This window comes from Drosophila grimshawi, unplaced genomic scaffold (assembly GCF_018153295.1).
Source record: "Drosophila grimshawi isolate 15287-2541.00 unplaced genomic scaffold, ASM1815329v1 contig_44, whole genome shotgun sequence".
NCBI lineage: Eukaryota > Metazoa > Arthropoda > Insecta > Diptera > Drosophilidae > Drosophila > Drosophila grimshawi.
Genome location: NW_025063240.1, coordinates 8,417,246 through 8,665,464, shown reverse-complemented (window position 1 = coordinate 8,665,464; position 248,219 = coordinate 8,417,246). Strand labels below are relative to the sequence as shown.

At 39.0% G+C, this 248,219-nt stretch overlaps 16 protein-coding genes, 1 long non-coding RNA gene and 2 other non-coding genes across 24 annotated transcripts; 15 read left to right on the top strand and 4 right to left on the bottom strand.

Moving 5' to 3' along the window:
* Nucleotides 1-27,427: 27,427 nt before the first annotated feature.
* On the bottom strand, nt 27,428-28,319 carry LOC116806303. Its single transcript, XM_032742556.1, has one exon. It carries the CDS (start codon nt 28,027-28,029, stop codon nt 27,454-27,456), a length of 576 nt encoding a protein of 191 aa, XP_032598447.1. The 5' UTR covers nt 28,030-28,319; the 3' UTR covers nt 27,428-27,453.
* An 8,524-nt stretch (nt 28,320-36,843) lies between these two features.
* LOC122322572 (probable serine/threonine-protein kinase dyrk1) lies at nt 36,844-150,095 on the bottom strand. Its single transcript, XM_043215344.1, has 4 exons — nt 150,052-150,095; nt 128,273-128,311; nt 112,079-112,489; nt 36,844-36,872 (listed from the first exon to the last, which is right to left on the bottom strand). The coding sequence occupies exons 1-4, from the start codon at nt 150,068-150,070 to the stop codon at nt 36,844-36,846; spliced, it is 498 nt and encodes a 165-aa protein (XP_043071279.1). The 5' UTR covers nt 150,071-150,095.
* On the top strand, nt 62,079-66,060 carry LOC6558974 (adenylyl cyclase X E). 4 transcript variants are annotated; one of them, XM_032742578.1, is made up of 13 exons: nt 62,079-62,152; nt 62,219-62,359; nt 62,423-62,582; nt 62,641-63,400; nt 63,460-63,560; nt 63,619-63,940; nt 63,999-64,446; nt 64,497-64,604; nt 64,824-64,858; nt 64,922-65,016; nt 65,081-65,232; nt 65,304-65,442; nt 65,502-66,060. In XM_032742578.1, the coding sequence occupies exons 1-13, from the start codon at nt 62,096-62,098 to the stop codon at nt 66,035-66,037; spliced, it is 3,054 nt and encodes a 1,017-aa protein (XP_032598469.1). In that variant the 5' UTR covers nt 62,079-62,095; the 3' UTR covers nt 66,038-66,060. The 4 variants fall into 4 exon arrangements, with proteins under 4 accessions (XP_032598469.1, XP_032598464.1, XP_001984836.1 ...); XM_032742573.1 differs by having other exon boundaries at nt 64,497-64,655; XM_001984800.2 differs by having other exon boundaries at nt 64,497-64,858.
* LOC116806329 lies at nt 83,525-84,466 on the top strand. Of its 2 annotated transcripts, none has more exons than XM_032742591.1 (3): nt 83,525-83,572; nt 83,621-83,781; nt 83,843-84,466. In XM_032742591.1, the coding sequence occupies exons 1-3, from the start codon at nt 83,542-83,544 to the stop codon at nt 84,086-84,088; spliced, it is 438 nt and encodes a 145-aa protein (XP_032598482.1). In that variant the 5' UTR covers nt 83,525-83,541; the 3' UTR covers nt 84,089-84,466. The 2 variants fall into 2 exon arrangements, with proteins under 2 accessions (XP_032598482.1, XP_032598478.1); XM_032742587.1 differs by having other exon boundaries at nt 83,840-84,466.
* LOC6558948 (thioredoxin reductase 2, mitochondrial) lies at nt 85,657-87,284 on the top strand. The gene has a single exon (XM_001984801.3). The coding sequence runs from the start codon at nt 85,709-85,711 to the stop codon at nt 87,251-87,253; it is 1,545 nt and encodes a 514-aa protein (XP_001984837.1). The 5' UTR covers nt 85,657-85,708; the 3' UTR covers nt 87,254-87,284.
* Nucleotides 139,357-140,081, top strand: LOC6556485 (translation initiation factor IF-2). The gene has a single exon (XM_001984804.2). It carries the CDS (start codon nt 139,466-139,468, stop codon nt 139,961-139,963), a length of 498 nt encoding a protein of 165 aa, XP_001984840.1. The 5' UTR covers nt 139,357-139,465; the 3' UTR covers nt 139,964-140,081.
* Nucleotides 150,096-174,514: 24,419 nt separating the features above from the next.
* On the top strand, nt 174,515-175,125 carry LOC6558618. Its single transcript, XM_001984806.2, has 2 exons — nt 174,515-174,595; nt 174,652-175,125. The coding sequence occupies exons 1-2, from the start codon at nt 174,515-174,517 to the stop codon at nt 175,123-175,125; spliced, it is 555 nt and encodes a 184-aa protein (XP_001984842.2).
* Nucleotides 175,126-176,893: 1,768 nt separating this feature from the next.
* On the top strand, nt 176,894-178,010 carry LOC6556891. Its single transcript, XM_043215343.1, has 3 exons — nt 176,894-176,974; nt 177,030-177,418; nt 177,989-178,010. The coding sequence occupies exons 1-3, from the start codon at nt 176,894-176,896 to the stop codon at nt 178,008-178,010; spliced, it is 492 nt and encodes a 163-aa protein (XP_043071278.1).
* A 1,393-nt stretch (nt 178,011-179,403) lies between these two features.
* LOC122322571 lies at nt 179,404-180,060 on the top strand. The gene is made up of 2 exons (XM_043215342.1): nt 179,404-179,487; nt 179,542-180,060. Exons 1-2 carry the CDS (start codon nt 179,404-179,406, stop codon nt 180,013-180,015), a joined length of 558 nt encoding a protein of 185 aa, XP_043071277.1. The 3' UTR covers nt 180,016-180,060.
* A 2,089-nt stretch (nt 180,061-182,149) lies between these two features.
* Nucleotides 182,150-182,823, bottom strand: LOC6556936. Its single transcript, XM_001984809.2, has 3 exons — nt 182,749-182,823; nt 182,370-182,687; nt 182,150-182,315 (listed from the first exon to the last, which is right to left on the bottom strand). The coding sequence occupies exons 1-3, from the start codon at nt 182,821-182,823 to the stop codon at nt 182,157-182,159; spliced, it is 552 nt and encodes a 183-aa protein (XP_001984845.2). The 3' UTR covers nt 182,150-182,156.
* Nucleotides 182,824-204,343: 21,520 nt separating this feature from the next.
* On the top strand, nt 204,344-205,618 carry LOC116805878. 2 transcript variants are annotated; one of them, XR_004365436.1, is made up of 3 exons: nt 204,344-204,473; nt 204,565-204,605; nt 204,776-205,618. It is a non-coding gene; the product is annotated as an uncharacterized LOC116805878 (long non-coding RNA). The 2 variants fall into 2 exon arrangements; XR_004365437.2 differs by having other exon boundaries at nt 204,352-204,605; nt 204,776-204,980; nt 205,037-205,618.
* A 10,593-nt stretch (nt 205,619-216,211) lies between these two features.
* LOC6556890 (circadian clock-controlled protein daywake) lies at nt 216,212-218,051 on the top strand. The gene is made up of 5 exons (XM_001984810.2): nt 216,212-216,296; nt 217,094-217,186; nt 217,245-217,398; nt 217,464-217,747; nt 217,810-218,051. Exons 1-5 carry the CDS (start codon nt 216,212-216,214, stop codon nt 218,007-218,009), a joined length of 816 nt encoding a protein of 271 aa, XP_001984846.1. The 3' UTR covers nt 218,010-218,051.
* A 3,150-nt stretch (nt 218,052-221,201) lies between these two features.
* Nucleotides 221,202-221,273, top strand: Trnam-cau. Its single transcript has one exon. It is a non-coding gene; the product is annotated as a tRNA-Met (tRNA).
* Nucleotides 221,274-222,101: 828 nt separating this feature from the next.
* Trnam-cau lies at nt 222,102-222,173 on the top strand. The gene has a single exon. It is a non-coding gene; the product is annotated as a tRNA-Met (tRNA).
* Nucleotides 222,174-226,774: 4,601 nt separating this feature from the next.
* LOC6556667 lies at nt 226,775-227,392 on the bottom strand. The gene is made up of 2 exons (XM_001984811.1): nt 227,357-227,392; nt 226,775-227,278 (listed from the first exon to the last, which is right to left on the bottom strand). The coding sequence occupies exons 1-2, from the start codon at nt 227,390-227,392 to the stop codon at nt 226,775-226,777; spliced, it is 540 nt and encodes a 179-aa protein (XP_001984847.1).
* Nucleotides 227,393-227,699: 307 nt separating this feature from the next.
* On the top strand, nt 227,700-228,660 carry LOC6556768. Its single transcript, XM_001984812.2, has 3 exons — nt 227,700-227,807; nt 227,877-228,191; nt 228,301-228,660. The coding sequence occupies exons 1-3, from the start codon at nt 227,742-227,744 to the stop codon at nt 228,514-228,516; spliced, it is 597 nt and encodes a 198-aa protein (XP_001984848.1). The 5' UTR covers nt 227,700-227,741; the 3' UTR covers nt 228,517-228,660.
* Nucleotides 228,661-229,717: 1,057 nt separating this feature from the next.
* LOC116806522 lies at nt 229,718-230,226 on the top strand. The gene is made up of 2 exons (XM_032743310.1): nt 229,718-229,735; nt 229,801-230,226. Exons 1-2 carry the CDS (start codon nt 229,718-229,720, stop codon nt 230,224-230,226), a joined length of 444 nt encoding a protein of 147 aa, XP_032599201.1.
* A 313-nt stretch (nt 230,227-230,539) lies between these two features.
* On the top strand, nt 230,540-231,138 carry LOC6556673. Its single transcript, XM_001984813.2, has 2 exons — nt 230,540-230,605; nt 230,665-231,138. The coding sequence occupies exons 1-2, from the start codon at nt 230,540-230,542 to the stop codon at nt 231,136-231,138; spliced, it is 540 nt and encodes a 179-aa protein (XP_001984849.2).
* Nucleotides 231,139-235,140: 4,002 nt separating this feature from the next.
* On the top strand, nt 235,141-235,869 carry LOC6556693 (protein PFC0760c). Its single transcript, XM_001984814.3, has one exon. The coding sequence runs from the start codon at nt 235,141-235,143 to the stop codon at nt 235,867-235,869; it is 729 nt and encodes a 242-aa protein (XP_001984850.3).
* Nucleotides 235,870-248,219: the final 12,350 nt, after the last annotated feature.

Below are 248,219 nucleotides of genomic sequence, written 5' to 3'. Positions count from 1 at the left end.
TTAGAGGCGCCTCGTCAAAATTGGTTACGCGTTTGGGTCAACAACTGCCACCGTTTTAGATTACAGGGCAGGGTATGGGTGACCGGGTGACCGACCGGTCAGCAGTCACTCCTTTGCGCCAACATATTGAGCGCCAGCGATGATGAGGTGAACGACAGACAGCAGCGTGTGAAAATGAGTGAATGCGATTATCGTGTTGCAGTTCGACTTCGTTATGGCAGAGCAGTTAAGTTTCAGTTGACTGCCTAATTGCAGGCGAGATGTTTCACAGTCAAAATGAAATTGTGCTCGTTTACAGCATTGCAGGCAGCTTTATCCTCAGCTCAAATTAACTGAGGGACACTTAACCAAACTAGGTCTAACAGTAGTGCAATCTGTCGATTTTGTGATAATGCGAAGGAATCCTCTATTCACATTATAGCAGATTATGTTGCCAGCAGAAGTTGTGTATTCGAGGGAAACACGCTCAGAAGACATAGCGATCCTTAACCAGTCAAGCTAAGCTAGCTAGCAAAAACTTTAAGTTTTAAATTTAGTATTCGCTTAAAAAAAACATGAAGGGTTTACAGGACTTATGGACTTTCTCCTAACTGATAATCTCTTTAAAAAAAGATCTCAATAACAAACAAAATAAATATTATATTATTCTTATTTGTGTATAATGCGTTACGAATTAATTAAAATTAAAATAGATACATGCATAGATACAAATATAGACAAACTCATGTTGATCGTCTATAAGGCACTAACGAAATTGCAATGTGCACGTGCCAAAGAAATGATGAAACATTGCAATACTGGCATAAGGCATTCATCTTTTTGCACATCAAAAAACGAGCCCATATTCAAGATGCTAAACACACAGACACACAAACACACACACACACATATTCTATGTAGCACACACACTCACTGTCAAACTGCACAATCTCGCACACACTCGGAGGACACTCAAAGCTGTTAGTGAAGTGGTTGCCCAGGCAAAAACTCAGACGTGCAATCAACATCGCCAGCAGCCGCTGGAGCAGCACGCGCCTGGTCCACATAAAACAGGCAGACCAATAGCGGTTTAGTGAGCTTCTCTATCCTCTAACCTCTGCCCAGCCATCCAGCTATCCAGCCAGTCATCCAGCTGCTGCCCATCATCTGCAAAGGCAATAAAAATCGCCAAGGAGGCAACACTGACTCCGGCCAAAGGCCCGTTGGGCAACTGCATCGCATATAAAATATTTTGCCACAACCAAAAAAAAAAAAAAGAACAAAACAAAAAAGATACACAGAGAAGGATTGTGTGTGTGTGTGTGTGTGTGTGTGTGGAGGCAATGCGGCAGTCAGTTTAATACATACATTCGCCAAAGGCGCCAAGAATTATGCTGCGAAAGTGAAAAATTGGCAGACGAGCGAAGTTTTGAGCCAATTTAGAGTCTAAATTTAGATTCTCTGTCTGGTCCTTCAGAGATTGGCATAAAGTCCGATTCTCAGTTCGAAGTCAAAGTTAAGTATATATAGAATTTGTTGAACAGGATTGAGTGCATATCCAAATCAGTATTTAAAGCGTAACTAATTGAAATAATTTTAAGTGTTTCTTTATGTAACCAATTAATCACAAATAAAATTCACTTTAAATATGAAATATTAAAATTGTGTTGTTTAATCAGTCGATGAAATAATCAACTTATAATTTTGTTATAATTTCACTTCTCTTATTGTTGTTCTTTGCACAAAACTTCAAACATGACGTTAATACTTTAATGGAGCCAGACTTCAATCAAAACATAAACTTAACATTTATTTGTTATATTTGCATATACATTTGGCTAATGCACATTTGCACACAGGATATGTGAGTGCCGAGCACTCTCGACTCTGGCAAACTTGCATGCTTATTTTAAAGCTGCTCATCTGTTTGTGGGTCATAAAATGTTCTGGTTGCTATTCCGGGCTTGGCATAAGCTGCATATCAAATTCACATAAAATGAAGCACACATTCGCCAAAAAAAAAAGGAGATAGATAGAGTGAGTGAGAGAGAGAGGGAGAGAGAAAGGGAGAGAGAACTCATCCTCTGGTCGCTCGTTTTGTTAATTGTGCGAATTTTTGCTTTGCTGCGCTTGCAGTTTGGCTCTTGTGACTCGTTTGCCCATTGCCTTTTTTATGGCAATTCTCTCTCATCTCATCTCTTCTCTGGTTTTGGCCATTCCTGCTGCTCACTCTGTGTACAATCATACATGCTTACATATATGTAATTGTTAAAGGATTTCGTGCGGATTTATTGCTGCATGCTTTGTGCTTGGGGTTTGTTGTTTTAGCCCTTGAAAAGTTGTGTACATACATTGATAGGAATTTGATTTGTCAGTTGGTTAATTTATGACAGGGATTTGAAGAGATTTATGCTGGATTGCATCAGACGATTGTGGGCAAGCGGAATGGAAGCGAAAGAAATAAAAAGTAGCGACTTAAGCTGCAGCCAAAATACAAATAGCAAAAGGTTGAATGAAAAGTGTTTCACAAAGATCACCAATATTGAAATCCACTCAATCCATATATTGCGTACACTCAGTAGTCGGATCCCATGCCATTTTCGGCAATCGCAATGATTCTTCCAATCGAAAATGGACACATGGCCCAGAAAAATGGCATTCGCAGCAGTTGGCAAAGCTTCGTGCTGGTTAGTTTCTTGCCTTGGCCAAATAAACTGTTAAAAATGCGCTGAGTATGCGCAATTGTTGGACGAGGAGGGGAAGATGGGCGAGGAAAAGGAGTGGCAACTGTCATACAAATGCAACAACTGACGCCAAAACAATAAATGGCACTGAACACTCTACAGCAACAACAATCGATGAGCACAACAACAACAACTATAAAACATAAAAAACAACAGAAGCGCCAAATGGCTGTCCAAAATATAAAAAAAAAGTAACCAATCGAAAAAAAGAGGACGAAGCAGCGGCAATGTTTATATTCGTAGGAGAAAAGCGAACACATGTGGCTAAAGGGGAGAAGCACTCGAAAATCGACGAAAATCCTTTTGCATGTTGTTACAAGTGGCCCGGACGCAGCCACCTCCTCACCTTCTCTCACCTCCTCACTCTTCCATCGCACCCATTCCGACAAATTCAATCCGTGCGACCAAAACCAAAATAGTGGCACTCTTAGCTGCCTCTTCATCCGTTTGCCACACACTGACATCAGCTTGCCTGCTGATTCAGCAGCTCCCACGAAGGACTGATCCAAGTCTTTGTCTTGGACCTGCCCTCTTTCACATATATATGTATATATATATATATATATATTTTTTTTCGTTTCTGTTTCTGTTTGCGTATTGTTTGTTTTATTTTGGCGCATATCTGCAGATATTTTTGCAACACTTCATAAACCATAAAAGCACTGCCAGCGAATGTGGTGTAAAATGGAGCCAAATTTAATTTGCAGCTCATAATTTCCATTTAACGTCTTCCAGGCAACAGATGCAGAAATTGTTTTACTTTTTCATATTTTGTTTCGCCTGCCAGGATAAAGAACAGTTTTCTTTAAGGGCAGCAAGTAGGTGAGATTATAACTGAACTCTTAACGGCCTCGAAAAGAAGTAAGATATCTAATAAATAGACAAACAGCATGACGATATAAAAATCTACAGGGTATAAAAAGCTACAGCCACAAATAATAATGTAATTTGCTCTGTCGACTGCTTGGTAGAGTTTGGTTTATCTTATCATATATATCTTAACAAATGAATATGAATATAACAACATAAAAATATAATAAATATGAATATTATTATTAGCACAAAATTGAAATTGAAGAAAAACATTAAACAAGAAAAACTCTAATTTTTAGACAGATTAGAATTCAGGACGATTTTTTGTCGAAGTTTATGTTTTCCGCGATAAGCGAGAATCTTTAAGGCCAAAATCAAAGAAAGAAAGGTGCGTGCTGTTGCCAACAATTTGAAAATCTCAGCCAGAGTTTCTGTTAGGAATTGAATTCTCAGAATGGACGAGAGTGATTACAAAGTGGATTTCAGCCTGCACCACTTCAAATCTAATTAGCACTAATCAAGGCGCAGCCTCGGCCGGAAGTGGACTTGCTAGCTGAATGCGCTTCATTCTGTAGAACTTCCGGGGGAGCTGTTGTCACTGTCGCAACGTGCCACCGTGCAACCGTGCCACCGCGACTCCAATGTCCAAAACGAACGCGCGAATGTCACAAGTGTCGAGCAAACATTTCATTAGAGCCAAATTCGGTGTGTTTTCTTTTCACAGCAGCTGCTAATGAGAAATTTGTGTCTGGGCGAGAATCCTTTTCAAGGTGCCAAGCGCAAAGGCGGACGACGTCGCTCAATTGGTCCACAGAGAAATAGTGAGAGAAAGAGAGTGAGACAGAGACCAGTAGCGGAAATGGCACGAAATTTAATTAAATTTACAAAAAAAAAGAAAGAAAAAGAAAGTAAAATAAATGCTTGAAAAGAGGAAAGCAAAGCCAGGGCTAAATTTGAATGGATGGCGAACAAATTGCCGTCTAATGGTCACTGATTATGTTTGGCGTTGATTTTTGTCACATGAATAACAAAATGCTAGTGTAGAACCATTGTCTGTCTGCCCATCTGACTGTCTGTCTGAATGTCTGTGTGCCTGTCACACACCTATTAAAATGTGTATAAATCATAAACAGATGACGCATTTTTTTTGGGAACGCTTTTTATGCATTATGCTGCTGGCATTGCTACTTTGCGTATTATTTATTCATAATTTCTTTTTATTGTGTTTTATTATTGTCAGGGTGCTCGCATAGACTCTCTAGCCAACTTTTTCGTCATTTGTCGCGTCACACGCACAACGAGGCGGATACGTCACGTGCAGGTTCGCAGGGCTCCGGTTCCCGCTTCCCTCTTGCCCCTTGCCCCTTGCCTCTTCTCGTATTCTTTTTACGCCTGCCAGCTAGCTCAGCGCAATCAGTTGACACTTCCCTGAGCATGTCGCCATTTATCCAACAATGAATGCTTGCCGCCCTCTGCTTATTTTGCAAATTTGTATTTCTTGTACAACTGTCACTGAAACACAGACGGGGGCCAAATAGTCGCACACAGCTGCAACAACAACAACAACAACAATAGCAACAGCAACAATAATCATAGGGCTGGGACAATAAAAAGCAACATCCATGTCTCGTCTTGGCCTCCAACCACCCCGACTTCAGCTCATCCTGGCCATTGCCGTTGTCACACATGTTTGTGTCTCCGTCTCTCGCTTGGCTGGCTGGCTGGCTGGCTGGCTGGCTGTCTGGCTGACTGGCTGCCCCACCAAGGCAGTTGTCCTCAGCATCCATATCAGCAAGTCGAAGCAGCCACTGCTGATCGAAAGGAGAAGCAGGCATTAACATGGCCATCGTCCCCATCCCCTCTCTCCTAGTGCAATCATTGTCATTATCATATGCGTCATGATTTCTGGCTGTGTCTGTCAAAATCAGTCTGCAGTCGCCAGACAGACATGTTATCTGTGATGGCTCACAGTCGTTGATGACATTTGTCAAAGATTGCCAAAGGATGGCACTGTGACAAAAGTTTTCAGCTACCAGAAGAGTATAGGTTCAGAAAAAAATATAAAAAACAAAATAAACATATTCCTCGGAGTACATTAGAACTTTTGCTGATTATCGAGCACTTAATCAAAAGCTTGTGCATCTATTTAAAATTTTAAATAGTATTTTAAGCTGCTTTCATTTCAACATACACATATCAACGACTAATGCGAAACAAGTGCGAAATTCCCATTGAGCCAACACCAGTCGCCGGCACAGCCGAAGGGACAGCAGCAGGAGGGAAAGTAGACGCCGAGTGGGATTGGGCCTTAAGAGAGAACACAGGAAATGTGAATCAAAGGCGCATACAAACACTTCAATGTTAATTTTTCAATGGCATTACAAGAATTCCGAGAAGTGGCATCGAGTGCAGAGCACCATGTGGGGTGTTGAGGGATGTGGAAGCATTTCACGGCACTTAATCCATATGTCGCAGCGATGCTCAACATGCAGGGCGAAGGGGTCGCAGTGCTGCAGGACGGACTTGTCTGAAAGGACGAATGAATTATGTGCGACATGTACGAAAAATTACGCTCAAAAATTGCAATGATGAAAAATGAAATTTATTGTGTGAAAGAGCGGTGAGCGGAGAAGGAGCCGTGGATGGGATGAGTTGCACAGGTCTGAACCCCTTTTGGCTGGCGCATTTAACACGCTTTTGAAATTTATAATGACATTTTTTCCCAGTATGCAGAATCGAATAGGTAGGACGAGGAGTCCTTGGGGGCGGAGGGCGGTTCACGTTGAGCAGCCTAATTTTCAGTGAGTACCGTTCAAAGTTTTTGCGCATTTTAGCGTAGAAAATGCAATAAATTAAGCAAAATACTTGAGTCACCTTGAGCCTTCCGAGTCTTGATCCTTGAGCCGTGTTTCAACTTGTTGGTGAGGAGTATGGGTGGAGGGGGTTGGAGTGGATTGGACATGAACGGATGCCAGCAGCGTATTCTGTGCGACAGCAGGCGTCGCCTCGAAAGTTTATTTCTGCCCTTTTCTTCATCCTTATTATTTTACTTTTTTTATTTTATTTTTTTTTTTGTTTGACTGAGCGCGTGATTAAATGTAAAATTGGATTTTTATTATTTGTTTGCAAAATATCCTTCGTTGTTGTCCTCGTCCTGCCTTTTGGCAAGTTTTCAAATTGCGTGGCAGGCAACGGCAGTCCGCTCTCCTCAAGGGTGGCTGCTTGCAACAACAGCAACAGCAGCAACAACAACAACATTGAATCCTAGTGCGCATATTTTGCACAATTTTTCAAGGGGTTCGCCCCGTAAAAAACCTTTATAATGCGATTTCGCTACTCACTTTTGTGCTCGGTTTTTTTTTTTTTTTTTTAGTCTCGTCCCATTCCTAAGCGTATTCTTCTTCTGCAGTGCGTCAGCTGTTTAGCATGCGCTTGGCATTTATAATGAGTAAGTTTGCTTTGGGTTGCGAGCTAAGAGCATGTAAATTATAGATTTTTTTTCGCATAATATTCGTATGTGTATATTCCATAGTCCGCAAATGTCTAACATAAAAATGTTAGATATCTGGCACCACTAAAACGTAAAATGGTCTAACATTTGTTTTGGTATATCAGAAAACACGAAATTGCACATTGGTTTCTACATTGTGAAAAAATAAATTGACCTGAAATTGAAAACAAGAAAGTTGCCTAAATTATTGCAGCAGTCAAAACTAAATTATATCTGTCTTTCAAACATATCGATTGAATTCTTCTTCCTCAAGCTGGCAATCACATCATTAATTAATCGATTAATATCGATATGCTATCAGTAAACAGTCAATACAAGTTATGTTACAGATTTTATGTTACAAAATAAAAAGAGAGAAGAAACTCATAATCTCTGCTATAGATATATATGTACTTTCAATATAAAAGGTATGAACATTTTCTAAAATTCAGTGCATTTTTATTTTTTTTTGTTTTGCTGAGTGTATGCATCGAAATTGCATTGCTTAGTTTTCATACTTGTGCTCCCTACAATTAGCCAGAAATACATTTATTCTTTCAGTAGTTACTGCTGCTAATGTTTACCAAACTAAACACAAACGCACACAATGATATATGGCCGAAAGCCGCTAGCTAATTGACACTAATTGCAAATAGTGGGGCCAACAATTGGCAGTGGAGTTGCATGAGCTCTTCACTCTTTCTGTTGTTATTTCTGGTTTATGCTACTGCCTGATTATCAGACCAATAGCAATTTCGAAAACCAATGCAACAACAACAATTACAGAAGGCACACGCAAATGAATAGCTGAAAAATATTTGGTGCGAGTAATTGCAATAAAGTCGACAATAGAAGCAGAGCCAATGCCAGTATTAGTTCAGTCAGTCAGTCACTCAGTCAGACGGGCAGACAAACTGACTGACTAATGTTGCTAGCAGGCAGACACATCGATAAATCGAAATCCCAATGTGTAAATGCTGAATAGTGCAACATGAATAGCTGTAAGGCTAAATGGTGCTCGCCACAAGTGCCGCAGACAGCAGCCATGCAGCCGCAGAACTTACAAAAGTCGCTCAAAGTCGAACCTTGATTAAATATTTCAAAATTATCCATCAAAACCTTGCAGTTGGCTGTTATCATTGTTAATAGCGTCAATATAAATTAAAAACCAATAGATGATTGTATTTTTTCGTAATCCAATTTGAGCTTCTCCGATCTTTAGTAATCAAAATAGCAAAAGTAAAATTCAATTAAATATAGTCAAATTAATTGAATACCCAATTTAGTATATCTAATATGAGGTAAAACATAAGAAAACGATTGAAACCAAGCAAGAATCGCTCAATTGTTGTGAATAAATAAAAATAAGTAGGCGTGACATATATAGTTTAAATATCATCTATTTAAACTTTTATGAAACTGATTATACATGAAACATTAGAATGAAAAATGTTGCAAAAACAAACAGAATTGCGTTGGTTGGATGGTTGAGCATATTGTGGATATGCCAATTAACAATTTTGAGATTAAGCTGTTAAAGCCTCAAGCACAATTGCATTCAAATTGCTTAGATATTGAAGCGATTAAGCTAGAACAATGATAGCTTTGCGACTCGAGACGCTGATTTTGCTGTATGCGCATTAAATTGTCAGCCGTCTGAAAGTAATTTCCAGTGGCAGTCCCTAAACAATTGGCGTGGCAAATCTCTGGCAAAGCTCATGCATCTTACAATATACAAGATACAACAACATGCCTGTAATGTTCTCCATGTGTCTCAGCGGCGCCTAGCAATCAAAATGCCATTGCTGCCTGGCCATGAAGGCTATGTGTGTTTTTGTTCCCGGGATGCTGCTGACAACAACAGAAGCCATAATCAAATTCTGTCACATTTAAAGCACTTTTGACACATTTTAAAATCAAATTTTATGGCCAAAGAACGTTTGGCAATAAAAACCCAAACGGTATGTGTTAAGCATGAGAAATTCTTTGGTACGGCAATGTGATGATAATAGGCAAAAATTTGCCAAAAATTTGCGTTAAGGGACCGATGAAGACAATCACAGTGCCTGAGAAAAAACAACGGCATTAACAAGCACACATGTTTAGGGAAATCCGGATATAAGACTCTCACACACACACACCCACACACATTAGTATCATGCGGTCGTGTTGCTGTCGAGTGTACTTAAATCCAATTGACAATTTGAAATTAAAATGCCGAAAAGTACAACACACACACACACACACAAACGTGACCGCAAAAACAAAACGAGCCAACGAACAGATGCAGATGCAATTGCAGCTATACAGATGCAGATGCAGATGCAGATACAGATACAGACACAGATGCAGCTACGGATACAAATACAGACAAATGGAATGCAACGCTGCGCATTGCAAACGCAGCACATTTCACTGGACAAATATGTGTGTGTGTGTGTGTGTGTGTGTGTGTGTGTGTGGGTGGGTGGGTGGGTGTGTGCATTGGACTGTGTATGCCAGGAATAGAAATTGCAATGTCAGCAATTGGCAGCAAGGCAAAATCTAAATAAACATTGTCACAAAATGCAAGCAACATCCTGCCAACCATCCAATACCCCGCCAACCCCCCCACACGGGCAACTAGGGTTAGCGAATGCCGCCTCCACGAATGTGCTTGTCAATAAAATTGCCAACAGCTCCAAAAAGGAGTAAGGGGTGCTGTGTGAGTGTGTGTATGTGTGTACTTCCAATAGGTAGTTAGGCAACACACTAGAAAGTGGAAAGTAGACACTGGCAGGCAGATAGACAAGTGCAGTTTTTGCATTTTACTTCATGGCTGCCATGTAGCGATACGGATAAAGATACATTTACAGCTAGATGGAAAGATACAGATACAGATACAGATACATCCTGTTGCACGACACATCGAGTTGTACGCTTCACGTTTATGCCGGGCACTTGGGACTTTTGTCGTTTGCTTTATAAATAAATGCATTTTCATTTGCATGCCCCAGTCCAACACACACACATAGTCTAACTCCATTTGTTTTGTCTGGTTGACGCTCTTCGCACCGCAAAGTTCCCGTCCTTTTCTGTAAATTTCCATCAGAGCTGACAGCTTTTGTGTGCCTCGGCTTTGACTGCTTTTTGCCTCAAGGCTGGCATCCACAATTGTATTGTTAACTTGGACATTAGTCGGCGACACCTCCTGCTCTGTCGGCAAATATCTGCAGGACATCATTTTAATAAACTTACCAAGAATAGCAGCAGCAGCAGCAGCTCCCCCTTCGAGGGCGGGGCAACATGTGTGTTGATTAGAAAAGTTGCATTTTGTATTAGTTTCACAATTGTTTGAGTACTCAAGTGGGCATGAAGGTATGCTTATTATCATGACGAGATTACAACATCAAAGTACATAATATAATACAACATTCAAATGTTGGCTGGAACGATGAGTGCTACTTTGGATACAGTAAAGCACTGGATTAACTGGTGTATACACATTTGAATAAGTTCTTCATCAAGTGCTTATGCTGCAACATGCAACATGCATGTAACACTTGGCTACTTTCTCTCTCTCTCTCTCTCTCTCTCTCCCTCTCTCTGTCTCTTTCTCTAGTTGTTCATATTTATATATATATATAAATATAAATATGCACTACGAGTGCAATTCAATAACATTTTCACAGTTACCATTTATAGTTTTTTATATTTTATATCCTGCACAAATAAAATTTGGGTCATTGGGTATATTATGGGTATTTAATATACATACAATGTCCAATGGACTTAAATGCGTAGGTGATATATTATTTGTTTCATTACTCCACAGTTTCTGGAAAATGAGAAAGTATTCATAGCAACTCAATTTAATTCAGAGATCAACACCAAATTTATATATTTTTGCCCTTGTAGAGAGTATTTTAATTTTGATTTCAGATTTGCAAGGGAGACTTCTCTGACTTCATAAAGTATATGTATATATACTCATAATTAGCATCAACATCAGCCGAGTCTGTCTGTTCTTCTCACATTCTTCCCAAATTTTTAGTTATTTAATTTAAAGCAATTATAATGAAACTTCATTTATATTCGTCTTTTGACTGAAGGCAGTCCATAAATAATTTAATAACCGAGATGAATTTTAAGTGATATGTAAGAAAACGCCTATCTTGATCAAGAAACAGACATGTCTACTATCAATACTAACATAGCCTATTGGTAAGTAAGATTAATAATGTTATCTAACATTAATATTGTTAATTCTGTATATGCATGTGTGACCATATTATATTTAGTTATCTCAATCAACGCTGTTAATCGATATTATATACGATGTTTAGAAAAGTGCTGTACAACTCTGCTGATCGCATATTGATATACATCGATAAGAGAGGAATTAAAGAGATTGGATGTGATTTAATTAGAAGACTTTTAATAATACCTACTTAATACTAAATAAAGTATGTAAGGCTCTTATACTTAGACTCGAAGTTAACCGTTAAATCTCTATTTATTTAAATTTTTTGATGATGTACACAGGGTGTCAGCTAGCCGAACACTTGCCAATGAAGAACTTCATTTTCTGTTGTTTTTATTTTATTGCTGCTTGCAATAATTTGAGCAATTAAAGTGGAATTAAAAAAACGAAGCCATGACAAAGCAACGTCAGCGAAATGCAGTTCGACAAGGGAGGAGAGTGGGCTGGGTTGAGTTGGGTTGGGTTGGGGCAAGTACGCCTTTTAACCCTTCACTCAGTCATTTACATGCGCCGTTGTGTGTGTAAATGTGTGTTTGTGTGTGTGTGTAACAAACCAGCAACAATCACAACAGCAGCAGCAGCAATAACAACAACACAAAAGGCATTAAAAGTCACCTTTGCTGGCAGGGGATGTGCAGAACGTTGTCGTTTGTCCTTCCTGGTTGTCCTTTTCAAATTGTCATTCGCTTTGTTTTATGCCTGCAGTTTTAGCTGTTATTATTGTTGTTGTTCTATTGTAGCTGCCAAACTAATTGTACGCAACAAAAAGCACAACAAATATTTTGTATGTAAAACATTTGAAAAATTCACGTAAGGGGCAATTGCACTTGGTGACAACAACAAGAAGAACAACAATAATAACACAAACTGTGACTGCTTGGCTATTAAATGAATGTGAAATAAGCAGGACGCGTTGCGAAGGCTAAAGAACGACACCTCGCACAGTGGAGCCTTTTGGCTGTTTCTTCCATTAAAAACAACCAATTCAAGTACATTTTTGTTTAAATATTAATAACAAACCGTTGAATCAAAGGGAACTAATGCTAAACTGTGAAAATAGCTGCTAATCAAACGGGTCGAACAATGTCAACCTTGAAAGACAGTTACAACTGAATCCAATTCCTAAGCAAATTTATAAAATATTGATAATTGGCTTATCTGAAAATCTAACTTAAAGATGGAGTTTTCTTTCAAAGTGATCCAGTTTAAAGAATATATGAATCTATGAAATATTATCTTTCAGATGTATTTATTTAGTTTACAACATGCTTCCATCAACTGTGCCACTGTGCCACTGTGCGTCGCTACTGAGTTGGGCCCTAGTTTGATTATTTTTGTTGTTGTAGTTGTTCTGCACGCTCTACAAATTAAGCAGCATAAATAAAAATATATATGCACGAGTATTTTTTATTGTGTTTGCAGGCGATTTTGGTTGTGCCCCTTTCCCTTGTGCCACACCTCGATTCAAAGTTTAGCGCCCCTTGCCGAATTTTATTATTGCCGCGGCGGAAAATTTAAATTAGAATTCAGAAGCAACAGCAAAATGAAACGCTATAAATTATCGCATCCTTTTTGGTGGTTGCTGTTGTGTTGTTGTGCTGTGTTGTGTTGTGTTCTCGCTTCTCAGCTACCCCCCCAACCCAATCCCGCCAAGCATCTACCAACTGGGGCAGGTAAATTTAAATGCGATTTGTTACGGTTTTGGCTCTGTCGAAATTAAAGGACACTCCCAGTGAAAGGACAAGGAGACTCACAAGCTGTGTAGTTCGCGGTCAGATTCGTTCTACATTCTATTTATTCTTAAAGAGAGAATTATTGTGACAGGTTTTTCGTAATTTGTACTTTATAGATGCCTAAGTGTGAAGCGAAATGAGTTTAATGATTCCATAGAATACCTTTCGGTTATAATTCGATTGTTTGATTGAGATTTGGTTCTTTAAGGTATTTATAATGTGCGCAGATAAAGAACCCAAAGCACTTTCAATTTGCCTTGAAACAAAATTAGAAAGCAAAATTAAAATTGCTTATTTTTTTATTTATTTTTTTTTATGTGTGGGGACTGTGAAACCTTCGCTAATGACCCAAGCCCAACAATTTGCCTTTAATCGCTGACCAAGCAAAACCGCAATGTGACCCGGACCCGCTGCTCCCCAACCCGCCCCGCTGAGTAATGAAATCAACGCCTTGGCACAAAATGTGATAAATTTGGCGCATAAATGACACAAAGTCAAAAATCCTCGACAAAATGTGCTTTAATAAACTTCAGAGCGTTTCGGACTCGGAGGCCTCGATCCATAAAAAAAGGAAGGCCGCGACTCAAATTTGGCCTGCCTACGCGGCGAGAGATAATAAAAAATAAAATTATCATAAGAAGAAAATGAAAAAAATTAATTTACATGAAATTTGCTTTTTTTTTTGCTTAAAATAAATTATACACCAACTGCGAAATCACGTGGGGGTAGGAGAGGAGCTGGAATGGGGGAGGTCGCTTGCCGTAGTGGGTCCCGTTAGACGTTATTAGTGTTGGATTTCCTGCACGCGTTTGGTGTCAACAGTCACGCCCATTGCTCACCAACGCCCATTCTGGCTTTTGGTCGCGTTTGCTTAAACAATTTCTAACTACAAATTTTGCATTCATTTAGGTTGACATTTTGAGGGCTGCAGCGCGCCATTAATACTTTTAATATGAACAAAAATTTAATAATCAACTTACTCAAATATCTATTTGCAGATTTTGATTATATTGAAAACGTACCTGAAACGAAATATAAGAAATAATTAGTATTTTAAATATGTAGTGGAAAGAAAACAATTTAAATAGCTAAATTAGAGCTATTTAATTTGTGTTTATAAATTATTGCTTATCGATTACATAGTTAAGACTAAGTTTTGGCCTTCGAGTGCTCAAACCTCCTCCATCAACGTGGAAAACACGACTCTTGATTTAGCTCTTACTTTACAGCTGAATTACTTTCTGAGAATTTGACCTAATTGGCATTGAAGTACTTTAAAGTGCTTAACTTTAAACTTTTTGTGCTATTACTTTTTCACAAACTGATTCGATATTCATACTCAATGCCTTTTTAGGTTAACCTCTACGTAAATATAATTTTCGGTCAAAGTTCATGTTAAAATTGTTGACATTTTCAACATGTTCTTTCAACCTTTAATGGACCGTCAAGCAGGAGAATTTCAAGTCGAGTTTCGAGTGAGTAGCAAACCGTTCATAGACAATAAGTCAACGATTACAAATTACTAGTTGCAGCTTTGCTGACGTCTCACTCTCACTCTGCTGCTCCGGTTTATATTCGTGGTCCTGGCCAACTAATTAAAAGGCTACAATTGCGCCGGACGTTCATGCTTTGGTGTTTGGTTGGCAACAACAAGACCAACATCCGCAAAAGGCAGTTGACAACAGAAACAAAAACAAGGATAAAAACCAAAGGCAAAAGACAACAAACAAAACAACAAAGCAAAGCGAAGCGACTGCGGCGCAGTTTGCTGTGATTTAATTAATTTCAATGCATAACGTCAACTGTGAAACCGGATCCAGAAACTGAGGACAGAGAGACCGAGAGCCCAAGCCCGAGTCAGAGTCCTAGGCAAAGCCCGAACCGGTGCCCATTGCCAACGCAGTCAAAACTTGACACCGAAAACCGAACCCGACAGAGAGTCTCAACTATCCAGAGCAGGACGGCCGGTAAGGATGGGATGGAAGGGAGACCAGCAACTGGACTGGAAAATTAAATCGAGTATAATTTTTTGTGACTTTTTGCATTAAATTTAACGCCAAATACAAAAACCAGCAAGTCCAGGGATGACAATGCTTTGTACAAGAGCGAGATAGAAAGAGAGCAAAATCCTGACAGTTGGACCAGTAAAAATTCAAAAAAGCAACAACAATAACAACAACAACCACAAAGCATCATAAACTTTAAAGTTTTCGTTTTCCTCTTGGTTGCTGCAAACATTTTTACGCAACATTGCGTTTTGACTTTAATTAGCATTTTAGCATATTCAGGGTTGAGGCCCAAAAGGAAAGGGTGGCAGACACAGGGGTTGACAAAGGCAGCAATTTATATTTCTCAGTAGACAACTTGGACTGTTCCCGTATACACTGCTTCATTTTCTAAACATTCCAAAAACAAGTGTAATTTTTTGTATAGTAGAGAAAAACTAATACATTAGCTTGATTTACTAAGCAGGAAGGACGAAAACGAGAACAAAAATGTATTGCATCAAAAACGAATACGAATACAAAATGTTTTGCTGTTTAAAACTTTAGGATGCATTAGAAGTGAATTTAAATTTGTATTTGAATTTTTATCAGCTGTGCATTTAAAATGTAAAATGCGTAAACTTTATTGAAATGTTTTGTTGTTTAAACTGTTAAACAAATGGAAAGGCCTTCCCCAGTGCTATATATGTGCGTTGGCCAAACTATTTCTATTGCTATCTATAGAAATTATGCAGGCAAATTTATTGCAGCACAGAATTTAAATGAGTTGAAATCGTTGCCATTGTTTTATTTATAGAAAATGTGCACATTGTTGTTGTTTTTGTTGCTGCTGCAATAATGAAAGTTACTCAATTGGAATATTTCAACTTATGTGCTTAACACACACACCCAAACACACACACACAGAGAGACGTACACATATTCAATTGCACAGATACTGGAACAATGAAAGTGAACATTTGACAATGCAACTCCAACCCTGACAGATAGTAGTAGCTGCTGTACCCATGGGAATCGCCAATTTATGCGCCACTCATGTCGCCACCCTTGGACGCTTTGGCATGTCCTGGGATTGGCTGTCTGGCTGACTGGTTAACGGGGTCCCTCAGTCCATTAGTCAGTTGGCGGTCTTTTGTTGACTTCATTCAGTTTTGCGGTACATTTGATTTGTATTTTTGCTCTGCATCTCTTTTCTTTTGGCATTGGCATTGTTTTGCCGTTTGCCATTTTGTGCCCCACCAGACAGAATTCGAAGCCAAGCGAATCCTTTTTCGGTTTTTCGTTTTTTCATTGCCAATTGTCATCATTATAATGTCATTCGACTGAAGGTCCCATCGAACGAGTTTAACTCACACACTTTGACAGTTGACTTCGGAATTCGTCCTTGTCCTTGACTCGTGTTAGTCGCAAGACAAATGAAGTGGTCGTCGTATATTGGTTGAATCCACAATCCGGTGACCGGTGATTAGTAAACAGGCCAGACGAGTGTGAATTTCTAGTGGACATATTATTTATTATATTGCTAGAGTTCTTATGGCTCTTAAAGACTGTCAGGAAAGCGTTGGTGACTTCACTTCAGGTTTAATTTTCGCACAAGTTGCACACAAAGACAATCGAAAGTGTCTCTAAGAACTCTATTAAAAATCTTTTAGAGCTCTGAAGTAGAAAGCAGATGATGAAGTAGATGCAGTAGCAGCGGCAGTAGCGACAGGCGGCCCCAGCACAATAGTGCTTGGTCCCAAAGTTGTCGCCCTGGCTATAAAAACCTTGCGCCCAGGACTAACAAAAATAGCACTGGAGCAAATGCAGCAAAGGCGAAGACAACGACGCTGATGATGCTGCTGCTGCTGCTGTTTTTGCTGCTGCTGCTGTGGATGAAGATATTTGTTTTAGGGATAAAAGGAATTCAGTAGGGCTTAAAAGTGCGGATGAGTGCCACTTCACGAGCAGCACAAGGAGCAAACCGACTCAGGCGACAACGACACACACGCGACAATGGCGACGAGGACCAAGGAGAAGCACGATGATGAAAGTGAAGGCGGGAACGAGGACGAGGGCAAGCACGGCTCTGACAATGGATCTTAGAGGTAACCGTACTTATGTATAGGACTGGCGGCCCGGTGCAAAGACAAAGCGTGCGAAAAGCGCTCAAGAAAACACCGAAGAGTTGAAAATGACGTTAAAGTAAACAAGATGAAAATTAAAAGCAAGCAACTCTCGTCTGCCAAAGCGCAGTGCAAAGCTGCAGCTCAACAATATACAAACGAAAAAATGGCGCACAGCCTGTGCCAGGATTTGATTTAAAAATGGAGTGGTATTTAAATAAAAATCTTGTTGCATATTTACGCACGCTATATACATATGTATGTGTGTAAGCGCCAGGAGCAATTTTAGTTGCAGCTTAATTGTCACTGAAAGCGCAGGGAGCGGGGGGATGTCTGTTAGTTTGGGGCACTCTCTGTTTTTTTGTGGCACATTTGTATGCACTACCTGAATAATTTAAATCTGCCAAAAGGAATGCAAATGTGGTTCACTTTTTTCACTCTGACCATTTATAATATTTTTTTTAACCCTGTTTGGTTGCCAGGACCACCTGTGTAGCACTATGCAGTGAAAATGCCATTAAATATTTTGATTTTATTTTGTATTTTAATATTATGTATTTCTGGCAATATGCAGAGGTATGTATCTGTGGCATCTGTAATAAGTAAAGATTGTAAGTGCACTTCCTATATGAATATTTCAACATTTAAATAATAGCTGCAGTTAATGACCCACATTCCGTCAACTAAAGTCGTTGTATTATTGTAAATTGGACTCACTGTTTCAAGCTGCCTTCAATCAAACAAAAGAAATTGAAAGAAATGAAAAAAAAAATGGCATGCGAAACTTATTTGCCATGACACATTTGAATACAAATTTATGCAAAACGTGTCAATGTGCTAACAACAAAAACAAACGTGTGACTAAAACTATAGAAAACAAACAATATAATTCCAATCCGAGGCAGGGACAAGCGAACGTGCAAAGTCAGAAGGGGACCAAGAAAAAGTGTGCCAGGGCTCAGCACCACGGTTTGGTGGGCTTAGATCCTGGGCTGATTGACGCGGCCAGCAGTCGTCCCTCTAATCCGTTAATAGAAACATTAACGAGGCATTTTTCGAAAATTATTTCAAGCACGCGACACGAGGGCAGGCAACCAACCAAATCAGCCAGAACAGCCAACCAGTCAAATCAAACCTGGCATGTTTGAGTCAGCTGGCTCTTCAGCACGTCAGTCAAGTTCAAAGTGGTATCGTGTCTACAGTCTACAGTGCCTGTTGTTAGTTTGCGACTTGCTGTTGTTATTGCAAAGGGAGGCCGCATCACGTGTTATGGGCATCGTGGCAAAAACCAGTCTCATTTCGCTTTAATTTTTTGTCGATCGTTAACCCTTTGCCACTGACTTTTTGGGGTGGACTGCAACTTTGGCTGGCAATCAGAGCGCGTCCAGTTATTGTTCTTGTTGTTGTTGTTGTTGTTTGAGTTTGCCTGCTTTCTTGCCTGCCTGTAAAGTTCATGCAGCCCTAAATAATTGCATTGTAATGGGAAATAGCTACCACCCAGTGGAATACCCCTACCCAGGTCATACACCAGCTACATTTGTCCCGTCCACTTGGCTAACATGCTTGACTCCTGTTATTTTTGCACGTTCATATGCCATTGCCCCGGTGCTGCACTCTCTCCCCTACTCTCCTCTCCACTCATCCCCCGACTTGGTGCTCGTGTTTATGTGTCGGTAATTTCCAATCTCACTTTGCAATCGTTTTACAACATTTTGCTTTTATTTTATGCCAGAGCGTTGCTGGTAACTTTTTGATAGCCAACTGCTTGCCAGGACCCAACTCGCTGTGCCGCAGTGTGTTGCACATTCATATATATCTCTCGCTCTTCCTCTTCTGCTGCACCTTCTCCCATTTCGTAGCCTTGCCATTTTTACTTTTATTGCAACTAACTATTTATGTGTCTGCTGCAATTATAACGGAAACTAGTTGAGTGCCACAGTGGGACCACGGCAACACGATTAAGACTGGCATCCACATACGTAACTCAGTAAAGTATACTTGTGTGGGCAAATTAATTACCTGAATGGGTCGCTTGTTGAACTAAACTCTGCATTGTCTGCTTTGTAATTATCGTATTAAACTTGTGTTAACATCCTAGTGTCGGACAGTTATCAGTTGTTCTTGCCTGATCTGTGTTTTGCTAATCTTACTTTAAATATTATTAACTATTAGCATATGTCACAGTGTTTGTGCACACTTTTGCTGATTTTACTTCATAAGAAGGCATCCTTTTCAGTTTAATATATAGCACAGTAAGCCCACAGTGCAATGTGGGCTACCCATTATGTTACAACTTATTGCTAATTAGTTTTAAATCGAAGACCAGAAACGTGCAGACTTTTTATTGACTCTGTCCGTGCAAAGCACTTGAATATGATCAAGAGGCAGGGACGTGGACTGCACACAATAAGTACAGCTAAATGGGTAGTTGATCGTATTTGGGATGGTAGGGGAATCACAATATCCTTAACATCTTTTACCAGACACAAACACAATTGAGGCAGACTCAAAAACATTTTAATGACTTGAGCGCTAAACTTCATTTGTACAAAGTGATAAATATTAAAAGCGTTCAAATTTTGCGACAACATTTTTCGATAATAACTCTAGCAGTTTGTTTTTAAGTGGAAATCGATTATTTAATCAATTTCTGTTAAATATAATATTTTTAGAAGGGCGTCTGTCAGTTTTTTCAACTCTCAAAGAGAAGGAGAGTAAAAGTCCAACTGCGTAAAAGAAAGAGCCATCTAACTTAATGTGTACTAAATGTACTTAATATTATTATTAAATATTATTATTATTATTATTATATTTTATTATTAGGTGTAAACAATGTGAGTGCATGAATTAATGCTCTTCAGATCTGAATACTGGGTGTCTGCCAGCCGATTACTCTCGACCACTTGCAACTTTGCCACTCATTTACTGTCTGCTTAAAAACAGTGCAGGACGCCCACTAAAATGTAATAAAATAAAGTGTTGGGAATTTTGTACGGCTTCCGTTCGGTTCGGCTGATTGAGGAAAAGGAAGGCGGGACTGACTGAGTCGGATGGACGGGGATCGAGTCGCGGGATCGAAGGTTGAAAAGTGGCCGTGGGCCCGTCAATGGTGTGAAGAATGCAGGAGAATAAATAAACAGAAACAGCTTACAATAGCAACTCGTGAAAATCGATGGAAAAACTTTTGGAAAATCAAGCTCTTTGCGTGCAAATCAATGGGCTAGGCCCCGAGGGGCTCCTCTGACATACAGCTGCCCAACCCGCTGGTTTTAAAGATTCGCTTTTATTGTGCGGTATTTATTGCGGTATATTGTAGCCGTCGTTTTTCCATGTTGCCCCAAATCGCAGCAAGCCTTGCCAAGTGCCATTTTCGATGGTCTTAACAATGCTCGTTCAGCCCCACTTCTGGTCAGGCATTCGAATGGATGGGTAACTGGGAGGTTGGGTGGGTGGGTGGTTTGTTGAATGGCTCACACATAAGCCGCTTAAATTGGTTGGCCTTTTTTATTTTTGCTTCGTCTATGTTTTGGATTTTTATTTTTTTTTTTGTAGTCGTTGCGCAGTTTTCGTCGGAGTGGTTATAAAAATTATTAATTAAGTTAAGTTCGAAACGCTGTTTTATAGCTCGATTTAGTTCCAGAGCATATACCATCTGGGCTGGGTGTGGCAAGAGTTTCACATACTCAAGTCCAATGATAATAAAATTTTTATCCACTTAATTTTACGTTTTATAACTGTAGTCTTGGGATAACAAGCTAATCAAAACTATATCTGGCACCAATTTATTTTTTAAGACTTGGTTGGAAACTAAGCAGCTTTCTAAAAACTAAAATTGACCTTATAGATTTAAAGGGTATCCGAAAGAAACCGTTACCGGCACTTGCCGCTAAGATATCAAGCTCCCTGGGCAGCCCCGTTCCAGGCAACATATCTCAAGCCTAGCAAATCTAGGACCAAGCTAAATTACGACATTTATTAACGCATCCGGTTGGACTCCATTTTAATATACATGTCTTTAATTATTTTCGACTCTCGCAATAACTTGCACTATTGTATAAATATATATTTAAATAAATCCTTACATTTAAAAAGGCACAAAAAGTTCTCGAATCATTAAAAATTGTACAATTCAGAAAGAAAATGGCAAACACAGGAAACTCAGTGAAAGCCGCAAAGCAAGCAACACGATCGCTTTGGCTGCTGTATGCTGGTATAGCTATCATCATTAGAGGTAACCCCTTCATCCGAGTTGAGCTCTTGGCATTATATTCTATGTGCTTATTCTAAATATATATATAGATATATATATATGTGTGTGTGTGTGTGTACTCTTTTTGTGTATACCTTTCACGCAATATCTCTTTCACTCTTTCGCAACTTTTTTGCTCGTTTCTGGAACGTTTTGTTTGCCTGCTTGTTTTGTGCTCGACGCGTTATCCCATCGCAAATCCTCCATTGGTGCATTGTGTTGCTTATCTTTGCGGCATGTGGCCATGTTGCAACTGTGTGTGCGAGTGCGACTGCTTATGTACATTTGTGCAAATGCACCAGGCGAGAAAGACGTTGGCTCTGCTATTTAAATAAATCGTTGCATACTTTGCGGTTGGATGCGGCTATCAACGCTTCTTGCTTATGTTTGTATATATATATATATATATATGCAGCTTTGTGAATGTATGTGTGTGGGAGGCAACTCGAGACGCAAGTCCGATTTTAAATCTCATTTGAATTATTATGGCAAAATGCATGGCAGTCGCGATGTTGTCGCATTCTTCTGCATGTTTTATGACGTTTTAAGTGCTGAAAGTGCTCAAAATGGTTTGCAGGTGTCAGCCGTTGTTATTTTGTCTTATATATAAACACACTTCCCCACTCTTCTAAACGCTTAGCATATAATATTTGTTGTGTACAATTTGTGACCCAGTTTTCCAGCATCGCCTGCTGTTTAAGACTTTCAGTCAACTTGCTTAAATCCGTACAACTTCAAGTAGCTTTTACAAAGCTGTATTTGAATCATAGCTATCAGTGATGAGTTGAGATATATTTCAAATAGCTTCTAATCCTTAAAAACCTAGCTTTATGATATTATAACAATGATCATTAATTATCCTTCTAATGCATAGCAATAGCAGGGGATATATGATAATCCATGCAAGGGATGCTTTCATTTTATGTATTACATATTTTAAACATATATTTTACTTAAAGTGGTCTCTGGTTTCTGTACCTACTAGTAAGTTGTACAAGTATATTTACAAGTTTTTTAAAAGAATGTTTTGGATTGATCTGTTATGCAAACATGAATCCCAATTTAACTACCTTTGCTGCAAAAACCCACATTTGAGGGAATGGTCGTGATTTTTGGTTAGTTATATAAGTAAATAAGTGAGTACAAACGTTTTCTATTGCGATCCACAGTTGGGCATGCAGATTCTTCTAACTGAGAATAACAACTTAAAGTGCCAGCTCCCACAAAAACACCATGCAACCGAAGTAGGAAACTCTGTTCTGGAAGACTCTGCAACAGCAGAGTTCCCTATTCAACAGCTTGGAGCAATTGTGCGCGTAAATCAAATGCCACATTTTGCAGTGGCAGATTCGAGACTCGCTTTCCTTTGCTACCTAGCTCATCCACTTCCTACTTCTTCTACCCATTAAAAAAGTTCAAAGGGGTATAATACCGTTCAATACATCTATATGGAGCTATAGGTAAGTCAAAGGTTTGTATTTGTAAGAGTATCAACTATAGGTGCTGGATATATGCAATTTTGATTTCCATGGTTTCATGATTATTTTTGAGGTGTTTTTCGGAATTGGTTACATATCAACTCCTATTTCTGCCACTCTTAACTATAGCTTTTTTTTCTAATATATTTGGTGGGTGCCAAGGCAACCAGTGGTGCAGAGGATCGCACACATATTGTGCATCAGATGAGCAGAGATGCAGCAACGGCGTGTCGCAAGTGCGAACTGTAATAGTTGCCAACTGTTGGCTGCCGCAGTGGCGCTAACAACAATTACACCAATTGGAGTAACGACGACATCCACAATTTTGATTTATTATTTTGATTCCTGTTACTTCAGTAGCTGCCAGGATGCTGTCGGAGCACCCTTGCCAGCTCACTTTACCCACTGCAACATTGTCCTTGTGCTTTCCGCTTCGACTTCTTTATTTTTATTCATACAATTTTTTTTGTTGGTTTTATTGCTCCAATTACTTCATGTTGTATTCGCCATGTGTGGCACTCGAGCAGATTTAATATTTCTCTACCTGCTTCGCAGTTTTTCCTTTCTGTTTATACTCTGCTTGCAATTTTAAAACATATAATAATGTATATAAGATCTTTTATATAAAAAAAAATAGTATTTCTGATTTTTGGTAACTTTCTCAAAGTCGAGGTCCTTTCTTAGTCGGGCACTTTCGAGAAGATAATTATTATTTATTTTACTTACAAATTTAGTTATACTTTTCCCTTAAGATTGTTCTTATTAATATTATTTGGTTCATTTATCATTATTTTGTTGGATTATTGTCTCGCACATATTGAAAATATTTTATTTTTGATTACGTTCTTAAATAAAAAAATGATTTTACTTTGAGTTAAGAACTCAATTGAAAATGCATTAAAAACGATACTTTGATTGAGTTAACACTATTTATCAATATCAGCAGGTCATAGTTGAAAGGCTTGAAAGGTACATATCCATATCCAATTATTCCAACAAATTGAAGCACACAAATGTGAAATACATACATATTGATAGCTGTTGCATAGATGTCTGTATGCAAACACTTCACTGCACATTGAATGTACAGAACTAACTCACAAGTGGTTTTTCCCATTTATATGTGCATAGATACAAGAGCCACGCGTGTTTCTCCTTTCTGCACAAAGACAACAGCACGTGACAATTAAAACGGCAAAAACAAACCAATCTAACGAGCATCGCAGAGGTAACTATCATGATTGCCTCTTTGCGCTCTTCCCTTACCGTTTACCATTTGTATACCCTGTACCCTTGTATTTGTTAGGAAATATTTACGATTCAAAGACAAGTTGAGTCCATCCAGCCATCATCACCATTCGCTTTAAGGTACGAGTTAAGTCATTTTAATTTGAAAGTAACTTATGGTAAATCACATAGTTGAAAATCATATTTATCTCTTAGGCAATGAGTATCACTTAGTCGAGCACTCACATCGATAGCATTCTTTCTTGTTTAGAGTTGGCTTAACTGAAACATTGCTATAATACTGGCACTTGGATTCGCACTATGGATTCCAACAGCTTTTATATATACCCTCTCTCTCCCTATTTAATAAATACCTATTTGATAAATACTATCAAAACAGCTAAATAAAAATATATACATATTATTGTGTTTAGGTTGCTTACATTCTTAAATAACGAAATGTCTCTTAATATTTTGAATATTATAGTAAAATCATTATTTGTAAATGTTTTACAAGCTGAGTGTATATTAGCTTCGGTGAACTCACATCAGTTTTGCATATTTTTTCGAACCACTTTTTCTGATGCCAGCTGCTGAGTGGATGCAACAAACCGTGTGCTGTGGGAGGGAAGTGAGACTACGGTGGGTTATATGTATAAGAGTTCAAAGAGGGAAGCCGGCAACGACGACTCTGGCAACATGTTGTAATTGCGTATTTCATAGATACTCAACGCAAACAGGAAAACACACAACACACAAACACGGGGACACGGTCCCAGCGACAACGGAGGAGGAGAGGTGTAGTTATATTTGCTGCTGCCGCCGCTGGATGTTTGCATGTGTTTGGCGCGAAAATGGCAACTGGTGTGCAGTGAAATATGCTACAGCTAACAAAAGATACAACAGCAACGAAAACAACAGCAGCAGCATCAATAAGAACAACGAGAATACGCATACGCCATGTTGCGCCATTTGAAGTTGTTGGCGTATACGTAATTTTTATTTTGCAGGCAAAAAGCCAAAAGATTAGTCACTGAAAAATGCATTCAGCGACAGCAAAAAAAAAAGCAGACAACAACAAAATAAAGCGAACACAGCAGACACATTTTAATTGCTCAAAAGCGATCCCAAGGGAGGGACGGGGAGGGGTCTGGCAAAATAAATTGGCCTGCGCAGTGAGAGCAGCGCTGTCCAGCGTCCATTTATGAGTTTTTATTCAATCACAGTAAATTAAATCAAATAAAATATTTTACAATGCACTCGCATTGGAAATTTGTAGTTAAAATTTTAATTTCACTTTGACAATTTCGCTTTTTGAATTACGAATATGTCTAGAGTAGAGTAGAATATTAAAACACATCAACACAGTATAGAACATTTCACACACCAAAGATTTTACTAACGAGGATAACTTTAGTGTTTTGTAAAACGAAAAGAATACCTCGATGATCTTTTCAAATCTCATATCATAATCTAGACCCCGCCCACCTGTACCCACATATTATTTGCACCGCGATGTGAGTGTGGAGAGCACACCTCGGTTTATTTCTATACAGAGACGTCCTTGTGCAGTCCTTTGCCATTTCGTGCGTCCTTGTTGGCACATTTAGCACACGCTTGTGCACATTTTTATATTTGTTTTTTTTTCTCAGAAACGTATTTATGTTCGCTTATGTACGTATCAAAAGCGAAAGGCTCATTTTAAATAAAATTCACAAAAAGCCTCGCACAAATGCGCACTTTTGCTTTGGTGTATTTTCTATGCCTTTTCTGCATGCCAGTTTGAGTGTGTGTGTGTGTTTGTGTGTGTGCGTGTGTGCATTATCAGTCATGTGTAAAAATCAGGACATGCGCGTGAGAGGAAAAGCTATTGTTCGCATAAAGCATTTTGTATGCTGCTTGCTGAACTTATGTCGATTATCTTCGCGTGTTTTTCTGTGGCTGTCGTGCGTATTTCTAACCAAAAAAGAAAACTCGTCTTGGTACCCCATTTATATCAAAGGATAATCATCGTTTCTACACCAAACTACTATCGCACATTTTGTGCAACTCCATTTGAGTGTGAATACTGCGATAAGCACCACAAAATTTACATAAATGCAGAGACACAAACACAAACGGTTTCATGACCTGTCAAAATTTACAGTTCAAAACTTGAGATCATCAAAGCTGTCAAAGCAACTTTATCGTCTGAGCTATGCAATATTTGTCACTATTTCAAATTAAATACAACTTTTGTGAAAAATGCCGCTCTGTTCTGTGTTTGCTTTGCTGTATATTGTCAAAGAGTGCGATTTGGAAATGTGTAATGCTGAACAGCCGAAAATCTTAAGTCTATGCAGCTTTGGCAGCTGCGCTTGTCTTCAAATTCTGGGAAAGCGATTGTCGCAACAAATCTATCAAATTATTCTCAAAAAATTACACTGAAAATTGTTGTGTCCACTAAAAATAAATAAATTCATTGTGTAAGGAGTCCCTATTTAATTTAATTTGATGGTGTATCTTTGTTGTTCAACCCTGATCGATATTACTTTCGTTGAAAATAGGTGAAGTGGATGTTATGGCAAAAAGGAATATCTCCCGCCACATAAAGTATACATATTCTTGATCAGGATCAAGTGCCGAGTCGATATAGAAATGTCTTTGATCTCGCCAACGAAAGAACTAAAGACTCATTTACTCATTTACCCCGCTTCGATAAAGTTTATTTTATCATATCGATATCTTACCCCATTTAGCGAACATCGATACATATCGATTTCCGATATCAATTATAACCGCAATTTGGAATGCAGAGCCTTACAAATGAGAGCACTTTCAGGCAAGCTCACTTTGAGTGTGCAACTCTTTTAAAGGGAAATTTGCCAATACAACTAGAATATATTTCTGAACAGCTGGTAATCGAGCTTCCTCGACTGCAGTTTTCTGACTTCTTTGAAGTGCATCTGTCTTCGTTTATTAATTTAAGCAAAGTCTAGGAGTTGTGCAAGGTAACATTCATTAAATCTATTTCTTTTTTCTTGTAGGCCAGCACTTTATCGTTCTATGGCTGGGCAGTTAATTCTTATTATTGTTGTTCAGTTGATATTGGCAGGCATATTAATTATGCCGCCGCAAATGACAATTAAATGCGAATTGAGTGTGTGTATGTGTGTTAATTTGTTTATGACAGTTGAACATGAGCGTTGGTTGTGTCGATGCCTGCAGTTGTTTGCCATTGTGCGACATCAGACAAAGAAATTCCTTTTAGGTGAACAAACAAAACCCCAATGTACATTGACTGCTAGTTGGAAAACTAATATTTGGTTCAATCAAACCGAATGTGCAGTGATAAATTTTACATTAATAGTTAGATCGGTTTAGACGATTTTTTATTTCATCTTTAACTAAAATTGTAAGCGCAAAAATAAAAGTATCACAAGAAGAAGATTCGTACAAAAATGATTATTCGTAGATCTTGATTGCATTATCAAATTTGACTCCATGTAGACGATGACCGAGGAAATGGTTTCTGCCGAACGTCCCTTCTTAATCTTATGGCACTTTTTGTGCAGTTCATCTGAGTAGGTAAATTGAAAGGGTAAACAATTCACTCGAAAGGTACCTTGAAGATCCATCGGATAATTTCGACCATTACAGTAGAAGTCGCCTTCACTGTACACCAGATTGTAGCAGTTAGTTAACGGGCTCTCGTAAAAAACAATGAGCAGCATTGAGGAGCCAATGTAATCGGCCCGCTGCCAAATCGAGTATGGTGTGTTAAGGGCTGGATGACGATCTTTGTAAAGCAGATAGAGCTGGCGATCAAACCATCCGTGGCACACAAACTCCAGAATGTGTCCGTCGATGAATGTGCAGTTGTTCAATCCGCTTGAAACTTTCACGGGATAGAGGAGTAACAGCAGCCAGCAAGCAATCAAATTGATATTGTAACCTCCTGCGTATTGTTGGCTAATTAGCATGGCCTACAATAATGCAGAGAGTAATTCTGTAGTCATATTTGACAATTTGTTCAACAGTGAGTGACACGTTAGGCAATGTAAAAAAGTTTTTTGGTCAAATGTGTGTATGTTACTTGAAAAAACCACAAATTTGTTATGTGCTTATATGACAATCCGAAGTGTCCGATGTATCCCATTTAGTTTTTAGTCCAGACGAATGGCTGCATTGCTATATCGGATGTCGTTAATAGAAAAAAGACAACACAATTTATACAAACAGCTAATATATATGATTTCTAACTTATTCTTCACACTGTGACAACAATTTCCAAGCTGTCATCTGATCTAGACAAAATTGTTGAAAACAAATAAATACGCCAATAAGATGAAGATTTGAAAGCTTCTTCAAGATGTAATCGCAAAATCAGACTTTTATTCTCAATTATGAATTCTGATTTAAGCACTAATATTTATATATATACTTAATTATTGTTAAGTTCGTTACTGGACGCTTCAGACAGCCAACTTACAGATATTTATGCCGATTTTTGAATGGTTAAATTGAATATGCTGACACAGATTTTATTTGGCATAAGCATTACCAATTATGGTATTTGTCAGTGTATATTATGTGGGCTTAAGTGTTAAGTCTCAGACCGTTATATTTATTGGCAAAAAGATTACGTTGAGTTTACAGTCAGATCTAAATTTGTATACAGCATGTTTGTAGAGGCTTCCAAATTCCTCGCATTACTCTTATTTCTTGTAGGTAATCTGCTAGCCACTGTGTATTGCTCTGAGCGTTGCTCCAACTTGCTTGAAATACCCCTGACGAGGCGATGCACTGGCACACTCACGCATTCTATACGGCGCAAATATGCCGACAAATACGCTGCGATGGATGCACCCTATGCCTTATTTTCGGTCGACCCGCTAATGCTGAATGTTTTCATCACAATTTATGACTCGCCCGTGATAAGCTGTGAGAAGCTGATGGTGAACGACTCTAATCACTTTGTCTGCAATGAACAAGAGATTAAGATAATGTATTCAAGAATGGTGTGCTACGAGTATCCCATGCGTTATTTGGGTGCGCTGAGAGACAATTGCATGCGTACAAGGAATGTCGCCTATCACTCCATAGAGCAATCCATTCTACACTACGCAGATTTCTCAAGTATGGCTGAATCAAAGATTGCAAATTGTTGGCTATTGATCGTTTGTATTGTAATTGATTTCAAATTGATGGAGTAGTGAAACTATAGGCTGAAGGTATTAAATTGAATCGTGTATGTATCATATTGTCACTGCCAGCATAATGAGTACCGTCTGAAGCCCATATATTTTAGTGGAAGGACCATTCAAAGTAATGTAAAACTGCAGCAGGTACGTGCGATTCCAGAGATTAAGTGTGTTGAAAGAAAATTCGCTGTTAAATTGATTTACATATTCGTACATGTCTGAAAAGGACTGCAGCAAACAAAGCAAAAACACTGAGAAAGAGAGAGATATATATATATAGAGTGGGGGAGAGAGAAATGTAGAGTATGTAAATAAATAAAATTGAAGCGACGAATGTATGTGAATAAAAACGGAATATACTTTCCATTTTGCTTTAATGAAAGTTCTGTAATTTAACTCCTTTTTATACGAGTACACTTTCTGTGTTTGGCAACAGCCATATCCTTTATTATGTTACAATAATAAATTGTATTAAGTGTATTTGCGAAGTGGAGCGACAACCAGGTCGGCAACTGAATGCCAGGACACAGGTGTATTGACTGCCACATGAAAAGCAAAATTGAATTAAGTGACAAAAATGCAAACAAACAAAAAAAAAAAAGAAAAAAAGAAAAAGAGAAAATTGGAAATTTCATTCCGTTCAGTTACAATTCAATCTGAACCCTTCTGCAGCTATTCAAAGCCAAAATTACAATTCCCCAGTATATATAACAGTTTGAGCAGTATGCGTATTAGAGTATAAAAAGATCCTCCCCATATTGCCCATTGGCAATACGCATTTCAGTCGCTGTTGGCAACACTCGCTGTTAGCGCCGTCATTTTCATTGTGATTTTAATATGTGTCACATGATTCACAGCTGACGCTCCCTTTGTGCTCAGACTTGGCTGCTCTGCAATTGACAGATTTTCCACACAAAACACCAAAATCAGTTGGGTAACAAATGCTGTCATCTTTTCGCTGATGATGTATACAGAGTTAGTGCTCTGAATGCAATTAAAGTATAGGACTAGAAGCTAACCACACAAAAGTTGACTAATTATTTGTTGAACATGAATAATGTCGTTTAAGAATGCTTCAAGTTATCTGTAGTTTTTATCGATAATAAATCAAAATACTAGACTGGGCGAGAAGTTTTATTGATATACTCGCACTTTGCACCAACCGGCTAATAATTTAGTTTATCATTTCCATGACACGCCAACGAACAGAGGACGCACCCAATCTGCCCAACCAAAATCAAATCCCCGCCTCGAAGAGTCAATGTTTCGAACTCACGTGCGGCCAAAAAGCAAAGGAAAAAAAATCATTCTGGTGGGGCAACGGAAAATATAAACGACAGCAAATTATTTGCTGTCAGCTGGGGCGTATCAAAAGATTCGAGTGTGTCTGTGTGCGTGTGTAAAATTCCACAGGACAAAGGCGACAACCGACGAGGCGACGAAGAAGCAGCGAAAATGCATTGCGTGTCTCAAAACTAAAGCGAGCCCCACAACCAAAAAATTACAGAAAATTGATATTAAGAAATTGCATGAAATGAGTAAATGAAGCGTAGCAAAACACGCCCGTCTAATGGACTGCCTGATTGCCGTCAGAGCTAACAGGTTATAGCCACCAGGGCTGAGAGGGCCGTCAAACGTATCCGTATATTAAAAAATTCTTGGAAAACTAATCAATGTCAAATGTATTTTGATTGTGTCGCACGAACGACCAACGACCAACGACAGACAGTCAGACAGACAAAGAAAATCGGCGTTCGATCCTTAAGCTTGACTGCATCGATTCAAGCCGATGGGTTGGTCCGTCCAGTGAACAGACGAGCGCGTGATTAGCCGAAATTAGAAAATAATTTGCTTTCTAGCTGGAAATTTAGTAGCTGCCATAAATTTTTGCCGACACATGTACTGCTACTGCCTGAATGAGGGAGTGCCGCGATTGTAAACAAAGGTGACTTATCCACATTTCAATAAGAGTGCCACAGGCCAATTGGGTTATTGGCACAACAAATAGGCTACTGAATGCAGCTCAAGGCGGAGCTTTAGTGATATAAAAAATGTACGTATATCAATTTCATATTCCTTAGCTTACTTTAATATTCTTGAAGGAAAAAAATTGATCTGAATTTAAAAAAATTCGTTGTGAGCGATTTTCGAAAATGTTGTTTGATATTTTTTCAAACTTTACACACATCACCAAGTTTTAAGGGCTAAAGAGTATTGAAATATGATTGCTCGTTTGCATTCTCTATAAACTCTAATGGGTTGATTTGGAAAGGGCTCTGTAAGGCAAACGTTCCCACCAGGATTATGCTCTGTGTACAAACAAATTAGCGGCAAAGTCCGTTCAATGAATGGCATAAAATGAAATGTTGAAATATCATACACAATTTTGCTGACATTGAGTGGAAATTCATCAATCGTGAATGACACGATGCACTCCCTTCGCACCCCTATCCGTTGTTCCCATGCAACAAGCAGCACTGCAACAGCTGCTATCAAATTGACATTTCTACTTAACATGCGGCACAGAGGAGCTCAATTTTTAATCGGTTTTTTTCGAGCTGCATTTCGGTAGGCGCAGCAGCAGTAGCAGCAACTCATTATTTTTATTAATATGATTTTCACTGCACTTGAGCGAGCGAGCTGCAATTTCGCATTTTGTAATTTAAATTTTCATAAATTAAGCTGCGACGAGTGATAAAGATGATGAAGATGCCACTGTCAATGCATATCATTGTTTTCTCCAACGAGCAGCCATTTATTTGCAATTATTTGCTTTAAGTATTAAAAATACAAAAGCTGCGAGTCAGCCGCACGCTTCACACTCCCCCCTTCCTTCCAGCAACCCGATCAACCCTCATCTAAAGCGCTGCATTACTTCAGGGGAAAAGTGCTTCAGCACAAATGAACAACTGTGCATTGTCCTGGGACCTGGTACCGGTATCGGATCGATTGGAAATGCGCTTTTAATTGTTGTCAGAAGGATTCAGAATACTGCCTCCTCAATTCTGTCACACAAGTTGTCATTCTGTGGCCAAGGCGGCCACCCAGTCCGTTCGCGTTGACGTTGACACACTTTACTGATTTCATTGTAAGTACATTTAATTATATTCTGCAAAGAGGTGTAAAAAAAAATTAAACAAGTGTCGTTAACAGACAGCACAAACTTCAGTGCGTGTCGTGCGAAGCGATTATCAATAGTCCAGCAGACTGTCTTCTGTCCCCGAGCTTATCCTTATGTCCATTCTGTCCATTACAATGCCTCTAATTAAGTAATGAGTAATAAGATAAGCTCACCACTTAAAATGACCATTTATCACAATCACGCATTAAGAACCAAGTATGTTATTTTATTATTTCTGTAGAGACAGATATTATGCCTCTGCCTCTTAAGCGATCAATCCCAATGATTGATCTTAGAGCTCCTGTTTGAAAATTATTTATGGCGTAAGCCCCTAGCTGAGAGAGTCCTTATGTATGCTTATTGCTGCGTAATCTTTCAGAATGCATTCGGGATTCTTGTTTTTGTTCTTAGTTTGTGTAAGGATTTCCGCATCCGGCGATGTTCTGTCAACAAGTCTGTTTTTATCCGTGGCGAGTTTTTACTTATATTCAGCCAGTCAGTTGCATAGTTGCATAGTAATCTTTTGCAGTGTCTCTCACTAACTGCGTTTCCTTACGTGTGCTGTGGTGACTTGGTCATCGTCCACAAAATGGTTCAGGACTCCAGATAAGTGAACTGTCTTCCCTCCCTACCTATAGATTTATGACTCTTTCGAGTAAAACATAAATCCATTTAAATTACTTGTGACAAATTGATTAATTTTAATAGCCAATCAAGAGAAATATTTTAAAAAATGCGACTGCATTTCCAATTTGTAGGGTTGGTTTTAGGTTCATTAAATATGATTTGAGTTTTTACTTTGTCCTTCTAATGAAGCATAGTCCAGAAACCAGTAAACCATCCACTGCACAAATGTCCTTCGGGACTTGTTATTGCTTCGTTGCAAAATGATAAGCGTCCTCGGGGGGAGTGGCTGGGCGTTAATGGCAACTGTGCGGATGCCCGTGGCGTATTCATAATACAACTTGAAAGGGTTTGGTTTGATTGTGGCTGCTTGCTACTGCAGTTGCCATCGCTGCTGGTGCTGCGGTTGGATGCCTCACTTTGGACTGACCAGCACCCCAGCACCCGCCGTCCCTCAGCGCAGCTGTAGTGTGAGCGAGGCTTATATGGATTTTTATAAAAGTTAATTGCTTAGTTTCAATGTTTTGTTAACAGCTCTGCGTTGCTGTTGTTGCCGCTGCGCTTAATCGCCTGCACTTGCAACGGCCACCGAGAGACGGCAAACTTAGCCCCATTGGACTTGTTTGCATGTTATGTAATTATTCCAGTGCAACAGTCAAAGCGACGTTTAAATCTATGAGTAAAAGCTCAAAGAAAAGTTAAGAGCAAGCGCTTATTGCAAAATCCATAGAAAATAAGTTGCTCTCTAGCTACCGTTTAGAGGATTAATCTTTAAGTTTGCACTATTCACTTGGATATCCGTAATATTTATAGAATTTTAATTTAAGTTAGAGTTTACTAAAATAAATATTTGTATTTTTTGGGAAAATAAGTTTATCTGCGCCCAATAATAGAATTACTCGTAATAACGTAAGTAAATTTAAAGAACTTTTTACTCACACCCTATAAAATGTATAGAATATTACTATTATTATTAAACTAGATTCCTAGAATACTTATCGATTTATATTAATATTAAGTATACATAACTAAATAGACTTAAGCGAGGAAAATATCAGCAACGTTACTAAATAAATTCCATTACAAGTGAAGAAAACTTTTGTCGGATCGAATTGCAATTTCCATTTGATCGAATTCCCAAAGATCGAGTATAATAAAAATCAAGCAAACCCAAAACTTCATGCCTCTCAAGTCGAGCAACATATGTGTGGCAATATTTGAGGTGCACGCGCACTTAAGGGCCACCTGGATGCCTAGAGATGCAGGTTGGCTACAGTTCGTGCCACAAGCACGTTAATACAATTAAAAACAAACCAATTTACTTACGACAACACAGCTCTGGCGACATAGCCTCCAAATTGATGTTGTTGTGGGTGTGTTGTTGTTTGGTTGTGGCTGCTGCTGTTTGCTGCTGCTGTCAGCTACAGAACTCTCTGATGCCATTAGGCGTAAGTGGCATTTTCCTTTTGATTTTGGTGGCATTTGGCTTTATTAAGCAAAACATCCATCGCACTTGTCCAGGTAGAATGGCACTCCGTCCGTCCGTCCGTCTGTCTGTCTGTCTGTCTGTATGTCTGCCTGTCGTAGACTATGCCTGAGGGTTTCTTTGACGATGTTCAAATGGGTCAATATGCTGCCGCTGTCTGCTTTAGCTGGCGGTACGTGAAGTTGCTGAGATTCTCATGTAATATTCACCACGATACCACAGAGTGACATCTTTTGAGGCCTCACACGGTTTGATGGTGTAAGTGTGTGTGCGTGTGTGCATTTGGTTTATGCACGCAGCTTCGATATCTGGTAACCTATGTCATTTAGGTGTGCGTGTTGTAGTCATTTTTGGTGGAGGATATTTGGGTCGCGTGCTCGTGACAAAGAAATTAAAGTCTCCTTGAAGTCCGCTGCTCAATCATTCATTGCACTTTTGCTTATTTATTCAACTAATGGAATTATTTGGTGCCACCCTAACCCCCTTAGTTTGCTGTTCCAAATAGTTCATGGATTGCCCCTATGTCTATTTGTCTACGTGTGCACCGAGATTTGATTTGCTCCATAGAGCTCGTCAGTTTCAGGCCTCGTCTTGGTTTTGTCATCTTTTCATATTTATTCTACGTGTGCTCCAGTTGCCTCCTCTAGTGCTTCCTAAAGTGCCTGGGAACGTGTCTTTTGTTGTCTTTCGTCGACATCATCGATGCTCTTTCAGTTCTATTTATCTAATTGATTTCGATTGTTTTTCTCTTCGCTTGCTTACACAAGCCCTGATTAAAATTGTTCGCAATATACAAGAAAAGAACAATTCATTTGGCTATTTAGTAGGTCAGAAAGCCAAGTAAAAATATATACTAATAATCAAAGGCAGCGCCTTGGTTAAAGTGTTAAACTTTTAACTAGAGTTGACAGGTGTATCTCGGAGCTGTGCACAGCTGTCTAACACCTCAGCTGGCGAAGAAAGGCCCTGAAGGGCAGTGGGCAACTGCCTGGCAACTGGTAAATAGTCACTGAATAACTGACAGGCATTCAGGCAATGCAACCAACTGAACTGAAGCATGCAACCAACAAAGGTGCCAGCTGCAGCTCTTTCTTCTTCAACTGCTTTTGGCAAATTAAATACATTTTATTTCAGACAATTTACCTCTTAAGTGCTATAAACTTATGTGGTTTATCAATTTCGGTTCTAGCAACGTTGACAATGAATGGTTGCTATAATATTGATGTACTCTCTCGTTGCAATGAATAATAATTTTATGCATGGGGCCAACTAGAATTCCCTGAGCTGTAATCCTTGGTGTCTGGTGCTCGAAGCCGGTTTATTGAGCTGCAATCGAGACTCACTCGAAAGCACAGAAATTGAATAAAAATGCTAAAAAGGCATAGCACAAAAATATTGCATCAAAGGTTAACGTCGCCGTCTGGTCTGGGCCAGGACAACGATGACGTCGACAACACCGCCAGGAGTTGTAGAAAACATGGCAAAAGTTTTCTACAGTTTCCCTGGCCATGTCATTGGCCTGTCTGTAAATCTGCCATCTTTGCAGTTGCAGTTGCTGTTGTGGCTTGCAGTCAACGTACAAAATTGACTTGATAAAAAGTTCAGCTATTTTTTTCGACTTCATTTGCCGGACGTTGGATGTAGTTCGCAAGACGGGGGACGTCGGAGCTTCGAGTTGTCAGTTGTCAGACGCTTTTGTGTCTCATCCACACGTTTTATGAATTATAATAAAATTGCCGGAGTATGTTTTCTGTATCAGCGTTCCTGAGACTCCAAAGAAGCCAAAGAGCAAGCATTTCATGTCCTTCAAGTTATTCATTGTATTGAACATAATATATGGGCTCAGGCGAGCTCAAGATGCGATTTAAAAATCCGAGTTATAGTAGTAAATTGTGTTTTCATATTAAATTCACCAATAATCGACAACGTTGTCCCAGCATTATATTTTCTCTTTCACTACACGCATCCATTTAACAGACACCATAAAAATACAAATAAAATCTCGGGGACTGCATAAAATCATAAAAGCGTATAATAATATTTAAAATGGATTTTTATTGATTTATGGCATTTCACTTGATCCTTGTGCGGGTATTGTGTGCTATATTTTGTGTATATTTTTTTTGTCCCAGCACCAAATGCGCGTATTTATGAAATTTTCAATTCACTTTTCATTTCCAGTGTGAGCTCCAGTTACAAATTGATATTTATTTCCTTTCACGTGCGAAATGTGCTCAATTTGTAAGAGCCAACATGACAAAAGTCAACGCCCAATAATATCCACGGGGAAGTGTGGAAAATTTCCTTGAGGCCATACACAAATAGTTGCAAGAGACAAAAGCCGCACGAAAATTGAGCAGACTTAATTGAGCATCTGAAAGATTAAGCAGACTGAACTGAAATTTAAAGTAACGATTACGACCAAGGAAAATATAAATTTTATTATTTTGACTTTCTAATTGGTGATTACGCTTGACCAATTATTATTCCAAATCATTAACACCTCAGCCTCGAGGGCAACGATTTTACAATTGAATTTAACTGCAGTTGTGGAAAGCTTGAATTAAATTGAAGGCAGGCACACAAAATCATCAAGAATTTGTACACTCTATAGTGGAAGGAAGCAGAGTATATTCAGATGATTCATAAGATTAAGTATAGACATCGAACATCGTATCCTGAATAGTATAGTCTGTTAGGATCGTGAGTGTATTCAGACAGTTAGTTCACTAGATATTAAGAATTGAGTATTATTGGTATTTGGGGTGAGCTGCAGACTGTAACATAACATCTGAAAACTAACATGCAACTATGTACGCAACATACGATATCGATATATATCGATATCAATGACGTAATCACGCACTTCAAGTAGAAGAGCTGGATCGTTGTTAAAAAAGTAAAGTGAGCAGAAGTGCAACTTAGTTTTGAGTGCTGCAGATGGGATTTATTTTATCCATAACAGTTTATTCCTTAATATCGTATTCCGACCGAGTGCTTAAGAACAAATCAAAACTAGTTTATAACTTTCGATTCCTCATCGCGAGGATAATGAGTTTATTTAAAAAATTATGTTTTTCAGATTATCTTATTTGGAAGTTAGTTTTGCCGGCACCGATCCCGTTCTTGTCTGACATTTTGAGTTGCCTGCAAGTGCCGTTCTGCTGTCAGGCTGGCTTCTTGTTTTGTAGGCATTTCTGGCGTGTTGCAACTTCTTTGCTACACCTACGTAACACTTCATTTAGCTGCTTGCAACTTTACAGGTTTGCGTGTGTATGATATTGTTGTGTGTGTGTGTGTGTGCTTGTGTATGTTTGCGAAATAGTTGTGTACTCTCTGCTACTTGAACTTTTTGGCTTGCTTTCTTTAGCTTGGGGGTAAAAATGCTTCCTCAACTTTTTTGCCTGCATTGTTTTTGACTGCAGTCACTTGCTATGTATTTATGTATGTGTATGTGCAAGCTATTGCATACTGGCCTACAAGTTGCCTAGTTGCTACACCATCCCATACCGCTGCCAGCTCTACCCTGTCCTGTCCTGTCCTGTGCTGCTGTCTCTGCAGCTCTTACTTTACTTTTGCATTAGTTCGTTGTGCTGCTTGTGTCTGCCGCTCTCTGCTCGTGAAGCCTGTAATTTATTTCTTGTTTTGATTGAAATATTGCTTTACAAGCAAAAAGACACGCACACACACAGACGCTTGTCTGTGGCAAGAGTGCTGTTGTTGTTGTTGTTGGTTGGGGATGGAGGAGTTAGGGACAAGGCTTAGCAAATACGCAGCGTAGGCTCTCTCTGCTAACTGCCTGCGTTGCGTTCTGTTCCGTTCCGTTGGAGTGACGGCCTGCCTGCAATACGCACACCCTCCGAGGCACAGCTGCACTGAGAGAAATTCCAGCGGCGACAAATGTTGCCGAACACATTGTATTAATTCGCATATGAATTACACTTATTTTAAAGTATTGCTTGCAGTGCTTCTTCGAGTGCAAGGCAGAACTCGCAAAGTTATTCACTTCAAAGTGCAAGGCACTTGTTTCCCTGTCCCGCTCACAGCCAGTGGGCTGTGCTTGTGTTTTTGTTGTTGTTGGATACCGTAAACAGTCATATTTCAATCAAAATTACATATTGAATGTTGTACCGAACAATTTCCAATTGGGAAACGGGCGCAACATCAACATCAACTTCAAATTTTGGAGCTGTTGTTGTTATTATTTTTGCTTGCATTTCGTTTCTGTTTTTGTTTTTGTTGAGTCAAGAACTTTTTGTTCGCTGTTGGTATTGTTGGTGTGCTGTTTTCTGATTGCGAAATGTTTAGAATTTTTGCAATTAAGTACAGGAAATAAGTGCTTACAGTTTAATGTTGCAGTTTGATTCAGGGTAGTCAGCCCCAAGTTAAAAATCAGCAAACAGCAAACCAATTGCAAATGGTCGTCGAGTGCGTCGTCATAATTGCACACATATTGAATATAACTATTGTTATTCTCACAAGCTTGTTTCTGATAATAATAATAGTAATCATGCAAATATCCAGCAGCTTGGTTATCTCTCTCGTAACAATGCAAAATTAATTCCAAGTGCTTGTCAATGGAGGACTACTCAAAATAAACGACTTTTGAGCGGTTTTTGTGAGATCGCGTCAAATTGAATCAACAACATTAGCAACAAAGAGTACGCCCAATCGCTGTTCACCCTGCCACTCCACCATGCAGTATGGTGTTGAACCCTTGCCATTGCTGCACAGCTTCATCATCGTTATGATGCTCAATATCTCAAAGGCGGCTGCTGCTTTTGCGTCTCTCGTCTGCCATTTTACGTTATAAATTGCATTATAATTCAAATTTTGCAATAAATCTCAATTTCAGCACAAAGACGTAAGGACGACAATGGAGCAAAGGCGCAGGAGGCGGCAGTGGCAGAGACTGAGGCAAAGGCAATGGCAAAGGCAAAGGCATAAACTTTATAGCTCTCGACGCACCTTGAAAAGAAGTGCCCGGCAAATCAATCGATTACGCGACTTAACTTTCCAATAGCTTCTCGAGGCAAGGAGTGGGCAGGTGGGGAGGCAAAGAGGCTGGCAGCCAGCTAACATTCAGCCGGACGGGTAGCAATGCCTTTATGCTTATGGTAATAATGGGTAGACGGCAGACGGAGGGGGTGCTGAGATTGAACTGTCGGTTGTTAGTTGTCTGGCAAAATCAGTTGTACGCCTCCTTTATAGAATATACTTTGCCAAAGAGTCGAAGTTGCTGCCATTGTTGCATTCTTATAATTGTATCGCTAATAGCTGAGAGTAGAGAGCAGAGATAGTAAATGAGCAGGCAAGTAGTAGAAATTCAATGCTTACTTATCTTATAATTTAAATATGAACATTAGCTTACTTCAACCTGAAAGAATCTGCTACAAGGCAGGAAACTGCCAGTTTGGCATATTGAAACATATTAAATATTAACAACACACAGCTGTATGTATGTGGGTGGACATCGAATGTGATAAGTTGATGGGTGTGTGCCCAAAAAGGGTCACCAGACAAAGCAGAAATCCGCAAATGGGGTTAAAGAATTGAGTTAACGTGCGAGTTTCGCTTTTAGCATTTTTTCTTTCTTTCCGGGCAGGCCAACTTTGACCGTCACAGCTATTTCTCAATCAATTTTCTGTTCAGCATGCGAAGGTACATATTCAAGTGTAGTCAAGTATCAGATGATAATAGCTTCGTAATGCCATCATGCATAGCAAATAACATATCCTAAGTGTCTGAGATATATAGGTATGTAGGCTATTATGTGTGTATATGCATACATACTTACAGATATCAACATATATATTCATATATGTAGCACGCACTTGGTTGCTCTTGCAATTTTTCAATATTCCGGCAAAGGATTAACATAATTTAGCAATTTTCATAACCTCAAACTCAAGCAACGTTAACCCTTTGCAAGGTAATGGGCACTTGGCAATTTAATTTCTTGCACGCACAATCGACGAGCTAAGCTTCAGTGCCACACCCCCGCCCACACACACACACACAAGCACATACACACACACACACTTAGTGCGAGAATCGTCTTCGTACCCAACACAGCAATATTGCCAGTCATAAATCCTGCTTAAATTGTGCATGCAGAGGATTTTTGTTCCAGAACGCTGCCCCCCAACCACTCCCACAAACGCAACGCAACCCAACCAATCCAATCCCCCCCTTCTACACCTCTCCGCATTCTCTCACACTCTTTGGCACTTAGCCTCAATGCTCAACTCTCTTTCTCTCGCCATTTCCCAGCTCCCATTGAAACTACCCAAATAACGCACGTTGCTTGTCTCTCTCTCCTCGTGGCTCGTGTGCATATGTTAATAACCGAGAGCTTTGGCATCAGTGCGTGTTTATGCACGCATGCTATCTCTCTCACTCTCTATCTATCTCTGTCTCTGTCTCTCAATGTGCTGGTTGTTAGCTCTCCTTCGGTTCGTATAACAGTGCGCTGTTTTCGAATGCGCTCCTTTTTATTTGATATTATTACGATAATTTATTTGGGCAATAAATTTTGCAAGAGAAATGCATTAAATTTTTGCTGTTTTTTTTTTTTTTTTTGTACCCTTGTGCCATAATTTCAATCTCTTTTTGTAGATGGCGCTTACGATATTCTCTTTGTGTGTGTTGGTATTGGTTGCAGGCTGACATAGTTAAAGATTTGCGGTCAGTGGCAATTCACATTGAGTATTCTTTTATGCTATCCAAATATAACTCAATTCTATCTAAAAATACTCGCTGACTCATTTGTGCACAAGCAAAAACTCGAAATTGACTGTTCGCACATAAATCTCCAATGAGTTTCCACACAATTGCAGTTCAATGAGAATTCTCCTTATGCACATTAGCAAAAAAATAAATATAAAAAAAAAGTTAATGATTATGATTATTATGGGTATTCAACTGCTGAACATATCCGTGAATACATACTTATGTCTCAATATCTATGTGTATCAATCATTTTAGTTGCAAATCGAATAATAATGAATAATAGACAATCTTGATGAAATAACCAGAGTCAATATTTATATTTTTCACATATTATTTATAAGGATAAGTGTACAAGATAAACACTATTCGAACAGAACGCACACATGCAAAAGCTTTTGAATCTGGTCGAAAAAAAATGTATAAATGCAGCTGAAGAAAAACTATGACAAAATGCATATAAATTAAAGTAAATAGCTTGTAAAAAGCATAAATCATATTGTTAATGGTTTGTGCATTCGACATAGACCTTTTTTTATTTGCTTTTACGGATTTCTTTTTAGACACTTCCATTGTACGCCACAAATTTATCACTTTCCACAATACTCGAAACACTTTTCGATGTCACTTGTTTGTGTGTGTTATTTTTTATTTTTATTTATTTCATATTTGTATTTTGTGCATTGTTTGACACGTTAATTTAAATGGTAGTACACAAAGTAAATGGTCCTAACGTGAAATATTGTTAATAAATCATTAAAGCAAGCAAAGGCAATTTAATGATGAACTTAAAATTGAAAGCCTACTTGATTTTCATTTATTGAATTTAATAGTGCTATTGAAATTTAAAATATTAGTCTAAACTGTAAGTCAAACAATCGCGTTGTACATTTTTATTTAATTTGTAAGATATTTGGATGCTTTTACCACACAATTGGCCTCAGTTTTGGACGGTTTCAATCGGAACAAAACTCCCAAGCACACCAAAACACGTCTAAAACTAAGATCCATTGTGGGTATTCTTTACTTTTTCGTGTTATGTAACTATTATTACGATTTGCACATTTGAGACCACACTTTTTGTATAATATTGGACACTCGTCGGTGGCGATGAGAGATTTGACCTGTAGCCAGCGAAAGACATAATTAAATGATAGAATGAGATCACCAAACAATAAGCAAGGAAATCACATTAAATAATATATAGTTTGCATAATTCGACATGCTTCTTACCTATAACTTATATTAAAACCGCTATAATTGAGTATTTGCAGCTTCACTCACCTGAAAGTAGAGAAAGAATAAAGATTATGAGTAATTAAGTTGTATTTTTCTTAGTGTTAATGTGATTGCTAAATTTGTTAAATTCGAAAATAAAATAACATAAACAACGATAAATAAAAAATTAGCATTCGTTATACTCTGATTTAAATATTTTTGGGGTGCATTGCATTAATGTGATAAAAATGTATGTCATTATTAAAGCACGCCTAATGCATTCTGATCAAATTCACACTCAGCGAGCTTCACTGCACTCAACAAAAGCCACAAAACACTTGAAGCCTAGCAGACTAAACGGACTAAATTAATACACAAATTGAATTATACAAAGAGCCCGATGGCATTCAACTGAAATATGCACGAAAAAGCCAGAATAAAACCGCAGTTGAGGGCACTTCTCTGATAAGTTGACCGTATTTAAAAGGGCGGACGGGTGGGTCGAACGAGCGAACCACTCGACAGAGACACATGTGTGTGTGTGTGTGTGTGTGTTAGTACCTGTAAGTGGGAGTGTGTTATACGCTCCGATTTTAGGATTGAGATGTGGCACAACTCACTTGGCTGGTCATATTTCCAATGGCTTAAAATAACACTACCCTACATAATTATGAAGTTACCCTTTATGAATTCAGAAAAATAAATAAATCAATATGATTAGAACATATTTTTATAATATCCTTTGCTCTTTTATGAAGTAACCTTCAACAACTAATATACAAATTAATGCTGACTTAAGACAACTTTTAATTCAAAATTCGAATTGTAAATTACTATTTGAGTACGCCATGAAAATAAGGTCCCATTTCAAATATAGTAAATTCAGGGATTTAAAGCAAACATAACAATAAAAACCAACTAAAATATGCTCGATTGATCGGCAATATTTGTTGGCTAGTGTAATCACTTGAGGGTTGGAGGCACGCACAACTTCTAATTAAACAAACATTTTGTAATTTTCGTTTAACGGCAAAACGACGACACGTGGGTTGCCTCTCAGGGTCGGAGGCGTGGCACAAACCACTTAAGTGCCAAAGCAATTTAAAGCGAGGCCAAAACGCAAAAGCGAATTTGCTGCAGGTTAAACACTAACAGAGGCAGAGAGAGAGAGAGAGAGAGAATGGTGAGGAGGAAGGAGTGCTTTGTGAAAGAGTAAACGGGCCAAAGAAGGCCAAACCACCCAAGTTGGCTGTGTGTAAATGTTTGCCTGAGTCTATGTGTGTGTGTATTGATAAGTTTACACATGTATTTGTGTAAATATGTGCCCAACATATTTTGCAAAAATAAACATAGCCCCAAGCTGTATAAGCAGCCTCACCCTTGATTTTCTGCCCTGTTTCTATTTCTACTTTTTTTTTTATTTTTGGGTCAAATATTTTGATGCTGCATTTCGATATAATTCAGTGCCAGCAGATCCCATTTATGTATTTTAAATTTATTTGTTTATTTATTAACTGCATTTTGTTTATTTCGTCATTACAGCCGCAGGCTTTGGGCTTGCTTTTCCTTCTTACCTAAAAATGTTGAGACAGCAGTCTTAAATCTACTTCAAAGGTGAAACTAGGGCTTCTTTTTTGCTTCGTATCGAGATGAATACAAATCCTGTACTTGCCTTAAGTTTAAAGTATACACATAGTCGTCATATAACTGGCAAGTTTCTTATCGGGCAATTAGCACTTTATATCTTTGGGGCAAATTATCTGAGCATCCACAAAAATTATTTATAAAGCCATCCAAGTACTACAGTGCAAAACTTTTGGCTCCCTTCAGCTGATTTCCTATTTCTTGAAAACTTAACTCATAATTTGCTGTTATTTAAAACCATTCATTTCCGCTCATTTTACTACTTGTTCAACTGTACCCCCCTACCCCCACCCCCAGCACACAGGACCCACGAACCAACCAACACCCCATGCTCTAATGGTGTCTATTTTTTGACGCGCTTACTCTCTCGCCACTATCGAACCAAGTCCTGGGTCCTGTGAAATCCATTAAAAGTTTTACACGAAAATAGTTGCACACTAAAAAGCTATAACTGTTAAATTATAGTATCCACCAAAGTTTACCAAGTCAAGCAGAGCAGAGAGAGACAGAGACAGAGAGAGAGAGAGAGAGAGAGAAAGAAAGAGAGAGAGAGAGAGGGAGAGAGAGAGAAAGAGATGGAGTGACAGGAAATGGAGAAGGGTGGAGAGACAGCAACAGTAAATAGCAACTGCAATAAACTATAAAATGGAAGTAAGTCCAAGAGTTGCGCGCAGCCTTATTAATAATTTTTAATTTCCTTGATGACTTCCAAGTTATTAACAGCGGCACGATGAAGAAATAGAAGCATCGTTACTTTGTACACCATGCATACCACACTCAACCACTCCCACCCTCTCCCGTCATCTACCGTCTCATGCTGCTCGGGACATTTGAAAAGTTTTTTGACAACTTGAAGAAGAGTTTTATGCGCATTTTGCTTATTTTTCAAGACTTGTAATTATTGCATTGATGCAACAACTACAGCAACAAAAGTGGCAACTGATGGTTCCTTTTTTTTTTTTTTGGCAAATTATGCGTTAAAAATAAAAAATGTTCAGCTCATTTTATACATACTATGAACATGACACGATTGTTTTTACTCCACGACATTTTTATATGTGTCTCAACTAATTAGATATAATTATTATTATATATTTTTGTGGAAGGTACAAAACACGATATGTAGGAATGATACATATCATATCTCTAACGATAATATTTTCATATCCTTGAATTATTTTGATACTGCAAGTACTAGAAAAATGCATTGAAAGATCTCTAGAGAATACCAAAATCCTCATTTTTCCAATTAAATAAATATTTTTGTATAACGCTTCAATACTCTTCTTGTTGATTTTATTTGATTGCGAGTATAAAATGACAAACAAATGGACTGAATTCCCCTTTTCCACTTGCTGCTCGCAATATTTTAATTGTGCTTCACTACTTGGCCTGTTTATTTGTTTGTTTAATTTTATAGCTTGTCCTGTTTGTCCTGCGGACAACTGCTTCATTTAAATGACATCTGTCAACAATTACGCTGAAATTACCGCACTTTAATTGAGCGTATTTTGATTGATTGGCTCTGGTCTCAGTTAACTCAGTATATATAGCATATTACAGCAATTAAATATACTAGTGTAATAGTTGAACTCGCTTGAACTGTGTGGATATGTAGGACGGTATATTTATTTTAATTTCAGAGCCCGGCCTCAATCATGGAATTATTAATGACTACACGTGTCCGGTGTCAGAAGACGACAAATTACCAGGGCAAACATCAAGCAGGGCAGAAAAAACTTGGAAGCCAACTGCAATAACTCTGAAAATAATTTAGATTTCCTTTAGAAATTGCAGAAGGGAGAGCAAACAGCACAAAAACACAAAAATATATATATATATACACACACACACACACAAACACACACACTGAGAAAAAAGATGTCGCTGTGTCTGTGGCAAGTTTGCTGCGTTCCTTGGCAGTTGCACAATGCCAAAAATGTCATTTGTCAAATGCAAACAGCTAAGAATAAACATCAACGGAAGTAATGCAGCCACAAAATACATAAAACAAGCGACAGCAACAACAACGGTAAGAATCAGAGAAAACACTGAAAAGTGTTGGGGCAAAACCAACAGACAGTGCAGCTAATTATCAGCAACAAGAACTCTGCAACTTCTCAGCAAAACATGGCAACAACAATAACAACACAACTGCTGCAAGAGGTTTGCGGAGGGGAAGGGGTTGGGTGGCAGCAAAAACTAAGAGTATTAATGAATAGCAAACGACTTTGACTTTGCCAGTGAGTGGGCAACCAAACAGACCAGCTAAGACCCCAACTCAACAACTAACCCCGCTTTCTCTTCGCTCTGCGAGCGACGAAGGTGGCAGTTTTTACTGAACGCTAAGTAATTTGGCCAAAACTGCAACGATAATGAGAATGGTGACGATGATGGTGATGATTATGAGGATGATGATGGGGCTGCGTTGATGATAATACAAATGCATTGAGCGTTGCAGCCAGCGACATTGGCTATTAATCATCTTTAAACAAAAGACAGGCAGCAAGTAGCATCAGCAGGAGCAGTAACTACAACACCAACACCAACAATAACAACAACAACACCACCAACAACAAACTAAAACATAAACATCAGGTTAACCCTTTCCGGCATCAGTGTCGCCCTCGTTTAATTTTCGTTAGCTTAAAGATCTGACCCACGTACAGTGGAATCATATTCCACAAATTGATGAAAATCAGATAGAATGTCGTCAAATAGTAGCAATAACTCAGTGTAATCTTCGATGTCCTTGTGACTTTTAACGTAATTTGCCATCTCATCTAGAGATCTTTGGCAATTGCCCACTGTTTTTGAATTACGAAAAGTTAGGAGCTTGAGTTAGATTAAATTATGCAACACGATAAACAATTAATAAAATTAATTAATATGCGATTTATTTAATAAACATTTGTTTTTATTGTTTAGAATATTCATTTCAAACTATCTTTCTTATTTATTATACATCCTCACAAGAGCATCACTTACGAATCGAAGCTGTGCCACTGTGCGCTGAGTCTGTTGCACATCGAGTGCAGTCAACAATGACAGACGAGCAAATGCTCTGATGTACGATGGGCTGCTGGGGGGCTTGTTGATATATGTCGCTTGGCTTGCCTGTTTGTTTGTTTGCTTTCGGGGGGAGGACTGGAGTGGGGTGTCGGGGAGCGGGGAGCGGGGGGGGCTACTGTGTTGCTTGTCGTCGTCGTCATCGTTTGTCGCATTGTCAAGAAGATGCATGTTGCTTGTCTTGCCAACAGTGCAGGCAAGTGCCTTTCCCCTGCTCCACTATGCCACTACGTCTTGGCGGCCATTGCTGTGGCATGCCCCTAAGCCAGTAAGCAGTCGAAGGGGGGCAGCATTAAATCAGCAATTGAAACAACATCACTCATGACACGTTTCGCCTGGTCTACGACATTGGGAATGAGTATGAGTATGAGAATGAGAACGAGAACAAGGCTGGCATCCATTTTGTGTGCGTTCTCCAGTCGTGCTTAATTTGCGTTCAATACAAAACACCCAGACACACACACACACGCATACTTATGTGCATTTGTGTGCCCCTAAAGTGCATTTAGTTGCCGGCATTTATTGTTTGCGGTCAAATGTTCTAAAGAGGACGACAGGTCCATCTGACTTTCGGCCATTGTCTTTGCAGCTGCCCATTGTCGTATTTCAGCCAGTCCACAAATGTGTGTGCATGTGAATGTAAGCGTGTGTGTGTGTGTGTGCCAACATATTGAAACGACATAAATGCATAATTAATATGGCTTTGCGTGCATCAACCCAACCGTGTAAGGGTGTCCCATTGTCCACCGCTCGACTTCAACTTAATTCTCACATTGAACTATTTGGCCAGGTCGCTCGATTGTTGTTCGCCAGTTTCTTGCTAATTAGCCCTGAAACTGACTGCGTTATTCATAAACGACGACGTTAAATGAAAGACGAGGAACAATATCACCACAAACAGCCCAATTAAAAATTTCAAATTCAATGCCTGACAGGTAAATATACTAAATTAAATTTTATTGTGAAACTATTACAAATTTATTAGAATGGCTATATACGAGTATATTTGAAGTTGTAGTACTGAAAAATTCAACATGCAAAAAAATATCGCACTGAAAATAAAAATCTCCTTAAAAACTAGACAAATTTTCTGATTTTCAAAATAAAAAAAATGATAAAAAGGTCTTATAATTATAAAAAAAATTATGATAGTAACAAAAAAATTAAGGAAAAACTCTATTGTATTCTTCTACCCTGATTAATTAGCCATTAATTTTCTAAATGTTGTACAAGGGAACCCAAGTTAATAAAAGAAAACCAAGGAAAGACGTCACAGCCTGGCGTTCTAGAAAAATATACCTTCTGAGTAATTAACTGAGTTACCTTTGGCTTTTGGGGCCAAGGGTAATGATATGAATATTTACCAAAGCTTTGGCCCCCTTTTTCTGAGTGTAGTCGTTGAGTTCCATAAAAATACTTTCAAAATTTCTTATTTAAATCATTGCGATGCTAAATTCATAGAAATCACAGACGATGACGCCTCGAGACCAGCGCTGTCTCTCTGTTAACTAGCAGAAAATGGAATGCTTTATGTGCACAAACAGAGCTCATTAGTATCCATAATTTATGTCAAAGTTCTTTATGTGAAGTGCCAGCAGGCCGCAGGCATCCTGCCAGCAGCAACTGGAAGAGTGACTCCAACAGCCGCCCCACAAATAACATAAACTCCACACCAGCCCCATTTCCATTCCCATTGCCAGTGCCATTGCCATTACCAGTTTCAGTCACCGATGCATCGCCGTCGACTTAAATCATAAAATCATGAACACACTATAAATATATATATATATATTTTTCGATGTTGGCAGACTGCGTTGCAAATAAATTTCACTTATAAGTTGAAATCGCGTTGTAATCGTTTCATTTAATGGGAAGCACGTGTGAAAACTGCAATTTCTCAGAGGCATCGCTTACGTTTGAGTGAGAGGGCGAAGGATGGTGTGTTGATGTGGTTGATGCAACTAAAATTGTATGTAGAGAGGAGCATGTTGAGCAGGAGGAAGGATCGCAACAGCAGCTCATTAGTATTGGGACAGCCCCAAGTTAAATGTCCCATGGGGCGATGGGATTGGAAAATTCAAAGTGTCAGTTGTTCAGTTTCCCAGCCGAGGGCTGTTTAGCTACTACTTATTTATAGATTTGCTGCTATACGATTTCTGTCTCACACTTGCCACTTGTACAGAGATTTGCTGAGGCAACAGATTTGCCAATGATTTAGTTGCATTCAGGCGTCAAGTAAATCTTAAAACTGCTGAAGGGAGCCAAAGACCAAAGATGTTTTGCTCTGTCTGCGCGTACAAGTATAATTTATGCGTCTCTTTAAAATGTCACTTGTCGGAACGGGACTGCTTTTCAATTAAGGCAGCCAAATGCAAATTTATGCAAATCCTTGGCCAAAAACTAAGCAACATCCAAGCAGTCTGCGACCATCCACCAACTCACCAACTCATAGCCGAGTGGCCGGTACGAAAATACATCAGTACAGTTTTAGCCAGAGGCAATGCCATTTTGTGACATTGTTCTGCATAATTTGCACCTAGAGCTGCAGATCGGAGCTGCCAAACTACCGTTGGAGCTACTTTGCCACCGTTAAATTAATAAAACGTAAAATTTCCCATTTTAATATTTATGAGTTTTTCGCGCAAAGCGTCGTTCCAACGAAATTTTGCACACTTTAACGCCCATCTGGCCCTGGGAATGAAATCATAAGACTATACGCGACAAACAATATTTCGCTGCCAGGCGGAGGTTGCGGCAAGGAGCTATCTCTCTAGCTTTCACACCATTAACTACATTTCTCAGAAGCTGCACAACATCAACAACAACAACAACAATAACAAAGACACTTCTTGGAGAAGGCAATTTCAGTTTGCCTTGGTTGTTAATGTAAAACGTTTTGCAGCCAACTTAAATTGCTCTTAGCTATGCGGATACAAAATATCTATCAACAATTTGAAAATTTAAAATTCTTAAATGGAAATTTGAATTAAAAGCCTGAGAACAAAATGTATACTATTTCTTTGTCATATATTCATAATATTGATTTATTTTTTATGTGATTTATCTGATGCCATAACAATTATATATAATTGTAATTATTATTTTGTCTGAAATTAACTATAAACTTCTCTCGAATAAATCAAGAAATTTGTGGATAATATGGATAAATGTTCAATTAACACTTAATGACTTTGAAATAAGCCATTTCTATGCAATTATTATTTTAATACAAAGCTGATTTCATAGCTTTTTATGTTGTGAAATTCATCAGTTAATTAATTTCTTTTTAAATTTGAAATTCTTAAATTAATTATATTTATTATGTTATATTTTTTAAATTTTAAATAACACTTTTATATATTTGGTTTTTCTTTAACGTTTTTAAATATTATGGATACTATTTAGCCCACATTAAATAAATAAATAACGAGAGCGTAGGCAAAGTTGATGCAGCATTAAATTAATAGTTGTAGTCTTAATAGATGAAAGCACTCAGACTCGCAGACAAACGAAGTGTTGAGCCTCAAAACTAAAGCCAATTCATCAATAACTTTATACACAACTGCAACACTGACCTTTGACCATTTAAGACTGCCAATTCAAACAGACAGAGTGACAAAATCCCAGTATTTTCGGCAACACCTCCCCAGGCCAACCAACTGCCGTCACTCAGCCAGTGAAACTGACTTGCCAACAAATTTGATTGCCTACTCATCAAATTGTTCATTTTTTTTCCTGTTCTGTGTGTGTGACTCCAGTTTGCAAGTGGTGCAAGTTGTTCGTTGCACACATTGAAAGTAAACGTGCGAGAATAAAAGTCATTTTGTGTCTCGCATCGTTCATTTCCCTTAAATGTTTCATGGCTTGGCGCGAAATGTAAGAAATGCACGCAAGGCACAAAGAACAACAACAACAACACACAGATCAGACTGCGTGTGTGAGTGGGTGTGCTGTTGTTGTTGTCCTGGGCTTGAAGTCAGCCCCCAAGCTGGTCAGTCAAGCCGGACAAGTTCGTTCAGCGCACTTCTGGCTCATGCCTGATGGTGCCTTTCCCCTCAGCGTGCACACTCCTCCTCCTCCCACCGATGTTATGTTTAATTGAATGCGATTTCATTACGTCGCGACGTTCTGACCGTTAAGACCTTCACCTCCTTTGCTTCACGCTCCGCTCGCCCAGAGCATTGCCAGTCGCAGCCCCATCATCAGCCCACATCATTGAACGGGTTGCAGTTTGGGGAGTGCTGCTGAAGCTGGCCCTGCGGAAATTGAGGCATTATTGTGATTCACTGATTTTGCTCTTTTGCAGCCATACCGAGAGCTGATGTTGCCTTGTTGATTTTGGCTTTTCAATGGGTTTTTGTGTGTGCTGGCGATTCGATCAGGTTATTAAGTGCACACACACACACACACACTTACACACACACAGACGCACATACACAATGGCATTCCATGTCCATTCAATTGCTTTGTCAGTTCGCTGTGAGGTGCGAAACTAATTTGCGCTGAAATTAGTTTTCTTTCTCTGCCAAAATTGACGCTGCAAGCAACCACCCCCTAATTCCTGCATGTTGCATGTGTTGTGGAAAGCTCAACAACAGGCCTGCATTTGACCCGGTCAATTCACCAGCTTCGCACAATTTTTTCTTTTTTTATTCCACGTCCGGCAACATTTTAATGAGCCGCACATGTCCAGTCCAACGTTGAACGTTGACTGGGTTTGTTGGCCTCGTTAAGCATTTCGTTCGCTTGTGAATCTGGCCAGCGGGGCATTAACGAGGCGTGTGGCATCCTGACGTCAATGATTAGAGTGGCATGCGTTTGGGGATTTGACGGCTGGCAGCCAAAATGTATGGGTAGACAATCTGCACGGGATATCCGAATTTTAACTAGGAAAAGCCTGCCCGCTAGTAGACAAGCGAAAATAAAACTTTTGTAAAAGAGAGAAAAAATGGCAAATATTAATCTTTTGCAAGATAATAATAATAACATAAATGAAATATAATAATATAAAATATAAATATATATTTATACTGAGCTAAGATTGTGACTAAAAAAACTTGTGCAGACTTTTTTCAGAATATATATTTTTCAAAAGTATTCTGAAGAAACTCCAATTTTTAATTGTGATTTAAGAAAATTTGCGCAATAGATCTAATAGAAATATTGTCAAGTTAACTATATTTGCACAACACTTTAAGGTATACACATTTAAATTAAACATATACTCAAATGAAAGCTGATCAAATTATATATAAACATTAATAAGGACACAATTGTCATCGATTTTTCAGCTTCAAGCTTTCAGTTACCATCTTGAGGAATACATATGAAACTTGTCATTAATGAAGACATTCCTTATGCTGCCACTATGACTGCTGTAATCCACAAGCACCGAAGTAAAAGACAACAATGCACGAAACTGAACCCCATATCGCTTCCCTCCAGATTTCAGGCATCATCCAGGTCTTCCCCCGGTCGTCGAGTAAGAACAAAAGGAAACGGAAGCAACTGAGCACACTTAAGTGAAGCGCGTAATCCGAGCCACATAACAAATGCCCCAGAATATGGAGCAGGAACGAAAGGAAGGCCAAGTAGAAGGAGAAGCACAACGGATCAACGGCAGCTTTGCACGTTTTGCCAAAAAAAAAGGAAAGAAAAACAGGCAGAAACTAAAACGGGTTCAGGACATCCACTGACCGAAGACCAACTGAATGGTTCTCATCTCATGAGATGCTCGTTTATGTCACATATACAGCAGGACAGTTCTGAATGGATGGGGGTTGCAAACAACGCATGTGACAATGTTAAACTGGAAATCATTGCACGGTCACGTGTCAATCTTTAATGTCCCTCCACCCCAGACACAACACCCACATTAGAAGTCTGCGTCTTGGGGATGCTTGCCAAGTGAAGCTGTCAAAGCGCATTTGACTTTTGCATTGCTCGAAAAGAAGCTACTAATCTTTCTCTCTTTTATTTCCTTTTCTTAAAACTTTGTTTCCTGCATATAATGACAGGCAGTTGAATAAACTAATATAATGCTTAGCTCGGACTTAGTGTTAAGAATAGCGTAGCGGCCGCAGTGTTGTTGCGTATTAAATTACCGGCCCTAAGTGTTCGGCATTCTACTCAATGGGCCATCAGGTGGTTGGCTACCTTGCTTACTCTGAGTTTTACATTAACAGCTCCTTGGTTGGTTTAACCAGGAAATGGCTACAGTTCCAAGTGGCATTATGCTTATGCTCGAATAAGGTCGCTTGGAGAATCGGAAAAGTTTTAGAGTAGTTACGATGGAAGGGAGAAAGCAGCAAACACAGCTGCCTGTGAACTATTCAAATCTATTACTGCTCTCGAAACTATCAGAGAAGGTCAGTTGTGCCAATCTGGCCAAACAATATATGTTGCAGCCCGAAATGAGGTAATAAACGTTTGTGTCCCAACTAATAAAGCCTTAAAACGTATCAAAGCTCACATTTAAACCCCGGGACTCTGTAGAGACAACGAAAAGGGCAGCACTTAATTTCAATTGCTGCAATTAAGAGCAGCCCACATGAGAGGTCGAGAGCGGGAAAAGAGAGAGAGAGAGAGACAATCCCCCATTAATATGTGTTTAAAAAGTTGGTCACTCTAGCAAACCCAACAGGAGCAAAGCCCAAAAAGTTCCCAACTCACATGTCTAATTAACAAGCCAAGGGGAAGAGAGAGAGAGATAGAGAGAGAGGGAGAGTGATAGTAAACGAAGCAAAGGGTTACAAGAAGTTCCGCCTCCTTCCGTCTTGTCGCATTTTTCACATGTGATGTTCGCTAACGCAACTTGCTGGCTGACCTTTTTTTCTGAACCAACAGCCACAAGCCGTGGCTGAGCTCAGGGCCACTGCCACTGGCACAGCCACAGCCACTGTCAGGTCCAAAAGACCAGACGCCGCACCTAGTTAGAGAGGCGAATAGACGGTTCAGTGCTGCCAAACTGTCTGCTCGACTGACTGCCTGGCATGCCCAACCAGTTGGGCGAATCAGTCAACCCTTAAATTGGTACGCAATGTCAGCGATGAATTATCTGCAACCTGCTAAACAAGCAAGCCAAGCGGGTAGCCCAACAGGAGAGCAACCCGGCAGCCCAGCAAACCGAACATCCAAGCATCCACAGTAGTTAGCACAAAGGGGGGTGGGGCGGGGCTGGTATGGTGTGGTTTGGGTGTTTCAGGCCACTCACAGAGCTTTTGTCAAATGTCGGCCGATGTCAAAGCAGCGAACGTCGTGACCATAAATCACAGGCGGGCCAGTGAATGTCCAATGCAAAAACAGGGCAAGGGGTTAAGGGTCAGGCCATGCAGATTGAAGCAATAATTTTGGAGCACTTTAAAGTTGGCTTACGCAAGGCATACAACCCTCTTTAAGGTTCAATGAACTCCAAGCAATATCTTAAAATATGTTCAAGCATTTGGTGTATTTTAAACATTACATATGAGAGCTGCAGGCAGAACATTTGAAACTAAGAATGCACGAATCCTTTCAAATTAGGCATTTTTATTTGTAATCTGAAAAAGATTAGCTCTGAGATATATAGATAACTTAGTATGCTTTAAAAATAATCATTAATATATGAAAAGGTTGTTCAAGTACCTAAGCTCTAGCGTTGAATAGCCTATCTTCTGTTGAGATTCAATTGCTCCCACCTACATATTCGCCTCATTGTTGTTGCTTTTAGGGGAGGCTCGGACTCAACTCAAGTGTAAAATTAAAACTCGAGCAATGAAAAATCATCAACGTCAGCCCCATACACGCTCCTAGGGACGGAGACACACTCTGTCTCCCCCACCGAGGCCCACAGGGTGTTTTGAAAAAAAAATATATAACAGTAGCAAGAATTTTTGTTAGGGGGTTGCTGACAATGCGTCTGGGTATCGACTGCAAAAAATATGAGCTACAGAAACGCCCAGCGATCAAAGGCAACCAAGCTGCGGGTGTGGAGCACTCGAACAGGGATTGGGGAATGGGAAATGGATTGGGGGAGCTTCTCTGATGAATGAAGGCCTTGAGGGGCCGTGTGGAGACGATGACAATGTCAATGGCGACATTGAAACCGGAAAATTGCTGCGGGTCTTTGGCAATTTATAAGCGACCCCATCTGAATTCTCGTCGCCCGCAAAGCATTTATTGATAAATTTTCAAGAATATAAAAAAGAAAACTGCACAAAAATCCATACCTAATTGAGACGATTAGTGGGCAAAGCACACAAATACACACAGAGACACACACACACCCACACATACACGAAATATCTGCCGTGTCACCCAAAAAGGAGCGAGTGCGAAGCTTCAACCTTTGACATGAATGAACCGTGTAATTTATAAACTTTGAGTAAATTGTGTTCTATTCCAAGTGTTGGCCATTCGACTCGACGCCCCTCCCTCCCTCAGCTGCCTGTCATTGACATATTGCGCGTCATCACAAAAATATTAACTGTTCATTGACAAGCGCCTCAGTCGGGCCATCGTCGCTGACATCGCCTGTCAACAGTTTCCTCCTATGGAACAAGTATCCATCCAGATGGCAACAGCTTCAACTCAGCAATAGTTGAAATATTGTGCTTATTCAACTGCTGATGGAGCTGGTCAGAGTCAACTTGTCTGCTAATAGAAATTGTCTGGACAATTTAAGACAACGTTCCAAACTCAGATGTGGTTAGAAAAATTCGTATTATTGCCAGACATAGAATATACTGATATTAGCGACACTCCACTTCTTGTTTTCACTTCGATAAAAATCGAAGATCCAAATTGGAATTCAAACTGATTTCAAAATTAAATAGACTGGTATAGATTGAATTACGCTCTTATACAACTTAATTATTATTTTAGATCCTGTTTGCATATCACTGCAACCATTAATACTTAAGTATCGCTATATCGATTAATATCGAAGCTCTGGTCACACATGAATTGTATTTTTTGCATTGTATTATATTATATTATATCGCAGTCAAAACCAAATAAAACCTCTTTTCTAAACACGTCTGCTCACTTTACTAAATTCATAACGATTTTTCCTCTTTGAGCTGGTGACCACACCAATTATATCGATGGATATCGATATTTTACAGATGTTATCTTAGAGTATGTGTAAGTGTTACGTCACTAGCGGCCTGCTACACATTGGAATATTTTAAGCAACATAAAAATAATATTTTTTGATTTTAAATGCAATGAAAAAATACCCGCAGGAATGCTGAAAAGTTAACTGATCGTCGAGAGCTCGCCAACTACTTATTTGTAGTTTACTTAGCCTGTCAAGCACATGCAAATACTAAATGCAAATTAGTACACCCCGACCACATTTCGAAAAGGCAACTTAATTAATTCACCCACTTTGTGGAAAACCTCAGCCAAAAAATGTCAATAGCACAAAGCTCGCAACTTTCAACGCAAATGATATAAAAAAAAAAACAAAATACTCAACAAAAAAGAGAGGAAGAAATAAGAAAATGAAAGCTTTGCAAAGAAACGCAGAAGTTTTTGCCACTGCCATTGCCATTGCCGTAGCTGTTGCTGTTGCTGTTGCCATCGTTTTCGACATTGCCGTAGTCGAGGATATTACAAAATCCATTAAAATTCTATTTCCTGCCATCAAACTGCCCAAAGTTAAATAAAGCGCGGCAAGCACTCGCCGACCGTATAAATCGAGAGAGCTACCCGGCACTGAAACCGAAAAATACATAATAATAATAAACGACGACGGCAACTGAAATTAAAGGCAAAAACATACAGAAACTGCCACTGACAAATTCTGCGGTGGTTGTGAGCGGAGTGGGGGCGCTGTGGGTTCAGCAAGTATAGGGACAACTTCAGAGTCGTCGCTGCTCGAGAGGTGCAGTCGAACGTTGACTGCATTTCAAGGCGACTTAAATGCAACGAGAAACGGAAAGAATATGAAAAAAGAAACAAGTCAGAGCGTTACAGTCGGACGTAGACGACTGCAGAATACCCTGATGCTTAGTTGATACGGGTCTGCTGTGAGTGTGCGTGTCTCGACCATTGAAAAATCACGAAATGGATATCTTAAATTTGCTTTCTCCGATTTGTGAGGGCAGACTTAACCCACAGATTAATACTACATTCAAAAATGGTCCGCTACTCTAGCTCGGAAATCACTTCCCCATAAGTACTACATTCATAGTTGGAACACGATTATCGCTTGAAATACAAGTTAAAATTGTACACTCAAATAGTCAAACTGGTAGGTCGAATGTTTCCACTGCCATAAGTTTCTTAAGAACCCGATTTTTAAAAACAAGGCGATTTTTGATCAGGGTTTGACTTCTACATAAATACTGCATTCGAAGTAAAAATCGCTGTTGCAGCTCGACATTCATGCTCAAATTATAACGTCGTAAATTTGTTTTAGGGATGGGTCAAAACTTTGCACAGCCACAACTTTGGCAAAAGTGACCCCATTGCAGAAATATATGTGCCAATCTTTAAAGGAGCTCAAATCTACCTTTCACGTTTATTGACACTAGCTGACATATTTTGGAAGATATATGATTGCATCGATTTCTCAGCATGGCACCCTATTTTAACAATTTGTCTGACGTGACCCGAAAAGAGGGGCGTTCATAAGGACGGACAGACGGCAAGAACAAAACCAATATACTCCTCTACCTGCTGTATCAGAGTAAACAAAAAAAAAAAAGAAAACTAATAAGCCAACGCAGTGAACTGCAGTTGGCAGGCTCAAAGCAGAGCTCCCGTACCAACCATCCGACCAACCAGCCAACCAGGCAGTCTGCCCCGTCAGCCCAGTGGCATTAAAAAGGTATAAGCGTAGTTAATAAAGTTGCAAGTGGTCGTCAGCATCCTCAACTCAAGCGTCTGGCTGAGGTTTGACATTTGGGTTGCTCCCTCTTGCTAGGTCTCCTATTTTATTATAAAATGCAGCGTCGTCGTCGTCGTCATTGCTTATTAATCCCCATGTAAATCCCAGCTATGTGTATCGCCCATCACGACGCTGCTGTTGCTGCTGCTGCTCGTTGTTATTGTGCCTGTCCAAGCATCAATAAATGTTCTATAATACCAAACTGCGAGCCAACAACAACAACATGAACAGCAGGAAAAGCTACAGTAATCCCTCCTCCAACAACAAGAACATTTGCAATATTAACATTTCCGCCCAGTTTGCAGAACAACAGGAACAACAACAAGTTGCGCAAATAAAAAACATAGTTTAGATATAATGAATACAGCTTAACTTGGCTAAAATGAGTTGGCGTTCTTCAAACTCGCCCGCTAAGCAGCAAATTCTGTTGATGTTGGCGTTTTTTTTTTCTTCGTATTTTATTTCAATTCATCATGTTGTGCACAGTTTGCTCCACCATTTTATTAAGTATTTTTTCCATGGATTTATTTTGTAATTTTCGTGGATTTTATTGCATAATTAAAACAGTTTATAAACAGAGTTAGCAATGCATTAAGTGCGTGCGAGTGAGAAAGATATCTGCATATTTGATATATTTGAAACAGCAACTGCAGATTTTATGAAAATATACTGAATACAAATAAATCTATGCAGTGAACATTAATTTGCCACAAAAACTCTTAACGTGGAAAATGTTATACAAAACGAAACTTTATATTAAATAACCCTTCAGACATACTTATTGAAATTATCATTAACCAACATTATCTTTTGTATTAATCAAATTTATTGTATTTATATCTATGTTCCTAAGTTCCGACCTTAGTTAAAGAAAGCTTTATTTTGAAAGATAAACATGTTTACCTCGAATAATCTGATCCGTTATAATGTTTACTTATATACTCATGATCTGCAAGCGCAATAAAACAAAGCATGATTCACGGACTCTGACCGGCCAGCTGGAGTTGGCCATAAATTTGTAGTTGTCACTACAAAAGTTCATTATTTTAACTGTGGAGCTGCGTGCTTGGCACTTGCTCGGTATCAGACCATGGCAACTGCCACATGGCCAGCAGCTTGCAGCTTGGAGCCGGGCAACTTTTGCTGCAGAAAATAAACAGCAGCCGTTACCCGTTTGCCAACCAATGAAAAACAATTAAACGAGCTCCTCTTTCTTTCACACACACTCAAATGTATGACTACGCTCTGCCAGAGAACAATTGAAAATCTTTTTAAGTAATTTCCGCACGTAATCCAAGATTATTGCTGTTATTTATACGCTCACACAGAGGGTATGGATATTTCGTCATAGCATTTGTAATACATTTCCTGAACAGAACAAACATTACCACATTTATAAGTACATCAGCCACTTAAAAGATCCATCAAGAATGTGATATTTTTTGGCTGCAAACAAATACATATGGGTTATTATAAAGAGATCATTTTCAAATAAAATTCTATTGTCTTTGAGTCTTTGGTTATATTAGACCCATTTACATTTTGTTCGAGTATTTCGTCGTCGAGCAAACTCTCTTGTGGAACACTTTGGTTGCCTTGGCTTAAGCCAAGTGGGTAAAATACGAAAAAATATTGCAAGAAACTGCAATTGTATTGCGCCTCGTAACACATTGCAGATGGCGCATGTTTTTAATTCATTTCGGCAGTTACTCAGAGGCTTGTCCTTTATTATTTTTTATGCAGTAAAAACAATAATTGGTACAATAACATAAGTGAATGGAGAATCGCAACTTGGTTTTCAAGTCAATTGCGAGTTTTTGAAGAGAACTCTTTAAATAATGAATATTTATTGTAAGTAACAGAATTGTAAAGGCTTATCCATGCAATTAGAACATACGTAAATGCCTCATTTTATAGAAGTCAACTAGAAAATCTAGTTGCATAAATAAGTAAGTAAATGAAGTCTTCATCGACATTGAAAACAATTCGCACAGCAATTGCGAAAGTGAATTGCAATGTTTCTTCTACGAAAATGACTTTCGTGTGTCATTTTCACTAATCAATAATTCATACGAAGCAGTATAGACGAATACTGATTTGAGCACAGTGAAAATTTAATTTTTCCATATTTTTATAATTGTATTTATGAATATATGTTATGAATGCTTGGTATTATTTAATAAATACTGTTCTGAATATGGAGCAGCAATTAATTTTGGCCAGCTGCAATTAACTGTCTCCCGCAACTCTAATGACATTTTAATTATAATTTGCTAAAATGGTTTTTAGCAACCAGAATTTTCATATTTAATAAATATATAATACGGATTTTATGAAATTAAATATGGAGATAAAAATCCTTTTCATGTACATACAATTTTGTCTTATTCATTGCTGCACTTAAGCTTTACTTAAATTCTGTTATTGTTTATATTTAGTGTTTCAATCGTATTTATATGTTATATATTTATTACATTATGTCAGTTTAGGCATTTAGAATTTAGCTCTGATTATCACTGCCCAATTTGTACACCTTTCCTATGGATAATAAATAAACGTACAAATAATAATTAATGTCTGAGATCCAGAGATTCATCTACCCACTCAATGCCGCTATCTCGTTCAATTGCCACCTTGGTAATTACGCTTAACTATCTCATTGTCGATTGCAGTGGCGAGTGGCAGGGGTGGCAGGTGGTAAAACTGGGCCAGAAGTTGAATTAAACATGCGGCATCCACGGCAGTAGCAAGCCGATGAGCTCAGCCCCAGGCGCGAAGGAAAAATAACAACAACAAAATAAGCACAGCTGCCTAGAAGATGTCTAGGTAGCGTCTAGGCATGTTGGTGGGTGGGGGGAAAGGTGGAGGGATGGAGGGTGGACACGTTGAAAACAATGAACCCATGAGACAACCAAATGACACTTAATTTTTCAAAATAGAGGACGACTCTAACAACTCTGAGATGCGCTGGATGAACGCTAGTCGGATGGGTGACGACGAGTGGCTGAGTCCGACACCTGTTCATTGTTTTTAAGTGCAAAAATCTGTATAAGTGCCCCAGCTCTCCTTGAGTATGAATGTATGTGCGTGAGAGTGTTAATGTGTGTGTGTGTACGCTCCTAGCTGCTGTCTTGCTGCGTAATTTGTCGCCCAAGTAATTAGTGAGATTTAAATTGCTTCTCTCCGCCGTCGTTCTTTCTTGGCTTCCGCCACACTCAACGGTAAGGCAACACTTCGACTTATATTAAATGCATTAAGTGCTTGTCGCTCCCAACTTTCGCCTAAGCGTTTCAATTAGTTTTCATAGTCACGAGGTGGCCTATTCTCCCTCAATCTATACTTCTGCTGCGTCTTAATTAGTATATGCATACAGACATATATATATATTTATACATATACATACATATATACCTTGCTGGCTTGCAACAAAAAAGGTTCGCCTAGGACGACAATATCAGTCTTGTTGGTCTGTGGGCGTGGCAGGAGTGATGGGCGTTGTGCTCGTTGTGTAATGCGAGACAAACGCGTTAAATTAGCACAAATTAGATTTTAATTATACACAATGTATATCTCGCCATTCATCCAGACTCCCAGTTCGACATTCTGCCTTAAGGCTGGATACAATTTTCGTAAACCTCGCGACAAATGTTTCTGTAATTGCAGGTCAGGATGATAACTGTAGCTTAAGCAAATTACAGATACATTTTGTCTTGGCAAATCATTGAATATTCTTCTTTTTATGAACTCTTTCCGTATCGTCAGCTATATTTGCAGGTGTGATGTCTTGTAAGAGATGCGCCGATAATCGGGTCAGTAGTAGTATCACTAGAATATCGATATCTCAGCAGCATCGATACATTCGTTTACAGCCAGCGGTGGAAGACGGGCGCTTGAAGAGCAATTAAACACGAGTTGAACTTCACCAACCACCAACAACAACAATACAATAAATATCTACATATATTAGCTTATGCCGAAATGTAAACAACAAAATGTTTTGAGTAATAATAAACTATTTTTCATATCACACACTCCTTGATTGTATAGAGCACACTTATACATTTTTAGTTATAGTGAAATGGTTTGCATATTCGATTTTAGCAAAGAGATCGCCTGGGAGCGAGGCTACCTAAAGGTAAGGCTGCACTCCAAGACCATCCTAATGACTAATTTCCACTGCACCACATCACACATCTATTAGAAAAAATGCCTTCAGTTGGGTGTGGAACAAGAATATGGTTCGTACGAGAGACGGCTGCGCTGCAGCTCGACCGGTGTGTTTATCTTCCTGCACACTGCTTTGACTGCGCTTCACTGTATCCTGCTGTTATGGACATGTGACGTGGGCATTTATACGATATCGGTGTGGTAAACTAACTGGTCATTATTTTGTTTGCATTTACAGTATTGTGAAATAATTTATTTCGATGTTTTCTTGTATCTGGTCAATGCAACACTCACGATTCTGGTGCTGAGTACCAACTTTAACGATAAGTTTGTGGAGGCACATAGTTGGATAATGCTTGTCACATCACTGGCTGTCGTTTTTCTGATGGTTGTAGTGGGTTCGTATCCAACTAGATATTAAACTAAAATCGATTAATTGACTGAATACTGCCGCAGATCTAATACTTCACTTGTATCATTATTATTTTAACGACTGGAATATCGGCACGTTCTACGATACATACGTTCTTCTAATGATATATTTATTTCTCCCCGTTCCCTTTCTCAAATGGCCGATTATACTTGGATGTTCGGTATCTATAATCTACACCATTTATAGGTTTTGTTACACATCTACCAGGTATCCCATCGTGGAGTTCTTCGATGCTACGAATATGCTTCATCATTTGTGCCTCAATATTATGGGCATTTTTTATCGCGGGATAAGCGATATCGTTTTGCGCTCTTCGTTCCTCGATCGTTATCAGTATGTGATGGAGGATGTTTCGCTACGCAGTGCACGTAAGCGGGAGAAACTCCTGCTGGACAGCATTCTTCCACCTCAAATAGCACGACCCTTCCAAGCGGACATTCGCAATCGCATTGCCTTGGCGGGCAAACGAAATCGAAAATCTATCCAGAACATGAGCCAGCATATTATGGCTATTGAAAGTCATACCGATGTCACTATCCTGTACGCAGATGTTGTCAACTACACCCATCTAACCACAACTCTGACAGTAAATGAACTTGTCACTCTGCTGCATGATTTATATGGCAGATTTGATGTTGCAGCCGGACACTTCAATGTGCAACGCATCAAATTCTTAGGTGACTGCTACTATTGTGTGGCAGGTCTGACACGACCTAATCCGGATCATGCCAAGTGTTGTGTCGAACTGGGACATTGTATGATTGCAAACATTCGGGAAGTTCAGTTAGTACTTGACACAACTCTAAAGAGTCCGTTTTCTTACTCCTATCTGCTACTTTCAGACAGCACAGAAATCTGAACATTGATATGCGTATTGGTGTACACTCTGGCTCAATACTGGCCGGCGCTATAGGCATAGCAAAGTTGCAGTTTGACATTTGGGGTACTGTCCATATGGCATTAATTTTAACTTGAACTTATACCTGTGATTTGTATGATAGGAAATGATGTGGATATTGCGAATCTATTGGAATCGACAGGCTTGCCCGGACATATTCATATCAGTCAAAGGACACTTGACATGATGATCGACCACTCGTACGAGATTCTACCCGGCACCCAGGAGGCCCGCGATAATCCCTATTTGCAAAGTAACAGAATTCGAACGTATCTCATTGCTGGCATCGATATTTACATAGTTGACTATGAATTCTCAAGTAAGGAGTCCATTAGCTTCGATAGAAACTCCCTTAATGATTCGCACAATGGAATTGTCCTAGAGCTGCGTAAGGAGCTTGCGAATCTGCCAACTGGTGCTTTTCAGTGTGTCCCAATATAAATTGGCTTATCGTATGTTGACTTAACGTGTTCTCATCCACAGCATTAAGAATCTTCTTGGATTTTTCAAAAAGAAACAAACAAAGTATGATCGCCCATTGTTCGGATTTTTCTTACTGCACTTTTTCGATCCTCGTCTCGAGTATAAATATATGCGACAGCCAGATTATTTGTTAAGGTACAGCGTACTGCTATCATGGTGTGTTGGCATCAGTTTAATCTACATACAGATGATATCAAATAGTGGCCGTGAATCCAATCACTATTTTGTTGTCGCCAGTTTTATAATAATGATGACCCTGCAGCTCTTCATAACTTGGTACAAGAAAGTCTGCCATTGGCGATACAAAAAAGTGCCTACTCACAAGTTTTCCAGCTTTAGTTGTTTGATATTTCGCATTGCGGACTTCATTGAACGGAATCTCATTATACGAATGGTTATGTACATGCTCACTATAATATCATACTACTGTGTTATAGCTCTGGTGCTGGTAAGAGTATTAATTAAGAAGACGTGTGTATTTCAAATATCATTGCCTAGATGGACTGTGATATTAAGATGTTCGAGTTGGCGCATATTGAGAGCAAGCTGTATCATTATGAATCAGATCCATATCTCTGCTTTCAGCCCTGGGTACTCACAGACATGGTATGCTTAATATTGGGCATTAGTATGCTATTCGCACGTATACCCTGGATGGTAAAGATCATAGTTAGCACACTGGAAGTGGCAACGTATTTGCTTCTTATGCTTTTTCAATTTGAATACATTATTCATCATAGCAGCACAACGAATCCATACTTTCAATCAGAATATGCGCACAGCTTGATTCTTGTAATTACATTGATAAGCCTATATTTTATGCAGCGACAGGCGGAGTTTAACAACAGGGTCAACTTTAAGTGAGTAGCTGAGTAACTTCAATGGCCACCATCAAAATATATGTTGGCACTGCATCATCACAGCTGGAAAATGGAGCTGATAAGAAAACAGCAGGCTGCGAATATCACCAATAAATCGATAACTATTTTACTGAAAAACATATTGCCATCCCATGTCGGTATGATTGTGTTGAGTTATCTAATTTTCTCAAATTCCAATTGTAATTTAATTATTGTTTACAGTCAATGTCTATCTGACATCGCTGGCCAAAAACGAGCTTTACCATGAAGACTACAAAATGGTATCCGTTATGTTCGCCTCCCTTCAAAAGATTCAAATGGATTTGCCCAATTTGCGTATTCTCAACGAGATCATTTGCGAATTTGATCAAGTCGTAAGATCAATTTATATATTTATTTGTATGCCGTACATTTGTAATGAGTTTAAGCTTCACTTTTGCTGTAGTTGTCCCATTATAGGAAAGGCTTCTCAGTGGATAAGATCAAAATTGTGGGCAGTACTTATATGGCAGCCTGTGGACTGGACCCACGATTCTCCAGTTCTCTGTACGAGCGGAAAAGCTCATATGAATATTCTTATAATGGTAAGTGATTATCTTAGATAATAACATCGAAGTATATGCCAATTATTCAATTATTGTAGCTTATCGTAACCGACGCCTTACTCATTTCGCTAAAGAAAACAAGTCGAATGACGACATAAGTGTGCAGAATGAAGAAGTGGTCTTTGTACTAACTGCTTTTGCATTGGATCTAATGCGAACTGTGTGGGTGTGCAACAATGTCTATGACAGATTTCCCACCGATCGTCAATTGTCTGTTGGTGAACTGACCATTGGCATATCCAGTGGCGAGGTAATGGCCGGCGTTGTCGGTGCCTCCCAGGTGCACTATGATATCTGGGGAAACCCTGTGAATATGGCATCACGCATGAATTATACAGGAACTGCCGGCAAGATACATCTAACCAAGGAGAGTGCCTTAATACTGGACAAATACGGAATACAATGTGACTACCGTGGCATGACCTTTGTCAAGGGTCGTGGCGAGCTACCGACCTATTTTGTGGGCATCGACGAGAACTATGAGTTCAAGCACACTCCAGCGTACGCCGAGGGGAAAGTATCGATATTTGTACCAGAGGACAATAATCTTAATGATACCGATTCTAATGAATGATTTAGATATATATTTTGGCCACGAATAGCCATAAAAAACAAATTCTAAATAAAAATTATGGAATGATAGATCTGAACCTGATTTCTCGATTGTCAATACTTTTACCCAATCCAAGAACAGCTGCGTGCGGGCAAACACACGTGGCTGATTGTTAAGCTAATATGTATAACGCTGGGCAAATATAATCAGGAGAAAATATTTATTTTTTCCAGCTGCCCTTATGCATCACCCTTGCAACTTAGCTTGCCGCATTGTGTTACCAAGTCAAACAGTGACGTGTGCTGGTGAGTAAATATTTCTTTAGTAACTGGAAAGATTGCACAATTTGAGTACTGCAAAATTTTGGAAATCATCAAGGCAACATGACAGACAAAAGGAAGCACGTTGCATAAATGCTCTACTCAATTATTTATTTCAATTTGTGCTGTTAACCTTTGACAACGCGAGTTTCAATTAAAAACCATTGAAGGACCCAAAATCTCTGGGGCTGTTTGCCGTCAACTAATGGCCTACCAGCGAATCTCTCTTTGACACGTGTGAAAGACAAATATACACATATATGTGGCACAACCAACCATACACTTGGGAGTGATCCTCCCAATGGGGAACTCAACGTCCAACTGAACAGCCTGCCAATCAGTCGTAATTGAATTAGCGTTTAATTAGTACAACTACTTTGGTTAACTGCATGCTTTAGCACAAATTTTGCGATGATTTCGCAATTAATTTGCAATGTTTGAAATTTGCATTTATGAATTCACAACTTGGCAAACTTGTCGCCTTGTTGTGTGACCCCTGTCGAACCTGTCCTGACATGGCACTTATCAAAAATCCAATTAGGCGTCGCTTTCGGAATTTGCATTGACAAATTCGCGAGCACTAATGAGACGAGGGGCCACTGGTAGCAGGCCCAAGTCCCAAGTGAATTGTCCTCGATGCTAACGAGAGAAAGTGTTGTGAAATATTCCTAATCGCTGGCTATGGGATATCATATAGCTTATTTTTTTTAGTTAGTTAGTGAAAGAGTTTAAGGCGATATAAAATCAAGATTGCAAGAGACAATATTATTCCTAGAATATATATAAAATAGAGAGCTCGCACTAGCCTAATCTCATTTAATCGGATTATTTCACAGCAGTTTTCAATTGCGAAATAATGAAATGTTCGCAGATAATGCTCTTGGATTGTCCGCTAATTGCAGCGAGTCCGACAATAATTGGCGCAACATATTGACCCAATTTCTGGTGAATTGCTCAGCAATATTGAAGTTTACAAACTGCATGCATTTTTAACAGGCTGTCAGGCTGTTGAAAATGAGGAGGATGAATCAAAAAATGCACAGACGTGCTAAATGGGCAAAAGAAAGTTGCAATAAAATTGAAGAAACTGCAAGATGTGAGCACTATGTACTCTGAAACTTTGCAGCTGCAACAGCGTCGACTGTGTTGCCTGTCTATCATTTGGTCAATCAGTGGCATTGCCACGCCCCATCACTGCTGATGCCTGCCTGCCACCCCGACTGCAGTCATCCAGCCAGCTAAAAGTTAAACGCAGTCAAAGCGTGCAATTGCTTCAATGTTACGGCTGGCAACAGGGAACAGCTACGGGGACAGCTGGGTGGGGGAAGGGGGATGGGCTGGCTCTGCAGATGATTTGGTGGCATGGCGCGTGTCCAACGAGATGTTCCCACTGCTGTGCAACTGCTGGCGAAATCGTTGGCATCTCTGGTCGGTCGTTGCGTCTCTTTTTGCTTTTTGGTCATAAACTTTGCTTACGTGACAAGTTTAGTTTATTTCTTAAGTTGAACGGCGCGTTATGCGTTGCAGGACTCTGACGGGTGGGGACGGGAATACGGCAAGGCTGAAGCAACAAGACAGGACTTTTGCTTCAATACTTGGACTAGCTGGCTGGCTGGCTAGCTGGCTGGCAGCAGCCTGGCTCTTTTGGCGATGAAGTGTTGCTATTGTATTTTTCGCCTTTTGTGCAAACGAAAAAAATTATAATATATAAGAATGCTTGAGTGGAGAGTGCACAATTTGCAGATACCCTGCAACTATTTGTGAACATTGTGTGCATATGTATTTTATTGTATATGGTTCCAGTAATTATAAATAAAATTGTATTAATTATTTTTATCTGAATTTAAGATTAACATAAATTACAATATTCCCCACTCAAGCCGTACAGGGTATTATATAAAGAAAAGAAGTGACAATATCAACAGCAGCAGCAGCAGCCTGCAGGAAGCCAGCAAATTTAGCCAATGAAAATAACACGTGGCTTGCAACAAAATAGAAAAATGCAAATGCTACGGAACGCGGAACTTGTTAGAGTAATTAGATGCATTTTCCAGCTGAATTTCATATTTTTACAAGCTGGTAATTCTCTATAACGCCACTGATATTATACTGAAAGTTGTGATAGAACATTGCAGATACCCAGTATCCTTAGAAATGATCGAGTCAACTCTGCTTGTATAAGTCGAAATATCTCACTCTGTTTCTGGACATGTTTTCCCCTTTTTATTTGAAACGCAGCTGGGTGCCCAGCTGAAGGTAGGAGTGTCAGCGGGTGGGAGGGGTAAGTCTAGGTAGGTGAGGCAGCAGCGAAGGAAAAACGCTTATACGTACGAGTATAACCTAGATTTGTTATGACATAAAATTATTACGAAAAATGGTTATTACCCCGTTTACGTTTGAGTGAACGCATTTGTACGTGTTGACAATTTGTTAGCTTAGATAATGTTACAGCTGCAATAACAAAAACAAGAACAACAACAGCACGAATAGCAACAATGCCTTCAGGCAACTGGAAGAGCAAAAATATAAAAAGGGACAAGAAGAAAGCCATCATCATTGCTTTCCTTTAGCTTTGCTTTGTTTTGTGTTTCTTTTGGCTTGCTTTTGGTTTTGTGTATGCCATGACAATTTTATAAAATTCGCATTGCAAGGGTTAGCCACAATCACATACGCACATATTCACACACACACACACACATTTGCAGGGGAGGGTGTGACAGTTGGTCTGTGCGTGTCACAAGCCTGTCATTTTGGCTGCCACGCCCCCTTCAGCGCCCCCACACTTTGCCATTGACATGTCGGAATTTTAAAATTCTTTCATCGCATTTTGTTGGCATGGAAATTGCCAAAGTTTAAAGCTGACTGCCTGCCTGCCTGCCTGGCTGGCTGGCTGGCTGATTGCTAAAGCTAGCAGCTGTTGCCAGCGTTTATCTCCCATATATCCCCAGCTCAATCTCCAGCTCAAATCCCGAGCTCCGGTTCCCAATCCTCTGCAACTGTGCGCCAATTTTATTGTCACGCTGATTGTCACAATCAGCGGTATTTGCCTTTGACCAGAGTCATCTTCACTGCTTGAACTCCTGTCGTTTCGGTTGGGTTTGTTGCATTGGCTTTTTTATTGGGCCAAAATTGGCTAGAACTTGGTCAAGTTTCAAGTTTTTAAATAAATTTGACTATAGTTATGCCAGCTGAATGGTTCCCCAAAAAAAAAAACAACAAAATATAGATTTGCCATAAAAGTTAATTTGAAATGTGTAGGCAAACGAAACAAGTTTAATTGGTGGTTGGCTTTGTTTGTTTTGCTGACCTGCATAACAATGAGCTTAAAATAATATCGGATGACCTTTACTAAATTAAATTTCGAAATCCGTTTCAGTTGGGTAAAAATCACTTAAACACTTATTACTGTTACTACAAAGGATAGTTATTCTTTATTTTTGGACTCAGTCCAATGCAATTCAACTTAAGAAAATGAAAGCAATGCTGCTCTAGTGCAGAAAGCAATTATTTTTAAATGTGTGTACAAGAACTGTTTTATTACAACTTTTTAAACAGGGTACACAGTATAATAGCTACTGTAAAATATAAACTATGGGTAACGAAAACTTAAACATGCTGCCATATTCGCCTGAGAGAAAATAATCCTGCGAGTTAACCAACCACTTTGCTAGCACACACACACACACACACACACACACACACACACACACACACACACAGCACACGCACACACACACATATATATATACATATTTATACCCACATAGAGACTCTGGGAACCGCAGTGTAATGCGTACTATCCTGAGGGTATTGCATTAATGTCAAATTAGACTTCAAAATGCGTGTAAATTTCACGCGCGGTTACAAATAAGAATTATACATACCATATACGAGAGAATTTAAAGCAACAACATCAGCTACATCAACGGTCATGGCAATAGCAACAGCAACAGCAGCAACAGCAGCAACAGCAACAGCACAACACATATATTATAAGCCCAGAGGGATACAATAGAGATGGTTTGGAACACCCGTTTCTGGGTCTACCCTCATTATGCCACCATCCACCACCAACATTGGGTGGTAGCCGTGGGCAAACTTTTATGCGAAGAATTGTAGCCCACTTTTTAGTTAGTCCCCATGCGTGAAGAGAGCTTTTTTAAGTGTTACCTTTAGATTTTTCTCATTACTAGCATTCTCAAAACTGCCATCTAGGAGTTGGTATGCTTGGCTTGGTCGAAAGGGGAGAGCTCCAATCCCTGCTGCTGCCCCTGCCCCTTGCAGAGCGAAGTGAAGCGTAAATCTGAGCATCGTGTGTTTCAACTCCCGCTATTTTACATTCATGCCTCGCTGCTGTTGCGCTGCTGTTGCGCTGCTGTTGCGCTTCTGTTGCTGTTGCCGTCTGCTGAGCGTTGATTAAGCTCCCGGCATACTCTGTGGAGATCCCGAGTTGCCTTTGAGTGCCACTTTTGTTGAGGGATTTGTAAGCTGATTGTTAAGTTCTTGCTTAAGCGAGTGCCTATCTGTAGGCAAAGGGAATTTTGCTCTAGATCTATACAATTTTCCAATCTAAGCGGAATGTCAATAATAGGTTTGGCCTTGACAACATTCCGTCTGTACTTTAATCAATTTCATATATATAAATGTACACCATACAAGACAAACCAATATTAATCCTTTTATAAGTCGATATTATTGATATTATAGTTAATGAAAATAGCTTGCAAAAAGTCTAAACTAGATATAAATAAAAGCTACATTAATATTCTCAGTGCATAGCATAAATAACCGAATGGATTGTAGCAAATTAAGAGATTTAAAAACGTAGTTATTGAATTAGATTCTCAATACTTAAAAAAATATGCAACATTTATTTATTATTCAACGGATATTTATTATATTTATTGGTCAACAATTTGAATCGATTTAAGTCCCTATTGAAAAAGCTTGTTGTATGTGACAAGTTCTATTCATATAAGTGTAATTGTATTTAATGTACAGCATTTTGTGAAGTGCTGCTTCTGGTATGCTAATGCCCTTATGAAATATCCCATAATTAAAATTGCTTTATGTGTAAGTACTTGCTGTAATCAACTTTGAACTACACTCTCCATAATTTAGCTTAAGTCTTCTACAGTGAGTTGTGCAGATAAGAGGCAAAGGTAATGTTAAAATCAGAAGTGACACCGAAACAACCAATGTCTTGCAGAGCAAAACGAAGAGATATTAAATAGGCAGCCAAGAAGGCGACACTGGAAATGAGCAGCTAAAGCAAATGGTGGCAGCGTGAGGCGTGTGGCACGGGGCGGGTAAGCTGCAACAATCCGCAGTGGGTGGCACTGGGTTGAATGACAGTGTTGCCCCAAAACGACGACATTCGAGACTCAGCAGAAGCAAAGAGAATAAAAATGCAGGTCTCATGTGTGTATGTGTGTGTGTGTGTGTGTGTGAGAGAGAGTGTATTTGTATGTACATATGTATATAAATATGAATGTGTGTGTATCTGTGTGCAAGTGCCTTTGTGTATATGTGGCTAGGAAAGCTGCAAATGCGCTTTCAGTTGATTAAATTAAATCGCTAAAGCAGCCAGAGTTGCAGCTATGAAAAATGCAGTCAGTGCCCCAAGGGGCTGCCCAAGGGGGCGTGGCTGCGGCCAATCTACTCAGCGTAATGGCGACAAAGACGAAAAAAAAAACACGAAAAAGGAGAAAAGAAAACGGAGAAGTAGAAGCAGAAGCAGCAAGGCAACCGCAAAGTATTTACCCATTTTTTTTTTGGCTTGCCTGCCTGCCATATGAAGACGTCGTCAGCAGCATCCCCACCTGCATCCCACTTGTCACACACACACACACAAAGACGCATACAAACATGTGTATACATAAGTATGTATATTTGTAGAGTGCAAGCAACGCTTCTGCTGCACTTCCGTTTTCCTCGTGCCTTTGCTTTGCAAGCTTTGCGCTTCATTTCAAGTATGTTTCCCTCCACGACAATTTTCAAACAATAACTTATCGAGGAAGAGTCGATGCCTGGATGCGCTCCTCCAGAACGCTTTGGGGTGGTTTGCGAGTTTGTCGTCAGGTTTCGCTTCGTGGGATTAGAGATTTTTGTCAATGGAGGTAATTTGCGGAAGATTTTGTCTAGAATTTCAATTAGATTGACGTTTTACTCGAACAGTCTCCTTTGCTGTGCACCGTTACACGTATATTTAATTTTTCCCGAGAAAATCTTCGAATTGGGGTTGCCAACTGCTGGTTCGGCAAAAATCGCTTTATGGCATTAAGTTCTTTTTATTTTTTCCTTTTTCTTTTATATATATGTGTGTGTTTTCTGCTGTTCAAGTTGAGTAATTAATTTTTTTCGCTTTCCCTTGGTATTAATATTTGCACACAAAATATGAGCGTGCATTAGCCAAGTTATCTGTGTGACCCACATGCTGTAATCATGCCACATGCCACATGCCACATGTTCGTAAGCTAATTATAAAGGCTTATTCAGACTTTAATTTCCAGTCGGGGCAAGTCTTTGGCTTGCCACCGTGCAACACACAATTTGCCACACAGTTAACGAGAAAGCAACTGAGCCACTTAATGCAAGATGCAAATGACTTTATTAACTTTAGCCATAACGCAATCAACAACTTGCAAATGCCAAGCGATAAAGCCCAGCACCAATATAGCCAGCCAGTCCAGGCACCGTTTGTCGTCGCCCACATGGCCAACACGTGGAAATGGCAACAGAAAGGGCACTGCAAACAGAAGGAGAATCAACAAAACGGAGACCGGAGACTCATAATGCAATGGTAGCCATAAGCCACGGGGATTATCAGTTGGCAAAATTAATGCTAATTACTTGAAAAATATATGACCAACGTTTGCTGTGCTCGCTCTGTGGGTGGTTGTGGGTCTGCTTACTGCTCCGGCTGAGAAAATGAAAAAGAGAGAAAAAACCAAATGCGAGTGGCCTGCAAACGGTTTGTTGCATTTCCGCTTGGCCAAGGAAAAAATGCGTAAAATATGAAACAAATGCGGTGCAAGACATGACAGCATAAAACAAAAACAGTTAGAACAGTGGTCTTAACTTAAATAATGGAGGAGTAAAAAAGACAGGCTATATTTTTGATACCCTTGTATGGGGTATTAGAATTTTGTCCGGAAGAAATGTATATTTATGATCGAATGATGAGGTAGATGCAGATGCAGATCTGTTTTTTTAAAACTAAATTTTTTCATGAGAGCAAACCTAAATCACCAGAAATATATAATTTAGATTTGACATACTTTTTTCACTCAAATTAAGCTGGTGCACCCATGGTGCACCGAGGACGTATCCGCACTCATAATGAATAATCATAAAAATTGTATAAATTATGTGCCGACGCCGTCTTGCTTAACGCCTCCGGTGGCAAACGGCAGACACAACGCTAGCACCGTGCACCCATAGTAGATGAGGGGCGTGGGCGTGGTGGCCAAGTGGACGCACTGAGCAAATGAAATGCAGAAATGTAAATCTAAAATAATTTACGCTTCTTTGTTGACTGCAGTTGCCGTTGTTGCGTTGTTGCGACTTTACCATGGCCATAAAAACCTGCCGTTGTTTCGTCCCGCTTTCCGCACTCCTCGATTCATTTTTTCTTTTCTTTTCTTAACTGTTTCCACTGTTGCAACAAAATGGCGTCGTCGCATTGCCGTAGCTAGACTGCCTGCTTTAGTTAGTTGTCTGGCTGGGTGTTTTGTAAGGGGACGACGACGGTATACGAAGGTATATGAGTCCTGGTCCGCATTTACATTTATGACTTGGAATAATCCATTATCAGGCATTTTGCAGGTTGCCTAGGCGAATAATGCACACCGACAGACACAAATTTCCGCAAGTCGCTCACATATACCATCGGCAAAGAGCAGTTAAGCTTTTGGCTTTAGTTTAAAAGTGGTTTGGATTAATTTGACCCAGCTACACTACCAAATGATTAAGATATCTTAACTTGGTTACTTTTTCTTGTGTGCATTTTTAAACTTGCAGATCAGGAAAGAAAAAACATGGTTAACCCCAGACACATAAGAGTTTTTAACGTTTTTTTTTTTTATTTTATTTGAAAATGAGGTAAACTAAACTCAATATTATCTAGTAAATTAACTTTTTAAAAGCAGATGCAATTTTAAAATAAAGCAATTTCCTTTAAATGGTTTTTAAAACAATATTTCTCCTTTCGCAGTTGAACATTATTATTATTGCTTATGGGTCCCATCAAAAATCACTTAATTAAAATATATAATATGAGGTGATTATAATTATTAGCAAAGAACATCAAAATTAAATTCATCTAATAATTTTCATTGATATTCTAAATGATGTCTAAATTGTGAATATTGTCATCAATAATTGTATAATTCATTTTCAAACGTGCTTTGGCAATGATCAAAAATTGAGCGCTGATAAAATATCTATCAGCCAATGTGAAAGATAGAAAGAGAGAGAGAGAGAGAGAGATTGAGTGAGAGAGAGACGGAGAGAGAGAGAGAGAGAGAGAGTGGAGCATGCCAGAAAGCGATATGCTGTGTGAAAATGACCCAACAAATCGCTTGTCAATTAAAAGTTTAATTAATTTGCCGCACACACGCGCGCGTGCACAACCAAAGCTAGATACACACACACACACACACACACACACAGACACACACACACATACACACTCACACACAAATAGAGAAATATGCAGACAGTCAGGCAATCAAACAATACACTTGTTGAAAGCGAGAAAAAGAGAAGGCTGCATAAATGCTTCAACTAGCAATCCTTAACAAATACCCTTTAATAATGTCTTCATAATGTTTGTAATCTATTATTATTATTATTATAATTATAATCTTATTTATATTTCGTATTTGAATACAAAGAAGAGCATAAGAGCAATGAATAATGATTGCCCTATTTTGGTAGACTACTTAAATGATATGTGATATGTGCCCCAATTGGATAACATCATTCAAACCATTCGGCATCTATAGTGTGTATTCAGTAAAGTGAACAAGCTCACGCCAAAGTGTGACAAATCCTATGAGAGATTTGCGTAATTATTTTAATTGTTTAATGTCATGCGGTCAGGTCTGGTAACAGTGTGAGCATGTGTATGTCTGCGGGTGTGTGTGTGTGAATGTGTATATGTCTCGAAATCTGTGCCGGGCGCATTATGAGAGACGGGGGGTAGTTGGACTGACGATAAAACAAATTGCGTTCCACTTGCGTTTGTTTGCTCGTTTTTAATGATTAATGAGCCAAGTGGCTGCCACACCTCGCTTTCATCTTGCCATGTAAGTTGACACTTGCGGTTTTTATTGCACATGTGTAACTATATATGTGTATACGTATGTGTGTCCAGCGACCAGCATAAATATGTAGTTGGAAAACTTTCAGACAAAACAGAACCATAACGAGTTGTCATTAGGGAAATGCTACCAGCGGATTCGCAGGTGAGAAATATGTAGGATAATCAGTTGCAGAGTTGCCTTAAGGACCTGGTAGCCTGATTTGCCTTGTTTGATTGTCGGTCTGGCCTAATGTGTTCAACTAATTGGTGGAAAAAGATATTGTTGAATAATCTCAGATGCAGAGACTATACTTCTTGTTTCATTTTTTTACATTCGTAGAAATATTTATAGCGTACATAAAAAATATGGAAAATCTAGCATTCAATCTAATTTTCAATCTATCGTTCAACTTGTATAATTATATTTTTATTATTTGTATAACTATATGTAGCAGGACACTAGTGACGGAGTACTAAGCTGTAACAATACATCTGTAAAATAACATGCAATTATGTACTTAACATGCGATATCGATAACTATCGATAGAATCTTGAAGAGGAAGAGCTGAATCGTTGCGAATATAGAAATATTAGCAAGATTATTGCACAAATGTTTATTTAGAACTGAAGCGCTGTTTATTGACTCGATTATACTAAACATAATATTAAATCGATTTCGCTACAAATTTGATTGATATTAAATTAAAATAAAATAAAAAATGAAAAATGTGGAACTGAAGACCAAAGCATTGCTTAAGCCTCTTAGCCACCCATATGCTTCACCGGCTTCATAATTATAAAAATACAAGTGCACAGTTCTAATTACATTTTAGAAGAGCAATTTTGGCAGCGAAAATAATTATCAAAAGCTCGTTGGGTGAAAAATATAAACATTTTGCGCATAAAATGAATTTAGAGAGCCGGAGAAAACTGTCGAACGAAAATGGCTCACACATGCCCAAATAAATTCACAAAAGGCATATGCGTTGGCATGTCCTTGACTAGCTTTTTATTGTGGGCAACGTCGCGGCAGAGGCATATGGGAGCAGGAGTAGGTGCGGACGCAGGACGACGAGTTCCCTCGTGACTTGGTACGGGCTGTTACGTTGTCAATCATGCAAAAACTGCAACCGCCGCGTAACTGCTGGTTTGTAATAGCTTGTCGGCCAGGACTAGCAAACAGTCATATAAAGGATGAGGTGCTCGAGTTGGGGGGGAGGGTTGTAGGGTCTAGGTAGCTACTCTAAGCTAGCTGTTGCCTGGTTTCGGCAAAAGCTTTTCAAACTTTTTAATTATGCAGCAAACAGAAAACTTTGTGGTAATTTCGTTGCAACAGTTGGCCCGGACGTCAGCAATGAAGGACCGATGGCAACGTAAACGTCAGCAGCAGCAGCAGCAGCAACAGAAAATTGCAGCCTGCCCAGGTTGACTAATTGAGTTAAGTGTGGGGTAGCAGGCGGTCTCCTTTTGCGTTTGGAAATAATAATTTGCCAACAATTTTAAAGTGCATCAATCATAATTAGTGACCGGCGTGTTTTGCATGTGGTTGTGTCCGTGTATTTATTTGCATGGGGGCATGCAGCAGCAGGCAGCACACAAAAATGAGATTGAAATTGTGTCAAATTGCAGCAATGTATGAAATACTCACATTACGTGTTTCGACTAAAATATGTATGAATAAATGTCAATTATCCGTGAAAAACTGGCATAAAACAATAATTACAGGAATTATGGCAAAAATTAGATATTATTTCATTTAATAAAATTCTATAAAATTATCTTTCTAATCTTTAACACAGTTGAGCGCTGTTTTGGTGTTTGGGAATGTATTTGAATAAATGTATTTATTTTTATATTTGTATGTATTTATATACATTTCTTTTGCAGTAAAACAAGACTGTGGCTCTATTTATGAACCGCCTGTATTCATTTCTGACGCAAAATATAATACTTTGTTCATTTTCAATATTTCTTGGAAGTAGTAACTTTTATATCTAATTTTTTATTTTTTTTGCCCAGGCAATGCTCATCGATTATATCGAATAAATAGAGTATCATCTAGTCGATCATTGAATTTTGAGCATTTCAACTTGTGGTTGCTCGTAACTCAGCTAATTATATTACGCGAGCTCTGATGCTGCTTGAGACGCAATCGTCACAGAGAACGAGCCGATGCGTTCTGTGTTGCGTCTGTGGCTGCTGATGTTGCTGGCAAGTTTTGCTCAATTGACGTCGCACTTCGCCACTTAATTGAGTTCTTAAGCATTCTGCATGTGCCGCGCATTAGCGCAGCCAAGCGAACATCCCGCACATCCACATACCACTGACAGCGCCGGGAGCTGCAACAGCATAAGCAACTATTGCAGCAGCAGCAGCAGCACCAGCACCAGCAACGGCAAAAGTATCTCAATTATGAGCTGCTGAGCTGTGTCAGTGAGAGACAAACTGATGGAGATCGAGATGCAGATGCATCTGCCACATTGACATGCTCGTTGGCATTGCCAGTGTTGCATAACGGCAGTCGGGCACAGTCGGCGACAGACAGTCGACAGCATTTTGCAATCAAACGTATTTCCGTTACTTCCTCTCTTGTTCACTGCTTTCCCTCTACTCAACGCAAACCAATCCAGCCACCCGTCCCCTCTCACAACGCTGGTGCTCAGATGAGCGAGAAATCGCTTCATTTAGACGACAGACAGCGTTTGCCAACGCCCCCCAAAATATATGAAATAATCGCCTCATATCTCATGGCTATACCCATATTATCTGTGTTGTCCGGCTTGTCCAGTTGAACTTAAGTACAATTTGGGTCCCTTACCATTCATGCATATTGATAATCTGAAACGCTTGAATAGTCATTTACTCAACTTGAAAGGTAGCCCGAACTGGCCGCGCTGGCGAACCCCAACTCCAATTCGGACCCAACTCGGGCTTTTTAATCATGCGTGAACGGTCAGTTCGAGCCTTGTCTTCGTTTTCATTTTCCTGTTTGATGTAGGGACGTGTGGCTTCAGTTTATCCTCTTGGCCCATTCAAGGAGTGTATAGCTGTTCATTTTGGGGCTCTATCGCTTATAGGCTTCCATCTGGCCTCTTTTGTAGTCGGTCGCAGGCACTTTTCCAATCAACTTGAGTATGTGTCCTTTGCTAGACTGCTGCTGGCCTTTTTCCTGCTGACTTCCTGCCGATTTTATATTTTTCATTTGAAAAATAGATATTTTTTAATGCCTTTTATTAAATCGGCTTAGATTTATTGTACATGTATTTCATATTTCTATATAGGGATGTGTGCGTGTGTGTGTCTCTCATATGTGCCCATCGATGACACTGTGTGTGTGTGTGTGTGTGTGTGTGTGTGTGTGTGTGTGTGTGTGTGTGTATGCCAACTAAGCCCTTTTCTTTGGGACTTTGCTGCGATGGTAAAACTCGTCTATGTGGATCTTAAAGCAAATTTTGTGCATCTAATAAGATTTATTATTTTGTGGGCCGCATCAGCTAAATGGCAAAGTCCAAGTGAAGCTCTTAGGCAACATTAAATTGCTTCTGCACAAGACTCGCCACCGAGTATGAGTTTTAATCTAATGAATAGGATGAGCTTATTGGAAAGGAACAGGATCGTCCACTGATTGCAGTCAACAGCTTACATTTTGAGCTTGGCAAGCTGACGTACTTATTCGGTTGATACCCAAGAAACGCTCAACTTTGCCACTTTATCTTTTAGCTCAACTGTATTTTTGTCGCCCAGCCATCTGCGTTCTTGCCGCTCCTCAACAAGTATGTATTTCCTCGCATCAGCAATTCGAAAGCCGCAGGTACATGCAAAAAGCATTTGAGCAGCTGGTAGTAGGCTAAGCATAGGTAGCTATTTACCAAAATCTGTATTCCCTGTAACTCCCCCGGGAGTGTGTACCTGGAAAACTTTTACAGGTTGTTGATGAAAACATGCAAAATCATTTTCACTCTACACATTTTTGCAATGAAACTTTGCAAGTAATGTTAGAATGCTCTACACAATGCGACAACTTTTTTTAAAGGCTCTTCACTTGCACCCAAAAATATGTTTAAGTAGTGCAGCTTGTAAAGTAATATTAAAGACTATATGCCTATCTCTATAAATTTTGGTACTGCATAAATTTGATTCAACTCTCCAACAGTTTAAGTCTGAATCAATTTAACCAACAACTAGATATATGTTTCTTCAGAATTTATTAGAATTATAAACTTTAATCGACATTTGTTCATTAAAATTAACAGAGAAATTATACGAATATATATAACCAAAACATGCCATTTGACGAGAGCACTAAAAATAATGGAAAACATTTTGCTTATTGGCCAAAATACTGAATACTGTTGACTCGGTCAAGTGAATACAAGTGTGATTGCTTTTGTGTCGCATCAATCCGTCTGCAAGAACAGCAATAAATCGATAATAAGTGCATTACAAAGTCTTTACCGAAGTTTGTCCAGGCGTGGGAACGTCTATACTCTGATAGCCAAGGTATCATAGCATATTTGTTTTTTATGATGTCAGTCGTGCTAACAAGCTGCTCCAAAGATCGTTATTTCTTGGATACGCCAACCCTATTCTGTTCTGTTCTGTGGCATCTATTATCAGATGGTATTATTTATGGTATCAGAGTATTTCGCAGTCGGGTGTGCCCTATTGTAACGTTCTCTCATGTTTGAGTTTGGCTTGTGCACATGATTCGATAGCCGCAGACGGTTGAGGCACTCAGAAATTATTTGACCCAATATCTTAGAAGTTTTTGGCCAGTTGCGAGCAATTAAATGCATTGTACGGCTTTCGACTTGATTAGATTTGAATTGTTCGCTTTGCATATGCACTAAAACTTTACGGAAAATTCGGTTTGGCTTTTCTCTTTATGCAGTAAATTTATGAAGAGATAAGGGACTGTTGGGCAAATTCTAGCAGCTCTATCCAATATGTTGGATAGAAAACTAAGCCAAGCCCCGCAGGAAGTGTTGTAATTCGCACTTCAGCACACATATTCACACATAGACATAGACACATACACATATACATATATACATACATATATACATACATATATACATACAACCACATACCGTTTAACATGTCGTATGCATGATTACGGAATATTAAACGCCGGCCATGTTTCTGTCTAGCTATTTTCGGGGTTATCGGGGGCGGATTTGTCTGTTTCGTTGGTTATGCACAAATTTCTGGTTGGTTGCTTAGGTTTTAATTATGGTTATCACTGTTGGCTCATAACTGAAAAATATCCAGGCTACGAACGGTTTTTACAGCACTATTGGAGCATAGTCGAGCACATTGCTGTTGCTGTTGCCGTTGCCATTGCCATTGCCATTGGCTCAGCTCATATTCCCGTACAAGTCATGTAATCTGGCAGAATTTTCATCAACAATTAAAAGCATTTTCGAGCCGCTTATATTCGCATCGATTCGAATTGTGGCATCCCAGACTCATAAAACGTTACCCCTGGCCCATTGCCATCCAATTTTGTGGTTTCAGATTCAAGTTATTGGCATTTTTATAGCCTGCTCTGCTCTGCTCTTAAGGGCTGACTGGGTCATGAATTGTGGTGCGGGAACCAGTAAATTGGTTGATGAGTTTTAAGAGCTATTTAATGGGCAGTAAAACTTTTTAGTTATGGTTTCAGTTTTAACTCGTAGCTTATCCACTAACAAAAACGTTTATACCCTCTAAAAAGAAAAAATTGCCCCGGCAGGTTATCAATAAGTTTCTGATGTTTGCTAACAATTATTTACTTATGATTTGATGTGCCATGTTTTACCAAACTAATACATACGATTCCAATTTACACAACATAACCAAGAGTTGTTTTTAATGGAAATCTTTGTGTGTAATGCACACACATTTGTCTTCAATAAGCACGGCCTGTATCAATAGCCAAATTCAATCCGTTTGAGCCCAGTTTTAATAATGGAATCGATTAGGTAACCAAACATTTGTAGACATGCGTCTGAGAATCAACTCATATTTGACCAATAGTTGTTCTAGTGCTTCCCAAAAAATAATTGCATTTTTATAGGAGCCAAACTGATATCCCTTAATGGATTTGTTTGAAGACAGCAGCCCTGTGCCTACAAATATGGAATTAATTAATAAAATTTGCAGTCAAGGGGCAGAATACAAATACTTGTAAGCAAAAGATATGCCTCGGCAAACAAACAAACCTGAGCCAACCCTCTAAGGAGACTTTTTACAATTTGTTCAAGAAGTTGCCGGTACACTTGACGTGTATGTGTGTGTGTGTGTGTGGTTGAAGCCGTTGCCCAGCCACAGAAGCCACACACACACCTTCAAACATAAACTAATGGCCAACTGGCACAGGACGAAAACCAAACAAGCCAAACAAAAAATACTTCAATAAAGTAAATTAAATATTTGTGCATGTAATGAATATTACAAGGGGGTAACCAAATAAAAAACTAGCTTTTATATTAAATGATTTCTGCGATCAAGTTTGTGCTCATACAATAAACTTATTTCGTCTATATTTGTAGAAATAATGTTTATTGAAAATCAAACCATGAAGTTTAATGTGTGAGTGTGAAAATGCTGCTTTGCTACAGACATTTTTCGATTTAAGACTTGGACCCTATGCCTGAGGTCCTTGAACTCTTGAAGACAAAGTTCTTGGAGAAGACTGACGCCGTCGCTGTTTGGCGTTAATTAAGCATTTGTGGCACTTGACCTTTGTTTAACTTTTGGTAAGCATTGCCGCGGGCAAAGAGCCAACACCTTTTTGATGTTGCCTCGCTTGCTGCTGGGAATCGAGTGATTTAAGCTAATTAGGCGAAAATTAAATTAATATTTGATGAATTATTTGATCATTTTGTGAGCTACGGCAAAATATCTTGAAGCAATACTTTACCCAACAACAAAATATCGTATGACTATAGCGACAATGAAGAAAATTAAACTTGGCCATAATGAAAACCCATTGCCAGACAAATTGAACATTATTTGTTTTTCGCAGAAAAGAACTGTAGAAAGTAGAAGAAAAGTTGCTGTAAAACATTTGATAAGCTTGTCGCTAGGCAGGCTGGGCACAATATGAAAAAATGAAGCACTTTTCTTATGCCTATGCCAGGTAGTGTGGGAATGGCAGTTGGTAAGGGAATACTATAAAAATATAAGGTGAGTCGCGAAAAGATTTGCTAAGAAAGTTATGCCTAATGTTTATTGGACAAACTTTTGCATTTTTACTGCTTTTTCAAAGTTGTGGTCGTAATTCTGGTGGCTGGGGCTCGGCCAGACTTTGCCCGGCTCCTCCGTTTGGTCATTTCAAATCTTAAATTATCCAGATAGCCCAAGTTTCATTTTGCACGAGGAGAAATACGGAGAGAGAGAGAGAGAGAGAGAGAGAGAGAGCGAGAGAGAGAGGGAGAGCCTGCAATCCAAAGATTGTCAGCACATTACACCCATAGAAGCTGTGCTTTGAGTGGGTGTGGAGGCAAATTGAAACTTTTGAGCCCTGTTGCTATTGGCAATAATCATTGTTGTAAAATTTTTGCTATTAATTTGTTTATTTAAATTTACCTGAGACTGTCTGATGCTTTCTTTGTTTTGCTTACGATTATGCAAATATGTTTCAGTAATAATCTGTTTGTGAGTCAACTGATGCGTTTTACTTACGAGTTCTCAAGTTTGTTTAGAGTATAGGTTGCCACTTACCTGAAAATAAATATGCAAAAAATGTAAATTAAATGGAGAGCTTGATTTAGTTAAAGTACACTACGTTACTTCATTCAAAGTCGAATAAATAATCATTCTACTTTCTGACAGATTGCTACAAGTTCAAAAAATGTTTTCTTTAAATGCATTTCTCTTATTTCTTTACAATGCATTCTTCATCTTTTTGACAATGGGCTTAACATATGTACCCTATAGAGATGGTAAGCATGCCAATGGTTTCCTAAAGCTAATAACCAAACCATTGTTAGTGAACCAATTCTTCTGGCGTCACGTACCGATTGTTGGCAAATACATGGCCACAGGGGACTTAAAGACTGATCAACTCTATGGATACAGCTTGTTTTCCCAAAGCTTTTTGAATGTGAATTTCATCATTAATGGCTTTGTGCTAATGCCAGCCTTTGTGCAGGTGATTTGAGCATTAATTTTCATCATTAATCATTAATTGATCTTGGTTTTCCCTATAGCAGCGTCGACTTGGATTTTTACTAACCATATGGAATTTCTTGTTGTTTCATGTTATAATGGCTATGCAGGCTATTGGTCTATGGTCACTCAAAGAAAAGATCGGTCTATACTATATTATTTTAATCACGTGTGGACTTGTGTCTTTGAACGCATTTCACTTGCGGCTCATCACAAAACATAAACTCGGCTTTTCACACTCTACGCAAAAGGCAGCTGTGGAAGAAGTGATGACTGAACCCATTGATTAGAGGGGCGATGGGGTTTTGCCGTGAATTATTGTGTGTCCACTTAACTGGGTCGTTCTGCCCACACACACACACACACACACACACACACACACACAGACACACAAATCACTCAAAGGCTTAGTCTGTAACCTTCGGCACCACACAGTTACACTACACTACACTCCAAACACTACGCACCAAACTACAACTACAAATTCTAGGTCGTTTGGTTCAACTAATAAATATGCCAAAAATACGAATCTTACTCGAACACCAACCACACACACACACACACACACACAATGGCATACGGACATATATAAATGAATCGCAGCTGAGGGCAACGAAAACTCTGGAATAAAACCATTAAATATTTGCGGTTAAACGCACCAAAAACAAACCGCAAAAGTAAATCATATCCAAAGTAGACACCGGACATGGAAAGGAATTTCTCTGAGCTCGTTTTATTTTATTTTATTTTTTTTTTTGCTTCCTCGTACGCAAAAATATTAGATTAGAAATTAGGATAACCATGGACAGCCAAGGGGCCAAGTCAGTCAGGGCCGGATAGCCGGCAGGCCGGCAGGCAACAGACCATAGCGCCATTTACTTGATTGGGGAATGGGTGGCGACCTCTCAGAAGTAAAGGATGGGAGCCAGGAGCCAGGGGGTGGGTTGGGACTGGGGGCAGGCGGCTGCTAACCAACGGCCTGCCAAAAATTCCAAATGGTCCATGGTGAAACATAAATCATTGAAACTGACATTTCGCCATTTTACTGGATTTGTATACAGCAAAGGTTTCGCCTATATATACACATGTACACACATATAAACATGTGAATGTGTAAGTTCTCTTGGCAATGTGGTATTTCTCAAAGATGCTTGAAATGAAAAAATGACCGATATTCACCAATTTCCGATATTTATGCAACAAGCCCAAGCAAGCAGCGTACCCATTAAACAGTTAAATCAACGACTCTTCACTTGGCCACAATATATATTTGATGGTGGCCCATATCACAAAAGCCAGCTACGGTTTCGAAAAAAGAAAACTAAGCCATATAAATCATTTTGCAATTGAATGCGGACATCGCTGACTGACGGCCACACACATTGTCCAAGGGTCTGCGAATACTGAAGGTCGACTTCTGCACAATTGATGGCTGCATTTTGGTTGGAGTTTTTGGTCTTCCATTGGGTCACTGGCACGCCTGGCTGCCTATCGAGACTAATTTTGACTAGAAGCTTCTGATTTGCAGCCACTCTTGATAGAGGTGTGGTAAATGTGTATTTTTAATTGTATTATTTGATCTTTAAAAAAAATCTTAAATTATCTTGCTTGACTTATAATAATTAATAATATAAAATAAGGAAACATTGTAAGCAATGGATATTAATACAGATTTACGTTGTTTATATGCTGTACTGTGCACATTGATTGTTTAATAGATTTAACGATATATATCGAAAGGGCACTGGCATTCGCCTCAAGCTGGCAGCGCCGACTGTCTCTTGAGCAAATCTGCTTTCTGGCAGTCAAGTTGGCAGCTCTCACAAGTTTTGCTGTCACCAAATTCTACAGTTTACATATTACATACATTGATATATATATAAATATACATATTACAAGCGAATAAGGCGATGTTGATGTTCAGGGCCATGAGATATTCGGGACTGCCACGTTCTGTGCTCCTGCTCCGCTTTGCCAGTTCGATTGTCAGTCGAAAGCACGACTACGATTTGGTGGTGCTGGGCGGTGGCTCTGGTGGTTTGGCCTGTGCCAAGGAGGCGGTGGAGTATGGTGCTCGTGTGCTATGCTTTGACTATGTGAAACCAACGCCAGCGGGCACCAAGTGGGGCGTGGGTGGCACTTGTGTGAATGTTGGCTGCATACCCAAGAAACTGATGCATCAGGCGTCTCTGCTCGGTGAGGCTGTGCACGAGGCAGTCGCCTATGGCTGGAATGTCAACGATCGGGACATAAAACCCAACTGGAAGAAACTGATCCAGTCTGTCCAGAATCACATCAAGTCGGTCAATTGGGTGACGCGTGTCGATCTGCGTGACAAGCAGGTGGAATACGTCAACTCGATGGGCGCCTTTGTGGATGCCCATACCATTGAGTATAGAACAAAGCAGGGGGAACGAAAGCAGCTGAGCGCTGAGAACGTGGTAATTGCTGTGGGTGGACGTCCGCGTTATCCCCTTATACCCGGAGCCATCGAGTTTGGCATCACCAGTGATGATATCTTTAGCTATGAGACGGAGCCGGGACGCACCTTAGTTGTTGGTGCGGGCTATGTGGGCCTGGAGTGCGCCTGCTTCCTCAAGGGACTCGGTTATGAGCCCACAGTTATGGTGCGTTCGATTGTGCTGCGTGGATTCGATCGCCAGATGTCCGAGCTACTAGCTGCAATGATGACAGACCGTGGCATTCCATTTCTCAACACCTGCATTCCCACAGCCGTGCAGCGACAGGCGAATGGCAGTCTGCTTGTGAAGTATCTGAATACAACCACTCAAAAGGAGGAAAGTGGCGTCTTCGACACAGTTCTGTGGGCCATTGGACGCAAAGGACTCACCGAGGATCTCAATCTAGTTGCGGCTGGCGTCAAGACGGTGAACGATAAGATCGCTGTTGATCACACGGAGGCGACCAATGTGCCACATATTTATGCCGTCGGAGACATTATCTATGGCCGGCCAGAGCTGACACCTGTAGCCATTCTGTCGGGTCGTTTGCTAGCGCGGCGCCTATTCGCTGGCTCTAAGCAGCTCATGGATTATACTGATGTGGCCACCACAGTCTTTACACCGCTGGAATACTCTTGTGTTGGCATGTCCGAGGAGATGGCCATTGAAAAACTTGGTGCCGAGAATATCGAAGTATTTCACGGCTATTACAAGCCGACGGAGTTCTTTATACCGCAGAAGAGTGTGCGTTACTGTTATCTCAAGGCTGTAGCTGAGGTTTCCGGTGATCAGAAGATCTTGGGATTACATTATATGGGCCCCGTGGCTGGAGAGGTCATTCAGGGATTTGCTGCTGCCTTGAAGTCGGGCCTAACCGTTAAGACCTTGCTGAACACGGTCGGCATTCATCCCACAACTGCGGAGGAGTTTACCAGGCTATCGATAACGAAGCGTTCGGGTCGAGATCCGACGCCAGCATCGTGTTGTAGTTAAATAAATTAGCTTCCAGCTGATAACTATTCGATTTTGAATTGCTTTAAATATGAGATAAATAAGATATAAAAAAATAAAAATAAGAAATAAAGCTCGCTATCGAAGGAAAATTGAACTCACTGGACTCTAAATAGAAATATGATAATCACCGCTGAAATGAATTTTCCCATAGGCTTCCCTTATATATAAATAACTTGATATCAATCGATATCAATGGTGTGAAACTTGAAGAAGAAGATATAATTTAGTTTTGACTGCCAGAAAAGAAAGAAAATATATTTTGCTCAATTATTACGCATGCTGGTCAGCTCTATGAACGTCACCCAACGGTATCCAGACTCATTTCCCCATCATTATCTAAGCTCTTTACTTATTTGCATGTTTCTGTGAATGATTTTACCACAACTGTCTATGGGGAGGCATACAAAAAGATATGACAATATACTCAACTCTGACAATTTAGCAGAAAAGAAAGACTAATTGTTTGGCACAGTCTTGGAGAAAACACTTTGCCCATAGCACAAATGCCAAGTTGCGTATTAGGAGCAAGTTGCAACACACTTATTCTTATGCGAAGCATTCCCTGCAAGAAGCGAACTCACACGTTTTCTTGATTTGACATTTCAATATAAATGACGAGAGCGAGAGGGAGAGGGAGTCCGCAGTGTGACCATTTTTGACATATGAAGTTGTAATTTATGAAGTTCACGCTAAACAAAAAAGCAAATAGAAAAAGAAACCAAACAACCAGTTGGGAGGGCTTTCGATTTTCGTATTCGCACAAAGTTTTCTTTGCCGCCTCGGTTGTCGTTTCCGTTTGTGTTGCACGAGTATCTCTGACCCACAATCATATGCGTGCAATCTGACTGATGGCGTCGCAAAGTATGCCATGTTTTTGCTACGCCTGCCAGTCGCATGCCACAATAACAGCAGTTCTTTGGGGCAGGCAGCAGCAAAAAAAAAGAAAGCAAAAATGTTGATTAATGTTTACTTCCGATTTGCATAAATCTTGCTTTAGCATTTTTTGGGCAATTTTAGTAGCACGTTTTTGCTCGTCTTCTGCTCTCATTTTTTTTTTGTTTTTTTGGCCGCATTGTTATAAATTATTTTTTTTTATTGGTCCGGTTTGGTTGGTTGCCGGTTCGGTCCGTGTGCCAGAGTCTGCTCGTTGGTTAAATCGTCTGCCCGAATTTCCAATTTTATTTATACGTTTGTTTGCATGGCCACGAATTGGCAAACAAAGCGCAGCAGAAGCTGCGAATCAGGTGAACGGGGTAAACTTATAAACTTGGTTGCAGGTCAAGGCGGTTCGTGGGTGCTACACAGAGGCATCACAATTGCTTCCTCCAATTCGCCATTTTGCCATTTGGCCAAAGCATCCCGGTCCATAACTCTTCGATTAGCTTTGCCAACTCATTTAACAAATGGTCTGGCTGACAGTAAGAAAATATAACAAATTTACCCGAGAAAACGAGAAACTGCTTTTAGTTTCCATTGCAACACCTTACAATCATAAATTGTGACCGCACCACCACCCCCCGTGCCACATCGCCCACCGTCAGAGGTCGTGCAATGAGTGCGCTGCAAAACTTTTGCTACCCGAAAAGTTAAAGCACCCGCGGGTAATTCGATAAAGCGTAAAATTTTGCACTTAAACTATTTTCTTGCTGGCATTTGAAAATTGCATTGTAGTTGCATTCGTTATTATGTTCCTCTTGCCGTTGCTGTGGCAGTGGCAGTGGCAGCTCCTCTTCTTGGAAGTTGGATGCCAACTGTTGTCAGTTGACCTGTGTAAGAGGATCTGAATTACAATATAATGCTGTTGAAAATTCGTGGCAGACATTCTGAAAACCTGAACTGATTTCGTGGCAAGTGGCTGTGAATATTAAGTAATTTTCTGCACTAGAATCGAGCGTAAAAAATTGTATTTTACATATTGAAGGGATATATTTGAAATTCGAAATTGAAATAATTACATTTTACTTTTATTAAGACTTATTTACTGACAAAAATAAAAAGCTTAAATGCAATGACTAAAAACATAATTAATTGAAATTAAATAACATATTCTTGTTGAGTGTTTATAGACAAGTCAAACATCATGATTCAAAATCATAATTACAATGCACTTAGTGTTCGTCATTCCATAAATACAAAACAAAAATATAACTATTTGACCCTAATTGCTCACATAAAATATATTCTTATATATAAATATATATTTTTATAATTGTTAATTTAATATAATATATTGTTCTGAGCCATTAATTCAACAATTTGTTAAATTCAATTAAAATTTTTGTCAATTTATTTATGTCAAAGCTAGTTATGCCAACAATCTTGAACCAGTTGTCTGCTAAATTTGATTATCTCTCTGGCTTTTGCTGTCTCGTCACTAAATTCATTGGCCACATACTAAGACAAATTGTCTTCAATTTGCCGTGTTGAACAAAAGAGTAGAATGCCCGAATGCAAAACTAACAGCACAGCTGTAAATGTAATTTAATAATTACCATTAGCAATCATTCAGAACGTTGTCCCGCACAATCATTTTGAATTGAAAACAAGTTTGGAAATTAACATTGGAAATTAACATTGGAAATTAACAAACAAATATTCACACATTATCAACTTTTGTTTAATTACACATGCCTTAGAGATCCAGATGTAGTTGCAGATACAATGGCAGATTTAGATACAGATGCAGATGTAGATGCTGATGCAGATACAGATACAGCCACAGACTCAATGGGAGTAAAAGCAAATACGTCTGCTGAATTCAAGAGTAGAACAAGCACAGCTTTCACACACAAATACAATGTTATAGATGAAGGGCAAGTAGGATTTGTGGTGTAATTTCGCAAATGGAAATTGATATATTTAATAACTAAACTAAATAGAAAGCATGCCTTGCTGTTGGGTTGTCTGCTTGCAGAGTGTTTGTTTATTTGAATGGATATTTAAAAAGAAACTATTGAATCATTGAATGCCTATTGTTTGGACAGCGTGGCCACAGAACACAGGCAAATTTCAAAACCAAGTCCTTGGCAAACAAATCAAACGCTGATTGCAAATTTAATGGGATTTAAAATTTCAAATTGCTAAACAAGTCTTAAGCTCATACACAGCCTGGCCAGGCTGCTAGGTGAGTGTGTGTCTATGTATATATATATATATGTGTGTGTGTGTGTGTGTGTGTGTGGATGTCACGCACAACGTCCAGTTCTCACAAGCTCGTTATGTGCGCCAGCCGTGTAACCACAAGCTGCTGTGGCTGCGTGCCTAAAGTGGAATTGTTTGTAATGCGCTGATGACGATGACAACGACGACAGCCTCGATAGATACATTATCAAAGAGCAAGAGCGCAATAGAAAGAGAGAGAGAGAGAGAGAGAGAGAGAGAGAGAGAGAGATTGAGAGAGATACAGCGAGAGAGAGTCATGTAGTGGGGTTTAATTGAAATGAGAATTTTTATTTCATTTTAGCCAAGTTGCCAATTGACTTGCACGAAATGGGTGTTTTTACCTTAATTTCAACTGTGATTGCTATATTTAAGAAATGTGCCATTAGTTGTAATTAAGACTGAGAGAAAATAAATACAAATAACATCTAATAATATATGAAAGTCCACAGCTGACTAGACGCAAGCTGTGAATGAAATATCTATTGACCTGCCGCCAGTTAATTGGCATAACTAGAAAAGGCGATAAAAATAATGCAGTCAATTATATATATTTTATTTATATTATATTTATATTTGTTGTGTATTGTAAATTTCTGTCTTTCTTTGAATATATATATGAACATATGAAAGCTGGAAAAATTGTTGTTTTGGTGGAGAAGCAATTACATTTCCGATTTTGAAGAGATACTTTTTAATCAACATTAACGCATTAAAGCAGCTCTCGTCAACAGTTGCCAGAAACTTCTACAAGCCTCTCATTTTGAAGGGCCTGCCGTCAAGTGTGCAGTTTTATTGTTGACTGCAGTGGATTTTCTTTCACTCCTCCCTCTCTCCGCCTCTCTGTCCCTCTCTCTCTCTCTCTCTCTTTCCCAGTTGTGCTCTGTCTTTGTTGTACTCACCCTCTGGGAGTGTTTAAATATGTGTGTCGTAATTTAATTTCATAAAAGCAATTGTATTCCTGCCATGTGGCGACTAAGTTCGCCGGGGACTGCCACAAGCCGAAAGCCTCGACAAACTTCGCTCACATTTGCCGGAATGACAAAATGACGTTGCCAGCAACTCAGAGCTGGAGTGGATTGGAGTCGAGTCGAGTGAAGTGGAGTGGCATGGAGTGGAGTAGCGCTGGCTGCCAGTGAGAGTGTGCGGCGTATTTATTTTATTTTTTAATGCCGACACCGAGAGCAACGCATACGACAAGTATTTTTATTGTCTTGTTTGCCAACAGCGACGTCGACGTCGGCGTCGAGAGTCGCATATTTGACATTGGACTTGTGTGTCTGATAGCGTGCCAGCCAAAACATCACAATGGCTGGCAACACTGACAAGCCGGCGGCCGGCACACACACACACGCACACGCACACACACACACACATACACACACATACAACACATATAATTGTGCCTGTTTACTCTGTGTGTGCGTTGATTTTTTTTTGTAGTTGTGACTCCGACAACGCGACGTATGCGCAACGTGTGGCAAATACAATGGAAGCAGCTGCCTCACACTCACACGAACGCACTCCAGTCATATCATTTATGCACAAACGTTGCCAACTCTGCTTACAAATGCAACAAAGTCGCCGACTGCCTTTTTATTTGTCTGCTCCTCTCTCATTTTTTTTGTTTTTTTTTGCTGTTGCAAACTGCTACAGGGATGGCTAAAGGGAAGCTGCTCCTGTTAGCGAGCTCAGCCTAACCACAAAGAGGAATTTACACACTCATACACACACACACACACATAGCATATGCGATGGTATTCTAAAAACAAAGGAAAGGCGCTTTTTAAGCACTTTCATATTAAATTAAAATTGCAGCCAACAGTTGAAAACGGCAGCTGTAACTCCAAAGATAGCGCCCCAAACTGCCAAAAAAGAATGAAAAATGCTGAAACCGCAATGCGCTTAAATTGTGTACGAAGAAGGGGTCAGGGGAAGGGGTAAGGGGGAAGGGGGGGCCTTTGATACTGCCAGTTTCTTGGGCACTGTAAGTTGATTGAAATAAACTTCCTGGTTTAGCTGCTTGCTGTCTGTTGAGTTGCAAGTTGCAAGTTGCCAGTTGAGTTGAGTTGCTCTGCTTGTGCCATAAATAGCTGATAAAAAACTTTACATTTCAATAGTTTCGCAAATAAAAAAACAAAAATCTATCAACATAGGCTGAAACTTATTCTATACAAAGCAAATAAAATAAATTCCAAACTTTGACAAGTAAATGTGTATAATATTATTACTTTAATTCATCAAAGATGTTCTGGAGGAGATTGATGTTTTGCTATCTGATGCAAAAGATATTCCAGATACTGAACATTTTAAATCTAATTCGCTTTCCCAGATATTAAAATATTTAACACTCAAACTGTGATATACTTGAAATTCTTAATTGTAATATGTTCCCGTTTCCCAAATGAAGTTATCCCAGATACTAAGGTGCCAGATACTTCCGGTTAAAATTTGAGTCTGAACAATTACATTTAATCTGGAGTAATCTAGTTGAAAGTGCTTATGTCCAAAAATTATATAGAATTTTCTTCTTTTGCCTGCACGGCTTTATTATGCCTCATTTGCTTGGGTGTCAAGCAAAATTGCCGTTTCAATGCACTTCTCATATATCCAAATGCAAGGACGAGTGAGACGTTAAAAAAGAGAAAAGCAGGGAGAGCAATCACATTGTTGTTTAGCAACAACAATAATAACAAAAAACGCACACGTGTGCCACAGTAAAAAATCATAATCAGCGCCAACAAAAGCTTGCAACAGCTGTCGGGGAAAGGCTAAAGGAGTATTTGGGAGGGGATTGTGGATCTCTGTGTGTGTGTGTGTGTGTGGGTTAGATGCTGTCAGACATTCGTCTCACTTTAGCGCATCTAAATGTGCACAAAGCCAACATCAAATGGGTGAAAAGAAACTTGACAGACAGCCAGACAGACAGACATGTGTAATGCGTTGGTGGACAGGTGGTGCTACAGGCATAATTATGTTGATCTGTGTAAAAAATTATGCGTACAGCATCAAATCACATCAGCGAGACCCGCATTATTGCGAGGCAGCATTTGCTGATCATTATCAAATCGAATAACAGCACATTTCTTTGTTGTTACTCCATTTTGGTCAGGTTTGCGCCTTTGTGTTGCAGCTGCGGCGTTTGTTGCTGCTGCTGTTGTTGTAAAGTCAACGTTTTGTGTGTATTCCATGCGGAAAATTGTCATTGTTGGTTTCGTTATTAATTAATTTGCTGCGGCTGCCTATCTTCCACTCTGTTTGTGTCTCTGCCTCTGTGTGTGGGTGCAATGGGCATTTCCATGGGTGTGTGTTTTGTGTGTGTGTCCATGTGTGTGTGTGTGTGTGTGTGTGTGTGTTTGTGCTTTATGTGTGGTGCTTTGGCCCGAGTCCAGGTAATAAAATATTCGCACATGAGTGAAATTGAATAGTTTGCTGCAGTTTTGCACAATCCGCAGTTGCCATGGAATCATTCACTCAATTATGCATAGATATCGGAAAGGGAATCAACCAGCCAACACGAGTCGTGGCATTGTGGCAAGAATCTTGGCTTTAATTCGCATATGAATCTGTTTTTTAGAAAGTCGTTCAGCAGAAGAATATTAGGTAATTTTAAGCAACTTTCACATGTACTTCATATAGTTAAAACTGTGGCAAGCAGGACTTGACATGAAACCAAATAGAGATGCTGAAAACCAGATATTTACATATCGAGAGCAAGTACAATTATTGGAATTGGAATTCCAATTCATGGAAAAAAAAAAAACTCAAATGCTGCTCGAAACTTTTTAGATACTTGTCATTAATAAGTCTAAAGCAGTAGTTGTTTTAATATAAAATATATAAGACTTTGTTAAAATGCTTTGGCATTATTTTTGAGTGGCAAATGCAAATATATATATTATATATTTCTTTTATTCAGAGAATTGGCTAACTTGTTAAAAGTCTATAATAAATACAGATCTGTTAAATTTTATTTCTCATAGCAGGCCTCTAGTGACGTAGTACTAAGCCTGTAACATAACATGCAACTATGTATGTAACTGTGATATCGATATTAATCGATATTAATCGTTGCGACTGCTACACAATGTTATTTTCTTCGAGTAAGCTCTATCGGGTACATAATTTATCTTAGAAGCAATTTGATGTATATTTGATTAGAAATAAAACGTGTTTCATGCTTGTCAGCTGTCTGTGACAAATAATTGCACAATTGTACTACATAATATATGCTTGTGGGGTTAAAGGCTTAATACATTTGGTATCTGAACAGAAATTAAAAGAAAATTGATAAGCTGTCAGTTACAATTTAGCCGGCTTGTTTTATGCGCTCATCAAAGTCAACAACCTATTAAGTTGCATGCAGCCAGCGTAGACAACGATGACTCCTGTCATGTCATCAAACAAGGTCTACACACACACACACACACACACACACACAATGCAACTTAATGGGTGTAGCAGTGGGTGTTTGGCTTGTTGTTGGCAGTGGATTCGAGTTGCTTTGGTGAAAGCCACAAAAATATCCGAGCAGTGTAAAAGTTTAGCTCGGCACCCACTAATTCCAATATGTACAGTATCCTAAAAGCGTCTTATCAGGATGTGTATGTATACATGTGTGTGTTAGTGTGTGTGTGTGTGGGTGTGTGTGTGTGTGTGTGTGTGTGTGTTGTGCGTGTGCTATGCTTGTTTTTCTAACAAGCCTTTTGTTAAACGAGACCCGAACGAGGCACAGGCCCAGACAGATGGTAAACATGTCAAATTGACAGTGTGTAGAGTGAAAGCGACGTCGGCCAAATGACAAAAGGCACCGACAGCTACGCCTGCTGTCTGCTGCCTGCTGTCTGCTGTCTCCTTACTGCTGACTGCTGTCTACTGTCTGCCAGCGATCTAGTAGAGCCACGCCCCAACCCTCCCATCCCCCTCCCCCCTCACCAACACACCAACGATATCCGCCCATCAAGCATTTTAGCATGCTTTCCATTTTTAACCCATTTTTTCAACGCCTCGTTTGGCTGTAGGGTGTGAATTATTAAAAGCTACATCAGCAGGAGTAGCAGCGGGTGCCGGGAAGCAGGCAAAGTCTAAATTAGCAGAAGCCCAGCACCAAAGGACAATCAGGATGACAGTCAGGGCCGAGCGACAGCTTTTGCATTGTTTCACTTTCAGCGAATGTAATCATTATCATCATCATCATCATCAGCATCATTGTTATTATTGTGAATCATGATTATCATTATCATGAGCATTGTGATAGGCCCCACTGCATCCATTCCAACCTTGTCCTTCTCCTTCTCCTAGACGCTGTGTGATCCTGCGCTTTGGCACATCGCCATTTGCCGTTTCCAAGTCCTTTCGCTTGTCACTCATTCGCATAAACAGTTAATTATGCATAATATGCATTTTGCTGTCACGCTGTGCAACTTTTTTCTCCACCCACTGCCACCCCTGCTTCCTGCCTCCTCTGCTGCCCCTAACCCCCTGCATACCCTGCATTTTTTATTACTGCTGCCCTTCACATGTCGTCTACTCTGCTGCTGTCTTTGTTGCTGGCGTCGTGTTAATGTTTTTAAATGCGCTCATTTGTTTTGAGCATCTGTGTGTGTTTTTTTGTGCGTGTGTGTGTGCGTGTCTGTGTGTGTGTGTGTTTTTGGTTGTGTGCTTTACCATGTGTGTGAGTACTCAAGTGTGGTGTGTGGTGTGTCGGGTGCGTCGGGTAATTGGCAGTCGGTAATTCGATGTTCGACCCAGAGGAGACGCCGCTGCATATTTGTGATTTAATTGGGATACACAAACAGCAATAATAAGTATAATTTAGTTGACCATGAGATACCCTGTACACGAAATCAGTACAGAGGATTGATTTTATATCTCATGAAATGAATTACCTGGTAAATATTGAACTCTTGTAAGAGCAACTTCATTTTCTGAGTGTGTAAATATATTTGCTCGAATAATTATATACATAATAACTTAAGATGACTTATGCGCCGTCTTCGATTTATTTTATTATGTACCTTTGGTTTATTTAATGAGAAATGAAGCTAAAGCAGGGTAGATTTTGTTATTTTTTTTTTGTTATGGGATTAGCGATACATTAAGTATACCATATTGAATAAAATGAACTCATACCATAATCGGTATTCATTTTGTATGAATGTGCTTAAAATCAGAAGCGTAAGCATGCCTCAACCAAATCGTATGAATATAATAAAATATAAATGTTGCAGCATTTAGTTATTAAATATATATGCACTGAGAATGCAGTTGTATTTTATTTTGTTACCAGAAAATGTGGGAATATATACATGCATACTATACGTATATACCTATGCACTGTAGCCTTATCCACATCTTCTTATATTTTGAGGAATGAAGCAACAAATAGTCAATAATTGATGGCCAATTACATTTCATATGCCAATACGCCGCAAACTCTGCAACACTTTGCAGTAAAAAGCATCAAAAAACACTTAAAATTCAATTGGGCAACGATTTACATATGGTTCACACGAACAGCAGGAATGGCCAAAAGCGAACTGAGAGAGGAAGGGCGAGTTTTGTGCTGCTGTTAGCATAAAATTCACTTTAGCATTTCCTGCTAGCTGACTATTTTTGCGTGGGCTACGCTTAAACTACGCAAAGTGCTGCTGACAATTATTACATCCGCACTACATTCACACAGACACAGACACCGACACACACACACACACACTAACTCATATATTTGTGTATGTGTGTGTGTATGCCATGCGACTGAAACGGAAGTCAAAGTAGAGAAAAAATAATATGTTAGTCATACATGAGAATACCGATAACGAAATGAACACAGCAATGCCAAAAAAAGACACACAGCGTGAGAGGGAGAGAGTGAGAGACAGAGAGAGAGAGAGAGAGAGAGGGAGAGAGAGAGCAAGTGAACGAAATTAAAAAGGAAAAGGAAACGCATAAAAAATGCGACGATTGAATTTAAATGCCCAGCCACTTCAGCATTGACGACGCCTCCGACTTCGATTCTCAGTTTCGACCCGAAGTCAGAGTCCATGGCCAAAATGTCAGCTGCGAGTGTGACGACGACGACGACGACGACGACGAGGACGAGGACGAGGAGAGCACAGCCCATTTCCTTTTTGGAACTGCCTTCGACAGCGCCTGCCAATGTGCATTTGAGTAAGTCATTGAGAGCCAGTTGCTAAGATTTCACTGCCCACCCAGCACCCATACACCCACTCCTTTGGAGCCAAGGACCCAGCCCAGGCATGCTAATGGGCGCTGGGCATTTGCAAAGCCGTTCTGGTCAGTTAGACGGTTAGGACAGAAGGGGTGGGAAAGTTGAAATGCCGTCTGGCATTATAAAAATAGGTTGTTAATATGCATGACCATATGCCAAGTGGGACGTACAGAACGGAACGGAACTGAAAGGAACGAATGCCAAGTTCGTCTCCTTATGCTAAGCTGCTTGGCAACTCGAATGCCGCTTTGTCTTTTATTGCCCCATACAGGACCGACTTAAGACATTCTGTTAGTTTCCCATCGAAAGGATGAGGATGTATGTGAAGTTGATTGCCAACCAGTTGGGTTGGTCTAACTTTTGGCTTCTGAGGCGATGAGCTTACTTGCGAGTGGCACGAAAATGCAACATTTGCATGATTATATTGAAAATCGGAGGAATCAATTATTTAAAGGGATCTTTTGATGTATGTAAAAAATTGAACTGAATGCGTACAAAGTAATACTTGCGTCTTCAAAATAAATTAGAGACTATATCTGCAACAACCAATAATATATTACTTCCAAAGCTATACATAAAACATCAAATTTCCTATGCCGCACAAGGTTTAACTGTCGCGTCAAGTTTTCGGCCATCAACCAAGCGCAATTAGAAGAGTATGTCAAAGTAAACATGTGTTTGCATATTAAACATAAACAAGCAGTTCCACTTTCTAGCATCCAATCAAACAATCGCAGATTCCAGGACCGTTGGTTCCTTGCTGTGCTCTTTGCAATTCATTAAGTGTCAAAAGTTTGGCTTTTGGTCATTTCTTTGGCGCCAACGATTTGCATACATCGAGGAGTTGTGGGCGTGGCAGGCGTCTTTCACTATTTTTGCAGGCATTGAAAGCACCGAAAACGAGATTTGAAAAGCCAAACTCAGAGCCTGACGCTTGAATGGGTCGCATAGAAAGTTCCACCTTGCAGCCATCGAAATGCAGGACAATGGCAGAGCAACGTGTGCCGTTGTCCATTGTACGAATGACTGAAAGGACATTGAATTTAATTTATTTGAAAACGCAGTGCACAGTCTGAAACTAAAGTTTTCATACCGTACTCTCTCTCGTATCTGTGTGTGTATAATTGTATACTTGCATGTGTATTTGTGTGTGTGCCTGTGTGTCTATTCTAAAAGGAGCAGTGGAAAATCACACAGCTTTGGCTTTTTGCTGGGGCTCTTGTTGTGTGGATGAATATTTAGATATTTTACGCTTTTTTTTTAACTTGTTGTTGTTATTGCAGCTGCAAATATTTTTTGTTTGTTGTGCAAGTAAAATTAACTTTGGCTATTTTAATTAAATTTTTGGACATTTTGGTTTTGAGCTACATAATAGAACAATTTTAGCCGGACGTTGTAAGAGTATAAGTATAATGGAACTTTGGAATTTGAGATATTCATTTTAAAGTTGAGCTGAGCAGTTCATAAAAAGCGACGCAACCGAATTGAAATGAATAAATAATCCAGATCAACAATTTCACATCAACTCTATGCTTAAAAATATGCTAGTGGAAAAGTTAAATTTAAATTACTAAACAATTTAAATAAAATATAAGTTTATATTTGTGGCTCTCTGGTTTGGGTTATTGCTTTTCTTTTTCTACTATGATGAGTAAAAGGTTAAGGGATGAGACTAACTCAAATAACATATCCATATTTAGAAAAACTACTTTTCATAAATGGAAATGAAATGAATGCACGTAAAAGTATAGGTACAAGTGGCATTTGAATGAAATCGCTTTGTGTTTCCATAATCAGTTCAATTCCATCTCAAAAGAAAAATACCTAATTTAATTATGTGCGCTGGTGAGGCAGACCTCAAGGCAAATGCCCCAGCGCATCAACTTTTCCGTTAATACGTAATAAATATGTAAAAATAAGAGAGGAAAGTGCTGGGCGAGGATGGAGACAAGAAAGCAGCTCTGAAAACGGAAATAAAATAAAAGAAATATGTTGCATAATTTTGAGCTTTGTTCCGACTTAGTACCTTTCCACAAATACACACGCACATGTACACACACACACTCACACACACACGCGCAAATGCAGGCAGATCCTCAGCTCCTTTTGCGTCAACTTAACAGCGTAGAAAATATCCAAGGCAACAATAAGAACAATAGTTCCCCGGGGAGAGTCGCCGATTGCCGCGCACCGTCCTGGCAAAAAGGCAAATGGCGTGCACACACACTCACACACACTCACACACTCATACAAATACCCTCACCCACACGCACATGTACAGATACACGCATGCAAATCCTTTTGCTGGCGGCAGCTGCTGCCTTGGCTGCTTTTTATTTTAACATTTTTATTTTATTTCCACAGCGCCTTTTGTAAGCATCTTTGGCCTCTGCAACGCCTTGTCGGCTCTGCCGCCAGCTTTTCAATTTTTATTTCTCGTTTTCCTCACACACACACACGCACACACAAACAAACGGCGCAATGTGCGAAAGGATAAATTTTTACACATTTTTCCTACCTTTAAAAATAATTTCCAAGCAGGCTGCCATCGTCACCGCTCTCAGCATTTTCTTGGCTTATTTTGTTGCGCAGTTGCCGCTAACTTGAAACGGAATTCAAATGTATATTTAACTGTGTGTGCCCCTGTATATGTGTTCAACTTACTCACACACAAAGCACATTTGCGTTGGCTTTCAATCGGTTGAAAATGCCGTAGGATAGTTCGTAAGATAGTTAGGAACAGCTCCGATCCGTCGCATATCTATATACCTTTGATCAGTACAACCAATCAAGCTGTGTAATACTAATTTGGGTTCTTGCATTTTTACATATGTTCATTAGTGTTGTATTTACAGGGTATGCCGCAGTCGAGCAATTCCGTCCATATTATTCGGTTTCTGCGTTGGGCAACCATTCAGATGGCAGAGTGCAAGCAGCAAACAAAGGAATTGCGAATCGAGCAGCAAGAAGAGACAATCACTAACCGAACATCTCATTCACACACACACACACACACCCACACACACACACACACTGTCACACATACGTACAACCATTTCCGCATACACACACACATAGATACCAAGACGAACTAACCGCCAGCGACTTGATGATATTTTTCCTTATGCAAATCATATGTGGTTCCTGCTCGAGTTCCTGCCCCGTTATCCTAACTGCCACTAGGCGTGCGTATGAATACATCTTCATGTAAAAGCGTATGTGTGTGTGTGGGTGCATATAAATGCCTAGATACATATAAGTGTAAGCTATGTAAAGCGAATAAACTAGAAGCAAAGCAGAAGCACAACAAATGGCTTGCATCTCCACATACACGCACATATCTATTTCCATATATACATCTATGAAAATGAAAAATTCCATGAGACACCGGCCTGCAAGCATGCAACGTTTATTATTGAATTCATAGCATTTACATTAAGCGTCCGGCGCATAACGACGAACACTTCAAACTCAATAAAGAAGCTCTAGTGCTCTAAGCAGAAAAGAATAAAAGATATTGATAGGATATATATTCGAAAATTCGATTGTAAGAAGTAAAATTAACTCATGTTAAGCATTTCGAACAGAGGTCCCTATGTAGTAGATACTGAACCTTAGTAGAATGGTCCCCAGTTAATACATAAAATGAATAAATAAGGACAAATAAAGATAATTTGCATTTATCCTTTGCTATGTCAGTACAGCAAGTGGAGCATAAGTCAGCACTGTCAGCTTTATCAGGCTGGGATTTTCAGTAATGAACACAGTTTCAATTCACAAGTCAATTTTCGTGTTATTAATAACAATCTATTCATTTTAGGTGCAGTCTTCTATTTATAATTTGATCACAAAGGGAGAAGAATATTTCCTGCTTCTGCCACGTTCATGAAACCCTTTGTATACTATCAGCTGTAATCTCGACAAGATCAGACTTTTCATACTAATTGTTAAAGTAAAATATTTGAATTTAGTGTATTCTTTGAGCTGATGTAAATCGCATCAGCCAACGTAATCATTAACAGAAGTAAGTAAGTTTTTTAAAAGAGGATTCAATTTTTTTTAATGGCTGCAACTTATATTTTCCAGATATAGCTCTCGTTTAGGTAACCAATATGAGCTAAAAACAATTCCATTACATTCTCATAATTGAATTCACACATTCCATTAATCAGAATGCAATAATGTGTCACCAGGCATGTCAAATTAAGGTTCATAGTGTTAACACCCTTTGAGTGCAGAGGCTTAGAGGCAAATACCCTCGACTCGCCTGGTGGACAAACTCATTGATAAATTATGTGCGGCATGAGGCTTTTCAAAACAATAGATGCAGATATGTAAATAGCATACAAAATAGAAACCGACTTGGGCGTAGTTTAAGAACAAGCTGCCTGTCTGCTTATATGTACGTACAATTCTGTAAATGTATATTTGCTTATACATATGTATATATATATATATAGTATATATGTATTACAATGGCAAAGTTGTTTCGTATATATAATGTGATTATCATATGTGAGGTTCCTGCAGTCGTTTGCTGCATGTCCTTACGAATTTATTGTATAAGCATTTGCAGCACACAAAAAGAAGCCTTTCGCTTGCACTCAGCTCGTGGCAAAAGAAGATGGGGAAAATTCTTTGCTCTGTCTTGGTTTTCACAATTTTTATTTGTCTGCATTATTGATGAAATATTTGCCGCAGCATTTTCTTGTATTTGTTTCATTCAATAAGCAGCCAGCGCAGCTGCATTCAGCTTGTGGTCGGCGAAATGTGCTAAAAGCCTTTATCCAATTTCTTAACAAGTGTCTGTCGAGCTTGGCTCATAAAAAGGACTCATTTGCAGTGGCCTTTCATAAATGTACATATGTATTTATGTGCTTATGCAACAAGTGTGGACTTATTGAAATATATAAGTTCTTAAATGATGGTCTTCACTCTTATATTTAATCATTCCAGTAAGTCTTTTATTACTTTTCACTTACCTTTTGGACAATCAATTTCATTGTACATTTATTTAAAGCATCCGACGAGAAACCGCAATCCGAACACCAGCAAATATTATAATTTATTTTTCGGTTATAAAATCATTTCTCATAGTTGGACGTGAAATTAATTCAAAACATGTTCTATATTTTATAGTTAAGAGTTTTCATAAACGTTGCGTTTGCGGTTGTTTTTATTAAAGTTGATCTATTTGGTGGCTGTCACAGTTGATTAGTTTTTGGCATTGGAGCTGCATCCAAATTGACTTTCGATAATTATCCTTTGAATATTAATCCGAACTATGCAGTCTATTTCAGCTTTAACACTCTAGTATGCCCTTGGCTGTGTTTGTTTAGTCGGTTATATGTTTATTTGCGTGTTTATCTGTTTGCTTGTTAATTTAAATTTTGAATATGCTCACGCATGCAGTAAAAGCCGCTGCGGGCTATTTAAGAAAGTTTCGCTATTGTATTTCGCTATTTGCAAGCGTTTGCCATATTTACCCGCGAATTATTAGGGAGTCAGCTATCGGTGCCCCTCAGGCTGCTTTATTATTTATATTACTGAATGTGGTGCATATATTAAGCGCATACATGTATTTGTAGTGATAACAGATACATTTTCGTCTCTACAGTTAGTGGTATACACAATATAATGACCATATAAATTATTTCTAGTTAAGTTGAGTGACAAGCGAACCACGTATCTGAGAATAAATCAATATTTTCCCATCAAATTTGAAATTTTATTTGAGTTTATTTATTTGAAATGAAAACAATTTTATTGCAATGATACTGGCAAGCATGCCAATTAGTTGCTCGTAAAATTAATTTTTGGATATAACGCATACGCCCAGTTGACGGCAAACAGAAATTTTTAACAGCCGCAATGGCAGCGTGGCAGGCTGAAAAGCTTTATTGCCAAAAATTGTCGCACAGACTCCCACACAGCAACGGAAAGGCCTAAAAATCTAGTTGCGTTGTGGCGCCTGTGAAAATTGGGTTTGCTCTCAGAGCGTTATGATTGCCAACTTGTTACTGTTACACAAGCACAAATACGCACACACACACGCACACACACACACACACACACACGCACACACTCAAAAAGACACGCACAGGTTACTGAGCTGAGAGGGGCACTTGAAAACATTGCACACTTTTTGGCGCCAAATGACGTCCTGATTAGCCTACTCTCTGTAGCTGGGATAGCGCAAACAGTTCGCTCGACAGATGCGGCGTATACATGATATTCACAGCACTTGCAATTGGCAATTTTGGACGGCACATTTCGAAGCACGTCGTTTGAAAATGTACGCTAAACTGCAGTTAAGTTTTGGCCGCAGCAACAAAAATTAATGCAAAATTGTATACACACGACACGAGAATGACGACTACGACAACGGCAACGACGACGTTGGCGCTGACGCTGACGCTGACTACGACGATGACGACGACGGCGACGACGACGACGGCGATGACGACGACGATGATGTTGTCGATGGTGACGACGAAACAGAAGAGCAGCAGCAGCAGAAGCTGAAACAGCAGCAGCTCATTGTTGCGCTTGCCACATTGAATGCGATGCGTTATGGCGGCGTTAGCCTGATGCGACGATGCGACTACCGGCCGCATTTCACCATCAGCTTCGTCGTCTCAGTTGTCGTCGTACCCGCAAGCACACACACACACACATACACACATGCAGAACACACACACACACAATCGCACACACATACGCTCGGAGATGAGCAACAGTCGTCGCTGGCAGCGGCAGAGATGAGATTTCACTTCCGCAATTCTCTCGTTGTTGCTCTCAACAAACCGAAATTCGCCAGCTGTGTTTGGCTGCCTGCTGCCTGCTTCCGCACACAATAAAAGTTATGCAAAAGCCAAAACAGCAGCGGCAAGCACCTAAAAGTATGCAGCCCAAAAGGCAGCACACTATGTGTGTGTGCCTGTGTATGTGTGTGTGTGTCTGTGCTCCATCGCTGCTAAGGGCAACGTCGACGCTGACTTGGGCTCTGTTGACAGCAGCCTTTAATGAGCAACAGCATTTGTAAATCCCTTCGGCTTGTAACACTCAGTTTACGGTTAGGGGTCCAACTATCAGCGGAGAGCTTTCGGTAAGCTTTCTGTTAGAATATAGGGGCTATTTCCCCTACGCAGTTTATGGCATTAACAGCACCGAGCTTAGGAAGCTTTAAGCTACTCTTGAAAGCTCATAACAGAGCACTGTTAAGTTACACTAGTGTGTACAATAAGTTAAACTAATAATTTGATCATTTAATAAAGAAAATGGATATGTAAGAATTTTATGATTTTAAGCAATATATACAAAATACTTTGTATATATAGTTATTTAAGCCAAGCCTCAGCGGAGCTTTCGAATTATCTAACAGTCTGCAGTAACATTTATGTTATGTAGCAGCGACATATCCTTAACATTAAAACCAGTTTTTAATGTAATTTAACATTATCTAACCACCCCTGATGCAGTAGGGGTAATCAGAAACTTGACGAAACTTCTGCAAAGAGTCAAAATTGAGAGTACAGGAGGGGTAGTAAATGAGAGAGAGAGAGAGCACTTACTGCCAGGTTTGGGGTAGCAAACTTGGGGTAGCGACTTTCAATAACATGAAGCATGTTAAGAACTTCTGAATTTTAACGACAAAGAGAACTGTAAGCCGACCGTTGGAATTTCAATCAGTTACAAAAACCCAATTGGCAGCCATCTTTATATTTGCCTATCAACAATTGCAATAAAAATACCAATTTTGTATGACTTCTGATTTCTCAGTTCGAAAAACCAAAAAGCAAAATATTTATAGACTTTTGCTACTTTTTTGGCGTGCTCTATTTGAAACAGTTTATGGCATTAAATGCTTTCAGCCATTTACAGCTCAGCTTTCCCTCAGCACAGTGCAAAGTGTAAAGCTTTGGTGTGAGTTGAGTGCAACTATCATAAAATTAAGTTTATAACAACATTCTCTGCTATAAACTTGCTACTTATGGCGACTGCAGGAGCGAATTGACCGGTAAAAAGTGTACTATTAATAATATAGTACTTTTACTCGCACATTGTTGGATACCAGCCAATTTGCTCATCATTAGGTCAAATTTGAGTCGTTTTCCCTAACCCCCCCCAATGATAATTTTCTGCATGCTTAGCACTTTGTTTTTTGCTCGACTTGTTCAATTGTTGCCTTAATTTTGCAGCACTGCTCGCCATTTTTATGATATTCATGAGACTTCAGCTTCCTCAACGACTGTGTGTGTGTGTGTGTGTGCATCACGTATAAATATTTTACGACGTCCTTCAGTCATTTACTTTTATTGCAATATTTGCTCACTCAACGTTTATGATGATCATTTTAAGCCATTTTTATGGCCAGCTGCTGTGCGAATTGCATGAATCACAGACCAGCTCTACTCGCAACAGCAGCAGCATTCAGCATTCAGCATGTGAGTACCCGAGTACCCCGAGTACCCCGAGTACCCCAAGTGCCCTTAGGTGCTTGTCTGTCTGTCTGACGTACACTCTCTCCCCCTCTTTCCCCCTCGCTATCCCTCTCTGTCAGTCTGACGCTCGCTGTCTCTGTCTGCGACTGTTTAGCCCCACAATGTTGCTAAATATTTGGCTACCTTTTGGCCACTTGGCTGCTTTTTATATAAATGGCAACTCATTAAATTTCTGGACACCGTTGCCCGACTCTTAGTCGAAGGGGTCTCGTAAATTGGTCAGGTGTCCTTCTCGTTTGTAGTCACCCCGTCCTCACACTAATGCCCACCATTTATTGCATACTTTTGTGCACATTTTTCGGAGTGAAATTCTAATTTGGTCAACAACTTGTCACATCATTTAAGCTGCCGGCCACGTAATGAGCTCGACAAAGCTCAGTCAGAGCCAAAATTTAACCGGGCCAAAACATGCCCCCAAAAACTTTAACACTAACACTAACTACAACTGGCATTTGCACGTGCCACTGGAGCCGGACTGGACTGAACTGGAAACTATGTCAACTGCAACTTAGATGTGAATGTGGGCGTAACTATGCCGCACAAAACTATGCTAAAGTTGATGCCACTTTTTGGCTGCAGCACTTAAAGGATATGCTCGATTGCTTTCCGGCCTCAACTCTGCTGAAACTCTGGCTCTGAGCACTGTGCTCTGTGTGCTGTTGGCTGTTGGCTGTTTGCTGTTGGCTGTGCTCTCAATATTTTAGCAGATTTCGAGCTCAGTCGGGCCGAACAAAAAGTGCACTTCATTTGATTTAAATTGATACGATGTCAGTTTGAATTTCATTTGCAAAATGGCATAGCTAAAAATGTTGCCCTAACCGCCACTTGAACGACAAGCGGACAGACAAGCGGACAGACAGGCAGACAGACAGACAGAAATGGACATACAAGTGGGTCTGGGCCGAGTTATAAGTTATAATGGCCTGACCACAATTTCCCACTTGACAGCGGCCAAAAGGCATGCTCAAGTGCCTGGATGCTTAAGAGCTGAATGTATTCATGTGAATTCGAGATGAGATTGCGACTTGAAATGAATTCGTCGCCTTTGTGAGTCCAAATACATACTCTACTTCACTTTACAGTTGCATAACCGAAACTAGTGTATAAAATTTAAGGCAGACACTTAGGCGCACTTTGTACGAGAAACTTAAATACAAGTTTGTCTTATCAATAAGCATCTCTGGCTTATTGGATCGCATCGAACTTGTTTTTGTGGGCGCGAATAAAGTTTTACCAGCCAGTGCAGCCTTTTTGGCGGCACTCTCGGCGACGGCAAGGCGGCTATTACTTTTTAGACCATTGCACGTTTTTAAGTGCATCTAACTGTCATTGTGATTGTGCCAATACGTGAGTTTCTAGAGTAGGCGTTTTTCGTTTGTGCTCCAGTGAACTTTGTTGACTTGCCAAGACACACACGATTGGCCAAAGTTCGCTAAAGTGGACAGAACAATAATTCAATTAAAGTTCTTCACAACTGCTGCAATAAACCCCAACGAGTTTGGCTTGAATCGTCTAACCAACTAAAAGTCATGCACTTTTCATCGCTTATGTAGAAATCGATGGTACTCAATGAAGCGTCCCAATGCTATTCAATTGAACATTTGCAAAAAATTAAACACACACACACACACACACACACAAGTCTGTTGTAGCAAACAAATGAAAAACGCGCCCTCTCGCAACTGCATTGTATCCTCCAACCCCCCTTCTCCTCCTCGCCGCAGTCTCCACCCTTCGAACCATAACAGAAACAAGAGCAATTGCAATTGCAGGTTTCACTCTTCCCCCAATGGAGAGCACAGTCCATTGCACAAACATATCGACATCGACAATGACAAGTACATGGGCATAATAAAGTCTTGGAATTTATTTTTATGTGCATATAATAGAGGGCAGCTAAACCACCCACCCGCCCATACACACACACGCCCCCCTTCGCAGAGAAGTCGCCCAATCATCCAGGCCAGCCAGTTCCCCCCAAGAGACGCATTTCATCTGACAATGCCGAGCATTTTATTTGCCTGCAAAAACTCGAAACTGAGAAGCGGGCCTCTGCAAATACGAGCAACAACAATAACAGTTACAAGACAAAATAAACAGTTGTCGTGGATGGGGTGAGTGGACGTGGAGTTGGCGTTGGAGTTGGAGTTGGAGTTGAAGACCCAGGGCAGAATCAGGACCATGCAATGCAGTGACTTTCTTCTTCGTGTCCAATGCATTGGCCGAATCAGTCTGGCGAAAATGTCCGCAACGAATTTTCGAATTTTGCCCAATATTTGCGTAGTCATTCGAAGATTATCCTAATTGAGAATCTCGGCGTATAATTTTTTGGGGGGAACTTTCCCTTAGGGTTGCATCAAGGCTGATGTCATGACGGGGCTGATAGCCGTGTCGATAAGACTTCAGGTCAAATAGATAGATAGATGTGAATTGGACGGATGTGAATGTGTCTAATGGCGGAAGCATTAAATTGTTGCAGGTTGCAAGTTGAGCTGCATAATAAATAATGAAGTTTATTAAAGAATTTCGAGCTAAGATTATTGATAAAGAAAACAAATTTAAAGCCTATTTGGAAAGAACTTTCTTGCAAGCTGCGAAAATCTCCAGGTTTGTGTTCTGACAACAACTAAATACGCATCTTTGATTCATTTCCTGTCGGTCAGGCAAAAAAATGAAGGACAAACAAAAGACGCCTTGACCACTTTGCTACTCTTCTCTCTCCTGTTCCCCCTGTAAAAGGGATGCTTCTGTCACAATTCATTACGAGCACAAGCTCCGAAGGAAAACATAAATAAACTTTTTGTTTTAGATTTCGTGACAAATGTACAAAATGTACAAGAATAAAGGCAAAGCCATCAACTTACCCCCGACAACGATATTATCACGAGAAGCAAAATATTTACACAGGTCCCGGGCCCAAATGGACAAGTGGAGCTGGCCTGGACTGTCGAAGCCAAAAAGGATTACTTATCGCATATTTTGACATAAGCTAAGTTCATCACTGAAATACGAGAGTCAATTGTCCAATGTCAGAATCGGTTTGGGGGGGTTAAAACCATCAAGCAGGCACACAGTCTGTCAGGCAGACAGACAGACAGATGGACTGATGGACAGAGAGACGACCACTCGCTCGTGTGATGGGTGAATTGTGATAAGCCGAACGTCCGGCACAAAATGGGGTTGAGGGTCCACCACCGATTGCTCCTTTGTTTATAGGCCTTCTACGCCTTGTTTATTTGCATTCGCTTGTTTGTATTTGCACTGAAATCGAGGCAGGACGAACGGGACGATTGCTTCGGTTTTGTTTTGTAGAATTGGCAAAACTCTGTAGCACAATTGACAGCTTAGGTCTTGCAAAACAATTGATGGACATTTTGGACATATGCACGAAACTTGGCTTTGATTTCTTGTACATCTTTAAAATGCGAGTGCTAATAATGCCATATTATATACAAAAAAGAAAAAGGGACACTGGAAACGGATTTAATTCCACTTTATTTGTAGTTTTATTTTTAGGCTTCTTTCCGCCTGCCATTCCTAAATATATGTATGTAGTCAATGGAACATAAAAGGGTTCCAAATCGCTTGGAATCCGTAGAAAAACTTTGCCCAACTTTTCCTGTTTTTGATTGCGTACAAAGTGGAATAGACAGGGTTAAAAGACAAATCAGAAATAAATCCAAATTTTAACAATTCCCAGCGACAGTAAAGTATAACTTAAAGTAATGGCGCTGTTGAAAGCAGTATTTAAAATCAAGATCTTTTGGATTAACGCTGTATGAGGAATGCTTATTTTTAACTCAATATGCAAGTTCTACAAATCATTCTTTGCGGTTTCATGATATTCTACTTATCTATTTTTAATAAATACTATAAAAAACCTGTCTACAAACCTCTTTAATTTTAAACCCCAGCTCGTGAGTTCTGGCAGAGGCTTCGATATGTACGAGTATATGCATAAATGTATATATATATATATATATGTATATATATATATGTATGGCTCATAGTTGGCTGTTGATTCCTCGACATGTTGTGTGGGGTGCGTGCACACACGCTGACACTCTTGGAGCACCGCTGTGTTCCCGGGCCAAACACAAGCCAAAGCAAAACAAAACAAAACAGAACAGAACAGAACAGCAGAGAACAGAACAACAAAAGGCGACAGCGAGAGGCTAGCCGAGGACTCATGATGCAGAGTCTGGCTGGAGGTGGTATTGAGACTACTCTGACTACTCATGCAGAGCAGCGGCTGGTTGTAAAGATATAAAATCAGACAACTGCAACAACAAACAAGCTACAAGAGCAGCCAGGACGATGTTGCGCCCAGTCTAAGGACCATCGCATCGTCTGGCTCTGCCTCTGTGGCTCTGTCAGCTGCAGCGGCGATTTGTAGCGCCACAAGGATAATCACACTTTTAATCGTGATTTAAGTTTATGGCGCTGGGCGCTCGTTTAGTTTCTTGTTACCCGACGCTTTGCCCGGAAAGATTTTCAATTTTTTCCATGGCTTCATCAGCATTGAAGGCAGTCAGGCAGTCAGGCAGGACAACGAGGACCAAGCGCCTTGTTAACTTGCCGCTTTCATTTTTATATTTTTTAATGATTTTTATTGCATAACTGGCGGCGTGTTTGCCCCCATCTGCATCATTGTCCTATGCGGCAATTGCACTTTGCCACATTTTATAGTTGCCAGAGCAGCAGGAGCTGAAACAGCAGCCGCCAATGATTTGTTGATAGTGCGGCAAACTAAGAGAATTACACAGGGAGAAATGCAACTCAACTCTGGTTTTTTCATCTAAATTACTGCCTTGAACATGAGTTATCCAAGTTGAGTTGAGTGGTGCAAGTGGTGCAAGTATCTGTTACATTCTCTTGAAGTTAAATCAAATAAAGCATTTATCTTAGCCGTTATCTTAGCTGTAGCACTGTGACCCATTATTGCACTCAGCCGTAAACCGTTGAAGTTGCCACATGAACCCATCTCAAGCCATAGTTAACCACACCTTTACCAAATCATTTGGCCTGTTATTTGTACCAACTTTCGTTTACCATAAACATACTCCTCTCTGCCTTCCCTGCGCTTGCTCTTACAAATTATGAACACTCACATAAATTTCACTTACTGGCGCAGCGTTGGGTGCCAAGTTTGCCAACCTGGAACTGGGGCTGAGACTGGGGCTGCGACTGAGCTGTAAGCACCTTTTTGTACTGTAATTAGAAGGCAGCAGTAAGTTAAGTTAAAGGCTAGTGGCCAACTTGAGCATTGAGAGCAGCTTCCTGCCAGATCCGGGAATGGGAATCGGAACACTGGGGGGTGGGGGGATTGGCCACTTGAAATGCAAATTGCGTGCAAATTATGGCAAGCTGCCAGCCAAGCAAGCAGGTGAGCAAGTTTTTTGATTTGTTGTGCCAGCACCGGTAAAAATTATGCTAGAGTGGAAATATTACTTAAGACTCGGATGTTGTGTTTTTAATTGCTTGAGTTTCAATTCAATTTGCGTCTAGAGAACGAACAATTAAGATGCACAGTAAAAGAGACTTTGTAGCTCAGCTTAAATGTATGTTTATTATTTTCAAGTTTTATATCTTTCAGTAAAGATAGAAGTATATATTAGTAAAATATAAGTATTATATTAGTAAAAATTCAACCTAAAAACTGAAAAACTAGACACTTGCACAACTAATAATTAATAGAAGCCTATTGGCATAATTCTCATATAATTCTCTCTTCTGAAATCAAATTTTTACATAACATATTTAATAACAATTTGCACAGCTGTAGAGGAAGTCATCAGCGTAGTGCGCCTCTGTACATACTAATAATATCTTTGTTTTAATATAGTTTTAAACTGATTCCATCCTCAACAAAAATTGATCTTAAAACAGTTAAATATTGTGTTGACTCACCGTTATTATGAGTTAGAAAAGCGTTCTCTGCTTCCGATGATGATGATCCTTGTTGCTCATTGTTTGCATTCGATGATGATGATGAGGTGGAAAAGTCATACGGATGATTCAACGTGTTGTTGCCACCAACAGCAGCAGTGGCAGCCAGCGCTTTAAGCAAGTGTGCTGTGCGTTGTTGTAATGGCTGTTGTTGTTGTTGTAATGGCTGTTGTTGTAGTGTCTGCTGTTGTTGTTGCTGTTGCAGCAGTTGCTGCTGTTGCTGTTGTGGGTTATAGGGATTGTTGTAGATGTTGCGTGTGTCTGTCGCTGGCTGCAGCTGCTGCTGCTGCTGCTGCTGTTGCAGGTTATATTGTTGCTGCTGAAGCGTGTTATTAGCGCTCAGACCGTTCACCGTAAAATGGCGTGATTTTGCTGTAATGCAAAAGAGAGCGAAAGAGACAGATATTTAGGAAGTGGACAACTTATCGTGTTTCCCTTAAAACAGCCAGTCAACTAAAAACTTTAACGTTATATTTAACTGCAAAAAAAAAATGGGGCGAGATGTCGCAAAGTTTGAACAAAAAATTAAACTTTTCGCCATGTCATGACGGTTGCGGCGGCGCCAACCTTCCCCCTTAACCCGAGATGTCCCCTCCACCCATTGAACGCTTAATTGCATGCATTGAAATATGCAAATGCGTCGAGAGGGCTGAGAGATTGAGTATGTATTTTAGGGAATGAGAGAGTGAGAGTGAGAGTGAGAGAGAGAGAGAGAGAGAGGGGGAACAGGAGAGATTGAGAGGTTTGTGTGAGCCTCAATTAAACCATTTTCAGTGGCATTCACGAGGTTTGAGGTTATGTTTTTGCTTCGTTTGCTTTGCCACCTATTGTTGCGTTTCACATATGAATTATGCATGGCAATAATAACAACAATAAGAACAACAACAGCAAACGTTGAAAAAGACAACTGTGCTTGTGTGCTTATGTGTAGTTGTTGCTGTTGTCGTTGCCGTTGCTGTTGCTGTTGCTGTTGCTGTTTGCGGAAATGATGTTGACGCGGAAGCTGTAATAATGAAGCAGCAGCCGAGCTCCAACAAAATGTCGTCTAACGAATTCTCGCCTCGTCCCGAAAAGTATGCTAACCCTTTCAATTTTCCAGCTCGTCCAAAAAGTTTGTGCCCTTCAGCTGCTGCTCGTGTTGTTGTTGCTGTTTTTGTTGCTGTTTTTGTTTCTTTTGCATATTAATTATGCATGTTTTGTTGGTGTGAAAGCATCAACACATTGTTTGAATTTTAAGCAACAAGCAGCAACAGTCTGCGCCCACCTTTTACCCAAAAAACCCCCACCAATCCCACACCCAGTATAAATTCTATCACTTCATTGTGGACGCTTTTGTTGGCTTGGCTTTTGCTGGTTAGCAGCTGATGTTGTACCGCGATTCAGCCACCAACTGTGTAAATATTAAGTGTGAAAGATAACGAGCTAATAACTCAGTTAATTTTTGTCAGCTAATGTGTTTGCCGGTGTGTGTGTGACTGTGTGTGTGTGTGACTGTGTGTGTGTGGGTTGGACTATGTATGTATGTCAGCTGGTACAATGTATGTTAAACTTAGATTTAAATGCTATTTTTTATTCGAAGGGAAGATATAAGAACTTATCGTGTTTTATGCTCAGCAATTAGTTGGCTAAGTGCATAATCACATTTAATTGCATCAATTTAAATATCAGTTTTAAACGGAATTCAATCTCAACACTCAATATACAATCAAGTGTGTGTAATTAGCTTAGCATTTTCGTGGGCAACATTTTAATTGTGGGTTGGTGCGTGTGAAATTAAAATATTTTATCGCATTATTTTAATGACTAATGGAATAACTGTGGTCATCCATCGATTGAGTGGCCTCGATTTGTCAATTGCGTGTTCAACCAAAAATACCACGCATAATTTAAATATTTACATTTATAAATTACTAACCAGAGTTCTTAAATACATATATGTACATCTTCCTGCAGGTGAGCTTATAAGGAAGTAAACATGCGCCCAACATTTGTTGGCTGTCTGTTTTGGGGGCTGGTCGCATGTAAATTGTTAATTGGCAGCATTTTAAGCATCGATTGTTAATTGCTGCTTTTCAGGGAAAAGTTTGAAGCGCTTTCGTCTGGCAAAAGTTTTGGAATGAAGACAATAGAACAATTGGAATTGGAATTGGGCTGAGCGAGTGGAGCTAGTGGACTATAATTAGCTGGCATTTATATTGGTATACGACGATTTGCCTGCCATCTTGCCAAAGTATTTCATTTTATCAAGCAATCTGTGGAGACGCCCAAAATCCATTTACGTTCATAAAATAAGCGCCATTTGCCTTTCAAAATGTACCATTGATAATTCAAAACGAGAAAAATGTCTGCCCATTTGCCGTCATTACTTTGTGTATGCCCGGGGGCTATTTTTATATATTTTGCTTTTAACAAAATTTGCCAAATTTACACTTCACTAACACCCACACACACACACACACACACACAAACTAACAACAAGAATTGCAAAAGCATAACAATGGGCAAAGTGTGATTCAGTTTTGGTTCCGTTTCTGGGGCGGGGTGAGGCTAGAAAGTCAAAATATATAAATAAGGCAACATTCAATGCAAATTGGACTATTTACGCAAATTTTATTGCCCAACGTTTTTATATTTATTTCGTTGTTGTTGCTGTTGCTAGTTGGCCCTGACGCCACATGTGGGGAAGTGCTATGTGTCCGCATCCTTGGAGCATACTTTATGCCTTTTATTCTGAATGGGGAAATCGTTGGGCCCCAAGCGACTAGTAAATCAGGCAATTTGAAAGGCGCTTCCTTGACTTTCATTTCAATGTTGTTGTCGTCGTTGTTGTTGTTGTTGCTGCTGTTGTTGATGTTGCTTTTGTTGGTGTTGGAGCTAACCCTAAGCTAACCTTTTGGGGTTACTCCTGACTCGTCTGTCGCACAAATTATGCGATTTCATGTCATTATTTTGTCGCCAAACGACGCGCGCCTCACTTAGCAATTGGCCCAGAGTTTCATGGGCCCGATTTTGGTTGACTGTGGCCTGTGACTGGCCTGGACTTAAAAAGCGTTTGGCAGCAAAATGTGTTCTTTATTGACATTTGGAAGCGTCGCCGATTTACGCGACATCAACGAGTTGAATTTCGGCATGGGCCTTCTGTCATAAAGCTGGCTTCTGTTTTTTTTTTTTTTGTCTTCTTCTGGGGGGATTTACCAATAAATTCGTTCTAGTGAAAATTTATTGACATTGGTTTTTAAACCGCGACGCGTGTTGCCAAACGATTTTATGGCCTCTGATGTTCCGGAAATTGACATTGAGCGTGGGCATAACTGACCTTTAAAATGTCTAAAATATCACAACAAAAGTCGATAGGGAAATTGGGCATATTAAAGTGGCATCAATGAGTGGCATCAAACCAAAGATACAAATGTTATTAAGAGACTTTATTGCTTAATATTTGCTCGAAGCTTTGCTTATTCTCGATAATTATTCCAGGCATAACTTAAAAGTAACAAATTTGTATTAGATAAATAGAAAAGAGAGACTTGTGCAAGTTATGAACTCAAGAATCAAAATATATTACAGAATATATTACATGTTCAATATTAAAGTAAAATTCCCACAATTGTCCGCGCGTAAGAAATAACTCATGCAGGGTGAAGTTTCACTCAGAAATTTTTGTCTGGATACCCAATCCGAAGAAAGTTATTCAAAGAACTTAACAAATCTTTTAACTCTTATCGATTACATCTCATAGTTTTTCAGATCATCTTGTAAATTCAAACAGACGGAAGAAACATGACTAAGTCGACTCGTCTATTGATCAACAGAAAATACAATACAAACTATGCCCATATTCAGTCCAACAGATTGTCATTGTCACCGTTCTCGTTTTGAAGTTTTATAACATATGTTGAAGAGTGAAGCGAGAGGTAATATGCAAAAAAAAATACCAAAAACAATATGCCCCGCAGAGCTCGACACCCACAGAAGCCACCGCGGATTCACCAATAATCAGGACAAGATGACATAAGGCTGAAAAGCCGCTGGCAGTTACCCAGCGACCAAATGAGTTACTTATCACACAAAGAGACCGCCGATGAGTTACAGAGCGGATGAGTTGCGACAAGGACACTGTCATTGTTTATCGGCGCGTTATCTACAGCTTCTCCTGCCACCGATGTTGCCGCTGCTGCTGCTGCTGTTGCTGTTGCTGTTGCATGTGCTCAGCAAACCGCGAAATGGAATCCATAGATCAAGCGGGCAGCGAGAAAAAAGGAATAACGTTGACTGAATCAACTTGCATTGATAAATTAAAAGCAGCCCAAATGTTTGCTATTGCTTTGACATGTTTGACAACAATGGCACTGTGGCACAGCGGCACCGGCATTGAGGGATGGGGTTGTCAAGCGCGGATTTAAGCCGCTGACAAATGCGATTGCCTATAGAAATTGAAAAACCAGAACGAAGCAACACAACACAAAACAACTGAACGGAATACAACCCTTGAGGGTTGTGGGCTAGCTTGGCCTAAAGCATTTGCATTGATTTCAATTAATTTGCTTGTTTTTCTGTATGCTGGCCGCTGCTGCTGCCGCTGAGCCAAAGTGGTCTCTCCGTGTTGTGTTGCGTTGGTTTGCGTGATTGTAATTGATATTTGGCCGGGTACGTTGCTAGATTGGATTTGGCTTGGGTGGGTTTTGCGTCTAATTTAGATTTCAGTTCTGGGTGCTTGCTTCGAGTCAAGTGTTTCTTCTGTGTCTGGGGAATTATGTAAATGCCAACATGCATTAGAGACGCGACAGACAAAATCTTCTTCCTCGGCTTACCTCGGCTCGTAAGCATTGTCGAACTTTGCATTCGTGACATTCTATGGAATTATTCAGCCCACTAACAGCGCTCAGCTGTGCGAATTTCTCGTCTCGTCCAGAGGGTGACGACAACAACCAACAACCAACTGTCATTGACAGCCAGTCCGCTCAGATACCCGGATACAAGGCAAGGTGTTTGGCCAATCCGGGAATCCTCTTTGTCTTGCCAAGTTTTGGCCCCCTTGCAGATTTGTTTGGTTGCGTCAGCAGCGACTCGCTTTTAGTTTTGTGAATTTCAAATGCGGGGACATCTGTTCAAGTATCCCAATGCTAATGCGTTTTATGCGAATTTCTAGCTAAGCATTGCCCTCCCCAGCAGCTTTTCGCATGACTTTATCACACTTAGATACTGGGCTTAGATAGCACTTTAAATGGTAAGTATCATTATGAGATGATTAGAGCCATGAGCTATGTAAATCTACTCAACAAAAGTTGTAACACTGTACAAAATTTCAGTTTTAAATAAATTACTGGCAATGACATGTTGTAATTGATTTTCAATACTTTCTTTTTATGAAACAACAATTTATTAAGTTGTATACAGGCATTTTTACGCTAATAACTATGTAATGATTTCAATCTCTTGGCTTAGCATATATATTTTTATTTAGCATCAATTTTGGTTTTCAGTTTGTAGCACTCAAAACTAAATTACATTTCCAATTTTTTTTATTCGGATGTAGCTCTTCAAGCACGATCAATATCGATCAGTATCGATATCAATGTTAAGTACAGATGTTATTTTACAGTACTATTGCTACGTCACTAGTAACTCGTGCTGTTATCAACATTACCAGGAGCTGTTATTTATGGTGCTATAAATGTGTACTGCAAAAGTAATTAAATTTACCTAAGCATTAAGTTCATACCATTTTTACCCAAAAGTGCGTACACTTAATGTGAAATGTTCTCGCTTTCCTGTTCAAATATTTTGCGTCATTTCCAATGCTAATGACTACATTTGCCTGCCCCTGTCAGATGCTGAGAGGAGAAAGACGCCACAATGAGCAATGAGCACAGCAAATGCCTTGCGCACAGGAGGGCGACATTTGACATATTCGACTCATTAAACCAACATTGAGAAAAGTCCAACAATGGTGGGCAAAAAAAAAAAGAATCTAAAGGCAGTTAGAGATCGCCGGCTGCGAGTGCGGATGTGTTTGCCAGGCTAATAATAAGCAGCCGACAAAAAAGTGAATTCAAAGGCAAATGATGTATGCGAGAGTGCGAGAACAATGGCCACAATGGCAACAGGATCAAAAATCAGTAACAAGCAGCGGCGAAAGAAACGTTGAGGGTTCATTAAAACTGCAACGCGACCGGGGTGCAAAAACTACCCCGTCGCTGACGAGATCAAAGCAACTGCAACTGCCATTAACAAAAATGTTATTTCGTGTTTTCTTTTTTGGTTGCTGCTTTTTATGTGAGTAGTATGCGAAAGCAAAACTTATTACAAAGTTGACATTGTGTCAAACACGAAATAACGAGCGAGAAAAGGCGAGACGAGGCACACGCGTCCTGGCCGAGGGACAGGCACACCTTTTCTGAATCCCGTCGAGCGTCGTGCGGTTCGCAGTCGCAATTATTGCGTTTGAATTGTCAACACCCCGATGAGCTGGCACTGCTCGCTGGCTGTGGTCAAAACCGAATAACGCTACGGGCTATGGCAAACCCTCTCCACACTCCACCCTTCGTCCTGCCCGGGCAATCATTTCGTATGTGTTTAACGCGTTGGGTGTTGATTGTTACAATAACGTCGCCCACAGCGCAGATTTACGCCTCTAACGAGTCTGATGATGATGAAGTCGTCGTGTTACTGCCCACTGGACAACGACCCCCCAATCTCTACCAATCCCAACCCCATCCCAACTCCAAAAACCCGTATCGAACTCGAGCCCATCCTTCACATTTACGAGCCGTTTGCGCTGATGACCCAACGGAGTTGTGTGGGAAATGTGTCATTATTTTTAACAATTTTTGTGTGGCGTTTTGTGTGGTTTTTAGCACCTTCTGTAATTTATGACTTTTGCTTTTGGCCAATTGCTGATGGACTTTGAGGATAATTGGGGATAGCACAAGCTGCAGGCAGTTGTTGCTATCTGTAGTGGTTGGGGCCTAATGGTCTTTGCCAAAAGCTTAGATATGCTTGGCTGATAATTAGCAAATAGACATGAAATGCAAGGCATGTTGGCATTAAAAGTCTTGCAAAGATGAGCCGAATAAAGTAATAAAGTGTGGAGTCTGACCCGATAATGAATAGAACATAAGTATAGTACTTGTAATGCCCAATCATTGAACACCCAGCCCCCAGTTATGATCCACTCATCCAACGCAATATTCGACAAAAACTGACAAACTAACAAAGACTCGCGATTCACAGCCAGAGACAGACAGATGTGCAGAGATGGGTCGAGTTGATAACTGGCAGTCAGCCAATAAATCAGATTTATTGGTTTTCAAAACAGATTTTCAGAGCTAAATACCAAAACCACAATGCGAGTAAAACGAAATGAATGCAATTTCATTTCATTTTTTTGCTCTTTTGCCATAGGCAACACATTGCCATGGCTTTCGAGCACTACTTGGACCATATGGCCTGATTCGACGATTCCAACTATTCGCTGCTGGAGAGTTGGCTGGGAAATCCATCAGAAGTGCCGGCTCGACTACGTCGCATTGATGACACAAAGCGTGAAAGGATTAAGCGCGGACAGGAACAATAAAAGTTCATCATCGTTCAGGACGAACATTCTCTCCCTGTCTCTATCAAACTCTCTCTCTCTCTCTCTCACTCGACAGCCACAGGCTCTGGCAATTTGTCGCTCGTTTAGTTGAGTTGTGCGACAAAAATAGAATAAATCGCACAGATAATGAAAAAAACTGAAGAAAAAAAATGGACAGCTGGAGTGTAGTAGCTGTATAGCATAAACCGCTGTCGAGGACCACATCCACATCCACGTCTGCATCCGCATCCGCGTTGAGGCCATTGGGCAGCTCCTGGTAATCCGACGATTAATTAAAAACGCTGTCTTTGCTGTAAAGGGCTTAAAATTGAAATTGATTGCCGCAGTGCACAGATCGCCGAGCTTATGCAAAGTTTGTGAAATTTAAGCAAAGTTGTTGTTTATGCTAAATAACATAAATATATATATATATATATATATATATATATGTTTTTTTTCTTCAATAATGTTGGCTGAGTGCGGTGCGCCTTTGGCGAAAACAATCACATTTATTACTGACAAAATACTCCAGGGAGCTGAAGTCATCAGCAGTACAAGCAGCAGCAGCAGTGGAGAGAACAAACTCATCATCATCATCATCATCGCCAACACCTGAAAGAAAGTCGCTTAACAAGCTCTTAACTCCCCAGGGCCATATGCCAAAAAATGTGCTACAAAAATAAAAATAAAGCGCCCCAAATGTAAAGAGGGAAAAAGCAGAAAATCGTGAAAATTCATTTAGGCAAAGTTTACGCGAGTAAAAAGTTTAAAGACAATTGCCATGAAAATGTCAGAAGCGCTAAGCAAATTTGTATTTTTTATTTCTAATGAAGTTTTTCTTCCCATTTTCCACCCTCACAATGAATCACTCCTTTTCCCCTTCCACTCCGGCCCTTCTGTGCTAACCCATGAATACTCTTTGATTGGATTGGATTTGGGCAAGTTGTTCTTTCCAATTTGTGAGTCGACTTTTGGTCTAATTCTGCGTGCTGTTGATTAGTTGCATCAATATTGATGTTGTCTGCTATCGGGTATGATATGGACGCCAGTTTTGTTTCTAATCGAAATGGTTCACATGCAAATTAGCGTAGAAAACCGCACACAGATACGCACACACACACACACACACACACACACGGCCCAGTAAACACACGCGACCAAAAACAGCACAATCAAGAAGATACTCGTTTTTTTTTTTGACCTGGTTGCGTATCAGCTTCAACCCCCAGGAACAATAAAAAGCCATGTCACTTTCTCATATCAATTAGTTACAAGCGAGTACACTTGATTCATTAGCGTGATAATTACAACCAGCCCGAGAACAGGCACGAGGATGCTGTTGCTGCTGCTGATGATGATGAGAACTTGACATGTTTAGAAAGTTTCCCACGCAGCGTGGCGAAAGCCAAAAGGGACACCAACAATGGCCAACCAAAACACTTGGTCATGATGAGGCCAAAAATAATGTCAACAATTTGTGCGATGCCCAAAGAGGAAAAGCACAGCTACAAGCTTAAAGTCATAAGCAAAACGAAAGTGGAAGTGAGGATGGAGATGGATATAAAAAATAGGAATGGAAATGATGTCAAAGCTAACTGCTGCGACAACAAATTGCTGGCCAGCGAAGCATGAAACTCAATTCTTGGCCAGGTAGAAGAGCTGCGGCAGAGAGCTAACTACTAGAGGAAAATGTCCAAAAGGATGACAACTACAACAATCAAGTGGAATTGCAATGGATCCATCTGCGCATTTAATTGGACTACAAAGCCGAACGGGCTGCGGCTTCAGATGGAAAGTGCAAAAATTGTGCAAAAATATTGCACAATAGGATTTGAAGTCTGTTGTCTGTTACCAAGACAATTGATATACAACCTCCTATCCCATATATGCCATGTTAGACCCCTTATTTATCTGTCTAGTTCACAAACACACGCACACATTGATATTGTACACCTTTAGGGTATTCGATTCTAAATTCGCGTCGCATTGCTTTTGATTTGTGTAAAATTACAGATGTGGAACTGCGCGATTCGAGCTGCGAGCTGTGAGCTGTAAGCTGTGTGAGTTGCCACCCTTAACTCTGTACTACCCCCTAGGAATTTCAGTCGTGTTTGCTCTTTGTGTGCGCTAATTGCAGTTTGTCTGTCGGCTGTGCTGAGGTTAAGGCCTTTGGGCCCATATTTGCTTAGCAGATTTGTTGACTGGTTGAATATTGGAGGTCTTGTGGGATTGATTTGAGAGCTTCAGTTAATGAGTTGCTGCTGTGTGCTGTGCTGCTGTTTGTTGAAAATGACGATGTGAAGTGTTCTAAATTGAAATGTAATTTTGCGTCTACTGGAAATAGGATAATCTGCTCCGCAAATAATAAGTGTTTGTTAAAATGATTATGTTCTCATCTGAAGTGCTGCAAGAAAATCGTCAGCTAGCATTTGACTGGTTTTCCTTATTACATTCTATTCACTGACCCACTGACGTTATTAATCAATATTTAATTCCTACCCAGCCAAGATATAAAACAATTATCACATGATGATTTTTGCCTTCCAACTGAAATCAATGTTTAATTTCCTTTCAATTTATGCTTGAAATCAAGGCTGTCGCCAATAACTGACAGAGCCCAGGCCGATGGCAACAACTGAAAGCCAATTTGCCAGAATGATGATGAAGAGCTGCCTTCGTCTGTATGTAAAAGAGAAGAAGATGGTGAGAGAATCATATACACTGCCGAAACAAGTTCACTGAAAGAGCAGACCAAAAACGTAGCTGAAAGATGAAACCTCAGAGCCAGCATCGAGTCGGTTGTAGTAGTAGTAGTCAAGTCAAGTGGCAGACGACGCATATCAATGGACGGCAGCAAACAGCAAAGAGTGGAGAGCAAAAAATTTTACTTCAAGTGTCAATCAGTGACAACACATACACACACACACACACACAGACACACACACACAAAGCATGCATATTCACATGTGTGGCAGACTGCTGGAAGCTAATCGATTTATGTTGTAATATTCAAAAAGTTCCCCATAAGGATGACGACGACAGCCAGGCAGCGACCTAATCCAGTGGCACTACCCCTTGGTTCCATCCTTGTTATAATTTCTACCCAGCCACGTGTTTGACTCCATGCTGAAGCACCCTGTAACTGGGGTATACGATATATATATATATATATATATATATGTATATATTTAGTATAGAGTAGGGCCCATGAAGCAATCCAACTCCATGAGCCCACGGGCCAGAAGCCAGAAGCCAGGGAAAATGATGTGTGTGTTGTGTGTTATGTGTTGTGTGTGCGGGTGTGTGTTGTTCAGAGTTGATTTTGTTGTCGGTGTCGGTGTCTGTTTATCTGCCTTCGTTTGTCGCATTAAAATTGAATAAAAAATCAATCTCAATTCTAGCATAATTTGATTCCTGCCTTCGATTATGTATGTGCATGTGTATGCATGTGTGTGTGTGTGTGGGGACCAGCGAGGTTGCCGCTTTTGATTGGGGGCAAATGCAAAAAGAAAAAGTAAATAAATGCTTAAATCATAATTTGTATACTCGTCGAAATTGATGATATGATTAAATTGAGGCATAAATACTTTTTATTTATACAAAACTCAAACTCAAACAAATATTACAACTATATACACTAGACTAGTCAATATACAAAGGAGTCTTTAATCCACTTCGAATCACAGACAAATCTTTTATTTGAGCTTAGCACCAAATTCACTTTGCCCAGCAGATTTTGCCAACTTTTTCTTGATCCCCACAGCTTATGCTCATATGTGAGTAAGAGTGCTTTTCTTGGGAAGACAAATAGAGGTCTGATGGGATGTTGGAGTCTATTTCGGCTGCGTTTATTCCAATGCATTTAATAAAGTGTTTATTTCTGTTGCAACAAATTTGCCAGCTCAATGCAGCGCGTACGGCAAAAACTCTTGCGGAAAACGTAGACGACGAAAAACAATCCGAGCTGAAACCTGAGCACGACACAAAGGAAAATTGCTTTTCCGCTCACACACACACACGCACACACACACGCACGCTCACTAACTGGGCGAAAATATCTAGCACGCTTCGTGGCAACGGAAATATGTGGCCAACGCATCCGATACCTTCTCGCCCTCCACCGTTCATCCAGTAAAAATGGAGACAGAAGCCGTTTCAGCTGTGTGGCAAACCCATCGAAGTTTCCACGATGACGTATAGTGGGTGGACGATGTGGGTGGAGGCGGAGGCGTTCTTTTTTTTTTGGTGGGCGTGTGGCTGCATTCCATGTCAATTTTGTATTATTTTGGGGTTTCGGTTTGGCGGCGCACAAGTTTTCACCAACTGCGCGTAGCATAGTTTTATTTCAACTTAGTTTTTTATTTTAGATTTTACTTTTGTTTTCTATTTGTCTTTTGGCTCCATTTGGAGTGAGTGGGCGGGTTGTTGGGTGACTGCAGCTGGGGCTGGACACGCTTGGCATTCGGCTTGAGTGGCACATTATTTGATGATGCTTTTCGCGATTTTTTCGCACTTGAGTGCCTGATTTTTATTAGCTGAATTCTTTACGGTTTCGCCTGTGAAAGTTTCAGTTTCTTCTTTCTTTGTCTTCTTCTTCTCTAACTTTAGCTTTGCCCCGTTTTCAATGCCTCCGCACGTTCAGTTACTTTTTGTTTGGCAAAACTTTTTTCCCCATTGCTGGGGCAAACAAAGATTTTGAAATATGGTTGGAAAAGTATGTGTGAGATGGCACGAGTAATTCCTTATTTTTGTTCTCTGCATGGCCTGGTGCAGTAGATCATTTTGGGCTCTAAGTTCCACAGAAGTTGGCACGAAGAATCAATTTTTATTTGCAGTGAGGTGGTCGGAGTTTATTCTTCTACCTGGCGATTACTCAATGTTGAGATAATATCATCTCGTGCTTATCGCTCAATTGTCAAGTTAAAGCTTTCGATTGTCGTCGGTTGAGGCGGCTGAGATGTCCACCCACGAAAAGCGCAAAATCTTGATGAAGAACCGTGGAGGCAAAACAAACGAACGGAAATGAAAGTTAATTTGAATACATTACCAATTCTAATTACGATTTTTCAAGAACAATAACGAAAACGACAACAACGATGACGACAATGAAAATGGCAGCAGTGCGAAAAAAGACAAATAAGTACGACGGCATGAATAAAATAATATTGGTTGGAGTCACTGAAACGTAGGGACAGCCACGCCAAGCAGAATGTCTCTGCACAAAACCACGGAGCATTCAAATTGGAATTTCAAAAAGGCGAATAGACAACATGGCAACCGACTGCGGGAATGGTGAATGTGGAATGGTGTATGGGTGTCAGTGTTGGCTGACCAAAAGATTAGCTGAAATGTGCCATGGAGCAGCTGGGGGAAAGCTGTGAGCTTTCACAGCCAGTGACGGGAAAATGGCAGCGAAAACGAACCGAATTTGAATAATTTTTGTTCCTCACTGCATCTGCACAAGTGGCAAATGAATCAAAGAGTGGGGGGGCGAACCAAACTTGTAGGGATTCGCATTTCATTTTATTAAAAATTCAAATAATGTGCTTATCGCTTTAGATGGCAGCTTTAGCCACCTGCAAGGAACACCAACAATCACCCTCGCACCTGCACCCCACCCCCTCTGCCAACTGCCAACCGTATCGCACTCCCCAATTGACTTTTACCCACAACAACTTTCGCTATGAGCTTCGCTTATTATGCAGACATTTTTTCTTTCGCCTCGACTCTGTCTGTCCACGGCCAGGGTCTGGTAGCAATTTCATATGCCTCATGCCAAGGCGAAAAATTAGAAATGAAAATTAAGTAAATATTATAATATGTAGCCACCCGGCTTGGGTGATGTTGCTGTGGTTGGGTCAGCTCCCCAAGAAGTTGCTGGCATCGAATCCATTCGCCTTGGCAAATAAATGATAAGCATTACATTTGATATTCATTATTTGATAACGTGGTAATAAGAAGTAAAAATAAAACGCTGGCGGAAATGAAAATGTTTTTGCGGCGTCTGCATGCGACCAGGTAGACACTTGGCTACCAACCAGAAAAGGAGCCCAGCACCAGACAAGTTGCCGGATTAAATGTTTGCCTAAGTGAAATATGTTAAATGTTATGATATGTGCGGTCTCACAGGTCTGCCTGCCATCCTGCCATCCTGCCATCCTGTTGCTGCTGCCTGTATGGCTTTCTTAACGTGTTGTTGGCTTTTGATTTATGAGATTAAAGTGCTGCAGCCAAGTAAATTGGTGTGAGTATAAGTCGGCGACTAGCAGATGAGTTTTTTTCTCCTTCTATTTTTTTTTTATATTTTTTTTTTTGCATGATGTGCAACTTAAGCGAGAAGGGATCTTTGCTACGAAAAGGTGAAGGAGCCCATATATTCACTACTGAATAATTACAAGTCTATCGCATTTTTTATGGCTCTTTTTGGCAGTGGGCAATGACACAGCCATTCATCACATTAGCCAGACAGACCAATCCATTTAAAAGCCCATAAATACAAGCAAATGTACGTACATAAGACCAATGCTAATGTCGACCATTTCTCCATTTCTGTAGTTAAAAGCCATGTGTATTTTGTATTTTTTGTCTGATAGTCTACGACTTTTGCATGACTGCCTAGAAAACATAATGTCCAGTCAAAACCTTCAACGAAATTGAAACAAACAATCTAAAATATTAAATTTAAAGATAATTATTGAAATTAAAAGCTTTATCATTGTTATCGTTTATTTTATTCTTTACTGAAGTATAAAAGTAGGCAAAATAAATAAAATTAAAAGATTTAAATATACAAATTTCAAGCTATAATTTGAGTATTAAAACTAAATTTAAATAATTTAAGTAAAATTAATTACTTGAAAATCCAATACCTGTCAAGAAAATAAATAAATGCATTTTAGTACTAAAAGCTTATAGTATTGAAATTAATTCCGGCTCTAATTATAAGAATGCCAAAAGATAAGTGTCGTAAGAAAGCGTAACTAATATTATTACTGTACGCACCACACTTAGTAATATATTGCACATGATTGTTGTCTACATAAATGAAACTGGAGAACCCGTAAACAAAGATTGTGTTTTACACAATGGCAGCAAAACAGAATATTGCTAACAAGGCCACAGGCCAGGAGCAGTTCTCGAGCAGGACGCGGACATAGCGCACTTAAGTTTATTGGATTTGAAGTGATGTCTTTGGCTGGCTGTGGAGGAAAACTCAAAGCTGAAGGAAGCTAAGTTGTTGGTGCAAATTGTGTCGGCACACACACGTACACAAAATTCAATGGGAAATCTTCACTTAAAGGCCACGAACGAGTGGCAGTCACAGGTGCAGCAGGGCGCGAGGGATGCGTGTGTGCGTGGAGCGTGAAATTATGAGCCCTTTAACACAACAACGGGAACAGCAACAGCAACAGCAACAAGAACCGTGGGCAAAACGAGGACGTCAACGACAAGCTTAAGCTGCTTAAAACAAGCCATTGGCAAGGGGTAAGCAGCGCGACGAAAAATGTGGTAAGGGATGGATTGAGGAGTGGGGCGGAAAAGCGAAAGTGTCAAGGATGCGGCTGGCGTTTCATAGTCAAATTAAATTGCTCACTAAAACAGCGAGACGTGAAGTCGACGCTAAAGTAAAAGGATAATGTGAGCATAAAAACATTTTTAATGAAATCGAGACGACTTCCAACTGGGACAACGACGGAGACTAAGACTGAGACTGGATCTGAGTCTGGGTACTGGGTATTGGGCCTGGAACGCCCTGGGCGGGGACAGGTGGGACAGACGATGTTCAAGTCGAAGTCAGCGTCTAAAAATGTAACAAGTGAGTTTTAAATTAAACGCTGCTTTGAAGTGGGGACTAGAGATTGGTGTTGAGGATTTTTCGTTGAGGTTCTGGCCTTGTTTTGTTTGTGTGTATGTGTGAATGTGTACACGTGTGTGTGTGTGTGTGTGTGTGTATGTGTTTGCCAGCGTAATTTCTTTCGGTTGCACATTATTTTCATATCCCGCTTAAAATTTTAATTAATTTTCAGCTTGATTGCGTTTTAAAGAGACTGCTGGTTTATGTCTTGGCAAATGGGGGGGACTGCCTCCATGCGGTTACCGGGGCTTGAGAAGTGAAAATTTATAGTTATTGTGGTTGAGTGTGTGGGTTATGCTCGGGTTATGCTTGTGGTGCCTTTTGACTTTGTGCCCAGCGGCAAATTTTGGTTTGCAATTATTTCGACAATTTGCGTTTAAGTGGTACCTTAATAAATTTTTGATTTGAGCTGGTCTAACTAAATTAATTAAATGGTATACCCATTCCATAACGATCTTGATCATATTTTACAAAGGTTTTAATTAAACAACTTAGGTCTAGTTTGGAGTCGAAGATATCTAAAATGGGCTTCTAGAAGTTTTCGCTCTATGCTCAAAAGGCTTAACGCCTTTTGTCCAGCCCCTGATTCATTCAAATGGAATTTCCATAATCATATTATCCTTCATACAATTTTGAATTTATTTAAAGTATGGAAAATATTTTAAGGACTACGAGTAACTACATTTTCAGTCTAAGTATTATAAGGATTTTTAAGCAGACTTACCTTTACCGGTATGCCTATCCAAATTTGGATCCTTGAGGCCTGTAATGAAACAGAAAATAGGAGCATCTATTAGTACACCCTTTTAGTTCAAGTTTAGTAAGTGCTTAGACATTAGATTTCATTACATTTAAACGTCGTGTACGTAGTGCAATTTCAGTCATTAATCTTTGTCAGCTGGCAGTGACCTATGTGAGAAATTTGTCTGTTTGTCTGACTGCTCGACACATTACTCGTACACCGAAGGCTGGCGTCACACATTGCATCTCGGAACTATTCGATGTTAATCTTAATTAATTGCTACTAATTACATGCTGCAGCAAAGGTGGAGGAGCGTCTTCCACAGCTGGGAATAAGGAGTTGAGCTTAAAGAGCCTAGATGAACAATTAGTAATCAGAAAAGTAAAAACTGATCTCTGCGAAATGTAACAACAAATTGTCGCTAAATAAGTCGCTCAGTTGCCAATGGGGCCAAGATTCCGCTTGGATGGCAGGAAATAAAAGTCGAAATGGTCGAGTCAAAGGATGTGCCAGCATAAAGGGTAAAACAAACAAATCCTTTTTGGCATCGAACTCAAAGATAGCGGGCAGTGAATGCAGTCGCGTGTTTGTGCAACTTCTAATTAATTTTTCGCAAAAATCTATGCCCTAACGGAAATGAATTTAAACTTTTAGTGCTGGCGGAAGTGGAAAGTCCCAGCCAGAGTTGCATTTACTGCAATTGTTTCGTTTCGTTTCGTTTCGTGCTTCCGCCCATCGCTCCGTTAAGGAGTTTTTGCATTGTTGTTGTTTTTGTTTTGACTCGGTCGGGCGCATTTATTGTTATGCCTTTTTCAATGAATGCAAAAACCAAAAAGAAAAAACCAAATAACACAGCAGCGGAAACAGACGTCAAATGTTGGGAAAACCCAGAGGCATAGAGCCATGAAATCGCTCAAGGATAACAAATAGCTGATGGTGCTGGTTGTCTGACTGGATGAGTGGATGAGTAGGCAGCCCTTAAAGTTCCTCAAGTAGGTAATGGCATATTGAAAGCAGTCTTAGTCTAAGTCGATTATGCTATTAATAATAGCCAGCGATAGTCTTTAACTTTCGCCCACTTGAAAGCCATTTGAGACTCTGCGGTTTTATTTTAATTTAATTCGTCGCGGCGTTTAATTAATTCCAAGTTATCACCGCAACACAGTCGACAGCTCGACGTTTAGCTCATTGTGCTTGGTCTAATAGCGTCTAGCCGGACAGAAAAGATTGCACCATGGGAAATGCTTCCACATACCGCAGACATGTCCGCCACCCCGCCAACACTCAACCTCAAGTCGAAAGCTTAGTACATAAACAGTGCGATAAGCGGAGAGAAAGAGATAATGCGGTTTCCGTTTAATTGCAGTTAGCTGCTGAGCTCCGGACATTGTTTATCCGACATTTTTTCAACATCAAAGACCCAACTATGGGTTGAAGAGGCGCAGAAGGAGCAGAAGCTTTAACACCTTTTCACTAAATCGAAGCATATTTAATTCGACTCATGCTTAGATCACAGTTAGCTGTAAATTTAACATTCACTATTATTGTTCCATTTACATGGCACAGTATCACACTTCCTCCGACCATAAACTGTTTTATCTTGCAACATTGCATAAACTTTTATTAACTTGTGCTGCGGAGCACATAAATATTCAAGCCGCAGAACTGTTTTCATCACGAATCAGACTCTTTCGAAATCCACCCCATAAATTACCCATTAAAATTGTCGTTGTTAAGTCAACTAACCAACTCTGTAGGCCTATAACTCCATCCGTCCCCCCACAACAAATCGCGCATAATTATGGCCTAGACGTCATAAAATTTGATGTTTGCATCTTGTAAATTGTCTCTGATTTGAGCACAGTGCCGCCTGTGTGTAGTTTTATTGCCCCAAACGGTTGAGTTGGGGGCGTGGTCGGTTCGCCGTAGGCAGTTAAGTAAATTATCACGTCATGCTCGTCTACGAGCTGCATGCTAAATGCGATGGGATCCCAACATCAACTCCTCACCGCACAGATCCAACATATTTTATGTCATCTACGTGCTCATAAATTTCAATGCATTTTCTTTCGCATTGTGCAGCTGTGTTTGCCAGATTTTGTTGGGGTTAAATAATTTTATTAGCTTGTGTCTGAATTTAGCTGATACGCTGAATGTGAATGGCTTTCTTGTTTTTGTAGTCGTTTCGAGTTGATTAAGTTGCTTGTTGCTTGTTCTTTAATTAGCAAAGTTGCAAATGGCTTTCTTCAACGACTGGTCAATGACCGTGCAGACGAAATGACTCTTGATTTGAAGTTTGACACAAGAGTTTAGGATACATCTTTAATGTGTCATTTTATTTATGCTAACCAGAATAATGTCATGCTGCTGCCAGATATTCATTATGCATACAATTAATATGCAATTAATGTCATTTAATTTAGCGACTTTTACATATAATTAATTAAAATTTCCTTCACATTTTGTGTGGCAACATGTTTTTGTGTCGCATCAGCAGCAGCAGCTGGGCTCAAACCATTGCCTATGTCAGCCCTTCTCCGGCTGACTAGGCACACGTTGCAACGTTATGCACACTCATTAACACAACAATAAAATGATCCTCCCTTCCGCCCTCCGTTGTCCACTTGGCGCGGACAATTAATATGACTGACACACATGCAAATTTTGCATTCGCCCTGCGTTGTCATATTTGATTTACAGTTGCAATTTACACACTTGCAATGCCGGAGAAATGGGAGGAGCTGCATTGAGGTAATTGAAGGCGGGTGCCAGATCCCTGAGTCGACAGCTGTCCACGTCAGCAGTCCAGTGTCTGTTTGATGTTGTTAATTGATTTTCAAAGTCAACTTGCTGGGCCAGCAAACCGTATATCCCTTATTCCCACTCCCTTATCCCTTATCCCTTGACCAGCTCGGTCTGGATTTGCTTTCGCTTTTATCGCTCAGAGATTAGCATGGCAGTGAAATGCGTCTCCATTCGGGCGCAAGCGACATAAAACCAATCCCCCTTTCCCACTCATTCCAATTCACAATCCACAATGCTTCGATGCCCAATACCCAATGCCCAATCCGCATTGCATCCGCATCGACAATTTACACATCGAACTGAAGCTGGGATGCGTGTAAGTGCAGTGGAGCGCATTTACAGCTGCAATTGCGAGTGGATTTGGATGTGGCCAGGACACTGCCCAGGACGTGGCCTGTTTGTTTTATGTGCGGCCATTGTAGTGTTGCCTGATGCTGTTGTTGGTGTTGTTGTTCCCTGCATGGCATGCGGTTCAATCAAAGCGATTTTCAATGTCCACAAAATTACGCAAAAGGACATTTTGGTAATTTGACAACGACGAGCGTCCAGCGTACAGGACACTTGCTTGTTGTTGGTAATGAGTTTGGTTTTACTGTTTAAATTTAAACACGCATCAACCAGTGCCATGTAACGGGGATACGTGTGAGAAGCTGGCGAAACAGGGAAGCAGAGCAGGAGGAGGCTGCACGGGTGGAGGTACAGCTTCCTGATGCGGTCGGCTACAATTCTAAAGTGTATTTGCATTTAACGATTCAAAGGGGCACGAGGCAGGGAGGGGAACATAACATGACAGTTGCATTAATTTTGATTGCGCAAATATTTTAAGTGTGCGGATTGCTAAGGGATCCACAAAAATGTTTGGTCTGGACTTTTAGTGAGTGGATTTAAGTGGCGGCTACACTGGAAATATTGAGTTCCATACAAAAGCCCACAAAATAAATGAATTGACCTCATATATATCCATTTAAGCTACAAAGACAATTTAATAGAACAACTGAATTAAGACTGCAAAGGGACAACGAAGCGCATCATTTATATGAACATTTTCATACATTTTTCCGTAATATTTCATATATTTCATATATAGATCATTTTTCAAGACTATCAGCTTGTATTATATTATTAATTTCAATATTGGTCCAGATTTGATATACAGTAAAATTTGGCTAAAAAGATTTCAGCTGAATAATTATTCGAATATCAACCTCATATTTCAAAGCTGATTGCATTCGTATCGATATATTTTTAATGAATTCCATTCTCAGTACAATATTTCAACTTTGGCGCCGTTGTCTTTGTGTCTTGACGAAAACAAACAGAAGGCAAAGACAAATAAACGACAAAAAAGCGCACTTAAGAGCAAAGGCAGAAAAATGCTTTTAAATACGAAATATATATATATATATATGTATATATATATATACAGATGTATGACTGAGTGTTGACTTACGATTGATATTGATGCAACGTCAATCAAATTGAAAAGAACGCTTTGGTCTAATTGTGCTGCCGTTCAGTCTCTTTATTTAATGCAAATTGAAGTCGCAGTTTGTTTCATTTTTATGTGGATCTCATTTATTTAAATATTTGACGTGCAGATTGTTGTTGATGTTTATGTCGACTGTGTATATTAAATATTTATTTAGCAGCTTTCATTCAATATTTTATGCAGCGCATATTGAAAAAACGCTTCATGTTTTATGTGCAGCTCCAAAGATTTATGGCCATTTGATGTTAAATTGATGGCAACATGTTCCAAATTGTTGACCTTGTTACGAATTCCATACCGCACCATCAGACTCTGTGTGCTATTCGGTATGCAAAGTCATGCAATATAAGCGGAGCCACAGTTCGTATACTTGATATTTGTTACAAGTCGCCCCGAGGACCCAGTCTCTTAGTCAGCCTGCGAGCATGTCTTCATCATGTTTTGCATATTGTTTATATTTTTCTGCAGTCTTGTTTATGCAGTCGGTCGACGAAAGGAAGCATCCTCGACTCGATTGCTCTGTTGTCCTGTCCTGATGGCCTGTTGTCCTTTCGTCTGGTTGTCCTGTTGTCCAGCTGTCTGTTGTCCTTTGCACTTTGGCTTCGTTCGATACATGGCATATCAGATTTATTTTACAGTTACAATATTTAATTTGCTCTTACGCAAATTGCTTGCATTTTCCGTTTTGTTCGTCGCATGCAAATTTCTTTGCACAAGGGTCAGTTTGCTGCAGTTGCATTATTGATAGACCTTGTTCTCACTAAATTTATTTCGAACATTTGAATAAATGTGTGCAAATTAGTTTATGCAGACGCTGGAATGCAACTGGGATTGAAATGATTCAAATTCAATTCTCACCAACAGTTTAAGTTACAAAACAAAAACAAAAAACACTTTAAAAATGTTGCACTAAAAATTCCATGTCTGGCATGCCAGTATTAATCACCACATTATAAGTTTCATATTTATGATTTTGTTACACAAATTGCTGAAACAATGTCGAACATCGCTTTAAAACTACTCGTCCGATAACTTTGGCCACAACTTTTGCGGTGAATGGGAGGCAAACATGCGTCATACACCGTGTTGTACACGTAAAAGTGCTGCCAACTATTTGTATACGGACGCGTTGTATTTACAGAGCTCGTGTTCCCGGATGTGAGAGTAGATGTAGTGTTATGTTCAAACTATCAACACATGCGGAGCCGGTGTCGACTTAATTTTTAGCTAGCAGACGCAGAAGCAGAAGCAGACGCTGACAGCGGCAAGAAGCCAAGGCTGAAGCAGCGGAAACAACGATCAATTGTCAGATAGTTGTCGTTGTTGCTTCTGGCAGGAAGCGTGTGCGCTTAAAAGCTTAAACAACAGTTATGTGGGTGGTCGTTCCACCCACGCTGGCCAGGCGTAGCAGGCAGCACATTGCGCAGGTGGAAAACTTATAATTTGCAAAATTGCCACGCATGTTGGCAACATGTTAAATGGCCAGGCAGTTAACCGGGCTCGCAGGCTGTCGTTAGAGCCGCTTGGGTGGCGGCTTAAATTATGTTAACCTCAAACGAGACGGCAGCCCGGCAGCCCAGCAACTACCTGCCTTGCCCCTCTGCCCAGTCTACTCTGCCTGGGACCTGTGACTGGCGATCCCCCGACCCAGGGCAAGCCATAACAATCCGCAACGACCCGAGCCGTGTACAAAGTTCGATTTAAGGCCTCGTTTATTTAGCCAGCCAAGCAGAGGCAGTCGAGTCGAGTAGAGTCGACTGGTTCGTTGGTTGCATATTGCAAAAGTTGTTGCCGTTGCACAACCGCATGCCACAACATGCAACCAGCCAGTCAGCTGGGTGGTTTGGGGTCCCAGTCTGGGCCCAACCTGTATGCGTGTATGTGTATGGGTGTGTGTATGTGTGTAGGTGTGAGCTCCGACTATGGGCCTGACATGCCCCACTTGGCAATTGCCGAAACTATTTGTTTACATATTTAGACCATGCGAAAAAGGCAGACATGTTGTCAAGTCATGTTTACTGTGAAATATGTGCATTTAAATGCAGGTGGGCGGCACATTTACAAGCCCACAAATGTGCAACCATATGGGGCATGCAGGATATCCAGGCAGCAATTATTTACGGACCGAATCAAATTTACTTAAAACTTGCAAAAACATACAAAATAAAAAAAATAATTTGTATATTTTTTTATATAGTTTAGCTATGATTTAGTTATTATAATCTCTGAATAAATTTAAGTCAACCTAATTGGCTTTAACATTGTTGATAAAAACTGTTTCTTTTTTATTTATACAATTTAATTTAGAGCACTCATGCGTTTATAATAATTATTATTAAATATGTTTTATTTATTTTTTATTTGCCTATATTTTGCACACACACAATTAAAGCAAAATTACAATTTATAATTGTTGCGCATTTCAAGATTTGCATTTGTTTATTCTTAAATTTCAGTTGTGAGCAGGAGAGCATTGAACGGCTTGAGTTTTATCTTATAAAAGTCAAGATCAAAGTTGGCTCTTCAGACGTAATTAAGCCATTTGCAGCACGTTTTGCCAATTCAAAAAATATATACTTTGACCTCCTGCCCTATGTGCGCTCTTATCGCCGGGCCAGCGGCACGCCCCAAACGCAAAACTCATTTGAATGATTCAAGATGAAAATGTAGACGCAAGAAAGAAAAAAATGAATTTCGGAATATACTCGTACAACACAAGTCAAAATTTGTGCAACCCCTCGAAACGATGGGCGTTTTTGTGAGCTTGTGCCCGCTGGGTGCAAAATTCGTAGAAAAATCACGCGCGCTTATCTCAACCTGAACCAAACCCACGCAATTAACGCCCATTGCGCTGTCACAGTGAAAAATGAGGCAGCAATGGGCTGGATACGAAGACGTAGATGGAGATGAAGAATGAGATTGAGGGCTACGGCGTACAGCAAAGAAGATGGGGCAAAAAGAAAAGGGGGCGGAAGTAGTTGCTCTAAAGCCATCCCCATTCGGGGCAATTGCGAAATGATTTGCAAACGATGCGCAATCGAAATCGAATTCGAACTCCCCATTGTAGACGCCATTTACCAATAGCTACAAATTTTAATTGCCGCTGCGATAGCGCCCAGAAACAGGCAGCTGCCTGAGTTAGTCCTGCAAAAGAAGTAAGTCGCATTGATAAGAGAATCACGTTTCACGGAAGCCAGTTGAAGTGCTTCAGCAGCAGGAGAAGCAGCAGCAGGAGCAGCAGCATCGGCAACTGGGAGGCGTTTCCCCAAAGACAATGTTGCCTGGTGTCTTCATTATCAATGACAGGCGAACGGAAACAATGGTTACTCTTTTATTGCCAGCACCAGAACCATTGCCAGAGTGGGAGGTGTGGCAAGCAGCTGGCGCCTGTGCCTCTGAGTCAAATTGATAAGATGCCGAAAATGACTTGGAAAACAATAAACGTGGCCATGAAATGAATAAAGGCTGCGCATTTAACACCAAAATGAATAGAGCGCCACTTGAATGGAGTGAAACTCAAACGCAATTTCGGTGCATAAACAGAACGTTTGCGCATTTTAATGAGGTTATTATATTCCTTCTCTTTTTTCTCGCAGGTGGGTATCCGATAGGTACCCGCAGTGTTTATTGCTATGTCTGCCGGCATTTTGCGCTATATAAATAAATATAAATTTGCCTATAATTTCAATCGTTTCATTACCAGTGGCAATGATGCTGGAACTTTCGTCATTAATACTTATTTATATATTTATATTTAAAACTTATTCAAATTAGCTTTTAAGCGATATACAATCAATTACATTACTTTAAAAAAATAAATAAAAATTAAATATTGGAGTTAAAACTCAGTTACATAGATCGACTAAAGCATAAATACCAGATTCGATTTAGTTACATTTGAATATACTCTATAGAAATTGCTGTGGAATTGAATTCAATAAGCTTATTTAAAGCTGACCCATTTGTGCAGCAAACGTTCTAAGCAGCTTCATGGTTATCAGTTGACTTTAAGACACCCATCCACGGTCCGCTAATTTCACAGCTAAGCTAAGCAGCAAAAGTTGGTAGTCATTTAATAAAATTTCATTTGATGAGACAACAAAAGTCGAGTCCATCCCAGCTTGCAACTCATTTTGATGCGTAACAAAATTTTATGAAATGCTTGAGAGCAAATTTTATGTGTTGGAGAAGCATAAAATTTTAGCGCTAGCAAAAGTCCCCTGACTGAGGCCGTTGGCGGTTACCCAGACTCCTGGCCATTGCCCAGACTCTCGCTCTCGCTCAGCTGGCTCGGGCTAATAATACGAAGCATTTACACCTTTATGGGGCGTACTTAGAGCGTTTATTTATGCTAATGGCCGAGCCGAACAAGCGGGCCAGCAATGTTGTTGTATTTCAAAGTTGAGCCAACGAAAGTGGCGCCTGGGCGAGCTTTACACTAATACCACCCCGAAGCGCTGTAAAAGCATAAAGGAGTACAAAAGCAGCAGTTACAAGAGCAACAAGAGCAACAACAACAAAAACAAAGACAACATCGGATAGTGAGCTTAAGATTTGAGCAGGTAAACTTACAGCGAGTGTATTTCATCACATAAGACAATGGTTCCAGTCGTCCACCCTCAGCTCTTGACCTCCTCATGCAACTAGAAAGACGAGGGCGCAGTGGCTGCGGAATCAAACAGGACGTGGGGCATACTCACATCCTTGTCACGAATGTGTTTGTAATTTCCCTAGAGTGTGTTTGACTTTGACGACTTAAGTTGTAAAACTTTAACATTATCATTTTCACAACGACGAGACGAAGCAGCTCCTTTGGCCTTCGGCTACCAGCAGCCGGCAGGCGGCAGGCGCTCCTTGATGCAGCTCCTTAGTACAGCTCCTGGGGCATGTGGCATTTGGCATGTGTGTGTGCTTGTTTGTTTGTCCTGCCCGCAAGTTTAGCCAGACATTTTGATGATGTTGACCTTCGCTACTTTTACTTTTCGCAAAGTTCCTTTGCTTCTTTAAATTTGTTGCAACCTCCCGACACTGTTGACATATCGCATTACACTCGAGCACACAGCGGGGAAGCTCTGCTTGAACTTTGTCCAAAGCGCTTTTCTTAAAGCCACAACTTTCTTTCATCCTCACCCCTCCAATCGTGGATCGAGTTACCGAATTTTTCGAATCGATTTTTGAGCATGTGTCAATTAGTTCAATCAGAAGGCGAGAACACATCAACCACATGTGTGCCACCAAATCAACCAACACCACCAACCCGCGAATCGTGTACCCCGACCCTTCCCCAGGGCACAACAGCGGCGCATCGAATGTCATTTCGGAGGTTTTTCCCGTTCATGCGTGCCATTTTCCACAAATTACAAAGCAACAACAGAAATCAGTTCAGATGTCAACGCTCTGGAAAACCCACAATGGCATTTTCCGCCTGATTCAGTTTTTAAAATTGATATTAATTAATTTATAGCTGTGTATCTCTTTTTACATTGACTCAAATTCTGCAATATGATGCGCTATGACAAAAATCTTTGTTAACAGCTTAGATAAATAATGCAAGTTGATTTTTGTGTCGTTTTGGGGAGGTTTTGAAGTTAAAAGAAAAACTGAAGAAGACAGCCTTAAACTCAGTATCTGATCTCAGTATCCCTCTATTTGTTTCTATGATGAGCTCGGAACTCCAAAAGATACTTTCTTTTTCTTCTTCACAAATTCAAGCAGAGCGCAATCGAGCAATGCAGTTGTATTTCTTTCTTATAATTATATACCATATCAAAACGAAATGGTGTGTGAAATTTTGTATCAAACCAGATTTTTTCTCATGAAAATCAATTTCCGTTTGTTCGAGCTAACAAAATGTTAATGTTGTTAACCTGATATTTAGGTCCGCGGGCTTATCGCAAATGATTTCTGAGCAACGTGCGCCGTAAATTAGAATCAAATTGAGAGGAGTCAAGCTGATTTATGCATTTCCCAATGCCCGAATGCAGCTTGATGTACTACAAGAGCTAAGCGTTGAGCAAAACAACCCCCAACCCCGTAGTATCTCACCATCGTCGGACTGCTCGAGGCAATTGAAAAGCCAAAAGGTAAACAGGGAGCATTCGCTTGGGCCACCCTTTGACACGCGACTTGCTTTTGTGTGTGTGCGAATCAGAAAGACATAATCAGCTCGATTTCGTAAATCTCGACAAGCTGCTTATCTGATGAAATGTGAGCAGAGTTCCAAGGATCTGGCGCCATATGATAAACATCTCACACGTTCGCCTCACTCAGACTTCCGGCCAAGGGGCTGTCAAAGTGACAGCTTACGCAATGCGAGGGCCGTCAGAGACAAAACGTGGAATACCAAGTACAGTAAAGCCTGGCGCGTGCGTCTGTCAGAGACGCTGTGCGCCGCTGTCGCTGCTGCTGTCGTTGTCTTCATTTTGCACTCCCTGATTGGCATCGGAAATTGAAGTGTTTTTATTAATTCCAATTGGGCCGATGCGAAAATTTCATTATAGCATTTCATATCTGGTCAAGTTGGCATTTCGCACTCTCTCTGCCTCCATTTCCCCTCGGATTTCCGTTGCGTGCCTTTTGTTTTAGTTTTTTCTCGTGGCAATATTAAAATTCATTGATGCGGTTCGCAGATTTGTTGCGCAATTGATTGACAGCTCAATGCCTCGAATGCGATTGACGCTTATTGAATTGCCTTAGCTCGGAAGTAAGTATTACAATTGTATAACGCAGTAACTGTTCCACATTGATATATAAGGAAAAAACTACGCATTCATTTCCTAGCTATACAGACTTTGAGTTAGGTCCCCAACCAAATTATTTATGTACACATTTTTACATTACTTAGACATTTTTGTTAAATCAAATAATATTCTTCTACGAAAATGTCACCCGCACATCGGGAAATTTCACCTTTTCTAAAACTGGTGCGAGACTTTCTTCTGGGCCGCAAGCATGTAACAAGCCATCGCTACGCAGATACGGTTAGTCCTCGCAGTCAGAGTGAACCTACCATTCCCGATGGATCTGCAATCCGCCTATTTGCCAATCAATACTATCTGAGAGATGCACGAAGACTGGTGAAGCCGCCCATCGATTTGGTTGAGGAGAAGAAGCGAGAACTAGCTAAGAGGGCGAATATTGCTGACAAGGCAGTAGCCGCTACCAAGGCAGGACCTGCTCCCAAGTCTGGACCTGCTCCCAAGACTGGACCTGCCCCCAAGACTGGACCTGCTCCCAAGGCGGAACCCGCTCCCAAAACTGCTCAGTCGGATCAGGTCCAGCCGAAAGCGAGCAAGGCAGCTCAAACTTGTAAGGACGCTGAGCAAGAAAGTAAACCAAAGGAACTACCCACTCCGGGAGAGTTGCATAAATGGGACTAGTACGGCGATTATAAGTTTAATCATTTAAATCAGAAGTGTTAAATCTACAACTGTAGTATTTATTTTGATCTGCAGATATTTAAATTGTGTTTACCTTTTAAATACTTCAATAAGCCCATCCACTGACTTTTCAGTTATTCATTCGTTCAATTGTTCAGTTGTGCGCACATAATTATGGCCTTAGGCATTTGACACAAGCGACAGCAATGTCAGTCAACGGTCAAATGCCGAGTGTGAGAGAGGCTCATAAAAACGGAAATCTAATTAGATGTCAGGGGCGAAAATCATTTATTACACCTGCATGAAATTTTAATTAAGCGCACAATTAACAGAACTGATGCCATTTACAGTGCACCTTTCAGGCTTATATATGCGCTTAATAACATTTAACGCCATCAAAATTTATTTACAATTTAAAACGAGGCAATTTTGCGCAACGAGTCCGCTCGATGCTGAGTGGATTATGCCAATTGTTGATGATGATTGCAGGTCGATTGTTAATTGTCTGTTGCTGAAATTTATGTTAATGACTTTTCACATCGATTTATTGATTACCAGTGTGAGTCGTAGAGGCAGGGAGGGATAGCCTCCCACAATGAAGAACCCACCCTAAACCAAACTAACCATCACTCAAATTTGCAAAAAAAAATAAATAAAAAAATAAGGAAATAAAAAAATATAATCTGATTTCGCGTTATGCAAAAATGCTTATGTACACACACAAACACACACATACATATATACACGGGAGGTGGGGGCTGCCTCAATTTATTGAAATTACCCTTATAAGCTATGCAACAGCCGAGGGTTGACTTCAGCTTGAAGTGGCAGCTTGAAAAAGGGTGTCAATTGCTTGGAAATTTCACTCTTCGTCTGTCAACCCAACATGTTGCCAATGTTGAATCCTATTTTTCTGCTTCTGCTTCTGTTGCTGTTGCAGCTGCCAAAAGTATGAAATTCAATACAAAACTGTAGCATATTTTGCCGCGTCTGGAAGCGCGACAGTTGCTCCAGACTTTTGCCTACTTGATTCCTTATATGATTTGTTATTCCTCGCAGCTCTTCGCTCACATCAATGCATTGGTATTTTTGCTTTTATTTCTGCCAGGCACACAAATTTATTTATTGGTTTGTTTATCGTTGCAGCAATGTGTGGTAATATACTTGTTCCTAATCAATGCAAATTGCTAAGCAGCACGTGTTCTCAAGTGTTGTGCCCATAAGCCGAACAAGCCTAATGAATCTAGACCAACACATGCATTCGTATTAATTGAAACACAAAGTTTTCATAAAAATGAAAATGAAAAATGTGTAATGCTGTGGCTTTGAGTAAATACGAAACCACTTTCAAAATATAAATATTCAAATATTATGCACACAAAACAAACAAGGACGAAAAAAAAAGAAAATGATTGTACACACTCAAAAAAAAAAAGAAGCAAGAAGAAAAACACCCTTTTCGACGCCAGCGTTCAACACAATCCAAATGTCAATTTTGGGCAACCGCTTGGAACAACCGAAAATTGCGGGCTCTCCGACGACCGACGACAGCTGGGCACAAATGTCAACGCTCCACGCTGAACGCTCGCGTTGCACGCTTTCCCTGGCATTTGGGCCAACTCAACTGTTACTCCAATCAGAGACGCGTAATTAAAATATGTACAAACAAGCCGGGAAGCTGGCACGACTCTAAGAAGCGTCGAGCAACAAAAGTTTGTTTACTTTGCGTGCTTTTCTATACAACCAAAAACAACGAAAGCGGCAAGAGAAGAAGAAGAACAAGCAGCAGCAGCAGTAGCAGTAGCAGCCACAGTTCGAGCAATAACAACAAGAAAAGCATTTGCATAAGGCAACAAACAGCTCACAGGTTTAGGCAGTGTTGGGGTTGGGCGCTGGTTTAGTGGGTGCCCTCAAACGGAAGTTAATGAGCACTGCAGTAGTACGAACACAGAGAGAAAGAGAGAGAGAAAGAGAGAGAGAGAGAGAGAGAGAGAGAGAGAGATGGATACAGAGATAGATAGATGAGAGGGGGGTGTGCAGAAGAAAATCTAAAAATTCAAACACCACGACAGAGGCGAAATCACTTCATTAATGCGTCATTTGTAAGGGAGCATGGCCAGGACATAGTCAGGACATGGCCAGGACATAGTCATACGCCATATGCGACCGAAATGAGCCCCAAGGCAAGTGCTCCTCCTCCGGAAGTTGTCTCCACGCCGGGCACGAAACTTTGCGCGAAACTTGCCACCAGGCTGCAACAACGTGTGACAGTCCTGGAAAAGTTGATTATTTTTTGCACGCAGTGTTGAACTGAATGTAGGAAATGTGGCAAGGGCATGCAGCCAGTTTCTAGTACACTGAATAATGACTTTTACCGTTGCGACGCGTCGCTGCTACTGCTGCTGCTGCTGTTGTTGTCGAGCTGCGATGCCTTTAGGCCAAGTTTACGAGTATTTTTTTTTTTTTTTTTTTTTGTTTTTGTTATCAGTCGTGCGCCCCCAAAAATGAGAGACAAGCTTTTTGCTCCCGACTGTTGTCGCAGAGTTATGCAGGCTCATTAAGTTGTTATACAGTTTAGAGAGAAAATTGTCAGCTGGCTTAATTTGGCCGAGAACGGGAAGTGGTAAGGTGGCAGGAGGGAGACCGGAGCACGGGCACATAAACAAAAGATTTCCGGGGCTGGCCTGCCTTGTGCCTTTTGTGTCCTTGTCGCAGCAGCTCATGGAAAATGTTTAATGAAATGAATTTTCAGAGCAAATTTATTATTTGCCTAAAATGAAATGAAAAGTGCGAGCCCTGAAGTCCTTTCATTTATTATACAATCTGGGTGGTGGGTGCATTGTCCGGATGTATATTTTAAGTGTAATTAAACCGGGTCTCGTCATTGAACTGGTTCAGCGGCAAAACCAGCCAAGATGAGGAAAGTACCAATTATACTAAGACAGATAGCGATGATCTCAGTTACTTATTTTGCATATAAATGCAAGCAGCTAAGAGCCAGAGATAAAGTACTATCAAAAGTTAGACAGAGTCAGACATCAACTTTGCCTTGAGATAGTATTCTTCGACATTTTTGCACTTCCAGTTCGTTTAGCATCCGAACTAATCCCGTTTCATATCCATATACTCAAACATATCGACTTTCATTCACTCCGGCATGACCACATCAACTTTTCTTTTGCACAATTTCACCTTCAATTAAACTTGAGGTAATTGACAACGATGGCAAGGAAATCCTGGGCAGAGAGAGCGAGAGAGATGAGAGCATTAAACCACAGGATGAATACACCCCGACACATATACACATAAAAGACTCTCACCAAAGATAAATGGCGATGCCTTAAACTGATTGTGTGGATTAAATTGCCATATTGGCGAAATTGGCAGCGACGGTGTCAATGTGGAGACAACAACGACTCCAACGGATACCAAGATGCCAAAAACTCCCCGAAAAGGGAGCAAGTATCGAAAACTTATTTTTGATAAGCGCAATTATAATTGGATTTGGGTGAAGTTGCTCCAGCAAACAGGGACCCACGAGCAGGTAGCCGCATTTGAAGGGGCAAAAGTCGAGCAAGCCAATGATTAATCTACCTCTGGAGTATTTAAAAAGAAAGATGCGCCTTGAGGGCGAATTGGAAATTGTTGTGTGTTGGGTGCGATAAAGACGTGTCTCCACTCACTCCTTGCCAGCGTGTATTTTTGTAAATGTTTGCTGTCAAGATAAGCACCACACAGCGTGTGGTTTCATTTGGCTTTTGCCCCAAACAGAGTGTGGGGTTAGAGTGAATTTGGAGAAACGGCTTTGTCGCAGGACTTAACAAAGACAAATGAAGTTGTTAGCGACTGGCAGAGAGGGCGAGTAACCGGAGTTTGGGTCTTTTCGGCTGTCGCTTTGATTGTCGTTGCAATGCAACAACTTTGATGTGCAGTTGACTGGTCATTCGGTCATTAATTGAGTTTAATTATTGAGGCGTTAAAGGGGCCGGCAGGGGGATGGTGTCAGAGGTGAATTGCATAGAAAGGGATGGCGATGGTCTATGAACACAGTGAGCTAGTGAACAGTTGCTAAGGATACTGTCTCACATACAAGACCCCGGAGAGCTCTTTAAAATGTATCGCGTATTGTTGCAACACCTTCAGATTCATTCCCCGTTACGTTTGTTTACGGCCTACACCTCCCCACATCCCCGCCCAAAACACTAGCAATGTCAATAGCTCATTAAAACTCAGCAAGAACTGAAGCGGTCCACTGCACCACATAACCCCAAATGACAGACATTTATTTGTGCCCATAATTAAACTCAGACAATGCTGACAATGGCTTCCAACTGTGGGTAGGAAGGGGTGGCAGCGAGGCAGCCGGCCCATCAAGTGACACGCCCCCTTTTTTGGCTTGTCAAATATTTCAGCTGCTTTGGCAACAATTTATAAATGCAAATGGGCGTCGCATTCCACTTCTAATGAGGCCGCTGCCAAGTCAAGGCATAAATTTGAACATTTCTACTGTTTGTCCTCAGGCATTTGCAAGCCCACAAAATTATTGACAACTTTTCGGGTGGTTTGCCACATGTGGCTCGGAAAGTTGCTTGCACTGTGATTTCGTGTTTATTTTTGGAAATTGAAAGACAACATTCGCGAAATATGGACAAGTTTTTCTTTAAATATTTTCAAGCGTTATCCGCGGCACAACAATTAAACCGTAGCCAAAAATATTTTTGAGGGAGTCCATTAACCACTCAGTCCTCGTTCCTCATGCCTCGTTTTGTGTAGCCTCCAGCTGACAGACCCTTTTTAACAGGCTGTGACTTTCCACGCCTTTTGTTCCGCATGCAAATTAATGATGGCAATGATTTGTGGACGGAGTCCGGGTCGGCAGAGTATGGGTCCATTTATTTTCCTAATAAAACTGTTGTTGTTTCAAAGTTTCAATTGGACTTGCCATCGGTTTGCTATGGGGGGTGGTGATCCATTAATATATAGTATCCGTGATTGCTCTGTGTTTTCAATAGCACAATGAAATAATTACTATATATATGCTCCATAAATATTTACTGGTGAACTTGACAGATTTTAAACAGAATGCGATTATTCTTGATAGTTTTTCAGGCTTTAATAAAATGCATTTATTTATAATTTGAATTTATTAATGTATGTTAATACACAGTTTGATTAATACGCACGAGTCAAGAACATCAATTAACTCATTTTTGTTCAAAAACAAATAAGAAATGAATTATTAAAATATATAAATGTTGATAAACATAAATAAAAAGTATTTCCCTTTAACGATTCGTATCCATTCTAGCAATTTGATGTAGCTCTCAATTTTTGATTTGTGGTTAGTATGTAACAAATTCCAATTCGAATATTTAACAATTTAACAATTTAAATTTAAATTTAAACACACTCGAACTTCTTTTCAAAGTGATATCGGATTGAGAATTCAGTTTGTTTTTATGGATGTACTTTAATTCGGGAGAGCCTTATAAAGCGTTGGGTCTGCCTTAAATTTTTACTAAATGCCAGCAAAGTTTGGCTCGCCCATCAATCCCACGAAGGCTACGTCAAAGTTGCACACTGCGCTTTTATGCAGATAAATTGTCGGTTATTTTCGCCCCACCTCCCTATCTGCTGCTGCTGCTGCTCATTCCTGCTCCTCCTGCTCCAGCTATCTTCGCACTCGTTGGCGTTCCGTTTCGTTTGGTTGGCTTTGCAGGCCTGGTCGAAAGGAAGGATGAAGGAAGGCTCCTAACGGACCTAACCGGAGTGTCGGCTGCTCTGCTGATTGTTTCATAAAAGTTTTGTGCTGTAACCGCCCAACTAACTATTGTTGTTGTTCTTGTTGTTCTCGTTCTCGTTGGTGCTGTTTTTGTGATTTTGCAAATTAATTTGCTTATAATTTTTACGCTTAGTTAAACACAATTTTGAGTGATTTTCACACAGAAAATGCTCGATGCTGAAAAGTTTTGCCTTCTGCCGTCAGACGGCAGATGCACAGTGGTGCCAAATGATAAAAATAAAGCACAATTTTAATAATAGTTTTTAAAGCTAACTTGGAATTAAGTGAGTTAAGCTGCAAAACTCTGAAAATTCAGATCTTAATACCAAATCAATTTTCCAGATATTTCATAATCATATAAGAAATAAATACTATAAAGAAATCTTAAAGGTTTTACATATGAAATGTTTCTGAATTAAAGTGCTGGTTCCTGATTTCGATTCCTGTTTTATCGAAAGCATTTAAAACGAACAACAAGCACTGGTCAAAGCCGCATTTAAATGATATTGTCTGGATTCCCAATGGCAGTTCCATTGGCTTCGTTAGGTTCAACTGGCGAAACAAACAGGAACAAAATCGTACAAAAAAGGTACATTTAAATATTATTTCAGTCGGTCTGTCGCTCGTCTCTGTCGCCCCCCGTCCAGTGATTTTGAAGCCCATCGGCGTTTTTCATATTTTTATAAATTGCTATAAATTGAGATATTAATACGATACGCGACAGAAGTCACAGCCGATTGGACATGTAGTTGTTGGTCGGTCGGTTCGCTGATTTCAACATGTGGCAAAAAGTGTCGAGACATTAAAAAATGTTGCGCAAGTGTTGCGCAAACAAAATGTGCAGTTATTTGTATAAAATGGCGACAGGCGACAGAATTATTCGAGGGCAACATTTGGCCAGAGCAGTAATGCTCATAATGAAGTCCATTGGGGTAGTGTGTGTGGCCGGAGAGGGGCAGCAAAATAAAAGATCGCACTTTAAGCTTAAATTTAAACAGCAGTAAGTGTCCTTCCGAGGGACCACATACAGCTTAAATATTCCATGCACACGCAAACACACATTTCGTCAGTTGCTTCAATTGGACTGATTTAATTGAATCAGTTTGCTCGTCTACCAACTCCACATAACTTCCATGCGTGGCCTCCCTTGTCTACCGACATTTTGTCTTCGGTCTTTCAATTTACTACCCAAGCCACTGAGGATGTTGTGGTCCTTGTTGGTGCTGCAGCATGTCTGTAGTTTCAGATCTACGTTTTTCGCACACGTTTGCGTGCCATGCATAGCATAAAAATTTGACACAAAAGCCGTTGCATACAATTGGTCACACACACACACACTTCCGTATATGTGTGTGTGTGTGTGTGTGTATGCAACCAAAGCACAGGCCTATGCCGTATGTTGAGTGTGACCAGACGAGGCACAGGGCTACCCACAGACGACGTGTTGAGGTCGTTGTCATGCACTGATTTCGTATGCAGCAGCAACAACCATTTTAATACATTCTTTCTATAAGCCGAACGCTTCTGTTAAAGGTCTTAAAGGGGTTTCCCTCCATTTCGATTTAAGGGCAGACTTCATATTTTTAAATTGGCTTAGAATGAGGTTATCTAAAGATCGACAAATGAAAATGTTTCTTTATGTTTGCATTTGACTGTTAACGTTATTAAACTACAAAAGGGAAAAATAAAAATAAAGCACAATTCTTCAAAGAATAAGTACATATTTGTATTTATCATTAAAACTACTGAACTTAATATATTTTCTGAGATCGAAAGCATATTGAGTATATATTTCCTGCAAGCGAATGTGTTGAGTTTTTAAAGTGGCAAAAAGTGATGCACCAGGTTTGGTGGTTAGACTAAGAAGAACTTTTATTCAATGTATTCTTAAGTTAAGGTATCGAGCGCAGTATCGATATTTTCTGTTATTAACATTAGTAATCGGAATGTTGTATTGATCTTTTACATATTTTCAACAGAATGAATACATTTTTGCAGTGTAGCAGCCCAAAGGCATCAATATTACAATTCCCTACGCTTGTCGTGAGTATTTATGCCCGCTTAAGCGATTTTCGTATTATCGTTTAACGTGTACGAGTACGAGTCCTAGGCAACAACTTAGGCACCCATCTTATTTGTTCAGCTACATGTAATATTTAATAAGAATGCCTCAATTGGTTCTGAAGATACACACACACACACACACACACACACACTCATACTCACATGAGCCTAAATTCGGGCAATCACAATTTTTATTTTCGTTGGCACCCACGCCCCTCCCCACCGCTTCCCTTCCCGTGCTGCACACGTGCGTTGCTCTCTCGACACGAACTACATAAATAAGCGAACGACAAAAGATACTCCTGTGCCCCCCTCCCCTTCCACATTCCTACACATGTGATTTGGTTGCGGGTGGGGGGCGCTGAGGAGTGTGTGGCAGAAACTTTTCCAATTTTCCCCTTTTTATCGTAAATTACGCACAATTCAATATTTGGCCTTTTTACTGGCTCTTGTTTTGTGTCCCCGTTGTCTGCCCTTTTTCTGCTTGACTAGCTTCCAAGTGTGGCTGGGGTTGTAGATAGTGGGTTGGGTTGGGTTGGGATGGGGTTGTTGGAGTGGGGAGTATGGGGAGTGCGGGGCATTTGTCTGCAATTTCTTTTCTTGTTTTTGCTCTTTTGCTATTTTTTGTGTGTCTCTTTATCGTAAATAAGAAATCTCATACGTGCGTATTCAGCCTAGAACTGCCATTTATCGGTCCACTCCCAACAAAGTCGACTCACTTGCTCATTTGCTTTATGAATGAGTAAGTAAAAGTTAGTTTTACTTTTGTTTTGTGCGCTCAAGGAGTGCGGATCTTTAATCGAAATTGCCATGTGCTCGAACTGTAATGATTGTTTTTCTATGCGCCTTAATTTATTTAGCATTATTTCGATTGGAATGCGGCTGCCCAGAGAACATTCCACAACTTTTTGGCATTATCTAGCTGGGGGTGAGCAAATATGCAGCTTCATTTTAATAGGATTAAAGAAGTTTTCTTTTAGGAAGTAACTAATGTGTACCAGGCAATATTCCATTATCCATATTTATCGATGCAATAATCGAGGAATATTTAACATAAAGTAAGCCATAATCCATTGAAAACACTCTTGCGTCAAATTGCAGCCTTTATTAGCCCACAAAATTCTCGTTCTCTCTGACTCGCTATTTGGGCAAACTCCGGTCAACACGCTGTACGCGTGCTAATTTGAATTTATGATTTAATTGGAAAGCCTTCCCATGGATATTTTGTATGTAGACAGTAAAAATACAACTTCAATGCAGAAACTGCAGCTGCAGCTGGTGAGGCCATTAAAGCGCATTTGGTCAGCCGATTGCTGTTGGGGTTGGGCACTTTGCGATAGGCGAGAGCGGCCGCAGTGACCACGCCCCCAACGTCAGTGGCGCCCATAAAAACATTTATGTAATTGCTGTTATCGACAAGCGCTCAAAATGGCCTCGTTGCGCCGGCTGTAAACGGGCCTTTAATACACTTTTGATTGGATTGTCGCACAAGTTAATTGAACGACGCTGCGTTAGCTGCAACAAAATTCTCTACCCAGGCCACTGACTGGATCGAAAATGTTGGCATTTATATTTGAAACTAGTTGGCGGCGTCCATTCAGCCTACCCAAACCAAAAAAAAAAAAAGGAGAGAAAATCGCCGATTCATGCAAGCTCATTAGGCAACGGGTCGTATGAATAACCATCCCCCCAAAAGCATGCAGCAGTTTCTTTTGTGCTGTCAATTTGACCATTACTGGATTACTGAATGTATTTGGGAAGTCGGACAATCTGCTGCTCAACTGCAACTTGCCGTCCAAGTTCTCTTTTAATGCTCCAACGCATTTTATCTTTTGTAGCCGTCGGTTAATGCGCTAGCAAATTGTTTGAGAATGACCCGCGTAAATTTCATTTCTACTTGATTTACTGTAAATTGTATTGTATACATTGGATATACACAGAAAATGGCAAAGATAAACTGGGCATGCCAATAAAAATGGAGAGCAAATGTAGTCGACGTTTATAAATTGATTGGGGGCCCTGCCTGAAGCTCCAGAAAACGGGCAACTAATTTTGATTCGGTTTGCATTCGAGATTTGCTTTGATGGCATTTGTTATGTGGCAGTTGATTTGTATGATTTGTAGGTGACCTGAACTTTTTTTTTTGTTGCTGGTAAATTGAGTTAAAATAGGCAATTTGGTAGATGTCATGCTCAGCAAGGTAAATGATTTAGGATACTTTGGGGGAACGATTGAAACTTACCCTTCTGATAACTCATCATTTCAAATTAGTTATATGCGCATACAGACAAATCGAATCGAATTTAAAGCAGTAAAATTCACAATAAGATCTGCAAAAGAGAAAATAACAAATATTACTATAATTATCGACAATTGATGTCTTCTTTCTGATATTTATTCAGTAATCAGCATTATTAAAAAATAAAACACAACTCATAATATTTGTTGTGAGTGGTCTCAGCAGCAAACACTGTCAAGACTCAGTTTCATAATCATCATGAATATACTTTTGCCAGTCTTCTTCCACTTGGGTGCCTCTTTTTTTAAGCTACTTCAGTGGAAAAACCTTTTGCATTCGTTGTTTAACTTTCAGTGAGAGGGGAATGTTGATGTGTACCTAAAACTGAGCCCGCATCAGGCTCGCACCGAAACTGAAACTTAAGGAAGCAAAGGACGAGGACGCCTCGAGTAAACAAGCTCAAGTTTTGCTAGTGTTAGTTTTGTAAATTGCAGGTTGCAACATTTTCATTAAATTGAGTCAAATAACAAATAACAGACACGCAGCCCAACAAACTAGGCGGCAGGTAAACAATCAAGACGCCTTCAAGAGCGCTGCAAATAACTGGAAGCTGACTAAGCAGCTTGCATTAACCAATTACTTGATTGTGAAGGTTAGTTCTGGCAACTTTGTTTACTGCAGAGACACAATAATCATAATCATAAGACTAGCTTAGTTCTGAGTTATGTCGTTGAAGTTAAGTTAAGCAGAGTACAGTGAATGTGAGTTTAGATAAACCAGAAGTCAGATTCATACCAACTAACTAATGTCTAACAAGTTAAATATAAATGGATCTTAAGTAAATAACTAATAATGAAAATCATTATTATGAATAATCTACTGTAGCAGGCCACTAGTGACGTTACATATCATGCAACTATTTATGTATTTGCAACTATCGATAAAGGTATCGATAAAGAGGAGTGAATTCAATCATTGTGAATAAAGAAAAATAGGCAGACGTGTTTGAGAAAGAGATATAATTTAGTTTTGACTGATATACCACTTAATTGTGTTTTCTTACAAGCTTAAAATAATAACCGAAACCAGTATTTGATAGTATGCAGATACATTTATCCCCCTTTTAAAACGGGTCTTTATGTAGATTGCTGATTTAGGGTCAGTAGTACACAAAAAAATAATTTAATCATATTTAAGAGATAATAAAAAAAGGTAGCCAGGCCAATAGTGCAGCACACTTACACTTACACACACACACACACACACACACACACACACACACACACACACACAAACCAAAATAGTTTTTGCCTCATTTCCAGGCAGTATCCTGGCAGACTTTTAGGAGGTCTAAAAGCTGAAGAGTTTATAAAATTAACGTCGTCATGACATTCAAGCAGCCAGCGTTGCTGCCACCGTTGCTGCCACTGCCTTTGTTGCTGCTGTTGCTGTTGCCTGGCTCATCAAACTACCCGAGAGTCCCCCCCAAATCCCCAACTCCTGCTCACCACTTGTCACGCTCCAAAACATCCTTTGAGCTGTCGCTGTGCATTTGTATGCGTTTTGCCTGCCTGATTTATGTGTGACGATGAGTGTGCGTCTGTGTGTGTTTGTGAGTGTGTCTGTGTATGTGTGTGTGTGTGTTTACGTCTCTGTCGTGTTGGCATTTGTCGTTACAAACTTAATTAATGTTATGCTGCCGCCATCGCCTCTGACGCCTCTTGCCAGCGCCTCGGTATATTGGGGTGCCAGCGCTGCCCTTGTCCTCCAGGCTCTTGACTTTTGTCAAGCGCCGCAAAAACTGCAGCCAGTTGCCACTGCGCCACTGTCAGTTTCAGCTGACGTTTGGTGTTTTTGGCTCCCCCCTTCCCCTTCCCCCACCACTCCTCCCTGCGTTTTGCATGTGATTAGGCGGCGTCTGTGTTGGAGTTTCACTTCATGCTAAAGTTTCCCATTGTGTGTGTGTGTCACAAAAATGATGCTCTGCTTTGGGGAAATTTGTGTGTTGCTGTTGACATTTGGCAAAATCGCAATGACAGCATTATCCATATTGGCATAATCACCGTTTGGCTAAGCGTTTGTTTGTCCTACGGGTTTTAGTTTCTTATTTGCTTATACGCTGCGGCTGCTTTGGCAGCTAGTTGAACCACATGATTAGCGAGACCAGTCACAAATTGGGATTGCTGATATTCACACCTCAGTTCAAGAATACGAGTATGCGACGAGATCTTGAGGAAACCAAAAGCACATTAAATTTCGAGCACTTTGCGCAAATATATATTTAAATTTTTCACAAGCACGTGCTGCACTTTTTTTTATTATACATTCAGCAGCTGCAAGCTGAGGGCCTCCGCCATTGTGGCACAGTTAGTGGAGTTGGTGGGGTTCGCAGACAAATGCCGACTTTGCTTTGTGCAGCAGCGCGTGAATCGGGTGTGGGAGGCACAAATGCAACGTCTAGGCAGCAGCCACACAGAAAAATCTGTGAAGCAGCAGCATTTTTATTTGTTTATAGCACAAATGGCGGCACAAAAAGTGCAACAAAAGAGCTGCTGGCTAAGAGGCAGTGCACGCTGGCAAAGAGCAGCACACCTGCCTGGATTCGTACTTAGATGCAACACTCGCTGTCAATACTCCTGTGGGGCACACAAACTTTGCCCAGCCAGCTTATGAGGAATGTTTTGCGTGCTTCTGTGTGTGTTTTTGTGTGTGTGTGTGCTTTTAAGTATATGGCATGTCTATTGTCTGTCTGTCATGTGTTGCTCGGAGCCATCGTAATCAGTTTGTCCTGCCGTAAATTGTGTGAAAAGTGAAACGGATTTGCTGCACTTTCTCCTACCTACAAGAATGTTTGAATGGATTCATTGTAACTGTATATATGTATGTGCAAATATATGTACACCTTTAGCTAGCTAAGGGTATCGCATTGTTTTTCTTAAAGCCAGATCTGGACTAGCCAACAAATAATAAGTAAAGAATTTCAGGAATTAGTTCTAAAATATGGAATTGTCGAAAAAACACTCATACTTTTAATAATCAATAGCTGCTAGAGTCAATTCATTTACTGCACTTTGAGTTGTTTACATTTTAGTTTTATCTAGACAGTATTTGTTCAACATTTCATATACATTACACGTTTATAGTCCTTAACAACGTGCTCTCAAAGTCCCTGCCACCCACTCTGCAATATGCCATACGCTGTATCTGAGCAATGTTAGCAGCAGCAGCAGCAGCGGCAACAGCCACATTGGCAACATAATTTAAATGGCAACTTTAAAATGTTTACCAAACGCTTCATTCTAGTTGTAACGTAAATTTACGGGCCAGCAGCTAAACAAACACACAAACACCCTCACACACTCGCACACACAAGCACACACACACACACACAATGCCAGCATCTATGTGTATGTGTGTGTGTGTGTGTGTGAATGAGTATGTGTGCCTGTGGTTCGTCTGTGCTTTCTATTTGCGCTTAATCCATGGACAGCAGCGCTGAAAAGCATCCTATTTTTTTAAAATATATTTTGCCGTGCATCTGCAGGCGCGAAAAGATATGCAACGAAAAAAAGATTCTGCTCGGCAGATTTGCTCATTACTGTGGCATGTTTTTTTCTTCTACAACTTGGGACGCGCCATTATGTTGGACTTTAATTAAAATTAATTACATTAAGTGCAGCAAGCAAACAGCAGACAAACACACATACCAAAAGAAAAAATCATTCTAAGCACAAACAAAAACAGCCGCAAAAGTGAAGTCCACAAATATGCTTTCAAACACTGAACTCTGAATCCTGGTCGAAGTCTGCTCCCAATTTGCACCCGACGTGTGGGCCTTAATGCGCTTTAAGTGCCGCTGTTTGTAATATTTAAATATTTTGACACACATGCCTCAAGGGCAGAGGCACAGTAAACAGTTAATTCTTCTTTTTTTTTCATGCGCTTTCTAATCTTTGCAGCTTTATTATACCCCAAGGAAAAATTGTGCTGGAAAAATTGGGCCTTTGGCAGAGCTTAAATTAGAATGCTTAGGAAAATCCTCAAATAAATACTTAAATTTGTGTGTCAATAGTAATCTCAATTAAGAGAAATAATATATTTATCAAATTCTAAGTCTCCATTTCCTTTAGTTAGACAGACATTGCTAAATCGACTCGACTATTGATCCTGATTAAGAATTTATACATTTTTTGAGATCATTGATGCTTCTCCTTTATTATACTGTTATACTTAATTATGCCATTTGCCAGAAGAACGTATACTTTATATATTGATTAATTACACTTAATATTCAAGTGACTCGAGCTGTACTTATAATTTAGACTACCAATCAGCTGCACGATGATACATTTTTTAATTAAAAATCAAAATTAATTTCTGCACCCAAGCTTATTTATTTAGAAGAACTTTTTTTCTACTATTTATAAATACATTTTTAATGAGAAGTGATTGTAAAACGCAACTTAAGTCTACCACATTTTCTCTCGCCCTAAATAAATGACTAAAAGTTTGAAACTCAAACTCAATGACAACAAAATATGAAATATTGCAAATTGTTGAAGTGTTCGCCAAGCTCTCAAAGTGCAGTCCAGGCAGTCTACTGTTCCTTTCAAGCAACATAATAAAATTCAACAATTGACAATATTTTCTCCTACTCCCCTTATATTATATACTTTTTTCTATGTTTGAAAATATTTTTCTGAGCAATTAAATGTTGCCAGTTGGCAGAAAAGTTGCAAATAGAAAAGTTTGAAAGCACAAAGTTGAGGCAAAAATGGTATAAAAATTGTCAAGCTGAAATTGGGCAGCAAAAAGTAAAAGCCAGAATCGAAGGCAACACTCTGCAAATAAACTCCGTCGCTGATACAACAATACCAACTGCAAAATAAAAATGAATCCAAGGAAAAAAGAAAAACATTCTGTAATACCAGCGTGGAAAATCATAAATAAAACGCATGTAATCCACGATTGAGTGCTTAAGTTGATTTCCAAGGGGGGTCGTTGCCTGCCCCAGCGATAAGCCAAAATTGATGCTACCCCACACGCATACACACAGGCACAGACACAGACACACACACTGCCGCACACAATATTTACATTTGGGCACACGTTATGGCTGCCACATAAAAATCACTGTCTATATTGAAAAGTCATCAATCATGGGGCTGGAAAAATCAGCAGACCGCGAAATTTGTCAGCGTTGCAGAATTTACCGAGCAAATCGCGGAAATCGTGACATGGAAACTTGTTGGGCCTGATTTTAACTTAATTTGCTGGCGGCTTTAAGCAGCTTTAAATGTACTTCAGCCAGCCCAGCACAAGGCATAACGAATGAGCGCAAAAACACAGTCAAATGAATGGCTGAATAGATAGAAACACAAGTTGAAGTGCGGCCTGGACCAAGAAATGCACAAAAGCAACGACTCCCGAAAAACCCCCAAGAATGTAGAACGGCAAAAAAGTAGCCAAGTAGCAAAAGTTTACATAACATTAAACAAAGCGCACAATGGCACACAGAGCGAATGGGGAATGGGGCTGACTTGGGCGCCCCTTTGATGAGTGCGAATGGACAGTGGATGGCTGAGAGGCAATAAAACACAAGTTAAGTGCATGCCAAAGAGAAGGAGGAGCACGGGACGCAACAACATAGCAGACACAGAATTTGTTTAGAGTTTTTGCAGCCAAGTCAAACAAAACGAATTGCGCATAATGAAGCAAAGGCACAAAGCGTTGCAGTGCCCCTGCCCCACTACCATTCGTGCAACTTATAAATGTGGCAAGTCGCTCAGTCAAAAAGTGCCTCTTGTTTTTTTTTTTTGTTTTTTGCTTAGCAGGTGAGTAAAATCGATGCCAAATTATCAGTAGCCACACAACTGAAATCTGAAATGAGGAGAAATGCCGAGTTTCACTTTCTTGGTTGTTTGGCTAGTTGGTCGGTCGGCACACCCCCAAAAACTTTTCGCCAGTTATAAGAAATTATTTCATTAACAACTTCAATTGGTATTAGTTTGGTATGAGATTGCTCCTTCTGCTGTACTGTGCACTTTCTCATAGTTTGTGCGGCAAGTTTTATTTCACTAAATGTTATAATCGTGTTAGTAACCAAAGTTGTGGATAAATGTTTACCAATGGGTGAGTAAGTGCTTCAGGATGAAGTACATGGTACTAATTGTAAATGAAGTTTACCATTGTGGCAATTAAGAGGCAAGCTCGCCCCATGGAGTAAACTTTTGCGCTACGAACCGAAATCCTTAATTTAAACTTTAGTGTGAAGCTTACACAGCAAACAATTTTTGATTAGTTTTACTACACGTTATGGCTAATAAGTAAAAATTTTAAAAATAAAATTATTTTATTTAGAAAAACATTAAAAAAAAAAGTAATTAAGAAATATTTTACATCGATTCTACACTCTTTAAAATGCAAATATATAACAAATAAATAAGTATTATTAAATATATAAATTTAAATAAGGAAAGCGTTAAAAATTCATGGAGATTAGGGATTACATGTGAAATTTCAAATTGCTTGATATTAATCATTATTTAATATACTGTTTTATATTTTAAAAATTTAACAAACAACAAACTCGATATGAAATGAAAGTTTTCATAATTTATAAAAGATTTCAATCTTAAACACTAATTATATAATCAGCGCCAGTTGAGTACTTAATGCTAAGCCATAAATTACATATATGGACAGAAAATACAAATGAAAGGTATCACAAGATGCTTAACTAGAACACACCTTTTTTTTGTAGCTGTGTAGCATATTTTCCTGTCCCAACTTTAATCCATTGACAACCCTAATTTACATATCCAAAGAAGCCCAAAAGTATGCCGCCTAGTTACACTCACATCCAACAAACTCACACATTCATGGAGCTAATACAACTACTTAATTCCACTTTATGGGCGCTTGGGCCATAAACTGCGCACTTAAAATGAAACATGCTTAAATGTGATTCAACATCGTCCATAAATAAATTATGAAAAACGCTTAACTACTTTCGACAGCTTATAAACGCCTACGAAATGGCCGAGCCGCAACTATATCAATGTGTTTGTGTGTGTGTGTGTGTGTGTGGGCGTATGTATATGTGATGTGTGTGTGTGTGAGTGAGTGTGTCAGTTGTGGTGTTGATTTACAGTTGCACATTTCTTAAGCGGACCCCGTCGACGTTGCCATCGTCTGGGACTGCGGTGGCCGTAAAGCAATTCATTTCCCTTATGCATTTTGTAGCAACTAAAGAAACGGCAAAGGCAACGGCGAAGGCAACGGCAACAGCAACAGCAAAGGCAAAGGCAAACGGCAAGCAGTTTGAAGCAGACCTTTTCGTATACCTGAAAGTGCCCCACCCACCGTGCAACAAAATGGCGCAACGGAATCGCTTTTCAATGAAATTTATGACGCATGGAAACATTAGACGATCGTTGACGTTTACAAGTCCGCGTCGCGTTCCTTTTTCCCGATGAGGCGGCTCCCTACTCTCTGCAACCTTGTGCCCCGCCTGACTTTCGATGGTTGTCGCGAGGCGGGCTCCTTGGTCTATGCTAATGCTCTGACACCAACAATTTATGGGCCTCACAAAAGTTGTGTGCTGTCTGTTTTGGCGTATGCTCGCGAATTTTTTTATTTTTTATTTTTTTCTACTGGTATGATAAGCAACTCTTAAGAATTTCAATTAAATATAATTTATGTGACCCAAAGTTGTATATTTATACATATTTGGTCCACGTTAGATAGTTTAAGTCTTTTAAATAACAAACTTGGGATTAAATTGAATTCAGTTTGAATGTTATTTTAGATTCGAGTATTTTAGATAAGATATATAATTAAATTAACTTTAAATTGATCTAAGTCTCTAACAAGAAGAATGATTAGCATTAGAATAGTCCTAGCGAGAACCTCGGTTCGTTCCATAATACTAGTAATAATTTGTAATAGTGTTTATTACATATGAGCTTTAAATATTTGAACCATTTCACAGTTGACGCCTAAAAGTATGCAATGCCTGCGTCGTTTGTTGCTCGTTAGTAGTTTTGAACAAAAATGAAAAAACAAAACATAAACTAAGTGGAAAAAATATGGGCTGGCCTTTTTTTTTTGGAGCTGTCTCTCTTGTGATTTCCACAACGCCAGCGCGCATGAAGCGCTTTGTTTCTGCAGCCGTTTACCAACTGGCCCGCCTACCGCCTCCCGTACCAAGTCCCCAGACCCTTCCGATGCAGTTGCTCGACGTAGTCGCCGAGCAAGAGTCGTTGGTCGTGTAAGCAGCCAAGCAGCGGAAATGATTCGTCGTAATTTTCCTTTGTGTAATCAACTCCTTTGTAGGGAATATTTTCTATGTTCATATGGCTTGCCAACTATGACGCTGCTTTTGACTCCGACAACGAGTCCGACTCCGACTTCAAGTAGGCAGCAACTCCCACGCGAAGTTGGTTTTTGCCGTTAGGCGTATGCAATGCCAGCTTATTGTATAGTTGTTGTTTTCTTTTTTTTGTTGGAAATTTAAGTGTTCAAAACTTTTAAGATATATTTCGACCCTTTATAATTGGATTTCAAAAAGCATTTTTTTCGAGGGCTGTTCATATTTTAATTAAATTCTTTAAGCGGACAAAATAATTATGTAAATTCGTACATTTTTTTTTATGACAGCAAATATTTCCATTCATGAGTGCCAATCTCTCAATTTCTTATTTCTCTTTAACGCTGTCGGCGGCCGCCGCCGCCGCCAACCCACATCAAATTGAGGTCTTTGGTCCTTCGCACTTGGTGCTTGGTCCTGCGGCCAGGTGTTTATCCCATTCACGTCATGACTGACTTATTACCGTCTTATCTCTGTCGACACTGCCTCAACACGATTATTATGAAGTTTGCCTGTCAACGGGCGGGAAATCCACTCAATTTCAAAAGCAGGCGCCGAAATGTCTGCCCCAAACTCACCTAGTTGCCCTATCAGTTGCCGTTGTGCGAAGTTTAGCGCCATCAATTGATCATTATTCAATGTTCAAATTGTGATTGCTAATGAACGTTATTCAATCAAATATTGCTGGATATTTAAATTTTAAAGTCAATAAATTCAATGACTCAATTAATAATTATTCACAGAGTAATTGATAATTATATCTTAACATTGTAGTAAATTCCATTTCTTCTTCGCGCATTTGGAAAGCAATCGCAAAATGGGGCATAAAAACTCAGTAAAATGAGAAGTGAAAAAATCCCAGCCAGCTGCAGATTGCAGGTCAGCGGACGAACATCAAAGCGTTGTACAAACATTTAAAGATCAAAAAGCCAAATGCCCATTTGACCCGCTGGGCCGAGCGGCCAAAAAAGGACACATATGTATGTATGTTTTTATGTAGATATGTATGTAGATATACACACATACACTTAAACATGCCATTCAAACAGCTGCCGCCTGCTTTTGATAGACACAGAGGAAAGCAGAGAAGTGCGTGTGTGTATGTGTGTGTGATTGTGGGGATTGCGGGGAGTCGACAGAGAAATGACTGACCACTCGCTTTTTAAAAATCCCAGCCCAACCCAAACCAGTCCGACTGACTCTGACCCTAGCCGAGCTGCATTAATAAAAATTGTTCACCATATTGGTAAATCCATTATGAATATTACGGGAGAGTAAAAGCCAGCTTTGCATCGAAACGATGAGGTCCATAGTAGTTGAGGCTGGCAGGCTGGTGGTAAAAAGATTGAAATTGAAAATTGTGCATACTCCTCCACTCCCCCAGAGCTCCACTACTCTCTCTCTCTCTCTCTCTCTCACACACACACTCGTGTGTAGCTTCCTCCTGCAGTTGGCTGTCGTAATTGTGTGCAAAAAGCAAAGCAAATGTTTACGTAATAAATTTACGTGATTGAAATATGTCGAGTTGGCAACAAAATGGCCACCAAAATGCCCCTACCCCCTAACCCTCTAGCTCCTATCACCCTGCTGACCGCCCCTAGTCTGCGTCTGGCTAACGAATTGACGCAACGTTTGCGCGTTGCTCTGGGCCAGTCCAGACTTTGTACCTTCACACCCCGTGGAGTATTTCGACAGGATTCCGCTATTGGATGTGGTGTAAAATTTTACACATGTGCAACGCGTTTATTTTTATTAGTTTGGCGGCTACTGTTGATGTGCCCAAAAAAGCCGCAATTTGTGCAAAAATTATGAAACGAGACTTTGGGTAAACGCAACGTAAATGCTCGAATAAGCTTTAATATTTTTGTAATTAGTGCCTTGAAAGTGAAGTCCAACATTCCCTTTTTGGAAATGTTCTATCAGCGCTAATAGAAATACAATTTACTACTGGCTTCCCATACTAATGGACATAATTCTGCAGTACACAGATGAAGCTGAACTCCCTCAAGCATTTCAAGTAAACAATTGAAACGAAATCGTTTGCGGTGCTGAGTTTCACATAATCCTGTCACGAATTTGGAAACTTCTCTCGCCAGTTAAAGCTTAGCTTAGCCGAGTGGATGTATGTATATATATATATATTCTCACCTTGTCACTCATCCTGCACCTGAATGACAACTATGAAAGAAAAATCTAACCACGCGCAATTTGTCGTGTTCATGTTGGAAATTGATCCAAGCGATTTTGCAATGTGAAAGAGTCTGATGCAGAGTTTCTTCTTGTTCTTGTTCTTCTTCTTCTTCTTCTTGACAATCGGGACATGTCTAAAAAGTATTTACGGCATCGTCAGTCATTCAATTTATCGCATTTCTTGGCCCAAAGCAAACAGAGAAAACGTCAGCGACTTCGACTTTGACTTTGCCACTGGTGCTGGCTTTGGCTTTAGCTTTGGGGTTGGCGACAAGTTCATACGTCTTATGACTTCCCGTTGACGGAAGTGTGTGTGTCTGTGTGCCATGTGTGTGGGTGTGTGAATGTTTGGGTCTTATGTCTGCCTGGGACGTGTAGCTTACAGCAGAATCACTTTTATAATTGGCACGCAGCCAGCCAAAAGAAACTTCATGATGGCAAAAAAAAAAGAAAGTCAAAAAAAGCTAAAAAAAAAAAAAGAAAGAAGAAAAAAATATATCTTGGTTGTCTGTGAGGTTTTCAGTTTACTTATTGGCTCGTAGCGTCTTCAGATCTTGCCGCGATGTCTGCAGATACTATTTGTCAGATATGACATTATATTAATTGAAATAATCTGTCTGTCTGCCTGCAAGCTTTAATAATATAATAAAAATCACTCCCAAAGTCAATTAAAGTCATCAAAAGTGTCGCCAATAGCCCGTCAATAAAATAATAAATTACGCACTGGCCATATAATACAAAAAAAAAGTGCTCGGACCCTAATTGAATTGGTAAATATTTAAATAAATATAACCGCAAATAATTAAAACAACAGTGCCAAACGATGCAGCAACCGGTGGCAAATTTCAATGGATGACACGTCTAAATTAAAAGCTCCGCAAATATGAATGGATGATAACAACAAAAACATTACCAGAAAAAAGTATCCCTGTCCAGGTGAAAGGAGCACTCACTGCGCATTCCGACCACAAAAGCAATTAAATTTCCAATTAAATTGCTTTCATTCTAGGACAAACGTTACAAACGTTGTGCGATTTATTTAAATTGTTAATTAGGAAACGCAATTGCAAATGCAACGATGACAAATTAAACAAATTTTGCGATCAGAAAGGCTGTTCGCCTCCCACCAGCCCAAACTATTCAAATAAAAGAATCTGTCGGGCAAAACACGAAAATAAGCCCTTACCAAAGTTTAGATTCTAATAAATAACTTGTCTACTAAATACTTGCCCCAACACTCAAAAAATGAAGTGACCCTCTGTGAAAATATCCACATTCATTCAGCACATGGCAGCACTCGTGCTCCCTCAGGACATTCACATCCTGCCGACTCGCACAATTACAACAACTAAGGCTGCCAGGCATGCCAAACAAAGACACCAGCAATTACAACAATAAAATAACAACGAAACGAGGCAGCAGCACACAAATTGAGAAGAGCAGCAACAAAAAAAAAATGTGTAAGCGGAGCAGTCGTCGGCGAAAAGGGATATAATTTTTCGAAAACGTTTTTATAGTGTTGTCATGTACGATTAATTGCGGCTCATTAAACTTTATACGGCTGCAAAAGCTTAAACGATTTCCGCACCAGCCGCCCACACCTCGCCTCCTACAATTTATTGTACCAATGGTACTCCCACTGTACTGTCTGAGCTGCGACTCGAGTAGTTTTTTTATCCCTTTCGACATATTTGCCATTTCCAAATAAAGAGAAACTGAATGACTAATAAGTCGTCGAGCGAATCGAGGATGTAGTTAAATAAATATGATCATGAGTAAAGACAACGTGAGATGTGGATAAGTGAATAAAGATTATGTAGAAAACGAATATGGAAATAATGCTAACTAATAATCCACAACATATATATTTGCTAAATGCTTATTATATTATATACATCTCATTTAATAATGTATTAATAGGCGTTTGGCAAACTCTTCATTAAAGTCGATTTAGTTTTGAAATTTGTATTAATTGTTTGTTGTAGTCAGTCACAAATTATAAATATTTAAAATATTTATTAAAAAAGATTAAAACTTAACAATTTGACTATTAAATTAGAATTTTAGATATACTTATGTCAAAATATTATTTAATAGCCACAAATGTTTAAAAAATAAATTATAAAAATAAATTATGATTTAATAATGAAACTCAACATTTTAATTTTAGATATCATTACATCCCTCTTGTTACTTTTTACAACATTATCGTCAACTAATTTAATTTCTCTTTCGGTAATTTTTTTTATTTATTTTTTTTTCATTCGTTTATTTTTTATTTTTCATGTTAAAATGTCAATTTAATAACATCACTATAAATACATATATTTTAATTTGTCGCTTTAATTTTAAATTTATATTCCTTACATTTTTTTGTTTGAATTGCTTACTAAAGCAAATGAATAAATAAGAAATTTTTAATCTTTTTAATAATTTCTAGTGTTTAAAATCTAAAATTTATCTTTAGCTTAATTAGTTTTTAAATCTGCGATCTGAGCTCATTTTCTTGAGCAATTAAGTTTGGATTTATATATAAAATACCCTAAATGTATACTGCTGAGTGAGCAAAGGACTAAAAAACATTTAATGTGTACAGGGTATGAAAACAAAAAATGTTTTCAATTGCACAAAAATGACACAAAATGTCTGCCCGAATTCTACTTTTTGGGACTGCTGGCGTTATTTATTTGTAAGGATGCTTGAGGCAATGTTGCGACTATTGAAAATCGACAGAAAAAGTAATTTTCGCTGAATTTTCCGAAATGTTTTCAAATCAAATATCGACAACTGCGGCTGGACAGAGGCACGAAACGACAGACCTTGATTGCCTTTGACTGCATATTTATTTGTATGGCCAGGCTGGTTGTTGTTTTTTATTTGTATCTCTTTTTTATTCTTTTGTTTTGCTGTTGCATGTTGTGTGATTTTCATTTGGTGCACTATTGAGCTGTACGTATTTTTACGCTTTTTGTCAACATTTTGTTGCTGTCGTTTTTGTTTGTGTTTCGAACTGGACTCTTGTTGATTTTAATGAAATGTTTTGATTATTTTCCCACACACAGCTACCAAAGCTCTTTTGTTAAACATGGGAGATGTGCTTAAGAATCGCTTTAGCATATACGATTTTAAACAATTTTGAATGGGTCTTTAAACTGGCCAACATATTGTCGTCATAAGTAGCTTACCTAATAAGAAAGTTGCCAATGCACTTCAAATTACCTGTATTACTTTGAAATGGATTGATTGATTGATTTTCCACTCAAATGAAATACTTTGTGCTACTAGAAGAATTTAATAGACATCTTTCAGGCTCAATTGAATTAATGACGCAGCAAAGTATGCAATATAATGCGAGAAGAGGAATGAAAATGCATCTCATTCAGTTTTGAATTCATGCGTTTCACTTGAAATCACTTGAACAGCTTGCACATTTATGCAATTCACTTCACACACACACACACACACACATACACAAGTACACACAATCGAACACACACACATGCACAGTCTGACAACGATTTAGGCGGATCAATGCAAAAATCACTTATATTGCCCTGCAAAATTGTTTCGCTCATCGAGAGTGCAGAATGCAGTCAACTCTGAAATTGCTGAGATTGACGTTTGTTTAGCAACTGTCGCAAGTCTGGGAAATTTTGCTGACGATGCGCTTCAAGACCAAAAGCAATTTAGACCAACATTTTAATTGAAACTGAAATGTCAAAGAGGTGGCAAGAAAATCAATCAAAAAGAGCCGCGAAATTGTTGCAACACTTGCAATTGTTGTCTACCTCAAAAAAGGTTTCAATTCAAGGATAGACCTAAATTGCTTTAACATATTTACGGAACAATTATCAGCACAGAAATATTTATTTTTTGCATAACTTAAGGAACTGAAAATGTTTTTTTGGGACTTTTTGAAGACTTATTTCAATTAAGGCATTATATTTGTTATTTCATATAGTTGTAAACATAATATAATAATGAAATACAACGAAAATGTATAATTCTTTAGTTTTAAGGGTTTTTTTCAGTCTGTTTTAAGCTGAATGTACAAAATTATAATTTTTAATGTATTTATTTATATTATATAAACATATATTTCAGTGTGCAGGTTAAATGTGTTTGCTTACCATATAGCGTTTGTTTGATATATTTATGCGTTAGAATTTGAAATAAATTTTAATTAAACATATTTGCACTTTTTTTTTAACACTTAACTACTAATATATATATAAACTGTCGGGTTATTTAATAGTCGCGTATTTTAAGCACTAATATTATTTTTGATCAGTTGATACACTCAGTTGAATACATTAATCGCATACCCTATGCACTATCGTCAAAGTTCGATTATGTAGTTTCTATAATTAAGTTTTGATATGAAAATATTGTTTTGAGTACGTGTTGGTTGAAAATGTTAAGTAACACTAGCTCACATCAATTTTTATAGTTCTATAGTATTGATCTACAGAATAGTTACACGTTAAAATAATGAAGAAAGCTTAGCTGGTTTTTTGAATAAGTGCAGAATCCGTTTTTTGGATTTTTGGTGTCCAGTGTTTCTTTTAACTTTGTTTTTCCTTTTTTTTCTTTTGTATTTAGTTCACAACCATTAATAGTTAAGCGAGCGATTCAGAAGTTTTGCTTTATTTTGAATTGCATCTGTAGAAAATGTTATTTTATTGATGTAAATACTTGAAAGGCAAATGATATGATACTTTAAAGGAATAGTTTTCTATGCACTATATATTGCTATATATTAGTTTGACTAACGTACTAATGTCGTATTTATAATATTAAAGATTACTTCTATGCTTCTTAATCTCTTTGCTTTATATTTGAAATTTATGCTTTCTTTTCTTCCAAAAATTGTCAAGCCAGTCTCGTTGGTTTATATCGGTACTAAAGTGTTGATGGTAGTTTCCAAAATTGCTCGCACAAAACTGTTTTCTCTGTAAATCTTTTCTTCTTCCTCAAACTCGCCCAAAAATATTCAACTGTTTCCTTGTTCGATTTGGCTTCCGCTAAGGAGTCCTTGCATACAAAATTTCTGCTTGTCTTAGGTCAGTTACAGCCAAAGTATCATGACATAGGTCAGTACTCAGTTATCGTTTTCCATGTTTGCAAATCTGTGATATTCGCTTGCCAGTTCTTAAAAGCACGAAACGCCAATACGCCAATACACTCAGACACATACACACACGCACACACACAAACAGACTGAAACAGTAGTAAAGATGGAGAAATGTTTGCTTAGACGCCGGCTCTTTGTCGTCAGCGACCTTTCGTAACCGTATTTCGCGCAAAACTGATCCTTAACGCATTCCGAAAAAATCTGCTGCTTGCCACTGCCCAGCGAATGTGCAACAAACACGAACCTCAACAAATTGCACGAGGCGAGACGCGAGGCTGCCGATACACAGTAACGACGATGAGCATGTCGGCACACGAGGAGCAACAAAACGAACCGTTGCCGGCAAATGAACGACGCGACGGCATCATTGAAGGGGGCAGCAGCAGACACGGCTTGTTTTTTTGTTACCAACGCTTACGCTTACTGCCTTTTGGCCAAGTGCAAATCACGGCAAATAACGACGAGCTAACGACGATTGCAACCAGCCGACGTGGCCTGGACCAATAATGAAGATGTGTTGCACTCACCGATGCAACATGTAGCGCATGAGAGCGGCTACCTACCCAACTCCATTTATCTGTAATCATACTTTAAATATTTGCTTAACAATTCAAATTAATAAATTCAAATACGATTTTTATATATACATAAAATTATTGAATTTAATTATTCCATCTATGTGCAACAGTAATTCAACATATCCCTAAAGAGACAAGCTCCAACATGTTGTCTGTTTGAATTCGCCGCAACTGTTAGCTTTTCTCTACAATTCAAGTAATGGCAACAAGTACAAACATCCCCATAAAACGCTCTACACACTCACAGTAACCTATCAGCATTTCGCTTAAAAGCTCCGATTATGCCGCAATCAGTACACTTCAAGAAATGATTCGCTTGGCAATTGGAGTATGCGCAAATAGGTATGTTAACTTCCAACTAAAGCTAAAGGAATATTAATGTGAAAGTTTAACTTTTCCTTTTGATGTATCAAAGGCTTTAAATTAATATATCTCCACAGTCTGTGGTTGTAGTTAAGAGTATAAAGGGATACAGATAATTGGCTCGTCTGGAAAGACACACTAACTTACTTACTTATAAATATACAATTTTTTGAAGACCGTCTTGCAGTGTATAAAAGCTCTTGGGTCCCCAAGGAGTGGGTCTATGTAGACTTTTTATAACAACTCCTACAGAGAGCGAATATTTAGAGAGAGTGAGATAGCAAAGTCTACAAAAAAGCTATGCCCAAGAGAATTTTTAGGGGTTGAAATACGAGCATGAAAATGAAGGCTAAAGTAACTCCAATTGAATAAAAACGCCTCTTTGATAATAACACAGCAATATATCAATTAGGATATTGAGAAGATAAATGCAAGCAAACGAGTTCAATAATTAGTAAAAAAGTTTTAAAAGCAAAATAAATAAAAATTCCAAAAATGCAATAAAGACCAATTTAATGGAAGTCTATTTTTTGGCATTGTTTCAAATTGAAGTGACACAAATGGCCACATTTGAAATGCAGAGACCAGCCAAACTGAGGCCAACGACATTCCAATGCAATTAGTGCATTCGGGCTCCCACTAATGCAAATCAAAATTTACATAAGTAAAGCCACCACCACTTGAGCGAGTCTCGATTCCCCAACTGTTTCTCACCACGCGCTAAGCTTTAATCACCGACATACATACGACATATACTCGTACACCAACATTCACACAAAGACAGACAATCAGCCAGCCAGACAGCGGTTGCAAATAGTAAAAAAAAAAAATTAAAAGAGGATAAACAAAATGTTGCTGCGGTGGGGGCAAGTAAAGCAGCTCTTACTATTTGCTGAGCAAAATCTCCTGACGCTGTCGCTCTCACTCGCTCTCTCTCTCTCCCTCTCTGACCGCATGCGCTGTGAAAGCTGCCCTTAAGCCCAGCTCGACCAATCGGCGACAGGCGTGCAAACTTTATGAGCACGAAATGATTGGGCCAATCACAGTTTTGCACATTTCCAGGCAGCCGAGAGGCGCACACTGTCGCATTGCCCCTACAATTGCACCTCGAAGAGCGCGCAATCGCAACATTGCCGCATTGTGGCAGACTGTTTGCATCGGTGGGCGCCGCCCAAGTGTCAATTACAATAGCAATAACAACTTGCAATCGTTGCATATCTGTAGGCTCAATTGCATGCACACACACACACACACACACACAGAGAGAGACTAGGTGTTTGCTCGGTGCCATTCGCACTGCTGCCTCCTGCTTTGAGGGTCTGAGGTGACAAATTTTCATGCCAACGCCTGTAAATATGTACTAAAACTCAGTTTTTCTTTCTTTTTTTTTTGTTCGCCCAGCTTCTTTTCGCATTGCAAAACGAGGGTAATTGAGGTCGACATCGTCATCGTCGTTGTCGTCTTTTGCTGTGTTGATTTTTCGCATTGCATATTTTTAGGCAGCTTCTCCACTGATTACGAGGCAGCTGGTGTCGCCTCATGCGGCAAACTCTAGGCAACAGCACTCCGGGCATTATGATGACGTCTTCTTTGGCGCGCACGAGTGCCTCCCGCCTCGTTGGCAGATTGCATTCTCTTCTTGTTTATTTTCTAGGGTCAGCATGTTTGCCAGCAAAAATATTGTGTTCATTGCCAGTGTGCAAGTGTGAAAACATTTTCGTCCGTTGCACTTTTGATTGCCGCTTAAATTGCTGTGGCACAAACACAAAATAAACAAAAATTACAACAACAACAAAAAACAGAAACACTTTCAACTAAAAGAGAAGGGAAAAAATATTTCAATCTAAAGATATGGCATCCTGACGTCTGTATAAATCAGTAAATGTGTGCTTCAAACTGACGACTAGGCATTTCCATTGAAAATGAGGGTGCAATCAGTGGATTCAACATTCATTTGATGACACAATTCCCATTGAATGAATGAGCAAATTAAAATGCGCTGCACAACGAGCTTGGCAAACATTTCATAACAATTTTATAATAAACCTATGATGGAATAAATATATCTGTTTCTTTTTTAATGAGATCTACGGTTTTCAGTTTTCACAAGATAAAATGTATTAGTCTCAAGAAGCTTTATTAAAAACTACATAATTTAAAGTAAATATGACTTAAGACAAGCTCACAATACAGTACAACTGTTCTGAACCCAACAGTAAACGGCTCACATTTAATTTATTAAAGCAAACGACTTACAACACAAGGGTACGAAGCATTTTTTTACAACCCATATAAATGCAACTTTAAGTAGCAAAGGTCAGATAGAGCATGGTCCTGAAGCTGGGGTGCACCTAGAATGATGGTCACGGACTGTGTTGGAGGCAGAATGCTGCAACCGCTGTGCCTATTTACACAACACGAAGCAGAGGCAGAGCACGTAAATGCATGTGCAAATACATACGAAAGAAGGGAACAAAACACACTTATATACTCACATACTCACACACACACACTTGTAAGCACCTGGTGGAATGACAGCTGCAAAGTCGAAAGGGAATCGAGTTAGGAGCTAAGAGCTTTAAGTCAAAAGTCAGACAACCAGGAAGACAGTCTGCCAGCTAAACAGCCAGCCGGGCCTATGTAAATAAATGCAATATGCAGGCGCAGAGTGAAAGCAAAGCACAGCCAGCAAATATACCAAGCAGGCCATTTTTTTACCTCTCTGTTTTTATTTATTTTTTTATTTTTTGGTCAAAAAAGAGACATCGTCCGGGCGAGGTCTACGTTTGACGTCAATGTCGGCGCAGCTGAAAATGGCGCTTTAGTTTTGCAGAACCGATTCTGATTAAGCGCAGAAGGAACGTTAGTCGACTCGTCGGACCTGTCTGCCTGATTGTCTGTCTGGCTAGCCAGACGACTACCGCAACCGCAGAAGAAAAAAAATGAGATACAGGTCTAACAAATACGGCGTTGGTGCCCGTGCATTGTTGCAATGCTACGGCGTAAGCAGAATTACGTGCAATTGTTCTCTGCAGCTCGGCTTGTTCGTGTACATAAATACGAGATGTGACTTCAACGTACTGCTGCGCTAAGTAAACAAAGACACGTTAACTGCATTTCGGATGAGCAATGCCAACCGACTGACTGACTGACTCTCTGTTTACCCACTTCTGCAAATAAATGCTGCTTACTTGCAGGCGCACTGTGCTATGAATGCTTACGATTTAGGCTTTAAAATTGAATTTTAAATAATCACACCAATAATAATAATATTATATGACGCACATGAATCGCAATGAACCATCATAATATCGATTGGAATACAAGCAAATTGAACCCATTTACAAACTGTGTATAAGCATATAAATTTGTAAATATATATGGATTGATAATAGACGGACAGTATTATTCTAGATCAATGCGTGTCATATATTACATAATAAATAATTCAGTTTTACTGGTGCAGTTGTCGATCGAGCTTACTTGATTAGTTTAGCTTTACAGTAAATACACATCGCATAACCATATCCTCAGTTGATGTTTCGTGGCGACCGTAAAATCCATGTAACTGAATGCGGTAATCTCCAGAAAACACAAATGCGGGTATTAGACCATCATTCAATGTCCAACCATGCAGGTAATAATAGCCGGGATTCACTGGACATTTAGCCGAAAAGTTTCCATTCTGAAGCATACTACCCAACCACTTCTGGTAAAGATTTTTACGAAGGGACATAATCACGCTGCACACATCCAACGTGGTCTTAAAAACACTATTGAACTCGTTAAACTTTTTCAGACGAAGCTCAATGTCTATATAAAACCTAATTCCTAACGTTATTTTCCTTCTGACACCCATTTCAGCATAAATGCTGTTCTCAACGATCGTTAGATTAAAGATATTGAAGTGTTTCGGATTATATCGACATTTATCACAATGCAATTCCATGCTTGTCTGGAAGAAGATGATTTTATAAAACGGGAACATATATGTATGTATACTTACAGCAACAATTTCACGAAGCCCGACTGAAAATAGCAATACTATTATTATAGTTTTATTCATTTTTCCAGTACCCATTTTTGGTAATCGAAGCTGCTACGAACTCCGACACACTGTGAGACATGTTATATAAGGTATAAGATAGAGGTCTCACTGCCTTTTTTTTTAAATAAGTACTCTGTTGCCTATCTGTAATTTAAATTCAATCACGTTTCACCTCATATACTGCCAAATGACTGATCTTAATAGCAATTGTATTTAAATGGACAGTGACGTTAAAATTGTGTTTATCTCATCGATATATCAGGTTGTTCATTTCGAGCTAGGCCTCTTCGGAACAAATTATAGCCTGAGGGGTGGCAATCATCTGAGCAACTCAAGTTACATTTCTTATTTATTATTTATTTTATCACTGCAATTATTGCCACAAATCCTCAAATGCAAAATAGAGGAGCCACAGCACTGTACCAAATTAATCCTTCTCACCTATGCTTTATTTCGTACTCTGTTAATGTTAATGAGCAACATATTCAAGATTGTAAGATTTATTTGTAAGTTCTACAGTTATGGTTTATTTATCTCTACTTTTCTTGATTCCAAAATGATGAGGATTGTTCAATGTTAAGCTCTTATATTTAAAATAACACAATCATCGAGAGCTAATTATTGATCAATTAAATAGCTGACATACAATAATAAAGATGGATAACAAATATTTAGACTGACTGCCAAATCACTAATGTAACATTTTATATATTTTGACTGTATTTATTTCCAAAATCAGCATCAGCATAAATAGCCAGAGCACACATAGAACATAACATATCAATTTTGCTTCAATTTTATCATTCAAAGTTTATACTTTAAAATACAGCAAGAATTGGTTCGTACAATTTTTCGATTATGAACATTTTCCAAAGGACTTTTCTGTTTGGCCTTTTAGTATGTGTAATGTAAATCGAAAATAAAAAATGTTTAATTTAAAAAAAAATCATGTGCACTTTTTGTCGGCGTTCAGGGATATTTAACTGCGTTAATAAACCTTTGAAGTCTTTGGCGACATCAAACCATTTGCTCTTAAAAAATATAATTTCACTCAACTATTTGGTGAATAGTATTTTTTATTTATGAAAGAGCAGGAATATATATATTTTGAAAATAATTGTTTTGGAAATTCATTACTATTTAAGTACATATGATTTAAATGTATCTTTTTTTGTCGCTTGCTGGTGTTTATCCTAATAATAATAATATATATTTATAATTTATTGAATATTTAATGACAGCTCGGCTATAATTGTATATATTCTCGTTACAGATAGAAATTGTATCTAGTGCTATTATTGAAGCCTTTCAAACGAGACATTTATTGTGCAATAAATATTTGAATTGAATAAATCAGCAGCGCACACAAAAAAAAAAAACTAATTCTATTTAGAGAATTCATTCCATGTTTAAAGTTTACAAATACATCTTTAAATGGATCCATTTCAAGTGCTGATACTTGTTTTAGGATTGATTCCCTGTGCAAATATGGTGAGTATAGGAATAACGACAAATAATTGAATAATTTATAATATTGTCGAATAACAAACATTTATTTTAGATTTCAACTTTTAGCTTCACAAAATCTCCTACCTGTGTTGAGTTAAATCGGAACTACTTCAGAAATTTTTCCGTTACTCTTAAAAATAGTAAACTGAGCTTAGATGTGGACTTAATAACCCCGTTATCCCAGGAAATAAACCTAAATCTCGACTTCCAAAAAGGAAACCTGAATTCGCAATCCTATCAGAGTATTTATAAAATTTCTTTGGACATTTGTCGTCTTATACAATCTCGAAATAACAGCATATTCAAGAAGTGGTTATTAACAATTTACAAATCTGGAAATTTACCTAGGAAATGCCCTGTTCAACCAAATCACTACCATATAAGAAACCTTTCACTTTCTAATCTAAATGTTCCTCCATTTTTGTTTGATGGTATTTTTCGAGTACTATTTGATTTGATTTATATTAAAGATAATGCCAAAATTACTGATTTTATGTGTAAGTGTGTGGTGGAAGTCGAACTTAAATAAATATTTAACAAAAACAAAATCTCATGCTCTAGGCGATTGAAAAATCGTTTTTTCTTTTCATTTTTCTTTGTTTGTTTAAAACTAATTATTGTTTATTTTCTATTGAATATGAATAATCAAGGAAACTATCATATTGCCATAGAACAGCTGCACAGTTGAACACTTAGAACAGCTGCACAGTTGAACACTTATCTGATAATTTTCTCTATAAATGCTATATTATTATTATCTAAATTTATGATTGTAGAAATATTTTGTTGGTAATTACTTACTCAAATCTACAAAAATAGAGCAGCAACGCATGAGCAAATATTGTTTATTGTATTTTTTCTATTTTCAAAGTTCTAAAAACAGCGACAAATGAAGCCATCTCAATAATATTCTATAAACTCCAAAATGATTTTAGATGTCCACATTTATCGTTTTAAAATCCTCAACCTGTGACGATTTTAATCGGAAATACTTTAGAAGATTACCTGTCGTTTCAAGCCAAGCCACCAATTTGATTGGTAGTTTTTTGACAATATCCTTCAACGATCGGATTTTAGAGTTAGAGACAAAACATTTACAATGTGTTGCGTGCTTAATGGTTAGAGCCATACAATTTGGGAGGTATATTACCGGTAACCGCCTCAAAGTATCGATAAGCAAATTTTACGGCTACGCCAACACCATATAGTCACCACACTTAGAAGATAGTTTGCTGGTAACCTTCTTCATAGATTATCACAGCTGTAAGCTGGAGTCATTTTGAAAGTATATTACTGGCAGCTCCCTTAAAAGATCGATAAAAAAAATTGGATGGTCACGCCCACGACGCCTCTCAAAACCGATGTACCATATGGTATAAATCGATAAAATCATATATCTCACACAATTTTAAAGCTAGTCTTAAAATTTGAGAACGGTAAAAGCCTAATCTCCTGCCACACCCACCACAAAATTTTCGAAGCTAAATTGCCCAAAAATGGAAGGCCAATCACTAAGAACTCCAATATTCTCAAGAGCCTCTATCTCTAGCAACTTCAGAACTAATGCTACCAAACTTGGAACGTAGATTACTAAGAACCTTCTCTAAAATTTGTTCGCCCCCGCCTACTTCTGCTCCAAAAATTCCCAAAAACCAATATCATCCGCAATTTTAGAGATAGAAAACTCTTCCAACATTTTTTTCTGGTATTACTTATTGGTATCAGAGTATTTCGAAATCGGTTGGGCCCAAAGATACGTTCTCACTAGTTTTCCCCGTTCCTCTGGTAAGTTATTTAAATTTCAAGTTCTTCTAAATTGATTCAAAATCTTATGAAGAGTCAATAATGAGCAGAAACTAGTATCAGTTAAATATTTTGCACTCATAAACATGTAATTAACACAATTTTTGGGGTAACTTATACAATATTTATCATTATATTAAATTTTTGTGCAAACAGTTAAACTTGTCAACTGAATGAAAATATTAAACGCCACATTTTCCAGAGCTAGCAATTAGTCACATCTCCTACCATACCATCTCCTACCATACCGATTAAATAATGAACAAATGTGGTATTCGTTGACATTACTTTAAAATTCATATTTTATGCTTCAAAGTAAGTTAGCTTCATTTAAGATAAAACATTTGTAATTATACATTTGGTATTCATATATTACATTTTGCGAAACTCAATTAAAATTAACTTAGCTGCTAATATTAATATTGAACAAATCTAAACTATTCAAATGACATTTGGACATTGTCGTTAGTATGGAAATGTTCACATATTCTGTTTACGGCTTTCAAATCCTTCTTTTACTCTGGGTCCGCAAGCTATCAGATGTAGAATCCGTGAGTTTTTTCTATTAATACACAGAAATCGAATTGCTTATTTTTATTTAATAAAGTCTAGACTTGTAATCCACTCTGGCAAGTATAAGCATAATCCAAATTACTTCCACAACTTCACCTTGAACATTATCAACAATACGGTCAATTTGGATATGGCCACCAAAAAGCCATTTGGCCATGGTTTCAATGTACACGTCGACTTCGCCATCAATTTGGTCAAAACAAACAATTACCAACGTGTCTTTGCCCATACAATGGACACTTGCTCTGTTGTGTCTACGGTGAAAAAGAATATATTTAAGGCCTGGTTCCAGTCAATGTTGGATCATGGGAACTTCTTGTATAAATGCCCAGTTGCTGAGGGACATTATTACCTGCGCAACTGGAAGCTGGATCCAAATTTAGTGCCTCAATATCTGCATGCGGGCAATTACCGTGTGACTGGGTACTTCTATTATGGCAAATTCAAGACAAGGCAGGAAGAATTTGTGTTGGAAATGACAATTTTTGCAATATTGAAATCGAGTTAATGTTTTCTACTTATATTCAATGGAAAAAATATAAAATAAAAACATTAATGGTATTAATTCTGATTGGCATATACAATTAATATGTCTTAGTACTACATCACTACGTCCTGCTCCAACATGAATATCAATAAAAACCAAAAAAAAAAATCTAGTCATTGGTCAATGACAAAAAAAATTTATATGAAGATAAAAGAAAAAATAAATGTTTTATCTCAGTTATATTTTACCAATTAAAAAAATTATACAAAATTGTCTTCTGCTTGAATAGACACCATATTTTAGGCAGGTATTAAACATATTGTATTCACTGAATTTATTCAATATTTAAACTTCAAAAACTCAGCAACAGATGAATTCACTTCGAGTGCTTTTACTTGCTTTAGGCTTTATTCCGTTTGTGAATATGGTAAATATTGGAACCTATAACTATATAAATAGTTAATAATAATATAGAGTAACAAAATGATTATTTAGATGTTAACATTTAACTTCTTAAATTCATCTACCTGTGACAACGTTAATCGGAACTACTTAAAGAACCTCACTTGGAATTTTACCAATAGTAAAATGAATTTGGAGGTGGACTTAATCACGACTTTGGTCCCGGGAACAAAACTAAATATCGAGTTCTTTAAGACAAATTTGAATACAAAATCCCATCAAAGTTTTTATAATTACTCTTTCGACTTATGCCGAATCGGGAAACTTCTGGAAACTGATAAGAGCAACATGGCTATAAGGTGGGTCTCAACATTTTTCAATTATGGAAATTTTCCGAAGGTCTGTCCTGTTCTACCAATGCATTACTACCTACGCAACTACAAAATGTCTGTTAATGTTCCTTCATTTATGCTTCCCGGTGCTTATCGCGTCATAGTAATTATGCTTCAAAGTAAACGTAATGGTAAGATAATTGATATCCTAATAAGATTTGTATTGGGCATCGAAATTAAATAAATATTTAACAAAGAACGCAAAATAGTTAGGCGATTCAAAAATCATGTTATCTTACTTCGGTGCTCTGGAATATATAAATAAATTAATAAAACTTTGAAATCTTCAACAAGTTGGCTACTCTTTACTCTTATAAAATCTCTCAACAATTTGCCGAATAGTATTTTTTATTAGACAAACAAAATAAATTGCTTTTGGCCTAAATGACTAGAACAGACAGATGAAATAGTTGAACAGTTGCGGTAATTTTCGTCGATAAATGCGTTGTTGTTAGTATCATAATTGACGAATGTTTAAATAATTTTTTGGTAATTATTTGCTCAAATAATCAAAACCCGACATCGACCAAATTTTGTTTTGTTTTAAAATTGGTTTGAGTTTGAAATGCTAGAAACATCTACAAGCTGCTCTAAACTGCATTCTGTTGTATCCGTATGTGAAAATGATAAGAACAGGAAAATCATAATATCGCACTACATTTATGTACATGAGGGAACACGAATGATATTTAGCCCGTTCATGGCACATAACACATTTACAAATTTTTAAAAGAATTGCGCTGTTTAAGAAATTAAATTTAAGTAGGTATGATCTGAATGTAATATCGGTTTTGTTTGCAAGTTAAGTTTAAGCTGTGTAGATATTTTGTACTTCAAAGCTAGTTAACTTGATTTAAAATAAAATGATATTATAATTATACACTTAGTATTCGTATAATACATTTTGCGAAACTCAATTAAAATTAACTTAGCTGCTAATATTAATATTGAACAAATCTAAACTATTCAAATGACATTTGGACATTGTCGTTAGTATGGAAATGTTCACATATTCTGTTTACGGCTTTCAAATCCTTCTTTTACTCTGGGTCCGCAAGCTATCAGATGTAGAATCCGTGAGTTTTTCTATTAATACACAGAAATCGAATTGCTTATTTTTATTTAATAAAGTCTAGACTTGTAATCCACTCTGGCAAGTATAAGCATAATCCAAATTACTTCCACAACTTCACCTTGAACATTATCAACAATACGGTCAATTTGGATATGGCCACCAAAAAGCCATTTGGCCATGGTTTCAATGTACACGTCGACTTCGCCATCAATTTGGTCAAAACAAACAATTACCAACGTGTCTTTGCCCATACAATGGACACTTGCTCTGTTGTGTCTACGGTGAAAAAGAATATATTTAAGGCCTGGTTCCAGTCAATGTTGGATCATGGGAACTTCTTGTATAAATGCCCAGTTGCTGAGGGACATTATTACCTGCGCAACTGGAAGCTGGATCCAAATTTAGTGCCTCAATATCTGCATGCGGGCAATTACCGTGTGACTGGGTACTTCTATTATGGCAAATTCAAGACAAGGCAGGAAGAATTTGTGTTGGAAATGACAATTTTTGCATTTGAAATCGAGTTAATGTTTTCTACTTATATTCAATGGAAAAAATATAAAATAAAAACATTAATGGTATTAATTCTGATTGGCATATACAATACACTTAATATGTCTTAGTACTACGTCACTATTGGCCTGCTCCAACATGAATATCAATAAAAACCAAAAAAAAAAAAAAAAAAAACTAGTCATTGGTCAATGAAAAAAAAATGTACGTGAAAAAAAAAATAAAAAATAAATGTTTTATCTCAGTTATATTTTATCAATTAAAAAAATTATACAAAATTGTCTTCTGCTTGAATAGACACCATATTTTAGGCAGGTATTAAACATATTGTATTCACTGAATTTATTCAATATTTAAACTTCAAAAACTCAGCAACAGATGAATTCACTTCGAGTGCTTTTACTTGCTTTAGGCTTTATTCCGTTTGTGAATATGGTAAATATAGGAATAACGATAACTAATATAATTCGTAATAATTTTGAATGGAAAAATCATATTTTAGATGGCCTCACTCCGCTTTTTAAAATCTCCTAATTGTGACAATAATAATCAGAAATATGTAAGGAACTTCTCTGCTGCTTTTCATAGTAGCAAATTGAGGGTAGACGTGGACTTAATCACCGCATTGTACCCGCCAGTGAACTTAAACTTTGAGTTTTTAAAAGTAAACTCGAAGACGGGATCTTATGAAAGTTTTTATAAATACTATGTGGATTTATGTCATATAGCAAAACTTCGGAACACCCATTTGTTCAAGGCGTGGTTCTCGATATTTTATAACAATGGAAATTTTCCAAGGAATTGTCCTTTTCATTCAAATCATTACTATCTAACCGACTTTCCAATGTCTGAGATCCGTGCCCCTGCATTTGTGTTTAATGGTATTTATCGCATAATATTTAATATGAGTCAAAGTAAAGACAAGGGTAAAAAAAACGATTTTGTATCTGAATGTGTGTTTGATGTCGAACTTAAATAAAAAAGGAAAGCGTTTAAAGTATATAAAGAAAATATTTTTGTATTAGTTCTAAAGCAAGAAGCTCGCTTGGTTGCATATGGAAATTCGATTAAAGTCACCTGATTTATTTCATTATAAACTTTAAAATAAAATTAAAAAATTCGATATGCTATCGATTCAACATGGCTTTAGAACTCAGATAGTGGGGCTTTAGACCATTCCTTAGCGACAGCCTTCGTAGCTGTTCTACTGTCTCAAACTGTCGATTACCAACTTATACTATAGAGCTTAAAACGCTTATCACGAAACCACCTACGACATGCTCGCGGCACATGTTTTGGAGCATTATCCTGCTGGAATAAGGCATTTGGGTCTGTTCGATGATCCATAAAGTTCACTAAAACTTCGTCCAACAAGTTTATATATCCAGTCGATCTCATACTCCTGAAATTTTACAAATCAAGTTTTCTTTCAATTTTTACACATTATCAATATATATACGTTATTATCATATATTCCAAAGGCTTGAAATAATAATATTAATAACGACTTTAAAACCAGTCTGATATTCTGTTGAAAAATAATGATGGAAATATTAATGTGGGATAGACCTAGGCATAATATACTAGGCATGATATACCATTGAGCTTGCAGCAAGACTTGAACCAACATGAATGGACATATATTCATTCAAAAACATAACAAAAGAATACTACTTCGAAAATTACTTACATTAACGATCGGACCTTATCGATTTTACTAATTTCTATGACTGGGTACGTATTTATAATGAGCTGCAGATGAGCGCTGATGACGCGATTACCATTTAATAGCTAAAACGTGTAGATGACTAAAGAGTCGCTTGATTGATTTTGTGGTGACTTAAATAGTTAATGAGTGCATAAATTGATCTATTTTCAATTTTATATCATTGGCAATTTGTCGCTGTACATGTCAAAATGATCCAGTTGCGCATTTTCTGCTGGTCAGCCTTATTTGCAATTAAATTGCTGCTAATTCTGAATGTTTACCCAAGTCAAGCAGTAAGTTTTGTCATCAATTGTAAGACCATTTTGAAAAATTTGATCCTTTCACAGGAACGATATGTGGAGTTTAAGAATGCCAGTTCTACGTTCAATCCGAAATATTTCAAGAATTTTACAATCTACGTTATAAATCAAACGCTCAACTTGGATATGGATGTGAAACTACCAATTCAGAGGGGGTTTAAAGTCCATGTCGACTATCAACTGCGCGTGGCCAATGCGAAAAACTTTCAAACGCTCTTCAGCCACAACATCGACTTATGCGCCACAGTTAGTAATGTTAAGGAAGGTTTGCTCAAGAGCTGGTTCAAGAGCATGACAAAACACGGCAACTTCATGCACAATTGTCCCGTGGAGGTGGGACATTATTATTTGCACAATTGGAAAATGGGCACGACGATGACGCATCAGTTTCTATATCCTGGAGAGTATCGTGGCCGGGCCGATTTTTTTTATGGCAAGTACAAGACCAAAACAGAAGAGCGAACGCTCTCCTTTATTCTGGAAGCAGTTCTGCACAGCTAAACCAGAGCGTCTATGGGTGGTAATTTCTCAATCAGAGTGCGCCTCTATGAACATTAATAAAGCTATAGATCTGCAGTAGCTGCAGCTCAAGCGTAATCGATGCGTTTATGTTGACACTCTCTGCTATCGTCACCTTGCAGCTAGTACATGTACATACATATACTTATTACGGGTAGTACTTTATTATTTTTTTACCCAAGCATCGCTGCTGCAGTCAGCAGTCTCATGAGAAATAATAATATCCTGTACAAGGCTGCAACATGTGGCACGCTACGCCATTGATTATCGCTTGCCGTCAAGCGGGCGAAAGAAGCAACAGAAAATAAAATAAAAAAAAAGAAATCGAAAAGGAACATTCAATTTAGCTACAATGTCCTCGATGCCATCATCGTCTGTGTCTTCCACACTTGGCAGCTGTCGCCTGCAGTAAAAGGAGCTGCTGCTAACGGTTCCTTTAAATGTATTTGACTTGTCGTCAGTGCTTCCGCCTCGTCTCAATTGCGTGTGTAATTTTAACTTTATCGCTTCCTAATTGCCGCCCCACCTGCACTTGTCTCTCGCCTTGGCCCAGCGGTAGTTCCGGCCAAGGACCTGGCATAATTTTCGCACATTTTTCCAGCAATTTGCCTTGGGCTCTGTATGCGTGTGTGGACTCTCTCCAATTTGCTCTGATTCCCGCTGGTATAATTACAGCATGTATAGTACTGATGACTTCTTCTTATCGTGCCTGCGGCCATATCAGCTGCCCGTTCGACTCTGCTGCTAATGAGTGAAAGTCAGGTAAGCTTTGTTTAATTAGTTCGAATGCCTGTTGCGATAACTAATTGAACTGCCAGTTCGGGAGGCATATTTCAAAATATGCTTAGTGTTTAATTTGATACAATACTCAAAAGACACATCCGCAAGTTTGGTGACTCTACCTATGGAATTGTGAGAGATATGTGATTACATCATTTTGCATTACCTTATCAAAATTCATATAATTTTTTAAGAGACATGGTTTTTTTATGGCCTAACCTCTATATAAATTTAAAATATAAGTAATTTCTTAAAGTCAATAGCAAAAATAATTGTATTTTAATTTTTTTAAAAGAATTTTAGAAAATAGTTGAAGAAGTACTTGATCTGAAAAGAACTAATATGAATGAGTCTACACTTCCCACTATTTAGTTTTTGATCGAAAAAAAAGAACAAAGTAAAATCGTTTCTCATTGTAAATCAATTTCACGCCAAACAAACGGTAAACGTTATTTAACACACAGCACGACAACTACGAGTATAATGATGGCAATTTCCGTGAGTACATTTTGCCACTCCCACGATTATTTGTCTCACAGATGCCCCCGAAAACTCGGCAAATGCATTGGGTCGCCGTCTGCTCCGCGCGAAGCTGCTGGTTCTTTTAGATGTTCGTCGATGGCGACAAAATACAAGAAATTGCGCTTTGATTTTGCCTTGATTCCAGCGGATGTGCAATGATAGCAAAAGGAAAATAGGAGGAGGAAACAGAAACAAGAAACAAGCTAAGGAAAGGAGAGGAGTGCAGAGAGGGAATGGGAAAGGGTGGTCTGAAGACATTGCGTACTCAGCGAGCGAGTGCGAACGTGTCGAGTCGTGAGCCGGGCAAACTTGTCGAGTTGTCGAGTCGAGGGAAAATACTTTGGGCCAACTGTTATTGTCAGTGTTTAAATTATTTTGCGCTTAGTTTGCCACTCGCATAAATCGCAGCCAAACACAACCAGAAGCAGTGGCAATTCCAATTGCAGCACTTGTGCGCCATTCAATTGCGTGTCCATGTTCTTGTCCATGTCCATGTCGATGTCTGTGTTCGTGTCCGTGTCCGTGTCCGTGTCCATGTCGGTGTCGGAGTCCGAGTCCACTGAGATGTCTGTCCCATCTTCCTTGTCCAGTTGCAAAAGTGCAAGAGTGTCGCGTGCGGCACAAATTCAACCCAAGCCAGGTCGAGGCTCATTAATTTATTTATGCGAAGTGCACGTGCAACGATTTGCTCAACTGGAAGTGAGAAATTGTGTTAGCGATCTGATTTGAGGCGATAGCTGTGGGCTATAACTGATTCATGGCCTTTAAATGTGACAAATTAGGCAGACAATAGATATATGCATATCATACATGCATTGCGTTCACTTCATTTTAATGTCCAGAAACATTGAGGTATTTGTCACCATATCGTTATTCCACTCTCTCATATAAAATAAAGCATCAATACGAAAGTGTCCCGTAGTTATAAAAGACGGAATGCTGTCCTTATCGGCTCGCAGGTTAATCCAATAATAGTTGCCCTGTAGAAACATAATTGGACATCATTTTATTATATTTTTTACTTTTACACATACCTTTTTAATAGGACAACTATCAGGTATATTTGAATACTTGAGGATGTTGTGCATCCATCTTTGGATTAAGTTGACAGGCTTTCCGAAGTAGCTGAAACTGCACAAGTTCACATCATAGGCAAACATGCTTCGATAAACATTCTTCGCCTCCCTTTGAGAAACGCCCAACTTTAACCAGACATTATCTGTTAGATCTTTAATAATATTCAGCGACATATTACTGGCCATTTGATCTGGACTAATGTATACCTCATAACTTGAGGCATACTTGTGTCCAAACTTGGTAAAAACCCTGCGAAAGACCATCGATGTGAAGGTCTGCTGGGCAATTTATAATATATAGTAAAATCAGTTTGTAGATCTCTCAAAGATGATTTACCTTTCGTCCATCTATTGGCTGTGTTGCATTTGATACCAAAAACATAATAAGAATAATGCTAGCTTCCCGACACATTTTCAGCTGTAAGAAAGAGAGAAAGAGATCTGTCTTGTTTAGCTGGTAAATCATTACTCGCTCATTTGTTTGTTAACCAGCTTGATATCAATTCAATAAAGTTCAGCCAACTGGATGATTACATATTAATATGATGCATGCGTAGATCATTAGTCTACCAACTGCACAAATGCGATTGATTGGTTGTCAATACGCAATCATTAACAAGAATTGTCCACTAGGGTGTAAATAATAAACTGGTCACCTTCGATCTATTTTTGAATAAAGCTTCTATTATTATATATATATTTGGCAATATTATTATATATATTATATATTATTATAAATATATTTGGCAATTAACAAACAAAGTCATACATACATATAGAAAGACATCAAGCGATCAATCGGTCACAAATTGAGCTATTATATGAAAATCGGGGTTACTTGACCACAGTGTAATTATCACCACTCCAATTATTATATAAAAAAAATGTGTGTGAAAATTGTAATCAGATAAAGAGCCAGACAGAAAAACACGATCGACTCATTTGTAAATGCGGATCATGGATAAAAATAATGTTATATTTCTAGAGATCTAAGAATCCTCCCTCTGCCTCCTCTCATGGAATATCTAGTTTAACTATTTCAGTTTTATAGTCATGTCGCTTCGCTCTTTATAGGTAAGCACCTATCAGCGTAATTAAATTGCTCGGCCAAAGTTGAATCAAGCAGTTTGTGCACTCCAGCCGCAATTTGTTAAGGACGGCCGCTGGAAATATGATAAATTGCCGCTCTTACAGGCGGCTGCAGCAGCCGGACAATGGGGACAACTGGGATAGTCGGACAGAAGCCGCAGTCAGGCAGCATTTGCCGGCACATAAATTCAAAAAAGGAGAGCCACTATTGCTGCTAACCAAATCTTAATTATAAATCTAAGGAAGCACTTGGAAAAAATTACCGCAAGCGCAGTGAGCCGTCCGGCGTCCCAGTTACACGAGGGAAGCACCGAAAAAAAAAGGAAAAGAAAAGAACAGAATGAAGAAGCGAACACAAAATGAAATGATGATTTAATAGAATGGTCTGCGGGCACCGCCAGCTGGTTGGCTGAGCCGAATGAATGGGCAAGACGAGCCAGCGGAAATGACTCCATAAGCTGCTGCAACCATAAACCGGAAGTTAACAGACTTTTGCTGATGTGGCACTTTTCGTACAGGACGAGAGCTGGAACTGTGCAACTTCAGGACGGGGCAGACACGGAGACGGACACGGACACGCTCGGCGGGCCGTCTGCGAAATTGTGACAGCGCATGGCCGCAGGATAATCAAATAATTTTTTTTCCTCCTCATCGTCTTTGCTGCTTTTCACACAATTGCAGGCATCGTGTTCTTTCTTTTCCTTTTTTTTTTGCGGTTTCGTCCTGGTTGCTCCCGCTGCGCGGCTCTGGCTGGCTCTCGTTAAATTATTGTGCAACATTGCCACAAAATGCTAATTGCCGTACGATACGATCGAGACATTGCAAAGTCCAAAAACTTTTTCAAATTGCAGCTGTCAATGAATTTTGCTTGGTTTTGACAGTTTCATTTTCTACTTCGCTCCGATTTGCCTTTCCTTCTTATCGCAATGTGTCAAACTATGCTAAATTCCATTTACACTGTATTCTGTTAATAAATCATACAAATTGTGAATCACGAAACTTTTCCTCAATAGGTAAAGTTCTGCTCATGATTAAATATGGTATCTCGCAACCGAATAATGTATTCTCACACATATATTTATGGCCATTTTATTTCATGCATTGCTCATGTAATTTTACGGCTATTAAAAATGTTCACGCCATTTTCGTGGCGAATAAATGTCCAATTGTTTGCTCCATTTTATTTGTAATTTTTACGCTCGAAATACTTGCAATGCAATAATGCATATGAAGTAATTATTGTGGACTTTTTAAAGTGTTAAATTGAAATATAAGTTAAGCATGCTTCACTAAATGTAAATGTAAAAAATAGGGTGTTGAAAGCAGCGCAAATATATTTAAAAAAAAAACACTAGTCATCTATGAATTCCATGCAGTGTACATAGTTATTGTATTAAAATATCCAACTGGTACTAGTCAGATCCAATATTTTTTAGGAAATATATTTCCGTGCAGATATTTCCAAAACCATTTCATATTATTATTAATAGATTCATCAGGTTTTTTTTACAATAAAAGCGGCAGATTATTTGCAGCAGGCCACCAGTGATGAAATACTGTAAGATAAGACTGTAAGATAACATCTGTAACATAACACTATGTACGTAACATATGATATCGATATAGATCGATATCAAAGGTGTGACCAGCTTGAAGAGGAAGAGCTCAATGATTGTGAATAAAGAAATGAGGGCAGACTTGTTAGAAAGGAATATAATTTAGTTTTGACTGCTACATGTTTCTACATTTAAACTACACATTTAAAATGTTGGAAATTTTGTCATAATTATATCATTATTATATTTATATTAACCATAATTAGAAAAACCTTTGACAATTTTACCGTTGTCTTTAAGAATAATTTAAGTTGAGGGATGCTTTTAAAGAAATTACATCATATTAGCTTGTTCGTAAGTAAAAAAAATCTGACAATTTAACAACTTGAAAAATAACTCTCTCGATGCCGTTTCATGCACATTTCTTGTCACCAACTGCCGCTGAGCAAGTTAATGAGGAACAACAGCAACATGGTCTTTGGCGTTGGGTCTGAGGAAAAGTTTTTTGCTCAAGTGGCGTTTTTCCATTTTACCACATACTACAGGCGACGCATTTCAACTCGAAGGCGGCAGCTGCTGTTGGAATAATGACGATGATTTCGTTGATTTGAATTGTGATTAAAATGCAGTGTATAATTTTTTGGCACGACCGACTTGGCAGTCTCAAGACTCAGGCGGTATGTGAGGCGCCCCAAGAAGTTTTTTGATTCGTTTCACACTTTGTCTGACTGTGCTGAAATGCTGAAATGTGGTACCACATCGGAGAACGAGGCGGTCGAGGAGCGTGGCATGGCAGGGGAGCTCGAAGAAAAATTGCAAAACCGCAACTCGTGTCGACTTGCCGCTCCAGCTCGACTTGATGTTAGAATAATGAAGAGGCAAAACTTTTGCGCAAGGCATGTAATTTTTCGATGTGACAGCCGGCCTGCGCTGCCTGCAGTAGCCCATTCCCCTCCCACCAGTCTGCTTCCCCTGCCAACGCACCGGAAACCGTAGTTGTCATTCGTTTTGTGCATTTGTTACAAAGTTACAGCCGAAATAAAAAAATAAAAAATAGAAAAACACATGAAACGAAAAACGAAACAAACCCACAACTGTGTAAAAACTTCTGTTGTACAAGATCTAAAGCGACTGCACTCCTTTTATTCCCTACTTTTACTTACTGCCAGTTAGGCCTAACACTTGCAACTGCGACCAGTTAGTTTAGTCTGTACACTCAGCAAACAAAAGCGTCTTGTAACTTGGCAATAGACTGGCAGAAAAACCAATTTGTATTATTATCATTTTTTATTTTGTTTATAACCCAATTTACTAATTATGCAAAAATATACTTAATCCACAACTCTAAATAAATTATATTTCTTTTTTACTTTTGTAATATGTTACGTAAATATAAAATATTCAATAGAGGGTTGCAAAATACAAACCTGCAATTAAAATTCTTGTCTACTTTTTTAAATTTATGAATTTATGTAGAACTAGCCACTATCGTAGTACTAAGATCACAGCATCTGTAACATAACATGCAACTATATACTTAACATATATCGATATTAATCGATATCAAAGATGTGATAACCAGCTTGACGAGGAAGAGCTGAATCGTCGTGAATAAAGTAGAGTGAGAGATATCATTTAGTTTTGACTGCTCTCTCTCTCTCTCAGAATGTGAAGCAAGCTGCACTTTCCACACATATATTTTGCATACATCTAAAACATACACTGGAATTTGTATCAAGCTGGATTTTCCAGTGTCTATTTTGCATTTTTTTTTCGCAAGTGTAGTCAACAGTCCAGTACGCCCTGCCATCAGCGCATATAAATCACGGCGACCCAGCGTAGGCCGCGTTATAAATGCGAACAATGACACAATTGATTGGCCAATTACGTGCGCTTCAGGGTGATTATGACGTTACGTACCGTTAGCCGCCAGACCCACTCGTTTGGCGTTGTCCTGCGTCCGCATGTGAAGCTGGGGCCGTGGAGAAAGAAGGCTGCATGACGCTGCCCATTGGGGGTGGACCAGACGGCGTGTGCATGTCATGCCTGGCTAAATTTACACAATTAAATGCGTGAAATTCGTTTCAATAATTGAGCAATTTTTCTGCACAATGAGAGGGCAACACTTTTTTGTTTGCCAATATTGTAAGCAAGCTGTTTTCTTTAAAGCTAAATTAAAGGGAAAATATATTAAATGGAATTGACAAAGCTATCGGTGAATTGAGATATCATATCTGCATCATCAGCTCGTCATAAGCATAAATCACAATTAAGCACACACACACTGATGACATCCCGAAACCATTCAACAAATTTTGCTTTTGGAAAAAAAGGGCGCTAAGGACTCTGAAGCCATAAAATATGCATACCCTTTGCGTCCATAATGTGCCAGCTAACAATATAAGAGTTGCGTTAAAGTTCAGTTAACGGGGCGCACAACAAATAAAAAAAAATGAGAAACTCGTCCAACTTTATGGGCAGTGGTTAAGGCTGAGGCAAAGCCACAGCTAATTTATTTGCAGGCTCGCGACCATCTATGCGATTCGAGCAGAACGACATCGCCCTCCTCAGTGGCCGGTACTTCATTGCGCAGTGGCTCGTTTAAAACGCTGATTCAGTTTCATCATTAACCAGATTAATATAGCCCGACGCTGCCAACTGACAGGCGCAATATGGCAGCCCAAGGACCAAAGGACCCAAGCCGCATCCGCAACCCGTTCTCGAAATGGTAATCGATTGTCCATGCTGGGTATATGTTCTAGTCATAGCCATGGCCCCTCAAAATGTCTCTCCTTGCCAATATGGCCATGTGGTCATCCTCATTTTCATCCGCATACTCATCCGACCAGCCAGAGTAGTCGTCGTTGTTGTTGTTCTCTGTCATTGCACTGACACTTCAAGTTTATCACATTGCAGTTTTGTCGAGCGTCACGTGGCGTATGCGCAATATTGGGCCAATGAATTTTTATGCATGCTATGTGTGTGGTGCTTTTGCTAATTATGCAACGCATTGTCGGCTAATTGAACCATGCAAATTAACGTAACGCATCCTTGCACAATGTTTTAGTTTTAATCAGTCAAACGATTTATCTAAAGATAAAGTGCATCAAATTTTTACAAACCTAAAAATAATCTGTTGAAATCCCCAGCTTATTACACTTTGTAGCAATATGGAGATACCCTTTCTTAGCCATTTCCTAGGCTGCTGATTGCAATTGTAGATATTTCCGTTGCTTCCCACTACTTGCCCCACGGTTTATTTAGTATCTCTGGCAGCAGCCGCGTGGAATTGTGATAATATTTGCCCAAAAAAGTATTTACATTTTACTCAAAGTTGGTTGCTCTCACTGTCTGACTTTTCTTTGCTCTCTGTCCCGCTCCCTCTCGTTCTGATTTGCGAACAGACTGGTGGGTAAGAAAGAGACGGGGGCGAGCGGTATACGGGTTTAGCTGCTACGCAATCACAGTTTTCGACATTTTACGAAATTGTATCGGCGTCGAAGTTTTCCTTTACTTATTTGTTTGACAACTGTTGTTGTTCTTACTCTTTTTTTGCGCTTAGCGCGAGATAAGAAAAGTTTTTTACTTAAAACAAATTTTTGGCATAGGCGTGCATGGCATTTCGCTTAAAGTTTGATTTGCTTCGGTTTCCTTAAAAATTCCACTCGATTTCCGTACTATTACTTTTATGATTTCTACCTGCCAAACATGATTGTCGGGATTTTACTTACTTAACTTGCTACTTATTATGTACTTTAAGATTTTCCCCAACTAATTAGAGATTTTCATCTAGCACTCCCACAAATTGAAAGAAATTGCCAAAAATTGCTGGTATGCCAATGCAGTGAATGCCTGTTCAAGTAGTTGAATGTGCTTGGGGCCAACTTCAACTCGTTAGCCGCAAAAATATGATCTAATAAGCAGGCAGTCAAAAGTACAAAGGTCTACCGGCCTTTGAGCCTCAAACTCCAGCCACCCAATCAGACAGACAGACAGACAGTCAGCGAGTCAGGCAGACAGTCAGGACGAGCAGAACCAAAGGGGCAGAGCGACAGTCAGATACTTTTGGCTCGAGCCGACCAATTAAATTTTACCCGCATCAATAATCATGAAAGCAAAAATTGCCAAAGAGCGCTGCATGCCTAGAAAAAAAATCCGAGTACGTGTATATCCATGCCGGGAAGCCGGCAAAATGCCACATAAAACGTTAGCGCGAAATTAAAAGGCACATGGCGAAGGCGTCGTCGTGTCAGACTTGAAGTCGACAAGCGTGTAAATGATATAAATTCAATTTAATAAAATTGTTAAAATCGCAACGAGCGAACTGTGAAAATGCTTTGCGCGCAGGTGAGCTCAAAATATCTGAGAAGTTTTACTGGCACTCATCGCAGGCTAGGAGAACCGGGAACGGAACGGGAAATACGCGTGAAAATTCCTAGCAATTATTTCACACAAAGTGGGTAAAGTCTGCTGTCTTCTGACTGCCGTTGTCTGTCTGTCTGTCTGTCTGTCTATCGTCTATGGGTCTGGACCTGTGTGTCGCAGTCATCGTCAACGCTTTTGTCGCCTTTGACTGGGCTGTCAGCTTGGGTGTACACTGTGTACAGGAAAGAGCCCTAGACCAATACAGCTTTGATAACCAGTTAAGCGGCTTGCGTGGGTTACATTCTCTCGCCTTAGTATCATTGCACGATAATCGCATAATTTTCAAGGGCTGTGGACAGTGTCAGCTAATAGGGTTGACAGGGTTGTGATATTCGCAGGGAATTGCATTCGCATTGCTTACCCTTATTGCATATTATATTTGTCGCAAATGTCTTGTTAAATGTTCTTTTTTTTTTTTTTTGTAATCACGTGCACGTGTCTCTGGGCTTAAATTGAGCTCATCTGTTGATATTCAGCTGAATTCGAAGTCTAGCTGAGCTTGCAATTCTGCTTACGAGAAATTTTCCTTAGACTTATTAATTATAAGTATCTCTCATTCCTTCAATTGTATCCATCTAGTAACAATAATCATTTTCAGGCCATTCGCTTGGCTGTGCTTCACTTGATACTCGAAAGGAAAACCCAACTCAAGTTGTAACCATTGGGAAAGAGGTCGCACTACAATTTTCATGCAACTGCTGTCTCTTTCCATCTCTTTCGCTTTGTGCTTGTGGCTGCGGTTGTCTTCATGTCTAATTTAGCGACATTTTATTGTACTTTTCGCCGCAATCTCTTTCCATTGTTGTAATACAATTTTCTTGTCGCATTTTAGTCAAGTTATTTTATTTTATTGTTGCCTGGCCTGGCCGCAAAATGTTTTTGGTCGAGCGATGCTCGCCCCACCTAAAAGCAGGCAACATGCATATATACATACATATTTAGACATAGAACGGGACACTCTTTGCTTTCACTGTGTTCTCTGACATTTCCACATTTTGGCAAATTTTGTGTGTACTTTGCGGACACACACTTGCTGTATGCTCGCGCATATACCCTGTATGTGGGCGAGGTGAACCCTTTGCCCTGGCCCCAAATAACTCAGGAACAGCGACTGCGGCTTTGTCTGCACTTCTTTCATGGGGTCTCTTAAGATAGTGCAAGAAATATTGGCAAGCAATGCGGCTGCAGTTAGAGTCTGTGTGTGTGTGTGTGTGTGGCCTGGTGTCGCATATGTTTTATTAAAATGAGCTTACATTTCGCTTTCAATTTACAGACAACGAGTCGTGCTTTTTGTGGTATAGGCAACTTGCAGACATCGTCAGCTGTTTTTTGCCCTGTTTTATTGTTATCAGTTTGTTTTCATTAAAAATGCGTAAGCTTGACATAAAGTTCTTTGCTTGCTGTTTTCCTTAATAAGTAAAAATATCTCTCTTTGCAATAGAAGCATCAGTTGCAGGCAGTTTGGTTTGTTTTTATCCCAAATTCAGCAGACATTTGTGGAAAAAGAAGTACAATATACATGTAGCATGTCACTAGTGACGTAATAATAAACTGTAACATAACATGCAACTATGTAATTAACATATGATATCGATATAGATCGATCAGCCTGAAGAGGAAGAGCTCAATGGTTGTGAATAAAGTAAGGTGAGCAGAAGAGTCATTTATAAATGTCAAATACAATGGTAGATTAGTAAAGTGATATATTATTATGGAAAAGAAATAAATGGAATGAATTTGAACTAGTAATTAGTCAGAATGAAAAAACTTTAATTATAAATGATAGCTTATATAAGAAGCACTTGCGTAACTTTTACTTGATAGTCACTTCGTCCACGAAAATGTACAATTACTCCCTGCCAATAACAGTTTTGTAGAGCCAAATTGCAAACTGCTGCAACTTCTATTCAAACTGTTCGATTCTGTAAAACTATGCAAAATGAATGAGGAAGGCAGTTCATTAATATTTATACTAGTTCGACACTGTCCAAAGAAAATACTTACATCGCAGTGTGTGTGTGTGTGGCCGGATTGTGGATGTGTGTGTATCTGTGTGTATCTGTGTGTATCTGTGTGGGGTGCTATATGTGGCAGTAAAGAACAAAGCGTCCAAATTAATTTAACGCCAACGCCAGCGCCCTCAGTTGCAACTAACAACAGAAAAAAGCAGAGGGATAGGAAATCGACGGAGGCCAGAGATAAAGAACCGAACAAAAAAAAAAGCAGAAACTTTTCTTTTTCTCTTAATTTCAACAGCTAGACAAAATGGCGTTGAGCATACCAATGGCATAGGCCAACCCTCGCAGTCGTATCTAAAACCAAGCACAGTCCGCAATAGTGCACATTGGTACACTTGATTGATTTCATTTTATATACGCTGCGATTTTCCAATTACAGAATCGCTAAAATCAGCACAAAATCAAAGGCCGCACAGTGGGCCAAAAAGGGAATTGTTATTGCCAAACGAACTATTGCCGAGAATATACTTTAAAAATTTGGAAAAACACATTTTATATTCTTTCAGTTCAGCAAAATTAAATTACTTATACGATTGCTAAATCTTTTTTCTTAAATGCTGCATAAGTTTAAAATTCTGTAAATAATCTAAGCAACTATCAATAATTGATTGTCTACAATTTTTTTTTTGTCATTAACATTACAATTGCCATCTTCATTACCAGGTAAAGTGCTTCTATCCAATTTAAGTCCCAGGTCTAAGATAAGAATATATGAGAATTGTGAATAGAACTTAGTTTAGACCAACTTGTATTTTGCCCACTGTATTCGTGGCAAAGACAGTAAAGAACATGGATGGTGGTAAATAAAATAAACTAAAGTTGAGCTCTGTGTGTTCGTTTAGCTCTCGATTTTCAAAAGCACAAAGCATCGAGCCTAATTACGGCAGCAATGCGCTGGAGAATTGCTTTTCTATAGCCGGCCACAAGCCGTATACGGGATTATACATACGTAACAGAGAAATTTAACTTTCATTTGATGGCCGCTTTTCTACTTCGCTGCGATTGTAAAACCCCATGAAAATGGCAATTAGCTTGCCTGCTAAGACAGACAGCGGTCAGTGGGCGGTGGGCGGTGGCTTTTTGGTGGGTGTACGCAAGACTGGGCATGGGTCAAGGCTGTATTAATGAATTAACATGGCCAAATGAGTTTGGACAACAGTACAAATGGTCTTGGGCTTAACTCTTGACTTGAGCTGAGTGCTAAAGTTTTGCAATAAAAAGCAAACGAAGCTCCACGTGTTTGGCATTGTGAGAGTCGCAATTAGTGACGCTCCACAATGCGCTGCAGTTTCACAAATGCAACGCGCCCAATTTGAACGAATCAGAAGCCGTTAAATTGTACAGCGCATGACAAATTGGTTTTCTGGCACAACCAACATGTGCTTCAGACAAACTCTCAGCATACGCAGACAAGCCTTTTACTCCTGGCACACACTGAGAGAAAAAATTGAATTTAATTTAAAATTACTATTTTCTCGCCTTGTTTGTGTGAAAATAACCGAATCAACTTTTCATATAATTATTCCCAACATTTTTAAATTATTCTAGAAAATAAATATATATTTTTGGTATCTCGTAGCAACTTTTGAAGACTATGGCACATTTTATCTGAGTGTACACACTGCTCAAACTCCACGCCCAACTCAAGTCCTGTAAAACTGTCAAGCCCGCCACAACCAACATCGCCGAACGTTACTTTTGTGGCAGTTGTTGTTGCTGTTGCTGCTGCTGCTGCTGTTGCCGGCAGCATTGTTAATGTCATTTTAGGTGGAGTTGGTGTTGGTGGCAGTGTCTGCTTGATATATTGTTATCATTTTAACAATGGAAATTATTTCATTACATTGTTTTTAGCGCCCTTTTATTATGTTAGACACGGTCGCTGTCAGAGGGCGTTAGCGGCAAATGGCTTGTTGGTATATGGAGTCCCGTCCAACAGCAGCAATGGTATTGAGATTCTTGCTCGATGGCAATAGAAGCTGATATTGTCAAGCAAAACGAATACATTGTTGTTAGTTTTAAATTCATGAATTTAATTGGACAAATTCAGATTCAAATTCAAAGTCACTGGCTTAGAATCTAAAAAAACACCGATTTGCAAATATCTATTCAGTTTTTTAAACGCTTTTTTTTGCAGGTATTAAAAACTTTCACTGACTAAACAAACGCTTACGAATTAAATAAATCACTCAAACGAGCTTTGAAGTATTCTTTTCACAGATATTTATAAATGCGTATTTACTTCATTTGCATTTCAAATAAAATGGAACTCAGACCAGCATAAAAATAAGAAAGAATCTGAGAGCAGCTATAGCGAAATGTATATGCATATACTATGTATATATATATAGTATATATTGTATTTGGACATCATTAAAAATGTTACATTTGAATGAGCGTCAGGCAGGAGGCCAGGAGACATCTTGTCCTCATGCTCATCCTCAATGATGATGATGATGATCATGATGATGACAGTGTCGCTTCGGCTTTTGCTTGATATGCATAAATGTCAAAGTGATTACAATGCAGGCTGTGCAGGGTACGCCCGCAATGTGTTTATCGTTTTGTCACATGCCTCAGTGCATTCGACGGCAGCACTCAGCACCCAAAAAAGGACAGATCCAGGACACAAGCTGCAAGCTGTGAGCTCTTAGCTGTTAGCTGTTAGCTGTGAGTGTGACAACGCCCATTCATTCATTCGCTCACTCGTTGCTTACACGCCCATCGAGCACGACAAGATGACGGGACGACGGGACGACAGAAGCTGGAACATAGTCCATCGTCTTGATGTACGCAGGTGCGCTTATTGCCGCTCGGCTGCACTTCGTTTGAAGGTTAGCCGAAAATCTCGACAGCAGATCAAAGCCAAGTATCCTGTCCCATACCCGAATTCCCATTCCCAGAAGCTTTCCTCGTCTTGGGTGCTGTCTTCGCCTTTGCATGGGATTCCGGTGAGTACTTGGCCACAAATGAAAAGCAACGTTTTAATAATTTTACCCTCGAAATCCTTTTTGAGCGCATTTCATGCCAAACAATATCCGGTCACATTTGCGTGACAAGTGCCCGCCACACAAGCTGGATGCTGGGCTCCTTGTTGGTCCTGTCTAGTTCAGTGGTCTTTGAATTGCCAGTTTCGTGGTAGCTTTGACTCAGAGCTATGGCCTTAAATGGATTTTGGCTTCTGCACCATGATTAGTTGAGCTGAACTCAAGTCGAACAGCGTTCTTTTTAATGACACATAACAACTTTTTATTTACAACTTTAAAACACTGCAAAAGCGAAATGTGGCACATGCGGCATGATGAACCATGCCTCAAGGTATGCAGTTGCAAATGTTTCTGCTGTTAGAGAAAAAACGAACTGGCAGCCCCATTTGCATAGAGAGTTCGTCTGAAAACACTTTGAACTTTTTAAATTTTTAATGAATCAAAAATGTTTTCACACTTTGGCTCACCTTTTTTACACAGGCACCCTATTCTACACACATCGATATGTGTGTTTGTGTGTGTGAGTTGTCTGTTTTGCTCGCAACATGTCCTCTTTTTGGGTGAGTTCATTTCCATTTCCACCGAAAAATAAAAGGAAAATAAAACCGGAAACAGCAGCAGCTCGTCAGTAGCAGTTTAGTCCCTGACTGGGTAGAGCTCAGCAAAGAACCCAGAAAATGTAATTGAACTTAATTCGATTTGAAGCGAAGAGACAAGTTTTTTCGCCAGCTGTTCAAGTTCTCAAACGCCTTTCGCATTGCGTGGCTTAAATTACAGCAAATGCAGGCATAAAGTGCTCTTGCATTACAGTTTTGATTGAATGAAAGAAGAGCAAAGAGTTTAATTCCATAATCAGTTTAATACACGAAAGCGCCGCTCGAACAATTGCTTTTTGCCATTCATTATACATGGCACTATCAATCGCTTATTTTGCAATTCATCTTGCCCCTTACTCAAAATTGGTTGTACAAACGCGTGGCAGCAATCTCAAGTTTATTACACACAGAGTTGGTATAAGTTGTGGTCAATTTTTGCGCATATGTTGGCATGAAGTGAGCTCGAGTGCAGCTGCTTTCGTTAGCCACACACACACACACACACACAATAGCAATACGAATTTTCCATTTGCCATGAAAAGCACTTGAGAATCCAGAAAAAAAAACTTGAAAAAAAATGAATGTGCAGCTATCCTAGGCACGGCAATACTCTTTCACATCTGCTCATATCTAAATGTAATGATTATTTGAAAGAAACTGACAGTTTCTGTGGAAACTAACTGATCGGATGTGATATGATATTTGGAAAAAATATCCATGAAACTATTGAGTCTTAGATATCGAAGTAAACCACCTAATTATAATTTTTAAAAAACTCGTCAGTTGAACGATGGTTCTTATGACAGCTATTTATTTAATATGGGAGCCTGATCAACTCGATTCTTGAAAACAAACACATTATAAGTACATTTAAAATCGTTACAAAAGTATCTATATCAACTCGGCTATTGATGGTGATCAAGTATGATATACATTCTGGGTTCGAAGAGGTATCCTTCGATGCGCGACACACCTCACTACAAAATAAAAATACCCTCTGCTGATAAACAGAAATAATCCAAACAGTGCACCCTAAGGCAACTTGTTTATGTTATTGTTGTTGTTGTCGGTCCCAACAAGTTCATTTTTCTGCCAGTCAGCCACACAATTGGCACAGAGGTGGGCAGGATTGCCAGCAAAAATTGTTGTATTGCAGTACAGAGTGTATGAAATGTGATTTTGAAATTACTTCAAGTTGATTGCATTGCATTGCGAATAGATTTTAATTGGTCTAGCTGTGTAGAATAATCGGTATAAGCAATCTCATTTTGATACAGATGCCCCTGAAGAACATTATCATTGTCAGTTGCAGTTCAGGCCTCGGCCTCAGCCTCGGCCCCAACACCGGCACCGACCCCAATCCACGTCCCTGTCCCAACGCCGCCTCACAGCTCAATCCTATCTGCACATATTTTCCAATTCATCGACGGAGCTTTAGTCAAACACACAATAACCATAAATCTTTGAGGCGCTGCACTTAAGTTGAGCCAGAGTGCATATAATTTTCATTTAAATACCTACAGACTTGGTTGCTTCTCGCCCCGCCACGCCTCCTTTCTATGCGTCTGGCCCGACCGAAAAGTAACTGAAAATGTCCTTGCTGGCTGCGACAACGTGAGACTGGCTGAAAGCCTGAGCAATATTTTTGCATTTTGCAATATTTTCGAGAGCGTTGTTAATTTCATGGCTGAATGGTTAGTGTTTTCGGAGCAGCAGCAATTTCTTTTCTTGAAAGGTGCTCTGGCAGCTGCATTTTGAGCATGATGACAGTGAATATTTCTACAAACACGACCGTTTTTGATTGCAGTAACTAACGGTTATTTAAGCTCATATTTTTTTTAAAATATTCTTTTTTTTTGGTTTGTACAAACAATAAATTCAATTAAATGTGCGCATAACTTTGCATTGCTAATCGGTTTGCAGAACTTTTTTAATAACTTCCACACCTATTTGAAGCTATGCACACAGCTGATAATAAGCTCTGCTTAAATTATAAACTTTTCATCCTCCAAAACTTATTTAATTTTTTTCTTTTTGGCTGGACCCCACTTGATGCTGCAATTTGCCAGCGCTAATTGTAATAAATTTGCGTTAATAAACTGAAACTGAGGCATATTGCCAGCAGCGTTGGCCAAATGGAGCAGTCTCGGCCTGGCACTAGACCAGGCAGTTAATTTTGAAGTTGGTTTTTTATTTTTTTGTTCACTTGACCAAAAGTTGCGCGTATAATAATTTTTGCTCTTAATTAAAAATATATTCAAAACTGTGATATCTCCGAGCTATACAAATAATAAAATTATTTTTTAGATTTCTTAGCAAACAGTTATTACAAGTAATAGATCTGAAATGATTTAGAACTCGAAATTGGCTGCTGCGAGGTGCTTGGAGAGAGATGCCGTTCAATTATTGTAATTGTACCTCTTGAGGTCTCTTCAGCTTCGACCACGCCCACTCAGACCAATTAGCATGAACAACTAGCAGCGATTAGTTGACTTTTTCGTCGATGCTTTCAGAGTGATTAAAATCGCACAATGGCAAGCCATGCTGCTACAAGATGACCCAGCGTCGACTTGTGCTTCCTTCCCATTTTGCGGGTACTTCTTCTTCCGGCAAAAGTAAAACCACACAATGCCTCACATTTGCATACACTTTGAACTATTCAAACAGCCAACACAGCCCACCCCATCCCATCCCATCTCATGACATCCCATTCTATTCGTCAGGCTGCTCTACCCGTTGACTCGACAATTTTGCGAAATTAACCTCAGACTCGGCAGCGGCCTCAGGTCACGTTGCAAATTTAGCTGCGTCCAGCGTTCACGTAAGCCACTTGGGTCAACTTCAACCCCATCCCATCCCCCTTTTGTTGCTCCCTGCTGCCTCCTTGTCAGCGAATGAGGCTGCTGACGTTGCGGCATTGGCATAAATTTAAAGAGAGAGCGAGAGAGAGAGAGAGGGAGAGAGACTCGTGACTGGAGATGCGAGGGCACAGACAATGGAGACTGGGCAGCAACTGTAGCATCAGCGCCAGCGCCAGCGTCAGCGTCAGCTAACTAATGATGCCCTAAATTGAATCTAATCATCATTAACAATTACACAGCAGCAATGCTGGCTCGTGTGATTACCCCCGCAGTCAGAGTAGCTCACTCGACCATTAAGTCTAATCATATGCAAATAATTAAGCGCAGTGACACGACCAGCAGCTCTCGCACCAGAAAGCCGAACAGTCAGCCGTTGAAATATTTCCCCCAGGTCCCATCGTGCGATTGTCGCCTATACTTTGTTGCCCCCTCTGCACTCTCGGTGACCCCTCCGTGCCGCCCAGTGTGTGCCAGATGGACAGGCATGTTCTGGATATGGTGCTGTCCTTCTCCTTTCCATTGCCATGCCCCCCGCATTGTCATCATTATGTGTGTGTGTGTGTGTCTGTTGAGTGCCTGCTGATAATGCACACACTCGGTTCATAGGTGGCTAATAAATTTGAATATTAATTGTCAGTGTCTGTGCCTGTGGTTGCACTCTCCGATTAAAATGCGCCAATGCAGGGCACAGTCAAGGCTGTACATTTGGGTTTCCTGGTTTGGTTTCTTAAACGACCTAATTGATTTGCCAGCAGTGGAAAACCAAAGATAATAAAATTATTTTTATAGAGCTTGAATTTCATTTCAACACGTTTCAAAATTATTTTACAATTAAATTACTTCACTCTGTTTAACCTGGAGGTTTTGTATTCTATGATTGTTAGAGTATTTGATAGTCAACAATACCATATTTCTCTAGTTCTCGTATATTTTTCATATGTAATACGGTAGAAGTCAATTTGCCAAATTAAAGGTTCAACTTGCAGTGACATAACAATTATTCGGCGTGTTGTTGGGCATTTTGGCATTTTGATTAACACCAGGCTAAATGATGATATTGTTTTTAGCCTGAATAATTTTGATATTTTTATAAATTTTGATATTTTGTACAAAACTTAAAATTGAATGACTTTTGTATACCTTAACCAATTTATGCAATGGATAGCAGCTTTAAATATTTTTACTCCTCTCGCTGTACGGCCAAGTCGTTAATTAGCCATTAAAAGTCTCCCAAAAGGATGTAAGTTTTGGCCAACATTAATGTCTGCTTAAGTTAATAATTTAAACAGCGATGTTACCCAAAGGAACTGACCATTGAGTAAAATGAGTTCAAATTGCCTCCACAGCCATAAAGCCCTCATATGAACAACCCCAAAAATGGAAGCAAAAAAAAAAATGGTGCGGCCAAAATGCAACGCCAACCCATGATATGCTCCGGCATCCATTCGCTGCCTGACCCTCAATTGTAGCCTGGGCAGCTGCCACGATTAATTTAACGCTCCGCTGTGTCAAGCTGTTGCGGGAAATACTCGTGCCACTCCCATACTACACTGGCCAAAATGAAATGGCCGCAATTTGCATTTAAGTCTTTCGGAATGCACTTGTGGGCCGACCAATAGAACATTTTCCGTTTCCGTTGCGTTTGCAAAAATTGTTGCCACAAACAATTTTTGGTACATGGGGCACCGCAAGTGGCAGAAACCGGTGTGAATTTCGGATAGGGGATTGCATATGCTATCCCTGAGACTGCAGAACAGAAGTCGTTGCCAGCGCTTTTGCCAAATAAAAATGCGATTTAATAGCTAAATTACGCTCCCATATGTGTATATGTGTATATATGTGTGTGTGTGTGTGTGTGTGTGTATGTGTGTGTGTATGTGTGTATGTGTGTATCTGTGTCTGCCTGCAAAAACATTTCTGCTGCGTTAGGCATTTTTGTGCGTCCCACGAACTCATCCATTGAAAGTGTGCTCCTCTGCACCACCTATCAGCTAACAACGCGCCCGTCTGATTGCACCGAGTGTGTGTGTGTGTGTGTTTGTGTGTGTGTGTGTGTGTGTGCGTGTGTGTGTGTGTGAAAGTGCAAGTGTGAGAAATGAGAACCTGCACATACAGCAGTATTTTGAGCAACGTGGCAATCGTTGTTGGATGACCCAACGCTTTTGACTTTTAATTGCATTACGTGGAAGTCATATAATAATTGCATAATTGAATGCAACCAATAAACGATGAGTTCAATTTTGCTGCTTCGTTGCGCATTATTGTTGCACATAAAAACATTAATGAGCCTGCAGTTGTTTGACATAAAATACATAAACGCCAATTGTGGCTTACATTAAAAACTATTCTATCTAAATTACAACAGAATTTAAATGCAATTGATAATATGATTATGCTTCATAAAACTTGAACTAGTTTGAATAAATATATCATAATAATAAGATAATAAAATCTTGTTTATAACGAGTCTTCGTATGGAGTAATTATAGTACAAGTAATTATACAACAATTTAGATAAAGTTGACAAATAAAGTTGTGTAATGAAGATCGCAATCATAAATTATACCAAGAAATTTAATTTAAGAACTTTTAAAATTAAATTTTCTCACCTTTTTTGAATGAATAAATATTAACGAAGATCTTTGAAAATCTTGGATATTTTACTTACAAGTTTGGGCTGTCAGTATAAATCAAATCTTATAAAATATGTTGCTTGGAATATTAATTCGATATTTACATAATGTTTACAAGTCATATATACTTATTTGGCACTTTATTTATTTTTTATTTAATTTTATTAATTATTACTTTATTAAATCAGTTTCGTTTTATAATTTTGCGAATTTACACCGCGTTCATGCTTGAAGCCTGACTCACGGCAGTGAATACACTCAGAAACATTCATGAGAATGAATTTGGGCATTCATGGTGCTCGTAAGTTTTAGTGTTCGTAAATTGCATATTGCTAGTCCGGTTATCGCAGCTCTAAAACAAGCGCGTCATTTTTCCCAGCTAAGCCCCGGCGAAAAACAATCTGCACAACACTTGTAAAACTTGACAGGCGTGCAGCGGACAAGTTTAACGGGAGGCTCGGCTCGTTGGTGCGTCACAAATTTAGAACGGAACAGCTGCCGCCCATCGTACCCTTCCCCCAACCCCCTCTCGCTCTCTCTCTCTCTCTCTCCCTCTCTGTCAGTTCACTCCCCACACTGTTGGCTGCTCGCTAGTCGAGCTTACCCAGTGCAGTGTTTCACAAACATTTACAATTTATTGCACATTTGCCTACAAAATATCGCCCAATTCAGGGCAGCGCACATTTAATGGAGTATGCAGATGGTTGAAGCCCCCTCTCTTTTCCCCTACCCTGCCACTCCCAGCTACTGCGAGAAGTGCCCAGGGGGTTGCCGTTGTGGTGGTGCGGTGGGCGTGACATTACAGCATGTTCCATTGCACATTTGACGAATTTATTGCAGTTTAGAATTTTTTTGCCCAATGTGCAGCAGTTGCAATTTTCCCAAAGACACACCAGATACGTAAACCAAAATGAAAAAAACACAATTTCAAACTCCAACACGACCCCACACCAAAAAAAAAAAGAAAGACATAAAATAAAAGAAGAGATTGTGGGATGACTGTACCTTCTTGCTTTTTTATTTATTTTTTTTGTTTTTGCTGCACGTTTTGTGTGTAGATGAAACTGTCAAAATGAACGTTTAGAAACTTATTTATAGTTTGGCGTATACAATTTTGTGGAGAAGTGTTGCCGACAAACTTGGTGTGCGATAAGCGCGACAGCATGAAATGAAGTTGTAATGATTTAGATAGAGAGTGAGACAGATCGTATAAGCAATAGTTCAAGTGGCAGCTGAAGTTTGCCACAAGACAGGGTTAAATTGATAGTTACACGCTCGTCTTGGCTTGGCTGAAACTCCTTTTGCATAAGGAGCATCCATTGTTTAAATTATATATTTTGGTTTCTTTTGGAGCAAATTAAGCAATTTCAAGGTGCCTGGCTCACCTGTTCGCTCCAACACGCCGTCATCTGGTTAATTACCCAACTGATTACAGCCGGAGTTAGCCACTTGCTTTATAGCCAGCTAAGTGGTATTTACGTTTTAATTTAACGCTTCTTTTGGCCGGGCGTCTGCGTGTTTGGGTGGTTCAGTGCTTGAGTGGGCTGTGTGATGGATAATGGGTGTTCGGGCAATGCGCTTTCGGTTTCAAGAAATGCAATACAAAGGCGAAAAAAAGCAAGAGCCAAAAAAACCAAAGCCGGATGCCAAGGCTAAAAAGCTTTAAGCACAAGTAAAGACGTTGTCTGCACTGGGTGAGCGGAGGCGGGGCTGGGCTGTCCTGGACATTACCGTCTGTAATTGCTGCGGCTGGCAGGCGAGTCCCTTAACGACAGGACCCCAGGACAGTTCGGCAACTGTTGCCTTTTGCTTTTAGTCGTTGGCCGTCCATTCAAGTGGTTTTTGATGACAAAATGAAAGGTAATTTTAGCGCAAATTCTCGCTCTGATTTCGACCAACTGCCGTGGTGTCCTAGACAAATGACAAGTTATGCCAAAGGCAGACGCATCTGGTGTGAGGCCCCATCAAGTAGGCTTTGTGAGGATCGCTAATGCAAAAAAATTGCCTGCCTGGCAATTGTGAGCGTAACAATAGAAACACCAAAATGTGCAAAAATTATAATGAAAACGTTTTTCGGCAATCGGAAATTGTGGTTACATTTAGGATAAGTGCCGTCTTCATACACTGAGAAAAAGCTTCTGCGAGCATGGAGAAAATAAAGTAAACTGCTGCAAATGTAAGTTGCCTTAATGTAGAAGAACTGCAGTACCAGTACCAACTCCCCAAGCACCCCACAAGCCTATTACTGGCTGATGAATTTGCCAGCTTTAATCAGTGCGCCTGCAGCGGGAAACCACCATCAAAAGCAGGCAGCACAAAAACAAAGGCAACCCTGCTAACTGGGCATATAAACGATTGCACGAGCATCTGTATCTGTGGCTATATCTGCAGCTCGAACTGTTGCCTGTATCTGTCTAACTGTGTGTGGCGGTAAATCTTTATAAGCGCGAATAATTGGTTTCCTCATTTAATGCGAATGGTTGGGCACCAACAGCAGCGGGAGTTTTAAGGGAGTTGGGGGTAGAAGCAGCAGGCGGCTGCCGTTGTTGCAATCGTTGCGCCGCATAGAAAATGCTCCACAATAAACATCAGATGATTTTTTTTTCCTTTTTTGCGCCGTGCCCCGTTAGCTGTCAGAGCAAACAGCAGGAGTCATAATATTGCAACAGCATCGGGATCGCAGTCAAAGCTGGGAGAGTCCAGAGTTTGAGTCGGTGTCAGCTTTGACTTGGGGGAGCAAAAAAGAAATTGCTGGAAAAAATTAATTGCATTTTCATTATGTTGACTGGCAGAGTCAGTCAGAGTCAAAGGAAGACCGGCAGACAGCAAGCAGTAGCAGTAGCAGCAACAGCAGACAGATAGACAAATGACGGGGATATATAGGCACTTATACATATTGTAATATGCGTACAGAGTCTCCCTTCTAACTAAACTGTCCTTATGATATACTTTGCTGATGGTAGTGAGTGGGCATTAGATATATGTATGTGTAAAGGCATTGGAGTGAAGTACGAAGGTGGTAAATGTCATAAATAAAATGACATATATAAGTATTCGCTTATATCATCATTCCACTTTTAAAAGATACTAACAAAACAAATACTTAAAAACAACACGCGCATTAAAAGTGGATCCCCTTATCGCGGTCTTATAAATTGATCTATAAAATATATGTGAGGTTAAACAACAATATGCAATACCGGAAAAAAACACCTTTCTTATCTTTATTTTTTGTACGGCGGGAAATTGATTTCACAAGGCAGACTTACGTAAACAGGTTTTGTGTTTTTCTAACCCAAATCAATGGATCGATAAGATCAATAACATCACATGTTTCCTTTACGTTGTGTGAGTGGCGTTTAGATAAGGTTAATACGAGGCTTTCTACTCAGCCATCGTGCTATATTTTTTGTATAATTTTAAGGTTCAATTTAACATTGAAGTTTATAAAATATAGATATGCATACACCCTTGTTTGTTTATGATGACGTTTTGCAGTATACCTGTAATATAGTCAATCCCCACGAAATTTAATTTAGATCGGCCAACCCTTCATTATAGCATTCCAGCCATACCCATTTCCATCATTATCATACGAAATGCATGAGTCAAACAGTTTGACTGATATGAAGGCGATTGCCGCAAAAAAAGATAAATACTTTACGCTTTATTTACATAAGATACGTCGCACAATGTGCTATATATACGAAAAGTATTTTTCAGGCCCTGTTATTGTCAACTTACTGCGGTTATCGTTTGGTTCGGCTGAGTTCGTGGTAAACTTAACTGAATGTGACGCTAGCTGGTGTTTGTCGAAAGTAGAATAGAAGAATCTCACACCATGTCGAATGTTACATGTGATAAGCCTGCTATTCTACTTGCCAATCCACACCGATCAGAGTAAAACAAAAACCATAAAACCTGCACACACGTGGAAACATATTTGAATTTACATATTTATTTATTTTTTTTCACTAAATCGATCACACAGAGGACGACACTTTAATCCGAGCACATTCGCTGCAATCACAGGTAAAAATCTATATTCCATTCAAATGATTTCACGAAAGGGAATACATAACAGGAGAACTGAGCACTTCGGAGTTCAATAACGAAATAATGGCATATTTTCATAGATATCGCTTTTTATATGATATGCCTTATCTGACGACAGTTTTTTATTTACTTTACCTTCTACTCAGGCAATATCTTATGTGTGTGTGTGTGTGTGTGGAGTAGATAACTGGATTTGGATTGGCCGCTGTTATCGATAGTGAGAAGCGTATCACATACATACATGTATATGGGCATAGATATGACGACCTCATGCTGAATGTGGCATGGATAAACACAGCCAAGTGAATAAAGCTAAAGGCTCCAAATAAATGTGACACATCAAGCGAACAGGTATTTATACAAATCTACATTTATTAAAGGTGATCTCTTCACAGGCTGTCTATTAGAATGCTTGTTCAGCCAATGTCCAGTTTAGCTCGCCGATTTGAAGACTACATCGAAAACGACGAAACTAAACAAACAGAACGAGCAAACAACAAACAGAAATTGTGTAAAAGGTCGTCAAACGTGTCGTTGGCACATCGTTGATAAGAAAACCCAAATGCAGACCATATACACAACATACATAGTTTATACATACATACTATGTACTCTGCCCGGCGTGGTTGGTATCAATAAATGCTTCTACTGCGGCAGTTACCAGCACATTGAGTCAGATAAGATATAGAAATTAACTGTGATAAATGACAATCAGGTGAAGAATTCAGGGAGCTAGCAACAATATCGGAAAATTTAGCTCATGGGATAATCAAATATTGTAAATTAGAAAATAATAATCGAAATTGAACGAACTCAATTCCATTGATGACATTGTGTGTCGATGATGGAATAACTTATCAGTAAGATCAATCAAAATCGATAGTTTCCCGTCGACTGGCAGAAGTCGAAGTAAATTAGTCGAATCTTATAAGATATACATATAAGTAAAAATGCTTTAGACGATAAGCTTTCGTACTCCATAATAAATAATACACAGAAAAAATAAACACATGACTTTAAAAGGCAGACAACACTTTCATAAATAACTTCATTATCTAGGATTTATATTAATAAACGTGATTGGTCAACAGATGAAAATATATTTATCAACTTGATTGCTTACGGTGATTACAAATTTATATACAAATTTACTATTTACTTTTTAATATATTTTCCAAATAACTTTCGTCATCATTTCGTAGAAAAAATGCACACCTATTGCATGTATAGCACTAGAAACATTAACCTGAATTTCTTGCCTTATCGATTTTATGTTTAAGTATTTCCGCTGGCAACACCAAACTAGCCATACTAACATACTTTGATTACATAACACATAACACCTCAGCGCCTCATGGTTAACAAAATTTAAGCGAATAAGTCAAAACTTTTAAATTGTTCTTCGCATTCGAAAAGAATGCGAGACATATCTTATCTTAGAGCAATGCATAAATATAAATACATATTGATATGTATTACTTTAAGATTTTATATGCCTGCCAACTGAAAGCAAACAAAAACTTCGACTGTTAACTTATTGTATTTTAACTTAGCGATAAGTTTTCGTTGTCAATTCCTTCTCGGGCACCTGCTATCCCTGTTTCCCTATCAGTCCCTTATATATTTGCGAACTTATTCGACTGCCAGATACTCAGTAATAAGGATGAGGCTTAATTCAGCTCACAGTTGAGCTCATTCATTTCTCTTAGTGACCTAAGCTTGTATTATAACATTGATAACAAACCAATAAGTGTGAATCATATGTTAAAATTATTTACTAACTTCAAGAAAGCATGACTGGCTAGGAAAAATAATCTATGTATGGCTTGCCGACATTTCATTCTCCCTTTATTTTTTTATAACGTTTTAAAATGTGGCGACAGACTAATCGATATAGACTTCAATCATAAATTTCTCTAGCCTTTAGCGTATAAGTTGGCGTTCATTAAGTTTATTTCATGTCAGACTATGAAAATGTATTTGTCAAAGCGAAGATCTGTCCGGTTTGTAAGTTTTGAAACTGGCAATGAGTAATCAATAATGCAAAACGTTTCATTTAAAATTCTAAGAATTTAATTAAATTGCACAAATGACAGGCAACTGGGTTGGGTCTACGTTCCAAGAATCCTTTTGGGGGCACCATCCAGGAAACATATTCGCACGTACAATTGATTAAAACTACGTGTTGCGATTGCATAATGAATGCACAAATGTCATTGTGCAATCGCAGTGGGGACTTGATTGCACCTCGGACAATTCAAGTTACTTGGATAATAGGCATCGAATTTGGAGGGAAGACGCATGCAGGCATCGAAATCCCAGCAAACTATTCATAAAGAAATTTGTGAAAATGGGTGAAAATTCATTGATAAAGAAATAATAATTTCCGCTCTTGTCGCCCACCAATGCACACAGGACTTTATGATTTTCAATTTCCGGACTCAGATTCTCGAGTCAATGGAAAAATATACAATTGCAATAGCAGCAGTTTAAAGTACAGTCGCCGCTTTAGGCCATAGGGTCGAAGACCGCTAAAAGTTAAACAGAGTTGTTCACCACGTGGATGGAGCTCAGCCTAGTCACATTTCACCTGCGGCAGCTTGCAATGAAAAATCGTTTAATGACACCATTCACACACTCGGGGACACACACACACACATACACACACACACATACACACACCCACACACACACAAACACACATACACACACACACACACACACACGTACAAGCCAGCGCAGTCCGGGGCAGACTTTTGCACTCGTTTCGACTGTCTGTCTATTTTGTCAGTTGTGGGATGAAGGGTTTTGGTTGGATGCCGTTTGTAGCTGTAGGCAACAATTGCAACATTTTCCAGCCGCCATCAAAAAAGGGAGCAGCCTGCAGGTAACCTTTTGTACGTAGCAGTCACATAGCCAACATCATTTGTCAAGCTCTACGGCAATTAGATGTGTCCTATGTTTCTAGTCCTATATGAAAAGCAGTTGAGTTCTTTTTTGTTGGGGGCGAATATACAATCAAGCAGGTCATATTTTTAAAGGGCGTCTTATCTGTAAATAACCTATATTTAAAGTGACATTTTTAAGAATCTTTATGAACTCTAAAATGGGTGAATTTCGTTGGAATTCTACTCTCCCTACGCAATCAATCACACAAAGTTAATTTACAGAAGAAAAAACAATGATTATGTATCTTTATCATATTTAAGCTATCCATAATCAAAGTTAATTCATCAATCAACTTCAGACTTAATCTTAGAGTCCTGAACCAGAAATTTCCCCACAGTCCTAGGCATAACTAGTAACTACTATTTCGAAAGAATCAAATCTTTGTTCACTTGCTTGAGACTGTACGTGCCGGCCCACATTTATATAGAATTTTTCGTTTTATTATATTCATTAGTTGTTAAAAAATTACTTTTATTTAGAATTCTGATAAGATATATCGAGCTACGCCTAAGTATATAGAATGTTGTCGCCAGAGGTATTGGTGCTTTGTGTGTGTGTGTGTGTGTGCCACTTTAAACAAGTGATTCGATTTATGATTAGGAATTTGAACATTGGTAAACAGCTTATGATAAGAAAACGTATTGCATACTATAAGTACCACGTCAACGTAGTTATTTCTAGGGCTCTGTTTTCTTGATTTTTTTTTTCTTTTTTTTGGAAGGGGAGTGTTGGTTAACACCAAAGATATTCCCTACAGTGTAATGAGACCTTTATTAAATTAGACCTCGACAATGAGTATGATTGCTAATTACCGATGCATCTCATGCCAATCGTTTGCATTGACCAAAACGCAAAATGCCAAAGTTTTAATCAATACCCAAAAACCGCAGTAAAGTCAACTCGAACTGCCACTGCAGCTAAATAGACCACGCCCACCTCATGCCATCGAATGAGGCCGCCCACAGGCGACAACCGCAGTAGGGCGGAGAACACTTTCGCATGCCGCAGCACGTAGAGCTCGTTAGACATTTTCTTAAGCTAATATTTTCACAGAGCACGGTGGACACAGACACGGACATGGAAACGGACACGGAGTGTGCTGCTGCCAGGAGGAGATTATTCAAATGATTGGAAATTATCATGTCCTTGCATCCATTTTTGGCTGCCAGTCGCTGTCCGTTCTCGTTGCCTATTGCCAGTGCAGCTCCCGTGTGCAAACAACAAATTGCATTTGTCATCTGCTGCATAAATAACGAGATAATACCGTAACATAATAACTGTCAGTGGGTGGCTGGCTTCTGATGGCGACGATCAAGGCTGGCTGTGAACTCCTCCATAGGTAATTCACGTCTCACCCGTTCGAGATTTGCATTGAGTGAGTGAGTATATTTGTGTGTGTGTATGTGCACGTGTGTGTGTGTGTGTATGTGTGTGGTGGTTCTGTGGCAAATGCGAATTTGTATCGTCGATTTGCATATTTAATCAAAATTAACATGACCGATAAAATCAATTACACACATTCGCACACACACACACAGACAAAGTGACAGAATGAGAGAGGGATGGGCATCTGGCAGACGTTGCAACGTAAGATACAGATACACACTCTCTCTCTATCTCTCTCTCTCTCTTTCTCTTTCTCTCTCTCTCTCTCTCTATCTCTCTATCTCCCTCTCTCTTTTCAAGCTACTCGAATAACAATTGCATTAGAAAATATATCGCCATTCTCATTGTCATCCTGCTCGTTCTCATCTTGCCTCATCGTCGACGTGTACAATTTTCGGTTCGTTTGGCTCTGAAATCCCTTTTGCAGAATCTACGACCATGTCGCTTTCAAACTGTGTAAACTGCAGTGAATGTGTGTACACGTATGTGTGTATGTGTGCATTACTGCATTGTTACAGACACTAATACGACCAACGGCTTATCCTGTCCAACGTGCTTAAATTGTTTCTTCCTGTCACACTGATTTTCTCTACTCGATTTATTTCATTTTGTTCCTTTGCTGTTTGTTGTTGCAGCTCATTGATATCCAAATGTATTTTTATGCTTTAAAATCCAAATAACAATATATGTGATTGCAACAATCTGAAATACGTATGTGTATTCTATTTAATTACATTTACATGTATTATATTGTTCCAGCACAAACGGATGCATTTTTATTTATTTACCTGCATTATATACATAAATATGTAGATTTATGTCAGCCAGCCGAGTAGTGGTAAACTTTTGTATTTATTGTTCGTTAAGATATGTCTGTTATATATGCAAATATGGTAAATCAAATTAGAGCATGTGGCATATTGGGAAAAAAATGCAAGTAATCTGAAATGAAAGCACGAACCAAGGAATAACGAATGTTTCATCTGCTGTCTGTCTTAAAAAAAGGAAGAATATGCCTATGTATATAAGTCGCTTTAAAGCTTACAAGTTAAAAACATATATTGTTTTAACAAATTCGCATTTATATATTCATAATACCCATCAGTTTCAGCCTGCAACATCTGGTGTAACTTTCAATTCCTTGCAGCCTCCCCTCCTTGCAAGAATGCAGCATCTTCTTCCTGCTAAGGCGATGCACTTGATTAAGTGCTGTCAAACTATATTTGTAATAGTATATGTATACATATAAGTATATCGTGTCTACAACACCTTTACTGAAATTGCAACGTTTCTGTAAAATATCTAAAATTCATTAGACACCCTAAAACGATTTCCTTTGCTCGAAAGCTGGCGTCCCGTTGAAATTCCTAAAATTTAATTACGCTTTCATTGCCGATATCTGGGACCGCGTTTTGTTGAACTCCTAGCTACATACATATACATATACATATATATTCTCATTGAATTGAAGCTAAAGGAAAAGTTGATTTTTCCATTTAGTATTTTCTCGCAGACAAATTAACACCAACTGTAAAGAGCTTCATAGGACCGACAAACTGCTTAATTGTCATTGGGCTGGCCGAAAGGGATATATATCTATATATATATATGTATGTGGGGGAGAGGTGAACGGAATCCATAAGTTCGCATTGATTGCGTTCAATTAAAATTCAGTTATGCTCCGGCGGCGTTTGGCAGTAACAGGAATATTTTAATTAATTTTCACGCGCTCAGCACAAAATTTTCGTTAGCTACCAAAGTAAATTTTGTACAGCTCTCGTTCTTTGCTGTTGTTGTTGTTTTTGCTACTGCTGTACAATATTTCCATTTGGTATTTATGCGCATTTAAGCTGCAGACTGCAAAAATATATTGACTCGTTCAATCATTCCGTTTTGTGTCACAAATGCTTTAATTATTGCAGTTTTTCCGAAATCAGCAAATTTAACGGGTATAAACACTGTTTAATTATTTATGTTGAACCTTAGATTGTAGAAATCGAATGCAAATTTTATAATGAAGTAGTTTAGTAGAATGGACAAGTATATATATTTAATTATTTAATGTCGACTGATATCAGTCGGTTCAGAAAAATAAAAAGAAAATAAATAATTAAAGTAAAGTAACATTAATTAAAACAAAAAACAAAAAAAAAGTGTATGGGATTTCTAAGGGTATTTAATTGCAAAATTGGTCCAACATTTGTGGCATGGGTTAGGGACATTTCAGAAGCAAACCCATTCAGTCCAAAATGTACTTACCTTCATTTAGATGGATCCATTTGATTACTATTGAAAGAAACACAAATTGTTTGCCTAAAATAACGCATGAATCAAAAAAAAAACTCTTTAAATGCATGAAATTAAATTGAAATATACAATTTTCTGAAGCTACACATTCGGAATACATTTAAATCGATTTAGCAAAATGAAAAGAAATAACCACAATCGAAAAGCGCAACGTGGCATCTTTAATACACAAAATCAACCATGCTTAAAGTGCACCCGAGTCTTCGATGCTGTGATCTATATATATGTAAGCCCTGTCTATCTATCTGGCGCACAGACATCAACATCATTATTGTGAGGGTCTATAGATACTTTGTCTAGCATTTCAATTGGCAAACATACTTCAGCTGGGAAGCTACACGGGCTTAGAGTAAAAAAGCCGCACACGCTGCGATAAATAAACAACAAGCTTCCCCGCCCCACTCAATCCTAATACTCAGGTCTACGCACTGGCAATGGCAATGGCAAAAGCCTTTCATCTACTTCAGTGCTCAAGTAGCAACAAAATACACAAGCAACAAAAAGGCGACTGCAGGGACAACATCAATAACAATAACAACAACGAGAAATGGCAACAAGCGTCTAAGTGTGATTTTCGAAAATGGCAAAAGTATGTTTTTCCAAATCTGACTTTAGCGTCAAATTTTCAAGGCCAACAACAATAACAACAGCAACAACTTGGGCGCAATTTGCAGCATACTTTTTGGCGCAAATCGTCGTCTTGAGTAGACACACAGAGAGAGGAAGAGAGACGCATCGTTTGAATGTCAGTGTTGATTTATCAAATTATTTACCAAGAGGTTTCCAAAATGATGATAAACCCCACCCCCGCATCAAACGGGTCGTTGATGACTTTGGTTTGTTTGCCTGCAAATATGCTGCACAAATGGCTATAGTCCTGATATCCTTTATATAGTTGTGTGTACCCTGGCAGCAGTTTAAGCTATTTTCACTGTTTATCCCAAACTTTGCCTAGTGCGCTCTATTGAAATTTATAGTTTTAGTTGCTTTGGCTTGACGGTTTCAAATAGCACGCAACTAATAGGTTTTCTTTGCATAAACTTGGTCTTACTAGTTATTGTTGTTGTTGCCTACTCAAATTTACTTGGCTCTCCTGTTGAGCTTCGGTGCCCTAGCCTGGCTTATGGATCCTTTTAAATTTGCAATGTGGCTGCAAAGTTTGTAGACTAGGAAGCGGGTCTTTAATTAGCGGAATTTTGTTTGTAAGCAAATGCAATAAATAAATATTGCATTTTTAGACAGGTGTACTCTGTGAAAGTTAGCAACATGTGCAATAATTGATGAATATATTTGTATTTAATTATTTCGACTTTTAAAACTCGTCTTTCTTCCCACAAATAATATGTTTTGATTTTGTTGACACGCTTACTGCTGCCTTGCAACTCAATTTTTTTTTTAGTAATTTGTTTGCCACTATTTGATTTAAATCTTTTAAGAATACTCCGACCATTTTTTTTTTGGCAGCATAACTACGAGGCCAACATTGCCGCTAATTAAACTAGCCCTAAAAGTATGTAGTGCAGCAGTGGCTTGACTTTTTTCCGCTACGACTAATCCATGGAAAAAGTTGGGTTCCAACAGTTGCAGTTGGCTGTTCCGCCACGAAAAACTGTTATGAAATTCATTTAAAGTTGAAGTCAAAAAGTCACGCGACAACAAAAACTGCAGGACAGCGGGAAACAAAAGTTTTGTTACTCGTTGATGAACTGCGGCATAGACGTGGAATGTGGATGTAGATGTGGATGTGGACGTGAATGTGGTAGTAGCATGTGGCCATAGTTCTGTCCGCACGACTCGAAACTGGTCAATGTAAGCGGCTTAGAAGCCGGCCCTTGGTAGCACTGAGATTTTGAATACTGCTGCGTATGCGTTATATTTGTGCATTTATTTTGGTTTCGGCTCGTAATCAAATTTACATATTTGGGCCACTGAAATTAATTATAATGCTACCACACACAAAAACCGCATTGAGAGATAAAGACAGGCGGGGAGAGTGAGAGAGGGAGAGAGGGAGGGAGAGAGAAATAGAGTGGGAGTGTGTGAGTGAGTGGTTGAAAGCTATGAATACGAAATGTGGCTTTGGCTTTGGATTTGCGGCTCAGCGCCAGCTCTTTCTCCACTGAATGTGTTGGTAATTTCATTTGGCCAGCTTCGTTTGTCTCCCGGCGCACCTCTTACCCACACACACACACATGCCAAAACTCATTTCATGGGTCACAGGGTACAATCATCTGAGAGGCCAACAAGCAAGCAATAGAAGAATAAAAAAAAACCTGGCCAAAAATTGATTATGGCGATGGCTGCAACGCCTGAGGGTCGAAGTAGATGTTGGTCAAACCAAGCAACTATCATCAAAATCCTATTAGTTGGGGGGGCCATGCAAAACCACGCCCCAAAAAACAGAATCCAGCTTTGTCCTTGTTCAGTTGCCTGCGTTTTGTCAGCGTTTATTTGCCAAATTAATTCCCAAAAAGGTAAGCCAAACTTGCGATTTGAAACAATCAGCGCTGGCAAGGTTAGAACTGGCCCTTTACCCTCACCCCATACACACACACATAAACACACACACACACAAAAGATATATCCTTTTGTCCTTTTTGTGTTGCTGCTGCAACTGTTGTTTGCCCAGCGGGCAGTTGCCGCCACCTCAGCCAGCACACAATTTGTGACAATTCCTTTTTGCGGATTAATATTTGCTCTGCTTCTATCTCTATCTCGCTCTCCCTCTCTCTCTCTCTCTCTCTCTCACTCTTAGCTTCTATTTGTAACTCTCCCCTTCTTGGCCTTCTGGCCAGTCACCCTGGGACCCTGACCGGTTGCGCTTTTGCCTGCCCTCCGTTTGTTTGTTTCGGCTTGTTTCCACACTTTATTTAAATTAACATGCGCATATTTTTTAATAGTCTCGTGTGTGGCCAAAGCAAATTCAGGGCTCTGCTAAGGGTTCCCTTTTAGGACAAGGTGATTTCGGGCAAGGGGTTTCTATTGTGATTTGAGGCCCAAGATAGTTATTTTTAATGCTGTGCTCATTGTTTTAGAACTTTATAATGTCTTGGGGTTCTGTGCCAAAGTATTATTAAGATAAGCAAAATTGGTTTACTTTCAACCCAAAAGTTTTTTGTCAAAATTTCTCAAGAGGACAAAACATAATTATAGCTTATTACAATTAAGTCATAAATACTTTAGTAGTCAAATTAAATCGACCCGATTTATTAGCTCTCCATCAAAAGCTGATTTTCGTTTTAAAAATGCAATTATATTAAAAATTGCTGGCATATCAATTCATATGCTGCCTTTCAATTGATAAATATATAATTTTTGTTATTACTATTGACTCATATAAATGAAATCATCGAGTGCCATACGATGCACTTTGGCAAAGTATTTCATTTTCGTAATTGCAACTGAAAATAAATGTGCACTTAACTTTGCAGTAATTGAAAAATGCGCTTAGCAGCAAACGCAATAAGAAATGCTTAAGCAGGCCAAATGTGGGCGGTTGCAAGGATCCATTGAAAGGAACACAAGAAACGGAGATGCGACCGAACGATAAGAGATACCAAACAGTCTTAAGGCGTGCAGGACCAAGTTCCCTGACACTAGAAAGCCCCACATACTTGCAGTTGCAAGACTCATTGTGAAATAAAAAAATATATAGATATCTGTACACATAGCATGGTCTAAAAATTACGCTTTTTACTCGCACAAGTTGTAGTCCTGCTACTGATTGGACGATGTCTGGGTGGGCATGACACATATCCTGATATATGGCTAAGCGAGTGCAAGCAACTCCTTTTTGTTGCACGTTGCACAATGTCTGACAAAGTTGGCGTCGTTTATTTTTTTGGTGAGCCTTTCGCTCCTGGTCAGTGTTCTTGGCGTATGCACTAAGATGCCACTTGAAGGACACTAATGCGACTATCGTACAGCAAGAAGGATAGTTGACTTGAAAAGTTGCAGTCCCTTTCTGTTAAAGATCCATTTATTTGGAACTGTAACAAAGAGCATATTCATAATATCTTTAAATTATTATATGCACATATTCAAACATCTGAGCCTAAAAATGTGTTTTCAATAATTAATATAATTTTTTTGGAGTGCATGTAAAATATTGGAGCGAACTCAACTGCGATATGGATTGATAAATAATAATAATGATCCCTAGCAGCTTATTTAACTAACAAAATTGTCTATAATTCGAAACTTATAATTACATATTGTCTTTAAATAATATAATAATTGAAATAGCTGAGCCTATAAATATGTTTTCAAAATTCTGCAAATTTTTAATAATTTAATGTATTTAAAATAATTTCTCGAACTTAACTACAGGCCAATTTGTCAAGTAAAATAAATAACAATATTTATAGATATACAAATTGTTGTAATAGTTTGTTAAACTTGCCAACAAGTTAAACAACTTGTGCATTTTGCCTGTAATTCGAGATGGGCTATTATAGCTCAGTAAAACATGCTTCCAAATGATTCTGTGCAACAAGTTCACGCCCGCCAAGCCCAATACTCAATAGTCTTAGAGCAGCGATTTGAATTTCAAAAGCAATTGATGTCGCAATTCAAGCGGTATCACAAGTGTCAACACTCTGCGTACACTTGCCACTTTTATTGGCGTCGTCTTATTTCCTCACCAACAAAAACAAGTAATCCAACTGAACAATCCATGACGAAATTGTAGCGCCAACTGCAAATGTGTTCTCTCTTCTCGACTCATTGGCCTACTGACCAGCTGTTCGCAACGAAGCTGGAGTTGCGACATTTGCAAGCCGCGCTCAAATCAAGTTTTTCTACAAACCGATTGCAACGAAAGTGAGGGGGCCAAATATTGAAAATTGTAAAATATTTTTCGCAAATTTCATTTAGTTTTCATTCACAGTTTGCCGCAGCTGGTTGTTGCAGATCGCAAAGAAAACGTGCTATTAACCAAAATGAGGGAACTCCTAGGGTCCATTGTGCTACTCGCAATGACAGCTCGCGTAGTTCGAGGCGACGAGGCTTTTTTGACGGAGCCGCGTAAGTCTGAGGAGTGGAGTGTTTAGTGGTTTCCTAATTGGTTAATCTGCTTAAAACATTGAAATAAAACAATTAAGAGTGCCTCAGTTGAGAGTGCCTGACCGGGCAAACCCCATTATCCAGGACTAAAATACGCAAGACGTACACAAAACACACACGCCTCAAATATGCTGGAAGCAATGCCTGTGCTTCTTTTTCTGAGCTCTGCAACAAGAATTTTATTCATATATTCTTCAGTGCTTATTGTTTGTTCGTTATAAAAGTTGATAACTAAAATGGATAAATCTAAATTCAAAATCATAAATCTTAGAGTACAAGTTTTCATATTTGGCAGTTGAAGGGAAGATATCCAGAAGGCTAAATATTCTTTGTCTGTGTATGCTGAAATTTGATCCCTTGTGATTTTATAACTTTCAAGGTATTTGCAGAATGCTGCTCATTTAAATTAATTTAGTGAAAACAAAAGATGTTCTCGATAAATAAAATAAAATTGATCTGCGTAGCATATTCAACAGCTGAAAAAAGTTAACAGAAGTCTCACACTACATTTAATTAAAAAAATCTTTTAAGAATCATACAGAGCTATGGTAGGCTATGATTCAAATATACTTGAATGGTTAATAAAAGCAATATAATCCTGGCGTGGCCGGCACACATCTGTAACTAACCCACTTAATGGCTTATTGCCAAAAATATTGCACCACTAAACCGGATTTGTTTCTCTGTTTCGTGTGTGTCTTTTTATTTTTAAATTCAACTCATCTGAACTCAAAAACCAAATTCTAATCGAACCGCAGCAGATTACATTAAACAATGTACAATAGCCGATAAGAATTTTGTCAACTGTTCCACGCAAAGCATTCAACAGCTCTTCGACAAATTGAATGACGGTGAGTTTCAGAACATAACATTAAAATATGTATGCACATTAAATCATATCCTGCTCAGGCATACCGGGGCTGACGAGCATCAAAAGTTTTGATCCCTTCCATTTGAATCGCATTCGAATATCGCAGGGCAACAGCAACGCCATCAATCTGAAAGTCGAGCTGGCCAATGTGAAGATCATTGGTTTTGGTCACACCAATGTGTTAGAGAGTGTGTAAGAAGCCAAATAATGATATAGCTAAGTGAAATCGAAGTATTTGAATGTGTTCTATCCCACAGTGTGTATAAAAAGGATTATAGCTGGAAGACAATATTCACGTTGCCGGTGATGAAGCTTCTAGGCGATTATAGTTTATTTGGTCGAATTCTACTCATACCACTAAATGGTCGTGGTCAGGTATTTCTGGATGCTGAAAATATGACCGTCACCATGCAGACAAAGACGCGGCTTTACTCCAAGGGCGGCTTCACATTCTACAATGTGACCAATTGTCACGTGGACTTCAAAATGGACGGCCTAAAGTCATATTTCTCCAATCTCTTCAATGGCAACAAGCAATTGGGTGAGTTGAGTAATAGCTAGGATTCTGTGGAAGCTCCGCTTAATTCTTGCTTCTCTTTTTAGAGGATAGCACAAACAAGTTCTTCAATGATAATTGGCGAATGCTGGCCGATGCTCTGTACACAGTGATCACACAGACAATCGAGGATATTCTACTTGATGTTCTGAAGAAAATTTTTCACTTTATTCCAGCGAATTATTTTATTAGCGATATTCCCACGCCAGAGCAGCTCTATGGCAAAATAAAATCGCTGCCAAAGTAATTATAATACGGAAATTGGGAATAGTAGAGTCATTTATTGGTTTCGGTCAGCGAAATAAAACTATTTAAGATAATATTACAAATTGTTTTCATACAGAGATTAAAAATCATAAAATGAGTAAACAGAAGAAAGGATTTATCATATTTTAAAATTCAGGGTTCTTACTAAATTGATAAATTTTGTTCAATCCCTCATAAAAATATCTATAATAAAATCATGGATATAAAACATCTACAAAGATATGCCATTTGGGTGGGTTAGTTAAATAAAATGAATTTGTCCAATTATTTATCTACTGCATCATCACATTTAATTAGACTTAATTTAAAAATGTTCTATATATATATATTTTACTACTGAATACAATTTATATATTTAAATTTGACGTCCAAAACTCTATTAATTCATTTAATTTTGGTTATTTGGCCAACTACAGGAAAACCCAGGTCAGCTGCAATTCTCTTCAATTAAGCCATAAGCATGAAAAACTAAGTTCGGTAGTAAGTTTGGGCAGTCGGGGAATGCGCTGGGGTTAACCACAAATACGGAAAAGCTAAAGCCATGTGTTTAAATTAATTGCCGCAAACAGACCCAAACCCTAAATTAATTTTTACCCTATTTAAATAAAAAAGTTTAGTAACATTGCTCAGGCGGAAGATGTCAAGTTCGAAACTGTGCAATATATTTACTATATATTCCTGTTTATCCAAAGTACGAATCACAAAGTATATTACCTGATATAATTGTGATATTTTAAATTCAGCTTTGTAGAGTGTTGAGTAAAGATCACATAATGGTTTGTGTGAATGCACAGTTCAGAATCAGGAATCTCATCTCAATAGAGATACATATTTCATTCCTGGGTATCCTCTGGTTGAGCGCTCGCTTGTATTGTTTTTTTTTTCTCACGTTGTCCCTTTGCCGCATTGGCTTTTTGAAGTCTGCCCATAATTTGCGAGTGCAGCGAATGTTCATGTTGTTGCCGTAACAATTGTTGTTGTTTTTAATTTGCCAGCACCACAATTAAAACGTTTGACGCAGTGCCAACCATTACAAATGTCCGGCAATTAGTTTAAATTTAATGGGCAGTGCGTTTTTTGGCTTGCTTCATACATATGCATATGTTTATATGTACGTATACCTATTGGATATGTATAGTTGCAGCATTTTGCGGTTATTGTTCGCCATTTCTTTTTTAGGCTCTGAATACCAAAGTGACAAATCCTGTGCGTGATTGCAATAAATTTTGGTAACTCCAGAAACAAGGCATGCCCCAAAATGCAGTTGCACACAAGGTAAACAACGGGATACGAAATGGCAGACAGTGGAAAATGGTACGCGAACAAAAAACCCAAAGACAAACAAATGGAAAAACTATCATTGGGACATGATAACTTCAATACACTACCTAAAACCAAATCGTTAGCGCAGTAAGATAGGACAAAGATTTTGGACAGTAAGTGTTTCAAGATTTTATAAGGAGTAATATAGATTGACATTATTTTGAGAATCTCTATTTGTCAAAAGAGCAATCAAACTTTCTATTTGACTTATACTGTAATTGTGTTATTCCAGAACTGTCATTTCAAATGAAAACGAAACATATTCTATCGACATTTTCTAGTCATACCTGAAGCTGAATCGTTCAAATGTTACGAAAAATTGCATAGCCCTTCGTTGAAGTATTCAAAGAGTTTTCATTGACAAAGTGTGTGGATCTCCGTATCCAGTGTGTTTTAGTACGTGTTTCAGGCAGGCAGCGAGCAGTTGAAAGTATTTCAATATTCGCAGCCAATGTTGTTCAATATTTGCAAGAGCCCCGGCTCCCTGGCACTCTCCATTTTTTGACAACGTGTTCGGATAGTGCTTTTGCAAAACGGAGCCTAAAGGTAAGCAATGCTCTTTTGTAAGTCACCGACTTAACGTAGGCTTTTAGTGTGCTGGCTATTGCCAATTTCCAATACACAATCAATATCCTTGGGTTTCCTCACAAAATAAAATTGGTTAAAATAATACAAAATGTTATATTGTCTAAGCCAACTTAATATCACTAGTTAAGGCCACATTTAAATCAACATCCACATTTACAATCTACTGACATTTATTTAAAATTACCATCATATTAACAAATCTCTAATTAGATCATTTGCCAGCTCGATGGATGCCCATAAATTAAATATTTAATTATTTTGTCCACTCAGCGCCGTTGCCCAATTAATTATAAAATAATTTCAAATTAAATGATGTCATTGCAAATATTAAACGTTTTTTTATGGATAAAAAACACAACAGTCTGTTGTTTAAAATGAACACGAACTTTAAAGCCAAAATAATAAAAATTTATGGCCAAATAATTGCAATCTCATTAGGACACCCCCGAAACCAGAACATGAACATGACACCAGTGCGATCCCAGCCAATTTGTTGAGCCAGAGCCATTCGGGGATGCGTAAATATAAATATCCGCATTTTGTAAAATATTTAACAATAATTGAGCGTAAAATAATCGCACGAAATGTGCCGGCCATCGATAAAGTCCTCGCTGCTCCCAGCTGGCCCCTCCAGCCTCCCCCATTTCCCCAGTTGCTGTTGCGCGTTAATTGCAGCGATTCTGTTGCCGTTGCTGATTCTGTTTCTGTTACATTGCCCTGCACATGGACACGGATTGCGGCGGCAATTGTAATTAAATAGACACCACACATGGCAGACGCTCCTGTCCTCTGAATATTCAGACAACATATGCATACGTGCAGCAATCGGCGGCGTATTGGTTAGGCAACGGGCAAAGCTGCAATGAAACTGCATGAGATACTTATGCGAGTCTTGCGACACAACTTTGTGCAGACAGTGGACTAAAAGCCAATGTTATTGCATAAAATTAAATTCAATTACGATATTACAAGAAAATCAAATTGAAAAGTAAACCATCAAAGTTCGTATGCATTAAAATATTTACTATTAAAAATAACGCCCAAAAATATTCTACAAAACAATGAAAGTTCGTTCAAATATGTTGTGGATTACCACAGTTTTTAAGCAAATTATATATAAAATACAAAAAAAAATTCATAAATTAACATTATTAAGGGTATATGGATGTATGTTAGCAATATTGATTCCTGTACTTTGACTTCCATTCTCTGATATTTTCGTTGTAACTGACAGGTGATTTTTTTCAGCGAAAAATCAGACAGCAGAGTGGCGCAGTGGAAGCGTGCTGGGCCCATAACCCAGAGGTCGGAGGATCGAAACCTTTCTCTGCTATGTGTAAAAATTTTCTTTTTTGTTTCGTTCCCTTTTTCATATTAATAAATAATTTAATTTTTATTGATTACCAAATTATAATTTAATCACTTTATTTGATTTCCCAAAAATGTATCTAAATCTAAGTACTCCGCCAACAGAAAGTTATGAAACATCTCATCTGTTAATTAAATGTATATTTGTGTAACATACTTTTTGGAGCCCAATAGAATTAAAAGATTTTGATTTAATTTGTGACCCATCCTAAAAGTATGCTATGGATATTATTTTCATCAATTCACACAATAAACTTGTTTAAATTACTAAAAATATATTTACATTTACAAATAAGCAGCTAACAATATTTTCAAATAGTGACAATTGTTTTTCATTCAAGCCAAATCACTATTAATTCACAAATCGACCATTTTTTTGAAAATATAATTTTCCCTATCTGTATGAAACCAGTTTCCTTTTTTATAACGAAAGCTAATTAAGTTACCTTTCCTCCAGACACACATATAAGCTATAAAAGTTTAAGCACGAAGCTTTTAGTTTAGTTTTTTAGTGTCAAACAATATGGGTGCATCACTTATTTGTACAATAACTATAATATTGCTAGATGGATGTTTAGCTCTTTTTAATTAATCCTTACGAATTCTAGAAATTTTTGAATTACATGCATAATATGTATTACTTATGCTTATTTAATTAAAATTAAATCATATATAAAAATTAATATCAACATAAATTATTTAAAATCTTATGACGTGGCTAGGATTTGAATTCACGAAGACCAAATATTTATAAAGCAGCTAAAATAAGCTATTTGCCACATGCCAAGCAAACAGCAGAGTGGCGCAGCGGAAGCGTGCTGGGCCCATAACCCAGAGGTCCGAGGATCGAAACCTTGCTCTGCTAATATGATTCTGGTTGCGTCGAATCGTGCAACACCTTTTTTTTCTTCTTAGTTTTGCCCATTGTACGTTGCTGACGTGGATTTTATCTCATTTACCATGAAAGTTTTGTTCATTTATTTAAAGTAATTGAGTTGTTGCTGGCTTTTATTTTGCTATGTACACTTTTGCACACATGCACGAATTTCCTACTATATGGATGCCTCTGTATGCGTAAAACTCTATTGATGCCATTTAAATAGGCATATTTGCGGTCAACTTCGATTTTGCGGCGCAATTTTCTCGTAACTTCATAAAATAAATATCATTCGATTTTAATTGATGCTCTTGTTGGAGTTGTTTTCAGTTGTTTAGTGAACCATGTCATTAACACGAAAACTACGTGTGTGGAGCATTAGCAGTTTTTATCGTATCTGGATTCGGCATATATATAAATATGTATATGTTTATGTATATGTATGTGAGTAAAAAGCGAATAAATCTTTGCTGATGCGACGATTATTACACTTACAATGAGCTACTTCAATTTGCTTGCGTAATTTGTTGACAATAACCCAAGTAAACAGCGTTCTTGGAAAAGAAAGTCAAACAATCAGCAGTGATGGCCAGGAGAAAAGAAAACCCCATCGTAATAAGAATTTTACTGACTTCCGTTAAGAACGCTTGCCAGCGGCAGCTGCGTCGTTTTACAAGATTTTATTTACACCTACTGTGAAAATGTTTACACTTCAACAGACAGCGGCAATAAGCAGAGGACGACGAAACTGAAGCTGAATAAAGGTGGATGCCCCTCTCTACCCCATTGAAATGAGCAATATGTAAACCTCCAGGACGCCAAAGGCAGCGCCCCCAAACAATTGAAAGTGGATTTCCGGCTTAAAAAATTGCTCAAAAGCCAGTGAAGACGCTGAGATGACGACGCAGTCAAATGCTAAAACTCATAAAATGAACGAGGAAGAGTCGAAAAGTAAAAAAAAAGAAAAGCTAACGGCCTGCATAATATACAGGTGTGGATAGGTGGTGGCAAGAACTAAGACGAGGACTGAGACAGAGGCAGAGTCCCTTGTTAGAGCGTAAATTTATGTAAAATTTGTAACAATTGCAATAAGTTCGGTGCCCAGCAGCAGCATAGCAGCATGAAGATTGGGCAATTTGTGTGTGCAGGAACAAATAAATATTTTTGATTCGGTCTGAATTTTATGCGTATTTTAAACCGGTTGAGGTAAACCCCAAATGCTTAAAGTGCTTAAGTCAAACGCTTTTACAATTTACAGAGCAGTTCAAGTATCAAAAATGGGAAGATGCAACGAACTACAACTCAATTTACTTAAATACAAGCATATTTTTAAATGGTAAATGGCATTAAAAACTTTACGAAAAACTGATTACAGTTTCTCCACAAGTACTATTTACCAAGCACTCCATGAGTCTGATTGTGAAACTGTTGGCACTGCCAAGCCAATAATGTACAGAGCATCTTAAGTAATACACAGAGTAGTATGCGAACCCAAACCTCAACTCCAAGAAACACCCTACCCAAAGGCTAAGACTGTCAAAATTAGCTCTCAGCTGGCAACGCCTCAAAGCGCAAATATTGAGCCAAGCTGGAAGGAAAAACTGAATGAGCCTCAGAGTGAGTGGAGCTTGTGCTTCAAACGAGGAGTTGGCAGACAACATTTCATTTCATCACAATTTTCGACTCGCCTATTTTTCTCACTGCCTGCCGACTGTTATTTTTGGCAATTTGTTTGTTTGCCAATTGTCTGCCGGTTATGCTTATCCTTTTTGTGTTGGCCCAACTGATTTAATAAGATTTCATTTCTATGGCTGTCTTTTTATGCCAATTAACATAATTTTTGTAAGTGGATTTTTCATAGTTGAGCGGCATCCGAATAGAAAACCTTAAAACTCGCCTGTGCTTTAGAGAAACTTTGCAATGCCATTGAACTCGGTAAATTTAATCAAAATTCGTGCGCTATTCGTAGCCCCAGCGATAAGGCATCTATATAAAAAGACCAAGTTGGGCTATAAACAGAGTTAACACCCTTTCGCCTTTCTTTTTGCTCTTTGCCGACCCAAAGGCATTTGCATTTGCCAGCACTTCAATTATGTGACAAAAATTATTATGCCAACTTCATATGCTATGCGATTGCGATTGCGATTTCGACTGCAGATATTGTCTGCGAAACTCTGAAAAAAAAAACGGTCAAAAACTTGAGGAGTATGCAAATTGAAAAGTCGAGAGCAATGCTAACCCACAGAACCAACAAGCAAAAACCGCTTCGTTTTCGAGGTTAAGGTCTTGAGCACCAGTTGGCATTAAAATGTACAAGTTGTCGTCGAAAAGAAGACGGTATACAGTTGATATTACAAAGTTACGATTGGCCAACCACTTTAAAATTATGATATAATCATAAAAGACGCATAGAAAAATGACAATGTGTTCTATTTATAGTTCAATAAACTCATCATAATTGGGAGTGGTAATCAATAAATCGCCTATTGCCAATATCTTCTCGAATTTTTCTTCTGGTGTTCTCCTCCAGTTCATTTCTCAGACTATCAATTTGCATGTCTAACCCACATTTAAGAGTTTTTTTTTTTTTTATTATCAAAAATGTTTAAAATAAAAGTTCGAAAGGCTCAGGTGTTGCTTAGAATGTTTCACAATATTTGAATTCTAATTTAGTTTTGTTTGTTCTCTTTGTTCTACCTCACATAATTTGTACCTGGGATTTCCCAATGGATCATTGCTTATTCGCAATTTATAGACGGACTATAGATTTTTTTTGTCCATGTCTTAAGACTGAGTCATTGAATTGAGTGCTGTATGTGATAAGAATTTAAAGATCAATGTAGATCTAGCTGCTCCACATTTGGCGCAGATTTAAAATATTCACCATCAGCTTTCAGTAAATAAATAGATTATCGTAACAATTATTATATATTATAGAAATAATGAGCTCAAAATAAATAAAAGTCAATTGAATTTAATTCCAATCAACACAAATTTGTTTCATAATAGGCCAACGGTTTATATTTTCATTAAAAAATGCGTAAGGTTAAGCTGGCCAAATAAATTCAATAAAAATCATTGAAATGTCAATAATTGAAACTCGAAAAATGCAATAAATTAAATGACCAAAGATCGAAATAAAAATAGCATTTTTATATAGTAAATTGAATTTGGACAATTCAAGGGGCACACAAATGGCATAAATTTGTCTGACCTGTCGTTGTCGTTTATGGAAGGACATTGAAATACGTGGGAACAAGAAGAAGAACAAATAAAATTAAACACCCAAAACATTAGCATAGGCTTTAAAACATGAACAAAGGCAAATGCCGCTAGTTAATTATTCAAGTAAGCATTGAAATATAATAAATATAATGTGTACATATAAAACTTGGAGTCTTTTCTAACGTATTGCACTTTGCAAGTGCTTTTTCAGAAGCAACTGTGACAATTTATTGCCGTCTTATGCTTAGATAAATGTATATATATTCTTTTATGTGCTGGCTGCTGACTCACGAGACTCAACGAGAGACATTAGTGCTGTCAACGACTCTTGGCTCAAGCGATGTGCAGTGCATCCTTAATTACAGAAAGTATAGTGGAGACTACCCTTCCAAACCCCATGCCACATACCTCATTCTCTGCTTTGTTGCTCGTTTTCTGGAATTACTTGGAAATTTGCAAAAGAAAAAACAGCAGTCAACTATTTGCAAGTTTTTATTATGTTTTGGAGAGATGTCGGCAAACTTTACGAGTATTTCTATATATTTATATATATATAGAGAGAGAGATATCTTCTTTGTAGGCTATCGTGATTACGTGGCTTGTTTACGAAATGCACGCATGAGTAATGAGTACGTTTATAAAGATTTGAACGATGTAAACGGCATTATTTAAAGGGGACAACAGCTACTACATCCGCATTATTTGATGCATCCTAGCAATATCAGTCTAAATCAACACGCGAGTTCTACGAACCATCCCAAAACATACCTACATACCATACAACAATCTCGCTCTAAATCATTGTCGTCTGTTGCTCATCGGGGTATATCAACGTCTTGGCCCCCATCTTCGTCTCTGTGTTCCTAGGTTCTTCGCTCGTCGGCGGCTATTATCAGCGTCATCAATTCGCTGCCTGCAGACAGCCTGTCACCGTCGGGTAAACATGTGAATTTCGCAGTCGAGCTGGCAAACACGTGACAATGAAGGTGACTCTTACCCCTGTCTCTGCATCTGTCGCTGCCTCTGCTTTTGTGGGTGATGAGCAGACAGGCAGGAGAGGACAACGTAGTCCAACTACCCGATGACGGTGTCTCTGACGATGCCTCATAGTCGACAATGACGTCAATTGTGCGACAAAAGCCATTTTGCATACTAAAATCAGACAAACACTGAAGCTAGGCAGGCAGGCGGGCAGGCATGCAGGAGACATGCTCGCATATTGCACGCTGACTATAATTCAAATTGAAGACCGAAGTTTTGACAAATTTATAACATTCAAGACACCTTTATTAAACATCAATTATATATAAATACATAAATACATACACACATAAATAGTAAAATTTGAAAAAATGCTGTCTCACTTAGCCCATGCTAAACATTTTGAGATTATTGAAGCCCTTGGACTTATCGACACGTCCATAAAGTATACCCTTCAATATCTGTTCGTTCTTTGGCCCGGAGAAACGGAAGCTGCTCTTGAAATTGGTCTCCGGCAGAAAGCTTGGCAACAACTCCTCATCCACTCGATAATTCTGCAGTGTGTAAGTGCCCTTTTTGACGGGACACTCAGTGAACCACTTGCCATAACGCATCATATCCTGATAGATACTGCGCATCAGCGGCTCGGAATTGCGCTCTCTTATCATCTTGCAAAAATTGAACGTCTTACTGAGCAAGTTCGTATAGTTGCCCGTATTCGTTTCCAGAGCAATACTTGCTGATAGATCTACATCATCTATGATCTCAATGGTGTTGAGAACAAGGCTAAGACCACTGCCAGTAGTGTTTATGGAATGTACTTTGACATCGACCAGTTTGGAATTCGCCTCGAAGTCGAAGCGCGTGAAATCAATTTTGAATGAACGCTGATGTAATATGAAGATGTAGATGAATTACTGATTTTCCAAAAATAAAAACTATTTTCTTCTGATCCCTTAACTTACCCATCCCAATGTTTTGGGGCAGCTTAGTAAAAGCATTAAAGCCGGGAAAGAAAAACTTTGAAAAACAACTGAACGCATTTTCGTTAAATTATTTACTGGTAACGCTTAAGTCAGTCAATGTCATAATATAATAAAGTACTAATGATCAAGCATCAATAGAGGTCAAATTGTATTGTACATTAAGAGTTCCGATCAAATCGCACAATACAATGGCAAATTTGGTCAACTAAGTGTATTCAGATGACTTTGAAACCATTTGAAAATCATTCAGGCATTTTATTTCAAGTCCACTTATCCGATAGCATCGATTTCAAATTATTTTTTTTTATTTTTCAAAACTATATATAGCGTGTTGTTTATTGAGAACTGACAGACATCATAAATCATGTTGTTCTACATAGTGCTTGTGGTCCAGATCCTTCTGGCTCTTTGCCATGGCAGCCTGGCTGAGGTGATCAATCAGAAAAATATATAATTAATTATAAATTGAACTTCACATAATCGATTTTGCATTCGATAGAAAATGATGCGACCCAAGTTCAAGGACATCAAGGTCTGGAGTGAAGAGAAGATGGTTAGTCACAAGATTGCCTACGACAACTCGGATCCGCATTTGAACTTCTCCATGGAGGTTCACCAGGAACTGCAGGATGTCGATATACATTTCGATGTGCGCATAACCAACAAACAGGATCCTTATTACACATCCAGTCTGAACACCACTCTCAACATTTGTCGCATTCTCAACTTTGCTAACAAATCACCGGTGGGACGATTTGTTCACGGTTTCATACGCGAATTTGGCAACATTGTTGAATCCTGTCCAATAGCGAAGGTGAGTAATTGTATCTCTCTTTCGCTCTTTTTATAGTCCTTTTGGCTTCCGTCGAATTTTTTAGGGTAAATACAAAGTTCATCACTTACGTTTTAATCGCCATTTGCAGGGCTCCTACTACATCAACAAATTCTGGTGGCCAGAGGATCCAACCACAGCCATTCTGCCTGATCTTGAATTCGAAATTCACTTCAACGCCCAACATTTGGATGCCAGCAAGAAGCGCACTCTCATCATGAATGATCAAATTGATGGCGTCTTCACAGTTCAGGATGTAAACAATCTAAAGCCCGGCATATTTGCCATGCTGCCCAAGAGGCGCTAAACCTATAACTAAAAGCTACCTTAAATGCTAAAAGTTTTTATCGTTATTCAACACATTCAATGTCTCAATGGTATTTTTTATTTGTCTATCAGTTTTCTTTTCAATGTATAAATGAGCAATCACATTTGCTAATAAACGCAAACAAAAAAAAAAACTATGTAGATTTTCTAACAAGGGTACAACGGGCTCGTTTGTAATTTGGACAAGAAAGAACATCAAAAATTAAATATTCATTTAAACTGATGAAATGGGATTTGTTATAGGTTGATATTGATATTTCTTTGCCAAACTCATAGCTAAAGCTTAAAAGTGCACAAAGATGCTATCGAAATCAACTTAAGTATTTAATATAATATAATACAAGTGTTTTTGTTTTTCTGTATTGGTATCCCTGTACGATAATTGCCATGAAGTTGTCTAATACTGTCATTTTCAAAATATTCTCATCCAACGTGTCATTTATCAACAGAATTGTTCGTATTTTTCAACAGCCGGAATTTGCATATTTTTGGCATATTGCACAAATTGAATTAAAATGGGCCGTCAAATGGGCCATCAGAATATAGACAGCAGGCAAGCAGGCAGCTCAAATAAAAAATTAATATTCAATATATTTGCAATGAAATGTTTTTGACTTGCGTCGTGTTTATTGTATACTCTGTGACAGTTTGCGAATTTTAAAATCGCTTTTGGCTATTTCTCCCCAGCGAGGTGACAATCGCTTTGATTTCGTGAACATTTTGTATGATTTATGCGACTTAAAATGGCTATTGAGATATTGAAGCTGTTAAGCTTATTGAGGAATTGACGAAGCTATAAATGTGTGAATAACAATTGCGCATTGCTAAAATGTATGTGTGCAAACATTGAAAATTTCCACAATACTTTTTAAATATCCCGATAAGAACTAAACCACTTAACTTGTATTGTAACTTAGTCGTCTGTTTAGTACAAATGCTTATATTGATTATTATTTTGACTGCAAAAGTCTGATTTGCTTTAGGCAATATATATACAATTATCCAGAATATCCGACGAAATCAATTATTTCATGCAATCAGGGAATAATTAACATGCACCTGTGCATTTAAATTTCTTATGAACAAAATTCTAGCTTGTTTGCTCATTTGTCGTACGAAATTCTTTTCAAATAGTCGAAATTATGAAAGGTATAACGCATTTAGTAATTATTCTGTGCGTTATGAAGTGTGCGACAATGGTAAAGTTTTGTTTATTTTTTATAAATAGTCTAACTGTATTCAAGTTCTTAATTCTTGTATTTAGGCGACAAAAGCAATCTCTTCCAAGCCACCGAACTGTAATAAATTTAATCGGAACTATTTACAAAACTTCGCACTAGCTATAAATAATTCCGTGATGAATTTAGATGTGGATCTGATACGACCACTAGACTCGGGCCTACGGCTAAATATTGAGTTCTTCTCCGGTAACCTTAAATCGAGTAACTACCAAAGCTTTTATCAATACTCTCTCGACATGTGCAATCTTCTAAATGTTCGAAAAATCAACTTGTTCAACAAATGGATTACTAATTTCATACAAAATGGCAATTTTATACGTGGTTGTCCCTTCCCAGCGAATCATTATTATATCAAAAATTACAATAGTTCGGGACTTGTTATTCCATCGTTCTTTTTTAAGGGGTCTTATCGCATAGCTATTACTTTGTTCCAGAACAAGAAAGAATAAAGATATCCTGACTTTATTCTAGAATGTATTCTGGATGTTGACGTTAAATAATAAACTTTAGTATTTAAAATACAACGAAACATTGGATATTTATTTAAGAATTGAAACTTGAACGAGATACAATCTCAATTGAAAATGGTTATTCAGTTAAATTTTTATTATGACAAAATGGTCAAATAACTTAACATTAATTTTGGCTACCATAATTACCCATTCAAATACGGTTACGCGCCGCTAAGCATTGGAGACAATAAAAGTCGGAAATATATTTCAATAACAATCTATTGTTGAAATTGTCTTACGATAAAGCACAATGTTTTCAATCACCAGTAAATTGCTTATCACTATAGTTTCATTGGGATTAACAAATATTATTTTGGTATGTTATTGTATTCAAACTATTATTTCACTTACTGAATTTTAAAATAATATTCACAGTCAACCAAACTGGAATTCAGAAGCGGCAATTGTAATTTTAAGCATGATGTCTTCTCCAACTTTACAATTAAATTCGCCAATAGTAACGCTAACATTGATATGATTATAGTAAGCATATTACCTTATGGCCTAAAGGTCCATTTGAGTTTTGGGATGCGTATGTCCAAGGAGAAGGCATATCAAATCGTTTTTCAACATAATATAAAAAACTTCTGTTCTCTGATCAAAGGCACGCAGAAATCACTTTATAGTCGCTGGTTCGCCGACATGCTAAAGCATGGTAATTTTGCGACTAGCTGTCCCATTCAGAGAGGTTATTACTACTTGCATAACTGGGGTTTGGATACGAGTTTGGTGCCCTCATTTCTATACATGGGTGACTATCAATTGGGTCTCCGTTTATATTATGGCAAGTACAAGAAAAATGACTATGCGCCAATCCTGGAGTGCATTATGCAAACGTTGTTGGTTTGACGACAAGCTCAATCGAATTTAATAAACATATTGCATTTGATTGTGCGTCAATAAGCCTGAAGTGTTTACAAGTTTTTTAAACAACAATTTAAATGATATTCTCAGTAGATATCCTATTTATGTAGCTTACGGCGGGCTCGAAATTTATATTAAAAATAGATCTGGTCTTGATAACTGGTCAAGTAGGATCAATAATATCAGTATATTTTCACCTATTCATAAACCCCTTTAAAAGAATATGAAAAAACCGGTGTAAAAATGTAAATCATGGTAAGCCTAAAAAAATCATTTCGCTCACAAAGGATTTGTTTTCACTTTGTTAAGCTTGTGAAACTTGTGGAAAAAAGTTGAAGGGTCAAGCCAACGGCCATTTAAGCTCCATTAGACAAGGATACACAAAAGGCTCTCACGCTCCAATGTACGAAAATTCATTGTTCAATATAGCCAGCTGCTCCCAAATCCACACTCACACTTTGATACACCAAGGAACACAGACATATGCTGGCAACTGCTTAGCTTATGCTCGCAAACTGATTCCAGTTGTAAATCTTGAAAAATTGCCATTCAATGCAAATATTTTGAAAGCATTCATCAATAAGTTGGCTAGAAGTTGGCGAGACTATTCGATGTGTATTATTGGCTGAGTATCGAGCAATGAAAATCTCTAATTTGGTATTACAGTACATATTTTTCAAAGCTATAACTGACCTTTGCTAAAAGTGTGAAACATTCATAACAGTGAAATATTTTGGATCGATTTGCTAAAAGTGTGAAACATTCATAATAGTGATGTATTCTTTTTATCGATTTACATCGACTGTTGAACCCACTTTTTTGCAGTGTAAAGACAGCTGAAATAAACATAATAAATTGTAATAATAAATTGTAAAAATTCACATTTTTAATAAACGCTAATTTTTAATTATTAAAATCTATTATAAATTAATTATTATATCTAACTTTCTTAATAAGCTTAGTAACTGCAGTCCCTGATTAAATTAAATTATCCCAAGCAGCGAAGGTAGTTCTTCAAGTAAAAATATTTGCGGAGCAGAAATGTAATGAAATTTCTTTCAGCGCATTCTTAGGGCAACACATGGCCCAAGCCACTGCCTGCCACAACCTTCACATATGGCACAGCCAGTCAGCCAGTCAAATCTGTCCATTTGGCTAATAAATCCTTGAGCAGCTTATTGAGCAACGTCTGCGCATAAATATTATGGCTGGCAACTGGCCGAGAACAAGGACGCAGGACGACAGTCACATAGCACTTTGCGATGCGATGCGATGCGATGCAATGCCTCCATTCGCTTTTCACTGGATGCCTTAAAGCACACTTTCCCGCTCCTCCGCCAGCCCCCTATGGCATTAAAGCGGCGCACTCTGTGACCGCCTCGTACGTGTTAAATACAATTCGACTCTGCTTCTGTTTTCCCTTGTTTTATTTTTTTTAACTCTGTCACTCGTCTGCAAATTCTTGAGCTGACATTGGATTTCGGTTGACTGTCGTGTTGGTATGCCTGCCCAGAACTTAAGTCGTGGTGTTATTGTTATTGTTATTGTTATTGTACTGCTGGTTGTGGTGCTTTCTTAAGTACGCTGGCTGCACTAAAAGGATATGCAAATTGTTTGAATAGCAAACGACATGCTAAACAATTTTTGCTCTGGTTTGTACTTACAATATACTGGTATAAAGAAAGAAATCAAACGTAACATTTCTCTTTAGTATGTTTTTTGTCTTTTTTTTTTTTTGGTCAACAATTTTTTTCTTCTGGCCATCGCATTGTTGTTTGCTTTTGCGCATTAAGTTGTTGTGTGTGCTGCAAGGATACGAATACAAGGCATGTCCTCTACCTCGTTACAATGTACAGGAAATGTTTTGCTGTATTTCACACCCCGCTGGATATAAATCACAGTGTCCCATGTTATTTTGGCCCAACTGCTAAACCTGCAGATTTGTTATTGTTGTTGTTGCCCCACACTGCCAACGACTCCTGTTGGATTATTGAATTAGTTGATTATATGCGCTCAAGTCGGGAGCGGGGCAAGGCTCCCAACATGAGGTGCCTGTATCATTTCTATTTGGGGTTTTGTGCAGGGCAATAAATCTTTTGTTTTCCAGTGCCATTTTACACATTTCAAATCTCATTTAAATCCGAAACAAGGCCAACTCAATGTTGCGGTAGAGTGAAACAATTGTAACTGCTTTTGGAGTTGTTATCTGCCTTTCTCCTCCTATTTATTTGGGCGGCAATTGTTCATTGAGGTGATTCATTAGATGAAAATCAATTCAGTTTGAGTATAACTTATGGTATTCACCCTGATGCTAATATCGTATTTATTTTGCTTTACTCTGTGTTGAAAAACTTTATGTCGACACAACATCAATATGCATGAGCATTAAATGAGTTATGTAAAATGCTGGCTGCTCTTAAGTCAAAGTTTTATTTGAAGTCGAATGCTAATTTCACATATCCAAAAGTTAATACACATCAAAAACTCTGTTTAATGCACAATCAAGCGCAAAAATTGACAAAACTCCGCAAAGCAGAAAAGCATATGCAAGAGCCAAGGATGCTGGTAAACTGCTGATAAACAAGACAAATCCGAGGGCAGGCAAGAAAAATGGTATCCTCTTTGGTATTATATATATATTTAGAGTTAACATTGATGGCAGATTGCGGCAGTCTATAGCAGGACAAGAAGACAACAAGCAACCAACAGCAGGCAGGACAGCAAAGTAAATATGACAACAATAAGGCTCTATTCACTCCACACCTTTGCCCACTTTTCCAAATGGCCGAAGGCATTTTTAGTGCCGGGTCTGCAGTTGAAGTTTCTTGTGAAATGCAATTTTGTAGCAAGTAAATCTGATAAAGCAATTGTAAGTGGATTGCATTAGACTGAAATTCAGTTATACGATATCAAAAAAAAAAAAAGAAAAGGATAATTGGGATGAGAAAACGTTGCCGCAAACCTGAACAATTAAGAAAACACAAAGCCATTCTGAGGTCCCTCGATTTTAAGTTTCGAATGCCACAGTGTCTCGAGTAAATCACTTAGCCCTAATCCCAAGTCGCAGCTATTCATATCAATTTTTCAATTCGCCTCCACAATAAAGAATAAAATGGTAGCTGGCAACGGGGAAGGGATACAATTTTGATACTGATTCATTCAGCGTTCAATCTTTTTCTACAACTTGCTATTTTTTTCCCTTATTCTTTTTTTTTTTTTTTGTTATTGTTGCCTTGTTACAAGGATATTGACGACGCGTCGTCGTCCTTGCCAGGATGATGATAAAGTGCGGCAACAAACCACATTTTTATACGTGCGTATATATTTTTATATGCTAGATGGCTGGCAAATCTGTGTGGCAGTTGGCGGGTGCATATTTATGCACAGTTCAAAGATCAAAATGAATATTTTATTTGATTTGATTCCTGCTTGGCTGCGCTGCTACAAGAAAAGCATTTTTAAGCGCACAATCCTTGGCATAATCAAGTCCTTAGAGAGTCAGCAGCGGGCCAATTGTCTGCCTGTAAATTGAAATGTTCTATGATTGTGTGTGTCTGTGTTATTGAATATGTGGTTTGATGAAGGGCAGGAGGCGGATGTAGGTTATTCTTCTAAAGCTGTGTGTTTAATGTGCTGATAAAGTGCCCAAAAGTAGGCAAAGCCTTACAAGTTGATCAAAAATCTTGGGGAAAATTCCGTTGTATTGAAAAAAAATCATCTGAAACCACTGAGAACAGAGTAAATAGAATAAGTTTATTAAACCGTTTACTTCCAAGTTCATTTCAAAGCACGAATCAACAATACACGACTTTAGCCAAAACAAAAAAACCATATTGAGTTATTTAATAACAATGTTGCTAAACAAATATCAACAAAAATATTCAAATAACACCTAAGTAAAGCAGCTGGTTATATATCTTTGCAATAAAAGAATTTCTCTATATAAGCCCAATAACACACTTAGTTTGAACATTTATACGTTGCGAAATGAGAGTTTCTTTGGTGCTGTTACTTGGGCTCTTAAGTGTATTGCTTTTGGCCCAAAATTCGAATTGTGCAGAGACCGATGATGATGATTATAAAGATGAAGATTATGCCGAAGGTGAAGATTACAGTGATGAACAAGGAGACGACGATGGTCAAACCATAGCTGAACCCAATAACGACGATAAGCCTGAAGAAGTTGATGAGGCCGATAATGGCGATAACGATAACGATAACGACGATAAGCCTGAAGACGGGGCAACAGAATCTAAACAAGTTGATGAGGCCGATAATGGCGATAACGATAACGAGGATAAACCTGAAGACGGAGCAGCAGAATCTGAAGAAGGTGATGAGGCCGATAATAGCGATTACACTGAAGAAGAAGAGGGAGTAGAATCGATTTCAGCTCCAGCTGGAAATGTAGCTCCACCAAAACAATCTAAGCCGAATGTAGTAATTAAACCTCGCCCTCCAAATCGCCAGCAGCAGGCAAATAAAAATCGACAGTCTAAACCTAAGGCTAAAAAACCAAAACAGGCAAATATTCGGAATCAGCAACCGAACAAAAACCAGGCAAGGAAGCAGAACCAAGCAAGGAACCAGAACCAAGCAAGGAACCAGAACCAAGCAAGGAACCAGAACCAGGCAAGAAACCAGAAGCAGGCAAGGCAAGATATCCCTGTAAGAAGACAGAACCCGAACAGGTCTCGTATGCAAAGAAGACAGTAAGCCCAGCAATGTATGGAATTATAATTTGTAACTCCGATAATTCTTTGTACACAAATAATAAATAATATATAAACAAAATAATAAAGAGTGTAAATTATTTTAAGTACTTTTTCATAAATCCGAAATTCTGTAATATTTTTATATTAAACACTCAATAGGTGAGTACAAAGCGTACTGAGCGACTTAAATTTGAACTCTTTCATTAGCAGACTGCAGACTACTCCTGCTCTATGTCGAAGTGCTCTCATTATGTGTGTATCATTCCCATATCAAAAACTATATTTGTTTGTGAATATATGTTTCGAGGTCATTCGAACCTAATTTTCGTTAGACTTCATATATTTATGTACATATAAACATATATCAACATATATTTTCAATTGAGAATCGAGGTCATCTAAGTTTAATCACACTGTTTGCTCCCTTATTTAACAGCTACGTCCTCAATTATTTTTTTTTTTTGTACTTTCTACCTTCATAAGCACATCAAGGAAAGTTTTGTTAAAGACAAATAAACAAAATTAAATAACAAATAGTTCTAGTTAAACACCTGAGCACAGTAGCTGGTTGTTGAATTACTTATCTAACGTATTTAATTTTTGTGTATATAAACCCAGCAATATATTAAGCTTCAACATTATTGATCGCAATGAGAGTTGCTTTGGTACTGATAAGCATTTGGCTTCTTTCCACTTGGGGGCTGAGTGACGATTACTACGATTACTATGAAAATGGCGAGGAAGGAAACGTTGATGACCTGGAACCAACATCCAACACACCAGAGGATTCCCAAACAACGGAGCCATCAAACCCACTCCCCCAACAAAAACCAAAGCAAAAACAACCAAACCAAAAACGTCCCTCGAAACCGAAAAATCAGCGTAAAAAGCCACTGAGGGGTAAAAATAATAAACAGGCTCCGAAGAAATCGAAGCCTCGGAGGCCTCAGGTAAAGAACAACCGAGGCCGTGGATAATTATAACAAAAAGTAGGTTCACAGCTATTTTAACGCAATAAATTTAATCTTCTTAGTTCTAGAAATCGATAAGTCGGACTCGCAAGCCCTAGAAGCAGATCAAAAGATAGAAGAAGACTCAGAAAAAATCAAAGTCAGCTAAAAAAAACAACAACAGAACCTGCGTCTTGGAAGAGTTAACAAAAAAAAGACAGATACATTTTCACAGCACATATACATTGCTTATCTTGTTATAATAAATGTGCTAAGTGAAACAAAATTGGTGTTTAAAGTTGCTCAGCTTCAATTTGTGGTCTGGTCACCTTCTCAGCTCATAGCGTTGCAATGCTTTCCGTTCTCATTTCGTGTTGAAAATCCATCAAAGTGTTGGTGCTCCAAGGCTGAGCTGCAACGCATTTCACACGCTTCGCTGGAGTTTTGTAACTAGAATTGGCCGACAGAGGGGACAAGAGGGTGCACAGGCCAGGACCATGCAGGAAACCTGCTCCAACCAAGAAGCAGCGGCGGCGGCGTCGACGAAAACTTTTTTGCCAATGCTGCTGGGCAAAACTTTCGCCGGCGTCGCTGAGGCTGCACAAAAATGTGTGCCCAAAATATGATTTGCCTGCTTAAATTGCAGTTGGGCTTTAAAAATGTTTTCACTCGTCATGCAAACATATATAGACATATATATATATTTTATATATGTATATGTAAATGGTATATGTATAGCTGGTTTTGGTCCTTCCACCTAACAGTCGCCTAAATGCGCCTAAATGAATTTTTACTAGTTGGGCTTGGCAAAAGTTTTGCCTGCACCTTTGAGCAAAAGTTTGCTCGTATGCCTCAAGTTTTTGGCCAAACATTGCCAAAGGCTGAGTTCTGGCTTGTTGCTCAACTTTTATAATTATTTGATTTGCTACACAGTCACTCAACTGTCTTAATGTGTGTGTGTGTCTGTGTATGTCTTTGGGAGGTTGTGTGCAAATCCTTTCTTGGCCCAACTACGACAATATTATTGCAACGTTTTTTTTGAAAACTTTGCACTTTTTTAGTGATTTGGGTTTGGTATATGAAAATCTGTTAAAATAGTGATAACATAATTTTCAATATACCCTTTTAAATAACTGTCACTTTATAATACTCGTCGTAATTAATCTGATGTGTTTCACTGCCTCAAAGACATCACAAGTTGTTAAGATAATCAAACAAATATTCAAAAACACCTGTTGTCTAAACAAACAGTTCAAGAAGAAGAACAAAAAAAGAAGTCAAACGTTAATTATAATTATGTGCGAGAATATTCGAAGACCAAAAATATTTTGAGGTCTCTCCGAACAACAATATCAACAGTTGATCAAAAACAGTTGTCGCGTAGCTTGTAAATATGCATTATACCCATATTTGGGTGCTGCTCTTGGGCCTCTGGAGTCTTGGATACAATCAGCCACATGCCTTGGTGACTTCGCCTACACAAGACAAAAGAGCAGCAAAATATTTACTTCGACATTTGCCTACACAAATTAAGCTTCTATCCAGAAGAACTGGAAATGGAAGAGTCAGTCTTGTCTCTGAGGCAAATAACTTTAGCTCCGTTGAAGAAATTCTAATTGCCAGCACAGCGCCACTTGGGAAAAATACAGAAATCGAGAAACCCGACCAATTGTTATTGATGATGAATTTCATTTTTACCTGGCCCTTATTTTATGCATTCTACATAGTTTTTTTGGCTGTTATTTTGTTTTAAATAAAATAAACACAATAAAATCCAAAGTAAAATGATGTGTTTTATACTGGCAACAATAAAATAACCCTATAAAGCTAAACTTAAAATAAAGTTTGGGAGAAACTAACTTAAAAATACATAAATGTTAATAACCGTCAGACTTCCTTCTACCTGTAAGTTAGACAATTCTGTAACGATAAACTAGAAAATTGTGAACAATTTTTGTATAAACAGCAATTGTTTCAAATCCAAACTGTAGTGAAGTTAACTGGCTTTCATTTCAAATAATTTGGAAAATACCGGCTAGTAAATTTTGAATGTATATCATCTTACCTCATAAATATCCGCTACATTTTCAACTTGAGTTGTCAGCATATTTCGAGAGGCATATTTCCCCGAAAAGCGCCCTCACACAAACTCCATTTGTAACAGCCGTTGAACGGGACGCACATATGTTGTCCATATGCTAAGTATGCAACGAGTGGCACTCAGACCACCCACAGTCTGGGAAACTTGCTGGCTCGCTCGCTGTTGCTTTCGTCAACTGCAACATAATTTATGACGCTTTCATTAAAAGCGACAAGCGAGACAAACGCCCACATACACACACACACACACACACACACACACCTCCACACACACACACACATACACATACCAATACGAGTACACACCCACAATCACGGCTTGAACTGTCCAGTTGAGCACGGACTTTGTTTATGTGTGTTTCAAATGTGTTTTGTGCCCCAAACGTGGCATACCCCACCGACAACTTTAACTCGGTTACGTGCCAGACAGTTGTCAGGCGGAACGCCATAGATGTCGGCAACATTTCACCCCGAACGGTGTCAATTTTTTAATGTCAAGCGTTTAACTGGCCAAGGATCGTTCCCGATCCTGAAGCAATGACCAGTGGTTGGGCAGTTCGTCGACGTCGCGCTCTGACATAATTAAAGACCATTAATCACGTGTGCTGATTCAACAACGCCCACTCGCAAAGGACCTCCTCAGTTGACCGACCCGCCACCCCGCCCCATATCGTATCGTTTGGGTTAATCAAGCCACTTGGGCCGCTAGTCTGGGGCTGAATTTAAATTGTGCAGCCAAGAAAGGAGAAGAACGAAACCACCTTGGCGATATTGCACCTCGTATCGCCTCGTTACAAAATGTGTCCAACTGGACAAATTTTTTTTACACATTCTTCGTTTTCGTTTTGTTTTTGTTTTTTTGTCTGATTTTTTACAAGAGATTTTTTGTATTTGCTTTCAGTTTAACTTTTTTTACAGCAGCATTTTGGCGTCAATTAACGTTCTTTGTTGTGGCGTTACATTGGACACATTTTCGGCACGGACACACACATAGCCACAGTCATAGCCAAATCTATAGCTCTACGTAGATTGGATGTTGTGCTTCAATGGGCCTCGTGTTGAGTCTCTTTAGACGAGGGAGACTTCTGAAGCTCCTAAGACTAGAATAAAGGACAAGATTGACAACGAGAAAAATCATGTTGGCTAAAATTCAATTCATCTAGAATCAATTTCATATTTATATTAAAATGTCAAGAAAATCGTTGAACAGATTTTAACAACTTATAATCAAACATTTTAGATTTTTGATAGAAAGAAAAATTATACGTTTGAAAATATGTTTTTTTACTTATTGTGTTACCACCATTTCTAAATTAATTATTTATTTTTCTCATTGTTGAGGTGCGCTTTTCCTGAAGAATACGTTAAAATTTTTGAGTAAACAAAAAGGAAAAGTTCTTAGAATGAATTTATATTTTTTTTTAAAGAGAATAAGTTAAGAATACTCACTTTACAAAGTGTCCCTAATTTGTCATATAGCTCTGCTTATAGCGCACAGTCCATGAAAAATAAAGTAAAAAACACAAATTCGAGCGAAACGATATGACAAAACAAATTCCCATATATTCACAACAGCAGCATCCTCACACACCCACACACATGTCACATGTCACACACGCAAACACAAACACACACACACACAAACACACACACACAGATACGTTAGCGAAAGATATCAGCTACATGGCTATGGCGTCGGCGCTTATATAGACTTATAGTCTCGCATATTGACCGCGACGGGGCAGAGTCCGCGACACCTTCGCAACAACACGCTGAACAGCAGGAATCTCCCTAAATACCCACATCCCTTTCCACCCAGTGAATACCACTACCAATACTGAATCCCAGCCCGTCTGGGCATGGGACGCTTGGGGATTGATTTTTAACGAGCGATGCTAGTGAAACAGTCGATGCGAGCTATGAATGTTTGAATGTTGGGCAAAAAATTATGGAAAAACAATTTTTAATGGACTTAAACTGCTGCAAATGGTGGCCATGTGTCTGCATTAAAGGGTTAAATGTGCATAAAAATCAAGAAAATATTTTCTACAAATTGCCGCACGGGCTTTTGGCTTTTTGAAGTGGCCAATTAAACGAACCAAGTTTTTATTTGGCGCAGGGCTTTGTATGATTTTGTTTCCATGGCAGCTTACTGACTTACATCATGATTGATGCATGTTGAGTTACAACTGGTCAATAGTTTCTGCTAATCATGTTTTCCTCTTTTCAGCCAGATCTAATATTCTTTGAGCATCACTTTAATATGCAAATCAGTTTCGCCAGCTGTGATCTACACTTATATTTTAAGTATGTAGCTCTTGCATTAAATATAAATGAGATCTTTTTTTATTTAGTATTAGTTAATATACCCAGAAATATTCTAAAATTGTATAATATTTTTAATATTTTAGAATAATAACTTTAAATTTTTAAAAGCTGCTTCTAGAAGACTTTTCACTTAAATAAAAAATTAAGGCAAATTTTGGATATAATTCTCTGAGTGTAGAAACCAACTGGCCAACCAGAAAAGAAACTAGGACCAGGCCAAAATCAACACGAGCGTAACCCAACCAATCAAATCTTAAAATAATACACAAAACACCCAGCTAACCACAGACACTGAATACAGAACATAAAGTCAGAAACTGAAACCGAAGTAGACACAGACATCAGGGGCACTGTAGTTGGATTGTGTTCTACGGCTAAGCCAGGGTAACATTTAAATTTTGTGGAACCAAAAGCTACTTTGTGGCTTTAAGCAACAGCTAGGCCAACACCAACACAATCACCATCAACAACTACAACTGTGGCTAAGTACCAAAGTAAACACGGCATAGATGTCGCTGAGGGGTTGGCCCAAAAACTTTGACCACATGAAAGGCGAAAAGCGGGACCCGGCGAAACTTTATGCAAAATGCCCGCGGGCATTGCAATGCACACACATGATGTGAGAGGATGGCTGAAAGGGGGCTAAGGGGTTACTGGTTGTGTGCTCTATGTGTGTTAATTTAGTTGGGCGGCGTTATTGTGACTTGGCATGCGAGGGCGCCAAGTGGAAAAGTGTTTTAATTGAATTATTTTCATTGTCGCCCCAGCCGAAATCCAGCTGCAGCTCCTGCTCCTGCTTCTGTTCCAGTTCCTGTTATGCTACTACTACTAGTACAACCGATGCTTGCCTTCTGGCATTATTAACTCTTTTTGTTGCTTCAATTTATGCAAACTTTCTAAAAAAAAAAATAAATAAATAAAAAAAACTTGCAAAATAAAAACAAAAGAAAAAGAACGAAAAAAGTTAAATGAGTTAAACGAGCAATTTTATGAGCATGTCGAAAGTTTCACAAATACCCCACAATAAAACAAGGCGACCAATTGTTTGGGTTGTTTCCGCCCTCAGCCCGTTTACCACTTGCCAGTTACCAGTTACCAGTTACCACTTGCCAGTTACCACTTGCCATTTACCTCTACCGTTGCGGAGCCCGTGGGCTTTTGCACCTCTTGCTGCGAAAATTGTACGTGAGTTTTACTTGTCTAATTGTTTGTAAATGCAATTTGTATGGCCAGAGGTGGGCGAGCATCCCATTCACAATCAATGGATAGATTTACATTTCTGTCTGAACAGAAAGTTTTCAGTGTGAAGTTGACCACAAATTTCATTGCGGCGATATTACATTTGTTAGTTCATAGTTGCCAAAATCTATACATCTTATTAAATACAAATATTTCGGTGTTTGATAAATCTTTATGCTAACCAATTTTATCAAGCTCACTAACTATATACAAACCATAGAAATTAAACTAACTACATATAAATCATAGATAAAGGATGTGATTTGTGGCAAATGGGTCTACCTATTTTAGAAATACTGTTATATATAAATTTCTGAGTTCACTTGTCTATTTGAGTAAGTATCAAAGAGAATTCTTCAACTTGTGAAAAAATTTTAATATATTTTTAAAAACGAAAAGGGAATTAAGAAAAAATTGATTCATACAATGCCTAATCTTGAAATCATTTCCATTTGAATCTTATTACAATATTTACCTATCGCTAATCCCCAGACTCAAAATTTAGAGCAGCGCTTATCAGGTGAAAGTTGCACATCGAGATCCAATTATCAGAGCCCACATACATGGTCCCAAATTTGTGACCCATAACTTTGCAAGCCATAACAAAGTTACGACAAGCCCACACACATACACTATAATCCGCTGCACATTCTTATCGCATCAGGCAAAAACATTTTCAATTTCAATAGGCTAACGAGTTGTTTTTTATTTCTATCAGCAGCAGAGCAAAGCGTGCAAAAATTGTGCGCCAAAAAGGCCAAATGCAAATGGAAATTGGCGAAAAGCGGTCAAAAGAGCAGGAACAGCAGCCACAACAACAATAAATACAACAAAAGCAGCAGCAGCAAGGAAATAAGCCATTCACACTTTCAGATGGGTCGACTGTGGGTATGTGTGTGTGTGTGTGTGTGTAAATTCTAATTCAAAGGCCAAACAGCAGCCACAATGGCAACACGTCGCCACCCATCCCCCCAAACTGTCTCACATCCAATAGCGACCCAATCAAAAAATGGCAACCGGTTGGCATTGCAGGGATGCAGGGCTGCAAGGATGCAGGGGGGTGTTGCCAAAGCGCAGGACGATGTGCAAAATGTTCTTAATTCTCAATTCATATGCAAATTTATTTTATCGCCAACGCTGCTGCCTGCCTGCAACAACAATGAAGGATTGTGGCTGCCAGGCTGACTGCCTGACTGACTCACTGGGCAAAGTGGTAACCATCCATCCGCACACATTTGCACACCCACCCATGCCCATTCACACACACACACACATACACACAGACACACACACTTGTGCATGGGGCTTGACTTTTGTGGCTCAGTTTGGTTTGACTGTGGGAAATGCAGTGGGTTGACTATAGGGAATATATGTGGTATGGAGTGCACTCGAAAAAATATATGCCCCAAAACCCATTATATTTAACCAAATTTATAAGTTTGGAAAAGAAAATTCTTTAAAGAAGCACACTTGATTGGTTTCTGGCTTCAACAAAAAGTATTGGCATGTTTTTTAAGTTTCTTTCTTAAATTATTAATATAATCAATTAAAAATTATAGCTCCTAGTTCTATTGAGAATCTCTACTAGCATATTGGTCTGAGTTATAGTAATATTGCCAACAAGAAAAAATAAGAAATTATATAATAAATAAGGTAATAGCAAAGACTTAAGAGACATTGCCCACAGATATGTTTCTCTATATTTAACTCAATAATATTTGATGACAGTTGAATACAGAAATAAATAATTAAATAAAGACCGAATTCCTTCAATAATATTTAAAAATATTTTAGCTATCTCTAAAATGTTCTTTCTTTCTGCATTTTGGAATAAAAAATGTGAAAATTGTAAGCCATATTTGTTTTTTCTGAGTGTATGCCATGTGGCGAATTGTGAGGCTGCTTCACAACTCGTTATTGCTTGTAGCACTGCCGTTTTCGGCTTTGGCAATGAGGGTACGCATTCAGTTGTTGTAATTGATCGCACACATTACAAATTGCATAGCCATTGAAAAAGTGCTTAAATGCTAACTTTTAAGTAGACAACAATAATTGCACGAGTCCCACACGAGACCCGCTGTGCCATTTATTGCCTTGCCACACTTAGTTAGTTATGAGTCGCATTTTCCGTTGCATGCAAGTATTTGTCAGTCGCTTAGTTGTGGCCATAATCAGCACTTGGCCATAATTAAGTGCTCACGCAACATTTGCTGCCGCATCTTGGCTTGTCACTAATTGCCCGAGTGCGGAACTCACGATGCAAGTAATGATTATGGCCAGGATCTGGCTACTGGGGCTGGCCAGCTGTCTCGGCGCTCATTCGAGCACAAAGCCGGCAATGCCAAGTGCCAATTAGCAAGCAAAATAGATTGTAAATTTTAATGACATACACGACTGCTCTTTTCTACATGGCTCTGTGCTTGTTTTGATATTTTTTCTGCATTTCTTTTTGCTAGTGGCCACTTTGAAAAGGCAACTCCTTTAGTTGTAACGGCTTGCAAGAAGTCAAAGGCGTTGACCGCCTGTTGTGCTTCATTGAATATAAAATACACTAACTGTGTGTTGAGTGTGTGTTGGTGTGTGTCCACTTCAATTAAAAAGACTTTCACCCGCTGCAAAACACAATAAAAAAGAAAAAAGATAGAGGCTAAAAGACTTGAAAAACACTTCCGCTTTACTTTACTTTACTCGTACTTTACTTTTGTGTGCGCCTTAGTAAACGTTTGCAATTGCTTTGAAATTGCGCAGACGTGCAGACCCCGTCCAGAGACACACAGAGAACGATGACGACGACGGAGAAAAAAAAGCTGTCTACCTTCAGTATGACGGCCATTGCAGCACAACATGACTTCCGCTTCCGCTTCATATATGAGTGCGATGGAGCAAGCATACACACACACACACACACACTGTAAAGTGAAATCAATTCAAAGCCTTATACGAGTTGCTGCTACTGCTGCTGCTGCTGCTGTTGCTCCTCAATTGCCCTTTTTTCGTCATCAACATCAACGCTTCCTCATCGCCATCAGCAGCCCGTTATCGTTACCATTCTCATTCTCATTCCCATATCCATTCTCATTCTCCTTCTTATTCCCATCATGGCCACAATTGTTGTCCCTTTGCTTGTCCAGCCAAGCCAAGTTGGTAAAATGTCGCCGATTTCTTTCCCAATTGAAATTTGCCAAACGATAGACCCTTTTTTTTGGGTCTGGCTCAAGACCTTGGCTTTGATTATGCCTTCAACTAAATTCCATTTTAAGGCCATATAACAGCATCAAGGGTAAAGTACTCAAAAATATCACAGGAACAATAGTCATAGTAATAAATTATAAAACAAGACAATATGCATATTGAAGTATAAACATAATATCAAATTCATTTTAAAATCTAGAAATTTATTTTAAATTTATTTTTTATTTTTTCTAATGCTGTCAATAATTGGCTTGAGTTTAGTGAGTAATAATTCCAAAAACAAATTTCTAGATTTTTTTAAACTTATCACGCTTTTGTCAAGACAAAATGTTATATTTTTTACATATATTTAAATATTTGTAAGATTAAGATACATATTTGAGTGCTTTAAGTTGAATTGTTCACACCAACCAATGGCAATCAGAACAGAGTTAGGCGGAAGCAATACACATGCAATTATGTATGCTTATTGTGTTGCATCCTGCAGGAAACAACCAGCCCCAAAATCCGTATGAGGCTCATTAGAAAAGTTTTTCGGCCACAATGGGCAAAAGGCAAAACCCCAAAAATTGACCATAAAATAAATTGAAGTGAGTACAATAAAAACGAGAAACAGGTAAAACAGTAGACAAAAAGCAGCAGAAAAACAATTGCACTGTGACAAAGTACAATGGGACAGTTGAAATGGGTTTTAGGGTGGACATATAATGCTCCATCTCCAGCTCGAGCTCGAGCTCCTGTGACTGCTACTGCTCCTGCTCCTGCTCCTGCTCTGGGCATGTGTCAATGCAACGGGCTGCGACTCGGACTCCCTTGGGTTGAATCGGGGCGATAAGAACAACGAATGGCGACAGTGTCACAAAACAAATAGGTTGCCTAAAAGCCGCAGCAAAACCAACAGCAACAAACTGGACACGAAATGGCAACAACAACAACAACATGTGACCACTAATGTTTTAGCCGCACACAAATAAATACAAAAAGGGGGCGGGGGAGTTAAAGTTGCACGCGGTTGAAATGGCACTGTCAAAGTTTTACGGGCATACATGCAAAATTGCTGCAACTCTTTTCAACCAGCAACACTCCGGGGCGAGTGGGTGTAGAGAATAGTGAGTAGGGAGTAGGGAGTAGGGAGTAGGGAGTAGGGAGCGCTGCACTTTAATGTCATTGCCTACTTGGAGGCGCACACAATTTTTGAAGTGCTACGTAAATATTTTCTAATTAATTTTGCGCTTGCCATTAGGGGAGGACCAGCGAGCGCCTGGCTAAGATTTCATTACGGTGCACTCGAGTGATTCCGTCTATCTAGCTCCGCCCACGTAATGAAAACTCTTGCATCGTAATTAGCAATGCAGCCGGCAGCGGCAGTTGGGCAGGATAAGGAGAAGGAGCTGGGCTTCGAGTATTTGAGTGTGTTTTTAATACGCATCAACAAAAGTGGGCAATGGCAGGCTGCAGTGGTGGAGGTGTCATCATTGGCACTCCATTCACACTTGACATATGCAAATGTGCATTTTAAATGGATTTATAGTGTACGTGGTCTCTGCCATCACACTTGATGTGCTTTCCTTTTCTATTTTTTGTGGGTCGACTTTATTTTAATAATTAAAGGGATTGCCCATATTGCAGTTTCAATTAAAGTTGTGAATAGTAGTGATTGATAGCTTATAGAAATATTTTTTTAAAGATTTCAGACATTTTCTCTTCCAAGCAGAAATTTTCGTTTTTCTCAATTAGAAAAAATAAAATGTTCAGCATGGGAATTTTATGTATATTATTATCCAAAATTAACTTATACAATTAAATCATAAGGTTAGGTTGTATCGTGCTTGTAATTTATAAGTCATAATTCTCTGACAATTCTCAATATTCTATGTCATATATTTTTTTGAGTGGATGCGGAAACAATGCAGTTGTCCAGGAACAGCAACTGCGGCACTTGCCAACAGTTGAACTCATTGTCTGCATTCAAATTATTTACACATTATCTGCAGGAGGCAGCCAAACGATGGCACAGTCTCCCCAAGGACATGTCACACTCAGGCACACACACACACACAGAGAGACCGAGAAAGAAAGAGAGACAGAGACAGGGAGAGAGAGGGAGAGTGAGAGAGTCTCGGCATTGTTATTTTAATAGTTTAAGTAACCATAATATGTTGAGTACTTTTTAATAAACTTGAAACATGAGCAAATGTTTTGTTTGTGCGCGTGCAGCACAAGGACACTGGGGACGACTGTTTGGGTAACAGCCAGCCAAAAGGCAGCAAGAAACTACACCACACGGGCCCAAGATTTATGCAAACCGAAAATGTTGCCAAAAATTACAATTTAATGGAGTAGACAGCACTCTGCTTTCCGTATCCGGTGTGCGGGGCACATAATGAGCAGCGTTGCAAAGTTGGACCCATGGCGGCAAAATACAACTCGAAAGGTTACCAGAGATCAGAGTGGAGGACGAAGAAGTTGCTGCAACTGCCGAGTGGCCACCACGCAATGTTAGCAAAAGTAACTTCTCTAATTTTGTAGGAAATATGAAGCC

Bases quoted from the DNA above. Each gene is read 5' to 3' on its own strand.
- LOC6556693 (XM_001984814.3), top strand. From the start codon at position 235,141: ATGAGAGTTTCTTTGGTGCTGTTACTTGGGCTCTTAAGTGTATTGCTT.
- LOC6558974 (XM_001984800.2), top strand. From the start codon at position 62,096: ATGGTTTGCATATTCGATTTTAGCAAAGAGATCGCCTGGGAGCGAGGC. The intron at 64,447-64,496 runs GTAAGAGTATTA...ATCATTGCCTAG, and splicing joins GTGTTATAGCTCTGGTGCTG to ATGGACTGTGATATTAAGAT. The intron at 65,233-65,303 runs GTAAGATCAATT...CTTTTGCTGTAG, and splicing joins TTTGCGAATTTGATCAAGTC to TTGTCCCATTATAGGAAAGG.
- LOC6556768 (XM_001984812.2), top strand. From the start codon at position 227,742: ATGTTGTTCTACATAGTGCTTGTGGTCCAGATCCTTCTGGCTCTTTGC. The intron at 227,808-227,876 runs GTGATCAATCAG...TGCATTCGATAG, and splicing joins GCCATGGCAGCCTGGCTGAG to AAAATGATGCGACCCAAGTT. The intron at 228,192-228,300 runs GTGAGTAATTGT...CGCCATTTGCAG, and splicing joins AATCCTGTCCAATAGCGAAG to GGCTCCTACTACATCAACAA.
- LOC116806329 (XM_032742587.1), top strand. From the start codon at position 83,542: ATGGGCTTAACATATGTACCCTATAGAGATG. The intron at 83,573-83,620 runs GTAAGCATGCCA...AACCATTGTTAG, and splicing joins ATATGTACCCTATAGAGATG to TGAACCAATTCTTCTGGCGT. The intron at 83,782-83,839 runs GTGATTTGAGCA...TTTTCCCTATAG, and splicing joins TAATGCCAGCCTTTGTGCAG to CAGCGTCGACTTGGATTTTT.
- LOC6556673 (XM_001984813.2), top strand. From the start codon at position 230,540: ATGTTTTCAATCACCAGTAAATTGCTTATCACTATAGTTTCATTGGGA. The intron at 230,606-230,664 runs GTATGTTATTGT...TAATATTCACAG, and splicing joins GATTAACAAATATTATTTTG to TCAACCAAACTGGAATTCAG.
- LOC122322572 (XM_043215344.1), bottom strand. The intron at 112,490-128,272 runs GTAAGTCTGCTT...TTTGCATTACAG, and splicing joins GGATAGGCATACCGGTAAAG to CAAAATCACGCCATTTTACG. The intron at 36,873-112,078 runs GTGAGTCAACAC...ATTTCAGTTCAG, and splicing joins TTTTCTAACTCATAATAACG to TCTGCTTAATCTTTCAGATG.
- LOC6556890 (XM_001984810.2), top strand. From the start codon at position 216,212: ATGAGGGAACTCCTAGGGTCCATTGTGCTACTCGCAATGACAGCTCGC. The intron at 217,187-217,244 runs GTGAGTTTCAGA...TATCCTGCTCAG, and splicing joins CTTCGACAAATTGAATGACG to GCATACCGGGGCTGACGAGC. The intron at 217,399-217,463 runs GTAAGAAGCCAA...TCTATCCCACAG, and splicing joins ACCAATGTGTTAGAGAGTGT to TGTGTATAAAAAGGATTATA.
- LOC6556936 (XM_001984809.2), bottom strand. From the start codon at position 182,823: ATGTGTCGGGAAGCTAGCATTATTCTTATTATGTTTTTGGTATCAAAT. The intron at 182,688-182,748 runs GTAAATCATCTT...ATTGCCCAGCAG, and splicing joins AGCCAATAGATGGACGAAAG to ACCTTCACATCGATGGTCTT. The intron at 182,316-182,369 runs GTATGTGTAAAA...ATGTTTCTACAG, and splicing joins ATAGTTGTCCTATTAAAAAG to GGCAACTATTATTGGATTAA.
- LOC122322571 (XM_043215342.1), top strand. From the start codon at position 179,404: ATGATCCAGTTGCGCATTTTCTGCTGGTCAGCCTTATTTGCAATTAAA. The intron at 179,488-179,541 runs GTAAGTTTTGTC...ATCCTTTCACAG, and splicing joins ATGTTTACCCAAGTCAAGCA to GAACGATATGTGGAGTTTAA.
- LOC6556667 (XM_001984811.1), bottom strand. From the start codon at position 227,392: ATGCTTTTACTAAGCTGCCCCAAAACATTGGGATGG. The intron at 227,279-227,356 runs GTAAGTTAAGGG...ATATTACATCAG, and splicing joins GCCCCAAAACATTGGGATGG to CGTTCATTCAAAATTGATTT.
- LOC6558948 (XM_001984801.3), top strand. From the start codon at position 85,709: ATGTTGATGTTCAGGGCCATGAGATATTCGGGACTGCCACGTTCTGTG.
- LOC6556485 (XM_001984804.2), top strand. From the start codon at position 139,466: ATGTCACCCGCACATCGGGAAATTTCACCTTTTCTAAAACTGGTGCGA.
- LOC116806303 (XM_032742556.1), bottom strand. From the start codon at position 28,029: ATGCTAATTAGCCAACAATACGCAGGAGGTTACAATATCAATTTGATT.
- LOC6558618 (XM_001984806.2), top strand. From the start codon at position 174,515: ATGGAAATGTTCACATATTCTGTTTACGGCTTTCAAATCCTTCTTTTA. The intron at 174,596-174,651 runs GTGAGTTTTTTC...TATTTAATAAAG, and splicing joins AGCTATCAGATGTAGAATCC to TCTAGACTTGTAATCCACTC.
- LOC6556891 (XM_043215343.1), top strand. From the start codon at position 176,894: ATGGAAATGTTCACATATTCTGTTTACGGCTTTCAAATCCTTCTTTTA. The intron at 176,975-177,029 runs GTGAGTTTTTCT...TATTTAATAAAG, and splicing joins AGCTATCAGATGTAGAATCC to TCTAGACTTGTAATCCACTC. The intron at 177,419-177,988 runs GTACTTCTATTA...ATCATATTTTAG, and splicing joins GGCAATTACCGTGTGACTGG to ATGGCCTCACTCCGCTTTTT.